At 43.8% G+C, this 260,915-nt stretch overlaps 2 protein-coding genes across 6 annotated transcripts; both read left to right on the forward strand.

Moving 5' to 3' along the window:
* Nucleotides 1-24,284: 24,284 nt before the first annotated feature.
* KIF13A (kinesin family member 13A) lies at nt 24,285-203,140 on the forward strand. Of its 5 annotated transcripts, none has more exons than XM_044295645.1 (40): nt 24,285-24,544; nt 25,414-25,510; nt 82,479-82,491; nt 98,379-98,439; nt 103,075-103,167; nt 103,858-104,038; nt 109,902-109,989; nt 116,491-116,625; nt 118,454-118,566; nt 119,324-119,435; nt 119,681-119,893; nt 121,181-121,291; nt 122,457-122,591; nt 128,223-128,353; nt 139,935-140,021; nt 140,101-140,267; nt 143,611-143,821; nt 150,133-150,295; nt 150,978-151,118; nt 158,827-158,976; nt 159,129-159,290; nt 164,986-165,159; nt 165,322-165,473; nt 167,090-167,222; nt 167,305-167,451; nt 169,431-169,475; nt 174,047-174,146; nt 176,362-176,488; nt 178,645-178,700; nt 179,105-179,229; nt 180,792-180,968; nt 181,234-181,326; nt 181,451-181,603; nt 182,669-182,746; nt 184,759-184,806; nt 186,015-186,126; nt 186,268-186,419; nt 190,000-190,101; nt 195,160-196,174; nt 201,686-203,140. In XM_044295645.1, exons 1-40 carry the CDS (start codon nt 24,490-24,492, stop codon nt 201,967-201,969), a joined length of 5,892 nt encoding a protein of 1,963 aa, XP_044151580.1. In that variant the 5' UTR covers nt 24,285-24,489; the 3' UTR covers nt 201,970-203,140. The 5 variants fall into 5 exon arrangements, with proteins under 5 accessions (XP_044151580.1, XP_044151584.1, XP_044151583.1 ...); XM_044295649.1 differs by lacking the exon at nt 201,686-203,140 and adding an exon at nt 193,727-193,767 and having other exon boundaries at nt 195,160-195,296; XM_044295648.1 differs by lacking the exon at nt 190,000-190,101.
* Nucleotides 153,573-156,469, forward strand: LOC122939566 (lamina-associated polypeptide 2-like). Its single transcript, XM_044295651.1, has 2 exons — nt 153,573-153,993; nt 154,092-156,469. Exons 1-2 carry the CDS (start codon nt 153,937-153,939, stop codon nt 155,358-155,360), a joined length of 1,326 nt encoding a protein of 441 aa, XP_044151586.1. The 5' UTR covers nt 153,573-153,936; the 3' UTR covers nt 155,361-156,469.
* Nucleotides 203,141-260,915: the final 57,775 nt, after the last annotated feature.

Genomic DNA, 260,915 nt, shown 5'->3' on the forward strand with positions numbered 1-260,915 from the left:
TGGTAATGCAAACGGATCCGTTCTGAACGGATCTAAGCGTTTGCATTATAGGTGCGGATCCGTCTGTGCAGATACCAGACTGATCCACTCCGAACGCAAGTGTGAAAGTAGCCTTATTCCTTTGATTCAAAACCTATTAAACATTATGGAGAATATAAGGGTTGAGCCTTGAGAGTAGTTTACTTTGGTGGACCCCAGTCCGACAGTGGCAGCAATAGTATAGTCAAAACATAAGTTGTTGCATCGGAAAGGTTTATATAAACATACCATTATACATTTAAAATAACATTTAAAAATAACATTAAAACATATGTAAAAACAAAATTCGATACATTTTCAATCGATATTGTAGTCGACTTTGATGGTATAAAATCGATGTAATAATCGACTCTTAGGGCTGATGTAAATTAGTCAATTGAAATGTTCAAAAGAATCGATCTTGAGGGCATCGATTATTGGAAAAGTCTCAAGAATATCGATTATTTGAAAAGGCCACCAAGAATACTGGAGAAGCAGCAAAACACAGAAGCTTTAGTTTTTTTTTTTTTGCGATCTTTTCAGATAGTGTTCCCAAAGTTTAGCATGTAAAACCACTTATATTTTACAAGCACCAAATCTTTAACACTAGAGGCTGGTGAGAACACAGGCCCGGAAGAGGCCTGCATCGCATCGCTGCCATGGAGGTAAGTATAAAAGTGTTGTTTTTTGTTTTGTTTTTTTAAATACTGTTACTTCACTGCCACGGGGGTAGGGGGGTCTATTGGCGCCATGATACTGGCACATGGAGGGGGGAGGAGAGAGGCACTTGATACTGGCACATTAGGGGGCAGGGGGAGAGGATGGCACTATGATATTGGCACATGGGGGCGGAGAGGAGAGAGGCACTTGATACTGGCACATTAGGGGGCAGGGGGAGAGGATGGCACTATATTAGCACATGGGGGGGCAAGAAATGAACATGAATCATGAGGGGCAGAAATGTGAAATGATGGAGGGGGGCAAGATAAGGACATGAATCATGAGGGGCAGAAATGTGAAATGATGGAGGGGGGCAAGATAAGGACATGAATCATGAGGGGCAGAAATGTGAATGATGATGGGGGGCAAGAAATGAACATGAATCATGAGGGGCAGAAATGTGAAATGATGGGGGGAGGGGGGTCACCAAAATGTAGATTCGCTTGTGTTGACAAAAATCCTTGCACCGGCCCTGACTAACTCATGTATACATGCCTAGCTCTAATAAACTGGTAAATAAAAAATATGACAGCTACCTTTTAACTTCCATACGAACAGGGTCACCAATAACTGACCTCAGTGGTAACGGGTAGAGATGGCCTTGGGGTTTGCCCGGCGGTCTTTTCGCGGCGAACTTTGCTTGTTCGCGATTAGCCGAACATATGGCGATATTCGCACACGCCATATTTTTTTACATAGCGCCGAACTTTGACCCATGACACATCCATCAGGTGGGACAGGACAGCCAATTGAGACGTTTTAGCACATGGACACACCCCCTATAACAGAATCCGATCTGGAAGCCATTTTAGATTGTGTTTTGCCAGTGTAGGGAGAGGTTACATTTTGGAGCAGGAACAGTTAGGGACACCAAACGCTAGCTAATAGGACCACAAAAGTCCTTTTAAGGACTGGTATAGGTGTGATATAGAGGGGTGTGATATACTTATAATATACTTTCTAACATAGAAATATTATAGTTCATTTGTATTGTGCAGCAGTTGCGTGCGGTTCTGCTGCGATACCGCAGCTAGATAAAGAAACAAACGCTATTGGAGTAACTAATTGCAACGTGTGTGATATACCTGTTGCCCCCCCCCCCCAAAAAAAAAACAGCTTGAGGCCTGCGATATACCTTCTTCCACAAAATCCTGATTGAGGGGTGCTATATACCTGTTTCCGCCAAATACTGATTGATTGGGTGCCATATACCTTCTTCCACTAAATACTGATAGAGGGGTGCTATTGCTATATACCTTCTTCCACCAAATACTGATTGAGGGCTGCAATACACCTGCTTCCACAAGATACTGATTGAGGGGTGCAATATACCTGTTTCCGCCAAATACTGATTGAGGGGTGCCATATACCTTTTACACAAAATACTGATTGAGGGGTGCTATTGCTATATACCTTCTTCCACCAAATACTGATTGAGGGCTGCGATACACCTGCTTCCACAAAATATTGATTGAGGGTGCCATATACAGATGTAGCAGGGTTATCTCTTAACTCAAATTTCTTAACTCATCTCGTTATCTTGAGACAAAAGCCATTGAAAAGCAATTAAAGGTGTTTGCTTAGATTAGATAACACAACTCAGAAATCTCAGAAAACAGGAGTGTTAACTCTACTCCATCCGTACCTGTTTCTGCCAAATACTGATTGAGGGGTGCTATATATCTCTTCCACAAAATACTGATTGAGGGGTGCTATATACCTTCTTCCACCAAATACCGATTGAGGGCTGCGATACACTTGCTTCCACAAAATACTTATTGAGGGGTGCCATATACCTGTTTCCACCAAATACTGATTGAAGGGTGCTATATACCTGTTTTCGTCAAATACTGATTGAGGGGTGCCATATACCTACTTCCACAAAATACCGATTGAGGGGTGCTATTGCTATATACCTTTTTCCACCAAATACTGATTGAGGGCTGCGAAATACCTTCTTCCACAAATACTGTTCTTCTCTACGGACTGAGGCCTCATGCACACGACCGCAGTTTTTGCGTCTCGGGTGCGGACCCATTCACTTCAATGGGGCCGCAAAAGATGCGGACAGCACTCCGTGTGCTGTCCGCATCCTTTTCTCCTTTCCGTGGCCCCACAAAAAAAAAATATAGCATGTCCTATTCTTGTCCGTTTTGCGGACAAGAATAGGCATTTCTACAATGGGCCGTCCGTTCTGCAAAAACGGAACGGTCGTGTGCATGTAGCCTTAGGCAGAGGGTCATTTAGAAAATGACAGGCAGAGGAAGAGGCAGACAGTTCCGCAGGGATGGTAGGGGTCGGGCAGGTGCACCAGCCCGGAGCCTAAGTGGGAAGTTGGAGAAGGCGCGTGCGATAACTTCAAAGGGCGCACCAGAGTTTGTTGAGTGGCTCACTCAGCCTTCCGCTTCTGCACCCTCCTCATCCTCTGTATTTGCACCCTCCTCACTCTCTGCTGTGTGCACCCCCAAAGACACCACCACCATAGCCTCTCCACTCAAGTCAGAGGAATTATTTTCCCATCCATTCCCAGGCCTTACCGATGCGCAGCCATTCTTGGCATCGGATGAGGAACAGGAGGTAGCAACCACCAATCGGTCTGACGACAGTACCCAGATCAGCCCAAGGAGGGTGGTCCCCGCTGTTGCTGCCTACTCAGAGATCTGTAATGTCAGTGATGGTAAAAGGTGACGATGATGACGTGTCAATAGACGTCATGTGGATGCCCACAAGAGAGGAAGAGGAGGGAAGTTCAGAGGGAGAGATGGAGCAGCATATAGGGAGAAGAAGGAGAAGAAGCAGGCAGAACTAGCAGTGCACAGGTGGCAAAAACAGACTGCAAATGTATCTGGAGCGAGCCATCCACCATGCACGGTCACATCTTGCGCTCCCAGGACGCCGGCACGTGGCTCCGCAGTGTTGGCTTTTTTTAACGTGTCAGCTGCTGATAATAGTTTTGCCATCTGCAGCCTGTGCTGTCAACGCATAAGTCACGGTAAGCCCAACACTCACTTAGGGACAAAGCAACTGACCTCCCGTCACCGAGCCCAGTGGGAGCAACACCGTCAGAACCCACAAAGCCACACTTCCGGAGCTCCACGTCCTGCTTTTTCTCCTTCTCCTCCCATTTGTCCTCCACTCCACCTTCCACCGTGCCGTTGTCGCGTTCATCTGGCACAAAGCAGGCTTCCGTGGCCCAAATGTTCGAGTGTAAGAAAATGATGACGCTGGATAATCCTCTTGCCCAACGGCTGACCGCTGGCTTGTCGGAACTGCTAGCCCGCCAACTACTGCCATATAAATTGGTGGACTCTGAGGCCTTTAGAAAATTTGTGGCCATTGGCACACCGCAATGGAAGGTCCCCGGAAGGAAATATTTCTCCAAGAAGGGCATCCCTAAACTATATGGCCACTTTCATTGGCAAGTTAATACACTGCCTGTCCCCCAAAAAAAGTTTCCACCAAAAAAAAGCCTTCAGCTTTTGATTACGGCACACATTCGCTGTGGCATTGTTTTGATAAGCTTCTGCAATGTCACAAGATTTATTTCCATCCAGTGTTGCATTAATTTTTCACCAAGATCTTGCATCGATGATGGTAGAGTCTGACTGCTGCGTAAAGCCTTCTCCAGCACATCCCAAAGATTCTCAATGGGGTTAAGGTCTGGACTCTGTGGTGGCCAATCCATGTGTTAAAATGATGTCTCATGCTCCCTGAACCACTGTTTCACAATTTGAGCCCAATGAATCTTGGCATTGTCATCTTGGAATATGCCCGTGCCATCAGGGAAGAAAAAAATCCATTGATGGAATAACCTGGTCATTCAATATGTTCAGGTAGTCAGCTGACCTAATACTTGGAGCACATACTATTGCTGAACCTAGACCTGACCAACTGCAGCAACCCCAGATCATAGCACTGCCCCCACAGGCTTGTACAGTAGGCACTAGGCATGATGGGTGTATCACTTCATCTGCCTCTCTCCTTACCCTGATGCGCCCATCACTCTGGAATAGGGTAAATCTGGACTCAGACAACATGACCTTCTTCCATTGCTCCAGAGTCCAATCTTTATGCTCCCTAGCAAATTGAAGCCTTTTTTTATGGTTTGCCTGACCGATTAATGGTTTTCTTACGGCTACACAGCTGTTCAGTTCCAATCCCTTGAGTTCCCTTTGCATTGTGCGTGTGGAAATGCTCTTACTTTCACTATTAAACATAGCCCTGAGTTCTACTGTTGTTTTTCTTTGATTACACCAAACATTTAAGTGATCGCTGATCACGATCATTCAGGATTTTTTTCCAGCCACATTTCTTCCTCGAATACGATAGGTCCCCACTATCCTTCCAGTTTTTAATAATGTGTTGAACAGTTCTTAACACAATTTTGGTAGTTTCTGCAATCTCCTTAGATGTTTTCTCTGCTTGATGCATGCCAATGATTTGACCCTTCTCAAGCAGACGAACTTATTTTCCACGACCACGAGATGTCTTTCGAGATGGTTGTTTAAGAAATGAGAAGCAACTCATTGCACCAGTTGAGGTTAAATAACTTATTGCCAGCTGAAAGATAAATCGCCCTTGCAGTAATTATCCAATAGGGGGCTCATAACTATTTGCTTATTTAAATCCAGGTGGCAACTTCTTTTTTGGGACAGGCAGTGTATATCTCTGGAACACAGTGTCGGTGCCAAGATACATCTGACCACAGACACGTGGTCTAGCAAACACGGGCAGGGAAAGTACATAACTTTTACTGCCCACTGGGTGAACCTTCTGACGGCCATCAAGCATGTAACCCGTGTGGATTTGGTGTTACCGACACAGATTGCATGCAGGCCTGCCTCTTCTTTTTCTCCTCCTACTACTACTCCATCTCCTCCTCGGCTGACTATTCAACATGCCATCTCCTCCTCGGCTGACTATTCAACATGCCATCTCCTCCTCGGCTGACTATTCAACATGCCAGGTGAAACATTGTCATGCAGTGCTGCGGCTGTTGTGCCTGGAAGCCAAGAGCCACACCGTTCCTGCACTCCTTTTGTCACAGACTGATCAGTGGCTAACCCCGCTCAATTTGACAGTTGGTAAAGTGGTGTGCGACAACGGTGCCAATCTAATGAGCGTGCTGAAACAGGGCAAAACGACACACAGGCTGTGCATGGAACACATCCTCAACTTAGTCGTGCAGTGATTTTTTGGCAAATACCCCAGGGTCCAGGACATCTTGCGGCAGGCCAGGAAAATCTCTGGCTATTTTAGAAGATCTTACACGGCCATGGCTCGCCTTGCTGACGTTCAGCGGCGACACCACTTGCCCGTCAGACGTCTGATTTGTGACTGCCCGACGCGCTGGAACTCCACCTTGTATTGCTTGATAGGCTGCTCCAGCAGAAACGTGCCGTTAACAACTACCTGCACGAACTCTGCGGCAGGACAGGTTCTGGAGAGCTTGTTTTTTTTTCACCGCGCCAGTGGCTGCTCATGCGCAACGCATGCAGACTTCTGCGGCCATTTGATAAGATCACCAAACTGGTCAGTTGCAGCCCAGGGCACCATCAGTTAGATCATACCTTCCGCCTTCTTTCTGGAGTGTGCATTGCGTCGTGTCATTGATCCAGCCGTCGAGAAGCAGGAGCTGGAAGATGAGGAAGTCGCAATGCTAAATAAATTCCCAGAGGGGGCCACTCCATCTGAGACAAGTCAGCAGGAGTCTGAAGAGGAGTCAGAGGAGGATGGTAGCTGGGGGATGAGGAGCAAGAAGAGCAGGCTTTAAACTTTTCGGGGATCCCTGGTGTTGTCCGTGGCTGGGGGGAGGAGACAGAGGACGACATTCTCCTGGGCGATGAGCAGGAGCCAGCGCCCCACCGTTTCCAATTTAGTGCAAATGGGGGGCCTTCATGCTCCAGTGTTTGAAGAGGGATCCCCGTATAAAAAGCATAAAGGTCAAGGACCTAATTTTTGTGACCTGTAATGGCCGACAGTTACATATTGGATGGGGCGGAAGGATACAGTTATCTCTTCTAAGTTATATCCTTGAATGGATTTGCCCATTCTGGAAGTCTAGGATTAGACATGCCCATCTTGATATCATGAGGTTTTCTCTGAACAGATGTGATGTATATAACTTATGTTCCCATTTGGATATCCTAACCTAATAATAGCTTGGTTATAATGTGACAAGTTATTTCCACTCACATGTATTGTTAAGCTTGTAGTGCTTTATATTAACGCCGAATATATTCATTTGCATGTATCATTGTGTTTATTTACTTATATATGTTTATAATCTTGTAACCAATAAATATGCATATTTTTATACCTGTGTATTATTGTATAAGGTAGGACTACATTTTTTTTTTTATCATTAACGTCATCTTACATCAAAAGAACTTACTTATCTGAGGAAATAGTCGGATTAGTTTGTCTACAATTCACCAGGTCGTGATTTTAAGAATTTAAGACAAATTGTATTTTTTTCATGGTTAATTATTTTATGACCATAATTAATAATTCTTAATTGAATTATTACCGCCCGTCAGACCGCTTAATGTACCTCCAGCCACAGAATCCAAAGTTATTGGCTGTCAGGTGAATGTCAGGGCCCCCTCAGAGCTTTTGCTTGTGGCGGCACACCCCCTATAAGCTTATTTTTGTGCTTTCGCATTATATGTATATGGTGGTACATTCTTAGGGTTTCTCACTATTCCCCCCCTTATCTCCATTCTCATATATAAATGTGGAGTCATTTATTGCAGGTAAATTGAACCTGAGGAGATAGGGGCAAATTGAGGTGCGCTGTACTGAAGTACGAGCCGGTTGTCCTAATCTGCCCCTGGTTGCTAGGGGTATTGATTGGATGGTTGAAGCAGAGCGGGAGAATCTGTCAGCTGTGATTTGTTGTGATCTGCTATGGCGGGAAGGACGCCTATTTAAACCCGGTTATCTGGGGTTTCGTGTCAGTTGGGGTGCAGAAGAGGTATAATACCGAGCCTTTAATACCTCTTACCCTTACATGGAAGACATACTACATCAGCTAATAAGAAGAGCAGAGTCGGCAGGCGGCGTAGAGTGGCTTCAGCGCTGTCTTCTGGGCGGAATCATCAGCATCTGTGCCAGAAGTATCAGCGGAAGTGGCCAGGATTTAAGATTCAGCGGCATTAGAGACTGTAGAAGCGGCCCTGCCTGAAGTCCCTGCGAAGCGTACGAGGAGAAGCCGGCGCGCTTATACTCCTCCTCCTTATATCAGCAGGCAGCACAGCAGTGGAGGCTATGTGCGCTTCTTATCAAATACGGGAGCAGAGCACCGGCGGTCAACTGCCCGGGACGTAGTTTAGCGGGTTAGGGTACTTCCACACTAACATTATTCTTTTCCGGCATTAAGTTCCGTCCTAGGGGCTCAATACCGGAAAAGAACTGATCAGTTTTATCCTAATGCATTATGAATTGAGAGCAATCCGTCCAGGATGTCTTCAGTTCAGTCTTTTTGACTTTTTAGGATGGAGATAATACCGCAGCACGCTGCGGTTTTATCTCCGTCCAAAATTCCAGAACAGTTGCCGGAATGCGATCCGGCATTTATTCGCATTGAAATGCATTAATGCCCCGACTGTTCTGGAAAAACGGATCCGGCATTGGGGTCTGCGCATGCTCAGACTGCAAAAAATATAAATGCTGGATCCGTTTTTCTGGATGACACCGGAGAGACGGATCCGGCATTTCAATGCATTTGTCAGACGGATCAGGATCCTGATCCGTCTGACAAATGCCATCAGTTTGCATGCGCTTTCACGGATTCGGGAGGCAGTTCCGGTGACGGAACTGCCTGCTGGAATCCTCTGCCGCAAGTGTAAAAGTACCCTTAGGCCTCATGCACACGACCGTTGTTGTGTTCCGTTCCGCAAAATGGGGTTCCGTTGTTCCGTGATCCGTTTCCGTGTGTCTCCCTTTATTTTTGGAGGATCACCAGACATAAAGGAAAGTAAAAAAAAATCTAAGACAGGTTTGCCATGTAAATGATAGGAAAAAAACGGACGAGGGGCGGGGATGACAATCTTGTGTGCCTCAGTGTTTTTTAGCAGTCCCATTGACCCATTCCGTGAAAATAATAGGACAGGTTATATTTTTTTGACGGACTGGAACCACGGATCGCGGATGACAAGTTTTCAACGGACCCATTGAAAGTCAATGGGTCCGCAGAAAATCACGAAAAACGGCACAACGGACACGGAATAAAACAACGGTCGTATGCATGAGGCCTTAGAAGAAGGGATGATGAAGAACGGAAGCCACAAGTCTCTGCTGAAGGAACCTAGAGCCCTCCAGTGGTCACAGGCTCAAACTTCTGAGCAGCTGCAATGATCTTCTGTGCCTGGATTGATGGAGGAGCGAGGTTCTGCACCTGCAGCCACTCTTCAGGATGGAGAGCCCAGTGGCGAGATCATCCATGTGCCTCCATCTGTCTCTAATCTTTCTTGTCCTTTTCATTTCTTTGATTAGCTTTTCTCTCTGCTGTCTAAGTTTCGTCCTCTTCCTGTGTCTAATTCTGTTGCTAATGGTGGTCCTGTCAATGTGCAGCCTATAATTAATTCTGTTAATTCCTCAGTGTTTATGCCTGGAGGGATTCAAAGGGTCTGAGGTACCTTTATTAGATAAGTGTCTAGGCGTTTCTCAGACGTGTGTTAAAGAGGCTATCCCTTGTGAGTTAACCCCTTTATGTTTTCATCTAAGTGCACAGACTAAAGGGCGCATTTGGCGTTTAGAGTTTGTGGACTTGATGTCATTGTTGCCGTTGGTTAAGGAGCATTCATTAAAAGAGAAAAAAAAAAAAGATTACAAGGTCGATGATAGGAAAAGGAGGTCCTCCTAGGTAGTTTAATAATTGGCTTCAGGCCTTTTGTATTTACATGGCAGTTTTAGGGCAAAAATTCCCTGATAAATGCTGCGGGTTATTCCAGCATGTCGACATTGTTTTGGAAGCCTTCCACCATTTTGGCGATATGGCTTGGTTTACGCATGACAAATCATTCCGTCAAAAATTGGCAGTTTCACCCATTGCTTAGATGGGGTGTGAAGGATGTGGGCTTATGGCTTAACCTCATGTTGCCACAGCGCTCTTCATTCAGCAGACAAAATATTGTTGGTCAAAGCTCTCTCCGTAAAAGGGTGTGCTTTGCTTTTAAAGGGAACCTGTCACCCAAAAATCGCCTATTAAGCTGTTTACAGTACCTTTATAGTGCTGTATAGTCGTTTCCTGATGCACTTTTTGTTAGTTTTGCAGCATGTATGCTCAGTCAGAAATCGATGTTATATTCAGCTGCTGCCCCGTGCTTCAAGTCAGGCTTGAAGTCACGGGGGCAGCGGCCTCGGCGTCTTACATGGCCCTCTCCCCGCCCCCTGCCTCTGTGACTGACAGCCGAAATCCGATTCCGGGACCGCGCTCAACGGCCGCATGCGCAGTAAAGGGCGGCAGGAGCGCGGTCCCGGCTGCCGTGCGTACTACGCGCCGTCTTACTTTCGCCGCACTGCGCATGCGCCCGACATCCTGTATCAAACGCGCCCGCGCCCAGATGCCGGGCGCGGGCGCGTTTGATACAGGATGTCGGGCGCATGCGCAGTGCGGCGAAAGTAAGACGGCGCGTAGTACGCGCGGCAGCCGGGACCGCGCTCCTGCCGCCCTTTACTGCGCATGCGGCCGTTGAGCGCGGTCCCGGAATCGGATTTCGGCTGTCAGTCACAGAGGCAGGGGGCGGGGAGAGGGCCATGTAAGACGCCGAGGCCGCTGCCCCCGTGACTTCAAGCCTGACTTGAAGCACGGGGCAGCAGCTGAATATAACATCGATTTCTGACTGAGCATACATGCTGCAAAACTAACAAAAAGTGCATCAGGAAACGACTATACAGCACTATAAGGTACTGTAAACAGCTTAATAGGCGATTTTTGGGTGACAGGTTCCCTTTAATGAAGGTTCATGTAAATGGTTAAATAACTGCCGCTACAGGCATGAGTGTGCCTTTTGTGGGGCACCCATCCCCAAAAAGGTCTTAAAAGAGCGAATCAGTCTGGAGCACAGCAGCTTGGTTCAAAGGACCTGTTGTCCAAAAGTATGGACTCCAGTGAAGCTCCCCTGGCTCGCTCTTTATACAGACAGATTGAAGGCTCAGCTGCTGTATAATGGTTTTTCATCTGGTTTTATGGTTCCACAATTCAAAGGGGTGGGCTTTGAGGTTGTTGGTAACTTGAAGTCTGTGGCTTTGTATAAAGGAAGTTGTTAGAGTGAAATAGGATTGCTGGCCCATTTTCTTCTCCTCCTTTTGCAAATTTTAGGTAATCTCCGCCAGGTGTTGTTCGCAAAAAGGAGCCTGGTCCATTCCGTTTAATTCATCATTTATCCTCCCCTGTTAAGCAGTCATTAAATGATGAAGTTGATAAATCTGCTGCTTCAGTGGTTTATGCATCATTTGACCAGGTGGTTTCTTTGTTGCAGAGATTTGGTGTTGGTGCTGAAAATGATGATTACACTTACCGCTAATCGGATTTTCCTGACCCCACGACAGCACCACTGAGAGAAATTACATAGAATTCAAGGGTGGGTAACAACTTCTAACACCTTTGTACCAAAAAAGAGGTCAGAGATGGAGTCAAGCTGAAGTCTATAGTGCCTATAGAAAGTAGAGGGAGAGGCCCACGTGGCAGCCCTGCAGATTTGGTCAATTGAAACGCTGGACCTTTCTGCCCAGGAGGTAGACACCGCCCTAGTAGAGTGAGCCTTCAAGGATAGCGGAGGAGAAAACCCAGAACAAGAGTAAGCTAAAGAAATTAGCTCTCAAATCCACCTAGCGATGGTACTTTTAGAGGCAGCATTACCTTTCCTAGCCCCAGCGTACAAGACTAATAAAGATGAGGATTTTCTCCAGTCCTTGGTTTTCCCTAGGTACTGAATCAGGCACCTTCTTACGTCCAATAGATGCCATTTTTCTTCATCCTCAGATTTTGGGTCTGGAAAAAAAACTGGGAGAACTATCTCCTGTAATCTGTTGGCCTTAGACGGGACTTTAGGAATGAATTTTGGATCTGGTCTTAATATCACCCTATACTCGCGTATGGTCATAAACAGGGAATTAATAGATAGGGCCTGAAGCTCGCTAACTCTTCACGCCGAAGTAAGAGCTATCAACATAACTAACTTTAGCGGTTCTGCTACTGACATGGACCTGAGAAGAGAGAACCATGCACTTCTTGGCCAAAAGGGGGCGATTACTATCATGTCTGACTTCTCCCTTATTTTCTTGAGAACTCTGGGAAGGAGCTGAAGAGGGGGAAAGGCATATCCTAGATGAAACTTCCATTCTAGGAGGAAGGCATCCACTCCAAACGGGGATTCGTAAGGACTGAGGGAGCAAAACTTTTCCACCTGCCTGTTGTCCCTGGTGGCAAAAAGATCTATTTCCAGGACACCCCATAATTCCACGATCTTCGCAAATATTGATGGGTCTAGGGACCACTCCCCCTGTCTCAAACGATGACGGCTTAAAAAGTCGGCCTGGACATTCTCCTCCCCTTTTATATGCAGAGCGGATATGCGAGTTAAATGAACTTCTATCTCCGAGAATATCATCTCCGTTTCCCTCATTAAAGATCGGGATTTGGTACCTCCTTGACGGTTCAGGTATGACACCACCGTCCTGTTGTCTGACATAATCCTGACATGCTGGTGCTGTAGCTCTGGAAGGGCTGCTCTTAAAGCTAGTAACACCACTCAATTCCTTTCTGTTGGAAGAGAATTGTCTCTGCAACGGGGACCAGTTCCCCTTCCTTATCTGACCCTGGAAATGTGCGCCCCACCCCCATGGGCTGGCATCGGTCGTAACCACTACCGGATCGGGGTAATTCCACGGGATACCCTGGTCTAAATTCTTTACTTCCAACCACCAGCTGAGGGAGGTAAGAGTCTTCCGGCAGAGATTCATCTAGGAGTCCAAGGTGATCACCTTTCATCTTGTTATGTCCAATATTTCCTCCTGCAATTGTCTTGAATGAAACTGCGCCCATCGTACCGCTGGAATACAGGCAGTCATTAACCCTAGTAGGGACATCGCTTTCCAGACTGACATACTCGGATTTTCCTGGGCTCCCCGGGCTTCGTTCTGGATTCTGTTTATCTTTCCTGATGGAAGAAAAGTCCTTTGTTACAAGGAGTCCAGCTGCAATCCTAAAAAATGTCTGGCTTGTGCTGGGTTCTAACCTGGATTTCTTTATATTGATTATCCATCCCAGATGCTCCAGGATTTGAATCACCCTTTGGACGGAGTTCCGACACTTCTCCCGCGACTTTGCTATAATCAGGAAGTCGTCTAGATAAGGCAGAAAAAGAATATCTTCCTTGCGAATAAAAGAGGCCACCTCTGCCATCACCTTGGTAAAGGTTCTTGGTGCAGTCGACAGGCCGAATGGCATGGCTTGAAAACTGTAGGTGTCTGGTTCCCCTGTTCTCTGCAACCGCCACCCTCAGAAATTTTTGGAAGAGGGGATGCATCGGGATATGTAGATATGCGTCTTTCAAATCTAACACCGTTATTAAACATCCCTGAAAAACTAAATGAATTGCAGACTTTATGGTCTCCATCTTGAATTTCTTTATAACTAGAGACTTGTTTAATTGTTTTAAATTTGTAATTGTCCGAAAGGAATCGTCAGTTTTTTTCACCAAGAACAGAGTAGAGTAGAAGCCCTTCCCCCACTCTGCTCTTGGCACCGGTACTAACACCCTGATCCACTTCCCTTGACAATTTTTCGGATTCTTTTGTAACCACAAATCTTTGAGGACAATGTCCTCTGAACTGCAGTTTTAAGCCCTCGGTCACAATATCTGTCACCCATTTTCCTGCAATTTTTTTCCAGGCAGAAGGAAATAATTTTAGTCTCCCTCCTACCTGTAGCCTGGCGTCATTTTTTCGACAACTTGTCCTTCTGGGAGGAGGAGGAATTTCCGAACATGAAGCCCCTACCGCCTGACCCCCTGGGTCTGGGAAACTGATCTCTGTCCCCCGACTGTCTCTTTCCCTGAAATCTAGATGCATTCTGAAAGGGACGTCTGTAGGGTCTAAACTGTGAGAAGGAGGATTCTTGAGGCATTCTCTTTTTTCTATCCGCTGCCTTTTCTAGGAGGGCATCAAGCTCTGGGCCAAACAGAAACTGTCCCTGACAGTGAATACTACACAAGCGTTGTTTAGAGGCCATGACTCCTCCCCTCCAGTTCTTCAGCCAAAGGGCTCTACGGGCAGAGTTTGAAGTGGAAGCAGACCTAGCCGACAGACGAACTGCCTCAACCGAAGCGTCGGATAAAAAATCCTCCGCCTTCTGTAAGGTTGGCAATGAAGTTAAAATTTGATCCCATAAGGCTAAGGACCTGGCTGTAACTGTCGCTGCTATGTTTGGTCTGAAGGAAGCAGTAGATGCTTCCCAAGTATTTTTGATACAAGAGTCTATCTTTTTATCTAGTGGGTCCTTTAAAAATCCCATATCTTCAAACAGTAAGCAAGATCTTCTGGAAACTTTAGAAATGGCTACGTCCAGTCTAGGCGCCTTATCCCATGATGTAGTGGCTTCCTCCTCAAAGGCGTATTTTCTCTTAAAATTCTTACTTACAAAGGCTTTTTTGTCTGGTTTCTTCCATTCCTTTTCTATTAGAGCTGAAATACTTTTATGTAAAGGAAAACATCTTCTTTTATTTTCGCGTAATCCCTCAAAGACTGTGTCTGCCATAGACCTGTCCTCCTTGACGTCTTCTAGCTCTAGCGTAGCCCTAATAGTTTTAAGTAATTTTTCCGTATCTGTTACTGGGAACAGAAATTTTTTCTCTTGCTCCTCTTCCCGCAAAGGACGAATCCTCCGACCTCTCATCCTTATCTTCCTCACTAATACCTATAGATTCCACATCTGAATCAGTCTTTTCTACTGATCTTTTAGGTTTTTTGATGTTTTAAGGGATTCCTTAACTTCCGACTTAATCAATTCTCTAATGTCCTTCATGAAATTTGGGGATTCCTCCGCCAGGGTCTTCTCAATACATTCCTGACATAATTTCTTGGCATACGAAGAAGACAAGGGGCATCTACACAATGCACATTCCTTATTTTTCTTTTTTGACACGGCTTTTTTAGGTGCCATCTAATAAACCAAAAAATAGATACGAAGGACATATATCAGTATCCTCATTAATCTTTGTATCTTACCCCCTCAGAAGCTCTTTATACCGGTGTCTGACTCCACTTCTTCTGGCCTCCTGTCCTCTTCCATGATATTCCTAGAGGCATAGAGGTTAAGATTCAGTATGCCGCAGGGGACAGCACCTCTCCTTGGAGAGGTCCACATGTTCCCTGGGAGCGCTGTGCCTGAAACCATCTGGGGTTCTCACCCTCCTTGATCCGCCGCTGACAAGTGCTTCTGCTTGAGAAGGAGAAATAACTAATAGCCCAGAGTTAGCAGTCAAACTTCCGCAGCAGACCTCAATGGTGTCTGCATTCTGAGAACGCTGATTCTGCCTGCTCTTTTATTTCCGGTCACCTGACCGGAACCAGTCTGTGGAACGCACGTCTTACCTGACGTCATCCCTGCGACTTCCGGTTCGGCGCTCCAGCGCGCTCCACTGCTCCTGCGCCGCAGTCTGCAGCCCACACGGGGTGCGCACCAGGGACAACAGCCCTCTGGCGTGTGCTCCTCCATGAGCCGCTCTCCTGTTCTGCGGCTCCCATGCGGTCTCACTCCTTTAAGGGACCGGTGTCCTCAGCCTCTGGACGAAGGTCGGCCCGGAGCAACTCCCATCCTTAAGGTAAAAAGACCCGGCACCCGGTCTCAAGCTGGTAAGACCCATGGCTCTCTAGGCTTTCCAAGCCATGGGTCCTTAGGAGAAAACTGCTACAAGTCTCCTGCTCCAGGGACAGGAAACCTCACTGAGGTGGGAGAGTGGCTCCACCTTTTTTATGCTACAGGTTTCCTGTCCATGGAGGCGGAGCCATCTCTCAGTGGTGCTGTCGTGGGGGAGGGGAAAATGGCTGCTTCCGGTCAAACCTGTTGGTTATAATTCGTTAGGTTTTGAATTTGATGGTTTTTATTTTTATGATAAGTTTTTACCTATGGGTTTTTCGCTATCCTGTTATTATTTTGAGACCTTTGCTAGTTTAGTTCACTGGGTAGTGGAGAGGGAGATGCCTTGTGGTGCTGTCCTCCACTATTTAGATGATTTATTTTTTTATAGGTCCCGCTGCATCTGATGTTTGTAATAGGTTATTGCATACATTTTAGGCGTCCTACCCAGCCTCCTACCATTTTTTTAAAGTAGCTGATTTATTTGGTATCCCATTAGCAAATGAAAAAACGGTTAGGCCATGCAGGTGTCTTGAGTTTTTGGGCATTATAATTGACTCGGAGCGCATGGAATGTCGTTTACCACAGGCAAAATTGGACAAGTTAAAAATTCTTCTTGTTAACATGTTGCAGAGAAGGAAAGGGACTCTAAAAGGAGTTACAGTCTTTGCTGGGTCTTAACATTTACAACTCGTGTCATTCCGATGGGGAGAATTTATTTCTAGGAGTCTTTATTCGGCTACTGTTGGTCTCAAGTCGCCATACTCTCATATTCGCTTGTCAGTGGATTTGAAGGATGATTTGAGATTATGGATTGAATTTTTAAGCTCTTTTAAATGGTCACAGCTGTTGGCAAGAGGAATTTAAAGGAAGTGATGATCTTTGTCTTTTTACGGATGCTGCAGGTAGCATGGGTTATGGCGCATTTTTTAAAGAGCAATGGTCTGCTGAATTATGGTCGCAGCCGTGGATAGGGAATATTATAAGAAAATTATTGTATTGGAGTTGTTTCCAGTAGTGGTTGCTATTGTTATTTGGGGGAGTCAGTTTAGGAACATGAGAATCTTGTTACATACAAACAATAAGGGAGTGATGTTTGCAGTAAATACATTGTCTTCAAAATGTCCCTTGGTAGCTAAGTTACTAAGACATTTAGTGTTATGTTGTCTTAAAGGGGTTATCCCATCTTAGACAATGGGGGCCTATCACTAGGATAAGCCCCCATTGTCATATGTGCGGGTCCCACATCTGGGACCAGCACCTACAAGGAGAACGGAGCAAAGAAAGTTGAGGCGCGCGAACATGCGCAGCCACCCTCCATTCATTTCTATGGAGCCGCCGAAAATAGCCAAGCGCTGGCTCGGCTATTTCCGTCTGCCCCATAGAAATGAATGCAATGGGAGAGGTGGGGAGCTGCGCCTGGTGGTGGACGGACCTCCAGCCACAACTCTGCCCGACTCCGTTCTCCTTGTAGGTGCGGGTCCCAGAGGTGGGACCTGCACCTATCAGACAATGGGGGCATATCCTACCGATGGGATAACCCCTTTAAGTTGAATATTTGGTTAAAAGCTAGATATCTTGAAGGTTCAAAGAAATGTGTTGGCTCAGAGAGTTGGCTCCAGAGGCAGCGCAGGAGGGCAATCTTTGCCCATCGCATTTATGGAACCTGCTTTTGGACTAATATCGGATAGCATTCGAGATGTCTCTCGCTCCTAAAACATGGGCCAGTTACTCTGCCGCATGGAAGGAGTGGACACTCTTGTGATTTATTTAAAACAGATTATTTTATTGAAGATGTTAATGTTGTTTGTTAGTAATTTAATGTTAAAACATTTGCGCTTCCTTTTTCTTTAAGCTCTCAGGTAAACCTTTGTTTTTAGTTTATTTTCAGATAAGCAGATGCTGAAGTGTAACAAGAAGAATTTTTCTGGTGTGGATAATAGGCGTCCAATTTCTCCTCTTCTACCAAGTCAGTTATGGGTTGTGTTAGAGTTTGTTCTGATAGTTTGGAGTTGTGTTTATTTCGAGCTTCCTTTGTTCTTTCCTTCTTTGCAGCATTCAGGATAGGCGAGTTAGTGGTGTCCTCTAAGAAAGGGTCTGGTGTAGTGTTGGAAAGGTCATCCCTTAATATTTTCTTACGGCGTTCCAAGACGGATCAGTTAGGTAAGGGTTCTTGGATTCGTTTGTATTCTCTACCTAATTCGGTTATTGGCCCTGTGAGGAATATAACTCAGTGGCTAGCAATTCGGCCAGTTGTGGCGGGTTTGTGGTTTGTTCATAAGGATATGTCTCCTTTAACAGCGTATCAATTTAATGCGGTTCTAAAAAGGGTTTGTTTTGTTTGGGTCTGGAAGGCCAGAGATTCTCTCCCCATTCTTTCCGGATTGGGGCTGCTACTGAAGCTGCTGCATTGGGATTAGAGGAGTCGATTATCAAAGAAGTTGGGAGGTGGGTTTCTGATGGTTATATGTTGTACTGTATGTTCGTCCTGAATTTCCTGTTGTTTAATTATTTTTTCTTTAGGTGCGCAGTTAGTCGTGTGGCTTATGGGCCATTCTTCCGTCCACTGGGCTCAGAAGACGGCTGCTCTCCGCACTTACTCTGAAAATCTCTCTTTTAACCACAATGACTTTCTAGTTCTATGATGGGGAGCAAGATGCATGAAGTTGTCACGACTGGCGGTGGGGGAAACCCCCAGCCGTGCGGTACCCGGAGATGTTTGGTCGCTGCAAGACCACAGGATCAGGGAGCAGGTCACCTCCTAAAGTCTCCCTGATCTGACCCTAACTCCTAACCTGCATGGGCCGACCTTTAGGGTAGGAGGACCCATGCGCAGGAACCTCGGGTCCCTACTATCCCTCCGCAGGTCCCTAGGCTAGGAGCTGGATAGACTACCTGTTCCTCCAGAACACGGAGGAACAGGAGCCTAGAAAGGCCAAGCTGGAAATAAAGGGAATCCAATACCACTTATGGCAGTGGCAGGTATGTGGAACTTCAACCTCACCTACCTGCCACAAACACACCGCCCGGAACCCATGCAAAAGTGCTGTCTGTCTACAACAACAGAGAAGACAACAGCACACACCATACATCACACAGGGAACCATAAGGTGCAACAAGCCAGCAACCACATACACATAAACATAACATCAGACAAGGTAACAAAGGTTTTACTAACAAGGTTTTATGACCAGAAGGATGGTCCTCACCAGGCAGATGGAGGAGACAGGAGGCTGCTCCAGCCAGCATGGCTGAGAGCAACCTACTGAAGCCTGCAAGAGACTCAGGCTATATAGGCCAAAAGGCCACACCCACCAGTCAACCACACCCAGTGACAACACACACACTGGGAAGGGAGTTAACCCTTCCTACACCACAGAAGGGAAAACACCAACTAAAAGGGGAATAGCACACACTCACCTGTCACCACTGGCAACGGCATGCGTGGCCACCGTGTCCTGCAGAACAACCAGCAGGCAGAGACCCTGCCACCACATGCACAACACCAGACGTTGCCGCGGACAACCGCAGGTAAAGGGAGGTGTCCAAGTGCATACAACCTCGTGCACAACAAACAGACCAGGAAGTGCACACAAACACAGACGAAGGACGTGCACACCAAAACACGCTGTGCCCACCAATAAAAGGCACACCTAAAGGAGAGGTTGCCAGGTGCAACCGCATGCCTACCGCAGCAAGCTGCCTAACACCGCTCAGGCAGCGCTGCTGCCACATATCCAATGTTGCCAGCGGCAACCACACCTAGACCGCAGGCAACTGCATGCGGTCCCAAGAAGTCACGACCATGACCAAAGGTCGTGACAGAAGTGGAGTAATGTAGTTTCTGAAGCCCATAAATTATCTGTTTTGTGGCCTGTTCCTCATTTATTCATTTTGCATGTGGCAGGTAATGATGTGGGTAAAATCAGAACGTTGGTTTTGGTTTGTGAAATGAAACGTGATGTATCTTCTCTCAAATCTTTGTTTCCTACCTCGGCAATTGGGTTTTCAGAAATGGTTCCTTGGTTAATCTGGTATCAGGGAGAATTATTTTTTATGGATAAGGGTACTTTCACACTAGCGTTATTCTTTTCCAGCATTGAGTTCCGTCCTAGGGGCTCAATACCGGAAAAAAACTGATCAGTTTTATCCTAATGCATTCTGAATGGAGAGGAACCCGTTCAGGATGCCTCAGGATGTGTTCAGTCTTTTTGCCTTTTCAGGACGGAGATAATACCGCAGCATGCTGTGGTTTTATCTCCGTCCAAAACTCCGGAACACTTGCCGGATCTGGCATTTTTTACGATTGATATGCATTAATGCCGGATCCGGCCCTGAGTGTTCCGGCAAAACGGATCCGGCATTGCGATCTGCGCATGCTCAGACCGCAAAAAATGTGAAAAAAATAAATGCCGGATCCGTTTTTCTGGATGACACCGGAGAGACAGATCCGGCATTTCAATGCATTTGTAATACGTTTTGAAGGATCCGGCAGGCAGTTCTGGCGACTGAACTGCCTGCCGGACTCCTCTGCCGCAAGTGTGAAAGTACGCTAAGGTAAGAAGGTGGATTAATCGGCCCTTTGGGAGAGTTTTGTTACAGACATGTTGACCTGGAGGGTGCGGTAGTAGGTCTTTATAGAAAGCATTCTATGGATCTCTGATGTCGGTCTAGACATTTTTTATTTGGGCTTGCAGAACATGATAGAGTATTGGTTGCGATGTTTGGGGGGGAGGGGCACGACTCGTTAAGTCATGGCTTGTGGGTGTTGTCGGCCAGCTTTTGCTGGGTGGACTTGTTTCATGACTGCAGTATGGTAGTTGTAAAAAATTTGTAAAAAAGGTTTGTTTCTCCTTTTAGTATTCTGTTAAGTAATGGGAGTTGTGCTGCCATGCCTATTGGGTAATTTTAGGGCCTGTACTGGCCGTCAGTTACATACTTATCCTGTGACCGCCTAATGTACCTCCAGCCACAGAATCCAAAGTTCTTTGCTGTCAGGTGAATGCCTATTGGCTGAACATGACTGGCCCCCACAGAGCCCTGACCCGATTGTGAGCCAAGGCGTCTCCTCCAACACCAGTGCCTGACCTCACAAATGTTCTTCTGGATGAATAAGCAAAAATTCCAACAGACACATTCCAAAATCTTATACAAAGCCTTCCCAGAAGAGTGGAAGCTGTTTTGGCTGCGGTCTATAAACATCGGGAGGTCTGGGTTCAGCACTTTTAGGGGGGCTGCAGGGCACATTACCTTAGCAGACAGTTTTAGGGTATCTGGGAGAACCAGGTCTTTATTGATTTTAGGGGGTATTGGGTCTCTATTCATTTCAATGTACTAAAAGTCGGAATTGTGACTGAAATTCCCTATATTATGGGTATGTCCTACATAAATGAGGGCATAAAGCCCAAACATTTTCCCCCTTGGAATCTCCTGGAATGTCCCAAAGATAGACAGTAATGATGAGTGAACTTGTGTTTCACGTTTGGCGCATCTTAGAATTCCGTTATGGATTCCGCTACCATGGACCATAAGTCATGGCCCCAGTTATAAGATTGGGTATAGACAACCTGCTGGTCAAGGTTGACAACGGTCAGGGGCATAACTACCATAGCAGCAGACCACGCGACTGCTATGGAGCCCAGGGCAAGAGAGGGCCCGGTCTAGGGATTATCCCTTCTACTGGGGCTGAAAACTTGGTCAGGACTTTACCCTCTAGTCTAAAGGAACAACTTTTAGCAAATGAGGCAATGGAAAAAATGGCCCAAGGGTCACTGAAAAGGGTTTAGGTGGAAACCCCTCTGTCCTGTCTGGGGGGCCTGGTTTGATCTTTGCTATGGGGCCCTTACTTCTCTATGTACGTCACTGCCAATGGTTCAGAAATTTCAGGACAGTCCGTAAAAATAGCTGACTTTTTCCTGTTTCTGTCGGAAAAAAATAGACGTATCCGTTATTTTTTTTTTTTAGGCTGGTGGTACCTGACTTGATTATTTTGGTTGTAATTCTCCTCATTTAACAGTCCGGTCCACAGTGAACACTGGTAATGAGTTCTTAGCTGTAGATTGAGTAGTGGCGTTGCTACAGAGGGGCGAGGGGGGGCAATTGCCCCCCCCATGTTATTCTTTGCCCCCCAGGTGCCCCCCCGCTGATTCCCCCCAAAGCAGGCCGGTGAATACTAATAAGCGCTTCCATTATGAAAGCGTTCATTAGTACCGAAGGACCAGGAAGCGGTAAACGCTCTGTACTTACCACTTCCTGGTCCTCGGCTGTCGGCTGTGCAGGGCTGCGCACAGCGTGAGGGCGCTCTGTTCAGAGCACAGTCGACTGAGGAGAGAGAAAACGCAGGCGGCGTCCAGGAGCAGGAGAGTTAAGTGTTTTTTTATTTTAAAAAAAAAATGTGGCTGCTAGGGGCATAATGGGGGCTAATCATGAGAGGCATAATAGGGGCTAATTAGAGGCATAATAGGAGCTAATTAGAGGCATAATAGGAGCTAATTAGAGGCATAATAGGGGCTAATTAGAGGCATAATAGGGGCTAATTAGAGGCATAATAGGGGCTAATTAGAGGCATAATAGGGGCTAATTAGAGGCATAATAGGGGCTAATTAGAGGCATATGGGGGCTAATGAGGCATAATAGGCGCTAATGAGAGGTATAATAGGCGCTAATGAGAGGCATAATAGGGGCTAATTAGAGACTAAAAGAGGACCTTTCACTGATCCTGACATTGTGAACTAAGTATACAGACATGTAGAGCGGCGCCCGGGGATCTCACTGCACTTACTATTATCCCTGGGCGCCGCTCCGTTCTCCCGCTATGCCCTCCAGTATCTTCGGTCACTAAGTTATGGTAAGGCGGAGATTTCGGTCACTAAGTTATGGTAGGCGGAGTCTGCCCTTGTTCTGCTGTAGCGCTGGCCAATCGCAGCGCAGAGCTCACAGCCTGAGAGAAAATAACCTCCCAGGCTGTGAGCTCTGCGCTGCGATTGGCCAGCGCTACAGCAGAACAAGGGAAGACTCCGCCTACCATAACTTAGTGACCGAAATCTCCGCCTTACCATAACTTAGTGACCGAAGATACTGGAGGGCATAGCGGGAGAACGGAGCGGCGCCCAGGGATAATAGTAAGTGCAGTGAGATCCCCGGGCGCCGCTCTACATGTCTGTATACTTAGTTCACAATGTCAGGATCGGTGAAAGGTCCTCCTTAATGGGGGCTAATGAGGCATATGGGGGCTAATAAGAGGCATTTTGGCTTGTAATGGGGCTAATGAGGCATAAGGGCTGATATGGGGGCTAATGAGAGGCATGGGGGCTGATATGGGAGTGATGAGAGGCATAATGAGGGCTAATTAGAGGCATAATGAGGGCTAACGAGAGGCATAATAACAGTGTCATCCACAGATGCCCCCATAACAGTGTGTCTTCCACAGATCCACCATATCTCTATCACCTGCGCACTGACAAGAGACAGAAAGAAGGGGAAAGAATCCCCGGAAGCAAGAGGAGGACGGCACAGCAGACGACTGAATAGCTTATTTTGTAAGGGCTCTTTCACACCTGCGTTCTTTTCTTCCGGCATAGAGTTCCATCGTCGGGGCTCTATGCCGGAAGAATCCTGATCAGTTTTATCCTAATGCAATCTGAATGGAGTGAAATCCGTTCAGGATGCATCAGGATATCTTCAGTTCCGGAACGGAACGTTTTTTGGCCGGAGAAAATACCGCAGCATGCTGCGCTTTTTGCTCCGGCCAAAAATCCTGAAGACTTGCCGCAAGGCCGGATCCGAAATTAATGCCCATTGAAATTTTTCGGCGCATTGCCGGATCCGACGTTTAGCTTTTTCTGAATGGTTACCATGGCTGCCGGGACGCTAAATTCCTGGCAGCCATGGTAAAGTGTAGTGGGGAGCGGGGGAGCAGCATACTTGCCGTCCGTGCGGCTCCCGGGGCGCTCCAGAGTGACGTCAGGGCGCCCCACGCGCATGGATGACGTGGGGCGCTCTGACGTCATTCTGGAGTGCCCCGGGAGCCGCACGGACTGTAAGTATACCGCTCCCCGCTCCTTCTATGGCAACCAGGACTTTAATAGCATCCTGGCTGCCATAGTAACACTGAAAGCATTTTGAAGACGGATCCGTTTTCAAATGCTTTCAGTTCACTTGCGTTTTTCCGGATCCGGCGTGTAATTCCGGCAAGTGGAGTACACGCCGGATCCGGACAACGCAAGTGTGAAAGAGGCCTAAGTAAATTGTTTTATTATAATTGTATCCCTGCATACCGCAATTCTCTCATATTTTGTAATCTTATTTATGTATACTTATTATGTTTTTGCCCCCCCCATTTTTGACTGTGGTATCTGTGCCCCCCCCTGTATATTGTTCCTAGAGTCGCCACTGATATTGAGCTACAGACATGTAGAACTTATCATCTTTATCATTAGTTATATTGGCTGTCCATGATTTTGGGATAAGTTGTCCAGAAAAAAGGAAAAAAATTCTGGTGGTCAAACAACCCTGCTGCTGGTGGGAACTGCTCCTCGCCACCAGGCCAGTCCAGAGGAGCTCAGGGGAAGGTGACTTGATCCAGGCTGTCCTGTAGGTGGCAAGGCTGGATCTCGGTAAGGACTGAGCCAGTATGACTCCAAGAAAAGGAGGAGGAAGGGGAGGGAGGGGCTGGCAGCAGCGCCAGCACTGGGCTCAGCTCCTGCCTGCTCCCAGATGATAATGGCGACAGGCGCAGGGCTGGGATCTCTCCTCCACACATAGGATCCACTGGGCGCTGCGGGCACCGGGATGGGCTTTCTTACCCCGGGAGCCGATTCCTAGAAGCCCTTGATCGGAGCCGGATCCCGGGCGGTGGTGGAGGGAGCCCCCGATCGGATGATACTAAAATGTCGGATAGCAAGGTGAAAGTGGCCGTCAGGGTCCGGCCCATGAACCGGAGAGGTAACGAGCGCTGCTTTATATCGGGGAGGGGGCTGCAGAAAGTAACCCGTGCAGTGCCGGGCGGCAGGGGGTGATCCCCTCTGACATCTGACCGCCTATTGTGGCACCTTCCTATTCCTCAGTGTCAGTGGGAAGAAGAGGGGGAAAAAACTTCTTGGAAGTTTATTGGGGGCGGTTAACCCTTTAGTGGCACACTTTCTAGTCCAGTCATTTTGTATCACAGGGTCCATTCAAGTTGGACACTTACCTCCTAGTCCTTTCAGGTGAGATGCTAACAAGCGCATCTCCAGCGTCGTTTTCTGAAACCTCATTGCTATAAGTATTTGCATGCTGGCACGACGGCAGCTTTAGCAGTCCATTGTCGCAATGCCACTTTCACCCACTGCTGCGGGCGCATTGAGTCACCCATGTTATGTCGCCCAGGCTTTGCCTATGAGCTTGCATCCGATTCTTCCCTTAGATTTATAGCCCCTCTGTGGCACATGGGATTTTTCCGATGGGCCTATCTACCACAGTGCCCAAGGTACTATACATCATAAGTATGCCCGGGACTCCGGGGCGGTCTACTGGCCTTCGTGGGTTATGGGAAAGTTAGCGAGCTTGCTTCACTTATGGGACATCCTGGCAGAAAGATGTATTGGAAGCAGGGCGTGAAGTGCTATAATGTCTGTGGTCTAGGGCAGGGATCAGCAAACTCCTGCGCGCCAACTGTTGGGAAACTACAACTCCCAGCATGCACATTTGCTCTGCTCCTCTCAGAGAAATGCATGCTGGGAATTGTAGTTTCACAACAGCCGGAGTGCCGGATGTTGCTGACCCCTGGTCTAGGGGCTTGGATCACTAACCATGTGCCTAATTCTTTGATTTAGAGCTGGATCTGAACACGAAATGCATTGTGGAGATGGAAGGGAACCAGACGGTGCTGCACCCTATACCTGCCAACAACAAGCAAGGAGGAGAGAGCAGGTAACCCCCTCCGGGCTTCTAGTGATATTGCAGGTGCTGGAATACAGTGGAGGAGATCATTTGCCTTCTGTGGCTGCTGCTCCATTACCATACATTTGTATATGTGAATGTCTCTTCCCGTCCGCCCCTATACCTTTGTCATCATGCTTTGCATGCCAGGCGGTTGGGGACATAGATGCCACCATTGCTGGCGATATCAGGTGGAGGACATTACTCCACCGCAGCAAATCAAGTCAGATTGGTCAAGATTTAGGCATAAACTGAATGGGCCTCATTTATCAAAACTGTCTACCAGGAAAGCTGCCCATAGCAACCAATCAGAGCTCACCTTTCATTTTTTCAGAACACCTTAAGAAATAAAAGGTGAGCGCTGATTTGTTGCTATGGGCAACAAAGACAGCTTTCCTGTTAGACAGTTTTGATAATTGAGGCCCGATGAGTGCAGGAATTATAATCTAAATCCAAATGAGATGCCAATAGTGATCAGACTGCCTGATGCTTGTTGCCTCATAAGGATAGCGTCCGTCTCTGGTGGTTTTACATGGCCCAATGCAGGCCGTATAAGTCAATCGGCACTCGTTTACAAAGTTCTGACGCCAGCCAGTGCCTGGGCCAATGTGGGGTCATCCCCTGTTTACACGGGAGGACGGGTTACCGATGAGTGAGCAGTTTTTTGCATAAAAGATCCAATCAGATCACCTGAAGGTGGATCGCTGCCCTGTTTACATGGGGCCTGTCTGCCCAATCATTGTCTTGCGTAAAAGCCACTATATATCTGTGATCGGTTCTGAGGTCAGACTATTGTGTAGAGGGGCTTATCTGTTCATTATCGGACCGCCAAATATAACTGCCAGTTCAGCCGTTGGTATTGCTCCAACCATAACTTGTGATGTGATTATGGGGGATAGTATATGCATTGTGTCTGACTGGGCCCAGAATCTATAGGTGTCAATTCAGGCAGGGTATACAAATGATCAGCTCTCTTGATGCACCCTGTTACATGAGCAGATGATCACATGCAGCGATCTCCTCCACAGTAAAGGGACGAGTGATCGCTAATGTATCGCTCGTCCTTATACTGTCTCATTGTTTGCCCGCAGCAGAGCTCCTATTACACGGCACGATCTGCCGCTAGGAAACCAGGATTTTTTAACATATTAAAAGATCCCAATTACCAGATAAACAAGAAGTTTGCTCGTTCATCGGGTAATCGGCGGCAGTATTACACTGCCATATGATCGCTAACGAGCATTCATACAAACGCTTGTTAGCGGTCATCTTTTCGATCTGTCTGTGTAATAGGGCTAGTGTTCAGCCATTCACTGACAACTTCATTTGAATGCTCAAAGTTAAGTGGGTTTTGCATATAGCAAATTTGTCTTCTGACGTTTTGAGGTCATCCTGTGGTTTTTCAAATTGTGGTTGGATTTCACATATTTCAATGTATGGATGTAGTCCATCCCAGATCCACAGACAAATTTGCTATGGGTATGGCCACACCGTTTCCTGATGCGGTGCGGTTTTGGAAGCCAAAACCAGGAGTAAAATAAAAAAAGAGAAGGCGGCGTATCTATCCTTTATACTTCTCTCCTTTTATGATCCACTCCTGATTTTGGCTTCCAAAACTGCATAGGGAAACCTGACAGTGTGGCCTGGCCCTAAGAGTACAGGCCGATAGTGCGGCCGCCTCTGGCAGGGATTAAATGGCCAGCAGAGTTGAGGATAGATTGGAGGGGAGCGATGGTGCTAGATGGGAGGCCACAGAGGAGGATGTTGCAGTAGTCCAGACGGGAGATGATGAGGGCACGCGCTAGTATTTTAGTTGACTAAGGAGCAAATATGTGAGATGTTCTTGAGTTGGAAGTGGCAGGTGGAGGTAAGTGTTTGGATTTGTGGCTTGAAGGATATGGCAGAATCAAATGTTATCCCAAGGCAGTGAGACTGGAGAAAGCACGGCACTGTTAATTGTAATGGCTAGGTCTGGTAGGAGGTCTGAGTGACCTGGGAGAACGATGATGGATTATGTTTTCTCTATGTTGAGTTTTAAGAAGCAAGAGGAGAAGAATGAAGATGCAGTTGATAGACATGCTGGGATTTTAGATGTGACATCTAGGCCAGAGAGACATATTTGAGTGTCATCAGCATAGAGGTGGTATTGAAAGCCATGGATGGGACTCTATGAGCCGTTCTATGAATGTATAACTGACGAAAAGTAGGGGGACCCAGGACAGAGCCATGAGGGACACCTACAGAGAGAGAGTGTGATGTATGAATGGAGAACATTGAAGGTTCTATTGGTGAGGCATGAGGAGATCCAGGAGAAAGCCAGGTCTCTGATGCGGAGGGATAAGAGGCTTTGCAACAGGAGAGAGTCTGGGTCAAAGGCATAGGACAGGTCATTTGGTGACCCCCAATAAATCACTCTTTAAAGGGGTTGTCTCACTTCAGCAAATGGAATGTATCACGTAGAGAAAGTTCATACAGGGCTCTTACTAATGTACTGTGATTGTCCAGATTACCTCCTTTGCTGGCTGGATTCCTTTTCCATCATATTATACATTGCTTGTTTCCAGGGGTTATGACCACCCTGCAATCCAGCAGTGGTGGTCTTGTATAGGAAAAAGCGCCAGCCTCTCTGGTGGCCAGGACTATGGGACCGCACATAGGCTAGTGCTTTTTCCTATAGGGTTCAAGCACTGCCACCGCTGAGGGATTGCAGGGTGCTCATAACCATGGAAACAAGCATTGTATAATGTGATGGAAAAATGAATCTAGTATACAAACTACAGATTGGCGTGGTATTAAAAAGCAGGAACTGCTCAACCCCATATGCAGTGGTGCATCTTTACCGGGGGACAGATCCTGCACTTGTGGTCCGCTGTTAATGGCAATCCCCAGCATAAATGCATACAGTGGAGGATGCCTGCAGCGGACCACAAGTACCACAATGGACATCCTACACAGGATAGCCAATGTGTGGATGTGATAAACAGTAAAAATAATATAACAAAAACAAAGACAGGTGCACTCTGCGGTCTCAATAACCCTCATACTGGTGTAAAATTGAGAGATTAGCCAACATATCCTGCTTGGAGGACATGTCTGAGACGACCACCGCGCCAAGGTTTCACAAGTAGCTCTGGAACCAACGCTAAACCTACCTGGGCCGTATGGGCAATACCAGGAGCCAGTGGGCGAATTACAGGAGCGCAAGGTCCGACTGAAAGCAATCTCCCAGTAACCTCCAGCATGTGACCATGCATACAATGGGAGGAGGCAGAGAGCTCTGAGCCCCACCCAAGATTGGATGATATAGCCCGGGCCTCACATGTGCACCAGAATGCTGCCTGTGGATGGAAATAAAGGCACATTCAGACTAGGAGTTTCTACACCTCCAAAAAATTCTATATACAAACTACAGATTGGCGTGGTATTAAAAAGCGGAAAGTGCTCAACCCCATATGCAGTGGAGCATCTATACAGGGTGGCAGATCCTGCACTTGTGGTCCGCTGCCCCCCCTTGTATAGATGCGCCACTGCATATGGGGTTGAGCACTTCCTTCTTTTTAACACCACTCCAATCTGTAGTTTGTATATAGAATTTTTTGGAGGTGTAGAAACTCCTAGTCTGAATGTGCCTTTATTTCCATCCACAGGCAGCATTCTGGTGCACATGTGAGGCCCGGGCTATATCAGCCAGTCTTGGGTGGGACTCAGAGCTCTCTGCCTCCTCCCATTGTATGCATGGTCACATGCTGGAGGTTACTGCGAGATTGCTGTGAGTCGGACCTTGCGCTCCTGTAATTTGCCCACTGGCTCCTGGTATTGCCCATATGGCCCAGGAAGGTTTAGAGTTAGGTCCCGAGCTACTTGAGAAACCTTGGCGGGGTGCTCGGGCTCAGACATGTCCTCGTGTAGGACATTTTGGCTAATCTCTCAATTTTACACAAGTATGAGGGTTAGTAAGACCGCAGAGTGCACCTGTCTTTGTTATAAAAATGAATCCAGCCAGCAAAGGAGGCAATACGGACAATACATTAGTAAGTGCCTTGTATTAACCATCTACGTGATAAATGCTATTGCTGAAATGAGACAACCCCTTTTACTACAAATCACGCAAAGGGATGGGGTCTGAGAGCGCTGTCTGTTGTGTGGATTACTGCTTCTTATTTGTTCCAAGAGCATTTCCTCCCCGAGACCCTACCCTAAATAAATGAACACCAGGCCCACACCCGCGCCTCCTCGCAGACATCTCGCACAATAGTCATGTCTGCTGGAGATTCCTTTGGCCCATGTGGTATATACATCAGAGTTTACTAGTTGGATGTCTACAGCACTCACAGGCTTAGAGTACGTTACCAGCACCTGAGGAGTCCAGCAGATAACTGTAAATTAACTTAAAATAAGCCCGTTGGAGGGCTGCCAAAATACCAGTGCACCAGACTGTAAAAATAGATCAGGCGTTGGAGCCCGGAACGCAGGCATTGTATAGTGACGACTGTATTTAGGACAGCTGTACGCTCTGTAGGTCAGGATCTCGCTGAGGGTCCCTTCGGTTGTGATAACTGTGTACTTTGTGTGTTTGCGTTATGGTATATACAGGATCTAGGTATATAGACGGTTTATTGAATGTCTGCGTAAACTCTCATATTCGCCACTCTCTCAGTCCTGTACGTGGAGAAATGATCAGCCCCTTTACTTACAACGAATTAATATTATTTTTAACCATTTTTACAAAACTAAAATCTCTGCGGTATGGAAATGACTTTTTAAGTCTAAATATGGACTTTTCTCTACTGCAAGCCAAGCACGCGTCAGATCTGGCTTTACAATAAGTGCTAGTAATAAAGAAATATATCGTTAGCTAGCTGACGTTATATGGCGTAGACGCTGCGTAGTACCCTGACACTGGATCTCCTCCAGGAGCAGCTCTCGAGGGATCCCATGCAGCCTTGTGCCCCCAGAGCAGCCGTTCCTCCTGTGACTTTGTATCTAGCAGTGAATGTTTATTTATATAGGGACGATATTTTACGTGTCGCCGCCCCCCTCATTACTATGGAAAGGAAAATGAGTTCCTGTTAGGCCTCATGCACACGGCCGTTGTTTAAGTCCGCATCCAAGCTGCCGTTTGCCGGATGCGGACCAATTCACTTCAATGGGGCCGCAAAAAAAAAACATGTCCTATTCTTGTCTGTTTTGTGGACAAGAATAGGCATTTATACAATGGGCCGCCCGTTCTGTTCCACAAATTGCGGAAGGCACGCGGGCGGCTTCCTTTTTTTGCGGATCCGCAGTTTGTGGACCGCAAAAAACGGCACGGTCGTGTGCATGAGGCCTTACTGCAGATATTCTCATCTGTCTATCAGAGATAGGAGATAGATCATGCGCCATACATGTGGCTTCACTGCTGTAATGTCAAGCACTATCCTCAGTGTAGAGAATAAGGCCTCATGCCCACGACCATTGTTTTGGTCCGCATCCGAGCCGCAGTTTTTGTGGCTTGGATGCGGACCCATTCACTTAAATGGGGCTGCAAAAGATCCGTTGCTCCGTTCCGTGGTCCGCAAAAAAAATGTAACCTGTCCTATTCTTGTGCGTTTTGCGGACAAGAATAGGCAGTTATATCAATGGCTGTCCGTGCCGTTCCGCAAATTGTGAAATGCACACAGATCCCATCCGTGTATTGCGGATCCGCAACAGGATAGGGGATAGCTATTAGATTGGTGAAGGTCCTAGCAGTAAACAGGGGCCCATACCCCCTGCAGCCCCCTTGAAATGAATGGAGCAGCTGCTCTCTTCATTTCTATGGGAGTTCTGGAGATAGATGAGTACAGTGGCTGCAGAGGGTACGGGGCCCTCGTTCCCATGATCCCAGCAGTAGGACCCCCACCAAACAACCGGAATACCCCTTTAACAGACTTGCCTCTGTTGTAGTTTAATAGTCCACCAAGGCGTTAGGCCAGGGTTCATACATGCATACTGATGATATGATTTTTTGGGAACGTTTTATTCTGCATTAGTTCCAATTTTTAGAAACTCATTTATATATATTGAAAAATCCAGTAGTTTTTCTGACATGGTGTAGTTAACTCAACTGTATAGAAAAGGGTTGTCCATCAGGGAAACCATTTCCCATATAACCATTGTGCATATGGCCATCATGGAGGGAGGGGGGGTTTCGATCTTGACCCCTTGTTTATTGGCCAGAGAGCTGCAATGGCTGGGAGATCTTGGACATCAATCAGCTGGAGGCCAGGCGGACTTCCTTTTGTGGAAAGGTTGTTTAGGTTGGAGAATTGTTGTCCGGATTTAGAAGAACATGGCTGCTTTCTTCCAGCGCCCCACTTGTCCTTAGGTTGTGTGTGGTATTGCAGCTCAGCCCCATTCACTTGAATACCAGACACAATCCACGGAGAGATGTGGTGCTCAGTCTGGAAGAAAGCCGCCATGTTCTTCTAATCCTGGACAAACCCCTTTAATTATCTTTCATGTATGTTTACTGTTTAAGGTCTCCTGCACACGACAGGTTTTTTTTCCGCTTACGGGCCGTTTTTTGCGCTCCATTCATTTCAATGGTTCCGCAAAAAAAAACGGAATGTACGTATGCATTCCGTTTCCGTATTTCCATTTTTCCGTTCCGTTGAAAGATAGAACATGTCCTATTATTGCCTGCAAATCCCATTCCGTGGCTCCATTCAAGTCAATGGGTCCGCAAAAAAATAAACGGAACACATGAGGAATGTACTCCGTATGTCTTCCGTATCCGTTCCGTTTTTGCAGAACCATCTATTGAAAATGTTATGCCCAGCCCAATTTTTTTCTATGTAATTACTGTATACTGTATGTGCCAAACGGAACTGAAACGGAAACACAACAGAAACCAAAAAAACTATACACTGGATCCGTGAAAAACGGACCGCAAAACACTAAGGCCTCGTTCACACTTCAGTGTTTGGTCAGTGATTTCCATCAGTGATTTGTGAGCCAAAACCAGAAGTGGAGCCTCCACAGACATGAGGTAGAAGGGAAAGATCTGCTCCTGTTCTGTGTTTAGAGTTGCACCTGGTTTTGGCTTACAAATCACTGATGGAAATCACTGACCAAACACTGAAGTGTGAACGAGGCCTAAAAAAGCCATACGGTCGTGTGCATGAGGCCTAACTTTAATGGCAAAGACAACATGTGGAAACGCCGATCCTGGCGCTGCATTCTGTACCGTGATGTGGTTTTCACTACAAGCAGCTTTCCAACCATTTCTTAGAACTAAGAGTGAAATGTACAGATATGTCAAAAATACTAATATAATTTATTTAAAGGGGTATTCCCATCTTAGGCCGGGGGCTCAGTGTAGAACAGAAAACACCAGAGGGGACTGAAGCTAGGACTGCTCTCACAATTTTCTATGGGATTGCTCATATTCATCCAACGTTTCAGTTTGGATGTTAAAAGGTCATCAGTATCTGATCGGTGGGGGTCTGACATCCTGGACCCCCGCGATTAGCTGGTTGAGAAGGCACTGGGCTCCTGTGAGCGCCACGCCTGCTTGCAACTTACCAAGCACAGCACTGTACATTGTATAGCGGCTGTGCTTGGTATCGCGCTCAGTTCCATTCACTTCTATGGGGCTGTGCTGCGCCTGGGCCACGTTAATGATGAACGTGTCATCACTGGCCTAGGAAAAGCTGGGAGAAGGTCGTGGTGCTCACGTGATCGCCAGTGCCTTCTCAAACAGCGGATCGGCTGGCAAGGATAGGTCATCAGTCCCAAAATCTTGGAAAGCCCATTTAAGTAGCGCTGGCCAGAAAACTCTGCATGCGGCATTTTTTCGGTGTCCGGCGCTGTCAGTCTATGGACCTGTGCAGTCAGAGCAGTACTGATGTATGTGCACACACCCTTATATCCTCAGGCTATGCCATCACTTTAGGAATTGTCGGGATCGGACCTCTAGGACCCTCACTGAGGATAAACGGGCTGCATTGTGATTCCAGCTCTGTGTACCCTCCTAAGTATTTCCCTGCACAGTGGCGCACCTGGCCGTGCACAGAAATACAACTTCACTAGGGCTTCCGACGGGACAGCGGATCGTCAGTGTGCCGGTAGTCATACCCGCACCGATCAGCTACTCGTCGTTGGTAGGCCTCATGTGCACGACCGTATGTATTTGGCGGTGCGCAAAAAGTACGGATGACGTCCGTGTACATTTCGGATTTTGTGGAACGGAACAGCTGGCCCCTAATAGAACAGTACTATCCCTGTCCGTAATGCGGACATTTTTTGTGGAATGGAAATAAGGACATACAGAAACGTAATTCACACGTAGTACCTTCAGGTTTTTTTTGCGGGCCCATTGAAATGAATGGTTCCGTATACGGTCCACAAAAAAACACAGAAAGAAAATACGTTTGTGTGCATGAGCCCTTAGACACATGAAAAGACCCCTTCAATGTGGCCCCAGGAAATCCTCTGGAAAATGTCGAGTGCGTATGGATCTTGAGAACGGGGTTATGCCTGATCTGATAATCTCATTCACCTGCTCGGTATACTTTGGCGGTTCGGCATGCGGATGGCTTGTGTGTAATGAGCTGCCTCAGTAATGTTCCTGGATTAGGACTGAAAACAACCGAATATCTGGAAGTCACAAAGGAGGCTGTTCTTAACGTTCTTGTACGCTTTATGTCTCCATTGTCGCCATTAATCCAGGCCTCACGTACATCCACTCCAGATGCTTCTTGTTGAGGTGCATACAGCAGCCCCTTCTTCAGACACTGAAGCGCCATATGGGTGGCTTCCTCCTCCCAACAGTTTTATCTTCTCCTTTGTTTTAAAACAAACGCCATATTTTATTTACGTCTCGGAACCTGAGACTTTCTTAAGTGCGTCCTAGTAAGACACGATAATGTGCCTTAAGACGATAGATTACTGCAGAACATTATGGGTGTAAGTACCATATGGCGTGGCTCATCAGTTGTCACTAGGAAGTCACAGATCCCACCCAATTGTCATCTTGCTGCATTTTGTCTCAATTAGTGTCGCTCATGTAAAAACTATTATTCTGGAGTTACAACGCATGTCCCCTGTAAAATGAATGCACGCAGCCCCTATTTACCTTGAGCTTCAACCAGAGTAAGGGGATAAGAATGGGGGCGCAAAAGACGCGAACAGCACACAACGTGTTTTCCTCATCCGTATGTCCGTTCCGCGAAAGAGAAAAATAGTCCATGTCCTATTCTTGTCCGTTTTGCGGAAAAGAATACGTGCTGATCCACAAAATGCAGAACGCACGCGGCCAGTATCTGTGTTTTGCAATTGCGGATCACAAAAGAGATATGGTCGTGTGATTTCCCCCCCCCCCCTAAGGCCTCATGCACACGACTGTATTTTTGGTCCGCATCTGATCAGATTATGTTGCGGATTGCCCACGGACCTATTCATTTCTATTGGTCCACAAAAAAACGGACAGCACACAGATGTCACGTGTGTGCTGTCCGCTTCCATTTTGCGGACAAGAATATACTTTTTTTTTACAGTGGGACCCTCAAAATTGCAGCACGGACCATATCCGTATTTTGCAGATCCGCTATTTGCGGACTGTAAATTAGTTACGGTCATGTACAGACAGTCCCTAAATCTGAACATACACCAGTGTTTGTTTGGCTGATAGCTGTCTCTCTTGAGTCCCTGATAAGTACACATGCTTGGATTGTATTTCAGCAAGCTAAGGATTGGACACCCTGCAATCCAACATGCCCAATCACTCTTTTCCACATAGAGAGCAATGATCTACTTAATTTCCCAAATCTTCACCCTCACAAAACAGTGGGGGTGAAATTAAATTCCTCGCACCTGCTCTCCCAGCACTGCTATGTCCTCATGCACACGACCGTTGTGTGTTTTGCGGATCCGCAAAACATGGAAGGCGTCCGTGTGCGTTCCGCAATTTGCGGAACGGCACGGACAGCCATTGATATCATATAACTGCCTATTCTTGTCCGCAAAACAGACAAGAATAGGACAGGTTATATTTTTTTTGCGGACCACGGAACGGAGCAACGGATGCGGAGAGCACACGGAGTGCTGTCCACATCTTTTGCGGCCCCATTGAAGTGAATGTTGTGTGCTTGAGGCCTAAAGACGACATTTTTGGCACCCAGGATCCTGTCAATGAGACATCCAGACATCCACAGTGTTGTGAACGCCCCCCCCCCCATGACTAAAGCACGGAAATGCTCCATGCTGTAATAGCGACGCCTGCCTCTGTCATGTATAATACATGTATACATTGCACAGGCTTCTCGGCTATGCTTGTTTGGCACCTAAGAAAATGCTGACTTTCCTATGTGCAGTCATCTTCATCCCACATTAACCCGCAGCAATTAAAGCTGGAAGTCAACCAGCTGCCAGATGGGATCAAACTGGTCCGTGCTTCTTACACAATCTTTAGATGGCATAGACCCACCTACGGCTACTTACAGTGACACACGTATTTACTATAAATTATAGTTATTTTATTATTTTATTTTATATGCAGATGTTGTCATTAGTTGGATTCGAACCTAGCACCCCAGCATAATCTGTATGCATGTAAATATTAACAGTTCCTTTAATAGACTATCATGTGGCATCACAGCAGCATTTGAAAAGCATCATGTTGCATGTGTTGGCTTACCAGATTTGATGCAAAGTAGATTAAACTGCATTTAAAGGGGTTGACCACTTTTTATGACTATTCCCCCACCACTCAGAAGAAAGCCCCTGGGTTGTCATCCCTGAAAACTTCTGCAGTGTCTATATAGAGGACAGGATTCCTGTGCTGTCCCTGAAAGGATCCTCTTCTGCGCATGCGCTGAACATGTTTATTTACTGCTCAGGGTATGTGCAGAAGAGGATCCGTCCAGGAAGAGGTGACATGGTTGAATCACATCACTGTGTCACCACCACCATCTTGCTTTTATTTAGGTGCGCACTAGTGTCAGCAAGGTAGTTCCAAGTACCATTGGCTCTCTGCATGACTCGTCCCCTCAGCGCTGAGTGACATATGTAGTGTCCAACCAGGAGACCACCATAGTTGTCACTCGAATCAGAACTGTCTAGCAGCTCACTACAGAAAGCCAATGACACTTCACCTTAAGGGACATCCTTCAGGACACTTGCTTGAGCTGCGCGTGCTGGGTTACAAGTTCTGTTTTGCATCTATATAGGCATGTTTCACCAGCTGTCCCTCTATGTAGTCCTTTTAGTAGTTTTGCAGGGTGAAACTGCTGACAGCGGATAGAATTGATTATATAAGGGGCAGAATGGGTAAAAAAAAAAAAAAAAAGCTTTACTCACCTCACTGATCCTGCACCTCTGCCGTTATGAAGCTTACCGGATCCTTATTAGACTTCTGGTCCTGGCTTGACACCTAAGAAATGGCATGAGATCTCTGCTTGGCTAATCACTGATCGCAGGAATGACCTGTGGTTGTCTGAGCAGACACCTCTAGGCATATCTCACATGTGAAGCCGGGACTTGAAAGTGGGGACCTAGTTAGCATTGGAATGGCAATGGCGGGGATCAGTGAGGTGAGTAATGCTTCTTTTTATTTTATTTTTTATATAAAAGGTGCAATGTAGAAAACTGCAGAACTGCATCAATGTAGTAGGTGATGAATCCCAGCGCTATTGGGGGTGTGCTACCGTTGCAGCATCATTGAAAGTCATCAGACAGCTTTCTGGCTAGGGATCCACTGGGTTACTGTGACCATTGCGGGACATTGTCAAAACTCTTTAGAATATTGCACAAGTTATATTCCAGTGGAGATCACTGAGATGAGACAAGACAGGGAACTGACGAGTGGTGTGTCGCATCTTGGTGCCTTTTAGTTGTGCTTAATCAGGTGTAATACATCGGCGAGATATTTGGCAGTATGGAAATTACTGGTAAGGTCCCCAGTACAGATAAGGAAAAATGAGGCTTGTTTCTTGTTTGTGCTGTTTTTGACCCTGTGGGTATTTGTCTAGGATGTATAATTTTTCAGTTGTTTTCCTTTTCTACAAAAATTGGCACCTAAAACCTCGCCTTTGTGACCTATGTTGGAGTTTTTCGTGAAGCGTTTTACATGTTTTCGGTGTATTTTTTGGGGGGCAAAATACAGGAAGGAGGACTGTACTTTCATTTGATTAGCTGAATAAGCACCCTGTTACGGCGTCATCACTGACTATGACACACTCACATTCTCCGTGTCTGTGTTGTGTTGTGATGAAGCTGAGCCTCCCGCCTGTAACATCTGACCACCAGCAATGTCTGCGTAGCAGCTGTTGCCAAACATCCGTCTGCTTGGTCCAAAGTCTGCTCTTTTTTTTTTTTTTTTTTTTTTTATATATTTTGTACCACATATGGAAGTTTGCTCAGTCTTTTTTTGTTTTGTTTTTCAGGCTTGTTTGTGTAAAGAATTTTCTGTCTTTCAAATTGAGAACTTTACTTTCTTAAAGGGGACCTGTCAGGTAACTGTCTCTAAGGACTGGATAGTTTAGAGACAGACACACGGACCCAGGTTTACGAAGGTGTCTAGAATCTGTCTACACATTGGTGCAGTTTGGAACAATTGTGGCTTCACTTTTTTTGACTCCCTTGAAAAGGGGCTGAGGCTTCTCGGGAAGGGCTTGACTTTGCTGGAAATGGTCGGGGCCTAAATGCACCAACTTTTGCCCAAATTGCACCACAATTCTAGCGGAAGATTCTGGCTCAAAGTAAGTCAACCAATTGTTGGTATAGACTATGTCCCTGGGATGAATCTGGTGGAGGTCTAGGCAGCCGGTCTAGTTTATGCCATCTTCAGGATTTAATAAAGTCACTTTAACATGAAGTGGTTTTACAACTGAAAAGTTAAAGTTCACATCATGCAGACAGTGAAGAGTCCTCTGTAAAGGAAGGAGTCTGATGTATTAATAAATGCTGCTTAATCTTACCCTCCAGCCTCTAAGGGCTGTGCCCGTATTGAATGGGTCCGCAATCCGGAAGAAGCGGTGTGGATCAGAGGCACGGAACCCCATGGAAGCACTACAGAGTGCTTCCATGGGGTTTCTGTCCGTGCCTCTGCATTGCAAAAAAATAACCATTTTTTGTGGTGCGGACGGACCACCATTCAAGTTGAATGGGTCTGCATCCGTCTGCAGCAGGCGGTCTGCAATCCACGGAACGGCCAGCACACGTTCGTGTGCATGAGCCCTAACTGATACGTTTCATCATGCACACAGTAATACAGTGTCATTCAGCAGCTGGGGGGTGTGGGGAGGGTGAGTTTAAGTCCCAATGTCATGAATACATCGGACTCTTTCCTTCTCAGCGGACTCTTTGCTGACGGCGTGCCATGATTCATGTTAACTCGCTAAGTGACAGACTGCTAAATCAGTGTGTCTGTCACTATACTATATGGTCAGAGGGGGCAGCATAAGGGACCTGGCAGCTTCCCTTTAGGGACTGTTCACATGGCATATTTTGTTGCTGTCAAAATGTGCCATTGTTTCTGCAGAAGTTCCGTTTGGATGCCACTGACCTCCTTGCGGCTTTGCTACATTAAATGGAGCTACGTAAATGGCAGCACTGCCTGCCATTAAAAACAATGGTAAGGCAAAACCACTGTGTCCACCCCAAACTTCTGATGGCAAATTCTGCTGTGTGAACGGACCCTTGGATAGCTTTCAGCTAAGCATCTTTGCATATTAAAGGGGAGAGATGAATGAGCCGTTGCCAGACTTCTCTAGCAGTGGGATATCTCCTGCGGAAACAAAGGATCAGGTGTGTTGTAATTCCACACAGTCTATCTACCATATATACTTACTTTATTTTTTTTTTATGAACCCCCTCTCCAAAAACAAAAAACAAAAACATATACAGTACAGTATATGGTAAAAACCAGTAAGCTAGAAGGACACATATCATTTACGCATCTTTTTCTCCTCCACACCCTCGTAAAACGACCACATCAAAGTTCATGCCGTTGCTGGGCCTAACATTATGATCAGCTTCAGAAACGCTCTGAGTCACGCAGCAGTTCAGAAGTAGACGCTCATTAGTAGGAACATCTCTGACCAGGTGTTGATTTAAAGGGGTGATCCACGTTTTTAAAATCAAAGACCTATGCTTAGGAATAAAATAGGCCATTAGTGTTAGGGCTCATGCACACGAATATTGTTTGGGTCCGGAACTGAACCGTATTTTTTGAGGCTCAATTGCCGACCCATTCACTTCAATGGGGCCGCAGAAGATGCCCTGTTCCGTGGGCCGGCAAAAAAATAGAACGCGTCCTATTCTTGTCCGTTTTGCGGACAAGAATAGGCATTTCTATTATGGGCGTCCCGTTCTGTTCCGCAATTTGCGCAATGCACACAGGTGGCATCCGTGTTTTGTGAATCCACAATTTGCGGACTGCTAAACACAGCGCGGTTGTGTGCGTGAGCCCTTAGATCGGTGGGGGTATGGCTGTCAGCTGCTCGGAGGCGCCTCGGTGCTCGCTTTTATCCACTGCTGTGCTTGGTATTACAGCCTTGTCAGATTCAAGTGAATGGGAAAAGCACTGCAGTTCTGGCCACGACACAGTGATCTATGGTGTGTCAGTGGTGGAGCTGATCGATTGGAGGTCCAGGGTGTCAGACCCAGGAGGATCTTATATTGATGGTCTATCCTGATGGTAGGCCATCAGTATCAAAATACTGGAAACCCCCTTAACCACTTCAGCCCCGCTAGGTGAAACCCCCTTCATGACCAGAGCACTTTTTACACTTCGGCACTACACTCCTTTCACCGTTTATCGCTCGGTCATGCAACTTACCACCCAAATGAATTTTACCTCCTTTTCTTCTCACTAATGGAGCTTTCATTTGGTGGTATTTTATTGCTGCTGACATTTTTACTTTTTTTGTTATTAATCAAAATGTAACGATTTTTTTTGCAAAAAAATGACATTTTTCACTTTCAGCTGTAAAATTTTGCAAAAAAAACGACATCCATATATAAATTTTTCGCCAAATTTATTGTTCTACATGTCTTTGATAAAAAAAATGTTTGGGCAAAAAAAAAAATGGTTTGGGTAAAAGTTATAGCATTTACAAACTATGGTACAAAAATGTGAATTTCCGCTTTTTGAAACAGCTCTGACTTTCTGAGCACCTGTCATGATTCCTGAGGTTCTACAATGCCCAAACAGTAGAAAAACCCCACAAATGACCCCATTTCGGAAAGTAGACACCCTAAGGTATTCGCTGATGGGCATAGTGAGTTCATAGAACTTTTTATTTTTTGTCACAAGTTAGCGGAAAATGATGATGATTTTATTTATTTATTTTTTTCTTACAAAGTCTCATATTCCACTAACTTGCGACAAAAAATAAAAAATTCTAGGAACTCGCCATGCCCCTCACGGAATACCTTGGGGTGTCTTCTTTCCAAAATGGGGTCACTTGTGGCGTAGTTATACTGCCCTGGCAATTTAGGGGCCCAAATGTGTGAGAAGAACTTTGCAATCAAAATGTGTAAAAAATGACCGGTGAAATCCAAAAGGTGCACTTTGGAATATGTGCCCCTTTGCCCACCTTGGCAGCAAAAAAGTGTCACACATCTGGTATCGCCGTACTCAGGAGAAGTTGGGGAATGTGTTTTGGGGTGTCATTTTACATATACCCATGCTGGGTGAGAAAAATATCTTGGTCAAATGCCAACTTTGTATAAAAAAATGGGAAAAGTTGTCTTTTGCCAAGATATTTCTCTCATCCAGCATGGGTATATGTAAAATGACACCCCAAAACACATTCCCCAACTTCTCCTGAGTACGGCGATACCAGATGTGTCACACTTTTTTGCTGCCAAGGTGGGCAAAGGGGCACATATTCCAAAGTGCACCTTTCAGATTTTGCAGGCCATTTTTTACACATTTTGATTGCAAGGTACTTCTCACACATTTGGGCCCCTAAATTGCCAGGGCAGTATAACTACCCCACAAGTGACCCCATTTTGGAAAGAAGACACCCCAAGGTATTCCGTGAGGGGCATGGCGAGTTCCTAGAATTTTTTATTTTTTGTCACAAGTTAGTGGAATATGAGACTTTGTAAGGAAAAAAGAAAAAAAAAGAAAAATCATCATTTTCCGCTAACTTGTGACAAAAAATAAAAAATTCTAGGAACTCGCCGTGCCCCTCACGGAATACCTTGGTGTGTCTTCTTTCCAAAATGGGGTCACTTGTGGCGTAGTTATACTGCCCTGGCAATTTAGGGGCCCAAATGTGTAAGAAGTACCTTGCAATCAAAATGTGTAAAAAATGGCCTGCGAAATCCAAAAGGTGCCCCTTTGCCCACCTTGGCTGCAAAAAAGTGTCACACATGTGGTATCGCCGTACTCAGGAGAAGTTGGGTAATGTGTTTTGGGGGGTCATTTTACATATACCCATGCTGGGTGAGAGAAATATCTTGGCAAAAGACAACTTTTCCCATTTTTTTTATACAAAGTTGGCATTTGACCAAGATATTTTTCTCACCCAGCATGGGTATATGTAAAATGACACCCCAAAACACATTCCCCAACTTCTCCTGAGTACGGCGATACCACATGTGTGACACTTTTTTGCAGCCTAGATGCGCAAAGGGGCCCAAATTCCTTTTAGGAGGGCATTTTTTGACATTTGGATCCCAGACTTCTTCTCACACTTTCGGGCCCCTAAAAAGCCAGGGCAGTATAAATACCCCACATGTGACCCCACTTTGGAAAGAAGACACCCCAAGGTATTCAATTAGGGGCATGGCGAGTTCCTAGAATTTATATTTTTTTTTTGCATAAGTTAACGGATATAGATTTTTTTTTTTGTTTTTTTTTCACAAAGTCTCACTTTCCGCTAACTTAGGACAAAAATTTCAATCTTTCATGGACTCAATATGCCCCTCACGGAATACCTTGGGGTGTCTTCTTTCCGAAATGGGGTCACATGTGGGGTATTTATACTGCCCTGGCTTTTTAGGGGCCCTAAAGCGTGAGAAGAAGTCTGGAATATAAATGTCTAAAAATGTTTACGCATTTGGATTCCGTGAGGGGTATGGTGAGTTCATGTGAGATTTTATTTTTTGACACAAGTTAGTAGAATATGAGACTTAGTAAGAAAAAACAAAAACAAACAAAAAATTTCCGCTAACTTGTGCCAAAAAATGAATGGAGCCTTACCAGGGGGGGGGGGGGGGGGGTGATCAATGACAGGGGGGTGATCACCCATATAGACTCCCTGATCACCCCCCTGTCATTGATCACCCCCCCTGTAAGGCTCCATTCAGACATCCGCATGATTTTTTACGGATCCATGGATACATGGATCGGATCCACAGAACGCATGCGGACGTCTGAATGGAGCCTTACAGGGGGGTTATCAATGACAGGGGGTGATCAGGGTAATCACCCCCCTGTCACTGATCACCCCCCCTGTAAGGCTCTATTCAGACATCCGCATGATTTTTTACGGATCCATGGATACATGGATCGGATCCACAAAATGCATGCGGACGTCTGAATGGAGCCTTACAGGGGGGTTATCAATGACAGGGGGGTGATCAGGGAGTGTATATGGGTGATCACCCGCCTGTCATTGATCACCCCCTGTAAGGCTCCATTCAGACGTCCGCATGTGTTTTGCGGATCCGATCCATGTATCCATGGATCCGTAAAAATCATGCGGACGTCTGAATGGAGCCTTACAGGGGAGTGATCAATGACAGGGGGGTGATCAATGACAGGGGGTGATCAGGGAGTGTATATGGGTGATCACCCGCCTGTCATTGATCACCCCCCTGTAAGGCTCCATTCAGACGTCCGTATGCTTTTTGCGGATCCGAAAAAATCATACGGACGTCTGAACGGAGCCTGACAGGGGGGTGATCAATGACAGGGCGGTGATCAGGGAGTTTATATGGGGTGATCATGGGTGATCAGGGGTTTATAAGGGGTTAATAAGTGACGGGGGGGGGGGGGGTGTAGTGTAGTGTGGTGTTTGGTGCTACTGTACTGACCTACCTGAGTCCTCTGGTGGTCGATCCTAACAAAAGGGACCACCAGAGGACCAGGTAGGAGGTATATTAGACGCTGTTATGAAAACAGCGTCTAATATACCTGTTAGGGGTTAAAAAATTCGGATCTCCAGCCTGCCAGCGAGCGATCGCCGCTGGCAGGCTGGAGATCCACTCGCTTACCTTCCGTTCCTGTGAGCGCGCGCGTGCCTGTGTGCGCGCGTTCACAGGAAATCTCGGCTCTCGCGGGAGGACGCGTATATGCGTCCACCCAGAAGAGCAGGGCCGCCGCCAGGACGCGATCCTGCGTACGGCGGTCCTGAGGTAGTTAAAATATTTCACAAAGTGACACTCCACCTAGACAATTGGGATTTAAGGCTACTTTAATCTGCGTTGTGCTGTCCGGTTTTTAGATCCGGCACAGGCTCTCAAAACCGCAGCACAACGCTTCAGTTTTGTCCCCATTCATTGTCAATGGGGGACAAAACTGAACAGACTGGCATGGAGTGCACCAGAATGCGTTCCGTTACAGTTTACTGCCTTCTCATACCGGACACAAAACCGCTGCAAGCATCGTTTTTGTGTGCGGCATAGGAAACTGAAGAAGCCAAATCCGGCACCAAAAACCATGTAAGTCAATGGATCCGGCGCCCATTGACTTATAATGGTTTTAGTGCCGGATCGCTATAATACAACCGGATCCGTTCTAAATAGATGCAGCTGGTTGTATTATTAGAACGGAAGCATTTTGCCGGATCTCAAAACCGTACAGCAAAAGCGCTGATGTGAAAGTAGCCTCAACTGGCCGACTAGGTTTTAAAAACATGAACTCACTGGGCCCAGAACGAGCTTTGGCTTAAATTAAAGGGAATGTCCTATCTTGCCGTTTCCACGGTAAGATGGGACTAAGGGCTGGCCCTAAGTGGCGGGCTTATGGAAATAGCCCAGTGGGCCAGCGGTCCAATGCGTCCGTAAGCCTAGCCGCATCTGTAGCTAGCTCTTAGTCCCATCCTGCTGTGGACAGGGCTGGGTGGGACAACCCCTTTAATAAAGGACCTTTTGTAATCACACCATCAATCTACTCGGCTCCTGTAGCATGCTCCCTGCAGATTGGACTGCCTTGTCAGCGTGACTGCTTTGCTTTAGATCCATGGGGGTCTTCAGCTCTGTTAACACTGGGCAGTTGTGAGCAGTGGTTGTCCTGCCTGGGAACCTGTACAGGAAATCATTCCCTGCATGCGTAATATGGGAGTTTAAAATTTGAACTAAAACCAATTTTGTGAAGTCCGCTTACGTATAGCATGCCAAAGTTGTAGGTGGAGAGGTTCCATTTTACTTGGGTGACCTTTGTTCTAATGTGATGTATATAACAGGCAGCATAGCTCGCTGCCGAGCCGTCTGGCACATCTGGTAAATCTATATTCCACCCCGTCGTCTTGTAGTAAGGAAGGATACAGTGCTGAAGTCCTCTGTTCCTTCCTCATACTGTGCATACTTGTAATCTTCTTCTACATCTTCTTGCTTCTTCTGCTTGTCTCCACCATGTATCCAATGTGATTTCCATGTTCTCAAGATCTGATTTTGGGGTTTGTTCTTTTCTGTTATTTTTTGCAAATAGAACCTGCATAAAGGGAACCGGTCATCAACTTCATGCTGATCTCATTGAGGGCAGCATAAAATAGTGACAGAAATGCTGATCTCAGCGGTGTGTCACTCATGAGCTAAAAGTAAGTGGTTGCCAAGAACCAGCATCTTAATCATTGCAGCCCAGGCCTTGAAAAGAGTCAAATCTACCTGAGAAGAGTCCTGGTTATTCATAATCTCCTGCTTCCTGCCCATCTGCTGATGATTGGCAGTTCTCTCCTAGAGATAAAGGGAGAAAACTATGTAGAAGACTGTCAGTCATCAGCAGGTGGGCAGGAGAGCAGGAATCCATGAATAACCAGGACTCTTCTCAGGTGGCCGTGACTCTTTTCCAGGCCCAGTCTGCAAGGATTGTGATGTTGGTTCTCGGCAACCACTTACTTTTACCTTCTAAAGACAGACCCCTGAATTCAACTCGCCTGTCTCTACTTTATGCTGCTGTTAGTATGGGCAGCATAGAATTGATGACTGGTTCCCTTTAAAGGGGTTTTCTTGGAAGATAATAGAAAAAAGTCTCAAAATGTTTTAAAAAAAAAATAACAAAGCAGTATTACTAACCTCCACACATTCTCCACTATTCCCAATCTGTCGCTGCTCTTGTTCCTGCTGCTCTTCACTTGTAGTCCCAGCTCAACATACCAGAAACGCCAGGAACGGTCTGCTCGGCCAATCCCTTGTCTTAGTAGTGACCCTCCTCAGTCAGTGATTGGTTGAGCTGGAGTTTCCTGGCATTTTTGGTGTGTCGAACCGGGACAGGAAGTGTTAGTTTCAAATAACTTTGGTCTTTTATTTTTCAGTACTTTTGCTATTCACCTAGTGAGATGTAATTTACAAATCTAATATTAGTACATTCAGTTATGTGTAAGCTTTTAGCCAATAATGCGACCAAATGTGAACTAATGCTTGCAGTAATGTGTATTGATCCGTCTCCATGCAAATCTTCCTCTGCGGGATTACATTTCACTGCAGGTATAGCCTTCCTTTTATTTTCTGACCTGTGTTGTGTTTGATGTTGTGAATTAATGATTGCATTAACATTTAGTAATCAATAATTCTTAAAGAATATTTTTTAGTAGGTTCCTTTTGTTCATTTATTTTCTATATGCCCAGCAAAAAATGAGGATCTCCCTGTCCCACCAGCAGATCCAGAAGGCCGAAAGAGAACTGGGGTCCTGTAACATGCCCCATCCAATTTTTGAGACCTATGATATCTAGCATTTATAAGATGTATTTGAGGAATTGGGACAGGACACCATTGAGTGTAGGGAGCTGCATAGGATACACCAGGACCTGTTATATATTTGTAGCCCAAATGAGTAAAATGCAATACATACAAGAATGATACATTATGTATTAGGGGATCCATACAAAAACCTATGTACATCTTTAGAGGGTTTTTTTATGATTGCATTTTACTCATTTTGGGCTAAAAATATTTTTTTCTAATTGGTCTTTATTAAAAATATTGAGCCGTTCTGTCACAGAGGGTTAACGGTTTGTCTAGCTGTGTGAATCCTACTTTTGACTTTCACTTTGTGCTGGTCATCTCTCTAATTTACTAAAAGGTCATAAATGCTATTATTTAAGCCACATTCTTATCGGTAAGGTAAAGACCGAGCTATAATAAGTGTTTATAAGGTCAGATATCAGAGGTAAGGGGCCATCAGCTGAGCTGCCTGGCGGAGCAGAGATACATTTCAGATCCTGCTACTAGAGCATCTCAGCCATGTACAGAAAAAAACGCTCCATATTTAAAAAAAAGACCATATTAAAAATGATTTTAGCTCAAAATGAGTACAAAGCAATAATTTAAATAAAAAAATGCCCCCAAAGGTGTACATAGCCTTTAAATCCCTGCTCTTTCTGGGCTTAGTCCAGTGGGCAGTTCTTCCCATTGGCTGACAGCTTCTCTCTCTGTATGCACAGTTATAAAGGGAAGGCTGGCATTCCCTAAGAAGACTGCCCACTGAACTTCTAAGCCCAGAATGAGCACGGATTTAAATGGATAAATGACATAATTTGTTGAATCTTTTTCCACAAAATTATATACAGTTGTGTTCAAAATAATAGCAGTCAGACATCACTAACCTGATCAATCACTGTTTTTGGTAGAAATGATATTTCTACATGGCAAATAATTTACAAGCAGGTGTAGTAGAGTAATAAAAACCCAACAGACCCAACAGTCATGACATGAATGCTGCTGATTCTGTGTAATTGAATCACTAATTGAAAGGGGCATGTTCAAAATAATAGCAGTATGGAGTTGAATGAGTGAGGTCATTCATTCTTTTAAAAACAGGTGGCAATTATTGCCCTTATTTAAGTAAGGAAGGCAGCAAATGTTGTACATGCTGGTTACAGTGCATTTCTCTCTGAAATTCTGAGGAAAATGGGTCAGAAGAACAGCATACCTTGATTAAAAAGTTGATTGGAGAGGGGAAAACATATAAAGAAGTGCAGAAAATGATAGGCTGCTCAGCTAAAATGATCGCAAATGCTTTAAAATGGCAACCAAATCCTGAAAGACGTGGAAGAAAGCGAAAAACTACCATTCGAATGGATAGAAGAATAGCCAAAATGGCCAACAATCCAGGAAGCTCAAAGAAGGTCTAAAGTTACCTGTGAGTACTGTTACAAATAGAAGACTCGTATGTGAAGCCGAACTATCTGCAAGAAGCCCCCGCAAAGTCCCACTATTGAAAAAAAGACATGTGCTAAAGAGGTTACAATTTGCCAAAGAGCACATTGACTGGCCTAAAGAGACATTTTGTGGACTGATGAAAGTAAAATTGTTCTTTTTGGGTCTAGTGGCCGGAGACAGTTTGTCAGACGACCCCCAAACACTGAATTCAAGCCACAGTACACTGAAGACAGTGAAGCATGGTGGCACAAGCATCATGATATGGGGATGTTTCTCATACTACGGTGTTGGGCCTATTTATCGCATACCAGGGATCATGGATCAGTCTGAATACATCAGAATACTTGAAGAGGTCATGCTGCCTTGTGCTGAAGAGGAAATGCCCTTGAAATGGGTGTTCCAACAAGACCATGACCCCAAACACACCAGTAAACGTGCAACATCTTGGTTCCAGACCAACAAGATTGATGTTATGGAGTGGTCAGCCCAATCACCGGATCTTAATCCAATAGAAAACTTGTGGGGTGACATCAAAAATGCAGTTTCTGAGGCAAATCCAAGAAATAGAGAAGAACTGTGGAATGTAGTCCAATCATCCTGGCCTGGAATACCTGATCACAGGTGCCAGAAGTTGGTTGACTCCATGCAACCCAGATGTACAGCAGTTCTCAGAAACAGCGGTTATACAACTAAATATTAGTTAAGTGATTCAAAGGAAAGCAAAATCTTCAAACATTTTTCAGTTTATATAGTGAATGTTTGAGTTTGTAAAGAAGAATACAAACACTGCTATTTTTTTTTAACAGTCTAATATTCGCTTTTTTAGAAGAACAACACAAATTTGATAGATTTCTCTTCGTGTTTTGATTTGGAATAGAACGTGTAGTGTTCCCAATGCATTTGTGTCTATGAAAATAAAAGCTATTAGAAGGATTTTGAGCTTTATTCACTTTTTTTTTTTTAAACACACTGCTATTATTTTGAACACAACTGTATCCGTCTTCTCAGCTCCTCGTGCCTGACGATGGGCTTGCTTAATGTGGCAGGTTACGATGGTAATTCCTGAAGATGGCATCTTGAACGATCAATAATATTTAGTGTTCGTGCACATGGCTGAGGTATGGCTTCCTTTAAGAGCATCTGTCTAGTGTCACTACAGGGAAGGATAACGTAATATGTGTGTGCATATGAGCCTGTGCGCTAAGGTCTTCGTAACATCAGTGTTTGATCGTAGGATATTGTAGGAAATCATTAATTTCCTTGTTTTGACCCTACTGATAGCAGCAGTTTTCCGTCTGTCATCGACGTGTCCTGTTTTCTATACAGTCATTGTACTTTGTCCTATTATTTAGCATTATGTTCAGGCAGGAACTCCCAGCACTTTCTGGAAGAAGCAGGAGGACATTTGCCCGTGTCTTGAACGGAGCCCACTGCTGGTAGTTTTTATATGCTGTGACGCTAGGACGCTCATTGATGGACTTTGCCGCCTTCCCACACTTGCTTTTAAGTTGTGTGGATACACATAAATGTAGCCGTGATGACAGCTGAGATTTCACTGCTTTGTTCTGCCTTAGATCTGTATGTTTTATCACGTCATTGTATTATTATTTCTAGTTTCTAGACACGCTAACATCACGGGATTGTGCAACATGATTGAACTCAAGCTCATGTCTGGTCCATAAATATTATACTAGCCGCTCAATGCCTCTGATCTTTTATAGTAACAGTAGATCTTTCGTGTAGAGAGCCAATACAACCATCAAACTTTTTGTATATGCTCCTCTTGTGTTCACTTACATCAGTGTGTGGAGAAGATCCACCCGATTATAATTTCAGCAAATCATCATGACGTTCAAAAGGAGTATACCAATGATAGACACCGATGGCGTATCTACGGGATATGTTATGATGTCTGCCGTCAGAATGCACCATTTATTGGGCACAATGGGGCGGATTTACTAGATGGCGTAAACTTAGTCAGGCTGACAGTGGCTCAGGCTGGATGATAAACGTGATGCAGGGATAGACACTTTTGTTCAACTTTACACCAACTTTTTGTTGGCCTGAATTGTAACACAATATTGAAGCTAAATGGTGCATAATAGGCCAAGCCCTTTTCCAGCAAAGCTACACCCATTTTGGGTAAGACACTCGCCCTTTTCAAGCAAGGTGAAGAGTCTAGATGCAATGGCATTAGTAAATCTGGGCCATCAGGGTAGTCCATTTCAAGACTATACCAATTTTTCGGGCTAGAAGATACTGGAAAAGCAGATTTTTAATGTTGCATGTTGCACAGTTGATTACCCCCATGCTGTCCGATGGGTGCTACTATTTGGACGGTGTCTATAGGCTTGAGCCGGGATCAGGCAATTCTCAATAAGTAGAGAATTAGCACTCTGAGGGTCTCCTCTATCAGCACCTGTTCTCCAGTGGTTCCACCGTGCAGCTGTCTGAGCCTTCTGTTGGCGCCATGGACTGCAGAATGTAAAGCCGGGGAAGGTCTCTGAAGTTTCACTTATTATGCTCTGTTTGCTCTATTACTCATTATAAATCTATTGTACCGCTGCTGGTTCTTTAAGTAAATGGTTTATAGGACGGTATATCACTAAGTGTGTGGTTGTCAAGGCTTGTAGCAAGAAGGAATGTTAACAGAGGACTTCATGTGATTTATTTGCATTAGATAATGGGACGGCTGGTCGAGGACTCTGCTGTTTCTGTTACTTCCTTACAAATGAATGGGGTGAGCCTAGGCATGTCCTCCACATAAATATGGGTTGCAGTGATGGTATCAACCGCTATCAGCCATTTGTGCCTATGTCACAAGTGTCCAAGGTGGAACTACCCCTCACAAATCTTCATATTCTCTAATACAGCATATAGATGTCATGGGGAGTCCACAGTTTTGATCCCTCTCAATATAATTAGCTACATGCTACCCTGAATAGTCATCAGAAGTTTTTCAGTTGTCTTTATTAACAATTTTCAACAGTTTTTGTTCTACAGCCTTCTCTTTCGTATATCTGCAGACTACCTTGCTTTCTGTTTTACACTGAATCCATCAGGTAGCTGCTCTGATGGTTGGATGTGTAGTCCTTATGTCTGAACTCCTGACAGCTCATAAACTGTAATTTAAGCCATATTATTATTATCAGTTTGATAGGAATTCAGCTATAACAAATGTTTTTTTTTTTTTTTTTTCTGTCAGGAGTTTAGAGATGGCTGTAGAACAAAAACTGTTGAAAATTGTTAAAGACCAAATAAAAAAATATTTTTTTAACCCAAAATGATTGTGTGTCTGTGGTGACAGGTTCCCTTAAAATCTTTTCACTGGGAGACTCGTGTACATTTTCTTGATGTGGGAAAAAATGTATTGGGGAGATATGAGCCACTAGTTGCTACAGTGAAGAAACCATACTGTAACAGAATAGAGTGCACAAAGTTTTTATTATATACAGGATGACCTTGATGCCACCGGCTGCAGAATTACAGTAATGCACCAAGTATGAGTTGTTGAAATCGAATGCAGTGATGATATATGTAACTGATTACAATGTTAAAGCAGAAGGATAAGTTTATTGGGGGAGACCGTACAATGGAAAGGTGACTCTAGTACCCTCTTGGGCCTCCCCTAGCCTGGATACAAGATAAAATATGGTTGGGCATGGAGGCATACACATTCCATATATTTGCCCACAGGTATTGCAGCTGGGCCTGTAGATCCTGAACACTCGTAGGTTGCTGAAGCTGGTGCCTAGCTAGTCCCATAAATGCTTGATTGGTGACATATCTGTTGACCAGGCAGACCAAGGAAATGTTACAAACTGGCATTCTGACATTCTTGGGAAACCGTTGTTGTTTTGTGACCGAGCATTATCCTGCTGAAAAATGCCAGTAGGAAGCCCTGCCCTGGGAGGCAACACGTGTGGCCACCGAATGTCCTGCACATATCGCTGAGCTGTTAGTGTCCCTTATATCACTAATAGGGGTGACCGACTGTCATATGTGATGGCTTCCCAGATCATCACACCAGCAGTTGTGGCCGTGTTTTACTCCGCAGAAAAGACAGGATTAGGTCTTCCTACTGAAACCTGACCGTTGTCCAATACCAAACAGAACATGGAGTCATCACTAAAGATAATAAGGTTCCAGTCTGTAGCAGTCCAGGTTTCTCATTCACAACACTACTTCAAATGAAGGCAGCAGTGGCTGGCTGTCAATTGCAGGACACATAATGGGCACCATGACACCAAATTTCCTTCTTCTAAGCACCTAAAAAAGGTCCAGGTAGAGACGGAGTTGTGTAATGAAGGTGACACCTGTGCATGGATGGTGGACAGCAAAACTGTGGGAGCAACTCATGCTAGTCGGTGGATCAAATGATCCGCTCTACTGGTGGTCTGTCTGGTGCATCTGGAGTCTATTTGCCATGTGCGCTTGCCCTCCTGTAACCACTGCTCCCAACACCTTCGAACTAAGTCATAATGGTCTAGATGGAAGGTAGTTCATCAAACCGACCATCCTGCTTCTCTCTGTCCAATAATGCGCCCCCCTCTCAAAGTCTGTCAACTGGGCAAAATGTATTTGAGTGCATTGTAGCAGCGTGCCTAGCAGTCAATGATCTCCACCAAGAGGTACAGTACCCAAAAGTAGCCTCTGAGAGTCTTTGTGCCCTCTAGTGGCTAGACCCAGAGTTTAGTCAGCCTATCCCTGTAATCATTTGTAATCAATTTACTCTGCATCCTGAGTTTTGCAGCAATTGGACATTTCTATGTGTGGTGTTTTTTATTTATTTTTTGTCAATGAGGGTATTTACCGGATTCAGCTATTTCTACCGGCCTGTGCTTCTCAGAATGAATTATCTAATGAGAGAATGTTTTGCATTCTTTTTCAACGGCTGAGCGCTGGCGTTTATCCCAGCATGACTTTTGTGATCCAAATAACATAACTGTCAGATTGTGATGGGGCTTCTGTTAGAAGAATTGGAGCACAGATAGAAATCTGTTTATAGGTAATTCACTCCGCACCTCTTTTATCCCTCCGCCTTGTTCTTGCAGTTTTACGTCTTCTGTAGCCCATTATGTCCATATAATCCATTATCTCCATGTGTCATTCTGTTACGTTTTATCGTCTTTGAGCGTAAAGCCTGTATCAAGCAATTGTCGGGAGGGAAGCGTTCCGTCCCAGCAATCGCCTGGTCTCTGGCGTGGGAGACCGATGCTATTACATCCAGCGACCGCCTCCGCAGCATTGGGAGGAGTGATCACTGTGAAATCACTCGTACCCATGCTGTCTAGTGGTTTGCCGGCAGCAGATCCTAATTAGACAGCACTATATGCCGCCAGCAAACGATTTTTAAGCGTGCAATATGCCAATTGCCCGATTGAACTACAGCCTTGAAAATATCTAGTCAGCCGTTGTAGAGCTGAGATGCTTTGTTTTAGGGATAAGGGTACTTTCACACTTGCGTTTTTGTTTTCCGGCATTGAGTTCCGTCCTAGGGGCTCTATACCGGAAAAGAACTGATCAGTTTTATCCTAATGCATTCTGAATGGAGAGCAATCCGTTCAGGAGGCATCAGGATATCTTCAGTTCAGTCTTTTTGACTGATCAGGCAAAAGATAAAACCGCAGCATGCTACGGTTTTATCTCTGGCCCAAAAAACCTGAAGACTTGCCTGAATGCCGGATCCAGCATTTTTTTCTATAGGAATGTATTAGTGCCGAATCCGGCATTCAAAATGCCGGATCCGTCCTTCCGTCTGCGCATGCGCAGACCGGTAAAAATGTGAAGAAAAATTTGTATGACAAACGGACAGACGGATCCATTCCTGCAATGCATTTTTAAGACGGATCAGTATCCCGATCAGTCATAAAATGCAATCAGTTTGCATGCATTTTGCCGGATTCCTCTGCCGCAAGTTTGAGATAAAACTAATTCGGACTGAAAAGTTTGATAAGACCATCATCACACAGTTTTGTTTATTTATTTTTTTCTACTCAGAATTTTTGAAGTTCCATAGAGGAAGATTGACCTAAAAATGCAACAAAAATACCACAAACCAAAAGACTGTGTATGTAGAAATTAACATCAGCACTGTATGCAGTAAACTGTCCCAAGTGTCTGCAGATTATTGTGGTGACCTGACATTAGTAGCAAGGGACTTCAGCTAAAATCACGCTGCCTTTGGTGTTTACACCCGGTGGTATATATACAAATCCGGTCCCTGATGTATGCAGCTGTAAGCCTCCTGTACAAGTTTTTGTATGCAGTTGTACTTAAAAGTGCAGTTGACTATGCTTGTCGATGCAGTTGGGGCTTCTAGACCCATAGTTGTCAAAAGTCCCGTAATTGCAAGGACTAACCCTATTTTTCTAAGACAGTCTCTGCAAATTCGGGCTGTCCTGTGCCATAGGCAGAGCTCACTCACTAATGGGTGTTCCCAAGATGTTTGGGGGCGCGCCGCTCCTGGGGAGGATCTCCTTGTCCATGATATTATAGCTTTTGCTGCGCCATGTTAGTACACCTTTTACGGCCTGCACATTTGCAGTGACCTAATGACTGTCTTATTTGTGATTTATGTTTGCCTTTACATTGTCTTCAGTGTATTTTACATGTCCTTCAGCCTTTTTAGGCAGTCTGTTCAGTACCAGTAGTAAGGCTTTTATTATGATTTTACATTCATGGTTATTGTGTTAGAACCGTCAGTTATTGAGCCTTTATGGCTGCTGATTTATTAAGTCTTTTCATGTGAAAATAATCTCTTTCCCTCCCTCCCCCAACATTTTAAAAGGCTGTTCTTATATACGTGTATCTGGGTTTCACTGTTGAGCATCAGGGCGGTACAAAGACTTCTGCCATTATCAAATGTCAGACTTCGATGATCCATGGCTTGGACCATCACTGGGATGACTGTAAGTAGATAGCGGTCATGTCTTGGAAATTGTCTATGGATCTTCCATCCTCGAAGATCATGTCTTGAGGCAGATTTCACACCATGTTCTTTTGTTTGTTTTAATTAATTGGAAGAATGGGAACAGATCCCAGAGAACATTCTGCTCGAGGATCCATAATAATGAAAATATCCTGTTTGCTTCAGGAACAGACGCTTAGGATGACCTATGCACAAGATTGTTAGTACTAGGGTCTAATGTATCTATGCTGATTAAGTCTTAAAGGGGTTGTCCAAGCTTCAGATATTGATGACCTATCCTCAGGATAGGTCATCAATATCAAATCATGGAGGTCAGACACTCCCACCAATCATCTGTTTTGCGCAGCTATAGTGACGGAAACTATCCAGTATATAGAAGGTAGAAGGCTTGTACACTGTGTACAAAGCTTGAGCTGCAGTACCCCATCTTGGCCACTAGACAGTGTAAGGAGCTGTTTGCTTCTAGCTCCATCCACTGTATGTTTCCAGCGCTGCAGGTGCCCAAAACAGCTGATCAATAGGGTGCCAGGTGTCAGACCCCTACCGATCTGATTTTGATGACCTATCCAGAGGTCAAAATATCACTGCATGCTGTGCTATTTTGCTTGGTAAAAATGACTCCCTGATGTAGCTTAAGGCTAGGTTCATATTGGTATTTTAAATTCCAATATTCTGTCCCGGCATATGAACAAAATAGAAGAATTGCCGGATTCGGCAAGGCCCCTGGCGGAACCCATTCGCTATAATGGGTTCTGCTAGGTTTCCACCATGAATACCGCCATTCTGCCGGAAAAATACCACTCCATGTATCAGTAGTTTGTTAAAGGGGTTGTATCCTCTCAGACATTGGTGACATTTTGCTAGAGTATGTAACTATTGTCAGATAGCTGCAGGTCCTACCTCTTGCACCTCTTTACCTCCAAAATGAGCCCCCCAAAGTGAAGCTGAGTGCATTGTGCATGTGCTTGCTCTCCATTCACTTCTATAGGAGTACAGAAAATAGCCACTCAAGCGCTTGGCTGTTTTCAGAAGTCCCATATAAATATGCATGGCCATCTCTCTATTCACCTCTATGGGACTACCGGAACTCCCATAGCGGTGATTGGAGGGTGCTGGTCTCACTTTACTTTCCTTCACTTTCGGGTGCCCATTCTGGAGATAGGAGCAGGTCCCAGAGGTGGGACCTGCAACTATCTAACATTGGTGGCATATCCTAGTGATATGCCATCAATTTCTAAGATGAGATGACACCTTTAATGCAGAAAACCTAGTGGACCCCATTATAGTGAATTTTGGAACAGAACGCAGGAATTTAAAACGCTGATGTGAGCCTAGGTGTTTAGTCAGCTTCATCTGGGTCCTGAAAATGGCATTCTTTACCAGGCATTTGTTCCTACTTCAGTAGTATAGGTTTCCAGGCCATTCATGTGTTTTAAAGTTTTCGATCTGTTCAAATATAAGATACTTTTCAGACCTATTATTGCGTGTAGTTAAATAAACTGTACCTCATCTAATATATTAATTACGCTTCAATTATGGTGTGCTTACATAAACCCCTATTCTTCTATATAGTGATACCGTGGTACTATTCAACTGAATGTGTAAATCTGTGTGCATTACTAGCTTAATCCTGAGGTATACCTCAACACACAGTTCATTGTGCATACAATGTAATGATGCGGGTGGCACCGGATTTCGTTAATTCTCCTAACCTTTAAAGTAGTACAAGATGACATTTCCTGCATGTACATGCGTGTTTTATGAACATGAAACAAGCCTGTTTATTGCATCTTTTAAACAATACATAAGTGAGAAGATTCCACGTATATAGATAAAGGATAAAAAAAAATGAAACGTGTAAATACGGGTGGGGGGACTTCATAAGGGCTAATCCAGAAACAAAGCTGTTAGAATCCAGTTCTCGTCACTTTTTGGGACTTCACCTGTTACCATCTACATGGTTGGGAATCGGGTGCAGAAGCTAATGCCATCACTACCAAACCATCTGCAAACATCTTTCTCTCAGCTGAACTAAAGATTTGGACTGCTGCCACTGCACATGGAAAAGTAGCGCATGCGCAGTGCCAGTGTGCAGTGGTTTTCAGTGGATACTACTGATGAACATCTCGGGTCATATGACATTCCATCAGTGGCCATGTTTAGGACAGGCTTAAAATGTGTACTAAACAAGGGGATGGGACTTTAGAAAAGAGGACACGAGGCCTGATCTCCTAATAACAATATATTAGTAAGTGTTAATGTGACCAGCCTCTTTAACTACAGTAAAACCAATGAGTATGATCACAATCTGAAGATGACACCCCCCCCCCCCCCCCACAGATGTCCATACCATGTAGGGCGAAATTTATCATTCCCCCTACGTCTGTTTTAGCCCAGTTTTGCAACTTTTTAAATGCCATTGCGACTTGTTGTCTCCACTGCTATTTTTACGCCATCTTCACCAGTTTCTGAAAAGGGGACGGAACGTGGGCAGAGCCATCAGCACGGTTTGCTGGAGGAGGCATGTAATTTTTATCGCCTCATCATGAATTACATGACTTCTCCGGCAGCGCAGGCCATATCAACACCAGCGTAGCAGACACCTAGTCTTGATAAACCAGGGCCACAGTTCATGACCTGCAATTATTCCCTATATATACATAATAAAACAAAATTGAACAGTGTTGAACAAAATTGTCGAGTATAAATATACAAAATCTCTGTGAGACTGTATGTTGTGTCTACATCTACATTCATAGACCAGTGGTGGCCAAGAAGTAGCAATTGTGATCTATCAGGAGAGGACCAGTAGATCTTGATGTTAGGCCTTCAGGCCAAAATTGTTGAAAAACTGCCTCCTCATAGTGTTTCATTGTGGCATCGTTGATGAATAATATGAAGATTTGACCAATGCTATTAGCTGGTGTGGCCCCCAGAAGAAAGCATGAAAGGCATAACGAGCAAGTGCAATAATAACTATGGCTACTATTACAGTTCTTCAGACACCAGGACATGCCACTAATATCTTGTCCTAGTGTCCCTGTTTATCACCTAGGGCTCTTTTTACATGGGCAGATATTCTGCCAGGGAATGATTGCCGATTGTTACCTTGCAGCAATTATTTTTAGTATGGGGAGGAACGATCACTAATATGATCATTTGTCCCCATAAAGTTTTCAGTTATCAGTAGCTTATTCCCAGGGAGATGTTCTGCCGACAATTAAGCCACATAATGCCACATATAATATGTCATCACCTTTTACATACAGTAATTTGTTCTTGATCATTGGCCTGTGTAAAAGAGATGTTATTTCAGGCTTACTCATTTGTCATCAATGGTTGCACACATACGGAATGATTATCATGAGATATACTCCAAAAACTATCAGTCAAGGAAATAAATAAACCTTATTCTATTCTGTTGGATGCATTTTTAAGCCAAATTCAAGAGTGGATTCAGAAATGGAAGACCCAGTCTCTCTTTTATATATGTTTATGATCCGTTCATGGCTTTGCGTATGAAGTAAAAACTGAACAGTGGAAATCCGGCCTTAAACAGTTATCCAGATGTGGCAACCTTTCTGGCTGCCCTCTCCACCTGCTTCTGGTTTCCAGCTCCTTTGGTCCACCGCTGCTGTCCTGGTGCTCTGGTCCACACTTGTCGACTTTGTGAGTGGAACAAGAAATTATGTGGGCTGCTGAAGCCAATGACTGGTCACAGCAGTGTCCCCCAAGAACCACATTACTGGGTCCAGTGGAGGGGTTGTCCAGTATTTTATATTGATGGCGCTGCCTCGGGAGAGGATATCAATATGAAATCAGTGGGTGTCTCACCCTCTCACCTATCAGCTCTCCTAGAGTAGCTCCGGTGCCGGAATGGCAAAGCTTCATCCAGTGTATAGAGGACAGAGCTGGATATTTTAGTGCTGCTCCCATTGAGGTACATGGAAGCAGAGCTGCAGTAACCTGCACCATCCATTCCATCCATCCATCCGAGTTGTTCAGGTCCAGTGCCCATTTCCTGTGCTGAAGCTACTTTGGAACAACTGATCTTTGGTGGTGTATGTTGTTGGACTCCTGCCAATCAGATATTGACAACTTATCCAAGGGATAGCTCATCAGTATAAAAATGCTGGACAACCCCTTTAAGATCCAGACCAGGCTGATGACTTTGCATTACTCTGAGGTATTCAGTATCTCAATCTCGCGTTTGTTGCTTTCTCATTGAGTTTGCTTCATGCAGGTCTTTCAGGTTTCACTGCTTTGTATTTGGCGGCTGAAAATTAACGGCAATAATTGGTTCAAGTTTGACTCAGCAAAGTTGTGGTTTCTTGACTCGACTTGTTTTCTGGCAGTCTTTTGTTCCTTTGAATGTTCTTTATTGTTGAGGAGTACACCGCATGCAGCGTGACTCACATGAAATTCGGAAAGTACAAAATATAGGCAACAGGTCATGGCTTGCTAAAAAGACTGAAATTGTCCAATGCTCATAAAGACAGTTTATGTAACGTGATCATCATTTTAGGCTACTTTCACATCTGCGTTTTTCCTTTTCCGGTTTTGAGATCCGGCAGAGAATCTCAAAACCAGAGGAAAAAGGTTCAGTTTTGTCACCATTCATTATCAATGGGGACAAAAATGAACAAACCTGAATGGAGTGCACCAGAATGCATTCTCTTCTGGTTTGTTACATTCCCATGCCAGACAAAAGCTGCAAGCATGAGAAATTGAACATGCTGGATCTGGCACTGAAACCATGTAAGTCAATGCTGCCGGTCTGAAAAAAAAAATGGATTCTGCATTAAAACGATTTAGTCAATTGGTGCCGGATCAGTTTTTTTTGGGACCGGCACCATTGACTTAGGCTACTTTCACACTCATGTTTTGGGTGGATCTGTCATGGATCTGCAAAAACGGATCCGTTGCAGCGGTTTTGTGTCTGGCATGGGGACGCAACAAACCAGCACGGAATACATTCTGGTGCATGTTCATTTTTTATATAATACAACTGGATCCATTTTGCTGTTTGAGATCCCAAAATCGGACAGCAAAAGTGCATGCATAAAAGTAGCCTAAATCTTCTTTATACACCCCTATTGCATGCTTCACAACATGACCCTTTGTCCCCCCCCTCCCCCGTACTCCATGCACTGGTGACCAGCTCGCTGTGCTCCCCCATATAGGGTAAAGATGGCTGGCCATTGTACAGTACAAGTACTTTCTACCTTGTATGTCAATCTATTTCCTCATAGATTGTAAGCTCTCGTGATCGGGACCCTCATTCCTATTTGAGTTTATGATTAGTTTGTTAGGCTACTTTCACATTAGCGTTTTTTGCGGATCCGTCATGGATCTGCAAAAACGCTTCTGTTACAATAATAGAACCTCATGCATCCGTCATAAACTGATCCGGTTGTAATATGTCTTCTATAGCCATGACGGATCCGTCTTGCACTCCATTGAAAGTCAATGGGAGACGGATCAGTTTTCTATTGTGTCAGAAAAAACGTATCCTTCCCCCTTGACTTACATTGTGTGTCAGAACGGATCAGTCTTGCTCCGCATCTCAGGGCTCAGCGCTATGGGGACGCAACCAAACGGAACAGAATTCATTTTTGTGCATTCCGTTTCGTTCAGTTTTGTCCCCATTGACAATGAAGGACAAAACTGAAGCGTTTTCTTCCGCTATTGAGATCCTATGACTGATCTCAATAGCGCAATTGAAAACGCTTATGTGAAAGCAGCCTTACTTGTGTTGTCTGATTTTGTTTGTACATCTCTCTTCTAATCATTGTACTGACGGCTATAAATCTTCCTAGGAAGAAAACTGCCAAAAGTTCCACCTGTTTCTATCTTCTACCTATGAACTCTGATATCTTGCTGAAGGCATGTAGGAGTCTGAGGACAAGCAGGTGTCTCCCCAGTTGTCAGAGCTGAGATTTACTCATCTGTGTCCTGCTTTAGTCACATTAGTCTGAATAGATTGTTTTATCACTCGCACAAATGCATTATTCTTATGCCTCTTGTACGTAATATATAGTGACTGTGTGTGAAATAATTGGGGGAGATTTATCAAACTGGTGTAAGTAGTACTGGCTTAGTTGCCCATAGCAACCAATCAGTTCCCTCCTTTCATTTTCCAAAGGAGCTGTTAAAAATGAAAGGTGGAATCTGATTGGTTGCTATGGGCAACTAGGCCAGTTCTACTTTACACTCGTTTGATAAATCTCCCCCATTGTCTTCTTAGCGTAACCATTTGTCTTCACTGCTCTGAATTTCTAGGTCATTAAAGGGAGTCTGTCAGCTGCAAAATCACCTTCAGACTAACCACAATGCCTGGCTACCTCCTTGTATTGCTTACATAGCTTTTGCTGCCAAATTTGATCCTGTAATCTGGAGAAATTCTTGTTTTAATCCATATGTAAATGGAAAATCAAGTGCACTGGGCCTAGTTGCTTGGTGCACTACAGCTCTGTCATTTCTGCCGCCCAGCACCTCAACATCTTGCTTGATTGACAGGGCCAGACTTCCCTTGTGTCATCACGTCTTGGCCCTGGAATCCCGCTCTTGCGCAGTTCAAACCTTGGTACCTGTGCAGAATAGACCAGCTCAATGGCCAGAACTGCTCTTGCTGTCTGACTTCTGCCATTATCAGCCATCCTATCTGGCTTTTTTTCTATTCTCCAGAGGGTTCTCCAACCCCCTCCTCTCAGGTTTTCCTGGCAGTCAATTAGAGTGAGAAAACCCTTCTTCGCCATGTGCGGAGACATTCTAGATGAAATCCTATGCCTGTAGTTTGAAAGATGATCTGGTATTATTGACTGAATGTTTACTGTCCGTTTTAGTAAAAAATTTAAATTGCCCATGAAATAACAATTCTGGAGCATATTTCTCATAATTCTGCGTTGTGCCGTTCCTCTGTTATTCCTCTCTAGTATGTATGTACATATTGACAACTGGGTGTTACCATTTTCCTTGTCTCTACACAGTCTGGATTTATCCACACCAATAGGTGTCAGACTTTATAAGGACACCCACCCCAACTAGTACCACCAAATTTATTGATATGTTTTTTGAGGAGTAACAGAGGAATGGCGCAGTGCAGATATATTAGAAAAGATGATCCAGAATTGTTAATGGGCAATGCAAGTATTTACTACGGTTGTCAGGAGAACTCGCGAATACAAAGAATTTTGGTAAGTGACATCAGTTATGGAAGAAGTCACCAACTGATCCTCCTTGGGTTTAATAGAAATCAATGTGGCCTGGGACATAACTGTGTACCCCCGAGAACCTCTTGACGGATTTAGTTCAAGTCTCTGACTACAATGTAGACTTTTTGTGGACATTCCACAAGATGCTGTCACTTATTTAGCATCTATGAACTATATTTCTAACCTAAATGCCAAGTTTAAAAGTGCATTGCCTTGTGAAACTTCCACAAGCCATATAAAAATGTCTGACTGAAGGACCTTCTCTTCGCCAATGGGATAGCACCTAAGAGATTCAGGTATTTAAAGTGTAACTGCCGTTTTATTTTTTATACCCTAATGGTATAGTACACCCTGCTGTATAAGTGCCTCTTTTCACAGAGCTGTCATGTGCAGCCGTCACCTTTTTGATCTAAACATGAGACGGGGAGAGCACTGGGAGGAGGAGCACAGCCTTGAGTGCCTGGGCTCGGGCAGAAAGTGTGGGGGGAGAGGGCTGTTTTAGATGCTGCTATCTCCCGAATGGTAGCATCTAGAAACATCCACTGGTCTTGTTTGAAAGCTGACATTCCAGGCTTTCATACAAGACCAGAATGACAGCTAATGTCCAAGCAACAGAGGAGAAATCACTGTTAGAAATAGAGTTGGGAATAATTGCAGGTAAAACCTGCTTTTACTTTCACTTTCAGCTGCATTCACTGCATCCCGATTTCTATCAGTGATATCTTCCCCTGTACTGAACGTATTGCTGACATTCTGGTATTGTCTGAAAGCTTGGAATGTCATATAATTCAGCTGGTACCAAACCAGAGATATGAGCAGTTAAAGCAGCCCCCCTCCCTGTCAGTGTGGAGGAGAACGAGGGAGCAGCTGCAGAGCTGACAGGCTTTAGAAGTTGAGGAAAATATATGGAAATGTGTGTGACATTATCATCAATATAGTGACCCACATAATAAAAATTACTTTATTTTTACCACAGTGAAGGCCATAAAAAATTCCACAAAATAATGTAAAAATTGCTGTTTTTTATCTTTCCCCCTAAAAATAAGTTATTTAATACACTATATATACCCCAAAATGGTTCCTAAAAAAACGTTTAATGTGACTATTAAGAGGCTAAAACAAATCCTTACTGATTTCATGTAATTTCAGGACTTGTCTCTGGTTAGTTGGATGGGAGTGGTAGTGGGGGAGGTTATCTGCATTCTGATTGGTCCTGCTACTTTATGTGAGGAGAGCAAGGGCTTATGGGGAGTGGAGGAAATACAGGATGGCTTCAAGGACAGGGCAAAGATCACTACAGGAAGTGCAGCAGAGGCCATCTTAGGAAGATGCTGAAATAGAGGCACAGAGAAATAGGGTTGCTAAGGGCTAAATACAGACATCAGAAAGGCAAAATTAACTTAAAAAATAAAGCTTAATGAATAATTACCTTCAGCATCACATATGTTAGGAATTTCATTTTTTGTAGTGAAATGGCAGTTACACTATAAAAAGAATGTGTCACAGATTTTTTTTTTTTTCTAGCCATTAAGACTTGATAGCAACACGTATCCTTTTTTCTAATGTTTTTTTTTTTCTTTCTGACCATGATTATGGGGGTGGCCACCTTGCCTGAGCTGTTGTTAACATCATTTGGAGATATGCTTTATCGCAGCCACCATAGGCCCTAGAGACACATCAGTCTAGAGGGGACTCCTTTACGTCTAAGAAAGAGTTTTCTAAGCATGCTCTGTGACCTGTTCCGTGGTCATTGTACAGGGGAGGAGTTGATAAGCTTTGACCATCACCCATTATGAATGGTGGATCCTGTCTTATCTTTATATAGGTGATAACTGTCATTGTAATCCTGGCTGTAGTAATAATGAGATGGCTGCAGTAAAGTGATCTGTACAAACCAAGAAGTGGCACCTACAGTGGCATTCAAAAGTTTGCCGCCCCTGGTCAAAATTACTGTTACTGCGAACAGTTAAGAAATTTGAAGATGTAATTATCTCCAACAGGCATAAAGTTAAAGATGAAACAAACTTTTCAACATTTTAAGCAATATCAGTGTATTATTTTGGTTTTCTAAAATTTGAGAGTGAAAAAGGAAAGGAGGACCTTGCAAAAGTCTGGGAACTCAAGGAGATTTGACCATGGTTTCAGACCTTAAATAGCCTGTTAGGGTTAAGGCTTGTTCAAAGTCCTCTTTAGGAAAGGCTAGGTGATGCAAATTTTAAAGCCCGACTCCTCATACATTGTCCTAAATAACAGCAGACATGGTTTCTTTTAAGCAGCTGCCTAACACTCTGAAAATGAAAATGGTTGAGGGCCACAAAGCAGGAGAAAGCTATAAGAATATAACAAAGCTTTTTCAGGTTGCCATTTCCTCTGTTTTAAATGTAATTAAGAAATTACAGTTAAGGCTACTTTTACACTAGCGTTTTGGCTTTCAGTTTCTGAGATCCGTCATGGGCTCTCAAAAGTGGTCTGAAACTGATTAGTTTTGCCCTAATACATTCTGAATGGAAAAGGATCCGCTCAGAATGCGTCAGTTTGCCTCCGTTCAGTCTCCATTCCACTATGGAGGTGGACTCCAAAACGCTGCCTGCAGCATTTTTCTGTCCGCCTGACGAAGCGAAGCCAAGCGGATCGGTCCAGGCACACAATATAAATCAATGGGGAGGGATCTGTTTTCTCTGACACAATTGAAAATGGATCCGTCCCCCATTTGACTTTCAATGGTATTCAAGACGTCATGGCTATAGAAGACATAATACAACCGGATCCGTTCATGACGGATGCATACGATTGTATTATTGTAACGGAAGCTAGTGTAAAAGTAGCCTAACAGGAACAGTGGAAGTCAAGAGAAAGTCCCGGAAGACCAGGAAAGGTTTCAGGGCCAGCTGCTCGTAGGATTGTTAGAAAGGTAAATTAGAATCCCCGTTTGAATGCAAAAGACCTTCAGGAAGATTTTGTAGACTCTGGAGTTGTGGTACATTTTTCTACTGTTCAGCGACAGGCTGCTGAATGCTGTTCACTAGCATGTCCGTTAGACTGAGTGTGTGATGGTTCAGTCTCCAACCTCTCTGTCTTCTCTCCTGAACAATCTTCTAAGTCAATTTATGACCAGTTAAACTTTGATGCGGTCATAAAATTTTGGAGGTAGAATCAAGATGAATCAGCAAAGTTTGGGAATTTGATTTCTGTAAATATATTTCACTTCTTTCATCTAGAGTGTGGCAGCCGAGCACTTGAGCCAATAACACTAAGGTACCACAAGTAAAAATCATTTGGGTTGTTAATAGATGATACAAGAATAGACAGAGAATGCTATCCCTGCCTTGGATTGGTAAGCGATGTGTCATACTTCATGGGAACAAGCCATTTTTCCGCATGGGTTCATGCTTTGTTCTAATCTCACTATAGGCTTCAGTGTGCTCATTCATACCATTAAGGAAACAATTGCTTTTCACTGATAATGGCTGTTTGGCATAGCCCATCCACCGTGTTTGTTTTGAAGGTAGTCCTCTATGGAAATGACAAAGATGTTCCTTGTATCTGACTAAGCACAGAAAAATCTATTTAAATAGCTATCATCCATCACATTAACTAGTTAGACTCCCGCGTCCTCCTAATAGCAATGAAAAGAAACATAATAGCTTTTTATGATATTTATTATCTATGCCAACTTCCCATGGTTTCTGATTGTGAATCAAGGGAGCTTCGCCGGGGTTCACATTCAAGTCTTCATTTGGGAATGGATCCCGGAGAGGGAAGAACGATTAAGGTATGCGCTATTCTGCTCCTTCCTCTGGAATCTGTTCTCAGTTTTCCCAGAAAAATAAAATATACTACAAGAGAAATATCCATAGCTGCATAATTCTCTGTTTTATTTTAAGACAAGTTAACCTAAAATGAAAAAAAATTCTTACAGAAACTAAAGACTATGGTTCATGCTCTAAAAAGTATTTAGACATTTTTATGTGTTGTTTGGTATCTGTTGCATAGCTGTACAGATAGGTTATTAATATCAGATTGATGGGGTACCCTGACAGATCTGCTGTTTGTAGTAGCCACCAGCCCTGGAAACATAGTCAGTCTCCGACCACAGTGTAATGGCCAGTCCACTGAGTGGTGTGGCTCAGATTCTATTTTCTTAAAAGAGGTACTTCAATTTAATGGAAAAAAAATAATACTAAATAGAAGAAAAGATGATAAAATAAGAAAACAGGTTTTACTTTTGTTGCTGCAGCTGTGTAGTCAAATGCTTGACTGCAGGGGTGATGTGTTAGTAAAATGCATGGAACCGCTGCATCCAATCGCTGTCCTCAGTAGTATACGGCACAATAGCACTGACGCTAGTGATTTGCTGCAGCAGTCAGGTGCAGTATACGGATATGTCACTGCTGCAGTCATGTAAACAAAGCCCAGTCTGGAGGCCTTTTGCAAAAAACAAGATGTTGTAGGTATAGGAAATGAGGGGAAGGAGCAGAGCAATGACATTAAGAGGACGGGCCACAAAAAGGGGAAAAGTGTGGCGGGTGCTAATGTGATCCCATGTGACCACCACTCTAAATATATTACCATATGTAGTCTGCAGCTACTAGGACTTTAAAGTTACCCATACACGCAGGGGTGCACCACCAATGAGGCCAGGTGAGGCGATAGCCTCAGGCAGCACCAGGTAGGGGCAAGAGGGGGCTGCAAAAGGGCCATGGGCAATGAACGTTTTCATTGTGGCAAAGGGGTTAGGTTAAGAAATTGGCATTGGGGGGCGCAGTTTTAGTTTTCGCCTCAGGCAGCAGAAAGGCTAGGAGCACCCTGCATACACGTTACATGAAAATTAGCTGAAACTATCAATTTTGGAAGGATTGGACGACTATTCGTGTGGGTTGTCGCAACACCAAATGTCGGAGGAAAGATGGATCAGATTTTGCCTCTGGAATTTTTGTGTGGATTCCATGCCAGAATTTTGGCCGTGGCCATATGTTATTCACCTCAAATTATTTTCAATGGGAAGCCATACTGCCGTTTGGGTGGCGGTTTAAAGCCCTGACCTTGCCATGTTCTTTCCTGATAAGGTGTCCAGACAGATGCCGCTGGAAGCCAGGGCAGTTTTGTGTTTGCAGTTTAACTCCATTCAGTGGGGCTAATCCACGAGAGGGTCCACAGCATTCAAAGTGAATAACTGAGGCAAAAATAAAGTTTGTTTCTTCTGTGGAATAGGCGGCGGATTTTACCTCTGCAAAATCTGCTCTGAACATGTATAGGGGCCTCCTGATAGAAGATGTTGGGGGAGAAAAGGATTGAGCTATTTAATTTCTATGTGCCCAATCCTTTTGTTCTCCTAGGAGATAAGCCACCGCTAGAGGCGTCTGGTATCGACGTATTCCACTCTCCCCATTCAGTACACATGCATGTTCAGCCTAGAAGAATCTACATACAGTTAGGCCCATATATATTTGGACACTGACATTTAGTTTTTTTTTTTTTTTTTTACCTGTTTTACTAAAACATATTCAAGTTCTAGTTATATAATGGACATAAAGTCCAGACTTTTAGCTTTCATTTGAGGGTATCCACATTAAAATTGGATGAAGGGTTTAACAGTTTCAGCTACTTTACATGTGGCAACCTGTCTTTAAAGGGAGAAAAAGTAATTGGACAATTGACTCAAAGGCTGTTTCATGGACAGGTGTGTGCAATTCCTTCATTATTTCATTCTCAATTAAGCACATAAAAGGCCTGGAGTTAATTTGATGTGTGGTGCTTGCATTTTGAAGATTTTGCTGAGAAGTAAACATACAGTCAAAGGAGCCAAAGCCAACCTTTATCTGCGAAAACAGAAAAAAAACATCTGAGAAATTGCTACACTATTAGGAGTGGCAAAATCTACAGTTTGGTACATCCTGAGAAAGAAAGGAAGCACTGGTGACCTGGACGCCCATGGAAGACAACTGTGTTGGATGATCGCAGAATAATTACCAAGGTAATCCTTTCACAACAGCCAACCAAGTGAACAACACTCTCCAGGATATAGGCTTATCAATATCTAAATCCACTATAAAGAGAAGACTGCATGAAAGTACATACAGAGGGTTCACTGTACGGTGCAAGCCACTCATAAGCCTCAAGAATAAGAAGGCTAGATTGGACATTGCTAAAAAACATCTTTAAAAACCAGCACACTTCTAGAAGAACATTCTTTGAACAGAGGAAACCGAGATCAACCTCTACCAGAATGATGGAAAGAAAAAGGTATGGCGATCCAAAGCACAGCACATCATCTGTGAAACACGGCGGAAGCAGTGTGATGGCTTGGGCATGCATGGTTGCCAGTGGTACTGGGTCCCTATTTTTTGTTGAGGATGGGACACAGGACAGAAGCAGCCGGATGAATTCTGGGGTTTTCAGAGACAAATGCTCAAATGCAGCCAAACTGATTGGTCGGCGTTTCATAATACAGATGGACAATGACCCAAAACATAAAGCCAAAGCAACCCAGGAGTTTACTAAAGCAAAGAACTGGAATATTCTAGAATGGCCAAGTCAGTCACCTGATCTGAACCCAATAGAGCATGCATTTCACTTGTTAAAGACTAAACTTCAGACAGAAAGGCCCACAAACAAACAGCAACTGAGAACCTCTGCAGTAAAGGCCTGGCAGAGCATTGAAAAGGAGGAAACACAGTGTCTGGTGATGTCCATGAGTTCAAGACTTCAGGCAGTCATTGCCAGCAAAGGGTTTTCAACCAAGTATTAGAAATTAACATTTTGTTTACAATTATTTAAGTTGTCCAATTACTTTTGAGCCCCTGAAATGAAACGAATGAGTTTCAAAAATGCTTTAGTTCCTCACATTTTTATGCAATCATTTTGTTCAACCCACTGAATTAAAGCTGAAAGTCTGAACTTCAACTTCAATTGCATCTGAATTGTTTTGTTCAAAATCCATTGTGGTAATGTACAGGACAAAAATTAGAAAAATATTGTCTCTTTCCAAATATATACAGACCTAACTATGCATGAAACAGACAGCTGTTGGCCAAATGAGTGAAGTGTAAGGCCGGCCTAAGTATGCACTTATCAGACCAGTCTGGCACTGGGAACTGGTGAAGAGGTTTAATAAGGTGATCTTGGCATAATGCTACGATGTGAGAGCTGACTAGCATCTTTTGATTTTCTTGCTCGTTGTATGTCTGACATCACTATCCTTCCCCACACCTTATTATTTTTGGGTTAGAGTTTTATTTCCCAGCAGATTTTTCCATTCTGGAATGTATTATGATGTCTCTTTTATAGAGATACTCCACCCAAGTTTGTTTTCATTCTCTTCAGCCTATTGTTCTGATTTCACTCATGAAAGCTTACATAGTGGATATCTAATCTTCGTCATTAATGTGTAGAGTGGGATTTGTATGAAAAGATCCATCAAATTTAAAGGGGTTTGTCCCATACATAATAAAATTTGCAGGACAACTGGAGATTTGAAAAGAGATAAAACATTCACTTTGTTTCCTCTAAGCTTCTGGTTCTGGCCAGACCAGAAGTGATATATATGCATGTTAAACCACTGCTGACCAGTCAACGGCCTTAGCAGAGACTTGTGCATGAACGGTGCATCACCCCTGGGTGTCCTACTGTCTCTATAGCTCACATACAATGTATCTCTATGGTAACAGTGTAGTCTGATACTGTATTCATACTCTCTTCAGTAATAAAATTATATTACTGAAAATACTTAGGCTACTTTCACACTTGCGTTCTGGGCTCCGCTTGTGAGTTCCGTTTGAAGGCTCTCACAAGCGTCCCTGAACTGATCCGTCCAGCCCTAATGCATTCTGAGTGGATACGGATCCGCTCAGAATGCATCAGTATGGCTCCGTCTGTCCTCCGCTCCGCTCAGCAGGCGGACACCTGAACGCTGCTTGCAGCGTTCGGGTGTCCGCCTGGCCGTGCGGAGGCAAACTGATCCGTCCAGATTTACAATGTAAGTCAATGGGGACGGATCCGTTTGAAGTTGACACAGTATGGCTCAATTTTCAAACGGATCCGTCCCCCATTGACTTTCAATGTAAAGTCAAAACGGATCCGTTTGCACTATCATGAACATCATGGTAATGCAAACGGATCCGTTCTGAACGAAGCCACCGTCTGCATTAATATGAGCGGATCCGTTCAGAACGGATCCGATCGAACGCTAGTGTGAAAGTAGCCTAAGTTGTAACTTTTATTATTTATCATGGCTTGTTTTGTCTAGAGAGCAATCATCGGGGAAAATAAAATGGCCACCGTCCTATTAGTACACACAAAACCCAATCACACAGCAGGACAAGTCACTTCACAACAGTGAGCTAAATAGCTGCCTCATCCTCATTTCTGCTCTGCTTGTCAGGCATTCTGATCCTCAGGAGACATGAAGTACAGAGAGGAGTTGGGGTGTGGATAATGAGCAGTAGCACTTCTATGCAGTCTCCATTACCACAGCCCAACATTACCACAGTGTCCTCTCATGAACTCCATTCCTACAGAGATTCAGCTGAAGATCGTATCCGCTATATTCATGATCATAATCCCTGATGAGCAGAGCAGAGAGAAGGATAAGGCAGCTCTTTACCTCAGTGTTGTGAAGTAGCTTGTGCTGCTGTGTGATTAGGACAGGATTTTGTGTACTAATAGGACAGTGGCCATTTTATTTTCCCTAATTATTGCTCCTCAGCCATTATATCTAATGAAATGTATTTTAGAATAGACTTATAATAAAGTACCGGTAATATTTAAGTATTTTCAGTAATTTTATTTTAATGAATTCCCAGAGAACCCCTTTAACAATGAACGATTGTTTTAGCCTACCAATGACAGAGCATTATCGTTTGAAAAGAAGCCAGCTTTGTTTAACATTTTCGTCCGATAGTCGAATGTAAGATCTGTCATTCAAAGAAAGGTCATTTGTGAACGAAAGAGCGTTCTTTGATAGAAGGTTCTCAGAAACTTTTTCCGCCCATTCCACGTTTCACTGAACGTGTATAGGCTGTTTGAACAAGTGTAACGGCCAATATAGACTAAAATAAGTATGGTCATGTATGTAAAAAGATCATTTACCAGATGATTATTTATTCAATTGCGGCTCAACCATCAACCAACATCTAATGTGTATGGACAGCTTTACTGCAATGTTGCTTCATTTTTCTCTTGAGGTTTAGTGGGACTAGTTTGTGAACGTGAACATTTGGAGAAGATCTGACCACTCTATGTAATTTTTTAGTGTTGCCATATTAATTTGTTAATGTTTCTGCACAAGTTGTCTCACCCTGATCTCTTGGTAGCTAGATTTGTATGCGTAGTTCTACCAACACAATAATGTTTTTGAAGAGCATGGCTCGAGTTGTGCTAAAAAGTTAGTGGTAATGATGATGACCTGTTGTTCAGCTCGGAATGTGTATTCCCCTTCTGGACCTCAGCCTGGCTGTAGAATTTGGATTTTTTTCACTGAGATTACACAATATTAGAAACACACATAAAGATGTGGTTTCTTTGATTATATTTATGTATGATATGAGACATTCCTACAATGTTGGATATGGCTGAAATATAAACGGCCCAATCTCATCCAGTTTATTATTGCCAGTTCAGATGTTTTTTTTTAAGTTGCTCAACCATCACCTTGAGCGTCAATATCTGGTTGTACGTGCTCGTCTTCAGTTTTGTATTGTAGGTATATGGGAAATTCAGGAGATATGTTATCATTGTTCATGGAATTGTTATTGTACTTTTAAAGTGGTTTTTCAAGACTTATATACTGATGACCTATACTCGATAGTATCTTTGTAGGGGTCCCACACTGGGACCCCTGCTGATCAGCTGTTTGAGAAGGCAACAGCGCTACGCTGCCTTCTTTCAGCTCACTAAGCACCGCGCTGTACATTGTATCACTTCAATGGGGCTAAGAGGCACTAAGGCCTTGTGACTGATGAACATAAGTCACAAGGCCTGGGTTAAGCGGCGAGAAGGCGGTGGTGTACTGCGAGCGCCGGTGCCTTCTCAAACAGCTGATTGACTGGGGTCCGAGTGTCAGAACTCCAGCAAGAAGATATTAATGAGCTGTACAAAGGATTTCTAATTAGTAGGGATGAGCAAATAGACTTTGGATGAAAGATCCGAAGTCGATTTGCATAACACTTTGTTCCAATACTGTACGGAGCAGGAGCTCTGTACAGTGTTAGAATGTATTGGCTCCGATAAATCAAAGTTATTACTTCGCAAAGTCTCGCTAGACTCATTTCTCATTTAGTTCTCATACCTGAGACATAATAGAAATTGGATCCGTCCCCCATTGACTTTCAATGGAGTTCATGAGGCATCCGTCTTGGCTATGTTAAAGATGATACAACCGGATCCGTTCAGATACAGATGGTTGTATTATCAGTAATGGAAGCGTTTTTGCTGTACCCTACAGGATCCAGCAAAAACACTAGTGTGAAAGTAGCCTAAAAAGACTTTTCCCGAACTTGAGTTCAGTTCCAAGGTACCACTTGGAACCGAACATGAGTTTAGAAAATGTTTTTTTACAGTACAACTTAATTTATGAAGTTAATATGCAAAGTGTCGCGAGACTTCACGAAGTAATAACTTCAGCTCATCGGAGCCAATACATTCTAATACTGTACGGAGCTCTTGCTCTGTACAGTATTGGAAAGAAGTTTTCTGCAAATTGACTTCAGATGTTTCATCCGATTCGCTCATCCCTAGTCATCAGTATATAAGTTTTGGAAAACCCCTTTAAAAGGGAATGTGTCATAAGAAAATGACCTATTGTTTAAATCACGTTTTTATGTTTAACATATTTTCGCACTGGCCACTAAGCCTAATAATAGACTCCACATCATTTTACTGCAGTAAAGGCTGTATCACAATGGCTGAAATTTCGGCCGATAATCTCTAAGGAGTGTTTGCGTGAACGCTCATTAGCGGTCATCATTTATCGGGCAATTCTTATTTTTAAGCATGCTTAAAAATCAGCGCTTACCGGCGACAAATCATGCTTTCTAATAGCAATCTGCCGTCCTCAAACCACTAGACAGTATGGGGACGAGCGATAGCATAGTGATCACTTCTCCCCATGCTGCAGAGGAAATCTCTGCATGTTATAACAGCAGTCTCCAGGTGATTGCTTGCGAGGGAACGCTTCCCTCCTTACCATTGCCTGCTGATCTACCTGTCTAATAGAGGCTTTATATATTATTCTGATCTTGTCTGTAATGATATCACCTCTGTGTTTAGATAAGACAGGATTCACAATAGGTGATTGTCAAAGCTTATCTATTCTTCCCTTGTACAATGACCTCTGCACAGGTCCAGAGAGCATGCCTCTCTCATAGAAGTCAATGAGGTCCCCTCCAGACCCTTTAATAAATACAAGTCTGACAGATTCACATAGCTACAGCACGAAATGTGACTTATTCATCAACATAAAATCTTAAAGAAGATGATGCAAAATGACAATGCTATCAGAAACAATGGGGGTTGTAAGACGAATGCAAGGGAAATAGGCCTCTACTACCTCCTGGTCCTTTGTAGACATGTAATCAGGAGGAGGTTTCTGTTGACCATAAGACACACCTAGATTTTAGAGGAGGAAAATGAGAAAAAAAAATATTTTTCATCACACCTTAAGTCAGAACCCCAATCTTCATCAGACCGCCAAATCAGACCGCCAATCCTCATCAGACCTCAGATCAGACATAAAAGAACTAACCTCTCCTGCACCTGACTGCAACGCCACTTGGGAGATCAAGCACGCTCTTCCTGCAGGGCTGCTCTGTGACCTGACGTTGTACAGTGTCAGATCATAGTACACAATGTCCTGATGCTGTATGCAGAGCTGGCAGAATACCAGGGAGCAGTGAGTAAAGCCACACCAGGAGCACTGTATTCACCCCTCCCCAGTCCTACTGTGTAATAATGAGCTCTTCAAAAATAGAAGTGGCCATTAGAATCCGCTTCATAAGAAGCACTGCCATTTTCCACCCATTTTTGAAGAAACAAAGTGTGTCTTATTGAGCGAAAAATATGGTACTTTCTGGTGCAGCTATATTGCATTAACATAACTGTCCATCCATTCTAATCCTGCTGAGAGATGTCTGTGAAGGTTCTCATTTATCCAGGTCATGGTATATATCTGTAAAGAATAAATCAAGGCAACTGGACGTACTGTAGATTTCTTGAAAACGTTTCACTCGTTCTTCCAACGAGCTTTCTCAACTCTGAGTGATTGTACAAAAATTCTGGGAATAAATATGTAACTGAATCCACATCTGGTAATTATACCCAGCATTGGGTCAAAGGTGTTGATTCCATTATCCTAATTGGAGTCAGTAGGTGATAAAGACTTCCCAGAAAAAGGTGTCAAGACAGCATTGTATGTGGCAGACAATAGATGTCTAATCCCCCCACCTCTATTCAAGCTTGGCTTCTTCATTTTTACGTAGATGGCCTCCTTCACGCCTTGTTTGTACCAATCGGCCTCCTTATCCAAAACACGTACTTGACTGTCTTCAAAGGTGTGACCTGTTCCTTTTAGATGTAAGTACACGGCTGAATCTTGACCAGAGGTACAAACGAGGTGTGAAGGAGGCCATCTACGTAAAAATGGAGAAGCCAAGCTTGAATAGAGGTGGGGGGTTTAAGACATCTATTGTCTGCCACATACAATGCTGTCTAGACACCTTTTTCTGGGAAGTCTTTATCACCTACTGACTCCAATTAGGATAATGGAATCAACACCTTTAACCCAATGCTGGGTATAATTACCAGATGTGGATTCAGTTACATATTTATTCCCAGAATTTTTGTACAATAACTCAGAATTGAGAAAGCTCGTTGGAAGAACGAGTGAAACGTTTTCAAGAAATCTACAGTACGTCCAGTTGCCTTGATTTATTCTTTACAGATATACTGCTGAGCGATGGCCTTTCTCTAGGACATGAACTTTGCATTGTAATCAGTTGTGATGTAAATCTAGGTTCACAGTGAAAGGATGATCTGCCATGTACAATTACCATCTTTAACGTCCCATTAATAGCAACTGGCTGCATCTGAATGGAGTACTCCACCTTGTAATACTTGCCCTGTGGATCAGTAAGTGAAACATCAATGGGGAGATAATTATGACAAACTACAAACGTAGCAGATTGTGCGCACGGATGTTTTCAGCACATAACAGCAGGTTACAGAGAATTGATTGACATGAAAATGTCTTGTTTTTTCTTTAAGGGCTTCGTCACACATGCTTTTTAGTTGTTAGTGCCTTTTTTATTTTGCACAGGTGTTTTTCTGAAATTTAGATTTTTTGAAGACCCATATGGCAACTTTTGGATAAACCGTCAGTGATTTTTATTCAGCCGGACATAATGGTATATAGTAAATTCAGGCAACGTTTCGGGCTATATCTAGCCCTTCATCAGGCCTTGTGTATAAGCACAGTCACTTTGACGCTGGCGCTGCATCCACATGATTGTGCTTATACACAAAGCCTGATGAAGGGCTACATATAGCCCGAAACATTGCCTGAATTTACTATATACCATTATGTCCGGCTAAATAAAAATCACTGACTATTTCACCTTCAATTTTGGAGTGCTGTCTAATTTTATACCTATATTGGAGCAAGTGTTCCTGAGGTGGAGCTGGGAACCAACCTAGGCGAGCACCCAGAGCAAACCAGTAAATAGATGTATGCTGTGATCATTTGTGGATAAACGCCACACAAAAATGTCATACTTTGAAAAAGAATACTGTTGTTCCCAAAAATGTTGTGTATGTAAACTTAAAAGGGTTTTCCGAGATTTAAATACTGATGACCTACCCAGGACCCCTGCCGATCAGTTGTTTCAGAAGACACCGGAGCTCCTGTGAGCGTTGCAACCTTCTCCGTTGTCACCAAGCACAGCGCCATACATTGTATAGTGGCTGTGCTTGGTATCGCAGCTCGGCTCTTTTCACTTCTATAGAGTTGAGCTATGCCCAGACCACGTGATTGATGAACGTGTTGTCACTTGGCCTACAGAAAGCAGCAAGAAGGCCGTGGCACTGCTGCCTTCTCGAACAGCTGATCGGTGGAAGTCCCTGGTGTCAGACCCCCACCAATCAGATGCTTATGACCTATCCAGAGAATAGGTCATTAGTGGTCAGAATCCGACCAAGGATAACATCTGCATGGAGTTTGTATGTTCTCCCCGTGTTTTGCGTAAGTTTCCTCCGGGTACTCTGGTTTCCTCCCACACTCCAAAGACATACTGATGGGGACCTTAGTTTGTGAGCCCCATTGGGGACAGTTGGATGATAATGTCTGTAAAGCGCTGTGGAATATAGTAGCGCTATATAAGTGCATAAAAAAAAAAAAAAATAGTATTCAAGTCTTGGAAAACCTCTTTAACAATATTTTACTGTAGACTAACATAACCTGGCCACAGCCTTGTATAATGTAAAAAACTGTTGCGCGTTGTGTGTTAACCCAGCCTCATTGCTTGTGCGTCGTGATGTGACAACCATAATGAATACATGTCACTCAACTGTGGCATCTTATATGGTCATCAGAAATTCTTACCACCTGTCAGAAAATGACAGGTACCTGTCGACGCAGAAATTTATGTTGGAGAGAGGGGTGAATGTAACATCATTTGTTTTTTTGGTAATTAGAGCGCTTGTCCAAGATTTTCAAGTATCTCAGACTACCCCTTTTAATTGTGGTTAGTAAGATCCCCTAAGAACGATGTTAAATCCCCTATGTTAAAAAATGTTTTTTTTTTCACGCCAAACCCTAGAATGGATCCTAAACACAGAAAATATAATAGAAACATTTAAACTTCTCTTTTTTGGATCCACTTCTTAAGGCTTAAAACAAGGCAAAATACTGACCAAATATTGAGTGTGAATGATCCTAAACTCTCCTTATTTACTGCTGCACCTATGTATGATAACTCCTAGAAATGCCCAGATGTCCAGTTGTGACCCTGTCCAGGACCAGAAAGTTAAAAACATAAAAAATACCAGTTAAGGCTACTTTCACATTAGCGTTGCTACAGTTTTTGTCTGGCCGCCTCTTGCCATGCTGCAGCGGCATCTCCCACCCATTCCCATTATAGTTAATGGGTCTGGAGTGGACTTCTGGCAGCACACATGGGCTAGCGTTAGTACGGATCCGGCACGCTGTTCCCCTGCCGGACCCTGCTGATGCTAATGTGAAACAAGCTTGAGCCATAAGCCATTGCTGAGAACCATCAGCCATGATTCCTCTCTGAGATGGTCCTGCACCATTGCCCAGTGGTGTCATCTCCTGCCTGTGACGCCTGTCTCTAGGTCTCGCCCAAACCTTTTTGAGCAATGCACGTACAGCCATTGCAGTAATGAATCATTAGGGCGTCTGAAGGACTCCCTAATGTATAATTACAGCGAGAAAGGAATTTCCTCTTTTGTGTCCAGGGTTTTGTCTTCTGCTATTACTTTCTCCAGTCTTCTTCTCTGGGCTGGTAAATATGGAATATTTATAAACTAATAAACCTGAAGTGGTTTAGGCTGTGAGTGGAGAAAAGAGGAAACTTTTCACCACTCTTGTTGCCTACAGAATGATCAGGTCTACACAGCACTACATCGTCACTGCTTCAAAAATCCACTTTTCTGGTGTTCATTGCCTCTTACGCTCATGTTCTTCCATGTTCCAACATCAAATGCAAACACTGGAAATGACCTTATGCAACTTCGGAGGCGGTCTGGCAGTCGCCCATGAACTTTAGAAATAGGTTTGTTGCAGTAAGTGCTTAGGATTTTTCCCAGTCCTTATTACATTCCGGTGATAGCCAAGAGCTGTGGAGACATACAGTGGAAACAGGCGAGGGTATGGAATGAAATTGTATGCTTGACCTACTCTTAACTTTCTATAAAGTCATCTATGAGCTGGGTATTACATACGCCTCCATATAGCCTTTCTCTTTACATCCTACATAAACCTAATGTAAACTGTAAGAAAATCATTGTCTGGCCTATTTGAAAGTCAAAAGAGAACATTGCACGGCTGTCTGATTTTCACATGTCATGGCCACCCCACCCAATGCTTTATTTAATTTGAAAGCCAATTAAGATCACAAGCTACAGGCAACTCTGATGTACTCGAAATACTGATCAATCCTGAGGAGTCTTTTCTGCTTGGTTTGTGGATTTTTTTGCAAGGGAATTAAACAAGTTAGGCGGAGGAGAAAGAGGAACATTAATGAGACACACACATCTATGTCTATGTATGCTCTCTAACATAAGAGATGTGTTGGGCTTGGCTTATAAACTGTCGGGAACTTGCCTAGCCATTTTCTTGTTGTCATGCTAATCGGCCAAGCCCTGGCTGATTGGCCCAGCATCCAGACTCACTGATAGATCAATCAGGTTCCTGTCTCCGTGTCCAATTCTAGAGCTAGATGGGAGATGCTTGTTATTGCCTGTGATTTTGTTCCTGGCCCCTGTGTGCTCAAAACAGGGCAGAATTTCTGTTGGACCTTCCTGTGTATTGACCTCAGCTTGTTTCTGTATTAACCCCTTGTCTATTGATTTAGGCTTTTACAGATTTTCCTGGCTTTTACTCCTTAGCTTGTTTCTGGTTTAACTCTTGGTCTGCTGTTTTGGCTTCTATTGACACTCCTGGCTCAGACTGCATTTTTTACTGTCCTGCTACTCCTTGGCATCTGTTAGGTCTGCTACCTGTGAGTTCTTATTTTCTGCTGTTTTAATGTGGAGATGTAATCTGGGCCCCTAGCAGCCAAGTCCAACTGGGCATGAGGGGTTCTCTGGTGAATTACCAGAGATAGCTTTAGATATAACTGGAGAGGTAAAGCAAGATTTAGCAGATTCAGAGTTTGCGCACCTCTGTTCCTTTATAGCCACTTTGTGACAGACCATGTGCTAACCACTGATACCTCCATTAAAGCCCAGTTGCCCACTGTCCAGTGTATGCCACCTTGTAAAATTGCACATGGATGAACAGATGTGAACACGCAGCTGTTCAGTGTTAAGGCAGGATTGGCTGATAATCTAAGGTGTATGTGGGGCTCCTAACTTTCTCCCGACAGATGATGTTGAGGATTAGAAGGATTAGATGCATTGCATTTTAAAGAGGTTGTCTCACCTGGAACTTTAGTGGTATATCGCTAAGAGGTGGGACCCGCATCTATCTCTAGAACAAAGCTCCCAAAGAGAACAAGAGCAGACCATGCATGCACGGCCACCCTCCATTTCAATAGGAGTGCTGAAAATTAGTTGAGTGCTGGCTTGCCTATATCCAGCTGTTCCATAGAAGTGAAAGGAGGGGTGGTCACACTTGCAAAGTGCGCTCTCTATTCATTTCTATGGGACTTCCGAAAATAGCAGAGAGCGTCCCATGTCTGTTTGGCGCCCCCATAGAAATGAATGGAGGGCGGCTGTGTATGTGCGGTGTGCTCTCCCGAGCTGTTCTAAGCATAGGTGCGGGTCCCCGATATGCGACCTAGAGATAGGTGTGCGTTCTAGTGATATGCCACCAATGTTCCAGGTGAGACAACCCCTGATTCCTGATCCTTTTGTTCTTCTGGGAAATAAGCCAGAGGTCTGGCAGTGGCTTTCTTCCCGTAGAAAGCACATGAAGATGTATGGCTTTGTTATTTTTCCTATATAATTTGAGTCTTAATTAAATACTGAATATAACAATAACACAGATGGATGTCTAGATGTTTTCCAATGTATACTGCTAATGGTAGACTATCATGTATGCTACAGTATAGGCATACAGTGGCACAACTTACTCATAGGACTCTTTTGTAAAAAAAAAAAAAGTATGTCAAGAGGTTTTTCTGGGATTTTTAAACTCTGTCACGTGGCCTAGGTGCAGCTCAATCACATTGAAGTGAATGGAGCTGAGCTGGAGCTGAGCTGCGATAGCAAGGACATCTACTGTACAATGTACGGGGCTGTGCTTGGTGAGCCAAGAGAAGGCCGCAGCGCCAATGCCTTCTCAAACAGTTGATCTGCAGGGGTCCTGGGTGGCAGACCCCCCAAAAAAAATCCCAGAAAAAAAAACCTTTAAGTTTCTGCATGGAATAGCACAGTACATTACACTATTTCAAATCAGGAATAGAAAAATAATAATATTGCACGCTGGTCTAGTGTGTGCCAAAAGCACACCCCATACATACATCTGGTGAATAGGGCCCTATGGATACATTTTTTAGGGATTCCTACTGTATACAGTCCTATGGATATGGGAGCATTCCTACTGCATTCCCTGAATTGAGTTGACATAGTGTGAACAAACCCTTAGTAGCTGTTAGTTGACCAAATATGCATGTTATCTTTTTGTGAATGCGGAGCAGTTGCTAGACACTTCTTTCTGACACCACTTATTTCCGGACAACGTAATAGGATTGTGAAATTAAAAGTCAACAAGTCCAAGCCATCTTGGCTCTGGATGCAGATGTTGCCAGACTCCATTATCATTCGATAAGATCCTAGAGAAATCACTGGGGTCTGCCAACAAAAATGTAATGTTGGTTGCTCCATACATTGTGGTGTATGACCACATGAAAACCAAATGAATTTCCTCCATTATTTTAAGGCACGGGTGTCAAACACAAAGCCCGCGGGCCGAATCCGGCCCGCCAGACCTCGTCATGTGGCCCGCGTAGCCGCCGCCGGCCGCCAGCCTTCACCTTTTATTATCACTTCCTGCAGGCGGCTCCCGCTCCTCCCGGCTCCTGTATCGGGTGTATCGCATAAGGAGCGCTGTGTATTACCGGTACTTACAACTACAAGCGCTCGCCGAGAGGAGGGAGGAGGCAGGCTGGAAGGATGGGCGCTGGCAGTGTGAGTCATACGTCATGCGCCTGCGCCGCCCACTTTATGAATGAAGCAGGCGGCGTGGGCGCATGACGTATGACTCACGCTGCCAGCGCCTGTCCTCCCGGCCTGCCGCCTCCCTCCTCTCGGCGAGCGCTTGTAGTTGTAAGTACCGGTAATACACAGCGCTCCTTATGCGATTATATACATACGGTAACCATTAACTATTAGAGATACGATTATACAGTGAGCGGGGCCCGTGTAGTAGAATAGTCACTGCACGGGCCCCGCTGTCATTATAAAAGCAGATGCCGGCCCCTAGCCCGTGTATTGAGGGTCATTCACTACAGGGACACTTATGGAGGGGATCTGTGGATGACACATAGCATAAGATGCTATATATGTGTCATCCACAGATCCCCCCATAACTGTCATACACAGATCCCCCATAAGTGTCACCACAGATCCCCCATAAGTGTCACCCACAGATCCCCCATAAGTGTCACCCACAGATCCCCCATAAGTGTCACCCACAGATCCCCCATAAGTGTCACCCACAGATCCCCCATAAGTGTCACCCACAGATCCCCCATAAGTGTCACCCACAGATCCCCCATAAGTGTCACCCACAGATCCCCCATAAGTGTCACCCACAGATCCCCCATAAGTGTCACCCACAGATCCCCCATAAGTGTCACCCACAGATCCCCCATAAGTGTCACCCACAGATCCCCCATAAGTGTCACCCACAGATCCCCCATAAGTGTCACCCACAGATCCCCCATAAGTGTCACCCACAGATCCCCCATAAGTGTCACCCACAGATCCCCCATAAGTGTCACCCACAGATCCCCCATAAGTGTCACCCACAGATCCCCCATAAGTGTCACCCACAGATCCCCCATAAGTGTCACCCACAGATCCCCCATAAGTGTCACCCACAGATCCCCCATAAGTGTCACCCACAGATCCCCCATAAGTGTCACCCACAGATCCCCCATAAGTGTCACCCACAGATCCCCCATAAGTGTCACCCACAGATCCCCCATAAGTGTCACCCACAGATCCCCCATAACAGTGCGTCACCCACAGATCCCCCATGTGCGTCACCCACAGATCCCCCATGTGCGTCACCCACAGATCCCCCATAACAGTGCCACCCACAGATCCCCCATAACAGTGCCACCCACAGATCCCCCATAACAGTGCCACCCACAGACCACAATTAGTTCAAAACCCACCAAAACGGTAATAATTGAATGCAGTGACAATAATTTATGATCATAAAGAGTGGACACATAGTGCTACAGATACAACCGGCCCTTTGAGGGTGACCAAACTGCTGATGCGGCCCCCGATGAATTTGAGTTTGACACCCCTGTTTTAAGGTATCATTAGTCAGGCGAGGCAATTCTCGAGAGTGAAGTAGTCATTGCTTTCTAAGGTTTTATATTTGGTAGCTTTAAGTAGTTCTTCTGTTGCCTAGCTTTCTTGATGGTTGCTGCCGTGATATAACGGGCTCCTAAAGTCTGCAGTGTTTTCTGCATCCTGACTAGGATTATTCATGACTAAAGAGCCTTATTTAAACTCTGTACTAATTTTGCACTTTTTTTTGTCTTTTTCTCTCTTGTTTCTGATGGACCATCCAATCTTCTTTTACTGTGGATTCGTTACTCTCTCTAGAAAACCACCAAAGGTAAGTTTTTTTTTTTCTTATGGGTTATCTATTACATTTAAAGGGGTTGTTCAACATTACTTCAGACCTCACAGAGTGGCCGACACGTGGTTGTGATCATACTTACCTGGTCTCTGCTGCTGGGTTCAGTCTCAGTCAGTCCATGGCTGTCTCTTGCATCTCCTTGGTGCACTGATATCAACATCCTGTAACGGGAGGCATGTGACCGCTGCAGCCAGTAGCTGGCCGGAGTGTTGACCTGCTCCTCTTGCATCCTGTAACCATTTGTTGTGATGCAAGGGGAGAAGGTTACCTCTGCAGGGATTCAATGGCAGCCATATTGGTTGTCACAAAGACTTCCTAGAACCGCTCCTTAACTTTGTGTCTGAGACCATACAGCTAGGGCTATACCATTAATGCAAGTTCTCTCAGACTATGGAAAGTACGGAGATGTCAAATTCATTGCCTCTGGCAACCAGGATCTCCCACTGTTTCATGACGTTTGTGGAAACCATCATTTGCCACACCAGCGATGAGTAGTCTATAGTGACATCACTGTGGTGGACATTGGTTGGCCAACTTGACCACTATTTTCACTTTATGTGATGCAGAGATGGGTCACTCACCTTTGCTTGTGATTCTGTAGAAGCCAATTCTTTGGAATTGGAGAAGCCCTTAAATTGGGTCATCTGGTGACATATAGCCTTTAATAAAGCTGTGTGTCAAAGCATATTGTGGTCTCCTGCTACCTACTGTACCCCTTGCTGCTTTGACCAAGGGCTCAATGTACAGAACATTATAAACCTTGACATTTTAAAGTGGCCATTTGATATAAATGTTTGGCACAAGACATTAAAGTCTACATTTCTATATGTATTTTATGCTGTGACCCACTGTGAAATATTTCTTCCATTAGAAAGTTGGTTTTCTTTTGTACTGGAAAATTACTGACGTAATAGACGTGGTTTGTGCTAGATATGTTTTGTCTGCTGTAAAGCCGTCCGTAGATGTAATGGTAATTATTAATGACCCCACCATGAAACATGATTGTAATAAATGTGAATTTCCTAAGCAATGGGTCTAGAGCTAAGGCTGTGTTCAAGCCCTATTTGGCTATACATTTGGTGCATGAGTAATAGGCCAAATATTAGCCCACCATATGAACCTGTATGTTATAGCTAGACTCCCATTTCATAAAAATGTTTTCCATATGGGCTATCAATTTTTTAACCGTTAAAAGGTTATGCCAACAGAAACCAGACAGACTTATGCCAAAATGACACTCCTCTAATATATTTCCAACCTATTAATACACTATGGGGCAGATTTACCAAGATCTGTGTTCATACGTCGGTCTTAGTATAAGATCCGCCGGCGTAGGATGCAACAAATTTATCAAGAGTCTCACGTCTTTTAATAATGTTTCCGCATCTCAGGAGACCTTGGGAGTTGGTGTAGATTTTTCGTAAGTTTTCTGGTACAAAGACACTGGCAGACATACACACTCAAAGCTATGTGAACACGGCCTGTTAATCAGCTATTTGAAGAGGCCTCAACGCTTCAGTGAGCATCGTAGCTTACAAAGCACAGTGCCGTCCATTGGATAGCGGCCGTGCTTAGCATTGCAACTCAACCCCATTCACTTGCATGCGACTGTGCAACGCCTGGGCTATGTGCCCAGTAAACATGATGTCACCAGAGCGCCACTGCTTCTCCAAAGAGCTGTTCAGCATTAGTGCCAGCAGTTTGAAGCCCACCCATCAGATTCTGATTACCTATCTGGTCAGAAACCCCCTTTAAAGGTTTTCTGTCACCAGAATTAACCCTATTGAACTGTGATGTGTTAATCTCAGCAGACCCCAACTAGCCTATTCTTATACTTATGGATGCGCCCATTACTGCAAAATTGTAACTTTGATGCAAATTAGCCTCTAGGACAGGGATGTCAAACTCGTGGCCCTCCAGCTGTTGCAAAACTACAACTCCCATCATGCCTGGGCATACTACAGCTATCAGGGAATGATGGGAGTTGTAGTTTTGCAACATCTGGAGGGCCATGAGTTTGACATCCATGCTCTAGGAGCAGGGGGGGGGGGGGGTGGGGGGGGTGGGGGGGTGTTGCTTCTAGAGGCTCCATTCTCCCACCTCAAGTCACGAACTGCCGTCCTTGATTGACAGGGCCAGCGTTCGTCTCCTCCTGCCGGCCCTGTGTGGTGGATAAATCTTGCACCTGCGCAGTGCCGTTTACCCAGCACACAGGGACGGCAGGAGGAGACTAACGCTGCCTGGCCCTGTCAATCAAGGACGGCAGGACGAGACATGAGGTGGGAGAACGGAGCCTCTAGGAGCAGGAGCAACACCCCCCCTGCTCCTAGAGGCAAATTTGCATATCATCAAAGTTAACATTTTGCAGTAACGGGGGCATCCATGAGCATAGGAATAGGGTCTACTGACATTAGCACATCGATAATGTCAGCCAGTTTAATAGGGTTAATTCTGGTGACAGAAACCCTTTAACGGTGACAGAACAAAAATACCTACACTTTTGAAAAATAAAAGCAGCTACATCGAAAATGTATGAAACCCTTATGGGACTCTGAATGCTTATACCATGAAATCGGGACAGAGGTCGGTGAAAACCTCACCTGCATGTGTTTGATAAGGGCGTACCTTTGTATCCAGAAGTCAATGAAGATCAGCCAGAGAAGAAAAACGCGTTGCTGGTATGTGCAGCACACACATCACTTAAATCCTCCTGGAATTTCGTGGGATGAGTCAAATTCTTTTCGGCAGCTGCTTCTCCATCAGGCATAATGGCAGAGACCACAGAGATTATTTTCTCCACTAAGAGAGCAAATATTTGTGACCTATAAGGATTCATTGGAGCTCCCCCTGCCCTTGTATAGTCCATGCAAAAATTCCACATCTTATCCAGCACCCAAGTACTAAATAGGTGTTGGAGACTTGTCTACTTAGATTTACAGTACCACAAGACCTGGGCACTTTAACTGGCGCAGTCTTTTTCAGAGCAAACAAGTTATTGCAAATGGGGCAAGCACGTGGTCCATATTTCTAAAAATGTTTTTGAGTGTCTGAGTTCCTCACCAAATCCTAGAATGGAGAGGCTATAGTGGTTTTTCCCCCTTTACATATCATTACTCCCGATCCACCTTTGTATACAGTCCTGCTGGTGGTGCCAATGGTCAGACTGCATCAGTCTATTAGTGATTTGAGATGATATGCCATTGCTTACTGTGATGGGAATACCCATGTAGGTTTAGCTCATTTTTTATGTATGTCCGACATGTGAGGTATGCATCAGACATGTACTATTTTTCTGACTATATGTGGAAAAGAGGTTGAGCGTGTAGACAAAGCGCCTAGACTAGAGTTTTAAATGAATAATGGATCCGTACATATCAAAAAGTATACAGTGTATACTCAAGAAAAATGTAAATGTAAACGTATTTACCAATTTTTCAGTGTATGCGCCCTCTGTATGCAAAAGATGAGATAAAAAATTAAGCCTTAGATGTAAATCATGAAGAAATATATGGCCAGGTCATGTTATGGTAAGATTTAAGGGGTCTTCCTGACTCCTGATATTGAAGACCTTTCCTTAGGATATCATCAATATCTGATCGTTGGTGTCCAACAGCCCGCACCCCACTGATCAGCTGTGGCCTCCAGTGCTGAAACTGGCACTTTGAATAGAACTAGGAGCACAGGTCCTTTCAAAGTTCAGCGGCCATTTGCTTCACTGGTACCTGAGTTGTAGTAACTCACTACGGCCACTACAGTTTAAACTGAGCTGTTCTTCCTCTTGCATTCAACAGCCAGAGAAGAACAGGATAGGTCATTAGTATCAGGAACTTGGAAACACCTTTAAGAGCTTTATTATGTTTAGTAGTGTATATAATTTTGTAATGTTTTTAAAATAAATTACCTTCTCTTTTTTGGGGTTATAAACTAGTCCTTTACATATCACAACTATCAAGTGCTATAGACTATAAACTTAATTCAGCTTTATTAATCTACATGTCCAGACAGGTTAATGGAGGGCTAAGACACAAGCACTATACATATGGAGGGAATGAATGGACTCTAAGCTGTTGTGCTTGGAATGCTCTCAGCTATGGCACTCACATGCTCCTTCTTTTTATAGATTGGCTCAACAGAAGGCAATTAACCAGGAGTTTCCTAAGCAGCCCCTGGTCGCTTATTTCTCCACTCCTGCTTGCTTTTGCACTATTTTATAATCCGTCTATTGTGACCCATATTTCTGCCTTTAGATTAAGTTGGCAAACAAGAGTATAAAATTCTCAGTGTCCTCTGAGGCCAGACCAACCAAGGCATTTCTGAGTGTTTAAAGGGGTTGTCCCACAAAAAACATCCTACAGTTTTCAAACCAACTCCTCGATCTGAACACTTTTGTTATTGCGTGTAATTAAAAATTTAGCATAGCCACTGAGTTATTCAATAAAATGTATCTGCATAGCGTCACCTGTTTATTTTTTTTACTTATTTCTTCGACCTGCTCACTGAAAAGGCTGCACATGCTCAGATTTATTCTTGTACTGCCTCATGGGATAACCCCTATAAGTAATGAAGTTGACCATTCCCTATCTATGACTCAGTCTTCCTGGATATCAACATGGATTCCAAAATTATTTATATATATATATATATATATATATATATATATATATAAAAAAAAAATTTTTCAGTGGCGGGTTCCCTTGATGATCGTCAGAGATTACCCGTAGTTATCTGCTACCTTCAGTTAAGAAATCAGACATTGATGATCCACAACTTGTATTTTACAATTGCTACTGTATGTTAGGGCCCCTTTACACAGGCCGAGAATCCGCCAGATAATCACTAATGATCATTCATAGGTATGTTCATTAGCGATTATCTGGCGGTGTAAAGGTGCATCCGATTACCCGATGAATGAGCGAAATGCTTGGTCATCGGATAAGATGCTCGTTTGTGTAGGCACCTAAATGGTCATTTGCCGGCAGCAGATCGCGCCATATAAAGAGCCTCTCCTGCCGGCAAACGAGTCTGTATGGGGACGAGCAATGGCATTAGTGATCACAGTAATTTATTTCTGTCTGATGTTCAAATGATGTCTGCATTTATAAAGCAAATGATGCTACTTCTGGTCTCCATAACCAGGGAGTCTAGTGTCCTAAAAGGCCATTGTGGTTATCCACAATAATGAAAATAGGGGCGTGGGAAGGAACAAGGAGCAGGCTCAGTTGGGAGTAAGTGTTCTTGAGAAGGCTCCCCCCTTAATGTGGTTGTGCCACCATTAAATATTATTTTAATATAATTTAACGTGAAAAACTAGTCACTTTTGTAATTTACATTCTGTTACAAAAATAATCCAATTACGAGATATTCTCTTTATTTCATTTTAATGTTGCCCCCTGGTGTTTAATCTGTATACTAATGTGCACATCCACCTACTGAGGTGGTCACACATGCCCAGTTCCATCCTTCAACTGCCACCAGCTGTATCTACTGTTAAAAGGTGTGACGGTTAGAGAAAGAGAGCTTCAGCAGAAAGGGCGTGCCTCCTGAGCTTTGATAGAGAGAGGAGAAAGTTAACTCTTCCTGAGATAGGACATACCCCTTAACCACTTAAGGAGCACAGGTTTATACCCCCCTAGTGACCAGGCCCTTTTTTACAAATCGGCACTCCACAACTTTAGCGGTTTATTGCTCGGTCATGCAACTTACCACCCAAATTAATTTTACCTCCTTTTCTTCTCACTAATAGAGCTTTCATTTGGTGGTATTTCATTGCTGCTGACATTTTTACTTTTTTTGTTATTAATCGAAATTTAACTATTTTTTTGCAAAAAAATGACATTTTTCACTTTCAGTTGTAAAATTTTGCAAAAAAAACGACATCCATATATAAATTTTTTGCAAAATTTATTGTTCTACATGTCTTTGATTTAAAAAAAATGTTTGGGTAAAAAAAAAAAATGGTTTGGGTAAAAGTTATAGCGTTTACAAACTATGGTACAAAAATGTGAATTTCCGCTTTTTGAAGCAGCTCTGACTTTCTGAGCACCTGTCATGTTTCCTGAGGTTCTACAATGCCCAGACAGTAGAAACCCCCACAAATGACCCCATTTCGGAAAGTAGACACCCGAAGGTATTCACTGATGGGCATAGTGAGTTCATAGAACTTTTTATTTTTTGTCACAAGTTAGCGGAAAATGATGATTTTTTTTTTTTTTTCTTACAAAGTCTCATATTCCACTAACTTGTGACAAAAAATAAAAACTTTCATGAACTCACTATGCCCATCACGAAATACCTTGGGGTGTCTTCTTTCCAAAATGGGGTCACTTGTGGGGTAGTTATACTGCCCTGGCAATTTAGGGGCCCAAATGTGTGAGAAGTACTTTGCAATCAAAATGTGTAAAAAATGGCCTGTGAAATCCGAAAGGTGCACTTTGGAATGTGTGCCCCTTTGCCCACCTAGGCGGCAAAAAAGTGACACACATCTGGTATCGCCGTACTCAGGAGAAGTTGGGGAATGTGTTTTGGGGTGTCATTTTACATATACCCATGCTGGGTGAGAGAAATATCTTGGCAAAAGACAACTTTTCCCATTTTTTTATACAAAGTTGGCATTTGACCAAGATATTTATCTCACCCAGCATGGGTATATGTAAAATGACACCCCAAAACACATTTCCCAACTTCTCCTGAGTACGGCGATACCAGATGTGTGACACTTTTTTGCAGCCTAGGTGGGCAAAGGGGCACATATTCCAAAATGCACCTTTAGGATTTCACCGGCCATTTTTTACAGATTTTGATTTCAAACTACTTCGCACACATTAGGGCCCCTAAATTGCCAGGGCAGTATAACTACCCCACAAGTGACCCCATTTTGGAAAGAAGACACCCCAAGGTATTCCGTGAGGGGCATGGCGAGTTCCTGGAATTTTTAATTTTTTGTCACAAGTTAGTGGAATATGAGACTTTGTAAGAAAAAAAAAGAAAAAAAGAAAAATCATCATTTTCCGCTAACTTGTGACAAAAAATAAAAAATTATAGGAACTCGCCATGCCCCTCACGGAATACCTTGGGGTGTCTTCTTTCCAAAATGGGGTCACTTGTGGGGTAGTTATACTGCCCTGGCATTCTAGGGGCCCTAATGTGTGGTAAGTAGTTTGAAATCAAAATGTGTAAAAAATGACCTGTGAAATCCGAAAGGTGCTCTTTGGAATGTGTGCCCCTTTGCCCACCTTGGCGGCAAAAAAGTGTCACACATCTGGTATCGCCGTACTCAGGAGAAGTTGGGGAATGTGTTTTGGGGTGTCATTTTACATATAACCATGCTGGGTGAGAGAAATATCTCTGCAAAAGACAACTTTTCCCATTTTTTTATACAAAGTTGGCATTTGACCAAGATATTTCTCTCACCCAGCATGGGTATATGTAAAATGACACCCCAAAACACATTCCCCAACTTCTCCTGAGTACGGCGATACCAGATGTGTGACACTTTTTTGCAGCCTAGATGCGCAAAGGGGCCCAAATTCCTTTTAGGAGGGCATTTTTAGACATTTGGATCCCAGACTTCTTCTCACGGTTTCAGGCCCCTAAAATGCCAGGGCAGTATAAATACCCCACATGTGACCCCATTTTGGAAAGAAGACACCCCAAGGTATTCAATGAGGGGCATGGCGAGTTCATCGAAATTTTTTTTTTGGGCACAAGTTAGCGGAAATTATTATTATTTTTTTTTTCTCACAAAGTCTCCCTTTCCGCTAACTTGGGACAAAAATGTCAATCTTTCATGGACTCAATATGCCCCTCACGGAATACCTTGGGGTGTCTTCTTTCCGAAATGGGGTCACATGTGGGGTATTTATTCTGCCCTGGCTTTTTAGGGGCCCTAAAGAGCGAGAAGAAGTCTGGAATATAAATGTCTAAAAAATGTTACGCATTTGGATTCCGTGAGCGGTATGGTGAGTTCATGTGAGATTTTATTTTTTGACACAAGTTAGTGGAATATGAGACTTTGTAAGAAAAAACAAACAAAAAAATATATATATTTCCGCTAACTTGGGCCAAAAAAATGTCTGAATGGAGCCTTACAGGGGGGTGATCAATGACAGGGGGTGATCAGGGAGTGTATATGAGGTGATCACCCCCCTGTCACTGATCACCCCCCTGTAAGGCTCCATTCAGACGTCCGTATGCGTTTTGCGGATCCGATCCATGGATGCGTGAATCCGTAAAACACATGCAGACGTCTGAATGGAGCCTTACACGGGGGTGATCATCCCATATAGACTCCCTGATCACCCCCCTGTAAGGCTCCATTCAGACGTCCGTATGCGTTTTACGGATCCGATCCATGGATGCGTGGATCCGTAAAACACATGCAGACGTCTGAATGGAGCCTTACAGGGGGGTGATCAATGACAGGGGGGTGATCAGGAAGTCTATATGGGGTGATCACCCCCCTGTCACTGATCACCCCTCTGTAAGGCTCCATTCAGACGTCCGTATGTGTTTTGCGGATCCGATTCATAGATGCGTGGATCCGTAAAACACATACGGACATCTGAATGGAGCCTTACAGTGGGGTGATCAATGACAGGGGGTGATCAGGGAGTGTATATGGGTGATCACCCGCCTGTCATTGATTCCCCCCCTGTAAGGCTCCATTCAGACGTCCGTATGTGTTTTGCGGATCCGATCCATGTATCCGTGGATCCGTAAAAATCATACGGACGTCTGAATGGAGCCTTACAGGGGGGTGATCAATGACTGAGGTGATCAGGGAGTCTATATTGGTGATCACTCCTCTGTCATTGATCACCCCCCTGTAAGGCTCCATTCAGACGTCCGCATGTCTTTTGCGGATCCGATCCATGTATCAGTGGATCCGTAAAAATCATACGGACGTCTGAATGGAGCCTTACAGGGGGGTGATTAATGACAGGGGGGTGATCAATGACAGGGAAGTGATCAGGAAATCTATATGCGTGATCACCCCCTTGTCATTGATCACCCCCCTGTAAGGCTCCATTCAGACGTCCGTATGCGTTTTGCGGATCCGATCCATGTATCCGTGGATCCGTAAAAATCATACGGACCTCTGAATGGAGCCTTACAGGGGGGTGATCAATGACAGGGGGGTGATCAGGGAGTCTATATGGGCTGATCAGTGGTTTATAAAGGGTTAATAAGTGACGGGGGGGGGGGGGTAGTGTAGTGTAGTGTAGTGGTGTTTGGTGCTACTTTACTGACCTACCTGAGTCCTCTGGTGGTCGATCCTAACAAAAGGGACCACCAGAGGACCAGGTAGCAGGTATATTAGACGCTGTTATCAAAACAGCGTCTAATATACCTGTTAGGGGTTAAAAAAATCACATCTCCAGCCTGCCAGCGAGCGATCGCCGCTGGCAGGCTGGAGATCCACTCGCTTACCTCCCGTTCCTGTGAGCGCGCGCGCCTGCGTGCGCGCGTTCACAGGAAATCTCGGCTCACGCGAGATGACGCCAATTGGCGTTAGCGTAGCCTGGGAGAGCCGCCGCAATGACGCCTTTCGGCGTTAGCGCGGCGCCAAGTGGTTAAGCTGAAATCCATGTGAGCTACAAGGCTAGTTCTAGATTTGTTAGAAAGAGATTGTTGTACTATATGATGTCTGATTTTCATTTTTTACATCAGTCATGGCATAACACCTTTAACCCCTTAAGGACTTAGGACGTACCGATACGCCATGTTTGCCGAGTCCTTAAGGACCCATGATGTACTGGTATGTCCTAACTTTAAAACTACATTGCGGCGCGGCGGGAGTTAATCGGAACAGGATGTCGGCTAAAATCATTCAGCGAGCATCCTGTCACAACGCCGGGGGGGGGGGGGGGGTCCGTGTCGGCGATCACCGCAAACCACAGGTCAGTTCAGACCTGCGGTTTGCAGTTTTACCTTATCCGGCGGGCGGCGGTGCCATCGGGTCCCCATGCGGCTGTAGGGGGTACCCGATGGCATGGAAGGCAGCACGATGCCTTCCTTAGGCATCTGCACTGCCTTTCGGTGACCAGCCTGTGTGACCCTGGATCTCACAGGCCGGAAGCTGTATGAGTAATACACACAGTACTACTCATACAGCCAATGCATTCCAATACAGAAGTATTGGAATGCATTGTAAAAGGGATTAGACCCCCAAAAGTTGAAGTCCCAAAGTGGGACAAAAAAATAAAGTAAAAAAAAAGTTGAAAAAATAAAGTCCCCCCCCCCCCCCCAAAAAAAATTTTTTTAAGTATCAAGTAAAAATGAACAAAAACGTAATTTTGCCCAAATAAAGTAAAAAAAAATTGGTAAAAAGTAGACATATTGGGTATCGCCGCGTCACCTCATCCCGCAAAAAATTAGCCCCTACCTGAGACAATCGCCCAAAAAAATAAAAAAACTATGGCTCAGAATATGGAGACACTCAAACATCATTTTTTTTGTTTTAAAAAAGCTGTTATTGTGTAAAACTTACATAAATAAAAAAAAGTATACATATTAGGTATCGCCGCGTCCGTATCGACCAGCTCTATAAAAATATCACATGACCTAACCCCTCAGATGAACACTGTAAAAAACAAAACAAAAAAACTGTGCTAAATAAACAATTTTTTTGTCACCTTACTTCACAAAAAGTGTAATAGCAAGCGATCAAAAAGTCATATGCACCCCAAAATAGTGCCAATAAAACCGTCATCTCATCCCGCAAAAATCATACTCTACCCAAGGTAATCGCCCAAAAACTGAAAACATTATGTCTCTCAGACTATGGAAACACTAAAACATGATTTTTTTTTTTTAAAAAAGAAATCATTGTGTAAAACTTGCATAAATAAAAAAAAATCATACATATTAGGTATCGCCGCATCCGTGACAACCTGGTCTATAAAAATATCACATGATCTAACCTGTCAGATGATTGTTGTAAATAACAAAAAATAAAAAAACTGTGCCAAAACAGCTATTTCTTGTTACCTTGCCTCACAAAAAGTGTAATATAGAGCAACCAAAAATCATATGTACCCTAAACTAGTACCAACAAAACTGCCACCCTATCCCGTAGTTTCTAAAATGGGGTCACTTTTTTGGTGTTTCTTCTCTAGGGGTGCAAATGGGACATGGTGTAAAAAAAAACAGTCCAGCAAAATCTGCCTTCCAAAAATCGTATGGCATTCTTTTCCTTCTGCGCCCTGCCATGTGTCCGTACAGCAGTTTACGACCACATGGGGTGTTTCTGTAAACTACAGAATCAGGGCCATAAATATTGAGTTTGGTTTGGGTGTTAATCCTTGCTTTGTTACTAGGAAAGATGGATTCAAATGGAAAATTTGCCCAAAAATTGAAATTCAGAAATTTCATCTCTATTTTCCATTAATTCTTGTGGAACACCTAAAGGGTTAACAACGTTTGTAAAATCAGTTTTGAATACCTTGAGGGGTGTAGTTTCTTAGATGGGGTCACTTTTATGGAGTTTCTACTTTCGTGGTGCATCAGGGGGGCTTCAAATGGGACATGGTGTAAAAAAAAAAACAGTCCAGCAAAACCTGCCTTCCAAAAACCATATGGCATTCTTTTCCTTCTGCGCCCTGCCATGTGCCCGTACAGCGGTTTACGACCACATATGGGGTGTTTCTGTAAACTACAGAATCAGGGCAATAAATATTGAGTTTGGTTTGGGTGTTAACCCTTGCTTTCTAACTGGAAAAAAATTATTCAAATGGAAAAATCTGCCCAAAAAGTGAAATTTTGAAATTGTGTCTCTATTTTCCATTAATTCTTGTGGAACACCTAAAGGGTTAACGACGTTTGTAAAATCAGTTTTGAATACCTTGAGGGGTGTAGTTTATAGAATGGGGTCATTTTTAGGTGGTTTCTATCATGTAAGCCTCGCAAAGTGACTTCACACCTGAACTGGTCCCTAAAAATTGTTTTGCTTCTAAACTTCTAAGCCTTGTAACATCCCCAAAAAATAAAATATCATTCCCCAAATGATCCAAACACGAAGTAGACATATGGGGAATGTAAAGTAATATCTATTTTTGGAGGTATTACTATGTATTATAGAAGTAGAGAAATTGAAACTTGGACATTTGCAATTTTTTACAAATTTTTGGTAAATTTTGTATTTTTTTATAAATAAAAATTAATTTTTTTTACTTCATTTTACCAGTGTCATGAAGTACAATATGTGACGAAAAAACTATTTCAGAATGGCCTGGATAAGTCAAAGCGTTTTAAAGTTATCAGCACTTAAAGTGACACTGGTCAGATTTGCAAAAAATGGCCAAGTCCTTAAAGTGAAATAAGGCTGAGTCCTTAAGGGGTTAAACAGAGTGCCTGAGTGTCTCAGCCTCAATGGACTAATATGTGTCATCAGGACAGGCCCTAGGCTTTGTGGGATACTTGTCTGTAGTTCCAGGGTTTAAGGGGTCTGGGAGTCTCCCCAGAATTTCACCATGGCCATGCCATTACAATAGCCAGGCCTTCTGAGACTGTGATAGATGGAAGCAGACCTATAGAAAGATGATCTCTGTTGACCTCCGTTCTTGTGCCTTGTTAGAGCTACTCATCTACTGGCTCAGCGAGCGGCCAGTTCTTGAACAATGGATGTCTCATGTAATTTTATGAGATTTTTACATAAGGGACTGCTCATTCAGTAAAAGACCGAAATGTTAAAGGGAATCTGTCACCTCCTTTTACCATTTTAAGCTGGCACCATCGCTATGTTGACTAAAGTACCTTATTTCCAGGACTCTTCTTTTTACTTTATTTCGCTTTGTAGTTTTGATATAAAAGCGATTTTTATATTATGCTAATTAGGGTCCAAGGTGCCCAGAGGGGCGTTTTTTTTCACTCTCCGGTGCCCAGTGATGCCCCCCTGAAGTGCCCAAGAACGCCTCCTGATCATCAAATAACCTCCCACAGCCCGGCAAACGGTTCCATCCCCTCCCCATGTCATAGTGTACCTTATAGAAATGCCCAGTCCTTCTTCCTGTCTGCGGCCAGAAAACTCGCGCAGGCGCAGTACCGCCTGCGGCCTGCGCAATCATCAACCTCCTGAGGGCAACAGCCTCAAAAGTCTCACTGGGCATGCGCCGAGCCCAGTGATGTGACCTGAGCGCTGTTGCCCTCAGGACGTTGATGATCGCGCAGGCCGCAGGCGGTACTGCTCCTGCGCGAGTTTTCTGGCCGCAGACAGGAAGGACGGGGCATTTCTATAAGGTACACTATGACGTGGGGAGGGGGCGGAACCGTTTGCCGGGCTGTGGGAGGTTATTTGATGATCACGAGGCGTTCATGGGCACTGCAGGGGGGCGTCACTGGGCACCAGAGAGTGAAAAAAAATGCCCCTCTGGGCACCTTGGACCCTAATTAGCATAACATAAAAATCGCTTTTATATCAAAACTACTAAAGGAAATAAAGTAAAAAGAAGAGTCCTGGAAATAAGGTACTTTAGTCAACATAGCGATGGTGCCAGCTTAGAATGGTAAAAGGAAGCGACAGATTCCCTTTAATCAAAAGATCTTTGGAAAATGTCCAGATATTCGCTGTAACATACTCTGGCGGTCCCATATGTCATTGCTTTCTATTGGGATTCAGTTTCAGATGTGTGACTTTAGTTCTTTGTGAAATACTCCTCCAGCTTTATAAGTGAAACCAGAGAGAAAAGCTAGTCTTAGCGCATTGTAAATTTTTACATATTTTACACCTATTTATTGCAACAAGCCAGCATGTTTTTTTTGTTTTGTTTTTTAAAGAGCTTGTCCATGTTTTTAAACCTTATGTCTGAGCTAACCTCTTCAGATTGTGGGAATTTCTGTTCTGCTTTTGTCTTGCTTTCCCTGACCCTTGCATTAGGTTTCAACCACAAGGGGCCCTTGGAGGGATGTATTAAATGTTTTTCAAGGACCCAGTGGTTCTACTGTAGGAGAAAGTTTGAAATATCCTTAAAACTCCTCAGTTGCGGGGATTGGTCTCACAGAAACCAAGTCACGTGATGCTCCTCGACTGAAAATCCAGCTTGCTCCAGCATCATGTCCTTCAGGGCCAGACCTTTTCCTTTGCTAAGTGTAGATGCAGAATGGAGAGGAATAGTTCTGGCCCTGTCCACAGAAGAAGTGACTTCTCGTCCATAGCCCATAGCTTCTCGTCCATTACTTGAAACCTGGTAAAGGACATGATAGACATCCATAGAAACTAGATTTTGAGAAGAGGAGCGTCACATGACCAGGTTCCCAGACGGCTGATTCACACAACTTCAGAATGGTAGGTATATCACAAGCTTTCTCCTACAGGTGTGTACTATATAATTGAGGTGGCCAGTGGGTCCTGGAAAAAAACTTAAGATTGGCATTTCAGATTTTTTTTAATAGGAAAGCTTGTTGGCATATGATGCACAATAATTATTAAAGAGAATCTGCCAGATGTTTTGACCATGCTAAGCTTTTGACAAATTGAGGTAGGGGCTGGGGAAAGCAGTACAAACATAACTTATGTGGTGCTTTTCTCAAAAGGAGTAGTGCGAATATGAACTTTTATTCATCCAAATTCTCTGCATTGAGCTGCATTAAAGCCCCCCTTTGCTCAGAGTGACAGCTGAAATAGTCTCCTGGTTGGATACTACAGCTTTAACCCAGTGCAGATATGAGGAGCTGTGAAGCAGCTCAATTCAGAGAGCACTTCACAGTAAAGCTCCAACCCGGGTTTGCAGTTTCATCTTTTGACAGAATAAAACTTCCTATTTACACTACTCCTGATGAGAAAAGCTCCACAAATGGCATTTATCATATAGACAAAGTTAAGAGCAGGCACTTGCTAATGTATTCTAATTGTCCATATTGCCTCCTTTCCTGGCTTAATTAACTCCTCGTATCCAGGGTGTAAGACCACCCTGCATTCCAGCAGCAGTGGCCATGCTTGCACATTTTAGGAAAAGACGTCTACCTCTCTGGAGGCTGGGACTGTAGGAGTGTGCATAGACTGGTGCTTTTTCCTATTTAATTGATTGCAGGGTGGTCATAACCCTCTTACCAGTTTTGGCAGATCCTTCATGTGCCATATAATGATTTATGGTGTAATATGCGCCATTTTTCCCACCCACTACCCACCCATTTTTACAAAAGTGCTGAGTGAGTCTGAAGAGGGGGCAAAAATTTCAATTTTTGGGGCAAAACGTGATTTATTCAGCTTCAGCTAGATACATTTCCCCAATTAATTCATTACTTGTTGGTTCTTGCGAATAAAATGTGTAATTTTAGGTGAAAATAGTTTACAATCCTTGTTTAGTGATCATCACTTTAGTAATTACAAAAAGGGAATATTTGCTTTGTGAATTACATTTTGCTACATACATTTGTAAACTACTTCCGCACGTTGCTGTTTGTGTTCCCGGGTGCTTTATTGCTGATTTATCAGGTCCATTCCAGTCCCCTTTTGTACCACCTGACCCACATTCCGTCTCTCCAAATCCTACTACATCGGCCATGTGGACCAGATGCTTTATGTGATTCCCATAGGCTAGGATAGAGCGAGAGACTGACACCTGCTCCACACAGCTGATGCTGTAGGATTTAGAGAGTCAAAGCATGGGTCACGTGCTTGTCTGTTGCTGCCAAAGGCGGACTTTGATACATTCTGAGACTAAACTAAGTGGCATTGAAATCAATGGGATTCTTTTTGACCCCTTTCTCAATTTATTTTGGTAAAGAGAGGCTATAGCACCCTGTTTCTTACCGATTTGAACTACTGAAATGCTCATCCATTGGAATCAAATCTGCCAGTTTTATGTAGCACAGCCAGCTGCACTAGCAAATGCTCGCCTTACATTGTCATTTTCTCATCTTTCTAGGTATTTGCATTCGATTACTGCTTCTGGTCGATGGATGAGAAAAACACTGAAAAATATGCAGGTATAACCTCTTATTTTAACGTCGCACAGAATAAAATTATTATTGGATTATATGGAAATAATAGAAACATGATAGAATCAAAATATGCAGATAACTCAAATGTAATACGATGAAAGCAAACTCTGCATACCTGTATGTATTTTCCTTGAATTATCTGTTTTCGTTATGCTATGGGTATATAACATTGCAATGATATGCACACCTTAAAGGGGTTATCCAAGCCTGGAAATTCACCCCCTCATATGACCAGGCACCCAACACTGATTCTACTTACCTGGCTCCCCGGTGCCTGCGCCGGTCCTGGTCCTTGCATGGTCATTTCTGCTTCTCCTTGTGCGTGGATGAAAACATCTGGTGTGGGGGTGGGGGGCAGCTAATGGCAGGCGGTGACGGGGACAAGCCTACCTAGCAACCCCAACTGTCCACCACCACCCCCCGACACCGGGATGTCACCAGGATGAGCTTCCTTAAAATGGACACTTCTATCACAATTATATATATATGACATATTAACAACCTACTGTGAATACTAATATGTAAAAGTCACTCAATGTATTCCACTTCCTATCATGGCTCTACAAACTCGCTAAATTTTGTCATTCAGACCCTCACTGTGGCCAGAAAGAGCACCCCTGTAGTGACTCAATAAGAGCATTGGACATTACCCTAATCCATATAGGCATATTTATGTAGGCCTATCAAGAAAACATTAGAGCTGGCATTGGGTTATCCCACTTCTATACCTACTATTATCATGAGAATTACTTTTCAGATAACATCTTCCCCTCACAGCAACAATGAACTGATAATGGATTATCTGTCTGTGTAGGAGGTTTTATTATGTACCCTGACTGCTACAGAAGAACAGTATTTTGTACTGAATGTTCAGTCGTATAGCACTGCCGAAATGAAAAAAGGACAGCAAAACATAAAAAAAAAAGTTTTCTAGGAATATTGAGTTCCAAAAAATACCCCTTTCTGGTAGAAATGCCCTTTAAAAATGGTCTGCTATATGCAGAAATTTTTTTAGGACATTACTCTGCCCCTTTTAATAGCCCTCACCCTGTTTCCTGGGTGCTCGACCCCCTTTCTCACAGTTCCACACCCCGCTCTATGCATGTTTGTCCTCCGGAGTTGCCAGCCCTGTATATATATAAAGTACCTGGAATGCTGCTTTCTGGGAGAAACCAGCCCTCCAATGCTATTCCTGGGAGATTTGCCACCTTCTCCAGAAGGTCTTGTCCTTTTCCGGAAGCCTCCTGGACATTCGAGGAGAGTTTGCAAGTATGTTCGTATCCAAGTGTAACTGGTGGCTGCAATTACAACCATGTAATGTTCCCTAATATTTCCGCTGTTACCACTACTCCCTTTCAGAAGCGCCATTTGTGTGGTCTGGTCAGGTAGGCTGTCATTGACAGTAGGACAATCTGGGTCTCTAATGTGGAGCTTGTTACAGTTAACACCAAAGGGGACATGTATCAAGACTGGTGTAAAGTAGAACTGGCTTAGTTGCCCATAGCAACCAATCAGATTCCACATTTCATTTTTCACAGCTCTTTTGGTGGAATCTGATTGCTTGCTATGGGCAACTAAGCCAGTTCTCCTTTGCACCAGTTTTGTTGAATCTCCCCCAAAGTGTTCATAAAAGTTTCTGCTGTTCTAAAGCCATTTACTAGTTATTTTCTATATACCTGAAGGGTGAATGGCCATATATTTGGCGCAGGTGCACCCACCATACTTCCTCTGGCTGGGTAAAAAGACAAGAATATGAAATGGTACACATAGCAGTTTCCTATTGTATTTCTCAAGTCCTTGAGGCTGTCTACAAGATGAACAGTATCGAGATAATCTTCTTTTCCTAGCGGTTGCAGTCCTCGCTCTGAACTGAGATCTAGAAAACCATTATTGAGCGTGTGCGGTATTTCTGGTCAGGCAGTGGTTGGGCCTTTGGTCTCATACTAGAAATAAGTCATCCTCACGTTTCTATCTTGGTTCATGAAGGAGGAGTTATAATGAGCTCCGTCCATATAAATCACTAGGCATGTTTTATACTGGGAGTACTTGTCCGGTATATTTATTAGTTATGTGTCACTATTAGACCTTGACCGTGAGTTTGGAAATGTTCCTAAGTTATATATTGGAGTATACGAGCAGGACATCTATCTCAGGATGGAGCAGTATAAGTAAGAGCAGGCCTACACGACTGCTCTCCATCTGTATAAATACTGTAGATTGGCAGCAGGCCTCGCCGGCCTCTGGTTTTTATTACACAATTAATAAAAGTCCTGCCGTTTCTGAGAATAGTATGAGAACAGTCATTGTGGCTGACTGAGAAAGTACTTTTTATCTTCATTTCATGGTGGCTCAGTGGTTAGCACTGGTGCCTTGCCCTGGGGTCCTAGGTTCGAATCCAACCAAGGACAACATCTGCATGGAGTTTGTATGTTCTTCCCGTGTTTGCGTGGGTTTCCTCCCACACTCCAAAGACATACTGATAGGGAACTTAGATTGTCAACCCCATTGGGGACCGCTTGATGATGATGTCTGTAAAGCGCAGCGGAATATAGTAGCGCTATATAAGTACATAAAATAAATAAATAAAATTTAGTGAATCAGGAAAGAGGAGAAAGCTGCTGCCAGACATCTGCGTTGGTCGCATGTTCATATGTGCCCTCGTTGCTGCTAAAAAGTATGTTTTAGCATATGCAAATGAGCCACTAGGAGCAACGGGGGCGTTGCTGTTACTCCTAGAGGCTCGTTCTCTCTGCAACTGCCGCGCATTCTCCACTTTGATTGTCAGGGCCAGGCAGTGAAAATGTCATCAGGCCTGGCCCTGTCAATCAAAGTACAGAAGGTGCAGCAGTTGCAGAGAGAACGAGCCTCTAGGTGTAATAGCAACGCCCCCGTTGCTCCTAGAGGCTCATTTGCATATATTAAAGGGAACCTGTCATCAACTTCATGCTATTCTCACTGAGGGCAGCATAAAATAGTGACAGAAATGCAGATTTCAGCGGTGTGTCACTCATGAGCTAAAAGTAAGTGGTTGCTGAGAACCAGCATCTTAATCATTGCAGCCCAGGCCTTGAGAAGAGTCAAATCTACCTGAGAAGAGTCCTGGTTATTATAATCTCCTGCTCTCTCACCCATCTGCTGATGATTGGCAGTTCTCTCCTAGAGAGAAAGGGAGACAACTAGGTAGAAGACTGTCAGTCATCAGCAGGTGGGCAGGAGAGCAGGAATTCATGAATAACCAGGACTCTTCTCAGGTGGCCGGGACTCTTTTCCAGGCCCAGTCTGCAATGATTGATGTTGGTTCTCGGCAACCAGTTACTTTTAACTTATAAATGACAGACCGCTGAAATCAACCTGTCTCTACTTTATTCTGCTGTTGGTATGGGCAGCATAAAGTTAATGACAGGTTCCCTTTAAAACTTCATTTTTCTCAGTAATGCGGGCACATATGAACATGGGACCAACGCAGATGCCTTCAGCTACTAATTGCACAATTAACAGGTCAATCAATTTCATAGGTACAAATCTACTGACAGATGCCCTTTAAAGGGGTTGTCTCATCTCAGACAATAGGAGCATATCACTAGGATATGCCCCCATTGTCTTGTAGGTGCGGGTTCCACCGTTCTACGCACTTATATCGGGAACGGAGCCCCGCAAGGTGTTGCCTGGAGGACTCCGGTCCAGCCACCACCAAACGCTCTCCCCATAGAAATGAATGGGAGCGCACCGCACATGAACGGCCACCGCTCCCATTCACTTTTATAGACCCGATGGAAATAACCGGGCCAGCGCTTGGCTATTTTTGGCGTCCCATAAAAAATGAATAGCACAGTGCGCTCTCCACCACTTCCGGGGCTCCGTTCTCGATGTAGGTGCTCCATCGAGAACTAATAACTAATAACACAGGTTTCTTCATAATCATCTGAAATAAATAATCTTTGTGAAACTCCGTTTTGGGACATATGGGACCAACAATTTAGAACTTCTCACGTTTTGCCTGCTGAGATCTAATAGGAATCCAGTGGTCAAGACTCGGCAAAAGGTTCCAGAAAGCTCCACCGAGGGGGCAAGTTTATTTTTAGTGGCATATCTCCTAGGTGAACAAAGGAGCGGTACAATTCAATAAGCCCTACTCTTCTTTACCCTGCCATCTGCTGATCCTATATTTCCGTAAATTATCAATAAATCCTAATCTTCTGTTCATGAGAAGATGGCTTCTCTGTGTAGCAGTTGTCCCCTATAAATGACAATTAATTAGCTGATATACGGGATGTGGGATCGGGGTAGATGCTAATGAATTCTGTAGGTCACAGCAGAAAGTCCCATACCTGGTAGAGTCGAGTATCGGTTTACTGACGTCTCAGCACTCCGTGCGGCCGTGCACTGCCAGTCTGGCTGTATAATGTATGCCAGTCACTCTTTCAGTTCAGCTGTCGGAAGAGGAGAGGAAGTAATGACACTCGCTGATTGACTGCCATTGGCAAATGTACAAGAAGACTAAAGCTCTGTTGTCCCTTATCCTTTTTTTTTTTCTATGAGTCTTTCAAAGCACCAGAACTGAGTATCAGTAATGAAAAGAGTCATTTGTGCAAATCATCATTTTCCTGTATTATTTTGCAGGTCAGGAAGTGGTTTTTAAGTGCCTTGGGGAGGGAATTCTTGATAATGCCTTTCAGGGATACAACGCATGCATTTTTGCATACGGGCAAACAGGTATGAGAGTGAATGTAAATGTATGTTTGATTTTGTGACTTAAGGCCTGTAAAGTACCAGCATCAATAACTTAAAGGGGTCGTCCAGTTAGTATTGATGGCTTATCCTCAATATAGGCCATCAATGTCCAATCAGCGGGTGTCCAACACCTGCACCTGAACAAAGCTGTTCTGCAGTAGATCACATGCCAAAGGTCGGCACTGGAACTACACCACTGTTCTATCCACTGTGTAGTGGGCACAGCTGATTACTACTGTGCTTTTCCCATTGAAAAAAAATGAGTAGCGCTGTAGTAACTAGCTCCATCCCCTCCATCAGCGATGCCCAACCTGAGGCCCTCCAGCTGTTGCCAAACTACAACTCACAGCATACCTGGTCAGCCTACAACTATTAGGGCATGCTGGGAGTTATAGTTGAGTACATTGAGCATCCCTGCTCTAGATAGTGGACAAAGCTGTGTTGACTTCCGGGGCTGCAGCAACCCCAAAACAGCTGATCGATGGGGTGTAGGACCCCCACAATCAGATATCGATCAGTAGTAAAATCCTTAACAACCCCTTTAAGATTAATATATCACTACCTAATGGTAAAAAAACCTGATGTTGGAAACTACTATAGCTTGTAACAGAGTACATTTTGTGTCCATTTAGTCTTTTTTGTCGTATGTTGAATTTGTAACTTGCTGTGTAGGTTCAGGAAAGTCTTTCTCTATGATGGGGACATCAGATCAGCCTGGCTTGATTCCACGGCTCTGTTGTGCTTTATTCCTGAGGGCAACAAATGAAGACAATGACTCTCAGACCTTCAAAGTGGAAGTATCCTATATGGAAATTTACAACGAGAAGGTCCGAGATCTTTTGGACCCTAAAGGGTAAGTGCTTTACGTTTACATATGTTTCCTTCTCACCTAATTCTACAGTTATAATGAGGCCAGTTTCACATGTGCATATTCGGTTTCGGAAATACATTCTGTGTGATGGCCACATTCTCTGGACCAACCACTGTTGCTCTAAGCCGAACTCACAGCATCACAATGATCTATGATGCTGTGATTTCTTGCCTGACCGCAGGTCTCCTGTACTCCCATAAGTCCATGAGTATAGTAGGCCTGCGGATGGGCAGGGACTCGCAGCATCATAAATCATCATAATGCTGTGAACTCAGGTTAGAGGAGCAGTGTTTGTTTTGGGAAATGCAGTCATCACATGGAACGTGTTTCCCAAACTGAACATGCTCGTGTTTGTGCATCAAACATTGATTGTGCATCAGTGTTAAAAAAAAACTTAACCAGAAAGTGGCCAACCACTTTAATATAGTTTATCGTTGACCAATGTGTTTGTAACATGATTATATGGTACTTACTAATACAGTGGTCCCTCAAGTTCCAATAATAATTGGTTCCAAGATGACCATTGTATGTTGAAACCATTGTAACTTGAGTAATCGGTTCCAAAGCCCCAAAATGTCATCCAAGATAAGAGAAAATGAAGATTTAAGCTAAATAAGCAGATAACTAAGAAAGATACAACAAGTCCTTACATATAACAGTCAGGAATAGCTGGTAACTAGTAACTAATCCAGCTATTTAACCAGAGAAGTGGCCTTGATTGGTTGTATCTTGAGTCTGAGGCATAATGTTAAGTCTAGTTTCAACTTACGATGGGTCGGAAAAGACCATTGTATGTTGAAAATATTGTATCCTGAGGGAGCACTGTATAGTCTTTGTTGAAATTCTGCACCATTTTCAATACTTTATAAGGTATGCCCCCTTGTTTGCCAAGTCTTTTTGTGTTATCCAAACAGAGGTCTTGTCCTAGATGGCTGCTGATGGAGGGTTATTTGACCAGGCAAATAACCTCCATGTGGTGCCTCCTCCATTCAAATACACTGCATCTTCATCTGCAGGTGTGGTATGTTTGAATGGAGGAGACATCACATGGAGACGATTTGCCTGGTCACAGGACCCTCCATCAGTAGCAATTTTATGGACATGACCTCTATGTAGATAGCACAGAGGATTTTTTAAACAAGTGGGCATTCCTTTTGAAATATAGAAAATGGTGCAGAATTTCAACAAAGCCTATATTAGTATATAAGTGCCATAAATTCATCCCACAAACACATTGGTCAATGATGATCAGAAAGTGGCCAAAAGGATTTTCCGACATTTTAATACTAATGACCTATCCTCTGGATAGGTTATCAGTATCTGGTGGGGGTACAACACCCGGGACTCCCGCCGATCAGCTGTTCTCACAGCTCACCAAGAACAGCGCCGTACATTGTATAATGGCTATGCTTGGTACTGCAGCTCAGCCCCATTTACTTCTATGGGGCTTAGCTGCTCCTTTTCCACGTGAATAATGAATGTGTCATCACTGGGAAAAGCTGTAGAAGGCCGCAGCACTCACAGGAGCGCCGGTGCCTTCTCAAACAGCTGATCAGCGGGGGTCCCGAGTGTCGGACCCTTACCGATCAGATACTAATAACCTATCTAGAGGATAGGTCGTCAGTATACTGCTTGCACCGAGGATATATAGGTTCTTTTGGTTTTATGGAGATTTTAAAGTATGTTAGAATGCTGTTGTGAGTTTTCCTATTACATGCACATGAATGAGATTTTGGAAAAGATACCTCAAACTACCAAAGTTTTCGGTATTTCAGTCATACAGTTTAAAATGTACCTTGTGGAACTGAATGTAAAAACCTTGATAATACAGAATGAGGGACGTAGATGGTTGCACCAGAACCCTGTTGCCTCAGGGGACCCTAAGCATAAGACATCACAGTTATCAATGGCATATGTAAGTGGAGGCTTGGTATAGATTTTGCATTATGGTCCAGGAGCTTCAAGTTACGCCTCTCTGCAGAACCACAGTGATTCTTCCATTGAAATACAGTAGTTACTATTGTGGGGATTCGCTCTGGTAGACAGGATTAGCGGACGCAGTATAGAGGCAACAACAAGTTCTATGGATCAAACAGTTCAGTGTTTTATTCACACTTTAGGCAAGTGACAAAACAAGCTGTCATAATCAAACTAAAAGTCACCTTGCAGTGTTGGTGGTAATTCACACCATGCAGCAATTCTGCCTCCAAGAGTCCTTGACCATAGCAGCACCAACCCGTTTTTACACCAAACAGGTAGCAAGCCTTCATGCAGACACAAGGCTCCCAGATCCCAACACAGAGACATGGCTTATGAGTCCAGCTGCCTATTTAAGGACAGCCGGGTGCTGCCAAAACCCGGACCGGCCTTTAAAATCCGGTCCGGTATTTGACCTCACCTAGCTGTAAATCAGCCCAGCAGCACGTGTTGGGAGGAAAATACCTGTTTTCCCAGACCAAACCTCTCGCTGTGTCACACTATTTACTGTATTACTGTAGACAGATGCCAATGTAGTTGGCACAATGATTTTTAGAAATGTGAACCATACTTTTTAATGTTGGACATTTGTCTTCCTGTCCTATTTCTAAAATGCAGTGAGTAGGTAGAATTCAGGTGCCAGGAGTGCACTGGGCATATGGCTAGACAGGCGTATCGAGTTGTATTGATTCACTCTTCCACTGTTCAAGGGCAGAACAGTATTATTATTTTTTTGTTCTTTTATGGAGAACTGTTATAGGCTACATTTTATGGTGCCTTTGTATAATGACTAATATAATGACAGAAGAGGAACATACAGAATGGGCACGGTATATGGTAAGGCTGCTTTCACACTAGCGTTAATGTTTTCTGGTACTAAGATCCATCATGGGGTCTCAGTACCGGAAAAAAAAAACGTAACTGAACAGAACAGAGTGCTCCAGAATGTATTCTGTTCCGTTCTCATAGCAGAGAGCAATCTGCAGCATGCTGCTGTTTGCTTTCCGTCATGGGATGCTGAGCAAAACTGATCCGGCATGACCCACAATGCAAGTTCAATGGGGATGGATCCGTTTTCTCTGACACAATCTGACAGAATAGAAAACTGATCCGTCCCCTATTGACTTTCAATGGAGTTCATGACGGATCCGTCTTTGCTAAGTTAAAGATAATATAACCGGATCCGTTCATAACAGATGCAGATGATTGTATTATCAGTAACTGAAGCGTTTTTGCTGAACCCTGCCGGATCCAGCAAAAACGCTAGTGTGAAAGTAGCCTAAGAATAATGATCTGCAGATCGCGTTGTGATCAGCCGGTTCTATATTCTCTCCTTCAACGTCGTTGGTCCTACTGTTTTGTGTATATGTATAATATACATACTTTTTATTGTATCATTCATCGTGGCAGTTCATCTAAGATAATGGACAATGCATTTTTTTTCTCCATGATTATTGCTCTGTTTAGACATAAATTATAAGTATCCCCATGTTCTCCCAATTTAAGTTGTGATTTAGTAATTTCCATGATTTGGATTAATGTCTCCTGCTCGTATGACCCTTTTCCTCATGGAGAATCAGAGTATTCCTAACATCTTAACGTTGTCTCTTTCATTCTGTCTGTGATATCTGTGGCAATAAACCTAACCCAGAGTGATTAAAAGGCTTTCATAATTCTTTCCTAACTGACTCTTGGAAACTGCAGCGGTGCCTCCCGTTACATACAGCTCCAATACTATAATTAGTAGGGATGAGCGAATTTCATATTTTGAAGTTCGTGTGCGGGTTCGTGTTGTGGTATGTACTGAATTTCATTATGGATTCCGTTACCACGGACCATAGCGCAATACATAATGGAATCCTTTTAGAGGCATTCCGTTATTCATTTCGTCATAATAAAGGTCTATGGCCTGCATAACGGATCCGTCCGTGCTGTAGTCCTCTCCTGCATAACGTAAACCGGACAGATCTATTCATGCAGCTCATAGACTTCTATTATGACGGAATGAATAACTGAATGTCTCTAAAGGCATTCAGTTATGCATTCCTTCATGGTCCGTGGTAACGGAATCCATAACGTTATTCAGTAAATACCACAACATGAACCAAATATGAAATTCGCTCATCGCTATTAATTAGCACTGATATGCGCTATTAACCAAGTCATACGGGCCGCTATGGGAGGAAAATATAGGGATTGGCTTATTTTAAATAATTGTGCACGATGTGTTAATCTGATCAAGTGATCATATTGAAAAGGACCTGTAGCCTCTCCTGACCATCTTTTTTTTTTTAGCAATTACTTGCAATAACAGTTCTGGAGCATCTATTCTATGTTGTGCAATTCCTTTATTATTCCTGCTAGAAGTAATGAATGGATTACTAGCAGTTTTCAATAAAAATCCAGCTAGGTGTTACCAGTTGGGGATATGTCCCTGCACAATCTGACATTATCCAATCAGTGCTGTCAGACTATATAGGGACCCCCCAGTATACTGTTCCCTTTAAACCAGGTGATCCAAAAGACGGCAAGGAAATATTGCTGTTTATAGGTCTAGGGCAGAAACATGCCAAATGTATGCAACCCCAGTGATTTGGGGGAGTGAATATATATATTTTTTTTTCTGCATCTCTTTTAAAGGGCACAGAAAGGGTTATTGTCCCCAATCCTGTTGGTCTGGGGCAGTAAACGGTGTAATCTTTGCATCTCTGGTGGTCTAGAGCAGAGAATGGGCTAATGCAAGTATCTCTTGTGGCGTAGAGCAGAAGAAGGGTTAATTTCAAAATACTTGGTGGTGAGTAGGTTATTTTTTAAAATCCTTGATGGTCTAGAGCAAAGAAGGGGTTAGCCTTAAAATGTTTTCTGGTCAAGGCAGAGAGGCGGTTAATGGTAGTATCCCTGGTGGTCTGAGGTAGAGACGTGGCTGTGAAGGGTTTAAATCGGGTCCAGTGGGTTATTAACCCCTAAAGAGTTTGTCATTGTCTGGGCTGTAACAAGACAGCCTTCTCTTATCCTAGTGCACAGATAATAATGATGAGTGCAGAGTGGGGATAGAGAGAACTGTGCAGCTGTGACTGTACAGCTACACAGTACACTCTATGATCAGGCAGGACACTCTATGAACAGGAGGATAGACTTTTCCTAGGTAGGGGGAGCCTTTAAGCTGTGTCCCTGCTCTTCCATGCATCTTAAATGGAACAGTGGTGACCACTGCTTCTATTTGATCCTAGAGAATGCCTTTTAGTGAATGTCTTTGGACTCTGGTCAGGGATCCAGGCGTCTTCAATGCCTTGTAAAGTTTTGACTGTGCGGTAGCCCTACTAATAGCCCTACTAAGGTAGTTACAAGGAAAAGGTTACTGTAGGTGCTGGTGTCTATGAGCAATCACTAATATTCTGGTCCTTCACCGTCTTACACTTTTATTCTCATGAAGACTATTTAAAGGGGTTATACCTAGTTTATAAGTTAGGGTGGGTGATATCTAGATAATTGCTGGAGATCTGAACTCTGGGACCCAAACCGATTGCTAAAACGGGGATCTCTTTCTGATGGAGCGGTGGGCTCAATCGATACTCTGTGGGAGCACAGGAGATAGTCGAGTACAGCGCTTGGCTCTCTCCTGCACTCCCATAGAGAATGAATGGAGTGGCTTAACCTGCCGCTCCATCAGAACAGGGGAGCGGGAGGCCCCTTCTCTGTATTGGTTACAGTTGGACCCCCAATGATCAGCTAGTAATCCCCTATCCTTGGCACAACCCCTTTAACAAGCTATATTACTACTTTCAGGGTTGTACATTTTTATATGACTAATCCAGCTTAATCTCCTAATCAAGCTGTATATATTTAACCATGTATTCTTTTCTTCTAGAAACCGACAGTCCCTTAAAGTTAGGGAGCACAAGGTCTTGGGACCATACGTTGATGGTTTATCCCAATTAGCTGTAACTAAATTTGAGGTAATGTATTTACACATTCTCGGTTTATAATAGTTGGTCCAGATTATTTTCAGCATTATATTCATTTTTGATGCGTTTCACAGCCCAATACCTAAATTAAAGGGAATCTGTCAACAGTTCTATGCTAACCCTATCTGAGTGACAGAGACCCTGATTGAAAGATACTTAGTGCTTGTTCACATCTGTGCTGGAGGCTCCGCTCAGGGTCTCTGTTGCAGATTCCATCAGAAAGACCGTAGAAAACATTCCTGCATGCAGGACCTTTTTGTCCGGTAAAAAACAGGTTCCTGAATGGAAACTGAACTTGCTCCATGTAGTAAATGGTGTCTGTGCAGCTCAGTTATGTGCTGAATCCATCACTTCCGTTATTTTCGTTTTTCTTCTGTAATGTAGCAGAACAGCGGAAATATATAACGGTGGTGTGAACTCGCCCTTACTTGTTCTGTAGCATTTTTTTGGCCCTATTGAGCTGCTCCAGAACAAGCCAAGCTTTGGAGTCCACTCAATATGGTGCACAGAATCCTTGTCTTCAGTGATCTTCCGTCTCTGCTCCCCCTCCCCCTACTCAATCGCATGTCATTGATTTCCAGTAGGCAGAGAGCTGTCAATCATCTGTGGGAGGGCAAGGGCAGCCATAGCTCACGAATATCAGGACTCCATCACTTGGTTCATGCTGGAGCTTCTCACCCAGAATTAAGAAAATGAGCAAAATAAATGTAAGCGATCCAGCATTTTCATCAGTGTCTCTGCTGTCCTCAAATAGACCATTGACAGATTCCCTTTAAAGGGGGTCTGTCACCACCATATGGCCAAAAACAGTGCTTACATTGTCCTATCGCACACCTATACATGAATGTAACGGTACCTTTGTTATTTTCTTTAGACTTGCAGAAGCTGGAAAAACAAACTTTGATTCATATGCAAATAAGCGATCGCAAGTGCCCAGGGGCGGCGTCCACTGTGTTGGTGCCCAGGCTGCCCTGACTTTTTTCATTGTTTCCCCGCCGCAGCCTCTGCATATGCCCATTGCCCACCCTCCGGCGAACGGTGCAAAACCAGCGGCAATGTGGCGTTTGCCGGCGCATGCGCAGTAGTTAAAGAGATGCCATGCCCACAATGGGCATCGCAGTGCGTATGCTCCGGCCCGGCGAGGCAGTGCACAGGCGTGGGATCTCGGCCGGACCAAAGGATGACGCAAGGGAATAGGAGGGTGGGCATATGCAGAGGCTGGGGCAGGGGAACAATAAAAAAAGGCAGAACAGCCTGGGCACCAACACAGTGGACGCCGCCCCTGGGCACTTGCGATCGCTCATTTACATATGAATCAAAGTTCATTTTTCCTGCTTCTGCAAGTCTAAAGAAAATAACAAAGGTACCATAACATTCATGTATAGGTGTGCGATAGGACAATGTAAGCGCTGTATATGGCCATATGGAGGTGACAGACCCCCTTTAAATGTTCATTTTTTTTTTTTTTAAGTCCAAAATGGCAATGTAGCAGCAAGTAGTAGATGTTTGCAGCCCAGTTCACACGCCAGCTGCCTTAATTACATACTGTGAACCTGTAACTTTTTATGTTGGAATTTCTGACAGATCTGTCGCTTGGGTCAATTCAGATGCAGAAGACATGATCTTCACAAGGCCCTCACCTACCTACTGCCCTCACATAATCTTCTGGCCAATTAAATGTAAACTAGTTAAATGTATCCGCTCTAAATGGATTATTGCTAAACACGTAGCAAACAGCGCAGCACCCTCTCCTCTGTGGCCCCTAGTAATATTGACAGCTGGCAATGAAACTAATGTTGCAATGCTTGATGCATGAGTAATCCGGTTATGGGGAGGGCATCCTAGCCCAGTCATAACCCTTTCAACTATGTTCCTGTGGCCGGCAACGGCTCTTCAGTATAATGTTGCCTGTTAATTGATTAAAAATGCGTATTTCATGGTCTGTGACATTGTGATAACTGCATCTATTCACATACTGCATTAAGGCTTCTTTCTTAATTGAGTCTATTTGAGTGTAACGATAAAGGACAGCTATCTTTTCTATGGAACTTTCTCAGACATCTTGTACTAGGCCCCGCTCTAAAAGCCAGAGCAGAAAGATGCTTACAAAGACTGGCTTTCACTCTTGCGTGCCCTGCCTATTCATGTATTGCATGGTTGGCTGCTCATTTTTCTGTTAAAGTTTTTAAAAAAAAGTTAGTTTTCTTTGAAAGTTAAAAAATATAGTCAGGTCAGCCGAGTGCCCCGGATGAACAGAGATGTGAGGAAGATCATCAAAAAGACGGAAGCTCTAGCATTCATGGGATAAAATCATTCAGACTTCATAAGTAAGACTCCCGCAGCGCTGAAACGCGTGTCTTACTAGTAAAGCCTGAATGATTTTATCCCATGGATGTTGGAGCTTCCGTCTTTTCGATAAAAGCACTATTTGACACTTTTCGGTTGGGCACGTTCCATCTGAATTGCTGGATGTCAGACTATTATTTTCATTATGTTGTCTTAAAGGGACCTGTCAGAAAACATAATGGACCATAAACTGCCAGTAGTACCTTTTAAGGGTCCATTCACACATCAGTATTTTGTAATCCTGCAAATTTGCGGAACGGATTGCGGACCCGTTCATTTCAATGGCCCCGCAAAAAATGCGGACAGCACCCAGTGTGCTGTCTGCATTCGTTGTTCCGTTCTGTTATGCGGATCCGCAAAAAAAAAAAATAGAGCTTGTACTACTATTGTCAACAGAATGCAGGTCCGTGGTTCCAGTTGTAGTCAATGGATGTGCAAAAATGTGGATGACATGTGGAATGTATTAATATGTAATCCGCATGTCATCCGCAATTGTGGATCCGTTTCCAGGAACTAGAAAAAAAACAATATTTTTTTAGTACCCTAGCAACATATATTCCACCTTCCGTTTTTCTGCAGCAAGATGCAGATGTACAGTTGGTAAAAACTGAAGTTTTAGGCGGAAACACGGATCCGCAAAAGAACGGAAATCTGGAAAAGAAAAATGCTGACGTGTGAATGGACCCTAAGCTGTTGACATCAGGTTTCTAATGCTGATCTTGTGTAACATGGCTGAGATGCATGATCCCTGTAAAACAACTGTTACCTCCTCGCAGGCCGTATGTAAATGAGGTTCTTGACTCAGAGAGCTTGACTTCAAGAATCTTATTTTCATTACGACCTGCAGGGGAATAAAAGTTGTTCCAGGGATCGTGCACCTCGGACATCTTACACAAGAACATCATTAGAAACCTGATGTCACTGGCTTTAAGGTACTGCTGGCGGTCTATGGTCCATTTAGGTGCTGACAGGTTCCCTATTAACAGGTAATGCGATGTTGGCACAAGATACGTTTTGTGACCATCCAGCATCATCTTTGATCTTCATGTAACTTGTGATGGCTACAGATGAGCACAGTCTGACATAGTTAGACATTAAGTTGGGTTAACAGAATTTTGAAGAATTTAGAGTTCTTGTCTGTTCTCTTCACACATCTGATGCACATCACTTACTGTATAGTCCCCATTAAGTAACAGTTGTAGAGCATCTTTTTCTTAGGGCCCTGTACACATCGACGATCAGTACAATAATCGGGAACACCCTTTCATACGATAATTGGCCAGCAATCAGCCAACAAACTCTTATTTATTGCCTCATCGCATTGCTTCTCCGAGCATGAAAATGCTTACTGGTCTGCAGCACCTCTTGCCGGGCAAACAAGGCATGTGCTGCTGACATAATGTGAAAGTATGGGGGATGGACAATTGCATTAACAACTGTTTATCCCCGCGCACTTTCCATCAGCCTGTGTGAAAGGCCTTTTAAACTGAATGTGTCATCAGAAAATGACCTACCTTCACGTAGTTCAACCAAGGATGAGTCAGGATGTGAATGTTAGGAAAGGGGAGTGAGACCAGACATCTAAACATTTTCATAAGCATTAATGTTTTTTAAAATTTAAAATTCATTGAAAACTTTTTAAAAACTCTCTTGTGACCATGTCCTGAGGTAGAGTATCCCACAGATGTACAGTTCTTACAGTAAAAAAGCTTTGAAGCGTCTGTAGACTGAACTTTTTCTTCTCCAGTCGGAGGCAGTGCCCCCTTGTCTTTTGAGTGGATTTTATATGGAACAGCTTTTCAGCATATTTTTGTATGGCCCACCTTAGACGTCTCTTCTCAAGACTGAATAAATCTAATTCTCTTAATCTTTCCTCATAACTAAATCCTGTGTTACATCTGCTGATTTTTCAGCAGATGATCGCTAACGAGTGTTGGTAGTAATGCTCGTTAGCAATCATCAGGCAGTCTAATACTGCTGCCGATTACCCAATGAATGAGCAAACGCTCTTTCATCATGGCAATCCAAATCTTTTGACAGGCTAAAACAATCATTGTTTGCTTCCGGCAAACAATGATTCCACATAGCAAAGAGCGATGGTATAACAATCTCTCCTCCCTATACTAAGGAGAAGATCACTGCATGTAATAGCAGCAGTCTCCTCCACTAGCGAGCAGACGATTGCCGAGAAGGAACACTTTCTTCCTGACAATTGCCTGTTCATTCAGGCTGTCTAATACAGCCTTAAGACCCTCCATGCCCCTTATCAGTTTAGTTGCACTCCTAAGTACTTTTCCCAGCTCCAGGGCATCCTTCTTATGGCCTGTTAACCAGAACTGAACTGCATATTCCAGGTGAGACCCCACCAAAGCTTTGTAAAGTGGTTACATAAAATCCCTGCCCCATGAGTCTATGCCTTCTTTAAAACATTACAATATCCTGCTCGCCTTAAAGGATAACTGTCATATTTTCATCAAATAATCCATTTTAGCATATGGTACTGCTGCAGCAGCATTATGCATAAAGCCATCTTCAGTTTCTTTACTTACCACTGTTTTCCTTGAGTTTTGCCCTTAGTTACGGCTGTTTTGAAACCTACATTATGAGGATCTTCTGCAGGATGGCTTCTCTGCCAGCTCTGAGGCCAAAACTGCTTTCCCTTACTTCCCATACAAACTTGCTGTAGACAGCAGCTCCCTGCCAGCCAATCAGATTAGATTACTGAGAGACACGCCTCCACACTCTGAAGCCTAATGCAGGCATGCAGTGTGAAGGACCGCCCCTCTGTCCTTCCTAGCCGGAGACAGATGAGCCATAGCAACTGGTCTTTTAAGGGAGCAGTGGAGAGGGACAGGAGACATTAATGAAAGCTGTTATTATAAGGTAATTACAGATATTTTGGCAATCATTGACAGACTAACTCAGGTATACATGCCTAGCTCTAATAAACTAGAAAATTAAAAAAATTATGACCGTAATCCTTTAAAAGCAGCTGATTGACACTGCATACTGTTATTCATTTATGACCTACAAGTACATCCAAATCCTTCCCTACAAGTGACTCTCTCAGTGTTACATCCCCTAGGACATATGATGAACAGAAATTATTACTACCCAGATGCATAACTTATCCACATTGAACCAAGTTGATGCCCAAACATTTAGAGTGTCCACATCAACTAGTAGTTTATGGACATCTTCCATAGACTGCACAGTACTACATAGCTTAGTGTCATCTGCAAGAATAGAAATGGTGCTATTACTCCCGTCCTCGATATCATTAATAAATAAATTAAATAATAAAGGGCCCAGCACTGAACCTTGGGGTACACCAGTTACAGCCCGGGACCATTCTGAATAGAAATCATTGACTACAACTACTCTGGACACGGTCCTTCAGCCAGTTTTCAATCCAATTACAAACTATACTTTCCAAACCTATAGACCTTACTTTACCTATTAAACATCTATGAGGGACAGTATCAAATGTCTTTGCAAAATCCAAAAACACTACTTCCACATCCGCCCCCCTGCCCAGTCTTCTACTCACCTCCTCATAAAAGGTTAGTCTGACAACTTCTGTCTTTGGTAAACCAGTGCTTGCTATCACTTATTATATTATTTATGGCCATGTACTGTACTCCTGTATATAGTCCCTTGAGAGTCCTTCAAACACTTCTCCCACGGCAGAAGTTAAGCTTACTGTATAAAGTTACCTGTGGAGGACCTAGAGCCTTTTTCAATTTGGGCACCACATTTGCCTTGCGCCAGTCACTTGGCACTGTACCAGTCGTTAGAGAATATCTAAAAATCATGAACAGGGGCACAGCAATAACTGAACTGAGTTTTTGAAGAACTCTAAGGTGTAATCCATCTGGACCTGAAGTTTTGTTAACATTTACCCTTTTTAAAGGGATAATCCTCCTTTTTCAAACTGATATATCCTGCTTCCCGTAGACCAGTGATGCCACGACCATAGGTCACGTGGCCTAGGCGCAGATCAGCCCTATTAAAGTGGATATTATATTTGTCCCTATTATATTTGTCCTTGTATTGAGATATATTATGTAAAAAAAAAAATTACAGTTAAAAAAGGTATTACTACTGATAAATGTTTACTCAATCCAGTGTGTCTTCACTTTTTAGGATATTGAATCTTTAATGTCTGAAGGAAATAAATCTCGTACTGTTGCTGCAACAAACATGAATGAAGAAAGCAGCCGATCACATGCTGTATTTAACATTATTTTAACTCAGACTTTGTATGACCATCAGTCTGGTGTAAGTATCTGTAGAAATGCATTTAGATTTGTTTATATGTTTCAAGTTCTATTTAAAGGGGTTCTCCACTTTGGACGGCCCCTACTTATGAGAAGTACTCGTTAACAATAGGCATCATAAAGTGTGCACCTGCTGGACCCCCAGTGATCAGATATATTCTTCAGGGGAAATTAAAGGGGTTGTACAGAGGTATAATATTGATGAGCAATAGTCAAGATGGGTCATCAGTGTTAGGCTACTTTCACACTAGGGTTCGGGGCTCCGCTTGTGAGTTCCATTTGAAGGCTCTCACAAGCGGCCCCGAACGGATCCGTCTAGTCCTAATGCATTCTGAGTGGACGCGGATCCGCTCAGAATGCATCAGTCTGGCGGCGTTCAGCCTCCGCTCCGCTCAGCAGGCGGACACCTGAACGCTGCTTGCAGCGTTCGGGTGTCCGCCTGGCCGTGCGGAGGCAAACGGATCCGTCCAGAGTTACAATGTAAGTCAATGGGGGCGGATCCGTTCGAAGGTGACACTATATGGTGCATTTTTCAAACTGATCCGCCCCCCATTGACTTTCAATGTAAAGTCTGGACGGATCTGTCTGAATTCAAATTGTACTTAGACTTTTTTAGTAAAATATAATGCAGACGGTTCCGTCTGAACAGATACCATCGTTTGCATTATAGGAGCGGATCCGTCTGTACAAATACCAGACGGATCCGCTCCGAACGCAAGTGTAAAAGTAGCCTTAGATTGGCACAGGTTCTGCTCCTGGAACCCCTGCCAATCAGTTGTTTGACAGGGTTGTGGCACTTATGCGAGCTCTGCGACCTCTTCAGTATTTACTTGCATGCCATCTCTTCACTTGAATGGGGCGAGCAGTTGTGATCACACTACACCACTGCTACAAGGGAGATGGCATGCAGGTAAATACTGAATTGGTTGCAGCGTTCACATGAGCTGCACAACTCCTTCAAACACCTAATCCCTTTGTTCTTTTTTTTCGAATAGGTCATTAATATCAGATCAATGCCACCACCAAACAGCCATTTTTAGGCAGCTACAAATTAATACAGTGGACGGAACCAGAACAGAATTATGCCCACCAAACTCCAGAGTACCTCTTTACACCTAATCTATCTAGTTCTAAGGACTGTTAGAGATGTGGTGTACACATTGGTTCTCTCCCTCATATCTGGCATATATGGTGGTCATGCCTACTGGTAACACCTTACTGGCAAGGTATTGAGCAAACTATCCAGAGGATCTGTTCTTCCTCTTTTAACTTTACTTTAGAACATGTCGTACTAGACAGGCCTAGCTCCGCTTACTCCCCTATTGACGGCAGCCAAGGCTCTAATTCCCCTTCTCTGGCTTAGCCAATCCCCCTCCCTCCATACTTTTCTCTGACTACTTTTGTAACTTTGTGTTATATGCTTTTAATAATTGGAATAAAGAATTAAAAAAAAAGTATGCCCACCAATCTGATATTGAAGACCTTAAGTATCCTGAGGATAGTGCATCAGTATCTAAGTTTTGTAAAAACCCCTTTAATTCAAAATCTGTTTCTGTCAATTCATTGTTTTTATAAGAGGAATTTTCTCAGGTCTTGTGAAACTCCACTTTATAAGGCAATGATCTTTTAGATGTTTGGATATTTAATCATACAGGTCAAAATTAGTCGCACAATCAACACTGTCTAAACCAGTAGTGGTCAATCAACATATTTTGGGGACTTCAAATGTGGCTCTTGACATTGTACTCATGTCATAAAATACTTGTCAGTATAGTACCCAACGTGTATATGCCCAAATAATGCTGATGTTACTTATTTTCCGTGATTAGAACTCAGGAGAACGTGTCAGTAAGGTCAGCCTGGTAGATCTGGCTGGCAGCGAGAGAGTATCCAAAACCGGTGCTGCTGGAGAACGCCTCAAGGAAGGAAGTAACATCAACAAGTAAGGGCCGTTCCCATTGTTTTTACTAATACTCATTTTATTGGACAATAGCAGTATACGAATCAGCAGATGAAATTGCCATTACTAAATGTATTTTCTGCTGAAGGGGCACTGTAATTTCATTTCATGTTAAAGAGGTTATCGAAATGTGACAGATTGAAGAACTTAAAAGATTTGAATATTGTTCCAGCAGGTCAGATTTACATTCACAAATGGTCTAAGGCAAAAGTAGTCAACCCAAAATATTTTCGGGGTATCAATTATGACTTTTGACTCCATCATGGGCTGCACATCACAGTTAGCCTGGATCGGGTGAAGAAGTTCAGTAGACACACACACACACATATATATATGTCTGATTATTATTCTGGGGAAGGGAGCTGCCTTCCTCTGAGAGATGACGTGTCGTGTGGCCATTGGCCTCTTTGGTCTCTAGTTGGACACCACTTGTCTAAAATCTCTATCCTGTGTTCAGTTGTGATCTGTGTTGGGCATGTAAAAGTTAAGTTATGGTGGGTATAAATAGACAAGCAGATATTTCACTTTCTAGGATAAAATAGAAAGGATTGTGGTCAAAGTGGAGATATTTTCCAATGTGTTAGTAACCTTTACTTCTACTCGGTCTGCAGTCCTGTAGTGCCGGGGATACATAGGGATTTGCTGAATGTTTTCTTTATTTGAGCATGCATTATGTAGTATGATTATATACCAGTGCACAGTAGATATGATTTTTATTCTTTTCCATCTTACCTCTAAGGTCACTGACAACTTTGGGATTGGTGATATCATCATTGGCTGATCAAGCTGCTGGGAAAGGAAAGAACAAGTTTGTTCCTTACAGAGATTCTGTACTCACGTGGCTACTTAAGGTTGTAACCCAATACATTTCATAATATCCTATTCATTTTTAGATCCTCTTAAAAGTGAAATACAGTCCAAATTGTCTCACCAGTTGTAGACACGTGAAAAAATAACATTGGTGAAGTTTGCGATCTCAGAGCACCACTGAACCTCTGTGTTTTGGAGTGTGGGGGGAAAAAATTGACATTTCTAAATGTAGCACTCAACTCTTTTCAAATCTAAATATATTCTCTGATTTTTATTTTGCATAAAGGACAATTTGGGAGGCAATAGTAAAACCGCCATGATAGCAACTATCAGCCCGGCAGCTGACAACTATGAAGAGACACTTTCTACCTTACGGTATGCTGATCGGGCCAAAAGAATAGTCAACCATGCTGTGGTCAACGAGGATCCCAATGCCAGAGTTATCAGAGAGCTTCGGGAAGAGGTGGAGAAACTGAAGGAGCAGCTCTCACAGGCAGAAGTGAGTAGTTTATCCCATCTAAAAAAGAAAAAAAGCCAGCCATACACGTGACATAACTGTTCATCCAACAGCTACCTCTCCTGATCCTCCATACACATGCATGCACGGCTCATGCAAGCATGTATGTGTTGTGAATGTTAGAGGGGAGAAATCTCCGATACCTCTGATGGGCTGATTCTGTCCCTGGGAACAAAAGGATCAGGTATCTTGTAATCCAACATGCTCGATCCTTCGTTCCCCTAACATCTGCCAGAGTGGTGAAGCCCTCACACACATTAGATGGTCATCCAATCCCACCGAAATTATCAGGTTCTGTCCACATACGTCAAATGTACAGATATCATTATACTTTTCCACATGAAATGAAGATTGAAACATAAAATATAGAGCTACTGCTTCTTTTTAAATGGAACCTGTCACCGGGATTTTGTGTATAGAGCTGAGGACATGGGTTGCTAGATGGCCGCTAGCACATCCGCAATATCCAGTCCCCATAGCTCTGTGTGCTTTTATTGTGTAAAAAAAAACTATTTGATACATATGCAAATTAACCTGAGATGAGTCCTGTACGTGAGATCAGTCAGGGACAGGACTCATCTCAGGTTAATTTGCATATGTATCAAATAGTTTTTTTTGCACAATAAAAGCACACAGAGCTATGGGGACTGGATATTGCGGATGTGCTAGCGGCCATCTGGCAACCCATGTCCTCAGCTGTGTACACAAAATCCCAGTGACTGGTTCCCTTTAAGCTCACTGGCTGGGGAAGGTGGCTTCTTGTCACTTGGCTGAAAATCACTAATTAGTATATACAGTATGTATTGTGATACAGTTTCAAATACGTGTATATTACCAATATGTTTATACTTTTAGGGGAAATATATCAAATGTATATCACCTATCTGTCTGTGTATATGTGCGTGACTGAATATTGCCTAGTAATCATACATTTAGATTATTTTCCTATGATTGATATTCCCAGTAATATTAAAGTCTGTGCTGAGAAGCAGATTCTGTGAATAGACTATGCAATACTTGTTTAACATTTTTTACTGTTCTATTTTCCATTATCAACCACTTGCAGCATGTGTCATAAAATATATGAGTGTATATCTATTTTCATGATTTATTTTTTTTTATCTGTAAATTTGACAGCACATGGTTCGTCTCCCTTCTTTGGAGTTTTAATATGCGGCATTGATGAATGTTAGGAAGCAGATGGCTCTATTGAATCCTCAGTAGATTAATTAAATATGTATGTGCCTGCTTGATATTTTCCATGCACAGTCTATGAAGGCACCTGAATTAAAGGAAAAATTAGAAGAATCTGAAAAATTAATCCGGGAACTAACCATCACTTGGGAAGAAAAGTTGAGAAAAACAGAAGCCATTGCTCAGGTATGTCATGGTTTCCTAATGACGTGCATAGCTCTTGTACTAGCTTTCCTGTATACCTCACTCTGTATCTGTTGGACAAACTATGAAGATAAGACCTGAAAACACCAAGGGTGCCGATGCTCAGTCCGTCCCAGGGTCAGCATATGCCCGACCATACATGTCCTCGCCAGGTCATACCTGTACTTGGTGTTGTTTCAGATTGTGTCAAAAATGGCTGCACTAACAAGATGAAGAATTAAGTACTATAAATAATTAAAGAGGTTGTCCAGCTTCAATTAAGTGATGGTCCTCAGGATTAGTAACTGATTGACAGTTGACACTAAAGTGATGTAGAAACGATCCTCCTCCAGTCCAAGATTGTTGATGGTGGGTAGATCTTGGTGGCGACGGAGCTACACAGCTGATCAGCGGGGTGTTGGTCCCCTGCAGATTAGCTAGTGATTGCCTATCCTGAGGGTTGGACAAAATTTAGTAAAAGCTGGACAACCCCTTTGTAGATTTGTTAAGACATGTTCAATTTGGTCAATAAGTTTAGTCTTGTTTTCCTAAAGAACAGGGGTTATCCAAGACCTATAATGCCCAACCAAATGAGGAGCCCTTCAGATTGACTTACCTCGCTCCCCGACACCCGCATCGCTTCTGATTCCAACACGGCCGCCGCTGCATCTTCCCGTCGCGCGGATGAAAACATCAGGCGGCGGGGGGGTTAGTCAATAGCAGGCTACGACGGGGACGAGCCTCCCTAGTGTTACCCGCGACGCTAGGGAGGCTCGTTCCCATTGCAGCCTGCTATTGGCAGACCCCCAGCCCCATCGCCGGATGTTTTCATCCATGCGACGCGGAGATGCAGTGGTGGACGTGCCGGCATCAGAAGCAACGCGAATGCCGGGGAGCGGAGTAAGTACAATCTGTGTGAGGGGGCTGGGCATTTGGGGGGGGGCATTATAGGTCTTGGATAATCCCTTTAATGTCTCCAGAATCCATATTTGCACAGGATGTGTACTATACCAAGGGCATGCATTGCAAAAACATCAATTGCTTCATAACTTATGATGGAATAATAACTTTCATTTTCTAATACTGTTACTTTAAAATATGCAATGTGCATAGTGAAGATTTTATTCTCCGTAGATCGGTGTTTAACTTGTATTTTTCCTCCTCATAGGAGAGGCATAAACAGCTGGAGAGCATGGGCATCTCTCTCCAGTCTTCTGGTATTAAAGTTGGCGACGATAAATGTTACCTGGTAAACCTCAATGCCGATCCTGCACTTAATGAACTGTTGGTCTATTATTTAAAGGTGAGATATTAATTTGGGGTTATTAAGGCCTAGTGCTGCCATTCCTTCAGTTTCTTTCATTTGATACTGTCATGAGTCTTCTGTCAGCAAGGAACTGAAAATATAAATTTTCCTTGCCTTTCACATAAATGGAAGTTCCATATTTTTATATATTGTGGCATTTTAATTATGTGATGTGTCAGAAAAGTCTGCAAGATACATGAAGTTTTATGTGTATAATGATTGTCATTAGAAGCGTAACCCTCCATAATTGCTGCCAGCTCTTTACTTGCTTCATCATACTTTCACAAAGGTTTTTTGTAAATCTAGGTGGGTCAAGAAAACCTGTATAATTATAAAAATGATGACTAAAGTAGAACAAGATCATAAAAATCTTGGTGAATGAGTCATTCAGACCTAATGTAATAATGTTTGAGGAGATGGTTTCATGTGCACCTAAGATGGGCTAAACCAGCGATGGCGAACCTTTTAGAGACAGAGTGCCCAAACTGCAAACCAAAACCCATTTATTTATCCCAAAGTGATAATATGGAAATTTACCTGAATACTGAGGTTTTAGTTTCGAAAAAAAAAACCTCATACATTAGCATGAGCCGGACTGGGACTTAAAAGCAGGCCTGGCACACAAACCTCACCAAGCCCACAAACATAAAATGGCTACACAGCGATTTTGGCTGCGACAATGACCTATGTATTATGCGTCCTTTTATATGAACTCCATATACTGGGCAGTATAATACATAGGTCATAGTCTCCTTACATACATCCCCCATATACTGGGCAGTATAGTACATAGGTCATAGTCTCCTTACATACATCCTCCATATACAGGACACTATAATACATAGGTCATAGTCTCCTTACATACATCCTCCATATACAGGACACTATAATACATAGGTCATAGTCTCCTTACATACTCTATATACAGTGCAGTATAATACATAGGTCATAGTCTCCTTACATACTCTATATACAGGGCAGTATAATACAAAGCTCATCACCTCTTAACAGCATCTATGTGTATATATATAGGGCAGTATAATACATAGCTCATCACCTCCTTACAACATCCATACATATACATTCATCATCCATATACAGGGCAGTATATTACATAGCTCATCATCTACTTACACACATCCTCCAATGGAGGACCTCCATAATATGTAGTCCATATACAGGTCTGAGGCCTACCTATGTTGACACTAAGGTCGCAAACTGTATGGGAGTCCACCGTGCACTGAGGCTGCAGAGGGGAGAGCGAGAGCTGGAAGCGCAGCAGAGTGTCTGACATGCTGACGTCAGCACTCCTTTCTGCGCACGGCAATGTTTCCAACAGCCCACACAGAGCTAGTGGAGAACAGGCGCGCCGCCAGCTAGGACGCATCACCATGCCTCACATTCAAAGAGCGGACTGGCCCCCAGATTGCCAGTCCGGGCCTGCCTGTTATCCGACCCTGCGCGCATGCCCATAGTGGGGGCATAGTTCGTCACCACTAGGCTAAACTATCCACAAAATTTTCCATAGAGTGAAATGAAAACTGTCAGCGGTGAACTGCATTTCTCTGTATCTTTTCAGTGAAGGAAATAGCCTGTCCCATCCTAAATGTTCCAATGTCCAAGGAGAGCCGAGTGGAAAGTGTCCATGGGACAGTCCCTAAGATTGGGCAGCATGGTGGCTCAGTTGTTTAGCACTGGTGCCTTGCCGCACTGAGGTCCTAGGTTTGAATCTAACCAAGGACAACATCTGCATGGCGTTTAAATGTTTTCCTCTTGTCTATGTGGATTTCCTCCTACACAACAAAGACATACTGATAGGGAATTTGGGTCTTTTAGTTATTACAATCATAGTCTGCAGTCAGCAATAATATGTTTTGGTTGTCACTGATCATTTTAATACCCTAGACATAATAATTATTGTTATTAGCCAGCGCCAATGATTACATCTATGGCCAGACTGAATGAGTAATGTGGGCGTAACCTACTTATTTAGTAATATGCTTAATTTAGTAGTGTTGCTTGCTTTGCTTGCCGTAAGAGAAAACATCCATAGTTAACTGCCTTCAGTAACTCTTCTAGTGTAGTCAGAAGGTCCTCAATGTGCAATGGTCTTCTCCACAATAATGCCGTTACTTGAGGAGATCACCTGTGTGTGGAGAACAGACCACTACATGTAAATAATGGAGGGCTTCTGATAAAATAGCCTTATAAAATACACCTTATAAAATAGCCTGTGAATTGGTGTCCACGATATTTACTCACCTGTTGTCCACTAAAGTAATTAATGGGACTAGGGATGAGTAAATCCGTTCTAGCTACTCAATTCGTCTCATTAGCAAGAGTTCGACACTTGTGAGAGGCTGTCCCCGCAGATGAAGACGCGCCCAAGTGCCCTTTAATAGGAAGTGGAAGAAGAGCCTCTACTCGGAAAAGCTGCGCAGGAGCAAGACTGTCAGGGCTGGGGAGAGATGTCTGGTCCTTTCAGTCAACAGGCAGGTGGGCCCTTCTTCACCTTTGTGGACAGCCCCTCAGAGGTGAAGAGCTAATAATGAAAGATAAAATAATGAAAACCTTAAGACATATAATGAGATATATTCAGAAGGGAAATCACTGCCATCATCAAACTTGCAGTAGCATAGCTCCCCACAGCCGGCAGCACTCTTGTAGCCCTAAACCATGACTCCCCTGCCACCATGCATGACTGTAGTCAAGACACACTTGTCTTTGTACTCCTCACCTGGTTGCTGCCACACACTCTTGACACCATCAGAACCAAATAAGTTTATCTTGGTCTCATCAGACCACAGGACATGGTTCCAGTAATCCATGTGCTTAGTCTGCTTGTCTTTAGCAAACTGTTTGCAGGCTTTCTTGTGCATCACCTTTAGAAGAGGCTTCCTTCTGGGACGTGCCCATGGCCATGAAGACCAATTTGATGCAGTGTGCGGCGTATGGTCGGAGTACTGACAGGCAGACCCCCACCCCTCTACCCTCTACAGTAATGCTGACAGCACTCATACGTCTGTTTTAAAAAGATAACCTCTGGATTTGACGCTGAGCACGTGCACTCAACTTCTTTGGTCGACCATGGCGAGGCCTGTTCTGAGTGGAACCTGTCTTGTTATACCGTTGTATGGTCTTGGCCACCGTGCCGCAGCTCAGTTTCAGGGTGTTGGCAATCTTCTCATAGCCTAGGCCATCTTTGTGTAGAGCAACAATTTTTTTTTTTTTTCATATCCTCAGAGAGGTCTTTGCTATAAGGAGCCATGTTGAACTTCCAGTGTCAGAGCGATAACACCAAATGTAACTCATCTGCTTCTAGGGCTGCAGCTAACGATTATTTGAATAATCGATTAGTTGCCGATTAATTTCTACGATTAATCGATTAATCGGGAAAAACGACAAAATTACAAAACAGAGGTTTATATGATCTTACTTGAAAAATTATGTTCAAAGGCCATATTAAAACAAATTGTGGACGACACTTATGGGGGATCTGTGGACGACACTTATGGGGGATCTGTGGACGACACTTATGGGGGATCTGTGGACGACACTTATGGGGGGATCTGTGGACGACACTTATGGGGGATCTGTGGACGACACTTATGGGGGATCTGTGGACGACACTATTATGGGGGATCTGTGGACGACACTTATGGGGGATCTGTGGACGACACTTATGGGGGATCTGTGGACGACACTATTATGGGGGATCTGTGGACGGCGTAGTTATGGAGAGGGGGATATGTGCACTGTTATGGGCATAACAGTGCACAGATCCCTTTCCTCATAACAGTGCACAGACCCCCCTTCCCATAGCAGTGCTATACACAGATCCTCCCCCCTCCCCATAGCAGTGCTATACACAGACCCCCCTTCCCCCTAACAGCCCCGGCGCTTGCATCTTTATTTTACCTTTTTACAATGACGCTCCCGCTCCTGTAACAGCCAGGCAGAGCGGACGGCGGCGTAACGTCACTCAATCACGTGACGCGCCTGCTCCGCCCACTTCATGAATGAAGGAGGCGGAGCAGGCGCGTCACGTGATTGAGTGACGTTACGCCGCCGTCCGCTCTGCCTGGCTGTTACAGGAGCGGGAGCGTCATTGTAAAAAGGTAAAATAAAGATGCAGCGCCCGCCCGCCCGAATAGCAACGAATCGGCGATTATTCGATAACTGGATTCGTCGACAACGAATCCAGTTATCGAATATAATCGATTACATCGATTAATCGTTGCAGCCCTATCTGCTTCCCATTCACACCTGAGACATTGTAACATTGACAGGTCATATGACACCCAGGAGGGAAAATGACTAATTGGGATACTGTAGTGAGTACTAAGACACTCGTCAGTATATATTAAGCAGAGAGTTTTATTGGTGCATATAAATTCGGACAAATGTAAAATATGTGATTGTTAGAAATACTCATTACAGTTGTACGTTTCAGTCGTAAGACCTTCTTCAGCACAAGGAGTCTGGAGAAAGGAGGCAAGTGGGGTTGTGGAGGTCCAGGTTGTAGAGCTGTGAATAGCAGCATGTATTTGTAGCAGGATAGAAGAGGAACAAATCGTTTGGATCCAGTGGGTTGAAGGAGTTAACTCGCTGAGTGCAGCCTGTTCTAAACCCACTGAAGAGCGCCAGATCACTGGTTCCTAGAAAATAATCATGGTAATAGGACCACTAATTGTTGTTTGTCCCAATATAAAACCCAAATAAATATGCCACCTCGTGGATGTATTGTGTACAGGTCATACAAAGATAGAACCAATCAGGGAGGACCAGTTAATAGAATACGCTAATAAAATTTGCATAAGAGTGTATAAGAATCAGAGCTTCGTCCCAATTATATAGTATGGGATTAAAATGAAAGTTAAAAGGATAAGTCAAAAATATATATAGGCTCTTTGACTTACTTCACGAGGGGTGTGGTTATCTGGATATACTCAAGACATCAGGGAACTGTAAACCCCCGCAGCCTGGATCGCCTGTAGAATGTCAGAAGATGAAGGCAGCCGACATCAATCTGGGCTTCTTTTCAAATTCTTTATTGAGAGTCAAGAATCTGGCTCAACGTGTTTCGGGACTATACAGAGTCCCTTCCTCAGGAGCAGCACATAAAAGCATTATAAAAACAGCAGGATGCCAGTGTGACTAGATGATGTTCCTTCCCGACAATCACCTGCTCATCAGTGAAGAAGACTGCTATATTAACATGCAGCGATCTCCTCCACAGTATGGGGAGGAGTGATCGCTAATGCCATCCCTCGTCCTCATACTGTGGAGGAGGTTGCTGCATGTAAATACAATAGACTCCTTCACTGATGAGCGGGTACCTTCCCGACAATCGCCTACTAAACTGTCCCATGTAAAGGCCTTTAGGTGTGCGCACCAACAATCCTATTACCCGATGAACGAGCGTTTCGCCCATTCATGAGGTAATCGGCGGCACTTTTACAACGGCAGATAATCACTAAAGATATGAACGCTGGTTAGCCATAATCTGCCCGACATTGGGCAATTTAAAGAGGCCTGATATTGTAATACAGTGTGATTTGCCCCAATAATCAAGTTGACTATGTTTTAATTCCCGTACATAACATGTATCGTTCTTATTTTGTACAGGACCACAACAGAGTGGGTGCTGACACATCTCAGGATATACAGCTCTTTGGTATTGGGATTCAGGCTGAACATTGTGTGATAGATATGGCCTCCGATGGGGAAATTTCTCTTACGCCAATAGAAAATGCAAGGTAAGTTGAGCATAGGACTCTAGAGCCTGTAATACTGAAGTGATGTCAATTCATGGAAACATGGGAACACGTGCACAATAGTGAATATTTCAGATATTTGCACCACCTTAACAGAAATGTACTATCGTAGACACAAAATTATTATTATCGTAGCCAGCCATGCTTCTAGAGGAGAATGGCATCCAATGGCCTATAACACAATTTTTCCTGTCGTATTCATATGGAATCCACCATTTGTGTGCTTATCTAACATTAAAGGCATACGGAGGTACAGTAAAGGCTGCATGCATCACTATAGCAGACCTATTAAGACTGTACAAAACGGAGCAGTAATATGTTCCTAACCTGTATGTTGGGTGTTGCAGATCTTCTGTAAATGTATTCAAGAGTGTTGAGTGGACAAGCTCTTCCTGCTGGGAAAAAACACTTTCAGAGCCAGTAAGATGTCTCACCCCTGCTGCTCCCTTCCCCTCTTCTTAAAATGCTATTTCAGGGAAATATTCAGTGAAAAACTGCAGCTGCATCCCCCTCCCTTCTACTTGCCTTTTTTTTATGCGACGGATTCTTTGGTTACTAATCCTGATTCTGAATATTTACTACATTACATACTAGTTTATGTAAAAGATGTTGCGTTAGCTGTGCATTAATCGTCCAAACCGTATCTTTCTGGACCAGTACGGCAGGAGTCCGGTCTTTAAAAACAGTGCCCGCTTACAAGCTCCGCAATGCCATAACCACTGGATTTCTGCTGTTTTAAACAGCAGAAAATTGCTGATAATGTCTGCAATCGGCGACAACTCTGACCGCAGACATTTTATCCCACATATGCCGTGGTCCGATGTGACCACAGCATCTGAGAGCTGAAAACTCGGAAGCACTGCTCTTCAAGGCCTGGAACAGCTCCCCCACTTGGCAATCACGGGAGCTACTCATTCGCTTTGAAAAGCCTGAGCCTGCTGGAGACTACCAGGCCTTTCACAAGTGTATTCCCCCAAAAATAGCCCCACACAGATCAGTAGACATAACTAAAGAAGAGTTATGGGGGTCAGAATATGACTATGAAAATAAAATTTAAAAAGAAAATTCCCACCATATTAAAATACAAGAAAAACTATAAATGTGGTATCATTGTAATCACACTGACACGGAGAATAGGTAACAGGTCAGTTTTACTGAACTGGAAACTGTAAAAGAAAAACCCATAAAACTGTGGCAGGATTGCATTTTCCCAATTCCACCCCATTTGGAATTTTTTTTCCAGCTTTCCACTACATTGTATGCAAAATTAAATAGTGCCTTTAGAAATCTCAAATTGATTTCACAAAAAACAAGCCCTCATGTGTCTATATGAATGAAAAAATAAAAAATGTATGGCTTCTGGAAGGCAGGGAATAAAAAAAAAGCAAAAATGGAAAATTACATGGTCCTGAAGGGGTTAGAAAAGCACTCTTACAAATATTGTTATTATTGAGAACATTAGGTAGGTAGTAGATGTAATTCACAGTGAATTTATTTTGTTATGTTACTATTTATTATTTATTATGTTACTGGTGCCTTTATTTCTGAGTTATCTGCCCCGTTCTGGTCTTTTGCTGCACCACCTGACTGGCCCTCTGATTCGCTGAATCTAACAGCGCGTTTTGGGCCGACCAGAAGTCACTTTCTCTATTTATTCCTGCAAGGCTTTTTTTTGTGGAGGTCAGGAGTGTATATAATATAACAAAAACAAAGACAGGTGCACTCTGCGGTCTTACTAACCCTCATACTTGTGTAAAATTGAGAGATTAGCCAACATGTCCTACGTGAGGACATGTCTGAGCCCGAGCACCGCGCCAAGGTTTCTCAAGTAGCTCGGGACCTAACGCTATCCACTCAGAATGCATCAGTCTGGCACCGTCTGTCCTCTGCTCCGCTCAGCAGGCGGACACCTGAACGCTGCTTGCAGCGTTCGGGTGTCCGCCTGGCCGTGCGGAAGCAAACTGATCCGTCCAGACTTATAATGTAAGGCTACTTTCACACTTGCGTTCAGAACGGATCAGTCTGCTTTATATTGTAAAAAAAATTCTAAGTGTCAAAGTAGCCTCAGACGGATCCGTCCAGACTTTACATTGAAAGTCAATGGGGGACGGATCCGTTTGAAAATTGAGCCATAGTGTGTCATATTCAAACGGATCTGTCCCCATTGACTTACATTGTAAGTCTGAACGGATCCGTTTGCCTCCGCACGGCCAGGCGGACACCCGAACGCTGCAAGCAGCGTTCAGGTGTCCGCTTGCTGAGCGGAGCGGAGGCTGAGCGCTGCCAGACTGATGCATTCTGAGCGGATCCGCATCCACTCAGAATGCATTAGGGCTGGACGGAAGCGTTCGGGCCGCTTGTGAGAGCCTTTGAACGGAACTCGCAAGCGGAGCCCCGAACGCTAGTGTGAAAGTAGCCTAAGTCAATGGGGACGGATCTGTTTGAAGTTGACACAGTATGGCTAAATTTTCAAACTGATCCGTCCCCCATTGACTTTCAATGTAAAGTCAAAACGGATCCGTTTGCACTATCATGAAACTGATCAGTTTTTTGTTCATGGTAATGCAAACGGATTCGTTCTGAACGGATCTAAGCGTTTGCATTATAGGTGCGGATCCGTGTGTGCAGACACCAGACGGATCCGCTCCGAACGCAAGTGTGAAAGTAGCCTAAGACTGGCTGATATAGCCCGGGCCTCACATGTGCACCAGAATGCTGTCTGTAGATGGAAATAAAGGCACATTCCGACTAGGAGTTTCTACACCTCCAAAAAATTCAAAATACAAACTACAAATTGGCGTGGTATTAAAAAGCAGGAAGTGCTCAACCCCATATGCAGTGGTGCATCTATACGGGGGGGCAGATCCTGCACTTGTGGTCTGCTGCTAATGGCAATCCCCAGCATAAATGCATACAATGGAGGATGCCTGCAACGGACCACAAGTACCACAATGGACATCCTACACAGGATAGCAAATGTGTGGATGTGATAAACAGTATATATAATATAACAAAAACAAAGACAGGTGCACTCTGCGGTCTCACTAACCCTTAAACTGGTGTTAAAATTGAGAGATTAGCCAACATGTCCTACGTGAGGACATGTCTGAGCCCGAGCACCGCGCCAAGGTTTCTCAAGTAGCTCGGTTAGACCGCAGAGTGCACCTGTTTTTGTTATATATACTGTTTATCAGTATATGCATTTTTGCTGGGGATTGCCATTAGCAGCGGACCACAAGTGCAGGATCTGCCCCCCCCCCCAGTATAGATACACCACTGCATATGGGGTTGAGCACTTCCTGCTTTTTAATACCACGCCAATCTGTAGTTTGTATAGGTCAGGAGTGTACACAGATCTTGTATGAGCCCCCCTACCGCACCCAGTTTTCTATTACACGTGGATCAAATATTTCCAGGCAGTGTAGAACATAAAGCACAGTTCAGCAAATGGCATTTATCATGTAGACAGAGTTGATACAAGGCACTTACTAATGTATTGAGATTGTCCATATTGCCTCCTTTGCTAGCTTGTTTCATTTTTCATCACATTATACACTGCTTGGTTCCATGGTTACGACCACCCTGTAGCTCAGCAGCAGTGGCCATGTTTGCACACTCTAGGAACAAATTCCGGCCTATGCACACTCCCGCGTTCTTGGCGCTTTTCCTATAGTGTGCAAGCACGGCCATCGCTGCCGGATTGCAGGTGGTCATAACCTCTGAAAACAAGCACTGTATAATACATAGTAACATAGTACATAAGGCCGAAAAAAGACATTTGTCCATCCAGTTCGGCCTGTCATCCTGCAAAAACCCTGTGAGGTAGAAGCCAATTTTCCCCACTTTAGGGGACTAAAAAATTTCTTCCCGCCTCCAATCAGGCAATCAGAATAACTCCTGGATCAACGACCCCTGGCTAGTAGCTATAGCCTGTAATATTATTACGCTCCAGAAATGCATCCAGGCCCCTCTTGAATTCCTTTATTGTACTCCCCATCACCACCTCCTCAGGCAGAGAGATCCATAGTCTCACTGCTCTTACCGTAAAGAATCCTCTTCTATTTTTGTGATGGAAAAATTAATCTAGCCAGCAAAGGAAGCAATATGGATAATAATAATGATAAATACCATTTGCTGAAGTGAGACAACTCCTTTAACCCCTTCCCGACCAGTGCCGTAATAGCACGGCACTGGCTGGGTCTTTAAAGATTGCGCCCGCTCCTGAGCTCTGCGGGCACCATAGCCACAGGTGGCCTCCTGCTTCTTATAGCAGACACCTGGGGCTCATGTCCGCAACAGGCAGTAATGCCGATCGCAGACATTTAACCCCTCAGATGCCTTAGTCAATCCTGACCACGGTATCTGAGCTCCCTGAAAACCGAAAGCGTGCACTTCCGGTGGTGCTCCGGCTCCCCTGTGTGGCGATCGGAGGAGCCGGAGCTTGTGTGCAGCAGCCCCTGTCTTTGTGAATGACAGGAGGCTGCTACATAGTATTTCCTATGGAGCCCTTGCCTGTAATAGGGCTCCAAAGGAAACAAGCAATTGTTATGAGAATAGCAATCTAATGATTGCATGTTATAGTTCCCTATAACATGCAATAAAAAAAAAAAATAATCAAATCATCCCCCTTTTCCCAAAATAAAAATAAAAGAAATTAAAAAAATACACATCATTCCTATAATATAAAAGAATATTCCCAATACGGCAAATAGCAAATGAAAAAAAAAGCGTCCAAATGGCCCATTCACCATTTTTGTTCGCTTTATTTTCTGCAAAACAATAAATAAATAAAAAGTGATCAAAATGTCATACCCACCCCAGAATGGTATCAATGAAAAGTTCAGATCGCCCCGCAAAAAATTTGCCCCCATACAGCTCCGTACACATAATTACCAAAAAGTTATAGGAGTCAACATATGGCGACAAAAAATAAAGGGTTAAGGAAGGGTTAAGGAAGTTATCTGGGAATTTGATATTGATGGCCTTTTCCTCAGAATAGGTTATCACTATCAAATCGGGAGGGGTCTGTCCCCCCGCCAGTCAGCTGTTTGAAGAGTCTGCTGTGCTCCCTGGAGCTCAGGCGCACGCTGCGACCTCTGCTGTGCTTGGTAAGCTGTGAAATGTACAGTGTATAGCGGCTGAGCTTTGTATTGCAGCTCATCTCCATTTACTTGAATGGGACTGAGCTGCACCTAGGCCATGTGACCGATGTACCGTGACATCACTAGCCTAGGAAGAGGCCTAAGCACTCAGGGAGCACCGAGACCTCTTCAGAAGTCGGACCCCCACCGATTTTATATTAATGATCTATTTTGAGGATAGGCCATCAGTATCGAATACCTGAAAACTCCTGTAGGAGGAAAAAAATGTAACTAAAACATGTAATTAAAAAAAGCCACTCTCTGCCTCACACTTAATCCAGCCTCTGTTTGTAAAAGTGGAACAGTTTCTACGTAAATATGGCGCTCATTCATGTACTAACACCACACATAAATACACTGATACATCTCCTGCTTCTCTTCATACACTAAACTATTAAAAAAATTGCTGCCTGCAGCCACCACTAGGGGGAGCACAGTGCATAGGAATTTATACATTTACTATTGAAATCAATGAAAGCTGTAGAATCTTTATGCACTGAGCTCCCTCTAGTGGCGGCTTATAGAAAACACAGTAAATGTTCAGTCAGTGCCAAGGGCCCATCTTATTGAGTTCTGGATTTTCATCTGATTATGAAGATTGGAGACCATCTTCCTGTGATATTTGTAATGATTGTAGTCAATGTCTTGATGAAATATGTAGTTTTTTAGAAATATACTGCTTGCTGGTGAAATGTATACAGCCCCTCATGTCATGAATTACTCATTAGTACACAACATAATATCTCCCTTATTATTTATAAGAGCGTTACAGTCTCAGGAGGTGCTGCTGCGCAGGCAGTGAACGTCCTGCTTTAAATCCAGACCCTTTGGTGTAAAAACCATTTGCTGTGTTAATTCCCTAACCTCTCTGTTAATAACAGGCGTCATCTGCCTAATGGACCCGGGTCCTCCTGTGCTCCAGGCATTAGTCAGCTGGGGTTATTATACTGGGATTATTAAAAAACTGCAGTGTAAGATCATCCACAGGACGTGCTGTGTGAAGCCGCTGCGAATTGTTAATGTTGATAATTGAGTGGACAAGTGTCCTCTGGGGGTTGTTAAATGCAGCCCTACTGGCCTGATGAATGATTGCACTGTACACCTCTATTCTCTACTAGGCGCCAGGCAGCTTGATTTATCTGTATGGTAGTGGCTACTCAGTTACTGAGCCCGCCCTCCATTCTAATGTAAATGAGTACAGCCGGGAAGTAGTTGGATCCTACATGTGTATGCATTTACATCCTTTGTGATGGTGGCTTTCCCCATGCTTCTAATTTAGTAAATACTAAAAAGCATCTTTTTTGACAACTCTATGTTGTGCCGATCCTCTTATTCCTTCTAGAAATGTATGGAAAAAAAAAAAATTAGAACTGGGTATTACCATTCCCCTTGTGAATGGGATGTGTCCGTACACTATCGGCACTGATGGACAGAGATTTATCAAAATTGGTGTAAAGGCTTAGTTGCCAATACCAATCAGATTCCATCTTTTATTTTTCAGAGCTCCTGTGGAAAATGAAAGCTGGAATCTGATTGGTTGTTATTGGCAACTAAACCAGTTTTCCTTTACATCAGTTTTGATTCATCTCCCTCACGCCCCCAACTGGTAACACCTGGCTGTTCCTCTCGGAGGAATAGTAGAGGAATTCACAACATAGAGATATAATGAAAGATGCTGCAGACTTGTTGCATGATAAGTACATGTATTTAGTAAAAGAGACCGGCAAGGAGCGGTGACGGGTCCAGTGTATCTCAGCCCAAACCCTTCTCGCTCTATCAAGGTGTGTTGTATTTCCTTTCTATGTCAACCAGTTATACTTCAGACATCATCTCACTTCTTGGTTCAGGAAAAAACTAAGTTGCAGAAGATTTTTTCCAGTGGTGCGGCTATAATTTAGAGATAGAGTCACTCAAGTTTAATTGAAATGCATAGCCTCCTCTCTTCCATACCCCTTCCTCCTACCCTTCCTCCTACCCTTCTCTTTGGCTTCTGCTGTAGTTAATGCATCACCTGATCTGTGACATCCGACTAGATTTTTACCTCAGGATCATAGGGGGTGATTTATCAAACTGGTGTAAAGTAGAACTGGCTTAGTTGCCCATAGCAACCAATCAGATTCCGCCTTTCATTTTCCAAAGGAGCTGTGAAAAATTAAATGTGGAATCTGATTGGTTGCTATGGGCAACTAAGCCAGTTCTACTTTACACCAGTTTGATAAATGACCCCTTAGTATTTTATTACTTTCCTGAGGAGTGGAAATCGACTTTTATATCAGCCCGTCCAGTCTCGTACTTGTCTACTGAAATTGGGGATCTTCTGGGGCGATAAGTCAAAATGCCACCAACAGGGGAGCTGTATTCATGTATATCAGGGATGCCCTACAACTCCCAATATTCCCTGATAGCTATAGGCTGCCGAGACAGCTGAAGGGTCTCAGGTTGAGCATCCCTGATGTATATATATATTCCTCTCGTTGACTTTGAACAGAATGAAAATGTGTGTAGGGAGGAGCTCCCCATAGTGGTGGTCTGGTTATGGGGGCTTAGCTATTGCTATATGGGTGTGACCTGTACTTATCGGCAAAGTTCACATATGAAGAAAATTGGCTGCATATGTAATTGATAATAGACATGCTAAAACCTCAAATCCATAAAATTCATAGATAAAAATCTAGGGATTAAAATCTAGGGATTTAGAAGCCATTTAGTCATTTCCTTGACAGGAAGTGATGGTGCACCTTTCAATGTTGGGCTGCTGCCCTTGAAGCATGGATCCTACAAGGTGATGCTAAAGGTGCTAAAATGCAACAGCAAGTAAGTGGCGCCATTTTTTGCATCTTGGTTATAATTTGCCATCCTTAAAGGGGTTTTCTGGGCTTTTCTGAAGATCCCAAAGCCTTCAGACCCTATGGAAGAAAGATGGTTTCCTCTGTACTAACTCCACCATGTTGTCGCAATGCTTCTGTCTACTCTGTGATCTGCCTGGCTGCGGACTTAGGTCCTTCTGATAAGCTAGATAACGTAAATGCAGCTGAACAGGAAGACTCCGGAACACATCTAGAGTTCCAGATAGGACCTGAGCGGTAGAGTCTGGAGCCAGTCTGAGCGCAGCGGACATGGCGCCATTGGGGGCACAACAGAGGGGTGCAGAGGAAATAATCTTTCCCCCACAGGATCAAAACATCCAGCGACCCTTGGGGTCAGCCAATAGTGGACGAGCATCCCTAGCGTCACCCGAGACGCGGACTGCTATTGGCTATCCCTCTGCCCTCCAGGTTGTGCGACGGGGAGATGCAGCGGCGGCCGTGCGGGCATCAGAAGCGATGTGGGGAGCGGGGTAAGGGGGGGGGGGGGGTCATTATAGGGTTGGATAACCAGCAGTTTCAGAAATGCCTGAACAGAAACGAAAGAAGGAGATGCTTAAATTCAGCTTCTTCCAGTTAGATCATGGTCCAGACTGGGATCTTGGACAAGAAAAAAAAAGAAAAGGGTTAACTTAATAATGTTTTTCTACAGAAATGTTGTGGCAGAAATGAAATCTTTATATCTTAAATAGCACTTTATAATAGAATTTGGTGTCAAAACCGGCCTCACATTTTAGTGCCGAGCTGTACTATATCTAATTTCAGATGTTCTCCAGCGGAACTTTATGCTTTGTGTTGGCTAGGAGTTTCCCTTGAACAAAAGGGCTGCGGGCTGTCATTCCCATCTCAGTGTTTGAGACATGTGAGCCAGCACAATAGCCTGGGGCCGGGAGCCGAGCTGTGCCAGCCAGGGTGTGAGCCAGACTGTAAGAGAAGCCTGCAGGAGGAGTTGGGTGGCAGATGGAAGGAGTGACACACATGACAGGAATGAATGGGAAACAGGAGAAGGGGAGGAAGTGCAAAGCTCTTTGGATGACTCCTGCATTTCTTTTGGCAGAATACAAAAGCAGACCCATGTTACCCTCCAAGATGTCTCCTGAATGCTTAGTAATTCCTCAAGATGATACCTAATGATTGACAGTGGCACAATTCTGAAAAAGGAAAAGGATATTGTCATCTAAGCTGAGTTAAAGGGCTTGTGTCACTTCAACAAATAGCATTTATTATGTAGAGGAAGTTATTACAAGCCACTAATGTATTGTGATTGTCCATATTGCTTCCTTTGCTGGCTGGATTCATTTTTCCATCACATTATACACATTGCGCGTTTCCATGGTTACAGCCTCCCTGTAATCCATCAGTGGTGGTCGTGCTTGCACACTACAGGAAATAGTGCCCGCCTCTCTGGTGGGGCCTCACATAGGCTGGTGCTTTTTCTTATAGTGTGCAACCACGGCCACCGCTGATGGATTGTACAGTGGTCATAACCATGGATACGAGAAGTGTATAATGTGATGGAAAAATGAATCTAGCCCGCAAAGGAAGCAATATGGGCAATCATAATACATTAGTAAGTGGCTTGTATTAATTCTCTACATAATAAATGCTATTTGCTAAATTGAGACAACCCCTTTACACTGCCCGATGTTTAGGTTGATTATAGTGTATGCCCGTTCACGATAATTGCTCATTCATCTGGTAAAACAGTCGTTGATGCAGACAAGTAGACCATCATTTCTGGGCAACAAATCGTACGGTCTAAACAGTGATCTGCTGCCCAGAAACAATGCAGCTGTATGAGCCGTAGCGATCCCTCGTCCTCCTACTGTGGAGGTGATTGCTGCATGTAATGGCGGGTTTACACAATAATCAGGTAGATTATCAGGGCGAACGTTCCTGCGAACACTTGTTCCCCACAATATGTCCGTCTTAAGATGCAACCGATGAACGGGCGAAACGCTCATTCATCGGGTGAAAATGTAATTCCTGCGGGCATTATTATTTATTTCTGTCCAGGAGATCGTAGCGTCTAAACAGCGATCCGCTGCCCAGCAACAGTGCAGCTGTATGAGGACGAGCGATCGTTACCTCATACTGTAGAGGGGATTGCTGCATGTATGCAGTTAGCTGATCACATAAAAAAAAAAAACTCATAGCACTTCAAAAACAAATGATATGTTAAAAAAAAAAAAAATAATCTGCAAAAGCATAAAAAACATACACAATATACTGTATCCATGTGATCATACTGACCCGCAGAATAGCCATGTCTCTGAACGGCTAGTTCAGTGAAGCATTGTGGCCAGCCTCCATCCATAGTGTATGGTCAGCTTAACCATTGAGGACATCCTTGATACTGACTTGTTTCCCTGCCGGTACTTTATAGCGTAAGGACCCTGCAAGCGACTCTTCATATTTTAGCTTTCTGGAGAGGAGTGGAATGCTGAGGTTGAGTTAAAGACCATCTGTTGGCAGGGTCAACCCAGGTTAAACCAGACACAATGCCTGCTAGGGTTGATTCCTGCTGAGTAAAACAATGTCTCAGTTCTGCAGATCTGTTACGCCATTCCTGGAAAATTATTAAGATGTAAATTAGGTCTTTAGTGCACCAAGAGGGGGGGGGCTCTTTCCTGTCAGTGCACCAGAGCTCCTCCCTTCTACACTGATAGCCTTTTCCCCCCTTTTCTGATTGACAGGACAAGACATCTTGTCTGGCCCTGTGTCCTCACTGCCTGCGCTGTAGATTACACTATGAGCGCATGCGCAGTAGCTATACAAAACGGTCAGGGTCAGATAAGATGCATTGTCCTGTCAATCAAGAGGAGGAGAGAGTGGCCATCATTGCAGAGTGGAGGAAGCTCTGGTGCCTGCCCCTCGGAGTGCTGATGACCTCATTTATATTTTAATAAAAAGTTAAATTACTCAGGAACGGCACCACAGATCTGCATACTTGAGGTATCAGTTTATTTGGCAGCAACAACCCTACCCGGCATTATATCTGGTTTAATAGGATTGATCCTGCTGATGGATGCTCTTAGAGGCATAAATTAATTTTATTGGGGTTTTCTAGCCAAATGAAAAACAATTGCAATGAGATAGAAATGGTTTAAAAAGGATTATAGTCGTCTTGCGCCACTGCAGGTCCCCGCTCCGCTCCCGCCCCGTCACAGCAGGGAATGACTGAGAATGCCGCTTAGCCACTCACTGGCTGCAGCGCTGACCCTCTTAGGAACAATCAGAACCCACAGATACCAGGTTACAGTTTTGCTCTTGGCCTGTTTCTTCAGAAGTTGATTTTCAGCTTGTGTGCTGCGGTCCAAGACTTTCTTGTACAGACGCGCAGATGCAGAGTTCTTCTGCGCAGTCTGGAGAGCGCGGCTAGGTTTTTTATTACTGCTGGCTAGCACAATGAGAAAATAGTTGCCATGGTACTGTCTGTATTTTTTATGTTCTGAACACTTGTTTTATAGCATTGCAGATCACACTATTGAGTCCTAAAACTAGGCGTTACCCTACATTTACCGCATTGTGATCAGCTTGTACCCATTTTTTTTATAGGACATGTGTAAATGGGGTCCAGGTCTACTCTAAAACCCCCTTGTGGCACGGAGACCGAATCCTTTGGGGTAACAACCACTTCTTCAGGTATTTCTTTACAACCCTCAACCCCTTCTAGATTTTACAGTATTTTCCATTCCAACCAAATCTAATAATGTTCAACCAGGCTCAACCTGCCAAAGAGAAAACGGAAAGATTGGCTGAAGGAGTTTGAGAAGGAGACGAGCTGCGCCGAAATTGATCTTGATGCTACAAGTGAAGCGTCCTCAGAACCGGACTATAATTATGAGTTTGCACAGATGGAAGTTATAATGAAGGCTTTAAACAGCAATGGTAAGTAGTAAGCATGTAAAAACTTAGGGCTCATTCAGACGGATCCGCAAAACACGGATACCGGCTGCTTGCCTTCCGCATTTTGCGGAACACACAGGGCCAGCGCTATATAGAAATGCCTATTCTTGTTGGTGATTGCTCTAGGCTATTTGTGGGGCCACGGAACGGAACTACGGATGCGGGCTTTTGCCGCCCTATTGAATTGAATAGATCCACATCATTTGTAGACCCGTACATACGACCATCTGAATGAGCCCTTAGGGTGGCACTGACATGGCCATAACCTGGTGACATGATGGCACTGTGGTTTTTAAATGGATTGTTAAAATGGCACAATTTTGGTTTTCTTTCAAAATCATCCAACTATTTAATCGAAAAACCGCAGCAGCCTCATGCCATTGAAGATTTTGGCGACACTGCTGCGTCTTGTGCATCACCTTCAGTCTTTTAAAGGGTTTCTGTCACAAGAATTTTCACTATTAAACTGTCTTGATTGACAGGGCCAGGCCAGCTTTCGCCTGCTCCTGCCGGCCCTGAAGGTCATAAAAATAGAAAAAAAAATGATCTGTCACTGAAAACAATGTAAGTCAAGGTGATGGATCTGTTTTTTTTTTTTTTTTTTTAGGAGCCGTTTAATTCCGGTATTGAGATCCTCTGCTGGATCTCAATACCAAAATTAACAACGCAAGTATGAAAGTAGCCTTAGAAAAAGAGCAAACAGCAGGTGGCGCTATACAGATAGATTTCAGTGAATAACTCAGCGGCTATGCAAATTTTTTATTACATGCAATTACAAAGATATTCAGATCCAGTTTGAAATATGTAGAATATTTTTGTGGGACATCCCCTTTAACAGTGCATTTCCAGATGCCAGGTTACCCATAAAATTGCCGTTCCAGCTTGTACACAGAGTTGGGTACCGTGTAGCGTAATTTTCAGATCACAGGAAGTTGCATTTTTAATGATTTACCTTTCTTGCACATCATCAGTATAAGGCTAGATTCACACGACCGAATCCGTTTTTTCAGCCCGCAAATCGTGGATCCTCTGGCCACGTGCATCCCGCACTGTCAAGGCCCTATTCTAGAAATGCTTATTATTTTCTGCAAAATGGACAAGAATAGGACATTTGTGGAATGGCGGCACGGAGGCGGACAGCACGTGGATGACAGTTGTGCTGTCCCCATTTTTTGAGGCCCCATAGAAATGAATGGGTCCTCGTGGGCGCCTGCAATAAATGGGGATTGGATGCAGGCCGAAAACACGGTCATGTGAATTGAGGACTTACTTAAATATTTGATTGTGAAGATCACCACTGCTGTTCTTTGTCCCCTTTGGAGTGAAGAGGCTGCGGCCACCTTTTACCATAGCATATAATGGAGAGTGACTATAATGGCGTCCACCTGTCAAAGGACATTGCTGCATCTAATTCTGAAGCCCTCACTACGGGGTACTCTGACCACCACTGACATAGACTGATACAATGTAGCAAACTGGTTGGAGTCTGAAAATACAGGGTAATATTTGAATGCACTGGCAATCCTGTGCCTATTGTATTGGATGGCTGTATAACTTTATACTGTGATTAAGCATATAATATGTTACCTCACTTTACTATACAGTACAACCTCAGTCATATATATGACCTTTCACCATATCGCTACAATGTACAACCCAAAAATTGTGTCTGCATCAGTGTCCTAAATGTTACGGTATATTAATTTCATTGGTGTGATCTTCTGCTGAGGAAGAAGTGAAAGAAGAGCAATTTACATGGGAGTATTGCTGGACATCTACCATGTGGGTATCCTTCTTCAGGATCTTTCCTCCTGTGCGATGGAGAAAAGTTATCCAGTATTTGCAATATAGTTGGAACAAAGGTCCAGTACTGAGTTGTTCTTGCATGGGACTGCTTGTTCTGCGTGTCCGAAATACTCAGTGTACTAACATAAGTTTTAGAAGTTTTGTCCTATATGCCATATTTGGGACTATGGATCTCTTATTGGATGGTCACCTACTTATGACCAACCTCTATTAGGCCTCATGCATACAACCGTGTTCGCATTGTGGTTCACAAACCACGGATCTGCAAAATATGGATTCCCTTACATATGCAATCAGCATTTTTCTCACTCTCTTTACTAGAAGTAACTATTTCTGTCCGCAATACGAACATGGAATGGACATGGATGCGGACAGCACACGGATGACATCCATGTGCTGTCCATATTTTTTTTTTTTTGCAGGACCCATAGAAGTGAATGAATGAGTCTGTGTGCAATCCGCAAAAAAATGTGGATAGGACATGGAGACAAAATATGGTTGTATGCATGAGGCCTTAGGCCGTGCACTTGACCATATGTATTTTGCGTTCCACGAAACATGAATGACTCCTATGTTTTATTGTTTTTATTTTTTTGCAGACGCATTCACTTCAATGGGTCTGTGGTCCACATTTTGCGGCCAAGTATAGGACATGTTCTGTCTTTGCAAAAGGGTCATACAGATGCAGAAAGCCCACTGATAATCTGTGTGCTTTCCGCATCCATATGTCCGTTCCGCAGAAGATAGAAAATGTCTTACACTTGGCTCCACAGACCAATTTAAGTCAATGGGTTGGCCAAGAATGTGGATGCAACATGGACGGTATCCGTATATTGCGAACAGAAGTCTGCTCTGGCTAATTAGTCTGCACAGAATGGATCCTGCTCTGGAGGAAGCTTGTATAACTAGAAATGTGCCATGTGGCCTTCCTGTTGGAGATAGATGACCACCAGGGATTTGAGCAGCCACAACACCTTGCTTTAGAGAAGGGGGTACTAGAATGTTTTATGGGTTTTTTAAGTTTGAAACTGAGTGAACTTTGCATAATCTCTGAGCTTTTGGTTCCCTTATTTTGTTTTTGGGTGGAGGGACAAAATATATATTTGGTACTCACTTTGCAGATCAAGGGAGGTAACGGAGATGAATGATGACTCCAAATTTGCTTTTTTTTTGAGTTACCTTGGCCTTGATGTGGTTCTTTTAAAGCACTTAGACGCTTTGTGCTGCCCGACTTCTACCATTCTCATCTGTTTTTCCATCAGCCATCCTATTGAGTGCCATGTATTGATTGATGGAAAACCTCCGTTTGCACGACAGATGGTAATAGTTGCATTTTGAGACCATTTTGGTCACGAAAGGTGGAAGTCTTAAAGTCTTGCCTATTTGCCTTTGAGATGTCCATTTATAAATGATGATGATGATGATCTAATCAGTGTGCTGATGGACTTGCAAGTGTGTTTGCTTGCCTGTGTTTGGTTGCCTGTATACTCTGAGCCTTATGTAGAGCCTTCCTCTTCAGATCCTGTCCACAATGTTGTCCAAGTCCTGGAGAAGCAGTATTTAGAGGAGAAGAGGAATGCCCTTGAAGAACAGCGTCTCATGTATGAACGAGAGCTTGAACAGCTACGACAGCAGCTTTCTCCCGAAAGACAACACCAGCACAGCAATGAGCGGCTCTCCTACACGTCTCAGACAGCGCAGCAGAAAATGAGCATATGGGCGGAAGAGAGGTTAGAACTTTTCTTCAAGATGCGTATCGAACCAGTGCCCTTGAAAGGGTATATCTCTTTACTTCTTCCATGCTGATTGGTGTAGCCAGAGGTTTACAAACCCTTTCAACAAAACAGTATCGTCTGACAAATGCATTGAAATACCGGAATCTTTCCGGTGTCGTCCGGAAAAACGGATCCGATATTTTATTTTTTATATTTGCATTTTTAAAGGTCTGCTCATGCGCAGACCGGAAAACTGGATCCGATTTGCCGGAACACTTAATGCCGGATTCAGCACTAATACATTTCAATGCCTGCATTCCGGCAAGTGTTCAGGATTTTTGGCCAGTGAGAAAACTGTGGCATGCGGCGGTATTTTCTCCGGCCAAAAAACATAAGAGGGACTGAACTGATGCATCCTGAACGGATTGCTCTCCATTCAGAATGCATTAGGATAAAACTGATCTTTTTTTTTTTCCGGTATTGAGCTCCTGTGATGGAACTCAACACCGGAAAATAAAAAGTACCCTTATTCACATGACTGTATCTGTAAAAAAAAAATTCATTCCGCTTTCCATTTTAGACGTGAATGGGATATTCTGATCCTCAAAAATGGTCCAGAATAGCACGTTCACTGAGTTTCTTAAATTTGGCACATGGATTCTTAAAAAAGAACAGATATGTGAAAGCTACATTGACTTTTATGGGTCCTTGTGCTGTCCTTTCTTAAAGGGAACCTGTCAAAATGAAAATGCAATGTAAGCTACAGGCAGCATGTTATGGAGCAGGAGGAGCTGAGCAGATATGTAGTTTTATGTAAAAAGATTCTGTAAAACTTTTATTTTGTATTTTATACACTTAAAGGGAGTCTTTCACCAAATATGACCATTACAGACCACTCAGATCAGGTTCTCCATTACTTTCCCCAGATTACTATGGTACCTTTCATATTGCAGTCCATTGCCGATTTGCTAAAAAAAAAAAAAAAAACTTTTATACCATATGGTAATTAGGTTATGAAGGTGCCCAGAAGCGGCGTTCATGCTGCCGGTGCCCAGGCCACTCTGCGCTTGGCTTACCAAACCTATTCTCTTTCACCCCTCTGGCCCGCCCTTGTTTAATTTGATTACCTCCTCCTCTCCGTCTAAAATCCCGTGCCTCTGCCGGCTGGATCGGGTTGCACAGGCTGGCGCATGCGCATTGAAAGTCCCTGTTCCTCTGCCATTAATGGGCAATGCAGTGCGCATGTGCCGGGAATGTGTGGAGCGGCGAGGACTCTGGATTTCAGACAGAGAGAAGGAGGTAATCAGATTAAACAAGGGCGGGCCGGAGGGGTGAAAGAGGGGTTTGGTAAGCAAAGCGCCAAGGAGTCTGGGCACCGGCCGCATGAATGCCGCCCCTGGGCAGCTTCAGAACCTAATTACCATATGGTATAAAAGTGTTTTTTGGAGAAAATCGGCGATGGACTGCAATATGAAAGGTACCATAGTAATCTGGGGAAACTAATGGAGAACCTGATCTGAGTGGTCTGTAATGGTCATATTTGGTGAAAGACTCCCTTTAAATTGCTGCTAATTTTGGACCTTGAAGTCAAGGAGGTGGTCCTATCAGTGATTGACTGCTACTTATACAGAATCTTTTCTTATAAAACTATCAATCTGCTCAGCTCCTTCTGCTCTATAATATGCTGCCTGCAGCTCAAACACCATGTTCGACGTGGCAGGTTCCTTCAAAAATAGACAGCACACAGAAGAGAAAAATGGTTGTGTTAATAATTTCTAACTCAGAATCGTTACTATATTAATAAAAGGGTTCACAAAGGGATTTATGTAGATAATCGTGTAACTTTGTGTCCACTTTATGTAGTATAGCCTACCTCTACATAGGACTAAGAAGAAGAGAAGGGCCCTTATGGATGATACCAGTCTCTGAAAATCATGCCCGTGGCATTATGCGCTGATGTGATTGTCAGATTTCGCATGCCACATGTGGACACTTCAGGCAAAGAGCACTAAATATGACATATGTTACTGACCTGAATATGCCTCTTCTGAATATCAAGACAATATGCTATTTTTATACAAAATAGAACTTATAAAACAATCTTCTCATTTAGGCTAATATCACACAAGCGAGCTCTGCATCCGTATGCGTTCCGTTTTGCGAACGGACAGCATCTGGCCCGAATTTTGATGGTCTGTGCACATGAGCGTTGTATATCACTGATCATCTTTGCATTCAGGAAAAATCATCCGCATGTTCCATATTGTCCATTTTTCACTCTCCCCCTAGAAATGAATAGGGTTTGCGTGACAGTTAATGCAGTTTCAGACAAAACTGATGCAACTTGCTTGAAAAACTTTCAATTTTTCTCTGAATGGACCCCAAGGCCTAGTCCACAGTTCAGTGATTTCCATCAGCGATTCGGGGTCAAAAATAAAACGGGAACAAATCTTTCCGTTATATGTTCTCTATGTGTAGCTCCACTTCAGGTTTTGGCTCATGATCACTGACGTGTGAACTAGGCCTGACACATTCCCTTTCGCTCATGTGAATGAGGCCTAAAGGTGTGTCTACATTAGTATATAGAGTATGGCGATTGCTATGGCGATGTCAACGTCTGCACTAATTCATCCACTCCTACCTGAAGCTACAGCGATCGGCTGAATCCGTCATGTGATTCAAGTGTCGCCCATCATCCAATGACATATAACGGGATCCTCTGGGTTCTGTTTGCACAACAGGAATACTACTGTATAGTGCAGTATTCATGACGCAGAAGTAACAGAGCCCCTGAATACAGCTCTGAGAACAGATGTGACTCTTGTCCCTGGCAGATGACAGTCCTGTAGTCACACTCGGCTGACTGCATTAACTGCAAAGTAATTGGATGCGGAACAATTTTCTGCATTACTACAACATAAGTAAATCATCGCCGGAACAGCCACCTTCACAGAAAATATCAAATGTACTTAATTAAGATTTTTAACCTCTAAATTACTGCCTAGTTGTCTTTTGACAGCAGGCGGTGCAGGTCCGTAGTCTGCAGCAGTGTATTTTGGCATCCCTGCAGTAACACTCCTGCAATCCATTAGAAACAGGATCAGGTGCCCGGCCGACTCGGAGACAGCTCGGGACCCCAAGAAGAAGACAGAAGCCATTTATAACCGACTTTGGCTTCTTCTTTTTTGCAGTCTCTATAGCACGTAGAAAGCCATGTAGTGAATAGAGGAAGCAGCAATACCTCTGCCCCCCACCGGACACATCGATCACATGGTCTTAACAGATTCCAGATCAGTCCCATCAATTAAAAGTGCCTCCATAGGAAAGTGTATAGCGCGTAACTGGGGCTCCTGTGGATACCAAAGTCACAGCTAAAAAGAATGCAATAAGTAATGAGAAAGTGTAAATGCCCCCCAGCGCTCTTTTATAATGTCTTGGGGAACATATTATGTACTATGGCACAAGTAAAAAATAAAGCAAAAAAAACACAAAAACATCCATATAAACCAAACCTTCGCCATAGCTGCCCCGTTCATCCAAGACTATACATATTAAATATCAAAGTGACCAACACAAATTTAGGAGCCCAACTATTTATTCTGATGTCAGGTTACAAATTAAAAATAAAAACTATTGGGGTCATTTATTAAGACCAGCGTTTTTGACTGCCAGTCTTAAAGGGATTCTGTCACTAGATTTAACCCTATTAAGCTAGGTGACATTAGCGATGTGCTAACGGCACGAGATTTCACCAGAGCACAGGGCTGGCAGACAGATGCAAGCGCTGCCTGGACCTGTCAATCAGGACTTGGAGGGAGGCGACAAAGGTGGGAGAACGGAGCCTCTAGGAGCAGGAACAACGCCCCCCCACCTCTGCTCCTAGAGGCTAATTAGCATATTATAAAAGTTAGATTTCTGGCGTAACGGGGGCATAGATAAAAGTAGGAATAGGCTAGTTAGGTTTAGCTGATATTAGCACATCGCTAATGTCAGCTAGCTTAATAGGGTTAAATCTGGTGACAGAAACCCTGGCGGTGGATCGCCAAAGTTATGAAGTGGTGCAGGCCTCTCCATAACTTCGGCTCATCCAGCGCCAGTTCTGTGTAAGACAGCTTCCTTGCTGCCTTACATTTAGGCTATTTTTAATGCCTAAACCAGGCACAGAAAATGATTAAAGGGAATCTGTCACTGCTTTTACCATTTTAAGCTGGCACTATCACTATGTTGACTAAAGTACCTTATTTCCAGCAGTCTTCTTTTTACTTTATTTCGCTTTGTAGTTTTGATATAAAAGCAATTTTTATGTTATGCTAATTAGGGTCCAAGGTGCCCAGAGGGGCGGTTTTTTCCTTCTCCGGTGCCCAGTCATAGTCTACCTTATAGAAATGCCCCGTCCTTTTTCCTGTTTAAGGCCAGAAAACTCGCGCAGGCGCAGTACCGCCTGCGGCCTGCGCGATCACCAACGTCCTGAGGGCAACAGCCTCAAAAGTCTCACTGGGCTTGCGCCGAGCCCAGTGATGGGACTTGAGCGCTGTTGCCCTCAGGACGCTGATGATCGCGCAGGAAGAAGGACGGGGCATTTCTATAAGGTAGACTATGACGTGGGGAGGGGGCGGAACCGTTTGCCGGGCTGTAGGAGGTTATTTGATTATCAGGAGGCGTTCTTGGGCACTGCAGGGGGGCGTCACTGGGCACCGGAGAAGGAAAAAAACGCCCCTCTGGGCACCTTGGACCCTAATTAACATAAAAATCGCTTTTATATCAAAGCTACAAAACGAAATAAAGTAAAAAGAAGAGTCCTGGAAATAAGGTACTTTAGTCAACATAGCGATGGTGCCAGCTTAAAATGGTAAAAGCAGGTGACAGAATTCCCTTTAATGAGATGAACCTCCCGGTCCGCCCCCTTCCCCGCCCACACCACGCCCACTTTTTTAGACCTGGCATGAGCGGGGAAAAGTTGCAGACTGCGGCGAAACTAACCGTTGCTCTGCAATCTACGTCTGAAATACGCCTAATATAGGCGTGTTTCAGGTTAATAAATGACCCCCCTAAGGTTTTAATCTTTTGAACTCTTTACCCTAAATAAAAATAAAACTAATGTGTAATTTTCCTTGTTGCACGTAGTCTCACAGATTGCATTAAAAGTCCTCTGAGGATCAGGGTGAGGGATTGTGAATTTGTCTTTCATTTTAGAAATAAATGCCTAAGGTCTTTGTGACGTTCATGTTTGCGTAGACTGGACAGCACATGGACTAAATACCGACTAGTTGCTGTAGATTCAGTAGGCCAGTTTAGGTGCATCATTTTCTGCATGGACTAGAAACGGACGCATGCCCCACTCTGGTCCAGTTCTTGCAGTAGACTAACATGTTCAGTGAAAAGTTAGAGTGCGGTCCGCTTGTCACAGATGATTACTAAGAAATGCTGAAAAGAGGTGATCGCAGCAGTGTGGGCTAGTTTTAGGGTCCATTCACACGTCCGCAATTTCGTTCCACATTTTGCGGAACGGAATTGCGGACCCATTCATTTCTATGTCCGCACTTCCGGGTCCGCAATTCCGATCCCGAAAAAAAATAGAACATGTCCTATTCTATTAGTGACGGCGATGTGCCGTCCTCAAAATGCGGAACGCACATTGCCGGTTTCCGTGGTTTGGGGATCCGCAAAACGCACACGGATGTGTGAATGGACCCTTACAGTGACACTTCTCTCCACAGCGCCAACCAGCCATGCCCAATGCCATCGACATAGAAATATGTATAACCCTGGTTGGGACAGTGGTTTAGGACAATTTGTTACAAAAGTGAGCATTCAAAGTGAAAAACGGATGACATACAGATATAGCAAAGCTAAAATAGACTCTAATAACACGTCACAGCGTTATCACTGTTCTCTTGTGACAAAAGCCATTAACGATTTAGTTAATTTTTTCTTGCCATTCTTCACTTAATGCATTAACCATCAAGTTTAGCTCTGCTGCGTCCGTACTGATGCCATACAGATGGAGAAACAGAACATAGCCACAGACAAAACGTATTCCACTTGGATGGAAAATAAAAAGATGCTTTCTTCTCCCACTTCCTTTGTCCTATGTAAAACCCTTTGTCTTTTAGGTGACTTTTTATATTCAGAATTTTTTATAGTCCAGAAAATGAATTTTTATATATATTTTTTCTTTTAGAGAAGCCTATGGAGAAACACCTAATAATTGCCCAGAGCATGCTGAGCTTTGAAGAAAATAAATAAAATGTAGTGCATCTAACATTCCCATATCGAATTTTAGCTAAAAAAAAAAACCTGATGTTTCATTGTTGTGCTCACTGCAGGGATGAGCTGTTCAGACAGAGCCTCTCTAAGCTCCGGGAGCAGATAGTCAAGGCTAATACCTTGGTGAGGGAATCCAACTTTCTGGCAGAAGAGATGAGCAAATGCACAGACTATCAAGTCACTCTTCAGATCCCAGCAGTCAACCTCAGTGCCAACCGTAAGGTTAGTCATGGACAGTTCCAAACTACTTCACAATTGTATTTTAATCTTGTATGGTATGTGCAATATGCGGCTTCTTACAAGTATTGGTGTTATAAACCCCATATACATTATCACATTGTAATATCCTAAATGATCACTGCAAATTAATAGTTATATATATATATATATATATATATTTTTTTTTTCTTATATTGGTCTACTCTGAGTATTGTGTCAGGGGTTAGAAGCCATCCAGCATCTCATATGTAGAAAAATCCCTATGTCAGGATCATATTTTTTACCATTTGGAAAATATAAGCATGGTGTTGACCTCATAGGGACACAACTGTCTGCCATAGAAGTCTATGCTTAGAACCCCTGTCTACAGTATACCGTAGTTCTAGATGTAACATTAGAAAACAGAAAGATCAGTTTTATTGTACAAGATACACCGACATCTAATAGGATCTCTACTTCTGGATCTTAAAGCATCATTGAGCTTCCAACTTGTGTGCTTCCCGTTGTCCCTTGTACTATTGATTTATGCAAAATTGGGTGAAAAATGAATGACCGGTAAAATATATCTGTAAACCAATAGCAGATTGGCTGAGCCTTTCTTTGAATGTCATAGTTCTGTTTGAGTCAGGTGTTTAGGAAATCTGCATGCACATTCATTTGACTATTCTTGTTCTTATTTTTGTAGAGAGGGGCAATAGTGAGCGAACCGGCCATCCAAGTGAGACGAAAATGTAAAGGCACTCAAGTCTGGTCTATTGAAAAGTTAGAGAACAAACTCATCGATATGAGGGATGCTTACCAAGAATGGAAGGAGAAGCCAGATGAGGTAATGTCACGTACATTCCTGCGACAGGTGGCAGGACATCGGTGAGACTGGCAACACGTGGTTTGATCTGGCATGTTTTCCGTTTGGATCAAATGACGTCTGTGTTGTTTCTGGTGCTTGCCACGCCTTCTTTCCCCAGGTGTGGCTATTAGGGTTATGTAACCTTCTCTATTTATAGTTGCTTCTCCCACAATGCTGTGCGGTTTATAGCTTCTGTTTGGACCTTTGGACAGATTGTGGTTGGATCTCAGCTATGTTCCTCGTGCTTCCATTGCTCCTTTGAAGTTAAGTCTTTCCTTTCCCTTTTGTATTTTGTTTGGGTTCTGTGTGTTGCATTTCCATATTGTTTGTATTAGGCCTGAAGGAGACTCCTGTTTGTCTTTCCTTTTGGAGGAACAGGTAGTCTCATCCCTGCCATTAGTACCAGGGTCCTATAGGGCTTTTGATAGGACTCTAGGTATTCCTGCGTATGAACTCGCCTACCTTTGGGTTCTGTTTATACTGGTAGTCAGTCAGGATTTTGGTTAGGGTTTTCACTAGGAGGTGTCCATTTTCCTTCCCTAGTTCTCAGGCCTTATTCCCTGTTCCACTCCCTTCCCTCCTATGCTTGGTGTGGTGTTTCCCTCCCACACTAAAGCATGACAGGTAATTAATTCTCCTGTATTAATTGGTTCTTATAGTTTTATGACTTGAAAAATCTTCAGGCCACCCCCTCACCCCCGCATAGTGAAACTTCAACAATTCTGTAAAAGTGGGCATTTGTCTTTCAACTATCATGACATGAGGGTCTTTGAGTACACTTCCTCCTCCCTGGCACCTTCTGATTTCTCTGTAGACTTGTCAGTCATATCTGCAATATCTGTTCGATCTAAGTCCCAGCTGTCTACTGAACAATGATCCCCATGACCCCTGTCTGCCTTGTGAGTTGGCTGCTGGCTTTAGTTTCCAGATCGACAATGAATGGCTCTTTGTCTGTTTCTGCGACTACCATAGAAGTGAATGGAGAGAGACGCACACATACGTAGTCACCTCTACAGTCATTCTTCAGCTGGATGTGGAGCCCAGTGACAACCATACCAGGTGGAAGAGGCGTTGAAGCCCCAGTCTAGAGAAAAGGGAGGCTCGTCCCCGTCCCCGCCTGCTATTGGCTGGTCCCCCCCCTGATACCGGATTTTCATCCGTGTACAGTGAGAAGCAGCAGCCGCGGTGCGGGGACCAGGAGCCGCACAGGAGCGGGGTAAGTATATTACCTGTTAGTGTCCCAGCACATGGGGGGGCTGTTTGAGAACTTGGATAACACCATTCCCCCCTCTGTGCTCCGGCACTCATAACTTTTTTATTTTTTTCTTCAGTTTAGTATCATGAGACCTTGCATTTTGCGGGATGAGTTTTAGTTTTTTTGTGAACCATTTTGGGGTAAAGATATAGTGCAGTAAATAACTTTTATTATCACATTTATATGGTGGAATTTTAAAAACCAGCAATTTTAACATTATTTTGTGGAATTTATTTTTACAGAGTTCACTGTGTGATATTAGTAATTACAAATATGGTGATGCCAGATTTATGTCGTTTTTAATATGGTATTATACTTACGTAACAGGTATCACTAGAGAAGCAGTCCGCAGCATTGTGTTGTAAAGGTAGGCTAATTTGAGACAGAAAGGTGATTAAATGAGCAAGCGCTCATCTTTTCACTCCTTTCCTGAATAAAAAATCCCCCCATATGTTACAATCAGAGAGCAAGTATGTTATCTGATTGATGGAGGAGAGGAGAGGATGGTAGCATGCAGAGAAGTCATGTTACCTTTCCCTTGGGGTCATGGGAAAGGAAGTTTTTTCTTTCCCACTGCTGCTTTAACCGTTCATATCTCAGGTTGAGTAGCAGCTAGAGATGTGGGCCTGATCTTTTTTGAAAGCCGACAATCTAAGCTTTAAAACAAGACCTGGAGGCATCAACATAGTTAGGGAAATATTGACTTTAGAAATCAGGTCAGGAGGGAAAGCAGATGAAAGGCAATATCTCCTGATGTAAAGGAGATAATGCTGTGATCCTGAACATGTGTTAAAGCTTTGATTGCTTCAAGCAAGACTGAGCCCATATATCTAGCTTCTACACAGCCCAAGCTATGAAGGTTTAAATTTTGATTTTGATGGCCTATGCTCAGAATAGGTCATTAATATATGATTGGTGGGGGTCCTACCCCCCCCCCCCCCTCCCCCGCACCGTCCGCCTTCTCCTACCCAATATCCACCCAAGAACTTGGCCCAAAATGTTTGATTTCCCATATCATCACCATGACGGCCACAAGGAGATTGACCCATGACCTCTGTGGGGGCAGGAAACAGAGAAGAGGTTAAATTGCCCCCTCCCACCACCGCACCTCAGTGTTCCTGTCCCCACTGTGGCCAGGGTCAGAGAAGAGTGTCCCTGCGGCGGCAGGGAGATGAAGATAGGATTTTGTTTATTATTTTTTCGTTGTCTCCAGGGGCCTCCTGGTTACCTGAGGCTCATCGGAGCTCCCCCAGTCCGCCGGCGGCCGCGTGCTCATGCTGGGCTGGGGGGTATCGGGAGGACTCGCTCCGGCTGGTCTGGAGCCTGCTCCCGGGCCGCAATTCTCCTCCTCCTCCTCCCCTGTGGGTCGGGCTGGTAGCGGCCGGCGTGTGCGCACGCCGACGTCGGTGACGTCACTTCCGGGTTCGGCCGCAACCCGGAAGTAAAGCGCAGGAGCAGAGCAGTTTGAATAAAAGGCGGGAGCTGCCATAAGGACGCTGATCTGAGGTCTGTGAGTACTGCAGCTGCATTTTACCCTACAGAATGTCAGGTCCTGAGGTACAAACTGTTATGGAGCTGGATGCTCCCCCTCTGCCTCCTGTAAGTATCCCTCTGGGGATCCGCTTGTCTTATGGCACGATATTCTTTCTTTGCCAAGGCCTTATTTTCTGATACCGCTATTTCCATATCTGTTTCAGGCTAAAGAGGCGCAAAAAAAGCTTAAAAAACCTCCTCGCTGCATCTCTTGTGCAAGGAAACTGCCTGACGATTATGGAAAGAAGCTTTGTAAAGCATGTATTTCTGATGTAATCCAGGAGGAACAGTCGTCCCTTATGGAAAATATCAGATCGGTGGTTCAGGAAGAAATTCGGGCCGCTAGAGTTGCTCAGTCTGATCCCCAGGACGAGCCTTCTCGCAAGCGTCCGCGTTCCAGGATTTTTTCTTCCGGATCCGAGGACGCAGGCGATAAAGCTTCTACCTCCACGCAGTGGGAGGATGATCCATCTCTCTCTGAGGGGGAGGTATACGAAAATAATAAGAAGTTTTTTTTTTCCTCGGAGGAGATGAATGACTTGTTAAAGGCAGTCAGAGCAACAATGGGGATTGAAGAGACCCCTAGGTCCGTTTCTATTCAGGACGAAATGTTTGGGGGACTCAAGGTGAAAAAATCCAGGGTCTTCCCCATAAACGAGCACATTAGACAAATGATTCTGGAGGAATGGTCAGAACCTGAGAAACGATTGGGGATTTCCAAAGAGTTTAAGAATCGATTATTATTCGACCCCTCTCAGTCTAAGCTGTTTGACGGGACCCCTAAAGTTGACGTGCAGGTGGCAAAGGTTAACAAAAAAACTGCCCTGCCGTTTGAGGATGCTGCCCAATTGAAGGACACCATGGAGCGAAAGGCAGATGCCCTTTTAAGGAAAGCTTGGGAGGCCTCCATGTTTAACATCAAGACCAACATTGCGGCAACATCGGTAGCCAGGTCTATGTACCTGTGGTTAGGGGAACTTGAGAACCACCTAAGCAGGAAGACCTCCAGGGAAGAGATCCTGCAGTCCATACCGCTACTCAAATCAGCTACAGGGTTCCTGGCAGATGCATCTGCTGAGTCTATCAGATTCTGTGCTAGGGAGGCAGGGTTGTCCAATGCGGCTCGTCGGACTTTGTGGATGAAGTCCTGGTCGGGCGATAGAATCTCTAAGCTAAAACTGATATCCATCCCCTTTTCAGGAGAATATGTATTCGGGCCGGTCCTAGACGAGATACTTGAGAAGGCGGCCGACAAGAAAAAGGGATTCCCAGAGGAAAGGTCCTTTAGGAAGAATCAGTCCTTTCGGTCCTACGGCGGACAGAATAAGTCTGTTAGAGGGAAAGGCAAGTCAGGCCGCTGGTCTTATCCCAAAGGGGGTAGAGGAAGGGGCTTCCTTCTCAAGCCCCAGTCCAAATCTGAGGACAAACAATGACGCCGTTGTAGGGGGGAGACTGAAGGATTTCCTGGGTCCATGGTCATTAACATCAAGAAATCCCTGGGCCCTGGACATCATTCAGCAAGGTTACAGGATCGAGTTCACCTCTCTCCCCCCTGCAAGATTCGTCATCACGAGGTTGCCTACCAGACTCTCCAACCTAAACATCTTTCAAGGAGTCCAGGACTTGGTGAAGAAGGGTGCTGTAATCCCGGTCCCCGCATCTCAGAGGGGTCAGGGGTACTATTCAACCCTATTCTTAGTAAGGAAAAAGGAAGGAGACTTCCGGACCATCATAAACTTAAAACAACTGAACAAGTTTATTCTTTACAGGAAGTTCAAGATGGAGTCTCTCAGATCCTTAGTGCCGTTGATAAAGCTAGGGGCATTTATGTGCTCGATCGACCTGAAAGATGCCTATCTGCACGTCCCCATTCACCCAGATCACCAGAGGTTTCTAAGGTTTGCTGTCCTAGACCCTTCCAATCGGATTTGTCATTTCCAGTTTATAGCACTGCCCTTCGGGATTTCAGCCGCTCCAAGGCTCTTCACCAAACTTGTGGTAGAGATGATAGCCCCCCTCAGACAGGAGGGATTAAATATAGTGCCATATCTGGACGATTTCCTAGTCATAGCGGACTCAAAAGATCTCCTGCTGTCGGACCTGGAAGTATTTCTATCCCGCCTATCTCAACTAGGTTGGATAGTGAACGAACCCAAGTCAATGTTGGTTCCATCCCAGAAGGTGAGATTTCTGGGAGTTACTCTAGACTCCGTAACTCAGTCAACCTTTCTTCCACAGAGCAAAATCCAGTCCCTGATAAACAAGGTGAGGCGCTTCCAACAGGGGAAAAAATGCTCAGTGAGGGAAGCAATGAGCCTAATCGGCCTCCTAACCTCCTGTATACCCTCGGTCGAGTGGGCACAGGCTCACTGCCGTGTGATTCAGACCTGGCTATTGTCCCACTGGAACAAGAAGAAGGGTTCTCTGGACTCCAAGCTCCCAATCCCAGGATTAGTAAAGAAGTCCCTCTCATGGTGGACGAAGGAGAGAAATCTGTCCCAGGGAGTCCCATGGATCAGATCACAGTCGATTACCGTCTTCACGGACGCCAGCCAATCCGGTTGGGGAGCAAAAATCGACAGAGCCTATTTCCAAGGAACGTGGAAGCGTCTGATATCTGCTCAGTCTTCAAATTTCAGGGAGCTGTATGCAGTAAGAGAAGCCCTTCTCGCCGCCAAGCAATTGATACGAAATCAGCACGTGAAGGTCCTATCGGACAACGTGACTGTGGTCTCCTACCTAAAACACCAGGGGGGGTACTCGATCAAGGAGACTCCAGAGTATCTCAGAGGAGATCTTCTCCTTTGCAGAAAAGGAACTAAAGTCCATCTCAGCAATGCACCTGAAGGGATCCCTAAATCTAGAAGCGGACTTTTTGAGCAGACAGGTAATAGATCATACAGAGTGGGCACTGAACCCAGAGGTCTTCAATATGCTAACCCGAAGATGGGGGCTTCCTACAATAGACCTGTTTGCATCAAGGAGAAATACGAAGGTGCAAACATTCTGCTCCCTAAATGCTGGGGACCATCCCTGGAGAGTAGACGCCTTCTCCCTAAAATGGTGCTGGGATCTAGGGTACGCATTCCCTCCATTGCCGCTCATCCCGAGGGTCATTCAGAAGATTCAGGAGGGGAGAACCACGGTAATACTGATCGCTCCGTTCTGGCCCAAGAGGAGTTGGTTCGCCCCTCTATTAAAGCTAGCAATAGACGAACCAGTGAGACTCCCACTCAGGGGGGACATCCTATACCAGGGTCCTTTGCTACATCCTCATCCGGAGTTCCTGAAGCTCACGGCTTGGATCCTGAGGTCTCCCTCTTAAGGTCTCAGGGCCTGTCAGACCAAGTTATAGCCACCCTGAGATGTTCTAGGAAAAAGGTCACTTCAGCGATATACCTGAAGATCTGGAAGAGATTCTGCTCATGGTCGGGCGAGGAAAATCCAAATTCCGTGGGGCCCAGTATCCAGAAAATTCTGGAATTTCTACAAAAGGGCCTGGACATGGGCCTTTCTCCATCCACTTTAAAGGTTCAAGTTTCGGCATTGAGCGCCTTCTTTGATTCCGACCTGGCAGACCATAGATGGATCAAACGATTCATTAGAGCTGCACGTAGACTGAGACCCACACTTAGGTCCCGCAGCCCAACCTGGGACTTAAATTTAGTTCTCAACAATCTTATGTGTTCCCCATTTGAGCCGTTGGAGGATTGTTCAATCAAATTGCTTTCATTTAAGACTGCCTTTCTTATAGCAATTACCTCTGCCAAGAGACTGGGAGAGATTCAGGCTCTCTCCATTAGGGAACCATACCTTACCATCACTGAGGATAAGATTGTGCTTAAACTAGACCCAGGTTTCCTGCCAAAGGTGGCCTCAGACCGCAACAGAGGCCAGGAGATCCTACTTCCATCCTTCTTCAACAATCCCAAGGATCAGGAAGAAGAGCAATTTAATTTCCTTGACGTTAGGCGTGCAGTTATTAGATACTTGGAAGCCACTAGGGACTTCAGGAAGTCTGACAGTCTGCTTGTCCAATTTGCTGGAAGGAATAAGGGATCCAGGGCCTCAAAATCCTCCATTGCAAGATGGATTAAGGACACTATTACCTTATGTTATAAGAACCAGAATCTGGATCCTCCTTCCAATATTAGAGCCCACTCTACCAGAGCTGTATCTACTACCTTCGCTGAAAGAGCAGGGGCCTCCCTGGATGATATATGCAGGGCCGCCTCCTGGTCTAGTATTCACACATTTGTGAAACATTACCGTTTGGACTTGTCTGGAACCTCTGGCCTCTCTTTTGGTCAGAAGGTTCTCCAGGCGGTTGCCCCCACCCATAAAAAAAAATTTTATAACTCTCCTTGTGGCCGTCATGGTGATGATATGGGAAAACCGGAATTAGACTTACCGGTAATTCAGTTTCCATGAAATCACCATGACGGCCCATACATTCCCTCCCTTCTTTTGTTGAAATTTTGTTTTTCACCGGTATTTTTCTGGTATGGTGTAATACTGGGAAATACTAGGACACTTCTGGCACTTGATATCTTTGGAACACTGAGGTGCGCTGGTGGGAGGGGGCAATTTAACCTCTTCTCTGTTTCCTGCCCCCACAGAGGTCATGGGTCAATCTCCTTGTGGTTTTTCTATGCCATAAAACTTGTTTACCAGCTTGCTAAATCCGCTACTTGCTAATTCTGTACTAGTCAGCAATCCAGAGAAAAAGTAATACATGTGGATCATGAGTTTCTGGAAAATAAAATGGATAAGAGTCATAACGCAACTTGTTTTTCTTTTCTCTCTGAAAGCAGCCTTTATAGTGTACTGATATAGCTGAAAGACTCTCTTTATACAAACAGCGATTGTTCAATGTTGTCTTCTTATGATTTGTTACAGAATAAGATGATTATTTATAAGAAAGGAGACCCATTTTATGAAGCACAAGAAAATCACAACCTTATTGGTGTGGCAAATGTATTCCTAGAATGTCTCTTTTATGATGTTAGACTTCTGTATGCAGTGCCTATCATTAGCCAGCAGGGGGAGGTAAGAGTTTTCTTCTCATAGAATTTGAGTCTCTCTTTGTATTTATGTGATTTCTGTTGACATCTGTTAACATTTTATATTCATAACTCGATATGTTAAGAGTATGTTTAATAATTCTGAACTGCCTTGATATCTCTTCTGTCTGTTTTAAGGTCGCAGGCCGACTTCACATTGAGGTGATGCGGGTTACTGGTGTTGTACCTGAATGTTTAGCTGGTGATGACTCCTCTGAGAATTCAAGTGAAAGTGGTAGCTTCGAAATCATAGATAATAGCGGAGAAATAATCTATCGGCCAAAAAGGCTGACATGTCACGTGAGTATTGTCTGTATGTTATGTGAGTGGATGGATAGTTTAGAAGACCGTCAAAATAGTGTAGAAGGCGCATGTCTCTCTGTTTAGCTGAAATTGATATTGACAGTTACACCTATGAAAACTTAGGGTCCATTCACACCACCATATCCGCTTTGTGGACCACAAACAGTCGCATCACACAAACCCATTGACTTGAATGGGTCTGCAATCCGCAATATGCGGAAAATAATAAGACCTGTCCTATCTTTGACAACGCTGTTGCTTGGACCCTGAAGCACACGGAATCTGCTGTTTCTGCAAAACGGACACAGTCGTGTGAATGGGCCTTTATATTTAGTGAAACACTGAGTGAGAGTTTCTATTGAAAATACGCTTTTTTTTATTATTCGTGTCAAAAAAGGCCTAGCGTACATGCTGTGCATTGAATTTATCAAGTTTTAAACACTTTTTTAAACTTTTTATGTCTTGTCAAACAAGGAGGGTGGCTTAGCACAAATGGGTGTATCTTTGCAGAAAGGGGATGTGGCTTAAAAAGTACCTTCGTGCACCACAAATATTTAAAATTTTCAATCTCATTGCTAAATTTAGACTATAAGATTCTGACTAGGTTACTTGCCTCCCGCTTGAACAAAGTGATAACATACATAGTGCACCCAGACCAAGCTGGATTTATACCTGGTAGGACTACCTCTGATAATATCAGGAGAGTGCAGGTCATAGCACAGATAGGGGAGGCGGACAGGAGAAGGTGGGCCATGGCGTCTCTTGACACGGCTAAGGCCTTTGATTCTGTTGAATGGCCTTTCCTCCTGCAGGTCCTACGGGAATTTGGATTCGGCCCAAGGTTTAAAAGGTGGGTTGAAATCCTGTACCAGAGACCCAAAGCTAACATACTAGTTAATGGCACCCAATCGGATTCATTCACGCTCCATAGGGGAACCAGACAGGGGTGTCCCCTCTCCCCACTGTTGTTTGCTGTGGTGATAGAACACTTGGCCCTACGTATCAGACAAGACGAGTCCTTTAAGGGGATCTCCAGGGGAAATAGGGAAGAAAAGATAGGTCTGTATGCCGACGATCTCTTCCTGTTTATGGATGAGCCTGAGCGGACTCTACCGAGTGCAATTGCTGTGATAGGGAAGTTTGGTATATCTTCGGGCTTGCACATACAGACGTGGACAAAATTGTTGGTACCCTTTGGTCAATGAAAGAAAAAGTCACAATGGTCACAGAAATAACTTTAATCTGACAAAAGTAATAATAAATTAAAATTCTATAAATGTTAACCAATGAAAGTCAGACATTGTTTTTCAACCATGCTTCAACAGAATTATGTAAAAAAATAAACTCATGAAACAGGCATGGACAAAAATGATGGTACCCCTAGAAAACACAGAACATAATGTGACCAAAGGGACATGTTAATTCAAGGTGTGTCCACTAATTAGCATCACAGGTGTCTACAACCTTGTAATCAGCCATTGGGCCTATATATGGCTCCAGGTAATCACTGTGTTGTTTGGTGATATGGTGTGTACCACACTCGACATGGACCAGAGGAAGCAAAGGAAAGAGCTGTCTCAAGAGATCAGAAAGAAAATTATAGACAAGCATGTTAAAGGTAAAGGCTATAAGACCATCTCCAAGCAACTAGATGTTCCTATGAGTACAGTTGCACATATTATTCATAAGTTTAAGATCCATGGGACTGTAGCCAACCTCCCTGGACGTGGCCGCAGGAGGAAAATTGATGACAAATCTAAGAGACGGATAATCCGAATGGTAACAAAAGAGCCTAGAAAGACTTCTAAAGAGATTCAAGGTGAACTTCATGCTCAAGGAACATCAGTGTCAGATCGCACCATCCGTCGTTGTTTGAGCCAAAGTGGACTACATGGGAGACGACCAAGGAGGACACCATTGTTGAAAACGAATCATAAAAAAGCAAGACTGGAATATGCCAAACTACATGTTGACAAGCCACAAAGCTTCTGGGAGAATGTCCTGTGGACAGATGAGACAAAAATCGAAGTTTTTGCCAAGGCACATCAGCTGTATGTTCACAGACGAAAAAATGAAGCATATCAAGAAAAGAACACTGTCCCTACTGTGAAACATGGAGGAGGCTCTGTTATGTTCTGGGGCTGCTTTGCTGCGTCTGGCACAGGGTGTCTTGAATCTGTGCAGGGTACAATGAAATCTCAAGACTATCAAGGAATTCTAGAGAGAAATGTACTAGCCAGTGTCAGAAAGCTTGGTCTCAGTCGCAGGTCATGGGTCTTGCAACAGGACAATGACCCAAAACACACCGCTAAAAACACCCAAGAATGGCTAAGAGGAAAAAATTGGACTATTCTAAAGTGGCCTTCTATGAGCCCTGACCTCAATCCTATTGAGCATCTTTGGAAGGAGCTGAAACATGCAGTCTGGAAAAGGCACCCTTCAAACCGGACACAACTGGAGCAGTTTGCTCATGAGGAGTGGGCCAAAATACCTGCTGAGAGGTGCAGATGTCTCATTGACAGTTACAGGAAGCGTTTGATTGCAGTGATTGCCTCAAAAGGTTGCGCAACAAAATATTAAGTTAGGGGTACCATCATTTTTGTCCATGCCTGTTTCATGAGTTTATTTTTTTACATAATTCTGTTGAAGCATGGTTGAAAAACAATGTCTGACTTTCATTGGTTAACATTTATAGAATTTTAATTTATTATTACTTTTGTCAGATTAAAGTTATTTCTGTGACCATTGTGACTTTTTCTTTCATTGACCAAAGGGTACCAACAATTTTGTCCACGTCTGTAAACTGGACGAAATCGGTCATTATGCCTCTTTGGGCACACGACTGGCCGGAGAGTTTTCATAACCTACCAGTAGTGGAACAATTTAAGTATCTCTGCATTGTAATTACAAAGGACCCTCATGCATCGGTGGCGAGAAATATAGACCCTATAGAACTTCTGTTTATTGATAAGTTTAAGACATGGGCATCTTTGCCGCTCTCAGTGATGGGGAGGTTAAATTTAGTTAAAATGATACTGCTCCCTAAGGGCTTATATCTCCTGTTGCATGCATACACCCCGGTTCCCAAGGCTTTTTTTGACAGACTCCATTCTTTAATTACCACTTTTGTTTGGGGCAAGGCCAGGAGGAAACTCTCTCTGAGAGTGCTACAGAGGTCTAAACTTCAGGGTGGAGCGGCCCTGCCGGATTTTTTTCTTGTACTACTTAGCTGGTCAGCTGAAGTATATTGCGTCGTGGGTGAGGCAGGGGGAGTTGCCCGGGCCGGAGTGTTGGCTGAGGGAGTACCTTGGTATTTCTACCCTGTGGCCGGTGTTGGAGTCCCCGAGCCTAGTCCCGGGGAGACTACTCCCTGTCCATAGGCTAGCTAACCAAGTGTGGAAGGCTGCCAAATTCAACGCGTTTAAAGATCTACCTGATGCTGTTCCTCTTTGGGACAATCCGATGTTCCCACACTTGGTTAACCTTGAGGGTTCAACGGTTTGGAAAGGCTGGGGAATCATATCATTGGAAGAGTTAGGCTACTTTCACACTAGCGTTCGATCGGATCCGTTCTGAACGGATCCGATCATAATAATGCAGATGGAGGCTCCGTTCAGAACGGATCCGTCTGCATTATATTGGCATATAATAGCCAAGTGTGAAAATAGCCTCAGACGGATCCGTCCAGACTTTCAATGTAAAGTCAATGGGGGACGGATCCGCCTGAAGATTGAGCCATATTGTGGCATCTTCAAACGGATCCGTCCCCATTGACTTACATTGTAAGTCTGGACGGATCCGCACGCCTCCGCACGGCCAGGCGGACACCCGAACGCTGCAAGCAGCGTTCAGCTGTCCGCCTGTCCGTGCGGAGGCGAGCGGAGCGGAGGCTGAACGCCGCCAGACTGATGCAGTCTGAGCGGATCCGCTCCATTCAGACTGCATCAGGGCTGGACGGCTGCGTTCGGGTCCGCTCGTGAGCCCCTTCAAACGGAGCTCACGAGCGGACCGACGAACGCTAGTGTGAAAGTAGCCTTATATGTTGGGTGTGTACTTAGATCTTTGCAACAACTACAGGAAAAGTTTGAGATTCCTCATACTCTTTTCTATAGATACCTTCAGCTAAGACACGCTTTGGATGCGCAGTTTAGGGGGATGAGCCGCAGCATCTCCAAGTATCCCTTGATAGGAGTGTTGAGGTCTCAAGGTCCTAAGGGAATCATTTCTGTCCTATATACACAGCTGCTTGGGGATAGAATGCTACTCCAACCGTTGGAGGTGGAAGCTAAATGGAAAACCACTATTCCTACACTTGATGCTGAAGAGTGGGAGGAAGCTCTGTTGGTTCCCACTAAGGTTTCCCCGGCGGTAAATAATAGATTGACTCAGCTGTTTATACTGCATAGAAGTTATCTGTCCCCTCTCAGGTTGTATAAAATGGGGAGATTATCTAGCAGCCGGTGCCACAGGTGTCAGGAGGAGGGAGCTGACTTCTGGCATTTAATATGGAGCTGTAGCTATGTGCAGACCTTTTGGGAGAGAGTTGTAGGGATTCTGTTGACATTGGTACCCGCTCCGATAGCACTCTGCCCCAAAATATGTATTCTGGGAGATTTAGATGAGGAATTGTGGACACATCATCAAAGAGTTTTTTTTAGGAGAGACTCTGTTCTTGGCCAGAAAAGCGATAGCTCTAAGGTGGATGGCGGACAGGCCCCCTACAGTTAGTCAATGGAAAGGCTTGGTAAACCAGGCTATGTCTATGGAAAAAGTAGTTTATATCCATAGGAAGTGCCCGCAGAAATTTGACAAGGTATGGGGGGAGTGGTGCTCCTCAACTCATTCCCTGCATCACACTCACTTGCACTCTGTATCGGAAAAACCTTGGGGATAATATCCACTGCTGACTGACTTATTTCAAGGTACCGGAGGTTTAAATGATGTGATGTGTTGCGTTGGTTTGTCTGCTGCTCTCATACACAGTATCACTGCCTCTGATGTTGTCTTTTGTGATATGCACCTGAATATTTGCCTGTGAAGTCAGGGACTCCCCTGCGTGGGCTGTCACTACTTCTTGCTGTCTTGACTCATGCCTGATGTTAAACTTCAATAAAACGAGTAAAAAAAAATAAAAAATTTCAAGAATTTCTGACTCTCTTGCCTTGAGCACCATTAAAGGGGTTGTCCAAGTAATTTTTATTGATGATCTCAGCACTGCCTCTCTTCATTGTTTACCTGCTCGCCGTCGAAATGGCAGCGGTGAGCAGGTGTAACTACAAGAAGCCTTCCCATTCACTGCAATGGGACGGCTTGTTTCTATACATTGTATAGGAACGAGCTGTCCCATAGAATGGCTGCTACTGCGACAATAGGCAGGTAAACAATGAAGAAAAGGCAGTGCTGGCACGGCGCGCACCTTCTCTTTAGATGATTGGCAGGGGTGCCAGGTGTAGGACCCCCGCCAATCAGATATTGATGACCTATTCTGAGGATAGGTCATCAATAAAAATAACTTGGACAACCCCTTGAAGCTTTTTTGGATGTAAGATGTGTATTTAGGTACATATCATTTTACCAAATGTCTGACAAGTCATAGTGAATTGCTGTAAGCTTTGATCTTTGGGGTATCTATGCTTAGTACTTTAATAAAGGACTAACACTTCTGCCATTATCTGTTTGTCCCTAATACTAGGTTAAAATAAAAGAAGCTACAGGCCTTCCATTGAATCTGTCAAACTTTGTGTTCTGTCAATACACCTTCTGGGACCAGCCTGAGCCCACAGTAGCACCCCCTATGGTCAATCCAGATATGCCTTCACCTAGGAGTAAAGAAGCACAGTTTACTGTTAAATTTGCACATTCAAAGGTAATTATGTCTTATTGGAATAGGTATGAACATTTAAAAGTTAGAATTCTCCTATCTGATTGTCTGATTTGCCCTGGCCATGGAGCAGCAGCTTGAAGAAGGAGAACAAGAAACCTCCTTATCTTATGTCTCTGCCTCTGATACATGACATTTTTCCTCCAGGATTATATGGTCAATATTACAGAAGAGTTTTTGGAGTTTATTTCTGAGGGTGCCCTTGCTATTGAAGTCTGGGGTCATCGCTGCGCTGGAAACGGAAGATCGTTGTGGGAGATCGATTCTCTTCATGCAAAATCTAGAACGCTACGAGACAGGTTTGTGTGGTGGGAAGAGATTAGCAAGTTACCACAGGACATGTTACCACATCATCTCGTTGTGCGCTTCTCTGGAAGACATCCAGTTATAGGGATGGCCACGACTATGACATTTTATGATGGCATACTAAAATAAAAGAAAGACAGATGTCTGGTGGAAGGAAAATGACTTATTCATTAATTTTGTGTTGTGCCAAGTATCTACATTGTGTGCAGCTGACTGTGACTCTGTTCACATCTGCATTGTGGTGAACAGGAACCATGATGCAATGCCAGATACATGGCACACCAGACAGCAAGTGACTTCCATGGTGTCCATCTCTGGACATCAAGGAGGTCACTGTATGTTGTTCTTCCTTTCAAATGTGATGAAATCGGAGTTGGAGAGTCCAGATTCCTTCCTTCCCAACAATCTGCTGTAAAGGGTCCTTTAGTAACAGAAGTTGCATTTATATCAGCACCAATTGCATATAGTGAAGAGAACTGTGGGGTGAAGCAATGTCCCTCTGCCATTCAGTAATGGGTTGTATGAGCCTGTAGAAAAATATCAGGTTTTCCCAGAATCTCATATTGCAAAACATTCACGTGTATGGGGAGGTACTACAATACCAGACGCAGCTAATAAAGAAGTTTGGACCTATAAAAAAAAAATAAAAAAACTGATTTAATTCCTCTAATTATATATAAAAAAGGAATTTCAGCTCACCCACCGTCCTCCTTCCTCCTCCCCTGCACGGATCCCGGACCAGGAATCAATCAGAACAGTAGAAAAAAATCCAGCAGAAGGCTCAGGAAAAAATCCAATTTCTTCATTACAAAATCAATAGGCTGACCAGACAGGCAAGGTCTACGCGTTTCAACTGTACATCTTAATCATGACCACCGCGTAGACCATGCCTGTCTGGTCAGCCTATTCCTCTAATTGTATGAATGACATTTCTAAGAATTCAGAAAACCCCTATGAAATTCTGTTATGCCTCCAGTTCTATTTTAGACTGTTTGGTGGTGAAACATGTTATCCTTGTTATACTATCAAGAGGATAATTCCTTAAATTGTTTATCACACATTAACAAGCTCTCCTATATTCCTATTTGTCTGGAGTTTGGCACAGCAGAGAGGCTTGCTTAACACTGCCAGACCATCAGTCAGACCACGGAGGAGTAAGGTGCAGTGCCACAAATAGAGCAGCACACCTCCCCTATGATATCTCAGTAATTTTTGCATGTCTAATTAGCCCTATCTAGAAAACAATAGAGCTGTCATTCTGTCAGTCATTTCAGTCCTCCACCTACTATTCTATTGAGGATGACCTTGCAGAGACACCTTTCCATCATAAACTGAGATTACTGTTATCGCTCTGAGATTATTGCTACAGAAGGACAATTCATTTTCAGTGTCATAGTACAGGAAAAAAATAAAAATTTTAAAAAATGAGTATTGAGTTTAAATATGTCCATTTGTGATGGAAGTGTCCCTTTAAAATAAATACTGATTTCATGCTGTTTATCAGTAGACATAAATATTAATGGTTTATTAGCTCCGGTAGTTAATTATTCTTGTAAACGAGTGAACATTAATGAGTAAAGGCAGGTCATTTTTTCCACTTTGTCTCCAGATGGAATGAGGTGACTCGACTAATAGAATTGTGGATATCTATATATGAGCTGAATGAGAATGGAGAATACATGTCGGTGGAGTTACACCAGGCCAATGATGTGAACACTGGTGGAGTATTCCAGCTCCGACAGGTTAGCTTCCCTGTCCAGGTTTTGCCTCGTTTTCATATTCCAAATGTTTCCGGTACATATGTACAATTTCTTCTGATTTCAGGGTCATTCTCGAAGAGTCCAGGTGACTGTCAAACCTGTGCAGAATTCTGGTACATTGCCTCTAATGGTCGAAGCCATCCTTTCAGTCTCCATTGGCTGCATCACGGCCCGATCAACTAAGCTGCAGAGAGGACTGGATAGTTACCAGGTATTTAGTCAGTGGCTGAATTATAAAAGTTTCAAAAGCTTATCAAAACTGAAGATATTTCACATAAGTATGTAACTGGGAGAGAGGGGACTTAAAGAGGACCTTTCACTCGTATACAAACTAAAAACTAACTCTATCTGTGGGCAGAGCGGCGTCCAGGGGTCCCCCTGCACTTACTAGTATGCCTGGGCGCCGCTCCGTTCGCCCGGTATAGGCTCCGGTGTCTCAGCTCCGTCTGTTGTACTGGACTGATTTTTTGTAGGAGGTGTGTCCCTTGCTGCAGCACTGGCCAATCGCAGCGCACAGCTCATAGCCAGTCTATGAGCTGTGTGCTGCAATTGGCCAGCACTGCAGCAAGGGACACGCCTCCTACAAAAAATCAGTCCAATACAACAGAAGGAGCTGAGACACCGGAGCCTATACCGGGCGAACGGAGCGGCGCCCAGGCATACTAGTAAGTGCAGGGGGACCCCTGGGCGCCGCTCTGCCCACAGATAAAGTTAGATTTTAGTTTGTATACGAGTGAAAGGTCCTCTTTAAGAATATGCTAATTAGTAGAAAAATCTGATTATGGGTAATTCCTTAAAGGGATTATCCCATAAATAATTATTTTGAATAATACTTGAATAATACTTTTGAAATTAAAACATGTTAAAATGTTTTTCCTTTCCAGAGATGTTATAAATCATAGCTTTTAAAGGCTATGGACTCCTTCAGGGCAATTTTTTTTTATGATTGCATTTTAATAATTTAGGGCTAAAATCATTTGTTCATTTGGTCTTTATTAAAAATTTTCAGCAGTTTTTATGATAATTTGATGAAACTATTTGCAGACTATCCATCTTGAGTTCTGTCAGCTGATGGCTCATGTAGAAGTCTTATCATCTCTTGACATCACAAACACTCATTATAGCTAAACTTTTATCAAACTGCTAAGAATATGGCTTAAATGAGTGTTTATGAGGTCAGGAGATCAGAGATAAGGCTCCACGTGAGGGATAGTCTGCAAATAAGCAGATTTTTAACCGCATGTATCACAAAAACTGCTGAAAATTTTGAATGAAGACCAAAATTAGTAAAATGCAATAATTGAAAACATTGCCCCAAAGTTGTCCATAGCCTATAATAGTGCCCCCTAGCTTTTTAGCTCAGCCCTTCCATCTGCTACCACCTTGCAATTTGCTTGAAGGAGGGCAACCATGTTGTTGCCCACGTTCACCTCGTCCTCGGTGGTCTTCAGAACATCAACTGATTATTCTGTGTTTTTCAGTGTAGATGAAGGAGCTGAAGCCCCAGTACGTCTGGGTATATACTGTGGGGAGCGAGATATAGATATATAAAAAGACAGCTAACTAAATGAGATGCATTTCGATGTGTGGATATGCCCTACATATCACGCTGCTACCTTATTTCTTGGGCTGGATGGGTGGATTTGCACTACTTTTTGTGCAGCCTGAGTTAGAGAGACTGTTGAACAGAGCTTCTGCTTCTCGGGTGTAAGTTCAGGACAGCAATGAATTACTGGGGGAGACAGTTTGCAGAGGATGACATTGTGCGGGATGGCTGCCCGTCCAGAAGCCAGCTACCAGTTACAGAAACTAGGGTGGGGAGCAGGTATGAAAAACTTGTGTCAGGACTTCGATTAATAAAGGGTCCATGGGATAACCCCTTAGAAATCCTGTCTAAACAACAATTGGCTTTAAAACAAAGTAGAAAACCGATTGCTTAAACTGTGCTGCAGCAAAACCAGTGATCTTGTCATTTCCTTTCTTCAGTTTATTAAAATGATCTATTTGTGTATCTGTAATATTTGCATTAGACAGACAGGCTACACAGTACTATTGCATTCTCCCTCTTTCTATATAGTGTAGCATTGTGTATATAACGTTATGTTGTGGAACGTACTGCTCCTAATGCTTTGTTACTGTGCCATGAAAGTCTTGCATGTCCTGTTTACATCATGTATTTTCTCCTACCAGAAAGATGATGATGTTGGTGGTGATGATGATATGGATAGTTACCAGGTATTATTACAGAGGTTGCTTCCGATCCCGAGGCACGGGACACAGCTCTGCTCTGCACTACAACATGGGAAGAGGGGGAGGAGATCCTGTGGAGTGGGTGGGGAAGGCTTATCAAGCTGGGACAGTGAAGCTTTAAACTCCTTATTGCCATCACTGAACCATCACCTAAAATGCTTACAAACTTGATCCCATGTATAACGCTATTTAACATACTTACACACAGTAGGCTTTGTTTCGAGGTGGAGGTGCACACGAAACCACAAGCATATCAATACAATATATGTACATACTATTTCCAGACATTTGAACTGGTGAAGGCACATATAAAAGGATACATAGTCTATCTTAGCAAGCTTGGCTTTTTCAAAGGTGGCTATACACAAGTTGTTGGCTAAATAATGGTTCATCCAACAGCTATCCTCCCCAACTTCCCCATCAACATGGTAGGGAGGGCAAGTAGCCCCTAGACATCTGTTTACTGAAGAAGTATATGTCCAGTGTCCAACCAACTGTGTCCGACCCTTGATGTCCCCCAAGACATTCATACTGTTCAAATACAAATTAGATACTCAGAAGATCATTGGGATGAGTCAAGAAATATCTGTTGTGTGTGGCCATCTTACAGGGAGCTTGTCTTGTTGAACATGCTACTTTATCTTCAGGCAGTGTATTATAGAGCCCTTGAAGCAAAGCAGATTGATGTATAGTTTTTTGAGAATTTTATTTTTATTTTATATAGTTCTTCTATCTGTACTTATGAGTCCAGCAGGAGGTCTCAATGATTTAACAGCCTTCCCTGTATGAGCTTGCATACATAGATAATTGTCTGAGTATTCATAAGTACAAAGTAGGGGCATACACAGATCTCATAGTGCCCCATAGCAAAATTTTGTATGGCCCCCCTTGCTCCACCCAGTTTCCCAGTACTCATGCATTAATCACTCCCAGGCAATGTAGAATGCAAACTGCAACCCACAGATTTCTGAAGAATTAACTTTTTATTTTTTATTTTTATTTTAACAAAGATGTTTATTTGCATTGTGTCATGAGCTTGCAAAATTTACATTACAGTATTATCCAGTACATTTTATTTTTTCTTTATTTACTAGACAAAATTTTAATTAAAAAAAGTATAATAATAAAAGTCACCCTTGGCCTCACCCACTTTATCCAGCTTTTATATCAGTAAAGTGGAACTGGTGCTTCATAAAAAAGGCACTCATTCTAAACAGCATTTTCAATGTATCTCCTGCTTTCCATCTGTTACAAAGCTTGCTGCCTGCGGTCACCACTAGGGGGAGCTCAGTGCATAGGAGTTTGTGCAGTAACAAAATACAAAAAAAATGTTTTCACATCAGAAAGAAGAGGAGGAGTTCAGCGCCAGATACCCCCTCCCACAGGTCACACAGCAGTCAGGTGGTCTGCCTCCATTGAAGGTACGCCACTGGCCCAGAGAGAGCAGGGATAGAAATCAATAAATTATACAGATACTGGGACTTTTCACATAAAGCTATGAATCCATCTGCTTTGTAACATACAGCTTGTGGATAGGATGACATGTTCACTTACATTTTGAGAAAAGTGTAAAAATCATATAATGATTGAAAAAGTCTTTGGTCATCTTTATGTACAGCATGAAATCTAGCAAAAGCAGGCCCGGTGACTGGCTATTAGAGGAGAACTCTTCCACCACTGTCACTGGGTCTTCTAATGATGCCCCAGTATGAATATCACCCACAGACCTGCCATAAGTTTGGAGATATACTATTTAATAAAAAAAAGTTGTTGGACAAAATAATGAATGTACACACACAAAGTATAGTGAATAATAAAAAAAATCTAACTAAAAAAATCACACCACCCATGCCAACCAAACTGTCACTATAGCCTCCACATTCACCAGACACTATACATGCTATATATCAAAAGGACTGGAAGATAATTGGAAACCCTTTGAAACAATTAATTTTAGTGTGAATCTGCAAATTAAATACAATAAATACTAAAAAAACAAAATACTAAAAAACTAAATACTATAAATATAAAAAAATAAGACAGCATGGCCAAAAAATAATTCTGATAGCCCAACAAATAAAACATGCTAAACCACTGTGTGCAGAATCACTGAAAGGTGGCTGAGCATTTCGGACCAAAGCAAGGTCGTTAGGAGTTAAAGGGAACCTGTCATCACCTTCATGCTACCTATACTAACGGCAGCATAACGGAGAGACAGGCGAGTTGATTTCAGGGGTCTGTCATTTAAAAGTTAAAAGTAAGAGGTTGCCGAGAACCAACATCACAATCCTTGCAGACTAGGCCTGGAAAAGAGTCCAGGCCACCTGAGAAGAGTCCTGGTTAGAGTCCATTCACACATCCGCAAAATGGGTCCGCATCCGTTCCGCAATTTTGCAGAACAGGTGCGGACCCATTCATTTTCAATAGGGGTGGAATGTGCTGTCCGCATCCGCATTTGCGGATCAGCACTTCCGTATCCGCCAAAAAATAGAACATGTCCTATTTTTGTCCGCAATAAAAAGGCATTTCGGTCTGCAAAATGCACATTGCCGATGTCCGTGTTTTGCGGATCCGCAAAACACATACGGACATGTGAATGGACCCTTTATTCATGAATTCCTCCTCTCCCTGCTGATGACTGACCGGCTTCTACATAGTTTTCTCCCTATCTCTCTAGGAGAGAACTGCCAATCATCAGCAGATGGGCGGGAGATTGTGAATAACCAGGACTCTTCTCAGGTAGATTTGACTCTTTTCAAGGCCTGGGCTGCAATGATTATGATGCTGGTTCTCGGCAACCACTTAGTGACACGCCGCTGAAATCAGCATTTCTGTCACTACTTCATACTGCCCTCAGTGCAGTCAGCATAAAGTTGATGACCGGTTCCCTTTAAGACCACTTCAAGTACCGTAGTTTTTATTTTTTTGGCATATGATAGGGCTCATGCACACGAACTTATTTTCTTTCTGTGCCAGTTCCGTATTTTTCCCCATACCGTATGCGAAACCAATTACTTCAATGGATCCGCAAAAAAAAAAAAAGTTACTCCGGGTGCTTTCCGTATCTCCGTATTTCCGTTCCACAAAAAAAATAGAACATGTCCTATTATTGTCCGCATTACGGACAAGGATAGTACTGTTCTATTGGGGGCCAGCTGTTCGTTCCGCAAAATACAGAATGCACACGGATGTCATCCGTATTTTTTGCGTATCCGTTTTTTGCGGACCGCAAAATACATACGGTCATGTGCATGAGCCCATATACTGTACTCCTAGTGCACTAAATGTGCCAAAACTAGATTCCAAATTGTCACAACAATTACTTTCAATGGTTGAGCCCAATCAAAATTAAAATGCAGTCTGAACTATGTCCTGTATCCACCATCAGGAGCGCACTGCCTGGTTATCTCTGGGCCTTGCTGGATTCCAGAATATGAAGCATTTCTAACCTAGGAACTAATTTCCAACTATTGGAATTTCCAAGTTGTTGGAAACTGGATTGATAAGTATTCTTGAATTACAAACACAAGATACATAACGAAAGGAGAAATGACCAGGACTGATAAGAAGTTCGTTTATTAGTAACATGTACAACACGACTAATGATGATCTGCTCATTCACAAGTGCGCTAACATATGGCTTCCTACATAACGACGCATTGCTCCATTCCCACCAGACACCGGAGACCACAAAGCATGATGCATGAACGGGGTTAATATGCATGGAAACACATTCACACAAAGACCTGCTGATAATCTCGCAAGCAGCGGTGCGCAGAACTAATGGTGCAATTGTATTAATCTCGTTTTCTTGGATATCAAAAGGAAAAAAGCTGGCTAAACATCACTCCAAGCTTTTGTCATTAAACATGTTTTATGTTGTATCGCAGTGAGCGGGCCTATATTATTTCATAGCTGATTGCTATGTATCAATATGTATGATATCAACAGTTATCCAGAATTATAATTTTACAAGTCAATTGCTTTTTAATCATTTTAAAACTCCCTTTAATATATATATATATATATATATATATATATATAACACAGAAAAATCCGCGGCACTCCTTAAAGTAGAAAAATGTGCAATTTATTCACACATGTCAGCAAAGACAACGTTTCGGTTCTCTCACAGAACCTTTTTCAAGTCAAGTTCAAGTTCACTTGACTTGAAAAAGGTTCTGTGAGAGAACCGAAACGTTGTCTTTGCTGACATGTGTGAATAAATTGCACATTTTTCTACTTTAAGGAGTGCCGCGGATTTTTCTGTGTTATTTAACCGGTCCTGTATCGAGGGATTACTGCGGGCACCGCTACAGCTTCAGCTGCATATCAAGGAGTGCTGCCTGACCTTTTTTATGGATATATATATATATATATATATATATATATATATATATATATTCTATACAATTTTAAAAGAAGCAACATAAAACTGTTTAATGGAATCACTTCTTAATTTTCACTTAATTCACGTGATGTGAGGGTAAATGACAAACGTGAAAGTGACCATGTTATAAACCTGTATATCTTTATTTTTTATATATTTGAAACAGGAGGAGGATTTGAATTGTGTCCGTGACAGGTGGTCAGATGCACTGATAAAACGCAAAGAGTACCTGGACGAGCATATTCAGAAAATCATCAACAAACAAGGTTTAGAAATTTTTTGAAAGTTTTTTTTATTTTTTTGTACAGGAGAGGGAAGGGGGGGGGCCTAATGCACTCGCTGTATGTACTATAACTTGCATACTATGTGAGTCATTTACTAACAGATATATGCCATTTTTTGGCCTATATCTGTCGCAGATTGCGGCACAAAGGTTATTTGCGTCGCAATCTGCTCACACCTGTTTTAAGTGTACAAAATGGTCTAAATTTACGCCAGCAAGGGAGCTGGCGTAGATTTAGACAGGCAGTGGATGCGCCGAAGTTATGTAGACCACCCCTCCATAAATCTGGCGCATCTACCGCCAGCTAAAAGAGTAGTAAAACCGGCATCTAAATTGTCGGTCTTAAAGGGATTCTGTCACCAGGATTAACGCTATAGCGATATTTATATGTGCCCATCAGTCTCCTTGCTGTGTTTAAAATGATCCCACTGTTACTGCTCTATGTGTGTTAGATTCTTATAAAAACCGATCTTATTGATATGTAAATAACCTTGGTCAGGAGCCCAAGGGGTTGTCCCACATCTGTTGGAGCCCAGCCGCGCCCATCGATCCGGAACCCAGCACCGCCTACCACTTAATTTATTCACTCCACTTGACCTGACGTAATTTCTACTACGAGTCAACAGCGCATGCGCCGGCTCCCTGCGCACCACGCTGGCACCGGAAAAGGGCACATGCACAATTGACTCGTCAAAGCCTTTGCCAGTACGTCAGGGCAAGTGGAGTGAATAAATTAAGTCGTAGGCGGTGCTGGGTTCCAGATCGATGGGCGCGGCTGGGCTCCAACAGATGTGGGACAACCCCTTGGGCTCCTGACGCAGGTTATTTACATATCAATAAGATCGGTTTTTTATAAGAATCTAACACACATAGAGCAGTAACAGTGGGATCATTTTAAACACAGCAAGGAGACTGATGGGCACATATAAATATCGCTATAGCGTTAATCCTGGTGACAGAATCCCTTTAATAAATGACCCCCTATAACTTTGGTTTCTGGCTCATGGCAGGGCAGAGATGACTTAATTTATTAAGCGGCATCTGCTTCCTAATAAATTACGGTAGATACATCTTAATCCAAGGCAGGGAGATCAAGACTACTGTCTTGATAAATCTCCCCCATCTTAGATCTAAGCAAGAAGTCATGGAGTTTGTATGTTCTTCGAGTTTCCTCTAGGTACTCTAGCTAACGTCATCACAAAAAATATACTGAAAGATTATTTAGGATAAGTAGGATATGTTGGCACCATGGAAAAATAATGGGAATGGTATCAGAAGAATTCCTCAGTGGTTGATCCCTTTTAATGGCAAACTGAGAAGATGATGACACAATTGCAAGCTTTCAATCTCTTCCTCAGGCATGTTATTACACAGGATCTGAAGATCCACATATTTATACATGACAGCAGATAGGAATAGTGAGGTAGAGGAGACAAGTGATGTAAAGCAGATCCATATGAGTGGAGCAGGTTGTTCTTGTAAAGTGTTATTGTCCCTTGAGGAATATCGGGTCAATGAATGTGATGAACCCAAGAGGTCTGAGGAAAAAATTCCTTATTTGGTCCATTCACACGTCCGCAAAATGGGTCCGCATCCGGTGAGGACCCATTCATTTTCATTGGGGCCGAAATGTGCTGTCCGCATCCGCATTTGCGGATTCGCACTTCCGTTCCGCCAAAAAATAGAACATGTCCTATTCCTGTCCGCAATTGCGGACAAGAAAATGCATTTTCTATGAGAGTCCTGGCGATGTGCGGTCCGCAAAATGCGGATCTGCAAAACACATACGGACGTGTGAATGGACCCTAAGAGATATAGAAGGTCATAAATGCAAGCAACACATTCATTCCTCATCTGGGGGTGTCAAAGGTTGTCCTGAGTTTGTACTCATAGATTCTCCTATCACTCTGAGACTTGCAATTCTCTTTTAATATCAAGACTTCCATGTGATGATGTTATGGTCATTGCTACAAAAATGTAAGGGAATGGTTTTATGCATTTGTTTGTTCACCTACACCCTTGCATTGACAGCCCTTTGAGCAGCTAAACTGCAGTTCCTGAATGGCTTAGTGAACACTTAGATATTTTCTCAGCCTGCTTATGGTCAGAACAGGACTAATTTCTAGTACCTGTCATTTGGATCCTGGCATTATTGGACTTTTAAGTTTCTGGTAAATCAGAGACTATGTTTCTTCCAGAAAAGACTGAGGATGACATTGAGAGGGAAGCACGACTGGTCGAGCAGTGGGTTGGACTAACAGAAGAGAGGAATGCAGTTTTAGTACCAGCTCCAGGGAGTGGCATTCCTGGAGCTCCAGCAGACTGGTATGTTTTCAGATTCACTTTCATTGTTTTACTTAAAGACAAACTGTCGGGTTATTTCAGCCCCCTGCACCACTACCGTATTGTAATACATTACACAATACCCCTATATACAGTTGCAAGAAAAAGTATGTAAACCCTTTGGAATGATATGGATTTCTGCACAAATTGGTCATAAAATGTGATCTGATCACAATAGACAACCACAGTCTGCTTAAACTAATAACACACAAAGAATTAAATGTTACCATGTTTTTATTGAACACACCATGTAAACATTCACAGTGCAGGTGGAAAAGGTATGTGAACCCTTGGATTTAATAACTGGTTGAACCTCCTTTGGCAGCAATAACTTCAACCAAACGTTTCCTGTAGTTGCAGATCAGACGTGCACAACGGTCAGGAGTAATTCTTGACCATTCCTCTTCACAGAACTGTTTCAGTTCAGCAATATTCTTGGGATGTCTGGTGTGAATCGCTTTCTTGAGGTCATGCCACAGCATCTCAATCGGGTTGTGGTCAGGACTCTGACTGGGCCACTCCAGAAGGCGTATTTTCTTCTGTTTAAGCCATTCTGTTTTACGTCTATGCTTTGGGTCGTTGTCCTGTTGCAACACCCATCTTCTGTTGAGCTTCAGCTGGCGGACAGATGGCCTTAAGTTCTCCTGCAAAATGTCTTGCTAAACTTGGGAATTCATTTTTCCTTCGATGATAGCAATCCATCCAGGCCCTGACGCATCAAAGCAGCCCCAAACCATGATGCCCCACCACCATACTTCACAGTTTGGATGAGGTTTTGATGTTGGTGTGCTGTGCCTCTTTTTCTCCACACATAGCGTTGTGTGTTTCTTCCAAACAACTCAACTTTGGTTTCATCTGTCCACAGAATATTTTGCCAGTACTGCTGTGGAACATCCAGGTGCTCTTATGCAAACTGTAAACGTGCAGCAATGGTTTTTTTGGACAGCAGTGGCTTCCTCTGTGGTATCCTCCCATGAAATCCATTCTTGTTTAGTGTTTTACGTATCGTAGATTCGCTAATAGGGATGTTAGCATATGCCAGAGACTTTTGTAAGTCTTTAGCTGACACTCTAGGATTCTTCTTCACCTCATTGAGCAGTCTGCGCTGTGCTCTTGCAGACATCTTTACAGGATGGCCACTCCTAGGGAGAGTAGCTGCAGTGCTGAACTTTCTCCATTTATAGACAATTTGTCTTACCGTGGACTGATGAACAGCAAGGCTTTTGGAGATACTTTTATAACCCTTTCCAGCTTTATGCAAGTCAACAATTCTTAATCGTAGGTCTTTTGAGAGCTCTTTTGTGCGAGGCATCATTCACATCAGGCAATACTTCTTGTGAAAAGCAAACCCAGAACTGGTGTGTGTTTTTTATAGGGCAGGGCAGCTGTAACCAACACCTCCAATCTCATTGATTGGACTCCAGTTGGCTGACACCTCACTCCAATTAGCTCTTGGAGATGTTATTAGTCTAGGGGTTCACATACTTTTTCCACCTGCACTGTGAATGTTTACATAATGTGTTCAATAAAAACATGGTAACATTTAATTATTTGTGTGTTATTAGTTTAAGCAGACTGTGATTGTCTATTGTTGTGACTTAGATGAAGATCAGATCACATTTTATGACCAATTTGTGCAGAAATCCATATCATTCCAAAGGGTTCACATACTTTTTCTTGCAACTGTATATATGCAGAGTCAGCGCAACCTTTAAAATGTTGTTTAGAGTACACAAACTTCTGGTCTGGGTATTGCATCCTCAAGAAGAGACAGCTAGCTTGGTCCCTAAATACACCACCTAGGCTTGATTGACAGCCCCAGGCCATGCTGCATCATCTCCAGCTACCTTCTTTGCAAATTAACCTGAGATGAGTCCTGTACGTGAGATCAGTCAGGGACAGGACTCATCTCAGGTTAATTTGCATATGTATCAAATCGTTTTTTTTTTTTACACAATAAAAGCACACAGAGCTATGGGGACTGGGTATTGTGGATGTGCTAGCGGCCATCTCAGCTCTATGCTCTATGCACAAAATCCTGGTGACAGGTTCCCTTTAATGCGTCATCGTTCAAGATAAATCTTCTTCTGCTTATGATGCTTTTGTACATACCTTCATTGCTTTTGTTACCTCTGCAGGACGCCACCAGCTGGAATGGAGGCTCACATACCAGTCCTCTTCCTAGATCTTAATGGTGAGATCATTTATTCCGACGCTTCTTCCTCTAGCTATTGTACTTTTCACTCCTAATGTTATTTTCCTAAGAGTAGGAAATAGGAAACTGGTCATTAATGACTTTCCTTAGTTATCAGGTTTACTAAAGTTGTTCACAAATCTTATCCCTATGTGATAATGTTGGCTCTGTTTACACATTTTTGGCACTTTGACGGCCAGAAGAGTGTAGCATTTTGCACTATTCTGATAGACCCTTCATAATTCAATGGGATATGTTGCGCTCTTCTAGGGTCTGTTGCGAGATTTGCCATGACTCCTGTAAAAATCTCAAATATCATGAACCCTAGATGTGATTGTTTTCTTTTACTTTTAGTGGAGTTTGTTACTATGTATTTTCTTTGTGTACCATTTGTCTTTTTTAAGCTGATGACCTGAGTGCCAATGAACAACTTGTGGGCTCACATGCAGCGGGTGTTAATTCCATATTACCAAAGGAGCATGGGAGTCAGTTTTACTACCTGCCAATCATCAAGCACAGCGATGAAGAGGTAACCTACAGATAACATTGGGCAGTTTTTAGATGATGAGATGTATGTGTGCGCTAAGGAAAATGTTTTCCTACTTTTATCTAATCAAATCCAATGTGCATGTGGGACACAGACCCCAAAAATTACTTTTGTGTTAATGGCCTCATGCATATTCCTAGTTTAACGCTTTCACTGCCCGGACTAGTTTTGCACCTTTGACAAACACAAATAAAACCTGCATTATAAAATTAAAAAAACTATTGTATTATGGTCCCAAACCCATACATTTTCTGAAAGTGGACACCCAGAGCTTTGCAGTTTTGGATGCCTTTTGAAGCAGTTTTGCATCAAAATTTGTAAGGAATTCATAAAAATGTGTATTTGTGGCTAAAAGTCTGACCCAAGCAGAATCCTAGATGCTGAAAAAGCTGCAGCTGCAGTGTACAAGATTGTATATAAGTCAGTATGCTGCTTTGGACTACAGCTGTCACTTAGTAGTTAGAAATCAATTTAAAATGGTATAAAAAGTATTGGTGCAGCTCCGGCCTTACTAGAAAAAAAGACTGGGATACGGTGTCTATATCATGCTTGGTAGAAGTGATGACATGGAAATACCTTTAAGTTTTAGAACAGAGTACTGTCTCATTGCATTAAAGCGCTACCAGACCTTACCCGTGGAGGTCAGTGAAGCACTGCCGAGGATTCTCCTGTTTAGTGCTGATATTACTGTTCTTAAAAAGGTTTTCCGCTGCAATAACTTTTAATTTAAAAAATGGGGTCAGTAAGGACAAAAATAACGAATAGTGAATGGTCACCTAACTGATTCCTCACCACTGCTTTTCAGCCGCTCCTCTCCACTTCCTCTTTTCAGCTCAATGAAAATGGCTTGGACTGCCTGCTCAGCCAATCACCTGTTTAGGCGGGTAACCACTGCAGCAAGTGATTGGCTGAGTAGGCAGACCAAGTTCTTTCCAGTGTGTTGAGCCCGAGAGGTGCAGGGACTGGGGCAGCGGTTTAACAGCTACAGAGAATCGGTAAGGTTAAGGCCTCATTCACACGGCCATTTTCGGCTGTGACCCGTATTGCGGCCCGCAAACAGCGGGTTCACAATATGTGGGCACCGGCCATGTGCTCCCGGTTAGTGTTGAGCGAACTTGTGTTTTAAGTTCGGCGTCTAAAGTTCGAGTTCAGGTTATCGAAGTATCCCGTTATGGATTCTAAATTCCGTTATGGTCAATGGTAACGGAATCCATAACGGGATACTTCGATAACCCGAACTTTAGACGCCGAACTTAAAACACAAGTTCGCTTAACACTACTCCCTGTATCACGGATGCGGACCCATCCACTTGAATGGGTCTGCAATCCAGAAGGTGCGCTGCGGAACAGAGGCCCAGAAGCACTACAGAGCGCTTCCATGGGGTTTCTCTACGTGCCTCCACACCGCAAAAAAATTGTTCTATTTCTTTGCTGTGCGGACGGATCACAGACTCATTCAACTTGAATTTTAATTTAAAACGATGGCACTGAAATAGCCTTTTGATATCATTTACTAATTGAGTCTGGTTTACGGTAATTTCTAGGTCTCCGCCACTGCTTCTTGGGACTCTGCAATCCATGACTCAGTGCACTTGAACAGGATAACTCCCCAGAATGAGCGCATCTATCTCATTGTGAAGGTCACAGTACAGCTAAGTCATCCTGCTGCTATGGAGCTGGTTCTCCGGAAAAGAATTGCTGTCAATGTGTATAATAAGCAGGTAAGTGCCATGTTTTAAATGCTAATATTAACTGAGAAATATGATCCACAAACCAGATAACTAGTTGCTTTGTAGTCAATGATCCGACCAAGGCCCACCCTTCAGACGTATGTTTATTTCACATACCTATGTGTCCCTACAACTGAGCAGGGACACAGCTCTATGGGTGAATAGATCCGTTTTGTGAAGCCGTGTAGTTACAGCATTTCTGGTGAACTACAAAGCTTTAACTATTTTAAAATCAGGAACCATTTTTTTCTTGCAGAGCTTTACGCAAAGCTTAAAACGAAGGATGTCCATAAAGAATATTCTGTATACCAGCGGAGTAAGCTATGAAATTGTATCCAACATCCCAAAGGTGATTTCCTGTTTATTATGTCTGTGGTTTAAGTCTAGAATACCTGTAAAAAGATTTCATAGAAATAAGTTATGTTTAAGAGAGCACAACTTCAGAAATACATGACTATTCTTCTGATTGTCAGGCAACAGAAGAGGCTGAAGACAGAGAAACGCTAGCTTTGATGGCAGCAAGGAGTGAGTACGAAGCAACATCTGATGGAGAAACGTACATTGAAAAATATACACGTGGTGTCCTGCAGGTGGAGAATATTCTAAGTTTGGAGAGATTAAGGCAGGCAAGTAGACCATATTTTGGTTTTTTTAAATCAAATTTCTGCAGATTATTTGCAGTTTTAGGACCCTTGTCCAGACTTTCCCAGTAATAGACAAAATTAAAGGTTGTTTAGGAGATTCTGATATTGCTGACCTATCCTCAGAACAGGGGAGGTCCAAATCCAAGCAACCACGCCGATTAGCTATTAGAGGAGGCTTAGGCTCTCCAGTGAGTGGTGTCACCTCCTCGCAGTTTACCAAGTACAGCACCATTCATTGGATAGTGGCTGTGCTTGGTATTAGAGCTCAGCCCCATTCACTTGAATGGTACTAAGCTTTGCATCACTGGCCTAGGAAGAGTCTGCAGCACTGGCCTGGAGCACCGCAGCCTTATAAAACACCTAATTGGCGAGGGTGCCAGGAGTCAGACCCCCACTCGATCTGATATTGATGACTTATCCTGAGGGTGTAAATATCAAAATCTCAGTCAACCCCCTTCAATTAAATTGGTTGTTTCTTATATCAAGCCCCCCTCCTCCCCTTTTGCCCATGATTTAGCGTGCAAGCATAGACCAAGCTTGAAGTCCTCTCCACTTATTCCAAGATTGTTGATGTGGGTTAAGAATAGATCACGTTAAATATATACAAATTTTGTTAAGTTGATCTTCACAGTTTTGTTTTCTATGTTTATTTTGTTTAGGCAGATTTAATTTATAGACTTGACCAGTATTCTAGTGCAGTCATTGATATACTGGATATGGCACAGGATCCAACAAAATTAATTAACTGTAAGTGGTCAGCCTTAGGCTTTATACACATGACGAGCTGTATGGCGGCACACAGAATCTCCTGTAGCTCTATATGACTGAATCACAGCAATGCCTCTGGTAGAGAATACCCCTGTATGCAGTGCAGAATGCCACAAATATTTTTCTGATGGATTTATACAGAAGACAACCTCTGTATGAAATTGAAAACATATGTAGGTAAAATAAAGCCCTATGGGTCTGAACAACATCCAGCCTGATCATATTGGAAACTGCTTAATATATCAGTGGTTAATTTACAACCTATGTCTTTGCTTCCAGGCAGTTACAGTGAAGGAAGCAATTTCTAACAAGACTAAGCACATCCGGAGAAGCCTGAGCACCCCCAATATGCATAATGTAAGTATCTTTCTTTGGTGCACTTGAAAACACTGTGACACTGCTTCTGTTACTATGAATATCACCAGAAAATAAGTAATATACTAAATTGTAACTATGTGACAAACGCATGGCAAGAGATGTCAGTCATCTTTATCTTTTCAGATTTGTAGCAGATATATAGCATAGTTATGTAGTGTCTATTCTTTGCTGTTTCTTATAACCGATATAATGTGCAGAGGCAGAGTTATGACGATGGATGCATATAAGTATTAGTGACATTAGTGTTTTTAGATATTATAAATTAATATTTCTATAACAATCTAATTGTATTCAGAGAGAAGAGGCTTCCCTTATTTAAGCTGTTCATAATGGAGCATATATAATAAATAGTTAATGCAAAGTGTATCCAAGAAAAATAAAAATTCCTTCCACCCGTCTGCATTCCTACTGCAAATCCTTAGCTTGTTTCTTTTCATCCTTCTCATACTGGTGTCAGGGTGCTGCTGTACACAACACTCAGAACCAAGGAGATGTCCCCCTTCTGCCGCCCCTTCTCCCTTCTCCATCTCATATTTAATTAAACACTTAGAAGAAGTAACTGCAGCTGCATCCCCCTCCTCAATGCGTTGCGGTTGACAAATATTTGTGGGACTCAGGAGTCTTGTGAAAAAATTACATAGGGTCTGCATAAGGATCTAGAGGATTCCAGAAGGAACGGAATATGTACATTTCCCTCATAGGCTATATATTAACTCATGCTTAAAGGGCTTGTCCGTGTTCAGGGTTGTTCCGGACATACCCAGACACCCTCCCTGATATGAGCATCAGAGAATTTCATGCTGAATAGCGCAGGTCAAAAGCTTTTTAGGAGATCTGGTGATGTATATGGCTCTCCATAGCGACTGTTAGGGGGAGGCTTCCACCCAGCAGTGAGCCTGGTGATGTCACAGGCACTAATGGGCGGGCTTTAGCTAAAGCCCGCTCATCAGAGCCGGTGATGTCACTGGAAACACTTCTTGGAGGAAGCCTCCCCCTAGTCGTGTTAAAAACATAAACAAACAGCCCTTGCCCTGCGCGATTCAGTGCAGGGCAAGGGAGAGCATCGGAGCATGAAATGCTCCAGTGCTAATATTAGGGGAGCTAACTGGGTGAAAATGGGGGTATGTCCGGGTTCAAATCTGAACCTGGACAACCCTTGAATGGTAGACATACCGTTTAACAGTACATCGCTGGATATTGTAAATCACCTTAAAGACAATCTATCACCAGGAAATTCACTGTAAACCAGGCACAGTGCCTTGTAGGGCTCGGCTGAATGTAATCCATTGCTTCATTATGGAGAAAAAGTATTTTTAATAGATATGCAGATGAGCAGTTAAGTGGGCCCAAGCCAGTCTGTGCACCCTTGCCTCTCATTCCTGATTGACAGGGCCAGACAAGATGACTGTGCCCTGGCTCTGTCAATCAAGAAGAAGAGGGGAGAGGGAAGTAGGAGAATCAAGGGTGCACACAGTGGCTTGGGTCCGCCCTCAGTGCACTTAACTGCTCACCTACATATAGATAAAAAGGTACCATTTGTCCAGAATGGAGCAACGGATTGCTAAGTGAAAGTTCCATTCAGTTAAGCCAGCCCTACAAGGCATTGGGCCTGGTCTATCACTGAATTTCCTGGTGACAGATTCCCTTTATTAATGTTGTGTGACTAGCACTTTGCTGGCATACTTTTGCTGGTGGATGGAAACTTTTAAAATCAATAAGTACACTACTATAGAAACTACTAGGCGTATTTCTGGCGCAGATTGCGGCGCAAAGATTATTTGTGCCACAATCTGCGACTTTTCCCATCTCACGCCAGGTGTGGGCGAATAAGGGGACGTTCTGGTAGGAAGCTGGCTTACGTTTAGACTGGCGCTGGATACGCGGAAGTTATGTAGAGGGTGGCGCCTCCACCGCCAGCTATAGGTTTTATTAAGAGCTGCGTCTAAAACAATGTCAATAGTTTTAAGGTTTGTAATATATCTGTTTTGTAGGTGTCATCTAGTCGTTTGGATCTGTCTGGCTGTGATGAAGATGACAAGGTAATTTTTATTTCAGATGGATTGAGTGAATACATTTTCATAAAAGGAAACTGTTTTCTTTTGGGTAAAAAATGTAGTCAACCCTTAAAAAGGGTTGTCCAAAAATGTAAACTTATCCTCTATGGACAGGATAGAGGATAAGTGTGTAAACGGTGGGAGTCTCCCCGCTGAGACCCCCACCAGTCAAGAGAATAGGGTCCTGTGTCCCCTCCTCACCATTACTGCTGTACCCCAGAGGACGCCAGATTAATAACGAAGCACGTCAAGTGGCTCCGAGTGTACGTTTGTAATAGCGGCAGTAGCTTCTGTGCTCGTTTCTAGTAGGGACCAGCAGGCAGTGTCTACTTCATGTATTACATAGCGGCTGTATTGTTGAGCTTTTATAGCTTTGACGTTTTTTAGTTGAATAAATAAAAGGGAAGTTTTATCGCACATACATTATGTGCAGTTGTATTTACACTGATTTATTAGGTATTCTGGGAAATGGGTATTATTTTTGTCTGAGTGCAAATGTGCAGTTAGCCGCCATTACCGGATCTCTTAAGTCTTTTAATGGATATTCAATTTTTTATGCATCTTATGCACCTAATGTATATACTGTCATATACAAACATTGTCAGTACGTTGCAATTAAAGAGTTAGGACTAAATGTTAAAGTAGAGTAACTGTATGTAATACTGTAGAGAATAGTCCAAGATAGTAGTGACAGATTCCCTTTTAATAAAAATGTGGGCATCCCCTGTAAATGGGCTAAAATAATAATACAAAAAAGGAGATACTTACCCCTTTAGTCTCCTGCCGCTTCCAGCGCTGAGCTGCAGTCCTCCTCGCTGCTTGCTGATGTTTGTTTGTTTTTTGGGCTGTAGCAGTGACTTTCCATGCACACAGGTCACCACTGCAGCCAATCGCTGACCTCAGCATTGACGGCCCATGTACTGCTGAGGCCAGTGATTGGCTGCATGGTGACCACAGAACATCGCTGCTGCAGCCAGGAAGATGAAGACAGCGGTGGAATGGACCAGAGTGCATCGCTGAAAGCAGCAGGGGAGAAAAGGGGTAAGTCTCGCTACAGGGAATGCCCGAGTTTTTATCAAACTCGCCAATTGTGTCTTTAAATTTACTGACGCATTCTGACACAACCTTACATTTGTATTGTCGTAGCCATCTATACTGTATGTGAGGTTTTGATTTTAGTATGTATTTACCAGGGATGGACAGAAAACCAGCTGGAGGTCTCCGAATACTCCTCTAGTTACAAAGATGTATCAATCTATGGAAGTCCGCTCAACGAGTCGCCCAGAAAAAGAGAAAGTGGAGGAGGTAATATTACTTGTTAGTAAGTATAATGTTAATATACGCTGCTGCATATGACAGTAAGATCGATGGGTATACATACCAAAGATATACTGTTATACTTTAAAAAGACAAGAACATTGTGAAAATATTCGTCTTCCTTTTTAGGTGCAGCACCCGAAAGCCCGCAGGCCTTAATATCAAGTCCATTCAAAACATTCTCTCCTCACCCACCCAAATTTTTCAAGCCGTTAATGCCTGTGAGAGAAGAGCATAAAAGAAAGGTTCCTGTTGAAACCCAGCCATTGCTTAGCCAAGAGGTATATGCAGGCCAGACTTCTTCTTTTTGTGCTTGTATAAGTGGTGTTACACTAACCTGCTGCTGAACTGAACTGCATAAGCCACAAGTAGGCACGTAGGGATAAAGGGTGTGCCGTTTAGAGAAATCGGGACAGCATTGGGAATAATGGAGCAGCATGCTTAGGATTTCTCTGCTGCAGTCAAGTCAGTTGCATAAAATTAGATAGATTAATAGATTTATTTGGAAACATTAGAGAAAAGAACGGGACTGCCGGAGAAAGCACTTATCCTCCATTTATAGCCCAGCCCGCGTCTACTCAATGGTCAGGGAAGTTCAATTATTAATAGCTTCCCTAATCTACAGTAGGGAAAGACCTGCTTGTATTAGTAGGATTCCAGAAATAGTTGTTAAGACAATAACCTAATACCGATGAGGCATTATTTCAGTTTGGTTTTATAGTAAGGCCCTCCTGTCATATTAGAATTTTAGGAAACATTCAATATCAATAACATCAATTTGGCCATATACTAGTAAATCAGAAGTTTGTCATTTTTTATCTTTTTGTTTCGGCAGCCACTTTTTCAGGCAATCCCATTCCCACGTGGTCGGACCTGTGGAGGGAAGCATAATTCACTGGTCCCTGTCGCTGGGTTCTGGCTCCTTCACGCCCCTGCCGCTACCACACCTATCCAATTTGACATATGTCACATGGCCTCTGCAGCCAATAACTGGCCACAATGGTTTTGTATCCCCCATGTGTCACAGTCATTGGCTGCAGCGGCCACGTGACCCGTGTAAAACTGGATTTTGATACAGGGAGACCGCAGAGTGATAGTGGCAATGCGGGTGCGAAGTAGCCAGAACCCAACGACAGAGAGCAGATAAGTATGATTCCCTCCAAAGTGCGGCCACTGGGGGGGGGGGGGGGCGGGCTTTGGCCGAAAGCCCCCTTGGGAAGAGCAACTCCTTTAAATGTAGCTATTTCTATGTTTTGGTAACCTCTCCCGCCATGGCTGTTTTTAGCGACTAATTGCAATCCTCACGACTCTGTGTTGTAGCAGTTGTATATTATTCCTTCTAGAAGTTATAAATGAATAGCTAGCAGGTTACAATGAAGGACCAGCTGGGTGTTACCAGTAGGGGGGTGTCCCTGCACAGTCAAATGCTGGCAGCACTGTTTGGATAGTGTCAGATTGTGCAGGCCCCCCCCCCCCCAACTGGGAACACCCAGCTGGATCATCATTGCAAATGTCTAGCAATTAATTCATAACATCCAGAAGGAATAATAAATGACTGGTACAACACAGAGACATAAGAATAGGTGACCCAACAGTATTACGTGGGAGATACAAAACAACATGTCAGGAAAGGTTACAGGTCCTCGTTAATCTCTTAATATCCAGTACCACCCATCATCATTTGATGATGGGTGGTGCATGCCCCTAGTCTGCAAATAATTATTTTGCAGTGTGTCTGATCGTTATCTCAAATCTATGGCCAGCTTAAGTGCTGCAGCTCCTTCACCGATGGTCCCTGGAAAATGCTATTACATGCAGCTATGTCCTCCGCAGCATGGGGGGGAAGCGATCGCTATGCCATCGCTCTTCCCCATGCAGGACAGCGGCGTGCTGGCGGCAGATAGTGATTACAGAGTACGATCTGCCACCAGCAAATCATGCAGTATTAGACTGCCAGATGATCGCTAACGAGTATTACTACGAACGTTCATTAGCGATTATCGGGCAGAAAATCTGCCCATCTAATATACCCTATAGTTTTGGTTTTATTGTACTGTACTCTTTACTATTTAAACTACTGTACACGTGTGAAGGCTACTGATTGTATGAAAAGCACAACTATGTGTTCTATGTCTGTATATATTCATAAGGCCTCAGCTAAATGTGTTGATAGTTGGTGTAAGCCAGGTAACATACCGGTAATCCTCCGGTCTCCGTATCATCATGAAGAAGATAAAACATTTGTGCCGCTCTGCAGTGTTCTACTGATATCAGCTGTTTGGATTTGCTTTGCTTCTGAAAAGTTGTTGTCCACGACCTCGTCATTCATTTTTTAATCAATATTAATCAATCCATTCAGTTCACACAGGGAGGAAGATTTTACGGGAAAATCAGTGCATAGATTTCAGAGTTTGTGAAAATGGGGCAAATTATAACATATTTATCAAAATATTGCAGGTTTAACAAATTTGGCACAAAGTTAACACATAGTTAATTTGGGGCATAACTTTTTTGGCACAACTTTCACAATGACTTTCCCACAGTGTAATTTTCACTCACTGACGGTTTTCCACATCGGAATCGTGTGCAGAAAATCACAGTTTATTACAATTGCAGCAATATAGATAAGACTCAGGCCTCATGCACACGACCAGTTTTTGCGGGTCGGGTGCGGACCCATTCACTTCATTGGGGCCGCAAAAGATGCAGACAGCACTCCGTGTGCTGTCCGCATCCGTTGCTCCATTCCGTGGCCCCGCAAATAAAAAATATAACATGTCCTATTCTTGTCCATTTTGCGGACAAAAATAGGCATTTCTACAATGGGCCACCCGTTCCGCAAATTGCGGAAGGCACACGGGCGGCTTCTGTTTTTTGCAGATCCACTGTTTGCGGACCGCAAAAAACTGAGCGGTTGTGTGCATGAGGCCTCACACAAATCTTATCCACATGCTGCATGAGGAATCCACAGTAAAAACTGGCTTTATGCTACAGATTTCCACTTCCCGCTGCTGAAAATTTGCCACGTATGGCCATACCCTGAAACTGGCATCTTTAAATACTGCACCTCCCTATTTGGATCTGACCCAGCAATTAGCCGTTCAGATCACCACAAAGTGTTATTTGTGAGTCCTCTGTGATATACACGAGCTGTGGATTGAAGCGGAGCTAGAATGCTGTACTCCTTCTATAATGTGACAGGAAACATTGTTGGGAATACTTCTGTTCACAAATAAAACATTGATTATTATATTACAGGGGTTTTCTGAGATTTTCATATTAATGGCCTATCTTCAGGATAGGTCATCAATATGAGATTGGTGGGAGTCCAACTCCAGGTGAGCCCATTGGCCTCTGCAGCTTACCAGGCACAGCGCTGTCCATTTGATAGTGGCTGTGCTTGGTATCGCGGATCAGCCCCATTCACTTGAATGGGACCAATGTGACGGATGAGCGCAACATCACATGGCCTAGGTAAAGGCCTAAGCGCTTCCGGAGGTTGCGGCCTCTTTATACAGCTGATTGGCAGGGATGCCAGGAGTTAGACCCCCACCACTCTCATACTGATGACCTTCCCATTAATATGAAAATCCCAGAAAAAACCCTTTAAGTGTTTACATTTATATGTTGTTACTGTTTTTTACCCGCTATCTATTCCTCCATAAAACGGCATGATACGTGGTCTTGTTGCAGTCACTGTTATGTGCCATGGACATTGCATGTGTTATAAACAATGTTCACTGTTACGTTTGCATGTTTTTGTGTATTCCTTTACCATTGCATGTGGTACTCACCACCATTGTTTGCTTTACATGATGTTTTTTGGTGTATGTGATGTGCTGTGTGTGTTAACCTTTGCAGAGCATATCTCCTCCACTGACAAATAACACTGGCACTGATGTGCCTTCTGGACCTAATACCACCTGCATGCCAGTACACACCAATAATCATGAAGATTCCATTGTAAGTTATTATTTGGCTCTTGGAGTGCATTAACGTGTTGTATTTGTATTGTTTGCTCCTCGTTTTGGTGTCCGATTTGCTTCATATGTGTATTGGCACCAGCTGTATGTCTAGTTTATTGTCATCGAATGCCTCTACTCCAATTAACAGATCTGCAGGCTGGAGGCCTGTGATTTATGTTACTACCCGTGTTTCTCCGAAAATAAGACGGGGTCATATATTATTATTTTTCTCTAAAAAAAGGGTTAGGGCTTATTATTGGGGTAGGGCTTATTTTGGCTCCATGAACATATTTTATATAGACACATGCCAATTACAGAACAGTCCCTGGACAGTTTTTATATTAAGTGTGACTATAACCCCCCTCATCCATAGTAATGCACCCATATACTGCAGTACACGGGTGCATTCCTATGGATGAGGGGGTTATAGTCATATTGGCCACATATTTTTTATTCTGGTACCGTATATTGCCCCTGAGCTGTCCTTACCCAAGGGACCTAGGCAGCAATCTACGGTACCAGGGAGAGCAGATACGGCACAGGAGAGATGTAGGGAGCTCCTCCAGGCAGCAGAGAGGAGAAGGAGATCCTCCTGCTGCCACCTTCATGTAAGTAAGAACGTGCGGGCTGGCTGCGGTACAGGGCGTACAGGGCATACAGAGAAGCCGCCAGCCCGCCCAAAGTGAAAGTAAAGGGAAGCGTGGGCTGCCGGCATAATTTAGCATTTTGTGAAGCCGCCAGACCGTCCGTCCGTCAGGTGCTGCTTAGGGCTGCGATGTATGCGCGGGCTGGCGGGTTCGCTGAAGGCTAAATCACTGAAGCCTGCGCTGCCCGCCCGCTTACCCACCCACAGTTTCATGGCAGCTCAGGAGCCATTAGTGAGCGCTCCTGAGCTGCTGCAGCCCGCACATTTCCCCCACCTTCCCTTTATATAAAATACAGCTGTATCTAGGGCTTATTTTTGGAGTAGGGCTTATATTTTAAGCCTACTTCAAAAACCCTGCAAAATAGCGCTAGGGCTTATTATAGGAGTAGGGCTTATTTTCGGGGAAACACCTGATTATATGTAGCATTTTCATTCCATGCTGTTCTAACACATCCATCACATTACTATCATTATATAAGGTTCCTTGTCTGAATTGACCGTTTCAACGCAGTCCCTTTTTGTGTAAAAATGCTCCCTAGACCAATTTTATAATTGACGGACAATACTATAGTAAGTTCCTCTTGTCTTAAGTGTTAGCATTTCTAAGAGTGGGATGAGACAGTGTGACTGACCGCATGGCCAAGCCACAGCCACCTGTAACAGCCAATGGTTGCACTCACTATCTGGTCTCACACTTAAAGGGGTATTCCCATCTTAGACAATGGGGGCATATCGCTAGGATATGCCCCTATTGTCTGATAGGTGTGGGTCCCACCGCTGAGACCCGCATCTATATCGAGAACGGAGCGGGGAGCGCTGTGGCTGGAGGACCCCAGATTTCCCGGGGTCCGTCCCCCACCAAGTGCTAATCCCCGCCTCTCCCATGGAAGTGAATGAGAGCGTGCCACGCATGCGCGGCCCATGCTCCCATTAATTTCTATGGGGCAGATGGCAATTTTCGGCGGCCCAATAGAAATGAATGGAGGGCGGCTGCGCATGCTTTCCAGGCTCTGCGATATGCCCCCATTGTCTGAGATGAGAAAACCCCTTTAACGTGGCCATGAACATTAGATACAAGTTGGTTGATTGTTCAACAATCATTCTGTGAATTATCTTTTGCAGACACAGCCATACACATTCTAGTCTATAGTGGCTGCTAGATTTGTTCAAACTGCCCATCCATTTTTACTGAAGCCAGGCGATGGAATGTTCTTTCAAAGATAGATCTTTCTTTGAATGAAGGAACTTTTTTCTGATTTATCAGTCGAGAATTTCAGTCGCTGCTGACTTCTCAGAAGATCATGATCATCGGTCAGCTAAAAGTAATTGTTCTCTGTTAAAGGGGTTGTCCAGCCGTTACTATTGCGGATCAGCTGTTTGTAAGCGCCACTTCCTCTTCATCACACTGCACTTTGTATCGGAAGTGCAGTGTAATGACAAGTACTAGCTCCATTCAAGTGATTGGAGTAAGTGCTTGTGATTATACTACGGCGCCACTGCACAGGAGACGAGTCTGAAGACCAGGAACACCGCCTCCTCGTCAAACAGCTGGTTGGCGGGGGTGCCGAAAGTCAGACCCCCGCCAATCTGATATTGATGGACAATACTATGGTAAATTCCTCTTGTCTTAAATGTTAGCATTTGTTAGAGTGGGACGAGACAGTGTGACTGACCGCATGGCCAAGCCACAGGATAGGTCATCAGTATTAACGGCTGGATAACCCCTTTAAATTTCACCTTTAGACATATTTATATGGGGACCTTAAAGGGGTTTTCCGGGATCGGCTGTTTGAAGAGAAGGCTGCGCTCTATGCAAGCGCTGCCTTCCCTTCATTGTTTACCTGCTTGCCGTCAACACTGCAGCGGAGAGCAGGTATAATTACAAGCCGTCCTATTTACTTCAATGGGACAGCTCCTTCCTATTCAAGTGTATAGGAACGAGTCGTCTCATTAAAGTAAGTGGGACCTCTTGTAATTACACCTGCTTGCCAATATGATGTCTGCGGCGAGCAGGTAAGCAGTGAAGAGAAGGCAGCGCTCTCATGGAGTGTGGCATTCTGTTTGAACAGCTGATTGGCAGGGATGCTTGGCATCGGACCCTCTCCGATCTGATAATGATGACCTATCCTGAGGATAGGTCATCAATATTAAAATCCCGGGAAACCCCTTTAATATCCCTATTCCCGATAATTTTAAATTTTCTCCATCTTCCTATCTGTAAGGGAACTTTCACATTAGCGCTTTTCTTTTCCAGCATAGAGTTCAGTCACAGGGGCTCTATACCGGAAAAGAACTGATCAGGCATATCCCCATGCATTCTGAATGGAGAGTAATCCGTTCAGGATGCATCAGGATGTCTTCAGTTCCGTCATTTTGACTGATCAGGCAAAAGATAAAACCGTAGCATGCTACGGTCTTATCTCCGGCAAAAAAAACGAAGACATGCCGGATCTGGCATTTTTCCCAATAGCAATGTATTAGTGCCGGATCCGGCATTCAAAATAATAATGTAATAATGCCGGATCCTCAGACCGGTAAAAATGTGTACAAGACGGATCCATCTGTCCGCATGACAAACTGAGATACAGATCCATTCTCGCAATGCATTTGTGAGACGGATCCGCATCTGGATGTGTCTTTCAAATGCTTTCAGTCACATCCAGATCGGCGGATCCGGAGGGCAATTCCGACGACTGAACTGCCCGCCAGATCACACTGCCGCAAGTGTGAAAATAGACTAATGTGTAGATATAGAGCACCTATTGACTTTTTGCGATTCGTAGGCCACCTGCCCAGCTATTGAGCATTATATATTATGAAAGGAAATAGAATGCATGGTGAACTTGCCTTAGGAGCTATTTAACCAAGTATAAGAACTAAGCATGGATTGTTAAGTAGTTACTATTAACTCATCAGCTATTAAAGCCCAAGTTTACTGACCAGCTGCTAAGTTCACTTACTGCTCTCTTATCTTTAGGTCTGAGAAGTGCCAGATACCGTACACAAGGCTTCCAGGAGGTGAACTCAGTTTAGCAGCCCTGTTCTTTGATAGAAGCACTATAGTACTATGCATATATATTTGTGTATGTATATCATGTGGAGTTTAGGAAAACTGGTACGGGTAAGAGATGGTGCAAAACATACTGTATAACTATAAAAGATATATAAATGGTATAGCAATAATCAGCTGATGAAGAGGTGACCTCTGTGGCATCGCAATGATTCCTGTTGTGTGAGTAGTACAACTTAAAGGCTATCCCCACCTTTGGGGCAATTTGTTTATGATTGCATTTTACTCATTTTGGGCTAAAAATCATATTTATTTTTTCAATTGGTCTTCATAAAAAATGTTCAGCCATTTTTTAGATACAGGGGTTAAAACATCAGTCTGTTTCTAGAGTATCACTTCTCAGTCCTGTCAGCAACGGATCATGTGAAGCCTTATCACTGATCTCATAAAAATGTAGGGGCACATTTATTAAGACCGGCGTTTTAGATGTTGGTCTAAATAAATAGCCGTAGCTGGCAGAGGATCCACTGCAGTTATGACGAGGCGCCGGCCTCTCCATAACTTTGGCGCATCCAGCGCTGATCTAAATATAAGCTTCCTAGCTGTCTTACATTTAGACCTTTTTCTACACCTGAAAAACAAAAATCTAAATTCAGCTTCCGTAATAAAAATAAAATAGCCTTTATTATTCCATCAGTATAAAATCCATGCAGTCGCCAAGTCTACGCCCTTCAGGTCTCGCACAGACCCTTGTCATGAGTAAGGGTCTGTGCGACACCTGAAACACGTAGACTTGGTGACTGCATGTATTTTATACTGATGGAATAATAAAGACTATTTTATTTTTATTACGGAAGCTGGATTTACATTTTTCTTTTTCCTATGGACGTCTGCTTGCTCCTGGCAGTATCCGTGCTTCTAGAAATGGTGGAGGTGAGCTCGGCTATTTTTTCTCTTTTATTTTCTACACCTGAAAGAAGTGGTCGGCCCGTCCCCTTCCCTGCCACACCCATAATGTTAGACCTGGTGTGAGCGGGGAGAAGTCGCAGATAGCAGCGCAGCTAACTAATAGAGGTGTATTTCAGTATAATAAATGACCCCCTTAAGCCATATACTTATCAGTTTGATAAGCGCTTAGCTTTAATGAATGTTTATGAGATCATAGATAAGACTTCACATAAGCCTTCAGATGACAGGACAAAGAATTAATACTCTGTAAACAGACTGTTTTTTTAACCCCTGTTTCTCAAAAATGGCTGTACATTTTAATAAAGAGCAATTGAAAAAATATATTTTTAGCTCAAAATAAGTAAAAATCAAATCATAAAAAAAATGCCCCAAAGGTATCCATATGCTTTAATACAACTTTTTTTTATTGACTGTGTCCATTATTCTTCTAGGATTCAGAAGAAGAAGACCTTGAATTGGATCGATCAATCAAAAAAGAAATGTGCTCCTCTGTTTTTCCCGATTTCAAGCCTTATGTGCCAGAGGAGTTTGCAGACTTCAGTATTTACAATGCTAGTTTGGATAACAGGGACTGGATAAATTCCAAAGCTGATTTTGTTTGTTCTCACTCTGTGGATAAAGACATTTCTCGGAGTCCTACCAACAGCAGTGTTACCAGTGGTTATGTTTCACATAGTGCTTCTAATATTACGCTCTCTGACATTATGGTTGCTTGTAGTGAAAGTATGGATCAGGTAACTATCCAAGCAAGAGACTTGGAAAGCCAAGAGCACCAAGAACTTACTGGACAGCAGTCTGTACAAAATTGCAACTCTTATGCACATAAAGAGACTAATGACGACAGCTGTCACAAAAATCCAACCAGCCAGTCAACCTTCACAGACGAAAGTGCCTTTTATAAAGTGCCACTTTGCACTACTGAAAATGATGCTGCTGTATTGTGTAGAAGTGTATCTTCTTCTTCTATGGACTGTGACAGAGGAAACTTTGTCAGCTTTTTACCCTGTGAGGTTGCGGTGGAACATACTTGTGATATTTTGGAAGACCATTCCTTTACAGAATTCATGGGAGTAGAAGATGGAAAAGACTTTGAACATCATGAAGATCCACACATGTATTCTTCTAAAGTAGAAAGTAAAGGAGTAAATGTTCGAGATTGTGACTCAATAAATGCATCTGACCAGGAACCCTCAGAACAAAAACACAGAGAAACCACCTTATGTTACAGTTCTCAGCGCTGCTCTTCTGAAAGCCATTTGCCTGAAAAGAATCAGCTAGATCTTTCGGATGATTGTGAAGACACTTCACCCCATACCCCACTATGCCTTCTGTCCCTGGGTGACCAAGTATGTATTGGCGACAACAAGTTTGGAACAGTGCGATACATTGGCACCGTGGATTTTTCCCGTGGTTTATGGGTTGGTGTCGAGCTTCATGTTCAGTTAGGTAAGGAACAACTTGTATATACTATAGTTCTCTTACATTTTGAGAAGATAAATTGGCTGAGAGTCTTCACTTTAGAAAGAACAATGACGCACTGACCTCTGAGGCTCCAGGCCCTCAAGGATTGAGAAGAAGAAATTTAAAGCATGGTCCTAAAAACACTTTGCAAATGCTCTACGTTATACATAGGACACAGCTGAAGCCTGTGTGACAACAGAGCAGCGCTGTCATGAGAACAGTGAGGAGTTTGTATTGGAAATACTCCCAGCTGTTAACCACCGCATTTGGCAGTCGGAGGGTTTCCTATACAAAGTTCCAAGTTCCTTCGTCATTTGACATTTTGTAATGGCCAGGACAGGCTTTATTTGCTGTCTGGAATGTTACAACTCAAGTTAGAGGGGTATTCCAGTTTTTATTTATTTTTTATTTATTTGTTTATATAATACGAAATTTATACAGTAAATACAATTTTCAAATATACATGTATTTAAACTTCTGCATACATACTTTTTTATATCAGGAGGCTGTAAAAAAAACACAGACAGATCTGTTTCTACATAGACACTGACAGACATGATGAGATGCTGCTGCAGGTAGTAATACTGTATATGTTCTGCTCCCCAGTACACTACTATTCACCTGTTACATACCTGGGCTTTTAACTGAAAGCCAGGTCACATGATACTTGTGAGGGTCACATGACAGCTCACGTGACTGAAACCATGTTTAGTCCTATCAGCCCTCCTATAGATGTATTCTACATGTCTAAAATAGGGAAAGGCTACTATATGGATATAATAAAGGTCTGCAAGCAAAATTTTAAACAGTTGTATATTAGAAAAATGTTCAACATTCTGTTCTCTAAACAAGTAAATGTAATGATAAAATTTCCTTAAATTTGGAACCATTTAGAGCTCCATAACTCTGAAGAAATGTAAGTTTCAGTTATTATGCGGAGTAAAGACTAAGCCTACTTTTACCAATCGTCAATGCAAGTCTATAGGGGGAGGGGACCCCAGGAGAGACACCAGGGAAACTGCTGCAGCTGAAAAGAAAGATTACCGTATTTTTCGCCCTATAAGATGCTCCGGCCCATAAGACGCAACTAGGTTTTTGAGGAGGAAAATAAGAAAAAAAAAATTTGAACCAAAAGGTGTGCTTTTGGTGGGTTTTTAACTAATGGTGGTCTGTGGATGACACTGTTATGGGGGGATCTGTGGCTGACACTGTTATGGGGGCATCTGTGGATGGCACTGTTATGGGGGCATCTGTGGATGGCACTGTTATGGGGGCATCTGTGGATGGCACTGTTATGGGGGCATCTGTGGCTGACACTGTTATGGGGGCATCTGTGGATGGCACTGTTATGGGGGCATCTGTGGATGGCACTGTTATGGGGGCATCTGTGGATGGCACTGTTATGGGGGCATCTGTGGATGGCACTGTTATGGGGGCATCTGTGGATGGCACTGTTATGGGGGCATCTGTGGATGACACATATAGCATCTTATGCTATGTGTCATCCACAGATTCCCCCCCATAACAGTGTTCCTGTGTAGTGTGAATGACCCCCAAATACAGGGGGTGGGGGCCGGCATCTGTGTTTTGTAATGGCAGCGGGGCCCAGTGCAGTCACTGTATTCTATTGCATCGGGCCCCGCTCACTGTAGTAATCCTATCTATAACTGTAGGCATTGTTTAACTATAATAATCTTCACTTACTAACGTCCGTATCAGGCCCTCCTCCCTCCCCACTAATACACCCGCTGACCGCGCTGTGCAGCATGCGGTTGGCGGTGTATCAGTGTAAACTGCACCATTCGCCCCATAAGACGCACTGCCATTTCCCCCCCAAACACACTTTTTGGGGGGGAGAAGTGCATCTTATAGGGCAAAAAAAATGCGGTATATCTCAGCCCAAGTGCTTTATTCACAACTATACAGGTCAGTACTTCTGTGTAATGACTTCCATGATCCTGTGACTGCTTGTGCGTAAGTGAACCAGATTCTCCTCTACTTTCTGTCTGCAGTAGATGGTGGCTAATCTCTATCCTCCATCTCTGGGAGAACTGCAAACTAGGTACAGATGGAAAACTGCTAAAAAAGATGCCAGATACAAGGGATATAATGGCCAGAAATAGTTCCACATGTACACGCACTGTACTATTGATTAATGCAAAGTCTGTTAAAAGGTTAGTTTAGCGTTAAAGTGAATCAGGTACCATTTTATTTAAATAGGGTCAGAATTCTGGGCTAATTAATTTTGTAATATACCTTAATAGCAAGTGAATCTATGTTTTTCTTATACAGAGATCCAAATGCCCTGCATTGACAGAAATTTAAAATATACCATATTGTCTACCTGCAGTTGCCACTACAGGGATCTTGGTAGCTAACTCCATATTGCTACAAAACCTTCATACATTGCGATGGTCAGCTCCAATTTTTTTGCTGTGTGTAATAAAATTGCATAAAAAATGTTACACATGAATATTCCCTTATACTCAATAATAAGTAAGTTCTTGTGCGCCCTCTAGTGGAGACTACTTGTAGCCAGCATGTTATCTCGTTTTTGAAGTGCATTTGGAGCTTTGCATCAGAAAAACAGATCTCCGACCACCATCAAGATATATTAAAGGGGTTGTCCTGGATTGGTGACATTTGTTTAATAGCACCAAAGTTCCCTTAAGTGCATATATATATCTGTGTGTTATCTTTATTTTTCTATTGTGATCCCCTGATTGATCAGATCCAAATTGTGAGTGAGGATTTTCTGAATGTGAGTGACGTACCAGGCTCCTTTGTGGAGAGTGAAGCCTCTTCTTCCGCTTCACAAGGAGCCCGGTGACGTCACAGGCACACAAGGGCGTTCTGCAGAGCGCAGGGAGGGAGGTTAGTAGGCGGTAACTGGCAGCGCTAGTCTCTGGGACGGTGACGTCACCGGGCATTCTGGAGCGTTATCCTCTAAAGAAGGAGGCAGAGAACTATACAATTTAGCATAGTCCACACCTCCCATCTACATTACATATGAGTGGCAGGAGGCGGAATAGCAATGAGGGGGAGGGATACATGGAGGAGTGGAGACTGCTGGGACATATAGCCTGGCAGCGGCGATGGGACCCACAAGGCAGTGCGGCCACAAATTACATAACCCAGTTTCAGAAATGTAAACATTCGGCGGGGGAACATAGCAGCACTGGAGAAGTGCTGAAAATATTGAAAACCAACAGGGGGACATTGAAATTTCTAGACAAGGTGATATTGCATGTTTAAAAAAATGTTTTGATCCTGGACAACCCCTTTAAATGGGTTGTCTAGCCAGTAATTTTTTTAAGAAAGGGTCGGAATGACTTAAAAAAAAAAAAAAAGCAACTCGCTGATCTCGCCAAATCTCCACTGCTCAGTGATTGGCTGAGCATTCACATTTCTTATATTGAAAGGGCCAAGAGATAGACAGTATTCTGTCATTACCACTATTGAAGGGCTGCCGGACCAGCAGTGGGTGGGGAGGGGAAAGGGATATCTTGCTTGGTGGCAGATTCAGGGTAGGCATTCACCAGCAGGTGTAGGTAGAGTCTTAAATAGCAGAGATATGTTAGGGAAAGCAGGAAGGGAGTATTCCAGCCAAGCTGTCCATATTTTAAGAATTAATCATGACGGTCTGCCAAAATGGAGATCAATTTTTTGTTGACCATATAAATCTAGTCTGCACTTCACTTCAGAGAAGTCTAAGATTTCTTTTAACCCATTCTGACTCTTTAAAAAAATAATCATTTACCAGATGGACAGCTCCTTAAAGGGGTTGTCCGGGTTCAGAGCTGAACCCGGACATACCCTTATTTTCACCCCGGCAGCCCTCCTGAGCCTGGCATCGGAGCATCTCATGCTCCGATGCGCTCCCGTGCCCTGCGCTAGATCGCGCAGGGCACAGGCTCTTGTGTTTACAATAACACACTGCCGGGCGGTAACTTCCGCCCAGCAGTGTGTTCGGTGACGTCACCGGCTCTGAGGGGCGGGCTTTAGCTCTGCCCTAGCCGTTTTACTGGCTAGGGCAGAGCCAAATCCCGCCCATCAGTGCCGGTGACGTCACCGGGGTTCCTGTCAGCCCCATAGAGAGCCCCGGTACGTCACCGGCTCTCAGAAAAATGCCTTTGCCCTGCGCGATTTAGCGCAGGGCAAAGGAGAGCATCGGAGCATGAACTGCTCCGATGCTCATGTCAGGGGAGCTGCCGGGGTGAAAATGGAGGGATGTCCAGGTTCAGCTCTGAACCTGGACAACCCCTTTAAGTAAAATCAGCAAAGATATTTGGAGGTAAAAATGACATACAATGAAAGGAGTTACTTCAGGCACTGCTCAAAGATTCCTTAAAGGGTTTATCCCATGATTGATTAAAGTGAAAATCTCTAACAAAGCTAGAACCTGCCCTCTACCTCACATAGATCCAGATTTCCCCATTCATTGCTCTGCTAGAAAAGCTGAAGAGGAGTGTCTTTTCTGCTGCAGCTCAGGGGGCGTGTCCATGCTCTCCCTATCACAGCTCAGGAGGCAGTTGAAAGATGAAACTGAGCATGTGCGGCCATCTCAGTGAGCAGGTCAAAGAAATAAGAATTTAAGTGACTCTATACAGACACCTTTTATTGAGTAAAGTAGCTATACAAAATTTTCAATAACATGCAATGACAAAAGTTTTCAGATCTAGGTGCTGGTTTTAAAACTGTAGAATATTTTTCATGGGACAACCCTTTCATATCAAGCTGGCAGCTCAGTGGGTGTGTAATTTCTGCTGCAGCTCAGGTTTATTTGTCCTGATTGCTGCAGTTTCTTCCCTATCACAGCTCAGGAGGCAGTTGAAGGATGGAACTGAGCATGTGCGTCAACCACAGAACAGACCTCTAATATTCATCAGACACCCAAACTAGACCCTCCATCTTCCTCAGATCAGACCCACACATCAGACTGCTATATCAAGTGAGACCACCCCCCTATATCAGACCCCAATGTCAGAACCCTATATCAGACCCCCATATTAGATCTTCACCCCTGATCTTCTTTGGTCCCGCTCTGCACTGTGACCTGACTGTGCACAACCCCCTGACACTGTATGCAGTCAGGACCATGCACTGTGGGCCCAGAGAAGACCAGGGAGAGGCGAGTACAGCCAGTGCTAGCAGTGCTTCACTCCCCGCAACGCCTGCATACTAGTGAGCGCTTCCATATTGAAAGCGCTCACTAGTATTCCTTTTTTAAGACGCACTGCCACTTTCCCACAACTTTTGGGGGGGGGGAAAGTGTGTCTTATAAAGCGGAAAATACGGTACATGCAATTTCAAAAGTATTCCGATCCAGGTTCTGGTTTGAGAACTGTAGAATGTTTTGCGAGACAACCCCTTTAATAGCACAATGTGGTCCTATAGGATGAAGGCGATAGTGACTGTACCCTCCTGATGAAAGATCCCTCACTGTGTAAGGTAGAGGCTTACTAAATGTCTTCCTCAAATTGATTTCTCTCTAAGGCAAACACGATGGCACGGTGAAAGGCAAAGAATACTTCCGCTGCAAACCCAGATACGGCGTGTTCGTCCGACCCAACCGGCTTACTAAAGCACTTGGCTCAAGCAAGAGAGACAACGGCAGCACTTTGCTGGCGCAGGCATGCAACCCAGACAAGCGGAGGAGTGCTACATTGAAAGGATTCCCATCACCCAGGACAAAAGACACGGCACAATATCCCTCTGGGAACGAAGCCGCATCCGCTTTTTCCAGAAAGCAAGAGAACAGGAAATCCTGGATTAACTAAAATGCTACCTTTGCACTTACTACATACCCCTATGTACAGACTCCTACGGACCGGTTAAAGAGAAAGCTATTTTTGTACAGATGTACAGTTTTAATTCCCCTCCTTGGCCTAGGACTGAATATTCTTCTAACCGTTCTTAACAAAGCCTCTTATTTAGTATGTCTGCCTTGTAGGCGGGTGGTTTGCTGCACAGAAAAGCACGACTACAGGATAGTATGTAGATACGAGACAGGTACATGTCTTTTCTTAAAGGATGACAGTGGCTTATATTTTAATCCTAAAAATAATCCTAAAAAATAAACTGAATATACATATCTGTACAGAAGGGCACTGTAAGCTGTTTCTTATTACCAAAGAACATGTGTTAGTATGCCTTTTCACAATGGAGGCAGCCATTTTGTGGGTGGACCTAACACATGATATGGACAGTGAAAGTGAGGGACATGTTCCATATAACTCCTCGCTATGAGGCCCTAGTTGGAGTGTTGGTCCAGGCCACAAAGAGACTGTCCTCAGCGAGTGTGGCGATACCGCCTTGTGCTTTTGTATTAGGGACGGTTGTTTAGTGGGCACATTAATGTAGTGACGGAAATGAACACACCTTGTTGCCTTATTTTTCTTCCATCTTTTCTTTACAGCAGGCTCTGGAGATCAGTGGTTATACCGGCTTGGTGGCTGTAAAGACTGCGAGGACATTATTATTGTGTGAGCAGAAGGGAGTGTCCATGTTTTAGAGAGACACGATTAAGAAAATACTGGGAAAGTTATGTGTTCCTCCAGTTCTGGAAGAATTCCTAGACAGGACTTGCTTTAAAGGGCATCTGTCAGCAGATTTGTACCTAGGACACTGGCTGACCTGATACATGTGCACTTGGCAGCTGAAGGCATCTGTGTTGGTCCCATGTTCATCTGTGCCCGCATTGCTGAGAAAAATTATGTTTTAATATATGCAAATGAGCCTCTAGGAACTAGGGGGCCTTGCCATTCCTTCTGGAGGCTCTGCTCTCTCTGCAACTGCCGTGCCCTTTCCACTTTAGCCATAAAACCTGGCTCTATTAAGATATTCACAAAGCAGAGCCTCTAGGTGTAATGCCAACGCCCCCGTTGCTCCTAGAGGCTAATTTGCTTATATTAAAACTTCATTTTTCTCAGTAATGCGGGCACATAGGAACATGGGACCAACATAGATGCCTTCAGATGTCAAGTGCACATGTAACAGGTCAGACATAGGGACAACTCTGCTGACAGTGCCCTTTAAACATTATTCTTCCATACCGTACTTCATCACTCCAGTCTTCTGCACACCAGTCTGAAAGCTGTGCCTTCCTGCATGGTTCCTATTATAATGATCTCAAGAGTGCCCAACACTGCATAGTGTGAAATACAGGATGAGGGGTGTACCCAGCGAGGTACATAAGATCACATTCATACATGACGTATTTGTTGCGGATTCTGCAATCATACAGGGCAATGTAATTGCAGGGTCTATATTCAAAACCAGGGGGAGAAATCATGCAGTTTTAAAGGGAATGTGTCATTAGAAAATGACCTATTGTTTAAATCAAGCTTTATGTTAAACATACCGTATTTTTTTTTTATTATTATTATTTTTAGAATATTTGGTTTGGTGGTGAGTTTTTTCATATCTATTTTTTTTATTACCGTATATAATCCAGCAATTTTCACACTGGCCACTAGATCTAATCATAGGTCGTGATTTTCTGTTCTGTACTGGTGACTTATTCAGTAGTTATTACTATATCTTTATCATCACAGGCAGAATTACAATGATAAGTAACACCTCTATATAGATAACACAGTATCCACCATTCACAATAGGTGGTAACCCAGCTTGTGTAGAAAACTCTCCCAGATAAGTCATAACCCCTAAGGGTCAGCTCCTGTCTATTGCGTCTGTGGTCCATGTTATAGACTGTAAGCTCAAGCAGGCAGGGCCCTCTCTCCTTCTGTACCAGTCTGTAACTCATCTTGTTCATGCCTATTACAATTGTCTGTATTATGTATGTGTACCCCTTATCATATGTACAGCGTCATGGAATGAATAATATTGAATATATATGAATTAATAATAAGAAATAATAATGTAGCTGCTCTCAAAAGACAGGAAGTCTTATCATATTTTAGGCCTAGTGGCCAGTATGAAAGAGTTGTTATATACTTTTTTTAGATAAAAAGATTTAAAAAAATTTATATATATATAATGTAATTTAAACAATATGCATTTTCTGATGACACGTTCCATTGAAGAGCATGCTCCATGCTGCCAGTGATTTCTTCTGGGTTTGCCACATACTGTACTATTGCGAGAGGTGAAATCTTACCCAAATTTGCAGTAACACCTGCACGGTTACTGTTACCTCTGTTGGATGTACTGTATATACCAGGGACATGGTTACACCCCAGCACTAATATAACAAACAAAATTCAGAAAGAAAGTGTGAACTGCCAGAATTCTGGCGTGACGGCATGATAAATCAGAGCCTGAGGCGTTATCTGGATTTTGACACATTCCGTAGATTTTTATGGGCATCTGTCAGCAGATTTGTCCCTATGAAACTGGCTGACCTGTTACATGTGCACTTGGCAGCTGAAGGCATCTGTGTTGGTCCCATGTTCCTATGTGCCCACATTGCTGAGAAAAAAAGTTTTAGTATATGCAAATTAGACTCTAGGAGCAACGGGGGTGTTACTATTACACCTAGAGGCTCTGCTCTCTCTGCAACTGTCGCATCCTCTGCACTTTGAGCGACAGGGTTAGGCAGTGAAAACATCAGAAAGCCTGCTGGCCCTGTCAATCAAAGTGCAGAGGGTGCGTCAGACGCAGAGCCTCTAAGTGTAATTGCAACGCCCCCATTGCTCCTAGAGTCTCATTTGCATGTATTAAAGCGTAATTTTTCTCAGCAATGCGGGCACATATGAACATGGGACCAACACAGATGCCTTCAGCTACCAGGTGCACATGCAACAGGTCAGCCCGTGTCATAGGTACAAATCTGCTGACACAATTGATATATGTGTAGTGCACATGTCCGGCGTCTATAGACTGACAGCACTGGACAGAAAATGCAGCGTGCAGTGTCTTACTATTTGGTGCTATCTGACATCTGTCATCATAAGTGATGAGCCGGATGTCTGTGAGTGATCCCTCTGGAGTTTTCTGCACCACAGCAGAGGGAAACTGAGCCACATAGCCGGACGTACGTGAAGGCGACGTAACAGAGTTCTGTTATGGAAAAGTCCCCAGTGTGTGAGCCTAGACCTCGGGGGGAAAAATGGCGTATCATGTTAAAGAACTAACCAACTCAATCCTGTATTGTTTATGTTCTTGTTTTTACCGTTCTGTCACTCGGACAATGGCCGCGATAGCACTGTGAAAGGTGTATGTCAGAAACATCCTCCTAAAAATGTCCTCTCCTCTGCACAACAAAAAATCATGTTTTTTAGAATCTTTTAAGGTTACTTTCACACTGGCGTTTTGGTTTCCGTTTGTGAGATCCGTTCAGGGCTCTCACAAGCGGTCCAAAACGGATCAGTTCTACCCTAATGCATTCTGAATGGATGAGGATCCGCTCAGAATACACCAGTTTGGCTCCGTTCCGTCTCTATTCCGCACTGGAGGCGGACACCAAAACGCTGCTTGCAGCGTTATGGTGTCCGTCTGACGAAACTGAGCCAAACGGATCCGTCCTGACAATGTAAGTCAATGGGGACGGATCAGTTTTTACTGACACAATATGGCACAATAGAAAACGGATCCGTCCCCGATTGACTTTCAATGGTGTTCAAGACTGATCCATTTTGGCTATGTTAAAGATAATACAAACTGATCCGTTCTGAACGGATGCATGCGGTTGTATTATCTGAACGGATGCGTTTGTGCAGATCCATGACTGATTCCTCACCAAACGCGAGTGTGAAAGTAGCCCAAGTTGTAGTTAAAAGGGTTTTCCAAGACTTTGATACTGATGACCTATCCTCTGGATTGTCTGATAGGTGGGGGTCCGACCCCATCAGCTGTTTGAGAAGGCACCAGCGCTCGCAGTAGCATAGCGGCCTTCTCTCTGCTCACCAAGCACAGTAACGCACATTGTATAGCAGCTGTGCTTGGTATCGCAACTCGGCCCCATTCACTTTAGTGGGACAGATCTGCGCCTAGGCAATGGACATGACGTCACATGACCTAGGCTAAACTGCGAGAAGGCCGTGGAACTACTAGTGAGCATCGGGTGTCTTCTCAAACAGCTGATGGGAGTCAGACCCCCGCCGAATCAGATGCTGAAGACCTAATCCAGAGTATAGGTCATCAGTAGTAAAGTCTCGAAAAAACCCTTTTTAAGTGCAGACACACAACTGATTATGTTCAGAGCTGTCATATACGAAATTAATACAGATTTTATTATTGGATTGTACAGATTAGATCATTTTAATGACAGTGACTATAAGAAATTCACAGTGCATCATTGGAGTATATCATCTACAAAGTGACACTACAGATTACGTGATTCAGTGTGATAGACTGTGGCCTGGTCTCCCTTTTGTCAGCCACCAGACTATATGTCATAGATGAGTGGTGACATCATAGTTTAGCAGATTCAAGAAGTGTAGGATCCCTGCTATGTGTCACTGTTTATTAGTAGAGTTTAATCATCACATCACCATGAGCTGGAACCCACAGAAGTATATCAGTATTCCATATGGATTGCAGATAGTAAGTGTTCCTCATCCCGCTGCTTGTGGCTCTCCATCCTCTTCCTGTGGCTCTCTGGCTGTTGCCGCTGCAGATACTATTCATCAATACCAATTGATAGCTTTTACGACTCGTACATCTGCTGTTTTGCTGCCCTACAGTCCAGTTACGCAATTCCCTACAGTCACTGGTTGTTAGATACAGTAACGTGGGATGCATGCATGGAATTTACTATCAACATGGTGAACATGGCATCATCAATTTGGAGCTACGTGCCATAAATGTTTGATACAACTCTATTCCCGCACCTCATGGCTGGTGTATATGTACACCAAGATTTGAGCCAAAATCTTTAATTCCAAGGGTAAAGTAGGTATAAACACATCACAAATTTGCAGCATTCAATGTAGAGTACTTTTGGACACATATTGCTTACTAAAGCCCCCCCTCCCCCCCCATATTCAAGAACCAAAACTAATGGTAATTTCTATCTTTTCATTTTATATGTAAATAAATACAATTTGTTGTATAATGCTGCAAGTGCAACTTTTTAGTATACCTTTTGTATTACGTTCTCAGCATTTTCAAGGTTTCCATTTGCTGCCAGTGAGTGGACACATTCATTGCTTACATTTAAGGTGGCCATACACATTAGACCTCTGGCAGCGGCTTATTACCCTCACTGCTGGCTCAGCCAAACATGTTTATGACAGGGTCGGAAGAACTAGCTGTCAGTCTTGCCAACAGTTATTTCAGGTGAATGGCCCACCTTAAAGGGGTTCTCCGGGAATTGAGAAAATTAAAATACTTAAATATTACTTTATAATAAATATATTCCCAAATACATTTTATTAGTTATAATGGATCGTTTTGTCTGGGGAGCAATCATCAGGGGAAACAAAATGTCTCCCGTCCTATTAGTACACACAATACCTGTCCTAGTCACACAGGAGGACAAGTTACTTCAGAGCACTGAGGTAAAGAGCTGCCTTATTCTCCTCTCCTACTTGTGAGGGATTATGATCCTGAATACAGCTGATAAGAACTTTAGCTGAATCCCTGGGGAATTTAGTTCATGAGGAGACATGAAGTACAGAGAGGACGGACAGGACAGACTGTGGTGATGCTGCTCATTAACCCCACCCCATCCTTCTCTCATGTACTCCACACGACCTCCATTCCCCAGAGATTCAGCCTGTATGGAGGATCATAATCCCTGACAAGCAGAGCAGAGAGGAGGATGAGACAGCTCTTCAGCTCAGTGTTCTGGAGTAACTTCTCTTCCAGTGTGATTAGGACAGGTTTTGTGTGTACTAATAGGATGGCGGCCATTTTATTTCTCCTAATGATTGCTCCCTAGACAAAACTAGCCATTCTAACTAATGAAAGGTATTAGGGAATATATTTACCATGAAGTAATATTTAAGTATTTTTTTTTCTTAATTCCTGGAGAGGCTGAAGAGAGCTGACACAAGAAGAGCGTTTATATCTGTGATCCGTGCCTTGGTGTGACCATGGCTAGGTCAGCACAAGTTGAAGGTTATGCAAAGCTCACACTAGCGTTAGGAGATCCGTCGGTCTGTTTCTGGCATAAATGACGGCAGGACCCAAAAAACACATGCAGCGGTATTTGTCTGGTGGAAATCCCGGCATTTATGCTGAAAAGTGTCCGGATCCGGCAGTGAACAGCAGTATCTGGCTATGCCTCTGCCAGAACAGCCTGCAGATTTCTAACGCTGATGTGAATGTACCCTTAGGAAGAGTGTTTCCATTCACTGACATCAATACTGTTGAAAAGGCAAGCAAATAACACCTAAAGAATATTAAAAATGTACATAACTTTATCTTTACAATTTATTTACATAAAACTCCTTTAATTTAGTTTTTTTTTTATCTTGCATATGATGAAATCAAGGAATAACACATTAAAACTAGTATTGAGCAAAGTGAGCTTCTGATGCTTCATCTAAAGTCGCTTCGTTCAAAACTTTGGAATACTACTGTACGGAGATTTGTCTCCATACAGTATTAGAATGTATTGGCTCCGATGAGCCAAAGTTACTAATTCACAAAGTTGCGCGTGACTTCGTTGAATAACTTCGGTAGTTTAAAACCACTTTGAAACTTGAAACCAAACTCTACTTCGGTTCCGAGGTACTAGTCCGAACCAAAGCTGACTAAGTTTTCAAGTGGCTTTCCACTTTAAAAATTAACTACCGAAGTTATTTAACGAAGTCACGCGCTACTTTGTGAATAACTTACTTTGGCTCATCGGAGCCCATACATTCTAATACTGTACGGAGATAAATCTCTGTATAGTATTATTCCGAAGTTTTGAACGAAGCATCCGAAGCTCGCGTCGCTCAACACTAATTAAAACCAATACTTGTCAACAAAATTTGAATAACCTCACTGGAATTTGGTAGTAGGTAGGTTTAGCTTCATACACTTTGTTCCAGGTTCTGGCCAACATCACTGACACATGGCACCAAAGGTAATTACAGGGAAACGAGTAGGGCATGGCTAGAATCAGCCATGACATCGTGCTTAGGACTGTGACACTGGCACTGGGTCAAGACCACATCACAAGCATTAATACTGTAGTTAGCACATCACTGCCACATTTTCACAATAGATTTTCGTTTGTTAGCTTTATTATTATAATTGGTTATGAATAGGGATAAGAAAATAGACTTCGGATGAAACTTCCTTAGAATACTGCACGGAGCAAGCGCGCCGTACATTATTAGAATGTATTGGCTCTGATGAGCTGAAGTTATTAGACTTCGGGTAATAACTTCATAAATTAATTTCTACTGTAAAAAAACATTTTCCAAACTAGAGTTCGGTTCCAAGGTGCCACTTGGAACCGAAACCGAGTTCGGTAAAAGGTTTTTAGCTTTTCAGGGAACTTTTCAGAATAGGCTGTCAGGTGTGAGAGGAGCAGCACTATTTCTGATCATCATATGGCTTACATATGGCATTTCTCACCAGTGTTCCCCTGCTAGCCATTGTGATATCTCTCATACACTGCACACATATAGAAGATCCTACTCTTTTCTCTTTGTAGCGGACCCTCAGCAGTGGTAGCACATCGAGGCAGTATTGAGCAATGTAGCTGTAAATCCAGCAGTTAGGTGAGATAGAAAACTTACTAGATGCTGCAGTTTATTTTTATGTCTCTCTGTCTTTGTATCCTTCCAGCAGCTCACTCCTCCTGCCCTCTCCATAGACTTCGATGGGCAGCATGTAACCTGATCCCTCAATGAGCAGATAGTCCTTCCGTTGCATCTGTCAATATGGACTTTGGCTATGAGCAGGCTGTTCCAGCAGAGTTCTCCGGTTCCGAGATAGGGTACTTTCACCCTAGCGTTTTTGCTGTATCTGGCAGGGCTCAGCAAAAACGCTTCCGTTACTGATAATACAATCATCTGCAGCCGTTATGAACGGATCCGGTTGTATTATCTTTAACATTGCAATCCGTCTTCTTGACTTGCATTGTAGGTCATCATAACGGATGCGTCTTGCTCCGCATCCCATGACGGAAAGAAAACCGCAGCTTGCTGCGGTTTGCTCTCTGGTATGAGAACGCAACCATGCATTTTGGAGCATTCCGTTCTGTTCAGTTGCGTTTTGTCCCCATTGACAATGAATTGGTACAAAACAGAAGCATTTTTTTCCGGTATTGAGACCCTATGAAGGATCTCAATACTAGAAAAGAGAAATGCTACTGTGAAAGTGGCCATAGCCAAACAGTGCCTGCCACTCGCTGCCAGGCCCCATAGACTATAATGGGAGCTGGCGGGAATCCATCCGCCTTCTAGGGAAATGCTGGCTTCCGGATGAACAAAAGCCATTGCATTCAACGTTTTTTATCCAAAAGCTGTCACATATGCCGGAAAGTGGCCGAATCCCCGCTGGATCCCATTATAGTCCATGACAGGGAACAGCAACCTCCAGTACTCCAGCTGTTCTGAAGCTACAACTCCCAGAATCCTCCTTTCACTTTTATGGGAGTTATAAGAACCGAGGAGTAAGAGTGCATGCTGGGAGTTGTAGTTTCACAGCAGCTGGAGTGCTGAAGGTTACTGATCCCTGGTCTGTAGGGTCCAGCAGTGCGTAGCACTATTCCGCTATGCTGGATCCAGGATGCCCCAAATCTGAATGTACCCTGAATGATCAGTGCAGGAGAAGAAATGTCTCATAATTGGAGAAAGATATTTTCTCTAATAAGACATATTATTATTAAGTGTCTTATATATTCACTTTTACTATTGATTAATGCAAAGTTTGTTGAAAGTACAGTGTCTGCTTAAAACATTAAAAAGTTTTGTTTTAGTTGCACTCTTTCAGGGGAAAATTCTACTAGCTAAAAACTGCTATTTCCCAATATATCAAGATATATGGAAAGCGAAGGTACACAAATATAATAGACATATGCTATTCTGATTTCACCAACACAACACAGTTTAACCTCTTAAGAGAAACAAATACTAGGCTCTGTTTCTGTGACATTAACATTTTTGTAGGATTCCAATTAAGAGATGTGGCACACGCCGGTTACAGTTCCAAATAAGTTATATTTTTGTAAAGTAAAACACTATAAACAAATATATTACAAATCTAATCGCCTTCTTAACAGTATTTACACAAGACAAATATCCTAGATAATAAAACATATAAAAGCGACATATATATGAGCGACAATTCTGATTCTGGCCATCTCATATACAGTTCTTATTTCGCACTGAATTCTGCTCTTTGCACTGTAACTTTCCTGATACAGAAAATAAAACCACTTTTTCTAAATGCAGTTCTGTCTGCAAAAGACTTGTCCACTGAAAGTTTTTGTACCCTATTGTAATGAGACGTTTGTACAGATACCTGAATTGTACATAACTTTATCTATTGCACCGTCTCTTAGGCAAACATTGAAAGTGTCTGCTTCGTTGGATTTTAAGAGCTGCCGTTCTGTTTCCCTTTGTTTTATGGTTCTGGGCAATTCCACTGTAGAATATTGCTATTGACTGTACATAATTGTAATTTATACTCTGCAATGTTGTTACTGGTACATATATATATAATATTCTTTGTTTTCAGAATATAAACAAGTTATGATATGTTCATTGTTCGTGGTTTTAATTAAACAAGTAACCAGGAGGATCCCCTCTGCTAAATATTACAGTATCTACAGGAAACGGTTATCTGGTCTATGATGATACCTCATCCACACATGAATTATATTCAAGTATATGCAAAAAAATAATAAAACGAACAAAGAAAAACACTGTTTTCTAAAACATATTCAAGTTATAGTTATATAATGGACATAAAGTCCAAACTTTTAGCTTTCATTTGAGGGTATCCCCATTAAAATTGGATGAAGGGTTTAAGAGTTTCAGCTCCTTTACATGTGGCACCCTGTTTTTAAAAGGGGCAAAAGTAATTGGACAATTGACTCAAAGGCTGTTTCATGGGCAGGTGTGGGCAAGTCCTTCATTATTTCATTCTCAATTAAGCACATAAAAGGCCTGGAGTTGATTTGAGCCATCCTTTATCTGTGAAAACAGAAAAAAAAACATCCGAGAAATTTCTACACTATTAGGAATGGCAAAATCTATAGTTTGGTACATCCCGAGAAAGAAAGAAAGCACTGGTGATCTGGACGCCCACGGAAGACAACAGTGGTGGATGATCACAGAATAATTACCATGGTGAAGAGAAACCCCTTCACAACAGCCAACCAAGTGAACAACACTCTCCAGGATATAGGATTATCAATATCCAAATCCACCATAAAGAGAAGACTGCATGAAAGTACATACAGAGGGTTCACTGCACGGTGCAAGCCATTCATAAGCCTCAAGAATAAGAAGGCTAGATTTGACTTTGCTAAAAAAAAAAAAAAAACAGCACACTTCTGGAAGAACATTCTTTGGACAGATGGAACCAAGATCAACCTCTACCAGAATGATGGAAATAAAAAAGTATGGCGAAGGCATGGTACAGCTCATGATACAAAGCATACCACATTATTTGTAAAACACGGCAGAGGCAGTGTGATGGCTTGGGCATGCATGCAATGGGTCCCTAGTGTTTATTGATGATGTGACACAGGACAGAAGAAGCCGGATGAATTCTGGGGTTTTCAGAGACATACTGTATGCTCTAATCCAGCCTAATGCAGCCAAACTGATTGGTCAGCGTTTCATAATACAGATGGACAATTACCCAAAACATAAAGCCAAAGCAACCCAAGAGTTTATTAAAGCAAAGAAGTGGAATATTCTAGAATGGCCAAGTCAGTCACCTGATCCTGAATCCAATAGAGCATGCATTTCAATTGTTAAAGACTAAACTTCATACAGAAAGACCCACAAACAAACAGCAACTGAAAACCAGTAAAGGCCTGACAGAGCATTAAAAAGGAGGAAACACAGCAGGGCTCCAGATGGCGACCAAAATGGTCGCCAATGCGACTTAGAATTGCAAAATGGCGACAAGACTTTGTAGTCTTGTCGCCATTTGCTCCTAGACCCTCCGCTGCTCTGCCTCTTTCACACACGAGTTAAACTGACATGGCACACGCTGCTGTCAGCGCGTGCCATGTTCTCCCCATCAGCACAGGGGAGAAGGAGACAGTCCCTCCCCCCTGTGCCCTACTACCAATGGACTGATTACAGGGAGGAAAAGGGGATGTGGCCACTGCGCCACCAATAAATATAGTTTATGCCTGAATACAAACGCAGGCTGCGGGTGCCGGCCATATCCCATACCTGGCACCCAGCCTCTATGACTGCGCGCTGCGATCCGCCGCTATTAACCCCTCAGGTGCGGCACCTGAGGGGTTAATTGTGGCGTATCGCAGCGCACTGTCATATAGGCAGGGTATGGGATATGGCCGGCACCAGCAGCCTGCGTTTGTATTCAGGCATAAACTATATTCATTGGTGGCACAGTGCACCCCCCCCCCCCCCCCAATATTATAAAGTAGAATCATTGGTGGTGCAGTGCGCTCCCAGTATTATAATCATTGGTGGCAGTGGCCACAGGGTCCCCTCCTCATTGGTGGCAGTGGCAGCTTCTGATCGAAGCCCCAGCAGTGTAATCCTGGGGCTCCGATCTGTTACCATGGCAGCCAGGACGCTACTGAAGCCCTGGCTGCCATAGTCAGCTCCCTGCTGCTGTGTGTACTATGCACAGGGCAGCAGGGAGAGTGTGAAGTCCTATTCACCCTGATAGATCTCTATTAGGGTGAATAGGACAAGGGATGAAAACATCCCAGGTTCTAGGCCCTAAGGGGGTAAATAGTTATTAAATAAAAAGTAAAAAAAATAAAAACACCAAAATATTGTTTAAATTGCCCCCTTTCCCAATTTTACATATAAAAAATATAAACAAAAAAATAAATATTACATATCGCTACACCCAAAAAAGTGTGAACTATTAAAATATAAAAAAATATCTCCTATGCGGTGAACGCCGTAGCAAAAAATACTAAAAATTTCAATTTGCCATTTTTTAGTCACCTTGTCCCGACAAAAATTAGGATCGGACATAAAATATGGAATGCATGCAGCTTTTTTTGTGTTTTATTTTTTTCACGTGGTATCGAGTATCGCAATACTTTTTTATGGTATCGAAATAGTCAAAATTTTGGTATCATGACCACCCTAGGTAAGACATGTATTTTTTTATTTTTTTATTATTATATCGTAATTATATGTATTTTAAATTTGGCGACTAAAAATTTTAATTTGGCGACTACATTTTTCAGGTTAGGAGCCAATGGCTCATTGATATTTTTTTTTAGTCTGGACCCCTGCACAGCGTCTGGTGATGTCCATGAGTTCAAGACTTCAGGCAGTCATTGCCAACAAAGGGTTTTCAACCAAGTATTAGAAATTTACATTTTATTTACAATTATTTAATTTCTCCAATTACTTTTGAGCCTCTGAAATGAAGAAATTTAGTTTAAAAAATGCTTTAGTTCATCACATTTTTATGCAATCATTTTGTTCAACCCACTGAATTAAAGCTGAAAGTCTGAACTTCAATTGCATCTGAATTGTTTTGTTTAAAATCCATTGTGGTAATGTACAAGAAAAATGTTGTCTCTGTCCAAATATATATGGACCTTTCCACCCTATTACTGTTTCTGACCATGCCCAGGTGACCACCACTCTCTCCTTTGCTAACTTACCTGTTAGGGAGTGGGCGTGGCGTCTCAATGAGACTATTTTGGACTTTGAACGCCACTCATCTGACATCACTAAAAAACTTGCAAGATATTTCTAGGAGAATGATCCCATGGATACGTCCCAAATGATAACGTGGGAAGCACACAAGGCCTTCATCCGGGGGGAACTTATAGCCCTAGGTTCTCGAATCAAGAAAGAGAGGCAGAGCAAAATAAACCCTGATAAGTCATATAAACTCCATAGAAACAAAGCAGAAAAGATCAATTTTTCTGTCACTACAGACTGAACTTGAGTCCCTCAGGAGACAACTAAAAGAACTCCTCAACATTAGATGTGCTAAGGCTTATCAATACTCCAAAGCCCAATTCTACCTCCATGGGGATAAGGGCAACCGTTTGATGTCATACATGATAAAGAAAAGAAACGAGGCACAACATATTGCAGCAATCAGAACAGATAAAGGTACACTGGTAGCCTCGACTAAAGATATTGCAAGGGAGTTCTGCTCATTCTACTCAAAATTGTACAATATTGACCCCCCCTAAAAAGACTCTGCATACAGAACATACTCATGATAAGAAAAGAGTTAATAGATAGCTTCCTGCCAAAATTGCATCTCCCCAGTTTACAGGAGGCAGATAGCTCCTCTCTTCTTAAACCGGTCACAGAAGGTGAAGTAGTAAAAATACTTAGTTCAATGCCATTGGGCAAAGCCCCGGGGCCAGATGGTCTACCAGTAGGCTATTATAAGAAATTTATATCTGTCTTAACCCCAGAACTGACTAAATGGTGCCAGGCACTTCTAGAAGGGAACTCCTTACCAAAACAAACCTTGGAGGCCACTATTACCATAATCCACAAGGAAGGGAAAGACAACACAGAGTGTGGAAATTACCCTCCCATATCATTGTTAAATATAGATGTCAAGATATGGGCTAAACTCCTAGCTTCTAGACTAGCCCCCCTCAAAAATAGTCCACCCAGAGCAGGCAGCTTTCGTGTTGGGTCGAGAGGGTAATTCCCAATAGTGTAGATTGATTAATGCAGCTTTCTGGGTTCATAAGAAGTCTTCTCCACTGGTTCTTCTTAGCACGGACTCAGAGAAGGCCTTCAATAGGGTAAATTGGCTATATATGCAAAGAACTCTACATAGATTTGGCATGTCAGACCCCTTTATACGGGCAGTCATGTCTTTATATGGATCCCCAAGAGTAAGAGTTAATGGCACACTGTCGGAGCCCTTTCCCATTACAAATGGGACTCGACAGGGATGCCCCCTGTCGCCCTCTCTCTTCATACTTGTAATGGAAACTGCTACAAGCATTCGGAGATGATTCACGTATAAGGGGTCTAAAGATTGGTAAAACGGAACATAAATGTGCTGCATTTGCAGACGACCTTATGCTCCTGATATCAAATCCCACAAAAGCCTTCCCACATATCTTAGACACCTTCTCTGAGTTTGGCAAATTGTCCAATTTTAAAATAAACTACACTAAGTCGGAGGCAATGGGGTTTAACCTCTCGACCCAAGCGATCCATTTATTAAAAGGCAGCTTTCCCTTTAAATGGAACCCTACCTCTCCTCCATATCTGGGAATAACTCTCTCCAATAATCCCTCTCTTCTATATAAACTAAACTATCGTACATTAGTGAAAAAGATTCAGGAGCAGTTGAGCTCTCTTGCTCTGCCGTGGCTGTCGTGGATAGGTAGAAAGAACCTCTTACAAACATATATAATGCCCAAACTCGCGTACCTGTTACAAATAGTACCTATATTTCTCCCAAAGTCTTTCTTTAAAACCTAGGATTTCTTTCCTCAAACTTATAAGGAGCAGAGCTCACAGAGGTTTTGGCCTGCCGGATGTGGAGCACTATTATAAAGCAATCCAATTGAAAAGGTGGTTACAGATGTGCATACTGAGATATAGGATACTGGGTTCTGATATTGAGGTAGAACTACTGTCAGATGTTCAATTGGCGGGTCTGTGGGGGCTGAGAGTCACCTCTCCCACTCCACACAACCTCACAAAGGGTATATATCAAACCATACGGGCCTTGCACAAAACAGTAGGGTTATTCCCCCCCCCCCAAGACCCTACCTGCAAAGTTAACACCTTATCTTTTAAACTCGCACACTCACGAGCTAACCCATTATTGGAAAGGCTTGAAAAATGTTATGATCTCTTCCCTGCTACAAGAGGTCGGCTCAGCTGATAATATCCCAAACTATTGCTCTCGAGCCATTTCTGTTAGCGACTTTATAGCGAACCAGGAACTACAGAGTTCCCTCAAGACCTTACTGTCTAATACTGAGATCCAGGCAGACCCCGCGTGGTTTGAGAGACTAACCATGTTAGAATCCTGCCCGAAACATTGTATATCTACCCTATACAGGGCACTGAGTACTCCCATAGATCAAGTTGTTCCTTCCTATATCCGATCCTGGGAAAAGGATCTCAATATATCTATCTCTGCTCAGGAGATTGCACATATACATCGGAACTCGCATGGATTCTTGAGATGCATAAAAATTCAGGAGCATTCATATAAGACAGTAACGAGGTGGTACAATGACCCACAGAAACTATTTGCAATGGGCCTATCTCAGTCGAATGTGTGCTGGAGATGCTCAGCCCACACTGGTTCCCTAGGTCATATATTTTGGTCATGCCCTCAAATCCGACAGTTCTGGGACCTAATTGGAAGGGAAATTTATAAGATATGTTGTTCTAACTGGGTTTTTTCTACCCAATCTATACTCCTTTGGCTTCCAGCCAATAAGTGGTACCCCTCATCTAAAGATCTAGCTACTCTGCTGATTCAGGCGGCGAGACTTTTAATCCCACTTCAATGGCTTAGTCCCTCGCCCCCGACAATGAAACAATGGCACTCAAAAGTAGACCAGATTTACTTAATGGAGGAATTAGTCAGTTGGTCAAACAGATCTCATGATAAATTTGCTAAGTTATGGAAACCTTGGAAGGATTATAGGTATTTCCCCAGTCAACCCTAGTCCAACACATTGTTTTCTTGAAATTTTTGTGATCCCGAGATAGGTAATATCACTAACTACTCAAATACAGTGTCTTTTATTGGAGCACTCAAGTCTGTACCAGACTGTTAGTTCGTTCAATATTTTAGATTGATCGAAGTTTATTTCTCATGTCCTAGTTGCCCTCGTGATGGGAGTACTAGATTTGATACAACCAATATAATTCATCCGGTTTTTCTTTCTATCACTCAAAACCGCGTTATTTAAAGGAAACTATTGATTGTAGTGCTAATTAGTAATACTGTAATGTATTGCATTCATTTTGGTGTTATCAACTGTACCCCAAACCCTTCCCTTATCCCTCTCCTTTCCTTACCCCCTCCCCCTCCCATGTTCCTACCCATTTACCCCGGATTTACCTTTATTCATATGATGCTGTTTTTGTCTCACCTCCTATTTGGCATCTCTTGTGTACACTCACTGAGAGCATTATTAATTGTGAGACGTATTTCAAGTATGATTTTTCAAATATATATGGACCTAACTGTATCCTGTATAACTGTGCAGCTTGTAATCCCTTACATCAGTTTCTCCTGTTGAAATCACTCAATGTAATAATTATTATAACATAGGAGGCAGCGTCCCTAATAGAGACGAGCAATCATAGGCCAGGGAGCCTTGCCCTGATAAACCCGAGCTTCCCTTCTCAGTAGAGGATCACCCATCTCGGGACAGTGCATGGTTGTGCAAGGTCCATCCACCATGAGGGTGGCCCCCTGTTGAGAGAGGTGGCTAGGGTTTATCAGGGCAATAATTGCTCCTCTCCATCAGGGATGCTGCCTCCTACTTTATAATTGTTAAATCCCTGAATGTTTGTCTTATACATATTTTTGGGGTTTATTGTTTTTGTTTTGGGCCGCTACGTTGATTTGTAATATAGTGGTCATAGTATGACCTCATTTTATCTAATACTACACTCGCAATTAGGTCTCATGCACACAACCATGTGCCACCCAGAAGACACGGCCATGTGTCGGCCTTATCTCCTGGACCAACGGCAGTTCCTCTGACCCGAATTCACTGCACCATAGTGATTTATGAAGCAGTGAGTTCCTATCTGAACGCGTGTCTATTGTGCTGTACTTGCATGAGTACAGTACTCAAAAATGGCACCAATAAAAGCTACAAAGCATCCCGCAAAAAACAAGCCTCATATTGCTTTAAAGACAGAAAAATAAAAATTTAACTGGTTTTTGAGTGCATTGACACAAAAACGAATTATTTTCACAAATTAAGAGTTTTTATTGAGCAAATGTAGAAAAACGATCATACTGACCAGCAGAATAAAGTTACTATGTCAGTTATACCACATGATGAATGCCGTAAATGCAAAATCCAAGAAAACAATTGCAGAATTGAAAAGTTTTTTTTCACTTTGTCATCCACATACCCCAAAATAGTGTACAAACCGGATTCCAAAAAGTTGGGACACTAAACAAATTGTGAATAAAAACTGAATGCAATGATGTGGAGATGGCAAATGTCAATATTTTATTTGTAATAGAACGTAGATGACAGATCAAACGTTTAATCCGAGTAAATGTATCATTTTAAAGGAAAAATACGTTGATTAAAATTTTCAACAAATCCCAAAAAAGTTGGGACAAGTAGCAATAAGAGGCTGGAAAAAGTAAATTTGAGCATAACGAAGAGCTGGAAGACCAATTAACACTAATTTGGTCAATTGGCAACATGATTGGGTATAAAAAGAGCTTCTCAGAGTGGCAGTGTCTCTCAGAAGCCAAGATGGGTAAAGGATCACCAATTCCCACAATGTTGTGCAGAAAGAGAGTGGAGCAATATCAGAAAGGTGTTACCCAGCGAAAAATTGCAAAGACTTTGCATCTATCATCATCAACTGTGCATAACATCATCCGAAGATTCAGAGAATCTGTAACAATCTCTGTACGTAAGGGTCAAGGCCGTAAAACCATACTGGATGCCCGTGATCTCCGGGCCCTTAAACGACACTGCACCACAAACAGGAATGCTACTGTAAAGGAAATCACAGAATGGGCTCAGGAATACTTCCAGAAACCATTGTCAGTGAACACAATCCACCGTGCCATCCGCCGTTGCCAGCTGAAACTCTACAGTGCAAAGAAGAAGCCATTTCTAAGCAAGATCCACAAGCTCAGGCGTTTTCACTGGGCCAGGGATCATTTAAAATGGAGTGTGGCAAAATGGAAGACTGTTCTGTGGTCAGACGAGTCATGATTCAAAGTTCTTTTTGGAAATCTGGGACGCCATGTCATCCGGACCAAAGAGGACAAGGACAACCCAAGTTGTTATCAACGCTCAGTTCAGAAGCCTGCATCTCTGATGGTATGGGGTTGCATGAGTGCGTGTGGCATGGGCAGCTTGCATGTCTGGAAAGGCACCATCAATGCAGAAAAATATATTCAGGTTCTAGAACAACATATGCTCCCATCCAGACATCATCTCTTTCAGGGAAGACCCTGCATTTTTCAACAAGATAATGCCAGACCACATTCTGCATCAATCACAACATCATGGCTGCGTAGGAGAAGGATCCGGGTACTGAAATGGCCAGTCTGCAGTCCAGATCTTTCCTCTATAGAGAACATTTGGAGCATCATAAAGAGGAAGGTGCAACAAAGAAGGCCCAAGACGATTGAACAGTTAGAGGCCTGTATTAGACAAGAATGGGAGAGCATTCCTATTTCTAAATTTGAGAAACTGGTCTCCTCAGTCCCCAGACGTCTGTTGAGTGTTGTAAGAAGAAGGGGAGATGCCACACAGTGGTGAAAATAGCCTTGTCCCAACTTTTTGGGGATTTGTTGACACCATGAAATTCTGATTCAACATATTTTTCCCTTAAAATGGTACATTTTCTCAGTTTAAACTTTTGTTCCGTGATTTATGTTCTATTCTGAATAAAATATTAGTTGGCACCTCCACATCATTGCATTCAGTATTTATTCACGATTTGTATAGTGTCCCAACTTTTTGCGAATCCGGTTTGTAATTTAAAATACAACTCCCCACAAAAAAAACAGGCCCCCATACAGCTATGCTTTGACTTTTTGAAATGCAGAGGTAAACCTGTGTGAGCCTATTTGCAGTTTTCATTGGTGCCATTTTGGGATACACACACATTTTGATCACTTTTTTATGGCAGCTGGAATGAACAAAAAACAGCATTTAAAGTACTATTACAGAGTGGGAAAGGGTTAAGAAAGGTCTTCTAATTTCATATGACAGGATCCAATCCTGCCGCCTTAAACACTAAGACCTTTTTCGCATAAACTATACAGAATGAGTCAAGATCTGTTCAGGAAAAAACTAATGGTTTTGCACGCAAGTTCAATCAATTTTGTCTGCGATTGCGTTCAGTGTTTTAATTTTTATTTTATTTTTTACGTGGATGCAATCCTTTTTTGTTTTTCACTCACGTGAAGGAAAACTGAAGAATAACACTCAACATCTCCATGCAACCATCAGTGAAAAACGCGTTGCATCTTAGTGCCTTCCTTTTTTCATACAAGCCCCATTTGCTTCTATGTGACCCTGGCTGATGAATGCACAATATAGAACATCCTGAAATTTTTCCTCAACGCGAAGATGATGTGTCAGGATTCAGTTCAGATGCTACGCGTTCACTACATGCATCGCATTCGGACGGAAAACTCGCTTGTGTAAAAGAGCCTTAAAAGAGCCATCTTTTTAGATTAACGTCTCACTGGTGTCCTATGCGCCACAATTAAGAGGTGCACCCCTTTTAATTACTGTGGTGCATCTGTGCAGGTCCCTGCACCAGATATGAAATCTAAGCCAGCAAGGGAGCTGGGGTAGATTACAAACCTGTGTCACTTTCCTGGCATAGGATATAATAAATGTGCTCCCACTTTTTTGAAAAGCCCCCAAAAAGTCTCAAATATTTTTGAGTGTGGCGTGGCTGGTGTATGCGACATTATGATGCCAGAAACCTTGGGCAGGGGAATGATCTATGTACCTCCTAAATATATAACTCATTGTTGAATTCTGCCCATTGTTTTCAGCCACAGGTACTCTGTTTTTGGGCTCCATTTCCTACAAAATCTCCATTGTGCAAATACTAGGATGGGGGCTGTTTTGGAGATAAAATCACCATTCTGGAATAAGAACATATTCACTCAAATCATATTTCTACCCTATGAGTATTGAGCAATTCTTATCCGCATGCTGATCTAAGGGCCTCAGATGCAAGCTAAAGATTCAAGCAGTGCAGAGTTTATACACTTTTACCAATGTCTATATGCTGGATCTTAACAAAATAACCGACGATGTAAAACTCCTGGTTTTAGGGCTCATGCACAATAGTGAGTCTCACACGTGGATGTCAAACGTGAATCAACAGTGGCCTGCTCTCTGGTTAGTGACAGTGCTCCATGGAAAGGAAATCCACCAGAAGTTGAAGAAACCACGGCACTTGTGGTCCTTTATTAACGTGGTCCACACATTTCAGAAAAAAGGCAGACACTAGTGTTTCCGTCCTACCAGGACCTTGATCATGGCCATAGCCTGGCGCCAGAGGGCTTTTTTCACATACCAATGGCATCCATGTTTAAAACAGCATGCACAGTGAACGCAGATCCATTAAATTCAGTCGGTTTCTGCACATGGGGGTCTTCTCAGGCAAAAAATGCAGCATGTCCTATCGTTTGTTTTTCTCACGCAAGAAGGACCCCATCAAAATGAGTGGACCTGTGTGAAAAATGCCACCAAATTCAGGGCATCTTTGTAGAGTGTATACAAGCCCACCCGCGCTCCCGGATTCACTCAACCCTACGTATCAAGCAGGGAATCGCTGCAAGGTTCACTGCCACGGTCTGCTGCAGTGACCGTAATGTTAAAGTATCACCAAGGTCTGATTTGAACACAAATCAGAATCGGAACCTGCGCTGATTCCGATACGATTCAGAGTATTGGGTAGATGTGCAAGGGAAGGGATATTCACAGTAATCTTCGGAGTAGTTACTTTATTTAGCAGGCAATATGTCAGTGGAGTATTCTTCTTATTGGATCCGATGGGTTAGTTTCCAAAGTACCTTCAGGTTCAACCTCTAGCGTAGGTGGTGCTCCGGCCGGCAGCAAATCACTCACGCGAGGGAACCCCAGTTGAAGTCCGGGAACTTGGCGTGTGACGTCACCGCACTGAGTATGGAAGCCTTCAGGGGACAAGTTCAATCCGACGCGTTTCTGAGCCAAAACGGGCTCCTTCGTCAGGCAGGAGGAGCCCGTTTTGGCTCAGAAACGCGTCGGATTGAATTTGTCCCCTGAAGGCTTCCATACTCAGTGCGGTGACGTCACACGCCAAGTTCCCGGACTTCAACTGGGGTTCCCTCGCGTGAGTGATTTGCTGCCGGCCAAAGCACCACCTACGCTAGAGGTTGAACCTGAAGGTAATTTGGAAACTAACCCATCGGATCCAATAAGAAGAATACTGCACGGACATATTACCTGCTAAATAAGGTAACTACTCCGAAGATTACTGTGAATATCCCTTCCCTTGCACATCTACCCAATACTCTGAATCGTATCGGAATCAGCGCAGGTTCCGATTCTGATTTGTGTTCAAATCAGACCTTGGTGAAATTCAGGGCATCTGTTGCACTTAAATTTTTTTGTGCAGGACTTACCCATGCAAGTCAGTGGGTCAGTGAAAAAAACTGAACTACACTAAAAGGACAGTCTGTCTTTCACTGATGGTTGTTAGGAAATGGGTGCTGTGTGTTAGGCTGATTTAACCCCTTCAGGACCGTGCCATTTTTCACCTTAAGGACCAGGCCATTTTTTGCAAATCTGACATGTCAATTTATTGTGGTGATAACTTTAAAACGCTTTTAATTATCCAGGCCATTCTAAGATTGCTTTCTCGTCACATATTGTACTTCATGACAGTGGTAAAATTATTTAAAAAAAATATATTTTTATTTATAAAAAAAATCAAAATTTACCAAACCTTTAGAAAAATTTTAAAATTTCAATTTCTCTACTTTTATAATAGATAGTAATACCTCCAAAAATAGTTATTATTTTACATTCCCCATATGTCTACCTTATGTTTGGATCATTTTGTGAATGCCATTTTATTTTTTGAAGACATTAGAAGGCTTATAAGGCTAACATTTCCAAACCCCACTTTATAAGGACCAGTTCAGGTCTGAAGTCACTTTGTTAGGTTTACATAATAGAAACCACCAAAAAATGACCCAATTTTAGAAACTACACCCCTGAAGGTATTCAAAACTGATTTAACAAACTTTGTTAACCCTTTAGGTGTTCCACAAGAATTAATAGAAAATGGGGATAGAATTTCAGAATTTGAAATTTTTGCCAGATTTTCCATTTTAATCCATTTTTTAACACTAACAAAACAAGGGTTAACAGCCAAACAAAACTTAATATTTATTATCCTGATTCTGTAGTTTACAGAAACACCCCATATGTGGTAGTAAACTGCTGTACGGGCACACGGTATTGCGCAGAAGGAAAGGAACGCCATATGGTTTTTGTAAAGCAGATTTCACTGGGATGATTTTAATCTGCCATGTCACATTTAAAGACCCTCTGATGCACCCCTAGAGTAGAAACTCCATAAAATGACCCCATTTTAGAAACTACACCCTTCAAGGTATACACAACTAATTTTACAAACTTTGTTAACCCTTTAGGTGTTCCACAAGAATTAATGGAATATAGAGAGAAAATTTCAAAATTTAATTTTTTGGCAGATTTTCCATTTTAATACATTTTTTCCAGTTACAAAGCAAGGGTTAACAGCCAAACAAAACTCTATATTTATGGCCCTGATTCTGTCATTTACAGAAACACCCCATATGTGGTCATGAATTGCTGTACAGGCACACTGCATTGCGCAGAAGGAAAGGAATGCCATATGGTTTTTGGAAGGCAGATTTAGCTGGACTGGTTTTTTGACCCCATGTCCCATTTGAAGCACCCCTGATGCACCCCTAGAGTAAAAACTCCAAAAAAGTGACCCCATTTTGGAAACTACGGAATAAGGTGGCAGTTTTGTTGGTACTATTTTAGGGTACATATGATTTTTGGTTGCTCTATATTACACTTTTTCTGAGGCAAGATAACAAAAAGTAGATGTTTTGGCATTGTTTTTATTTTTTGTTATTTACAACGTTCATCTGACAGGTTAGCTCATATGGTGTTTTTATAGAGAAGGTTGTTATGGACACGACAATACCAAATATTACTTTTTTTGGTTGTTTGTTTCAGTTTTACATAATAATAAAGCATTTTTGAAAAAAATAATAATAATTTTGTGTCTCCACTGTCACGGAAGGTGTACAGGAAACTAGAAGACACAAAATGAATATCCAACTGACTGGATCCAAAACTGAGGAACAAAAGGGAGAGCCCTGCATCAGACCTGGCACTCTCCCTGACTGCTCAGCCTATGTGAAAATCCCAATGGTAGATGAACGCATATCCTCGTACCTCGACTGTATAACACCTGAACACCCTATAATAGTGAGGGGACACGACCACCGGCTCCCTACACTTGATACGGAGGGAGTCAGGGTCACCTGGGATCCAGCAAACAGAAAAACACAAATGAATGAACAAAACTTATCTGTAGAAGACTCAGAAGTAGGATCAGCATGCACACACTCCAGGAAGGAATATAAACCGCAAAGTGAAGCAGTCTGGGAAGAGATTTAAAGGGATGCAATCAGTGCAACTACATGACAGCTGAGAGAGGCTAACGAGATGAGAAAATGAAAGCAAAACAAAAGGAAGCTCAAGGAGGAGGTTCTGAAAGACATCTGTCAGAGCTTCTCAGATGTCTGGTGGTGACAGTACCCCTCCTTCTACGAGTGGACTCCGGACACTCAGAGCCCACCTTCTCAGGATGGGACCTATGGAAAGCCCTGATGAGACGAGTGGCCTTAATGTCCGTCACTGGGACCTCAGGACCATAACCCTCCCAATGAACGAGGTACTGGAGAGAACCGCGGACAACACGAGAATCCACAATCCTAGAGACCTGAAATTCAAGATTACCATCAACCACAATCGGAGGAGGAGGCAAAGACGAGGGTACAATGGGTTGGACATAAGGTTTTAATAAGGACTTATGAAAAACATTATGGATCTTCCAAGTCTGAGGAAGATCAAACTGGTAGGCAACAGGATTGATGACGGACAAGATTTTGTAAGGCCCAATAAACTTAGGACCCAACTTCCAGGAGGGAACCTTCAATTTGATATTCTTAGTAGACAACCACACCAGATCACCAACATTCAGGTCCGGACCAGGCACACGTCTCTTATCCGCCACACACTTATATCTCTCACTCATGCTCTTTAGATTATCCTGAATCTTTTGCCAAATAGATGACAAAGACGAGGAGAATCTGTCCTCATCAGGTAAACCAGAAGACCCCTCTCCAGAGAATGTCCCAAACTGCGGATGAAACCCATATGCACCAAAAAACTGTGACTTATCAGCGGACTCCTGACGACGGTTATTTAAAGCAAACTCAGCAAGGGACAAAAAAGAACACCAATCCTCCTGATTCTCCGCCACAAAACAGCGCAGATATGTCTCCAGATTCTGATTGACGCGCTCTGTCTGGCCATTCGACTGCGGGTGGAAAGCAGAAGAAATGACAACCGAACCCCCAAGCGAGAACAGAAAGCCTTCCAGAATCTGGAAACAAACTGCGTGCTCCTATCAGAGACTATGTCTGAAGGAATACCATGCAATTTGACAATGTGATCAATAAATGCCTGCGCCAGCGTCTTTGCATTGGGCAAGCCAGGAAAAGGGATGAAATGCACCATTTTGCTAAAACGGTCCACCACCACCAGAATCCCAGTCTTCCCCGAGGAACGAGGCAGGTCCGTAATGAAGTCCATTAGACAGATGTGTCCAAGGATGGGAAGGAATGGGTAAGGGAAGGAGAGGACCTGATGGCCGTGAATGAGGAACTTTGGCACGAGCGCAGGTCTCGCAGGCTGCCACAAAACCCTCAACCGACTTACGAAATGCCGGCCACCAGAATCTTCGAGCGATGAGATCCACTGTGGCTCTTGCCCCCGGGTGCCCAGCAAGGACAGTATCGTGGTGTTCCTTAAAAATCTTGTGTCTTAAAGCGAGAGGCACAAACAACCTCCCAGGAGGACAAAGATCAGGAGCCTCTGACTGGGCTACCTGAACCTCTGCCTCCAATTCAGGATAAAGAGCAGAGACCACCACACCTTCAGCCAAAATGGGACCCGGGTCTTCAAAATTCCCACCTCCCGGAAAACAACGTGACAGGGCATCCGCCTTCACATTCTTAACCCCAGGGCGGAACGTGACAACAAAATTAAACCTGGAAAAGAACAAAGACCATCTGGCCTGTCTCGGGTTCAGACGCTTGGCTGACTCCAAATAGGCCAGATTCTTATGGTCAGTAAACACGGTAATAGGGTGTCTGGCTCCCTCTAGCCAATGGCGCCATTCCTGAAAAGCCAATTTGGTGGCCAACAACTCCCTATCTCCCACATCGTAATTTCTCTCTGCGGAGGAGAGTTTCTTCGAGAAAAAGGCACATGGTCGCCATTTGGCAGGAGAGGGACCCTGAGACAAGACCGCACCCACACCGCCCTCAGAAGCATCAACCTCAACTATGAAGGGTAGAGAAATATCAGGTTGTACCAAGATAGGAGCGGAAGCAAAACTCTCCTTGATATTAGAAAAGGCCTTACGCGCCTCTACCGACCAGGAGGAAAAATCTACCCCCTTTGTAGTCATATCAGTGAGTGGTTTAACAACAGAGGAATAATTCAAAATAAACTTCCTGTAATAATTGGCAAAGCCCAAAAAACGCATCAGCGCCTTCTGATTCTCAGGAAGCTCCCACTCAAGCACAGCTCGGACCTTCTCGGGGTCCATGCGAAAACCAGAAGCGGAGAGAAGAAACCCCAGAAATTGAATTTCTGGAACCGCAAACACACATTTTTCCAGTTTAGCGTACAATTTATTCTCCCGCAGGATGAGCAAGACCTGACGTAAATGTTCCTTATGAGTTTTGAAATCAGGAGAAAAAAATCTAAATGTCATCTAGATACACTAATACAAATTTCCCCATTAAATGATAAAAAAAATGCTGTTCACAAAATGCTGAAAGACGGCTAGAGCATTCATCAAACCAAAAGGCATAACCAAATTCTCAAAATGGCCCTCAGGGGTATTGAAGGCCGTCTTCCATGTGTCTCCTTCTCTGACCCTGACCAGGTTGTATGCCCCTCTTAGATCCAACTTGGAAAAAACGTTAGCCCCAACAATCTGGTTAAACAGGTCCGGGATCAGAGGAAGCGGATAAGGGTCACGAATTGTGATACTGTTCAGCTCCCTGAAATCCAGACATGGTCTTAAAGAACCATCTTTTTTCTTAACAAAGAAAAAAACAGCGGCAACAGGTGACTTCGAGGGTCGTATGTGTCCTTTTCTCAGACTCTCAGAGATATAAGCACGCATAGCGACCCTTTCAGGTTGGGAGAGATTGTATAAACGAGATTTAGGCAGCTTGGCGCCTGGGGTGAGATTAATAGGGCAATCGTACTCCCTGTGCGGGGGCAAGTCCTGAACACCACTCTCAGAGAAGACATCCGAAAATTCAGAGAGAAAAGATGGTACAGTCTTAGTAGAAACCTCAGAAACAGCTGTCGTGAGGCAATTCTCTCTGCAAAAGTCACTCCAACCATTTATTTGCCTCGCTTGCCAATCAATGGTGGGGTTATGTTTGGTGAGCCAGGGTAACCCCAACACTAGAGGAGTAGGCAACCCGCTTAGAATGAAACATGACACATCCTCAACATGAGTATCACTCACAATCAAACGGATATTGTGAACTATGCCCTTTAACGATTTCTGAGAAAGTGGAACGGAATCAATAGCAAAAACAGGTATAACCTTTCCCAAAGTGCATACCTGGAAACCATGAGTTATAGCAAATTGACTATCAATGAGATTGACAATTGCTCCACTATCTACAAAAATCTCACAAAAAATGTTCTGTTGCCAATAGTAACAGATGGAGCGTTTTTAGAGGATTTTTTTCTTTTTGTTACTTTATTACTCTCAAAAAACTGCCTGAATCTCCTAGAGGGACAACATTTGCCAAATGATTTATACATCCACAACAGAAACAAACCTTATATGAGGGCTGAATCTTCTATTGTCAGAGGTAATCAAACCCAGCTATGGGCTCTTGCTCAGAAGGGATTGAGAGCGACTGAGACCCCTGTGCACTGAATGAGACCGCCGCACTGTCCTGGGACTGAGTATGACAGGGAGTAGTGATCTCTCCTCTCTCTCTAAGACGCCTGTCAATACAAACGGCCCGAGACATGGCAGAGTCCAAGGAGGTAGGTCTCTCATGAAAGGCAAATGCATCTTTCAATCCCTCTGAAAGACCATGGCAAAATTGACTTCGGAGTGCAGCATCATTCCAACCAGTATCAGCTGCCCATCTCCGAAATTCTGAATAGTATATCTCTGCGGACTGTTTACCCTGGCATAAAAGACATAGTCTAGACTCAGCCAAAGCAATACGATCCGGATCATCATATATCTGACCCAGGGCTAAAAAGAATTCATCCACTGAACGGAGGGGCCGTGCCCCCACCGGCAGCGAAAAGGCCCAGGACTGAGCGTTATCCCTGAGCAGCGATATGATGATCCCCACCCTCCGCTCCTCATCACCAGAGGAATGGGGAAGTAGGCGAAAATAGAGTTTGCAAGCCTCTTTAAAACTAACAAAATTCTCACTACCCCCGGAGAACGTATCCAGAAGCTAGATTTTAGGCTCAGAACAAACTCCATGAACGTAAGCAGAAACGGTCACCTCAAACTGAGAGACAGTTTTCCGGAGATCTTTTACCTCCAGTGAAAGACCCTGCATGCGGTCAATCAAGGTTGAAACCGGATTCATGCTTGAGACGGTTTTGGCGGTTTATAATGTCACGGAAGGTGTACAGGAAACTAGAAGACACAAAATGAATATCCGACTGACTGGATCCAAAACTAAGGAACAAAAGGGAGAGCCCTGCATCAGACCTGGCACTCTCCCTGACTGCTCAGCCTATGCGAAAATCCCAATGGTAGATGATCTCATATCCTCGTACCTCGACTGTATAACACCTGAACACCCTATAATAGTGAGGGGACACGACCACCGGCTCCCTACACTTGATACGGAGGGAGTCAGGGCCACCTGGGATCCAGCAAACAGAAAAACACAAATGAATGAACAAAACTTATCTGTAGAAGACTCAGAAGTAGGATCAGCATGCACACACTCCAGGAAGGAATATAAACCGCAAAGTGAAGCAGTCTGGGAAGGGATTTAAAGGGATGCAATCAGTGCAACTACATGACAGCTGAGAGAGGCTAACGAGATGAGAAAATGAAAGCAAAACAAAAGGAAGCTCAAGGAGGAGGTTCTGAAAGACATCTGTCAGAGCTTCTCAGATGTCTGGTGGTGACATCCACATTCTGAAAGCCATAGTGTTTTTTTTTGGGCGACTGAGGGGTTAGGTCATGTGATATTTTTATAGAGCATGATCTTACGGATGCGGAGATACCTAATATGTACATAATAAAGCATTTTTGAAAAAAAAATTATATTTTAGTGTCTCCATAGTCTGAGAGCCATAGTTTTTTCCATTTTTGGGGGATTGTTTTAGGTAGGGTATCATTGTTGCGGGATGAGATGACTGTTTGATTGGCACTATTTTGGGATGCATATGATTTTTTGATCGCTTGCTATTACACTTTTTGTGATGTAATGTATACCTTTTTTTATATACTTAAGTTTTACACAATAACAGCATTTTTTAAACCAAAAAAATCATGTTTTAGTGTCTCCATAGTCTGAGAGCGATGTTTTTTTTGTTTTTTTTTGGGCGATTGTCTTAGTTAGGGTATCATTTTTTGCGGGATGAGGTGACGGTTAGATTGGTACTATTTTGGGTTTGATCGCTTGGTGTTGCACTTTTAGTTATATAAGGTGACCCCAAAAATTTTTTAGCACAGTTTTTATTTCTTTTTTTTGACGGTGTTCATTTGAGGGGTTAGGGCATGTGATATTTTTATAGAGCTGATCGATACAGACACGGCGATACCTAATTTTCTTTTTTCCCCTATTTTTACAATTTTCTTTTACTTTATTTTGGGAAAAGGAACCTTTTTTTTTTTACTTGAAACGTTTATTTTTTTTAACTTTTTTTTACACTTTATTTTTTTTCCAACTCTGGGACTTCAACTTTTGGTGGTCTGATCCCCTTTACAATGCATCACAATACTTCTGTATTGTGATGCATTGGCTATAAGTGTATTACAGACTGTAATACTGTACACTTACAGCCTGTTTGCCTGTGAGATCCAGGGGGCTGGATCTCACAGGCTCTGCCAGAAGGCAACCATGATGCCTAAGGAAGGCATCAGGCTGCCTTCCCTGCCATCGGGTCCCTGTCACAGCAGCACAGGGACCCGATAGAAGCTCCGATACCCACAAGGACATCGCAGGTGCCACAGTCAGCACTGACCGTGGCACATGAAGGGTTAATACGCCGGCATCGGTGATTTCACCGATGCCAGTGCATGCAGTAGGGGCCCGGCTTTCAGTGACTGCCGGACACCTGCTGCGGATCAGGCGGGTGTAGGAGTGTACGGAGCTGGTCCTTAAGTCACAGACATCTGCACCGTAAGGGTCCTCTACGGGTTAAGTACCAGGCCATTTTTTGCAAATCTGACGTGTCACTTTATGTGGTGATAACTTTAAAACGCTTTCACTCATCCAAGCCATTGTGAGATTATTTTCTTGTCACATATTGTACCTCATAAATTTGAGTCAAAATATTTCATATTTATTTATTAAATTTTTTTTTAAAATGTCAATGTCTCTGCTTTTAAAACAGACAGTGAAACCTCCTAAAATAGTTATTATTTGACATTTCCCATATGTCTACTTCATGTTTTGTATCATTTTGTAAATTACATTTTCTTTTTTTGGGATGTTAGAAGTTTAGAATCCAATCTTACATTTTTATGAAAACCCAATTTTTAAGGACCAGTTCAGGTCTGAAGTCACTTTGTAGGGCTAACATATTAGAAACCCCCCATAAATGGCCCCATTTTAGAAACTACACCCCTCAGGGTATTCGAAACGGATTTTACAAACTTTGTTAACCCTTTAGGTGTTTCACAAGAATTAAAGGAAAACGTAGATGAAATTTTTGGGCAGATTTTCCATTTTAATCATTTTTTGTTCCCCACTAACAAAGCAAGGGTTAACAGCCAAAGAAAACTCAGTATTTATTACCCTGATTCTGTAGTTTACAGAAACACCCCATATGTGGTCATAAACTGCTGTACGGGACGGCACAGAAGAAAAGGAACGCCATGTGGTTTTTGGAAGGCAGATTTCACTGGGATAATTTTAAGTTGCCATGTCCCCTGATGCACCCCTAAAGTAGAAACTTCAAAAAAGTTACCCCATTTTGGAAAATAAGGGATAAGGTGGCAGTTTTGTTGGTATTATTTTAGGGTTCATATGATTTTTGGTTGCTCTACATTACACTTTTTGTGAGGTAAGGTAGCAAAAAAATGGCTGTTTTTATTTTTAGTTTTTTACAATGTTTATCTGACAGGCTAGAACATGTTTTTTTTATAGAGCAGGTTGTTACGGACGCGACAATACCAAATATGACAACTTTTTTGGGTTGTTTGTTTTAGTTTTACATAATAAAGCATTTTATTTTTTAATGATTGTTTAGTGTCTCCATATTTTGAACGCCATAGTTTTTTTTGGTTTTTTTGGGCGACTGTGACAAAAAAAATATTTTATTTTTTCTATGGCGTTCAGGTGAGGGGGTGGATCATGTGATATTTTTGTAGAGCTGGTTGTTACGGACGTGGCAATACCCAATATGTACAATTTTCTTTTTTTGTTTTTTTTTTACTTGAAACTTTTTTTGTTTTTTTTAATGTTTTTATTATTATTATTATTTTTCCCTTTTTTTTTGTTCTACTCTGGGACTTCCACTTCTGGGGTACAACCTGTATTGTAATGCATTGGCTGCCAGCTTTTATGCTGACAGCCTGCCTGTGAGACTCAGCCTGGATCTCAGAGGCTTCCGTAGAAGGCAAGCCTCGATGCCTATGTAAGGCATCGGGGTTGCCTTCTCTGCCATCGGGTTCCTGCCACTGCAGCGTGGTGACCCGATGGGGAAGTGGAGGGCACTCGTACCCTCTGCAAACCCTCTGCATGCCGCGGTCAGCTTTGACTGCGGCATACAAGGGGTTAAAACGCCAGCATCTGTGTTTTCACCAATGCCGGCATATGCAGCAGAGGCCTGGCTGTCAGTGACTGGGGTTAAAAGAAAAAGGTTTGGTACCGTGTTAGCCAATAGTGAGAAGTCTTGATGTTCTCTAAAAGAGAAACAATCAAAAATATTGTAATTTAATACCTTTTAATGTCCAGCTTAAATACATGATGTTATAAGGCAAGCTTTCTAGAAAAAAAAATCAGCATTTTGCCAACCTCAAAATACATAAAGTAGTGTATTTGAAGGAGAGATGAGAAGAAACAGCGGCACTCACCAATTCCAAAGTAAAACGTCCAGTTTATTAAACTTGTTAAAATCGGGTACAAGCAGGTCTGTGCACATAGATCAGTAGTGTGCATGTAGCCTTACTTCTAAGTAATTGTAGGGCTTGCCAAGATTTTTAATTATCTCAGGCAACCCTTTTAAAGGGATTTTCTGGGATTACTATTGTTTTTAACAGCTATGCTCATGTAGTTTCTTACCTCATGTACATCTTCCCCATGATTATTTTATTTATTTTTTTCAATTTAGACTCTCCGGACGTGTTTTTACCTTGGGAACCGAACACTCTGGTTTATTTACATCCTGTATGTAGTACTTCCTGTTACTACATCCAACCAAACCCATGATGCTCTTCTCCTTTCTCTGCCACAGCTCCAGCACCGCCCCTAACAACGCCAAGCTAGCTTATAGCTCCTCCTCCTGTAGGGGCAATGACCCCAATACTGAATGAATGGTGGACTCCAAATGAGAAGATATATGAGTACTCAGAGAAGAACCGACCCAGATGCAGTGCTGTGTATCAAGTTGTTCTACTTTATTGAAAAGAAGCAGAGGTTATATAGCATTTTTCTGGATCATTTCCAATATGGGAGGCATAGTTAAAGATTTACATCACAACTTATTAAACCACAATCTGAAATGAGCATCTCTTAGCTATACGCCTGTAGCATCTCCTTAATCTTAAGTGTGGGTGTTAGTCACTCGTCCTGCTAATGATTGTAGAAATTCCTTACTAGAAGGTTTGAGGGAGCTAGGAGTGACCTTAAGGTCATAGTAACCTTACACAAAGAAGTTCACAGTTTATAACATAAAATGTCTGCACAAGGCACAAGATGGAGTCTCAACCCTCACAATTCCCCCATTTTGAGATATTCACTCATCTCAGGTGACAGATACACATACTTCATTCCCCTTGCTGCTAGTTCCCCAGATTCTGCATATCTGTACCTGCATGAGGGATAATCTCAACACGTTTCATAAACTCTCCTGTTTCGATCTCTGTTACACATTTTGTTTAAACTTATCATTATGTTCCCATGATGCATTATGAAGGGTCCTTTATACCCCTGTTATCATGGGACATCACTTTGATCATATCCTTTAGCTAGGGCAAAGGAGACCAGCACTGGAAAGTCAAAGTTTCCCAAATGAAACCTCAGAACTATCTTTCTGGTCCACTTTTGCCCATCAAAGTTCCATACTCTAACAGTCTTATTTTTCTGGGCAATATTGGCTTGCCACCTGGGGGCCTCAACCCACCCTGCGATAGGGAGGGGGACTGCTGTAGAATTGAGGCTAAGGCTATCACCTCCTGGCCTCCTGGTGGATAAGAAGTCTTTGCAGTTCATGTTATTTAATTCTGACCATGGTACTGGAATGGCCAGATAAGGCATAGTCTTTGAATTCACAGGTCTGTGAGTACAGATCCAACAGTTCTTGTAATTGTCCATATTTGTCATGTTTTTCAACCTAACCTAATGATGCCTAATAAGGGCATTGTCCAAGTCACTTTTCAGGTTCACATACAGAGCTTAATGTTCAGGGCCAGGGTTAGCAGTGCAAGAATCCTCATCCTCAGGGTTAGGCACTTTCTTACAGAAGTTGCGGTTTTCAGCAAAACTTGGAAGGGGCCATCAAATCTGGGCTGAAGGGTTTTTCCTCACATGACTCTTTATCACCACCCAATCTCCAAGTTCAAGAATTTGTGTACCCTCTACTGAGTTGGGATCTGGAATGGAAGCAAACACCTGTTTGAGTGTGATCTAACCTTTCAGTAAGGGCCTTCACATAACTGACCATACTGTCAGCCTGTAGTTGTAGTTGTTGAGGAAAATACAGTCCCAACCTTGGGGCACTACCAAACAATATCTCAAAGGGGGACAACCCTATCTTCTTATTTGGAGTAGTTCTTATGGAATACAGGGCTAGGGGTAAACACTCTGTCCATAGTTTACCTGTCTCCTGCATGGCTTTCTGAATTTTCAGTTTTATTGTCCCATTCAAGCGTTCGACACGGCCGCTGCTTTGTGGGTGGTACGCCGTGTGAAAGGCCTATGTGACCCCTAATGCTTGTAGGACCTTCTTTATTACCTCTCCTGTGAAATGTGAACCTCTGTCTGACTCAATGACCTCAGGAACACCGTACCTGCATATCAGTTCACTGACCAGTTTCTTTGCGGTGTTCTTTGCATTTGCCTTGGACGCGGGATAGGCTTCTGGCCACCCTGAAAAGAGATCAACACACAAGAACCTTTTGGCCACAGTGTTGATCATAGGATCTTATGCCTGGTGTGTCACCCCATGGGCTTCTTGGGCCATAATTTGATACAGGGCTCCAGGTAGGCAGATTTTACCTTGAACCTCCCATAGTCCTTGCTCATTTAGGGTAGCTCCTCTCTTAGTCCAAGATTCTTTTTTCCTCTTTATCTGCCTAAGCAAACAGTTTTACCAAGATCTCCATTGACATCTCCTGGGGCTCAAAAGCATTCACTGGTACAGTTTTAGTGTCTCTGGGCTTGAGGGCAGCTTGTTTAGTTGCTTTGTCAGCCCTGTCATTTCCTTTTGCCTCATCAGTACTTTGTCTGGTATGGGCTTTCACTTTTACAATAGCCACTTCTTCAGGTAACAACAGAGAGTTCATAAGTTCAAGTACAGAGTCTTTATTCATTATAGGCTGGCCTACTGATGTCAAAACGTCTCTGGCCCGCCAAATTGGTCCATAATCATGTGCAATACCAAAGGCATACCTGGAATCCGTTTAGATGTTCGCCTTCTTACACACTTCAGTGAGTGCCTTCAGCTCGGCCTCCTGTGCCGACATATGAGGAGGGAGTGGTTTGGCAAGTACTACCTCAAGCTGTGTGACCACCGCATATCCAGTGTGGAACCGGCCATCCTCTCCCATAAACATACTCCCATCGGGGGGCGTGTCCTGACTATGGCGGAGTGAACACGCATCGCTGTGAGCTCCTGTCCTCAGAGAGCCGTAGCAAGCTTTTCCAGCTCACCAGCACCTGCATTTTCAGGCTCCGATGGTTCGGACGAGAAGGGGATCCTCTGCCGGTTCCGTTAATACCCCCACGGACGTGAGGCATAAGAACATCCAGCAGTTTTTCGCCTCTGAAGGCCAGAAGGCAACAGGCCGCGACTTGGGCGCCACGGTTCTCCCGCAAGCTGTGAGTGAACTGAACGTCGCTGCACCCCCATACAAACCCTCGCAGTCTCCGAGACAAGTGGAGAAATTAGGGGTAGCTCACCGCAGCATGAACCAGCCCCACTCGCCCGCTGTACACCAGAAGAGGGACTCGCCTCCTCCGGCCGGCGCCATGTCTGGCGGAGACTGCGGGTCGGCGCCATCTTGCCAGGCCCCACGAGACTCCTCGTCGTCGGTTCAAGCCACGCAGTCTCCACAAAAACAGGCCTTACCCCAGGCAATCCCTACGGTGGACTCGGAGGAGCCACCATGGGACTGGAGAGCCCATGTCCGACAACTGCCGACCAGGCAAGAGATGGAACAGTTTATTGCACGCCTAGAAACCTCTTACAAACAGGAACTCCATACCCTGTCCACAAATCTGCAAGTGGTGAAGGAGAGGGTGGACGTTGTATCCTCCCATCAGGCTGAACTGTCCTCCCGCCTGGACACGCTGGAAGATAAAGGTGTGCAGAGAGATCTACACATCAGCCAGCTTTATCGTCTACATGAAGATGTGGAAAACCGTAGTAGGCGCAACAATATTAGGCTGCGGGGCCTCCCTGAAGCTATTCCCTCTGCTGATCTTATTCGTACTCTGCAAGAACTGTTCAAGATGATCCTGAATAGGCCGATTTCGGATGACCTAGAAATTGACAGAGCGCACAGGACACTCGGCCCCCCAAATCCGGATCCTGCCAGACCCAGGGATGTGATATGTCGCCTCCATTACTATTCCATCAAAGAGGAGATTATGCGGAAGGTGCGCAACACCGCTACGATCGAGTTCAGGGGTGCTCATGTCTCTCTTTTGCAGGACCTGGCTCGCTCCACACTACAGCAGAGAAGAGCTCTCCGTCCCTTGCTGGAATGCCTCCGAGAAAGGGACATCCCCTACATGTGGGGTTATCCATTCCAGCTGGTGGTCAGAAGGGGGGGCAAGCGATATGAACTACGGGACCCATCTGAGTTAGCCGATTTCTTAGCAGCGCTGGGCCTCCCTGATATTGAACTCCCTGACTGGTCCATCACCCCCCCGATCCCGTCGAGATTCTCGGTTTGGAAGGCTGCCTCTCCAGGACGGAGCAGAGGGGCGGATGACAGGAGACAGCCTTTCTGATTGTGACTCTTAACTATGTTTTGGGGTGCGGGATGTGCCCTTCTCCACTGTTTCCCTATGAAGCCTCTATTGGCTTAAACCCAGCCCTTAAGTACCTGTCTCTTCTATATGTTCTAGGGTCGGGGTCCTCTTTCCCTAGGTAGAAGCATCCCATCTCACCAGGCACCCCTTCCCTGCAGTTTTATCTCTGGTTACTTCATGTTTCATGTGTTTGTGCCGGGGTTGCGTGCATTCTTATGGGGCTGCTCTCCCCCTTCCCTGCCCGCCATCTATCTGAGGCATGCTGGAGTGTAAAGTTAGACATTATAATCTCAGGCAGGTCTCTATACCTGCTGTTGGAAGACAGTTCCCTATTTAACGAATATTCGTTGTTTCACCTCATTCCCGAGGTTTTCTTGACACCTTAGGGTGTCTCCCCTGTCTGGGTTTGTGTCTGTCTGTAGTCTTTTTCCTTTGTTCTTTCTGTGGTCTTGTCTTGTCTGATTTCCTTTTCCCTTCCCTTCTGTTGTGTATCATTGTGTCTTTGTGTGATTCTCTGTTGTGTGGTTTCACCGGTGTGTATTTTCCCACCCCCGCTCCTGTCCCTTATCCTGTTAGGGTCTCCCTGTAATTTGGTCATGGCGCCTCCGAATAACCAGAGAGCGGAGGTCAAATTGGTCTCCCTGAATGTTAGGGGCTTTAATGTTCCAGACAAAAGAGCAATGATCCTAGCTGGGTTACAAAAAGAAAAGGCTCAGATTCTGCTTCTTCAGGAGACACATTTTAGGACGCACCATGTACCTAATTTCAGATCCAGAACGTATACCACCTGGTTCCATAGTACTAACCCAGATGCTAAAGCAAAAGGTGTCTCGATAGCGTTGAACAAAAATTTACCATGTTCTGTCTTGGATTCTAGATCTTTCAGTACTGGACGATACGTCTTTGTCAAGCTGGTCATACATGGGAGAGTGTACACAGTAGGTAATATATATCTCCCGAATTCGGGTCAAGGTAAGGCATTTGCTGCTATTATGTCAAAAATGGAACCTTTCTTGGATGGTATTGTACTGCTGGGAGGGGACTTTAACTTACCTCTTGATCCGTTGATGGACACCTCTCTAGGTAGATCACTAATTCCGCACTCGACCCTTACTAGGGTCCGCTCTGTTTTGCGATCCAATAGGTTGGTGGATGTATGGAGGGTGCTAAACCCGACGAGCCGCGATCACACATACTACTCTCCAGCTCATGACTCCTATAGTAGGATTGATCTGTTCGTTATCTCTCATCACGCTTTGTCCTATCAGCCTAAGGTGGATGTTGGATCGATATTGTGGTCAGATCATGCCCCAGTTTTTCTTACCCTGGCTCTACCTGATTTAGTAGCTAAAGAGTGGACTTGGCGGCTCAACGCACATTTATTGAAGGATATGGTTTGTAGACAAGCCATAGAGAAATCCATTTCAGACTTCATGGTCACTCACGCCAATGACTCTACAGCTCCTCCTCTGCAGTGGGAAGCACTTAAGTGTGTTTTGAGGGGGGTTTTCATCCAACACGGTTCGAGACTGAAAAAAGAAAGGGAGGCACGCATTAGGAGCTTATCGGACGAGTTACTTCGCCTTGAGTCCCTTCATAAGGGTTCTCGTACTCCAGATCTGTTGTCAGAATTGTCCTCAGTGAGGGATAAATTGAGGGAGGAGATCAGCAGGAGACATGCGCACGCTAGGGAAAGATATCAGGGTTTTTTGTTTGAGAACGCCGATAAATGTGGTTCGGCTCTTGCCAAACTTCTCCATCCTAAATCATTGCAATCCTATATCCCTGAGATTAAGGATTCGCGAGGTAAGACATTGCATCATCCTCTTCATATTGCTGAAGCTTTCAGAGAATACTATGCATCTTTGTATAATATCAGAGGCCAGTTTGCGGACATGCGGCCCTCTGATCTGGATGGTCGTAAATCTTCCTATCTAGCTGAGACGGCCCTGCCCGTGATTACGCCTGAACAGCAAGCTGATCTGGATCTACCCTTCTCTGAGACTGAGGTGAAACTGGTGATTAAATCTCTTAAAGGTCATAAGAGCCCGGGGCCGGATGGATTTACTGGCGCTTTCTATAAAAGATTCCTTGATCTACTTAGTCCCCTAATGGCAAAGGCGTTCAATTGCATCTCTCCTGCTTGTCCCTTCCCTAAACAATCCTTAGAGGCTCATGTCGTTGTCATTCCCAAGCCCAATAAAGATAGTACGGTCTGCGGTAATTATAGGCCGATATCTTTAATAAATTGCGACATTAAGGTCTATTCCAAGATCCTGGCGAATAGGTTGCGGCGGATTCTACCGCAATGTATTAGCCTGGATCAAGTGGGCTTTGTCCCTGGCAGAGAAGCCAGAGACAATACCATACGCACTATCACATTGATCCATCATGTGCAAGAACATCGGATCCCTGTTGGTTTGATGTCTGTAGATGCCGAAAAGGCATTTGACAGGGTCCACTGGCGATTTATGTTAGCCTCCTTGCGACATCTTGGATTGGGAGATAGATTCATGGATTATGTGTCAGCCTTATACACTAACCCCACAGCTAGAGTTAGGGTTAACGGGGTTCTAGCACCTCCTTTTGAGATCCATAATGGAACCCGTCAGGGCTGTCCACTCTCCCCTCTCCTATATGTATTGCAAATGGAACATCTTGCTCAGGCTATCCGCCTCAATCCCGATATCCCAGGTGTTACTGTCAGGAACAGACATCAGAAACTGGCGTTGTATGCGGACGATTTGCTCCTATATGTGTCATCCCCTCATATCTCAATCCCATCTCTGCTCAGGGAGTTTGACAGATTTGGTCACTTGAGCAATTTTAAGGTGAATCTCTCTAAGACGGAGCTACTTAACATTTCTCTGTCTGATGTGGATGTGAGCGCCCTCAGAACTAACTTTTCTTTCAAATGGAAAGAGCAGAGTTTGGTGTATCTGGGTGTCCAGATCCCTGCGCAGCTACATTTGCTTTTTTCTCTCAATTACTTGCCTCTGCAGAGGAGAACGCTGGAGGACATGCAGAAATACTCCCTCAAAAAGCTGTCTTGGTTTGGCCGCATGTCTGCCTTCAAGATGGATATCCTACCGAGGTTTCTTTACCTCTTTCAAACTGTCCCGATATATGTACCACGGTCGTACTTCCAAGAGTTGCAGAAAGGCTTGAATAAGTTCATCTGGCAAGCTAGCAAGCCTAGGTTGGGGAGGCAAGTCCTGACTAAACAGAAATCCCTTGGCGGGTTTGGCCTCCCAGACATGCTAATCTATCATAGCGCCTCTGTGCTAGCCAGACTCAAGGATTGGCTACATAAGGATTCCCAGAAGTTGTGGATAGGTTTGGAGCAGTCTTTGTCTCCCCTCCCTCTTCAAGCGCTGCCTTGGCTTGAACTGGATAAACGTCCGCCCCCTGAGGAATGGCCATACCTGGTGAGACTTGCTCTATCCATCTGGGATAAATGGATCTCCATGTCACAGGTGTCAGCTAGACCGGGCCCCATGACCCCATTGCATGGCAATCCTGCATTTTTACCGGGTCTTCGACCATCTGCTTTTCTCATTAAGACTGTAGGGGATGGGATCCTGAGAGTTAGGGACTTAGTCACCTCGGGGCTCTTATCCTCCATTGATTGCCTTAGACAGAATGTGGCATTTGCACAAGTTTCATGGTTGGGGTATGCTCAGGTTAGGTCTTATATGGCTCAGACGTTCCAAGGTGGAGCAGTAGGTTGATTTCGATAAACTTTACCTGGCCTCCATCGACGGTCGCGGTACAATATCATCCATGTATCAGGTCCTGCTACAATCCCAAAATGGTGACAGAGCCCCCTGCTTCGCAAAATGGGAAAGAGATTTGCAGGTTACCTTCTCGGCGGAGGAGGTGGAGAAGATATGTACACTCTCCCATGGGATGTCCATGGCATCTCAAATTAAAGAGAAGAATTACAAAATTGTCTCTAGGTGGTACTACTGCCCTACTACTCTGCACCAGATGTTCCCGTCGGTTCCCGATCACTGCTGGCGGTGTGAAAGGGAGCGAGGTTCCATGCTGCATATCTGGTGGGACTGCCAGCTGATAAAACCATTCTGGGAGAAAGTTTTGTGCATCTATACCAGCTTTTCGAACCAGTCCGTAGCTAATACACCCCAGATTACATTGCTGTCTTTACTTCCTGGCTCTATCTCGCAAGTTAAGAAAGGCGCTCTATGCCTCTTCTTGGCAGCGGCGCGCATGGTGATTCCAAGACACTGGAAAACCACTGCCCCGCCCACTTTGTCTGAATGGGCCAAGGAATTAAAGCATATTCTCAGGATGGAAGAGCTGATAGCAGATAGCCAGGAGAGAGGTGGGATTTACCAGAAAAGATACAATCCTCTGATTCTCTTTTTAGACTCTCAGAGATTTGGTGATCTGGTGCATCCCTGAATTGTTCCCTCGTAGGGTTTTTGTCAGACGTATCCTCCTTAGTACCCTTCCCTCTTCTCATTCCCTTTCCTCTTCCCTTTTGTGTCTCTTATGTCTATTGTGTTGTTGGGTCCCCCGTTCAGGTTTACTTTCTTGGGGGGATCACTTGTCCTTTCCGGGGTTAGAATGTGGATGATTCATCTGCATAATGTTAGCCCTCCCTGATTGGGGTTCTTTGTTTGGTGGGGACAACTGTGTCCCGCTACTGGCCACTACCTTTGTGATGTTACAACTGTTTTGTGAGGGTCCTGCGTGTCCCTGTGTTGGACTTTGTCCACATTACTTGTTTCATTGCTTGTGATGTACTGAGTCATTTGCTTACGAAAAACAAAAATGAATAAAATAAGATTACACATAAACATACTCCCATCTACAAAATACTCAAAATCAGGGTTATCAAGAGGCTTGTCATGAACATGTGAAAAACCAGAGGTCTCTTGTTGCATCAAATGCTCACAATCATGATCTTCTGTTTCCATTAACTCTGCTAGTAATGGACCTGTACCCCCCCCCCCCCATTTCTGAATCTGTGATTGGTAACAATGTAGCAGGATTCAGAGTTGTACACCTTCTAAAGTTAATGTTATCTGGCATGAGGAGGGAACATTGTAGCCTTAGTTGCCTGGCCATGGAAATGTGTTTTGGCTGAACCTGACTGAGAATACACTGGATGTAATGTGGTGTTTTTACTACTAGGGGATAGTCGAGGGCTATCTCAAATGCTTTTTCCACCATGAGCTGGACAGCTGCCACAGCTCTTACACATGAAGGAGCTCCTCGAGACACAGGATCTAGTCTGGCATAGAAGTATGCTACTGGTCTCTGCCTATCTCCATGTTTCTGGGTTAATACGACTGTGCTGTGTCCCTGGAGTTCTGAACAAAACAAATTAAATGGTTGATCATAGTTTGGGATGCCTAATGCCGATGCACACAAATTGCCAATTTCAGAGTGAAAAAGTACTCGATTGCATGTTCCGTCAGACAAAAAGGTTCTGAGGCCAGGCAATCATATAAAGCAGGCATCCTCAAATTGCGACCCTCCAGCTGTTGCAAAACTACAACTCCCAGCATGCCCGAACAACCTACAGGTATCAGCCTACAGCAGGGCATTGTGGGAGTTGTAGTTTTACAACAGCTGGAGGGCCGCAGTTTGAGGATGCCTGATATAAAGGCTGCATAAGCATGGATGCATGACTTATCCACGGTCTGCAGTATGAGACCAGGCCCCAAAACATCCTGAGGGGTTTTGGCCCCTGAGGGAGTTTTATGTCCTTCACTGCTTGTTTTCTCTCCTCAGTAAGGTGCCTTGCACCCTCCGAGAGACAATGTCCCAGAAATGTAACTCTTGCCTGGCAGTATTGCAGTTTGTCTCGGGAGGCTTTGCAACCACTTTCTGCAAGAAATATCAACAATGACAGCGTGGCTTCCCTACAGCTTTTCCAGTTTTCTGCACACAAGAGTAGATCAGCAACATATTGAAGTAACACAACATGATCAGGGATTGACCAACCAGATAAAACTGACTGGAAGCCTTGCGTGTACATAGTAGGCGAATTCTGTGTAACTTGGGGTAAAACTGTCCTGGTATATTGGATACCCCTAAATATGAATGCAAACAAATATTGACAATCTTGATGTAAAGGAACACTGAAAAATGCATTTGCTATATCTATCACTGTGAAATGCGTGGCAGTCGGTGGTGCCTGTGACAACAGGGTGTGTGGATTTGGTACAACAGGAGTCTGTAACACCGTGACGTTGTTGACTTCCCTGAGATCATGAACCATCCTGTATGTTACTGGTTGTCCATTTACTGGCTTCTGCTTTAACAATTAGGTAACAACCGTACTGGCTTTTATCTTTAGTTTAACTGGCTCAGATTTCCAGACAAAAACCGTTTCTCCCGTAAATCCCACAGCCTGTACATAACAAGGGGTTAACTGATGAGGCTGCAAGAAACTCTTTCCTACAATCTCTCTCACTATTTGTCTGGCAGTTTTACTCTTTTGCTCCCTGGACTTACTTGGTATGGTCCCCATGGTCTGTCTCAGTCCAATCTCAGGATTTGGGTCTGGCTCACAAGGCACTTTAACATCCCAAAATCTGAATTACATAATTTGCCGGCCCCGCTTCCCCTAGGTCCTCCTTCCCTGGTACACCTAGTTAAAACGTACCCTTGGTCCTCCACCCACAGACAGTCCTTCTGGTTCACCTAGTCACTCCCCCACAGCTGTAGGCAGCCCTCTCTGTCTCCCTCTCCATATGTTCTCTATCTCAGCAAACAGAGTTTCTACGGGTTCTGCAACATATTCACCGTGCAACAGGTTACACAGATACATGGACAGACAAGACATAATACTTCCTCTGCGCTGCACCGAGCAACTTTCCACAATGCTTCACATGCTTACTTCCAAGTTTCCACACTCAGTTCTCCATTTTGTCGGGCGGTAATAATTCAATTAAGAATTATTAATTATGGTCATAAAATAAGTAACCATGAAAAAAATAAAATGTATAAAATTTGTCATAAATTCTTAAAATCATGACATGGTGAATTGTAGACAACCTAATCAATACAATTCACATCGGAGTCCAACTATTTCCTCAGATAATAAGTTCTTTTTGACGTGAGATGACGTTAATGATAAAAATTTTGTTCTGCATTATACAATAATACACAGGTATGATAAAAATATGCACATTTATTGGTTATAAGATTATAAACATAAATAAGGAAATAAACACACTGATACATGCAAATGAATATATTCAGCGTTAATATAAAGCATTACAAGCTTAGCAATACATGTGAGTGGAAATATAATGTGACAAGTTAACAAAACTATTATTAGGTTAGGATATCAAAATAGGAAAATTATTTATATACATTACATCTGTTCAGAGGAAACCTCATGATATCAAGAAATGGGCATGTCTAATCCTAGAAATCAATATGGAATGCTAAATACATTCTGCCCCCTTCTTTTTTTTTACATTTTACTAAATTTTTATGTCATACAGAATTATAGTCAGAATTATATGGACATTAGTACAACAGCTTACATTCTCGATAATATGTTTACCTTGTATTATCCATTTACACAAAAAGGAAAGTAAATAAGACATTTACCCCACAAAACCTATCCCTCCCCCACCCATAATACCATACCTATCTGGATGAGTCTCGAACTCCCATATTTTGTATTCCTAAGTTCCTACCAGGCAATGTTCCTACGTCACTTTAGTTTCCCTAGTGTCCCTTTTAGATCTTTTAATAAGTACCACTCTGTATGTTGGAAGTTTTTCATAAGGGATAGTGTATCATCTGCTGATAAATTCTTGGAAATAAAAGCATTCCATTTATCCAAAAATCGTGATTGATTTCAGATTTTTATGAGCTTCTGCTTCCAGCTTGTCCATCAACAGAAAGTGTCTCATTTGGCCCTGAAATTCCCCTTCAGAAGGGACAATGCTACAAGTAGCACTCCATCCACCAGCCCAGGAACCCTGACATTATCCGGGTAGTCATGAAATAGCACCACCCAAGGCTCACATGGCAAAACTATCTGCCAAGTATCTTTAATCCAAGACAAGATCTATTTCCAGTACAGCCGTACCTTTGGGCAAAGCCATATACAGTGGTCTAGTGCAGCTTTTGGTACACTGAATTTTGGACACCCAGTCAGCCTTGTTTTATTGACTTCCGAGGGAGGGATATTAAAGGCATAAAACGCTCTGTGCATCAATTTTAATTGTGACTCTCTCCATCCCTCGCAAGCCACTGCCTTCCTTGTCCTCATCCATCCAACCATTATTTTGTCTTTCCAGTCTGCCTCCCCCAATAACGCCCTCCCTCCCTTACACACGTGGGATAAGTTTTATTATTCTCTCTATCCCTCAGGTGTTTATATATTTCCGACAACGTCAGCTTATTCCCTTTCTGTTTGAGTAGAAGATCAAAACTATTTGCGACATACTCTTGGCTTACATCCCTTAATCTTTTTTTTACAAAAATACATAATCTGGTAGTATTGTAGATCATGTCCCGCTGGTAACTGAAATTTTTCCTGCAATGTCAAGTATCTTGGGTCTTTGTCATGGAGCAGATGTTGAAAGGTAAGTATTCCCCTAGTTCTTCAGATGCGGAATAATTTGTTAGAGTGTCATGGAACCATGAACCAGACGTACAACAAGAGATAAGTGGAAATAAGAAGGCTTTATTGAAAATCAAGCTGTAAGGCAAAAGTCCAAACGGATGGCTAAACCGAAGCAGGGTCTTGCGAAGACAGAGGTCAGGAACCAGAAGGGTAGTCAGACGAAGCCTGGATCAGGAACCAGCAGGGTAGTCAGACGAAGCCTGGATCAGGAACCAGCAGGGTAGTCAGACGAAGCCAGGATCAGGAACCAGAAGCAGCAGCAGTCTTAGAAGCATGTGAACACAGGAGGACCAAGCAAGGAACTGAAGCCACAGACCTCCTATATATATGAGCTAGGAATCCAGCTCCTCCCAGTGGGAAGGAGAAGCCGCAGGGTGGGAGGCTACAAGAAACCCAGAAACCAAGATGGCCGCCAGCACATGTCAAACGAAGGAGAACAGCAAGAAGGTAAGACCATGACAGTACCTCCCCCTCAAGGGCCCCTCCTCCGCGGAGTAAAGAACGGTTTCTGAGGGAAGCGTGCGTGGAAGGCTCGGAGCAAGGCAGGAGCATGGACATCTGCGGAGGGAACCCAGGAACGCTCCTCTGGACCATAACCACGCCAATGGACCAAAAACTGCACCCGACCGCGGACCAGGCGTGAGTCCAGGATATTGCTCACCTCATACTCCTCACGATTGCCCACCTGGACCGGACGAGGCCGAGGAACCGAGGAAGTGAAACGATTACACACCAGTGGCTTCAACAGGGAGACATGAAACACGTTGGAGATCCGCATGCCAGGGGGAAGCGCAAGGGCATAGGCTACCGGGTTTACCCTGCGAAGCACTCGGAAGGGACCAACAAAGCGAGGCGCCAGCTTGGGAGTGGGCACTCGAAGGTTGAGGTTGCGGGTGGACAACCATACGCGGTCTCCGACCTGGTAGGAAGGAGCGGGCGCTCGTCTGCGATCAGCCTGGAGTCTCTGGCGCTGCGCAGAGACCTCAAGGGACCTCTGGATCTGTACCCAAGAAGCACGTAGGACGGAAAGGTGATCCTCCACAGCCGGAATATCCTGGGGAGAGAATACCTCCGGTAACACGGCAGGTTGGAACCCATAATTGGCCATGAAGGGAGACGTCCCAGAGGAAGAGTTCACCGCCGTGTTCCTGGAAAACAGCCCAAGGCAGGAGGTCAACCCAATTGTCTTGGTGATCGGAGACATAGCAACGAAGGAATTGCTCCAAGGCCTGATTGGATCGTTCTGCGGCCCCATTGGACTGAGGGTGGTAGGCCGAGGAGAAAGAGAGATGAATCCCCAACTGGGAGCAAAAGGAGCGCCAGAACCTGGACACAAACTGACTCCCCCGATCCGACACAATCTCCTTGGGCAAACCGTGCAACCGGAAGACCTCCCTGGCAAAAATCGTGGCCAACTCTTGTGCAGAGGGTAACTTCTTGAGAGGAACACAGTGGCACATTTTGGAAAACCGATCCACAATCATGAGAATGACCGTATGGCCTCGGGATGCAGGGAGGTCCACAATGAAATCCATCCCCAGGTGTGACCATGGACGCTCCCCGGTGGCTATGGGTTGCAAAAGGCCCAACGGACGGTGCCGAGGGGATTTACTCTGGGCACAAACGGAGCATGCCGCTACATATGCGGCGATGTCGGAACGTAGAGAAGGCCACCAGAACAGACGTGAAACAGCCCAGGACAGCTGATTCTTTCCAGGATGCCCCGCGGCCTTGGAGTTATGGTAGGTTTGCAACAACCGAGTGCGCAACTCCTCAGGCACAAAACATCTGCCGTTGGGTCTCCCAGAGGGAGCACCAGATTGAGCCTCCAAAATCTTCTCACCCAGGGGAGAGGTCAGGCTGGTGCGAATGGCGGCCAGGATCTGATTCGGAGGTATGACCGAAGTCGGAATCGACTCCTCCCCGGACAGCTCGGAGTACTGCCGTGATAAGGCATCCGCTCTGATGTTCTTGGAACCGGGTAGGTAGGAGACCATGTAATTAAAACGTGACAAGAACAGAGCCCATCTGGCCTGACGTGGTGTCAATCTCTTGGCCTCAGAGAGGTAGGTCAGATTCTTGTGGTCCGTCAGGATGAGAACCGGAACCACCGAGCCCTCGAGCAAGTGCCTCCATTCTTTAAGGGCCTGCACGATGGCCAATAACTCCCTGTCACCAATCTGATAGTTGCACTCCGCGGAACACAGTTTCCGGGAGTAAAACCCACAAGGAAGCAGAGGACCCTCTGGTGTTCTACGCTGAGACAGAAGGGCGCCTACTCCCGTCTCAGACGCGTCCACCTCGAGGACAAAAGGCAACCCAGGGTTGGGATGCGACAGAATCGGAGCCGACACAAAGGCGGACTTTAGAGCCTCAAAAGCTCGGATGGCCTCGAGCGGCCAGACCTGGGGATTACTGCCCTTCCTTGTTCAGATCCGTGAGAGGCTTGGCTAGCATGGAAAAGTCCCTGATGAACTTCCGATAATAATTGGCGAAGCCCAAAAAGCGCTGCAGGGCACGAAGACCACTGGGCTGGGGCCACTGTAAGACAGCCGAAACCTTCTCAGGATCCATGGAGAACCCCTCAGCGGAAATGATGTAACCTAAGAAGGTTACCTGGGATCGGTGAAATTCGCATTTTTTCAAGCTTACCGAACAGCTTGTTCTCTCGTAACCGTTGCAACACTCGTCTGACATCCAGAATGTGGGCCTCCATGGATTCAGAATATACCAAGATGTCATCCAAATAGACCACCACACACTGCTGCAACAGGTCACGGAAAACATCGTTGATGAATTCCTGGAAGACTGCGGGCGCATTGCACAACCCAAAGGGCATAACCAAGGATTCATAATGACCGGTCCTGGTGTTAAACGCGGTCTTCCACTCATCGCCCGCCTTGATCCTTACCAGGTTATATGCCGCCCTCAGGTCGAGTTTGGTAAAGACCGTGGCCCCTTTGAGGCGATCGAACAGCTCGGAAATCAAGGGTATCGGGTAAGCGTTCTTGATCGTGATGCGATTGAGACCCCTGTAATCGATGCAAGGCCTCAACTCACCGCCCTTCTTTTTCACAAAGAAAAATCCAGCCCCTGCCGGGGACGAGGATTTGCGAATGTGTCCGCGTGAAAGCGCCTCCCTCCCGTACTCCTCCATGGCCTCATTCTCCGCTACCGACAGTGGATAGACTTTGCCACGAGGAGGAACGGCACCAGATTGTAACTCTATGGCACAATCGTATGGGCGGTGCGGAGGTAGGGCAACCGCACGCACCTTATCGAATACATCCCGGTACTCCTCGTATTCAGGAGGCAACAGAGAGTCCGAGGAAGTACACAGCAACTTGACAGACCCATGGATGCAACTAGCCCCACACTGCGGTGACCACGAGAGGATCTCGGCCGATCTCCAATCGAAAGTCGGATTATGCTTCTGGAGCCAGGGGTACCCCAAGACCACCGAGTAGTGTGGAGACGAAATAACCTGGAGACAGACCGACTCTCTGTGAACGGCACCAATGGCCATCCCCACTGGAAGGGTCTCATGAGTCACGTGTGGCGGCAGAAGGGGTCTGCCGTCTATCGCCTCAAGAGCCAGTGGGGAACCTCGAGGCTGCAGAGGAATGGAATTGGCGGCAGCGAACACACTATCAATGAACAAACCACCAGCACCAGAGTCCACCAACGCCTGGGTCGTCACCGAGCCCCCGACCCAGGAGAGGACAACAGTAATCAGTGGTTTGTCAACACGGGAAACCGGGGACAAGGAGACTCCACCCAAGATCTGCCCCCGACAGGATCTCAGGTGCGAGCGTTTCCCGGACGGTTTGGGCATGCCAACCGAAAATGCCCACCGAGACCACAGTACATGCATCGGCCCTCGCGTCTCCGGAGTACCCTCTCCCCCTCGGACAGGCGAGCAAACCCCAGCTGCATGGGTTCACCCCCAGACAAGTCATCCCCAGGAGGCGTGGGAGGAGAGGGAGGCACGGGTGGGACAGCAAACGTAGGCGCCAATCTGTTAGAAGACCTCCGCAGGCTCTCCTTAAAGGAAGGTCTCTCCCTGAGTCTGGTGTCAATCAAAATCAGGAAAGAAATAAGAGACTCGAGCTCCACTGGTAGGTCCTTAGCTGCAACCTCATCCTTCAAGGCATCCGATAGACCATGAGAGAAAGCAGCGACCAGAGCCTCATTATTCCAGCCCACCTCTGCTGCCAGGGTACGAAACTCAATGGCGTATTCAGCTACGGATCGTGAACCCTGTCTGATGGACATAAGGAGCTTCGCAGCAGAGGCAGCACGAGCCGGCACATCGAATACCTTCCGAAGAGAAGCAACAAAACCGGAAAACTCGGCAACCACCGGATTGTTGTTCTCCCATAAAGGGCTGGCCCAGGCCAAGGCCTTGTCCGAGAGCAGCGAGATCAAGAAGCCCACCTTTGATCTCTCAGTAGGAAAGGCATGTGGCAGCAACTCGAAATAAATGCCCACCTGGTTAAGGAAACCTCGGCACTGAGTTGGCTCTCCCCCAAAGCGCTGTGGAAGGGGGGCAGAACCGGTCATACCCCGAAACACCGCAGGCGCAGCAACAGGTGTCGGGGTAGACTCTGGCGCAACAACCGGAGCGGCAGTAGGAGCGGGCCCAGGAGCGACAACCGACCCATCGGCAACGGAAGCTAAATGAGCCGTGCGTTCAAGCAGGGTTTGCAACGCCACAGCGAACCGACCCAACAGGTGATCCTGCTGATCAAGTCTGGCAACCAGCGTAGGTAGCGAGGATGGCCCTGTACCGTCAGAATTCATGGCTTGGTCCTAATGTCATGGAACCATGAACCAGACGTACAACAAGAGATAAGTGGAAATAAGAAGGCTTTATTGAAAATCAAGCTGTAAGGCAAAAGTCCAAACGGATGGCTAAACCGAAGCAGGGTCTTGCGAAGCCAGAGGTCAGGAACCAGAAGGGTAGTCAGACGAAGCCTGGATCAGGAACCAGCAGGGTAGTCAGACGAAGCCTGGATCAGGAACCAGCAGGGTAGTCAGACGAAGCCAGGATCAGGAACCAGAAGCAGCAGCAGTCTTAGAAGCATGTGAACACAGGAGGACCAAGCAAGGAACTGAAGCCACAGACCTCCTATATATATGAGCTAGGCATCCAGCTCCTCCCAGTGGGAAGGAGAAGCCGCAGGGTGGGAGGCTACAAGAAACCCAGAAACCAAGATGGCCGCCAGCACATGTCAAACGAAGGAGAACAGCAAGAAGGTAAGACCATGACATAGAGTTACCTATCACAAAATCAGGGTGCTTCCAAAGTGACATATGTTTAGAAGCCAGAAAGAATAAATCATATCGTTTCCTCACCTCCTTCCATGTTAGTATTGTATCTCTTATTATTACTGAGGTCTTAATATCTAGGGGCAGAGGAGCTAATTTAGCATGTAAAAGTGCTCCCAAGTCCCACCCTTGTGCAAGTTCCCCCTCCAATTTAGTGTTGGAATAATGGGATGTCTGGGCCAACCAATCTTTACAGTGGCGGAAAAGACTTGCCAAGTTGTACCGTCTTATGTCAGGGAAATACATCCCACCTTTTTCCAAAGGTAATAATAACGTTTTCATGGCAATCCTCGCTCTCTTCTTTGTCCATATGAACTGTGAAAACGCACTATTTAATGACCCTAAGTCTTTATGCCGGATTAGAAGGGGTAAGGTTTGCATTGGGTATAATAGTTTGGGGAAACTGACCATTTTTATCAAATGACATCGACCTAATAGGGATAGAGGCAACGTGTGCCATCTAGCCAAATCTTGTTTCATTTGCTTTATCAGAGGGGCGTAATTGAGGTTGTATAACGAATGTGGGGCAGCCCTGAATGTCTTTCGGCCTTCTAGGATCCGGGGTCCCTATATAGAGCAGTTTGCATTTCCCAGTATTGACTTTGAAGCCCGACACATTCCCAAAATGCTCTAACACTCCAAATATTTTGCTACTGTCTCTCAAGGGATTAGCTAAAAATAGTATAATATCGTCTGCAAAAAGATATTTTCACTTCCTGCGAACCTACCTTGATTCCTTCAAACATGTCCGAATGTTCTAAATATCGTGCTAGGGGTTCTACCGCAATAATAAATAATAACGTGGAAAGGGGGCAGCCTTGTCTGGTGCCCTTCAGAAGTGGGAAGGGTTTCAAAAGAAAACCCGGAAGCGCTATTTGTGCTTTAGGGCCTGTATACATTGCCGTCAAGCACCCTTAATATTCATGGAGTCTAAGACTTTCACCAACCATCCCCAGCTCACATTATCGAAAGCCTTTTCGGCATAGATTGTTAACAGTGCAGGAGAGCTCCGTTTTGGTTGTTGTCTATTAACAAAGTCTAGCACCGTCATTACTCTCCTCATATTAAACACCGCTGACCTGCCCTATACAAACCCCACCTGCGAAGGACCTATCAGGTCTGGCAATAGGTTCGCCAATCTATCAGCCATGATTTTTTTAGAATATTTTATGATCAACGTTTATGAGGGATATTGGGCTATAGGAAGAAGGCAAGAGTAGATATTTTCCAGGCTTTGGCAATAACCGTATATATGTTGTATTATTAGTTAATGATGAGGCCTGGCCTTCCAATACCTTATTGAAACCATCCGTCAATAGATTGACTATATCTTCTCTTAGGATTTTTTAAATTCCCCTGTGTATCCGTCGGGCCCTGGCGCCTTCCCCGCCTGTAGGGATTTTATAGTTCTAGAAACCTCTTCCGACGAAATAGGTTTGTTAAGTTCAGATAACTGACTATCCTGAAGTTTTGGCATATTAGTTTGATATAAGAATGATATCAAGGGAGTTTGACCCAGGGGGTCAGCAGCATAGAGGTTTTGGTAATAGGCTCAAAAAATTTCCAAGACTCTCTCTGGATCATTCTGACGGTGCCCTTGTTGATCTGATAGAGTTGGAATATATGTGGGGCCCCTAGGTGCCTTAGTCATTCTGGCCAATAATCTACCTGATTTATTCCCATACCAAAATAATTTAGACTCCCTTTGCGACCAGTATATGTTTTCCCATCTAGTATACCACAACGCAAAGTTCTTTTTAGCTAATACCCAATCTAACTTAAGTTGGTTAGTGGGAGATTTAAGAAATGCCAGATATTTCTTTCTAAGTGTATCCGTCACCTCGTCAAGTCTTGTTATAGTTTTTGCCTTTAATGAATGGACATATGAAATTAACCTCCCCCTCAATACTGCTTTCTCAGTATCCCATAAAAGAATAGGGTTGTCTATGTGTTGTGCATTATCAGAGGTAAACTCAAGATGCCAGCCTTTTAACAAGTCTACAAAATTATCGTTTTCCCCCAAGAATGATGAGAAACGCCAGATATAATCAGATCCTTTGCGTACTTGATCCTTCAAATGCAGTTGTACCGGTGCATGGTCCGATATAACCATATCTAGTATTTTGGGGTTACAAATTTTACCTTGTCTGTAGAGATTAAAAGATAATTGATTCGAGACCATGAGTCATTGGGAGCAGAGTAAAATGTGTATTCTCACCCCTCTGGGTTACAGATTCTCCAGGGATCTATGAGATCATTGTCTCGTGCCAACATCTCAAGTACTTTCTCCCTCCCTGCCTGCACTTTTATTGGATTCCTTGAGGACTTTCTATCTTTGCCCCTATCCATGACCATATTCATGTCACCCCCCACAATAATATTACGCAACTAATTTACTCCAAGGCACGTATCAAGCGCGCTAAAGAACAGAGTATTGTCTCCATTTGGGCCGTACACATTTACCAGACACAATTCTCCCACTGAGGATTCTACTGAGGCTAACTGCCACCTTCCCACATTGTCTGCCTCGTGATGTAACACCTTGTAGTTTAAAGATTTGTGGAACAATATCAGCTTCCCTGCTTTTTTAGTTATCGATGCAGACCCTATTGCTTTTCCCACCCACATCTTCTCCATGCGGGCAAAATCCTCTGCCTCTAGATGTGTCTCCTGAAGCATAGCAATATCCGCTTTGCACCTCTGCAAATGTTTCAGGACCATGTTACGTTTTTCAGGGGAACGAAGCCCCTTTACATTCCACGATATTATTCGCATTACAGGATCATCACAAGGATCACATGTGTGTGGGGAAAGTGAGCCCGCATCCAGATAGAGATAACAACCCCACCATCCCAACTCCTGAAACCCAACAAATTACAGATGAATGATTTAGAACCATCATCATATCCGTGTATAAGTCCTGTAACCACCATACCTCCTCTTACTATATACCTCTCTGTTGTTCGTATGAGCTCCACTTTTTTCGGACATGGTCGGTCTATCTCTGCACATTGTCTTAAGACATAAAGACCGGATGTGCCTGACATATCTCAGCATAACAAAGAATAACTACTGTTCTGCTGTTAGACCTGCAAACATCAATAAGCAACAGTGGCATAAAACACAGAACATATAATAGAATTCCCTGTGCCAATATTGTCTATGCATCCCCTTTATGGCCATTTAACCGAGGAGAAAACTAAGTCCCCCGAACTAGCCAGGAAAGGAATATATTAACTTAGTGAGATAGTCACCAATTCCGAGTAATTCAACGTACATGCAGATCCTGCGGTCCCTTAATGATCGCCGCATACGAAGCAGCTTCTCCTTTGCTGGTTTCCCCATTCCTCCACATCTTTCCTTGAAGCGGATTGCGTCCCAAAGGTCTTTGGTTCGTCTTTCCCAGTCCCAATTGCTTTTGCACTTCTTCGGCTGATGTGTAGGTGCAAGTCGTCCCATCCGTGTGGAAATTTTTTAACACCGCTGCGTACAATAGAGCAAATCTAGCACGTCTCTCATAAAGTCTGAACATATACTGGAGAATTCCCTCCTCCTCTTCTGCACCTCCGCCGAATAATCTCCAAATATCAGAATTTTCTGACCTCTTATCTCAAATGAGGATCCCTGGCGCTTGTACATGCGCAAAATTGCTGTTTTATCTGTAAAGTCAAGGTATTTTACTATAACTGGTCTCGATCTCCTTGTTAGTGCAGATGGTGCCTTTAAGATTGCGATCTGCACCCGATCTTAAATCTGGGCCTATCCGATGTGCTCTTTCTACTTTGCATGCACTTTCCAGGCCTAGGGCCTTCGGTATTTCAAGTTTGCAGATAGGTATATGATCCTGGGCTGGCAACGATTTCTTTATACCCAGTATGGCCAAATTGCTCCTACGGGAGCAGTTTTCTAAGTCATCCACCTTTACTTTCAAGGCCACAGTGTCACTCACCGCTTTCTCCAGCATTGCTTGCAGGCCAGAACAAGAGTCCTCCAGCGCCTGTATTCTATTATCTGCGCTCTCTAGTCTGGTCCCATGTTCAACCGCGGTTTCCTGCAGAGACTGGAGCGTCAGCCCTACAGTGTTGGCCAAGGATTCTTACAGATCTGGTAGGATCCTATTGGCAACCTCACAAAGTCAATGTGTGTATCCTCTCCCTGTAAGCAGTCTGTTCTTCCATAGCACACAACTGTGCGGGCGGGGGAACGTCTTCCTCCGCTGCCTGGCTTTCCTGCGCTGCCAGCTTCACTAGTTTATTCTGGCCTTTCGTCTTCGTCATATGTTCCCGCCTGACCGGCAGTTATGATTATCCCAGAATGCACCCAGTATGGAGGGGGGATTTAGCCTGCAGAGTACCGACTTCACGGAGCTGAGGTTAGCTGCGTCTTTCCATGTCGGCGCCGGAACCGGAAGCCTCATTCTGCCCCCTTCTAACCAACTACACATCACATGACTTCCAGAATGGGCAAATCCATTGAAGGATATAACTTAGAAGAGATAACTGTATCCTTCCGCCCCATCCTGGACTTTTTTCACACATATGACTTTGGTAAGACTATTAAGACAAATAAATGGGATCTAGGATCTTTGCTAGACCATATCTTAAATGGGAAGGACTTGAAACAAGTCTTTCCTGTGGGAATCCATCACTTAGCTTGGCGAAGAATATTACTATGAATATACAGTATATAGGCAATCATTTAATGCTCTGATAAATTATGTCTTGATTCTTCTGCAGGTAGAATGAAGTCTCACAATATCCTAAGACTACATCTCAATATGGAGATGATGATCAATTATTATTTTTATTTATTCGCCAATCTAGATGGTATCATTTTACCCACACTATCCAATTAGTCTTATTAAAATGAAATATCATTCTTTGTGTCTCTTACCAAATCCTAGTAGGATTCTCACTTCTGCTCCTAGGAAAGCTGGGTGGTCCATCATAGCGCATTTCACCATGGCTGTCATCTTGATAGACCCCTCTAGAGAGCTCAACTTGTCTTTCTCCTCCTTTTTTCTTTCCTCCCTCCTTTTTTTTTCTCCTTCTAATGTGTGCTTTCTTATCCCAAACTTGATTATCCCTTCCAGATTAGGGTTTTCCAATCACATTGGAGGGGTGTGCTCATATGGTAATGATCCTATGAGATCATATTTACCCAGAATGCAATATTGTTGTGAATGGTGTCATGATATCCACCTGTCTCCACATGGCACTGTTATGCAACATATTAACATCAGAATTATGCTACACATTAAACCTTTGACCTTTGCAACCTATATCAATGAGGAGGGATGCTTCTTTGACAGCCTGAAACTATTTTCCCAAACCTAGTGGAACCATCAAGAGTTTCCCAGACTCTTGAATTTATGGGTTTGATAAGAAATACAATGGGCCTTACACTCGTACGGTGGGTTTGTATATTCCAACTGTCCAAACGACTGATTCATTAGGTTAGAATAATATCAGTCCCTATGAGTAACTCCCATTAGCTGAAAACCAACGTAAATGCTTTCCATATATCCTAAGAATACATTTTCTTTTAGTGGGATACATATCGTATCAATTATATATATATATATATATATATATATATATATCAATACCTTGTTATAACACTTGCCAATATAGAATATATACATATAATTTATCATTTTGTTTATGCTAAAACTAAATAAATCCACTATATCGTTACGTTATACTTTTGATTATATCAATAAACATACACATCAGAAGCGACCGACTACCTGTTCGGAAAAGGTGAGATTCTGGCAAGACTGGGGGGGAATGTATTGGTCCGGGCCCAGCGAGTGCGTCAGTGGGAATTTAACCCAGCTGAACCCGCCAGACCGCAGTATTATGATCTGCTACACAGGCTTTAAAAATGGCTGCAGCCTGACGTACTGAGTCCCACTGCTATGCTGGACCACCTGTTTACGGATGTGTTCTGCAAGGCTTTGCCGTACCCGCTCCAGCACTGGATCGGCCAGGTGTCTCCTGGTAATGCCCTAGAGATGGTGGAGCGCTACAAGCCAGCCAACCCCGCCCGGGATGTACCCCCTGCAGATCCAGCCCCGGTGGTCTGCTGGAGATGTCACGAGCCTGGACACATAAGGGCTGACACACATGGACACTAACTTTGGCTACTGCCTCTCAATGTATGCCAGGAGGCTGTGTGCATCCGGTAACCCAGAGACAATAGGCAATAGTCACCTGTGCCAGGTACAAGTGGGAGGTACCCTAGCAATGGCGCTGCTGGACTCATTGCACTATGAATTAGTAATTGGGAGAGACTTCCCCGGTTTCCCAGCACTATGGCCGGATACGAAAGTTACTTATACCCGGGAGACAGATGTGACCCTAGCAGAGTGGCCCAGCTCAGGGGGAGACCAGAACCCTGGGAACCTGAGTTGAAAGGGCCAGCGGTAGGGGTGACCTCCACTTCGGTGGAAGAGGGGGAGACAACCTCACTAAGTGTGATGGTGGGAGACGTGGAGGATTTCCGCGGGGTCCGGAATTGGCAGACCTCAATGTCTCCGGGGAAAATTTTGGTACTGCCCAACACCGGGACCCAACTCTATCCCGAGCCTAAGAAAATGTATTAATAGTAGATGGTGAACCACAAAAACCTGGGGCAGAGTCAGTGTTCCCCCGTTTTGTGGTTCAGGAGATGTTGTACCGGGTAAACCAGCTATGAGGTGAATCCATTGAACACTTGGTGGTGCCCTAGGCTTATCGCAAACTTGTGTTAGAGTTAGCCCACCAACATGTTCTCGGGGGTCATCTGGGAATGCAGAAGACACAGGACCGGATACTACAACAGTTGTATTGGCTCAGGGTGTTTAGGGGGGTGGAAGAATTCTGTAAATCTTGCCCGACCTCCCAGGCAACTAGCCCCCAAAACACCTTTTTTGCAGTCCCTTGGTATCTTCTCCCGATCATCGAGGTGCCGTTTGAGCGAATCGCTATGGACCTCGTAGGCCCAGTACTGAAGTCCGCTAGAGGACACCAACACATCTTGGTCGTCCTGGACTACGCCACTTGTTACCCGGAGGCGGTGCCACTGCGACATACATCAGTGAAGCTTATAGCTAAGGAGCTAATGGAGATGTTCTCCCGAGTGGGGCTACCTAAAGAGGTTCTGACTGACCAGGGGACCCGTTTTATGTCCAAGGTCATGAGGAAACTCTGTAAGTTGCTGCATATCAGACAGTTACGGACGTCCGTGTACTATCCGCAAACGGACAGTCTGGTAGAAAAGTTTAACAAAAGTCTAAAAACTATGTTAAAAAGGGTGGTGTCTAAAGATGGGAAGGATTTGGATCTGCCCTATCTCATGTTCACAGTGTGAGAGGTACTCCAGGCTTCTACTGGGTTCTTGCCCTTCGATTGGTTTATGGCAGATATCCTCGTGGTCTGTTGGACGTGGCCAAAGAGGCATGGGAACAGCAACCCACTCCACATAAAAGTGTCCTGGAGTATGTTGTCAAAATGCAACAGCGGATATGGCAAATATCCTCGTGGTCTGTTGGACGTGGCCAAAGAGGCATGGGAACAGCAACCCACTCCACATAAAAGTGTCCTGGAGTATGTTGTCAAAATGCAACAGCGGTTAGAGACCGTTTTACCTCTTGTCAGGGAGCATATGGAGGCCGCTCAGCGAGCCCAGAGTCGGATCTAGAATCGTCAGGCTCGGGTCCGGAACTTTAACCCTGGTGACTGGGTTTTGGTTCTGGTACCGACCGTGGACAGTAAGTTCCTGGCTAGATGGCAGGGGCCCTATGAGGTACTCTAGAAAGTTGGAGAGGTAAATTACAAGGTAAATCAGCCAGGGCGGCGGAAACCGGAGCAGGTTTACCATGTTAATTTACTTAAAGCTTGGAAAGATAGGGAGACCTGTACTGAAGACAGCCCGCGGCCGGGTTTTCTAGGGGAAGAGTTTCCGGCTCCTATGTCTGATGCAAGGGAGGCGGTTGCCACAGTAAAAATTGCTGACCCTCGAACAAGACAAATGCCAGACAGGGAAGTACAGACTACTTGTAAGAAAAAGCTCTTACCTCAGCGCTGATTTTTGTCTGTTTGTCCCAGTACGGCACGTCCAAGCGTTGGGGGTTTCAGCAGGAAGGGCTTAGTCGTGCCCCATGTTGGGCGCCAAGTTTCTGTAGGGGCAATGACCCCAATACCGGATAAAGAGTACTCAGAGAAGAACCGACACAGACGCAGTGCTGTGTATCAAGTTGTTCTACTTTATTGAAAAGAAGCAGAGGTTATATAGCATATTTCTAGATCATTTCCAATATGGGAGGCATAGTTAAACATTTACATCATAACTCATTAAACCAGAATCTGAAATGAGCATCTCTTGAATATACGCCTGGAGCGTCTTCTTAATCTTAAGTGTGGGTGTTAGTCATGGACCTGCTAATGACTGTAGAAATTCCTTACTAGGAGAAGGTTGGAGGGAGCTAGGAGTGACCTTGAGGTCATAGTAACCTTACACAAAGAAATTCACAGTTTATAACATAAAATGGCTGCACAAGGCACAAGATGGAGTCTGAACCCTAACACTACCCAGCTAATTACACAGACAATCCCCTATCGCTGCCCTGTTTCTACTTTGACATGTCCCTGGACATAACATTACAGGAAATAAGAGCTGTATGGTCGTGTTACCCTAGCCAAGAACAGAAGATAGGAGAAATAAAGGTCAAAAAAATACATTACAAAATTATAGATATATTTAAAAATTATTATTTTAAAGGCTATTGATGCATCCTTTTTCATTTTTTTTTTTCGTTTTCTTCTTCATTGTTTATTTTAGGTGCAAAAAGCTGCAGCAGATGTTTCATGCTGGCCAATGGGAAATTATAAAGTGTCCCCAAAAAAAACTGTGTTTTTTTTTTTTTTACTAGCCAGACATTGCATACAGGTCCTTCTAAAAAAAATTAGCATATTGTGATAAAGTTCATTATTTTCTGTAATGTACTGATAAACATTAGACTTTCATATATTTTAGATTCATTACACACAACTGAAGTAGTTCAAGCCT

This window comes from Bufo gargarizans, chromosome 5 (assembly GCF_014858855.1).
Source record: "Bufo gargarizans isolate SCDJY-AF-19 chromosome 5, ASM1485885v1, whole genome shotgun sequence".
Taxonomy (NCBI): domain Eukaryota; kingdom Metazoa; phylum Chordata; class Amphibia; order Anura; family Bufonidae; genus Bufo; species Bufo gargarizans.

Excerpts from the sequence above, each read along its gene's own strand:
- KIF13A (XM_044295645.1), top strand. The coding sequence starts at position 24,490 with ATGTCGGATAGCAAGGTGAAAGTGGCCGTCAGGGTCCGGCCCATGAAC. Across the intron at positions 151,119-158,826 it reads GGAAGGAGAAGCCAGATGAG|AATAAGATGATTATTTATAA; the intron begins GTAATGTCACGT and ends GATTTGTTACAG. Across the intron at positions 165,474-167,089 it reads TCTAGAACGCTACGAGACAG|ATGGAATGAGGTGACTCGAC; the intron begins GTTTGTGTGGTG and ends CTTTGTCTCCAG.
- LOC122939566 (XM_044295651.1), top strand. The coding sequence starts at position 153,937 with ATGTCAGGTCCTGAGGTACAAACTGTTATGGAGCTGGATGCTCCCCCT. Across the intron at positions 153,994-154,091 it reads ATGCTCCCCCTCTGCCTCCT|GCTAAAGAGGCGCAAAAAAA; the intron begins GTAAGTATCCCT and ends TATCTGTTTCAG.